We start from the raw sequence: 288,358 nt of genomic DNA, 5'->3' as shown, positions 1-288,358 counted from the left end.
TAACAATTGTCTTTCGACGGCTTCAAACTTTTCAATGGTTTGTTTTTATCTGGTGTTTCTCCTCAATCAATTCAGTCTTTCTGACCCAAAGTCCATCTATCAGTCTATCCACAGTCTGAAGAGGGCTCCAGATTATGCTCCCTTCCTTAGTCACGCCGACAGAGAGCAGCGTAAGGAATGGAATGTATGGCAGGCCTGGGAATATCCCCCACCACCAGACCCTTTCCACTTAGCTTCAATAGCTCACTCCCTAGCCTTAAACACTAGGTACTTTCCCCCCACAACCTAGTCAAACTGGACAGAACTCAAACAGAACGGGGAACGGAGAGATGTGGGTATTTCTTCTAATTTAGGTCAAGGCAAATTCTACTCTTCCTCTACAGTCCTTTGAAAGGAAATACTTCCCCAAAAGAGAGTGGCTCTGCTTGCCCCGTAAAAGGACACATCCCTAACCCGATGGCGAGCTCCAGAGGAAAGTAAGTTTCTCTGGGATCACAACCGGGGATGGTGTGGCTAAGGTCTTGAAGTTCAATTCTCAGTAATTCTATGCTCACACCAAAGACACTGAAACCATAAAGTCCGTTTTGTTCTTAAGACGTTCCAGAAATTCTAATATAACTTCTCAAGTTTAAGGTCAACCCACTAATTTCAAGTTCAGAGGGAATTGACCAAGAAAGGCACCCCCTACCCCCATTCCCATCTGCTCAACTACAGTTATTAAGCTCATCTCTCAGCGAGGATCTCCAGGGACTCCACCTACTGCGTCCTCCCTCGCACACACCAAGCTCCACCATCTTATCCACAGCCGTCGGGGGACAAAGCTTTTAGTCACAGACATCTCCTCACATATTTGGGGTGGTGGCGGCCTTCCTCCCCACAGACCACCAGCGACGGAAAAGACTCTCGTTCTCCTGACTCTTCACTACTTTGCCCCCAGGGGCGGGGCTCCAACTCCAGGTAACCAGACCAGACAACCTGAACACCCAATTAGCAAGGGATCGCCAAGCCAGTTTGGCCAATCGCGGCCGGCGAACCAAGAGGACCAGACGTGACGTCAGCTGTGATTAAGTTGGCGCGTCACCTCGACGTCAGCCTCTCACCTCTCGGACGTCCCGTCCCGGGAGCAAAACTCCAGCGACTTTGGGCCCCGCCCTCGTGAGAGTGGAGGACGGCCAATGAGGGCGGTCCTGAGGGCATCGGGGCCAATGAGGCGAGCCCGGGGCGGGGCGCGGGGCCGGAGGGTGGGGCGGGTGGCAGCGGTGGCAGCTCGAGGTCTGGCTGCGCGCAGTATATGACAGTACGTCAGCAGCGGGATGGCCGTAGCGGTGGCGGCGGCTGCAGAAGCCCGAGCAGCCGCGGCCGCAGTGGAGGCTAGCGCCGGAGCGGCGTCGGCGGCGGCACCCCGGGGAGTTTAAGATGGCGGCGGGGGGGGCGGCCGGCCTGCGGGAGGAGCAGCGCTACGGGCTGTCGTGCGGGCGGCTGGGGCAGGACCACATCACCGTACTGCATGTGAAGCTCACTGAGACGGCGATCCGGGCGCTCGAGACCTACCAGAGCCACAAGGTGAGCGGGCCCGCCGACCGGCCGGGCTGGGGGATGTTGAGGGCGTCCCTCGCTGCCCAGCCCGCGCCTCCCCCTGCCCCGGGCACTGGCGCGGAGCCAGCGGAGCGGTGGCTCGCTGCCCTCAGCGCCCGCGGCGGCCCGGCCGGGCAGGGCCGGGCAGGGTCGCTGACGCCGCGGTCCGGGGCTGGCCGGGCGCTGGGGCGTTGGGAGGCTGGCGGGCGGGCGGCCCCTGGCGGCGGGGCCAAGACTCCCGAGCCCTAGCTCGGCTGAGCCGCCGCTGCGGGACTTTCCGACGGCGCCCCCCGGGTTTCCGGACTCTTCTGCCCCAAGAAGGGAGAGACGGGAAGAGGAGACAAGTTATATGACCGCTCTGCCCACGGCGGGGAGCGGGGCGCGCGCAGCTGACCGGTAACGAGCCGAGGAGGACCCGCGGGCCCAGGCCGTCCGCGTGTTGGGGCTACATATAGTCGCCGTGACCCGCAGAGAGGATGACCCCCGCGTTCTGCGTGTCGGGGTAGCCTACGATGTCCTCGCCAAGATGGGGACACGGGCGCTCGGCGGATGGAGGGCACACCTTATATTCGCAGGGACCTGAGGACACAGGAATTCCGGGGGGGGTGGGGGAAGGCGACACACCTTGTACTGGCAGGGAGTAGGGAGCACAGGCGCTGTGAGTTCCCGGAGACGCACCGCCTTCGGGGTGGACGCACAACGCCGCGTACTCAGGAGAGACCCGAGGACTCGCACACACCCGGCGCTTACCCGGGAGTAAGACCTCGCGTCCTGGGGAGAAAATCGCTAGTGCTCCTTGTACCCGAAATACGCTCTGCGTAATGGGCGGACTCACCGACACATCGACTTGGAGCCGGGTAGGCTACACCGCAGCCAGGCAGAGATTAGCCGACTGTCTCTCACCCAGTGTTCCAAAGAGGCAGGCACACACCTCGGGTACAGGGAGAGTACGCCGCAATTGGAGGACAGACCCAGGAATGCATTTTCACGTTGGGAAAAAAGGTGGCAGAGACAGAGAATAGACACTGGGACCAGGGTGCACGGGTAGGCCATTTATGGACATGCAGTATTGTAGTGTGAATATGGAAGACAGGAGCGGACACATTGCATGAGGGAAGGGACATACCATATGGTAGCTGGGTAACATTTTACTCTGAGAGAAACAGGAAGAGGAAGATAAAACCCACAGGGCATCCTTACAAATAACCCTGTCCATACCAAGGAATCACACTCCCAACTGTTGTGGAAGGACAGGCATTGGCACAGAGGGACACCAGGTCACAGGCTCATAGTTCTCCAGATAAAAGTGAAGAAAAGAATTAACATCTGTTGCACTCCCACTGGTGCCAGGCACTTTAAATGCATAGAGGGAAAACAGAGTCCAAGGGAGGGAGTCATGGGAGTAGTGTTAACTCTAGTTCACTGGGAGCATTGGAACCAGAGCAAACTGGATGTGTTCAGAGAGTCTCCCGGTCCCCCCACTTCCTCCCCCACCCCCAAATAAGTGCACACACCTTAGGAAGCACTCTAGCCCACATGATAGGGTATGTGTAAATAAAATAGGAGAGACTCATAGATGTGAGCATGCTCTTAGTAGGGCATTCACAGAGTTGGGTGGACACATAGTTGTACAGGCCAGAAAAACACGGTGAGAAACACAGACTTCTGTGTGGGGGATGAGGGGAGGAATACATGCGCAGGGAGAAAGAGCCTCATGTATGGCAGGAGGTCAGTGTACACCTAACAATAAGGATGCAAGGGCACCCAAGAAATACAAAACTGCATGTGCCAGTCGCACTAGACAGGTGCACTGGCAGAAGAAACCAGTGCCAGCATCATGTGGGAGGCCCAAATGGGGGAAGCCAGATAGGCAGGCAGAGGGACAGAAGCAGACACTGGAGAGAAACTAAGCCCTGCAAGATGGAAAGATAAGCTTGCCTGCTCCAAGGGGAGGGTGTAGGAAGGAATGACAGTGGGAAGAAGGTAGGTCAGAGAAAGAGAAAAAACACAGAGGCCCGGAGAGGAATAAGCCAGTAGAAGAGGTCACCCCACAGTCAGAAGGAGCCAGGGAGTGCAGAAAGACTGACAGAAGTGGGGGAGAGGTATGTCAGGGAGCTTTAAGTCAGTCAGACACCTTGGGAGAGCAACAGACAAACTGGACAGTTGATTACTGCGGGATTGACAGACTGTACACCTGGCAAGGAAGGAGTGGAGGGAGGAGAACCAGTCAGGGAAGAGGGATGGTGGTGCCTGGGGAGCAGTAAGGTGGCAGAGAGGCCCCCAGTGCCCACTGATCTGCATGATTGCTGGGAGCCCAGGATGGGTGTGCTGTTTGTGTGGACTTCATTTCTGCCTCCTACACCTTAGTGTTTGCATGCTTAAGATTAAGGTTGGATTGCTTTTACCCCAAAAGTTTACATTTATGTACCAATGTTTTCCAGAAGAAAGGAGAAAATACTCTCCACTTTCTCTCCTGACCTTTCCTGATTTTTGTTTACTTTTTTTCCCACTTTGTTAGTGAAGTCAGTAGCTTTATTTGTTCTGTCTGCTTCTATTCCCTATTAATATCATTACTGACTTTTTCCATCTCTGTAAAAGCAAATTAATGGATCTGTACCCAAGCAGAGAAGGGAAAGGGAGAAGATTTTTTCCAGGTTCCTCCACCTTCCTGAGTGTGAGGTCAGGTAGATTGAGTGAGTCATAGAATTCCTTTTCTCCTGTAAAGCTGGTGATAGAAGCCATGGTGTGCAAAGGGAGGGGGAGAAAATATGCTGACTTGGCCTTTGCAACTGGACACTGCCTTGTTCCTGACTTAACCAGCTCCTGCCCTGAGGCCTCACTGGCACCTCAGCCCCAGGAAGTTTTTTTAGGGGCTTGGGAAAGCAGGGTCTGAGGTTATCCCGAGTGGGATGAAAAGTGGAAAGAGACTGAAGAAATAGAAGTGAGGGACCTTTTGGGTGCCTGTGCACTGTTGGTATTGCAGGATTCTCCAGAGTATTGAGTTAAGTCTCTCACAAATGTGTTCTCAGTACCTCTCCTCCTGGCTCAGGCCAGACCAGGGCTCCCTCATGGGCACAGTGATGGTTGGGCATCTGGCTGAGCTTTTATTCTCTAGTGGAGTGATACTTAATTAGTCTTTTACATAAGCCGCCCTTGTCAGAAGCAGGACTCGTGACTAAATTGTAGCTGCTGTTTTGAAATGTGTTGGCTAATTGGGAATAAGATTCTAGTGGTCAAGTCTTTTCTGTCTGGGGGAAAAATTGGTTTTAATTTCACACATAAAACTGCCCCCACCATGCCTGTGATCAAATAGAAAGGAGCTTGATGCTTGATGACAAGCAGCCTCCAAGTTGCTTTGGCCTGCACGAGGTCCTGACTGTTATTCCTCCTTTTCTGATGATTTTGTGAGAGCCAGAAATTTCAACAGGTTAATTTCCCAAATTAAGCATCAGAAAGTTTTTTTTTAATCCAGATTATTTTATCCATTGTAATTACTAAATTAATACACTTGGCCTAAAGCTTCAGGGGGATGAAACTAGGAATTTTAGGAAGCTATGATTTGGGCAGAATAGAGAAGTTCCTTAGATATAACTGAGTAAATAAACTAAATTATTAAAGTTCATGAAAACAGAATCATTGAAAATTTTGAGCTCTTGGTTTCTCAAATCATAATTCCTCACCATTTCAAAAGAAAACAAACCTAATTGACCTTCACTATTCAAATTTTCTCTTTTCAGAGAATGGAACCCCCCCTTTATACATGGGAGGTATGTGGGGGGGTATCATTGTGAGTCCAGGAGTTGGCATTACAGTTGGACTAAATATCTCCTAGAAGTTGTTTTCCACTGTTTGAGTATGGAAATAGTTTCAAATTGATTATATATTTTAAAAAGCATTAACTGGAAAATTATTTTCATGATTTACAGACTAAATTCAGACATCTAATATAGAACTCTAAGATACATTGCCAAACCGTTTTGTTTAGTTTTTATTTTTTTTACTGTAGAGAATTTAAATGAGGGGACAGGTTACTAAATAAACAAAAGCAAAAATTACATCTTCATACTCATCATAAATAAGTGCCTGGGATAATGTTCTACATAAGGGTTACATATTTTAAAAGAGCATATATTACTGAAATTACATATTTCTTCCAAATGTATTTTAAAATTATGTTTAAATCTAAAACCCAAAATGCTAAAGTAAAATATTTTAACTAATATTGCTGGCTTTATTTTGACATTTGGGTAATTCATTTGTAGTAATAGAAATCTTATTGAAATATTGTTTTCAGAGTCTGTCATTGCTGAGCCTGTCAATTTAGTTTTTAAAAATGTTTACTCAAAGTTTCAAAGGTGATGGCTCAGATAATATTGTGTTTACCCAACTGTTGCATAAAAGTCTTTTGAATAGTTGTATTTTCCGGTAGTGCTGCTCCTTGTCTGTCCCTGAAGATCAGAAAGCAGATGCCTTTAAATAGGACACATTCTCTTGTGGACTCCAATTATTGACTTGAAATAAATTTTCCTACCTTGACTTGTGTCTTCTAGGAAAATCATAGTTGTTTTGAAAATGTGTACAAATATACTTACATTTAATTTTGCATGAGGAACTCAGCCTCTGTATACCCAGATAATGTTATTTTCAATCAAAGCATAAGATTTTATTTAAACCTGAGTTACTGTCCTTACGGTAGCTCCCTTTACTATGTTACCTGATCTTTTTTAATCACTAAACCCAAAGATCATATGGTAGGTGATTCCTCACTTTAGCCTTGCTCCCTACCAGGTGAACCTTTCGTTATTTGATACTTTGTAGTTTTAAGAGGAACAGAAAAGACTTATGTACTGCTTTTTCCTTATTCTTCCAGACCGTTTTGTGCAAATGTGTGTGTATGTGTATGTGTGATACTCAGTAATCTGATTTATAAGTAGAGATTAAGCACACCACTTGAGCATCCAGACCTCCTAGCACAGAGCTGCCACTACTGTTCAGCAGGCACTCAGAACATATCTTTAAGTAAACCAGTGAGGCTTTGCATTTACAGATTCCTTTATTGCACTTTGAAAATTAAGACAGGTTTAACTTAAATAAGTTAATATTACTGACTTTTAGATACTCTTTAGTTTGAACTGATCTTAATATGCTTCATAACAAGTAAAGTCAAGTTCATGGGCCATGTTGCAGAGTGTTTGAAAAGTTTATTCAAATATTAGTTGTTTAGCACAAAGGAAGATGAACCTCCCAGTGAAAAGCAGTAGCCAGATTGCCTAAAAAGATAAACAGGGAAGATTGGCACCAGAACTGGGAGGAGAAAGAAAGAACATATGTGAAGGATTGGAGCATATTCAAGAAAAGAATTTAAAAGGAAAGGGACGTAGAATTCTTGGAATGATTTACAGGAAAGCTTACCGAGAACAATCACCAGATCCAGCATTTCTATTTGCTCCATTTATACTTGTAAAAAAATTGAGGAAGCTGTGCTCATAGCGTTTATTAGGTAATTTGTGATAAAGCCAGTAGAGGGAGGAAAATAAGAATTTCAGCCAAACCAAAATCGGTTCATTTTTAACAGTTTGTGTTGATCCTTTTCTCTACCACATAGAGGTTCTCGAGCCTGGCACTGGATTCCAGCTCACTTCTTTGCCAGTTTTGGCCAAATGTATTTTGACTGAGAAGATGTCCCTAAAATGTGATATGAGCATTTCTGCATTTAAGATGAGCTAAGGTTTAGAATAAAGAAATATTGCCCATGTGGGTTTCAGAAAACATCCTTTATATAACCCCACATTTGACTATTCTGCATAACTCAGCTTCATAAGCATTTCCCAACTCTTATGCATAAATCTAGAAAAGCAGGTCTTGAGTAGAAAATGATAAATAATGACTGTTTCCACAGCCAAATTGAAGCTGAAAAAGGTGGCTTAATTCAGGTGAGATTAACCGGGAAGAAATGCTTTTTCTTCTTTCCTTCTTTCTTCCTGCCCTCTCCCTCTCCCACCCTCCCTCTTTCCCTCCCTCCCTTCCTTCCTTCTCTGTTACGGCATTAGGACTCTTGTGAACCATATTAGTCTTCAGGAAGAACTGGTTTAAGGACATTCAATAATAATTTGCCAACAAAAGCAAACCTAGCATTTCTGTGGCTGGCAGTTTAATATAGAGTATAGGAAAAGAGAATCAGTATCTTATTAATTAGGCTATAAACTCCTTAAAGATTCATGAATCACATAAGCACCTTGAATTGAACTCTGGAGTCAGGGCAATTGGCTACTAGTTTCACAGTAACTATCTTTTCAGAAGAAGGGTGTGAGTTTCTTTTCTTATTTGGGATCCTATCTGTTGGTGGTCTAAAAAAAGATCTTTGACTTTCAAAGGATTTTAGCAGATGGAGGTTGCTGTTGGGGGACCACATCTCTGGCATGAGAAAGGAAAGGGCAATATTAGAAAAATTAGAGCAGGCTCATAGATTTGTCAGGGACCCTGTTCTGCTTAATCTGGAGTGCAAGAGGAAAATATAGTTGGATTTAAGAGAGGAAAGGCGGCTTGGAATAGGTTGATTACCTTACTAAGGAGTTTGGATTTTATCCTGTCAACACTGGGGAGACACTGAGTAGAAATTTAAGGTGATTTGAGCTATGCTTTAGGATTATTCTGGTCGCGGTGTGCAGAAGATGAATCTGGAAGGAAGAAAGACAAATTAGGAAGAAGTATGTGGTCCAAGCAGAGGTGATTGTGTTTGAATTAGGATGATGGCAGGTGGCATTAGCAGAGGATAGAATCTACAGAATTTAACAGCAGGTTTTTAAGGTGGAAGTTGAATTAAGATTTCTAGCCAGTGAAACTAGGAAGAGTACCCTTAAAAGAAAAGGGGAAATCAGAAGCAGTTGTGAGAGTGGGTGGAGGTGGGGAAGATAAAGATGGTCAGTACCATTCTGGTGACTATTTAATCTTTTTGTTTGGAGATCAAACACAGACATAGGTTTTGATTAGATGTTTTATATTTGAGAAGTATATTTGGGGAACTGAGGCTAGATTGGAGCACTGCTTTTTTGCATATATGTCATATAAATTCTATTTTATTTGAATGGAAATTTGGTGGATTATTGATGTTTTAGGGGAAGCTGAAATTGTTAGGTGAAAGAAATTTTGGTTTTAGCAGGGCTTTTTAATTTTGTTTGTATTTTTATAGACTTCCTTAATTGAATAACCTTCTTTATAAATTGCACTTAAGGCTATCATAGAGCACAGATAATTTGAAAATCTAATAAGATTTTAACATGAAGATCAGACCTGTGGTTTCTGTCCCTAGTGATAATTGAAAATTTAAGTAACTCTGTATAATATGCCTGGATTTACATTTTGTCATTTTGAAATATTTTGAAATAGCATAATCCCTAAAAGGCCTTGAAAGGATCAATATTCTCACTTCTTCCAGATTACCTCTATTTCTGTTTTGGTGTTTTGGTTCCCATATTTCTCTTTCATTTGACAGTTTCCTTGTGAAAAACAAAACAAAACCAATGAATCATGAGTACATAAAGCTTTTATTATACATACACATTGCAGTGGACTAGTCACATATGCTTGGTTCATGGTCCATGGAGGTAATCTTAGCTAGAAGACTTTGACACTAAACAAGTCAGCCTATTCAAGATAGGCTTAGTGAAGAACTGTTTGACAGACACATACACACATATACATCCAGGGAAGACAAGTCACATATAGCTTGGGCTTACTAGATTCACTGAGACACCTTAGGACTTAAATATGTTTACCTATAAACTTAAGTTTAGCATATTTTATAATATTTCATTGCTTTGTTTTCCTCTTTTGGAAACCAGGAAAGTGGCCCAAGAAGTAAAAGTTGAATATTTTAAGATATTTTTCTTTAGTAAAATATTAAGAGGTAGATGTCAGAATTACAACTACCAAATATTCTTTTATTCATTCAGCAAATATTTTCTAGTTTTTGTCTTATGCCAGGCATGCAACTAGATATTGGAGAAATAAAACTAAATAAATCATGGTTGGTCCCTGCCATCATGAAAGTGTTTCTGGTTGAGTTGAAGCAGGGACACATGAAAAAATAAATGCAATAAAGTCTGTCTGCAAGGGGGACACCAAGCGAGAGGGAGGTCATTTCTGAAGATGTACAAATAGTCAGTGTTTGCTTTTTCACACCCTATTGTCTGCTCAGCCCACTCCAGGCCTTCCTTCCTCACAACAGAACACCTTTTTTTGTTTGTTTGTTTTTTATTCACTGGGAACCAAACCCAGGATCTCCCATGTGAGAGGCAGAAGCTCAACCACTTGAGCCATATCCACTCCCTTCTGTTCCTTCTCTTTATCTCTTCACTCTAAGTGTTCTCATGTAGTCCTATGGATTAAAATGCTGCCTATGTATTAATGACTCCTGAATATTTACCTCCATCTCTGACTTTTCCCCTAACTCCAGGCACTTATTTCCAACGCAATATGTCTTCATGGAAACTTAAAAGGCATCCCAAACCTACCATATCCAAACAAAGCTCTTTATTTCACTACCCAAACCTATGTCTGCCTGTCTATTCCTTGGCTAGACTTTCCCCTAAGCAAGTGAGCCTATTCAAGGGTGATGCTGTCTCCACCAGTTAGTTGCCTAGTTATTGACTGACAATCAGTGGTTTATCTTCTCTTTTCTTTTCTTTCTTTGGCATATTTGATACATCAGCAAGTCTTGTTAATCTTCAGTGCATCCAAATCTAACCACATCCACTACCATCACTCAGTCCCAGCCACCATCATCTCTGCTCAGGAACAGCTAGCTGAGCAGCAAGCTTCCACCCTTCCCTCATAATCCATTCTCCACATAGCAGCCACAGTGATTTTTTAAAAATATATTTAAACATTTTAAAAACATTAAGTATAATCATAAATTTCTCTGTTTCAAGACTTTCAATGGCCCCTTTTTATAAAAGTGTTTTACCTGCTTTATTTGATCAGTTTCCAATATTTTAAAAATAATCTCCATCTTCTAATCCAAATTTGTATATCACCGCTTCTCTCTATACTTCAGCTGTAGAGATCTTACTCCCAGGGAACAAATCTTTATTTGCATTTATAGTTAGATTTGACATTTAAGCTTATTATGCAATTATAAATTTATCCCATATTAAACTCTTTCCTGGAAAAAAAAATTTATGAGATAATATGCTATAAGTATTGTTGATTTAAAGCCTGAATTTAGTAGCTGACTTTATAAAGCTGGTCATTCAATCTCTATTTTGCCTTCCATATCCCTTTAAGAGCTATTTGAAATCCTAAGATTTTTAGGACAACAATAAAGTTTTAAAATTTGGCCTGCATTGTAGGATAGCTACAGTTTACTAGGAACTATCTTTCAAAACAAGGAGTGTGCTAAATAGATTAGATTTTTTCCTCCTCTTCCAATTTTTTTTGGTATTCGCTCTTATATTTCCCTCTTTCATATGGTATAATAGCTAGAAAGAAGTAACTCTTTACTCTGTGCTTTTTAGTTTGGTTCTTCAGATCTGCAGAAAGGAATTTCCTCCATGTAAGGTTGGCTCAATTGACTCATAAAGCAAAATACTAGGTTTTGTGAAGTACTAATAACTCTTTTTGGCATCTAATTTGTACCAAAGAGGGAGATATCATTTATTAAAGAAGTTTTGGATTGCCTCTTAAGTTTCATACTCAAGCTATCATTTTAAGCATAGTACTGAGTTTTGACAAGAGCAGAGTATTTTTTTTTTCTTCAAGATCAACTTCCCTTTTCCCCAAGCCATTTCCTGCTTTAGATCCAATACTCTTTCTTCTTCCTCTCTCCCTGCCTAGATGATTTTTTTTACAATGGTTAGATATAATTATTAGATATTCTTTGGTTTCTCAAGTGATGTTATGAAGAACAAAGAAGAAAATGACTTTTTAAATTTAAAAAATCATACCATAAGTTTTTAAAATGGTATAGTGCCTTTTTTAGGAAAGAAAGATCTATTTTATACAGGTTATATCCCAGGAAAATCCTATCTACTTTTTATTATGTACTTACACAAGAAAAACCAAATTATTTAAATGCTTGATATATTCTTTAAACTATAGTGCAAAACAAAAAAAGTAATTTGCTATCAGTTCTTGGTTCTGAAGCTTTCAAATGCTCAAATTTTATGTAACTGTTGTTGGGAAGGGTCAGGAAGAAGCTGACTATGTAAAGTGATGGGTAAGATTTCTTAAAATGAGACAGGCCAGAGTTTGAGTACCAAGTCACTTAGCTGGGTAACCTTAGGTAATGCATCCCAAACTTACCATATCCAAACATAATTCTTTACTTTACTTCCTTTATTTCTTAGGCTCTGCTTGAGAAACGTGAATAATAGTATCTACCCCACAAGGATATTCTCAGGATTCCTAGGTGACAGTAAAAATTGTTGTAGGTCCTGGCACATTTTAAGCATTCAGTAATTCAATAATTAATTTTAAATTAAATAATTCAAAATTAATCGAAGAATCAAAGTTCCATAATGGGTTCAGAAGGGATGCCTTAGAGAATAAAGTTGAAGGATCTCCATAATGTATTTTTTAGAGAGATTACTCTTTTCTAGACCCAGAATGCTATTTTTCATATTTGTGTGTTCACAGATCCGGTGGTGGTTAATGGGTAAAAGTAGCTATAGATTCAGTTTGCTTACTTGAATAAGTAATATGTAAATGGCCAACTGGTTGTTATAACAACCTTTACAGAATAAATGACTTTTATTCAACCCCAAAGAAGCATGAGCTTTGTTCCTTCTCTCCTACCCTAAAGAAATCATGTTAGAAATTGCATTGAAATACCATATTACTTTTTTAGCCCGATATATTGTGAAGACTGTTCCCTGGAAGTAAGTAGACATAGATTTCTTCAGTCACAGAACAGTTTTTGTTGCAGTAGTGTTGGCTTGTAGTGACAGGTGTCAGGAACATAACCAAACTAATGGCTGTTTTAGTGTTGCCTACACTTCTGTTTTTCACTTAAGAATTCCCTGTCTTTTTCAAAGGAAGGTAAACTCTAAAACAGAGAAACTACTTCGAATTTATAGTATCTTTATCAGGTTGTTAAAACATTTCCCGCTAGGAGTTTCCCTAGTCAGTTCCAGTCTGCTTTGTGTTTCTTGGCTGGATGCAGATATCAGATCACTATCTCATAGTTCAGATACTGTTTAGTTAAACTCTGGAGTTGCTTGATTTTCAAAAGAACTGCTTGGTGCAAATATTTAATTAAAACTAAAAATCAGTTGTTCAAGCCCTGTGGAAACTCATTTCTAATGGGAGTGTACCTAGTAACTTAAACATTTTAAATCATGCCATATCATAATTGGCCACTTATAAAATTGTCCTTTAAAAAAAAAAGATGCAGTGAATTGATGTATTTAAACATGTGTTTAATGTTTGTGCAATTAAACTTAGGCTAAAAAATATTTGGACAAAAAAAAAATAACATGCTTGAGACATTTACTTATAATGGTGTTGACTTTTAGAACTTAATATTCCTGGTAGCTATCCCATTAATGCAGTGGTCAGATGGGTAACAGGTATGAAGTTCTAGCTGTCGCCTCCTTTTTGCATTTTTTAAAACTTTTAAGACCTATAATCTAGTAATATCTTCTTCTCTAAATTTGGTATTAAAATCAGTAAGGCATTTGAGTTTCTCAAGTATTTTTCTAGGGTGTCAGATATCCTAAAGTTTTTTAGTAACAGTGAGCACACCTATTTGATAGTTGAGCGTTTTATTTTATTTTACATGAAAAATAATGCAAAATTCCCTTATTATACATAGTCCTTAATAGCAAAAAACTAAAAGTGTTTTTATTTTTATTTAATCAGAAACTGAACTTTGGAAATGGTAGATTTTATTAAATTCATTTTCATTGGAAACAAAAATGCCAGAAGAACTGAATGGACATTTAAGGTCTTTTAAATGTTTACTAATAAAGAGGTAACTTATTATAGACAAGGGAAGGAAAGAGTACTACCGTTTTGGGATTTCAGAAGGCTGGGCTTGTGGTCCAGCCATGCCAGTCACTAGCTCTGTCTTCCTGAGCAATACCTTCTACCTCTTGGAGTCTTGTTATTTATTCTCCCCCTAAAATGAGGGCTAACGATGCCTTCCCACCACCCAGGGTTGGTTTTGACTTATTTGAGACAATGGATCTAAAAATGCTCTGTTTATTCCCAAACCATATAAATAAAAATTTTCATTTTTGTCAAGAAGTCAAGCAATAGAGGCGATAAAACTATAAACATATCTGGAGGTTAGGTTCTAAAAACATAGGCAAGTGTAGTAGAACAGTTGATACTGACATCTGGAAAAACTGCAGCTAGTGGGAGTTAAGTCAAGTGGACACAGTTCAGGATAAGCAAAACGTGTCAGCAGTGTTTTGTTTGGCTAGAAAAAGGTTTATTTGAAACTTTGTAAAAATTTGGATCTTTTTGGTTGGTCATTCATTCTGTAGGTACTCAGCATTCCTTGTTGCTCTATACTGGGCCTCTTCCCCTATTTACTTGCCCTGGGTCTTTCAAGACACTGAGTCTTTGACTCTTGGTTTAGTCAAAGGAAGGTCTAGCTGAGGAAATTAATCTATTTTTTTTAAAACTTTATTTTGTACATTTAATAATCTAAAACATAAACAAAAACTAAAAAGAAAACAGTTGAAAAACATGCAAGGAAATTAATCTTGAGTTTGACTGTTAAATGAGTGATAAGTATGGACTGGCAGGTTGAAGGAACAAGAAGGGGGCACAAATAGAGGGGTATTTGCAGAGCAAATAAAAAAGGTTAACATGGCTAAGCCACAATTGGAAGTGAAAGATGGAGTGTCTGTTTGCTTTGCTTTTGAAGACAGTGAGAAGGAACCCACTGTGGGCTATGTGACATACTGAAAGTGATGTCTAAGAGAAGTTCTGCTAGCTGTTTGAATCAAGAGCAGGAATTGGAAGGAATGGAAGAAAGGAAGTGAGGACTTTATCTAGGTGTGAGGTGATAAGGGCCTGAAATTGGCCTAGGACTCTCAAAGTAAAGAGCTTAATTTGAGGAAGTCTGGCAAACTGGCCTGAGTTGATTGAGCCCACGGGCATCTTTGCTTCATTTTTCACTGGTGCCTGATATTCAAGCTTTTAGCACATCTTATCGTCATTTTTCCTTGGGAATGTCTGCTAGGACCACCTTCTGTTTGCTCCAGATACAGCCATACTAATTCAGGCCTTTATCAGTACCTCCAGAGCCTTTCTAAAGCTTCTCCTGGAGTTGTTCTCTAATCCTTTTCCCTAGCCCCTGTCCTACCCCAAAATCCAGCTACCTCCATCCATCTTACATGAGACTGCAAGAGCTGCCTTACCAAAACACTTTTTCAGCAACTCATCTTCTTAATTTAAAAAATTAGAGTAAAAAAAAAATTAGAAGAGCCTCCAATTGTTGATTTTTGTCAAGGGCCAGACTTCAAGGGTCTCCAGAATATTGAAGGGTAAGGGAATCATAATGGAGGGGAGTAGAGCAGAGTGCTTTCACAGGGTAATAAACCTTTTTAACAGACATGAAATCATGATGTCTGAAATTTGAATTACTGCCCTGTTCTTTAGCAGATAGAAATTTAAAACGAAGACAGTTAAGCAGATTTGGCTCAACTGGTAGAGTGTCCGCCTACCATGTAGGAGGCCAGGGTTCAAACCCCGGGCCTCCTGACCCATGTGGTGAGCTGGCCCATGTGCAGTGCAGATATGCACAAGGAGTGCCATGCCACACGTGGGTATCCCCCACATAGGGAAACGCCACGTGCAAGGAGTGTGCCTGTCAAGGAGAGCTGCCGTGCACGAAAAAAAGCACAGCCTGCCCAGGAGTGGTGCCACCCACCTGGTGGGGGGGTGGGAAGGAGAGAGAAATAAATAAATAAATCTTTTTAAAAATTAAAATAAAATAAAATTAAGACAAATTGTGAGGACAAGGAAAGGTTGGGTAGGAGTCTCCAGGTCTGTTTCTCCTCCTTATGTTGTATTTCACGTGTGAAAGTATACTGTCTACTCTCACACAGACCTGCCCTCTGTCCACACAGTGCTCATTCCTGTCCTCTTGCTTTTATACTCAGGGTACTCCCTACCCTCTGGACTTTGTCTTTTCTAAATTACTGCTCAAGAGCCACCTTTTCCATAAGCACTTTGACTTTTCTTGTATCTGTTATAATCCATACTTTTCTCTCCTTTTTGAGAATTCCCACTGTACCTCCCCATAGTACTCAGCCTGGTATTTAATCATTCTCAAATTCTCCCCAACTGGAGTATAAACTCTTCGACATTAGGGATTAAACTCCAGGATTCTAGTGTCTCCTATAGCCGTGTGTAGAACACAAGGTAGTAGAAGAAGAGCAGCTTGGCAGAATGGGGGATCGAGTCCTGGGTTCTGGTTCCGCGTAGTTATTAATGAGACACATGGCCTGTAAGAGGAGACAGGGCCAGGTAGGTGGACAACAATTTCCATTATCTCTAATGCCTCTTCTGAATTCTGTGATTCTAGTGAAATGTGATTAATTAATAGAATGAGGTGAGGGCAGAGAGAAGAGACTATAAATTAAATCTAAGGTTGTGAGCCTACAGAACCAATAAGATAGAAGTGCCATTGCCAGAAAAGTAGTGAAGAGATGGCAGTTTGGTTGGGGGAGGTTTGAAATGGGGAGTTAGTTTAGTATTTTCCATGTTTTGCTGTCATTGAGTTCCAATGCAGAATGTCCTATAGGTAGTGGGAAGTAATTGAGGAATGGAGAGTATCTTTGGCATCATCACTAAACAGGTACCATGAGCCTTCCAGAGGGAGTGGATTCAGAAAGAAGAAAGGGAAGGGTACAAACTTTTGAAATGAAAGCATGACTGATGTAATGTGCAGTGAAGAAGACACCATTTGAAAATCGAGAAAACTTTGCATTTATTTGATCAAGAAGAATTGATTGTCTTGATGAAGAGAGAATTTTTAATTCTGTTGGTGAGCTTAACACAGTCTCTGGGTGGCAAGAAGTCAAGGAGGGAAGTGTAACCAGACATGGAGCAGATGCTCTGACTTGAAGGGAAATTCAGGAGTCAGGGCTGATAGAAATACTTTGTCACCTAACTTGCAGGGCTACCCTAAGTCTATTTAATGTTTTCATAAAAGACCATGAATTAGAATGGATCCCTATAAAAATTCGGTTTTAAAAATTCAAGCACTAGCTTTTTATCTCTATTTTAAACTCACTTTTCCCACATTAAGTAATGAATTTGTCACCCAGAAGTAGTTTGATTCTGCTCATAAGTCTAAAGTTAAATGATCTCTTTTTATGGTGGTAGAACAATGGTAACTTTCTCCATTATAATGATTTCTTTAAAAGTTGTTTATCCATTTTATAAATAAAGGAATGGTAAATATTACCATTTTATTTTACAATTAGGCAATCTTATCTTTTAAAGAAGTACTTAACTTTTTCTTTATTTTTTTTTAATGTTTTTAATCCTTATTAGTAAACCTTTAAATCTGCTGAGAAGTTTTGGGAAATAACCGGAAATAGTAGGTTATGAGCTGTGACAGAGGAGAGGGGCATATGGATATATCTGTATTTTTATTTGGACTAGAGGTAAGGGCCATAAACCAATGTTTTTGATTTTGCATTTGTATTTGGATATGAGGGTCTGAAGAACAGATTATAGGGCGATGTGTTTCTAAATATTATCTAAATCTTATTTCCCAATGGATTTTGTTACCAATTTGGAAAACTATTCACACTGGTGATTTGGAATACAGAAAATAATTTACAATTATGGCTTTTCTTCTGAATGCACAACCCTAGTAAAATATTGAAGTTATGAAGAAGACAGAGCTCAAAATAAAACACTGTTCTAGAAATTCTCCTGGTAGATTGTTGTGGAAAAAAATGGTAATCTTTTGATCCTCAACTAAAGACTAGTATCTAGTACAATTTAAGAAAATGGAAAGCCACAGTTTATTTTCAAATATATATATATATGTATTTAGCAAAAAAAAATTTTTTTTAAGATACAAAGATCACACAAAATGTTACATTAAAAAATATAAGAGGTTCCCATACACCCCACTCCTCACTCCACCCCTCCTCCCACATCAACAACCTCTTTCATCAGTGTGGCACATTCATTGCATTTGATGAATTCATTTGGAGCACTGCTACACCGCATGGATTATAGTTTACATCGCAGTTTACACTCTCCTCCAGTCCATTCAGTGGGTTATGGCAGGATATATAAAGTCCTGCATCTGTTCCTGCACTATCATTTAGAACCAACTGCCAAGTCCCGAAAATGCCCCCATATCATACACTCTTCTTCCCTCTCCCAGTCTTCAGCAACTCCTGTGGCCTCTGTCTCTACATCAATGATACAATTTCTTCCGTTTTTAGAGTCACAATATTTCTATAGTAGAATACCAGTAAGTCCACTCTAATCCATATTTTATTCCTCCATCCTGTAGACTCTGGGATGGCAATGTCCACACCACCTCTAAATCAAGACGGGACTTAGATTCGACATGGCTGATGGATGCGATTCTCCCTCTTGTAGTTGTAGAGTCTCTTAGTTCCTTGGTATTCTCAAATACTTAATTTTATAGTTTTAGCATTTGTTAGTTTTACAGAGTTCCTACAATTATTGCTTCCTTTCCCATACCCCTCAAAAAATGTATCAGGAAACTAATCAAGAATATATACTTTTAATGTAAAACTGAATTAGCATACTAGTCATTTTATAAAAACAAATGATACCAGCCATTTTCAAAAACATGGTTTGCTACACTGCCAAGGGATACCTTTGGGTTGTGTGATTTAGAGAAATTTAAACTGTGATATTGCTTATCAAGGCATCTTGATATAATGACCTGGAAAAGTAATTATATAGTGAAAATATATTTTCACAGACTGTAGCACTGACCAGATGCACAGGTTTAAACTTCACCCAGTCAGTCTGTATCACACAAGTTTAACTCTTTGTTTCTTTTTTCTTTTAATAGAATTTAATTCCTTTCCGACCTTCAATTCAGTTCCAAGGGCTCCAAGGGGTGAGTACTCTTGTGGATTTAGCAAGAACATTTAATATTCTTCTTTCATGCTATTATATTTAACTTTTTAAATTTGTTTTTATCTGAATTTCTTAATATAATAATGCTACTCATATTTTGTGAACTTTGTTACTAAATGTAAATGACATCTTTAAGACATTTGCATTATATCTTTTTAAAATTTCTTTAAAAAATTAAGAGATGCTTTTGATATTGAGAGTATTGTGTTTTTTTTTCAAATCATGGATATTTACATTTTGAACCTTTTTGTTGAAGTATAACATATATCAAGGTATTATGAAAATAATATTTTGTTTACAACAATTAAACATCCATAAGGAATTATTCATTTCAGGCAGGTTATGATTATGTGATAATATTAACAAAATTTTGCTGCCTGTATACTTAATTTTTCTTAATTGCACATACTAGGAAATGAATTAGGTAAAGAGAAAATTGAGTTTTTCTAGAATAAACAAAGTTTTCTGTATCTATTTGCATTTAAAAGCATAATAAATGATGTCTCCTAGTAAAATGAACCTATGAATTTTGTGTTTATAATAGATGATAAACTATACAGGAGTAATTTAATAAAATATTAAATTATTACTATTTAATATTTATAACATAACAGTAGACCCAATCATTCTTTTTGATTCCCTCACTTAATATGCATTTTTCGATTTGTCTTATGTGCTGGTTATAATAGGGAGATTAGGAAAATCTGTAAATGGATTTTAGAAATCTGGGGAAAAGGCTACATACTTGTGAATTCTTGTCTAATGTCACAAAATGCAAATATGTCAGTGTAAATGAATCTTTCTGAACTTTATAATGAAAAAATTTTACGAGTGAATAGATTAATTATATATTGTTCAATGCAGACTAAGCATTTCTAAATCTGTTGTGTAATTTTAACTTGAAGGAAATGTTTATATGTGCTTCTACCTAATAGCTTTACAATGAAGTCTTTTTATTTTTTTGCCTCATCTGAGTATTCATGAATGGGATCCTAATTGGAACAGGCATTCTTCTGAATTTTTTTTAATAGCTTTTTAGGCAGTCTTTAGTATGTGATGATTTTATATTTATAGAAGAGCTCGTTTTGGTTGTTATACTTAAGACTTCTTATGTTTTCTTGGAAATTTTAATGGCATCAGTAATATCCAGAAGGATATTACAGCAGCAATCCTGGGTTAATAGGCTCTGGAGGGCTCCATGGATTTGCAGTAAAGGATTATCTGGAAGGAGGGGACAAGGGCTAGGGGAGGAGAGTAAGGTCTGAACTGCTTTTCTCTCCCTGGCAGCTGTAGGACTCCAGCCTCTTTCTGGGGTTACTTCTCTGAGTTCTTTCTCTCTCCCGGTTGAGACATCAGGGCAAGGAAAATATGAGTACAGGACTCATTCCAGGTTAGACTGAAAGACTGAATGATGGGGAACCAATATATTTAGGCTTCCAAACTCTCAGTTCAGATACTTGCAGCTTTTAGCAATCTTAGAAGGAGTATGGTTTTCCCTCTTGTACCTTTTGCCCCCAGACACTAGGCACAATTGCAGACCAGGCAGTTTATATCTGATATCTTGGGCTTCCCTTTCTGAATTCTCCTACTGTCTCCCCCACTGCCCTCTTGCCCCAGCTCCGCATTTCATCTTTGCCTATTCCATTTCTTGTCTCAGTACAGTTCATTGATGAATGTAACCTAGATAAGTGGCTCATGGCTATAAATCTTAGTGTTTGAATTTTAACATAAGCTTGTTAACCCAAATGAATGGCTATTGGATTTGATAGAATAGATCAGGGAGGAGTTGCTACAGATAAGAGCTATAGGATGTTTGGCCCTACCTTTCTTATTTTAGGGACTGTCTCCTCAACCTCCATCCTAGTCCCCTTTTCATTATGCTAACTGGGAACAAAAATACGAACTCAGCATTGTTTCACAGTCTGCAGCTGTGTTCCATCTCCCAACCCCCCTTTGCAGAGCTCTCCCGAGTCTTGGAACTTAGTAAAACAAAGAGTCATTACGGGGAGGGAGTGGGTTGGCACAACCCACAGGGAATACACAGAACCACAAATGTGAGGGTCTTCTGTACAGTGCTCCTCTGTCTTCCTTGAGAGCCATGATAATTTAACATTGGCTGTGCTGATTGCTTTAAAAACTCTTTAAGAATAAAGTATGCTTACAAGTTTTCCTATGTGGAAAATGTTTACAGCTTTAAATTGGAAGGTTTAAATTTATATTTCCCACAAAAGATTTTCCTTAATAAGAACTTTTAGTCATTTTTAGTATAATTGTTTCAGAAACTTTATAAGTTTTCTAGAAACTAGGACTTGGCAAATTGTTTCTTAACAAATCCTTAGCAAATTTAGTCTTTACATCAAATGATTGAAAATGTACATTAACTATCATGATATTGTAATATATAGGGATATTTGAAGTAAAACTGAATCAGTATTAAAAATTTATTTTAAAAGTGAACCCATAGTATTAAAATTATTTCCCATTTCCCCAATGAGAGTCAAGCTAAGCAATGCATAGTTACACTATTCCTTGTTCCTAATTATAGGATATTTTTTTCCTCAGTAATGTCTTTGGAAGGCCAGAATTTGGGTTTTGGCAGATTAGCTTTGAAGTATATTACTTTTTTACCTGTACATGTTCTCTTAGGTTGAAAATTTCTTGTAAATAAATGCAGACTGGAACATTAAACAAATTCTAGCAATATGCTATTAAGAGGGAAAATTCTGAGAACCACTGATGACCTGGATTTTTATCATCACAGTTGAGCAGCAGCTTTTATAGCATAAAAATCTAATTTGTGTTTTCCATATATCACCCTTTCTCTTAGTAGAAGAGGGTGCTCAGGAAATCAGAATGTCATCAAAGGCAATCCCCCAATGCAGAAAAATGAGGATCCATGTATAGGAGCAGTTGATTCTGATTTCTAAACTCATGAATATCAGGATTTGATTAAACTAGCCAAAAATACATTGTTGCTTCTGAAGGGTGGGTCAAACATGAAAAGTGATGGAGTAGGAAGCTCTAGGAATCAGTCCTCCACCAGAACAACTATTAAATAGGCAGTAACTGTCTGAATCAACTATTTTGAAATTCCAGAGTCCAGTAGAACACTACAGCATCCAGGGAAGAGTGGAAGGAAGAGGTTGGTAAATTATGGCACATAACAGTAAATTGTACTATTTAGCACCCATCATTCACTCAGTAGTGGGGCCTGCCCTCTGGCATAACTTGCTGATGACAGAAAAGGACATAAAAATCCACTTCCCCAAGATATGGAATTGGGAGTGTGGTACATGGGCCGATAGCAGATCACGGCTTTTCATTAGCTACTTTGGATCACAAAGTACCGATTTCTAAAGACAGCCATTCTTCCAACCCATGCTGTACAATGATGGCAGAGGAGATTTAAAGACAGTACACTCCCTTAGATCTGTGGGGGACAGTTGAAGTCAACTGCATTTGCCGACCAGGGGCAGATTCAAGAAAGCACAGCTTTGGGGAGCCATGAAAGAAGCTCCTGGCACCTATGCTCACCCCTCCCCCATGCCTCCCCCAGGGCAGTTTGGAGCCAGCCATATTTCCAATATATGGAAATTAAACGACATACGTCTTATGAAGAATTCATAAGGGAAGTTAGGAAATATCTTGAAGGTAAAGGAAAATAAAAATATAACATGCCAAAACTTAGGGGATGCAGTGAAGGCAGTGCTGAGAGGGAAATTTATAGCTGTAAATGCTGACATTAAAAATGAATAAAAAGAAGTGATGTGGCTCAAGCAGTTGGGCTCCAGTCTACCATATGGGAGGTCTCAGGTTCCTTTTCTGGGCCTTCGGGTGAAGGTGATCTGGCCCACGTGGTGAGCTGACACAACAAGATGATGCAACAAAAAAGAGACACAACAAACAAGGGAGCTGAGGTGGCTCAAGTGATTGAGTGCTTCTTTCCCACTTCGGAATGTACCAGGATTGGTTCCCAGTGCCTCCTAAAGAGAAGAAAAGAAGAGAAGATAAGCAGACACAGAACAACACACTGCGAATGGACACAGAGAGCAGACAGTGAGCACAGGCAGTGGGGGGGGGGGGGCGGGGGAGGAGGGAATGATAAATAAATTTTAAAAAGAAAGATTTTATATCAAAAGATCTAACCTGGAAGAACTAGAAAAAAAAGAACAAACCAAACCCAAAGCAAGCAAAAGGAAGGAAACAAAGATTACAGCAGAAATAAATGAAATGGTGGATAAAAAATCATTAAAGAAAATCAGCAAAACCAAAAGTTGGTTCTTTGAAAAGATCAGTAAAATGACAAATTATTAACTAGACTGATAATGAGAAATAGAGAAAAGACACAACTAAAATCAGAAATGAAAAGGAAAGGAGGGGCTTTATTACCAAACCCACTGAAATGAAAAGGACTAGAGGGGATACTGTGAACAACTGTCTACCAACAAATTGGATAACCTAGATGAAATGGATAAATTCCTAGAAACACACACACAACCTATGCTGACTCAAGAAGAAATAAAAGATCTCAACAAACTCATAATGGGTAAAGAGGTTGAATCAGTAAAGAAACATTTCCCAACAAAGAAAAACCCATGACCAAATGGCTCCTCAGGGAAATTTTACCAAACATCCCAAGACCTAACTCCAATCTTGCTCAAAGTCTTCCAAAAAGTTGAAGAGGTTGGAACACTCCCTCATTCTATAAGGCCAACATCACCCTCACACCAAAGCCAGATAAAGATAACACAAGAAAAGAAAACTATAGAACAGTATCTCTTATGAATAGAGATGGAAAAAGTCTTAACAAAATTCTTGCAAATTGATTCCAACAGCAGATTAAAAAGAATTATACTCCATAATCAAGTGGGATTTATTGCAGGGTTGCAAGGGTGTTCAACATAAGAAAATCAATTTATGTAATATGACACAATAACAGAATGAAGGGAAAATAACACATGATCTCAGTTGAAACAAAAGGCATTTGACAAAATCCAGCACCCCTTCTTGATAAAAACACATAGGAAAACGAGGAATAGAAACATAATAAAGGGCATATATGAGAAGCCCTTAAGCTATTCTTATGCTTAATGGTGAAAGACTGAAAATTTTCCCTCTAAGATCAGGAACAGCACAAGGATATCCACTGTCACCACTGTTTTTCAACATTGTGCTATAAGTTCTAGCCAAAGATCTAAATCTAAGAGCCAAAGCTATAAAATTATTAGAAGGAATGTTGGGAATCATCTTTAGGACCTTATGTTAGGCAATGGTTGTCTTTAGACTGTATACCCAAAGCACAAGCAACATAAGAAATAATAGGTAACTGGAACCTCATGAAAGTTAAAAACTTTTGTACCTCAAAGGACTTTATCATGAAAGTAAGATAAAGCACAAGCAACATAAGAAATAATAGGTAACTGGGACCTCATCAAAATTAAAAACTTTTGTACCTCAAAGGACTTTACTGTGAAAGTAGGAAGACAAACCACACAATGGAAGAAATGCTTGGAAACACACATATCTGCTAAGAGTTTAATAGCCAGAATATATGAAGAGATCCTTCAGCTCAATAAGAAAAAGAAACCCAATTATAAAAAAAAAATTTTTAATGGGCCAAAGACTTATATACCCAAAGAAGATATGCAAATGTGCAAAAAGCAAATGATTCAATATCATTAGCCCTCAGGGAAATAAAAATCAAAACTACAATGAAATACCCCTTCATACCCACTAGAATAACCACTATTTGAAAAATAATGAAAATTGTAAGTGTTGAGGAAGATGTAGAGAAATCATCTGTATTTATGTTACTGTAATTTTTTACAAATCCATGGAACTTCACAACACAGTGAATCCTAATGAGCTATAATTAATAGTACATTTATGAAAATGTGCTTTCATCAGTTACTAACAAATGTGCCACACCAATGCAAGATTCCTCATATACTACCTTATTACATGTGTTTTATGCATGATTTTTCTATAAACTAAAAAATTTTTAATAGAAAATGTAGGTCAACCAGTTATCCTTACAGTTCTAGTCCATTCGCGGGATACACATAATTAAAGGTTTACTGTGGTTATGAATTTCTAATGTTCAGCAATATAGAACAGAAAAGGTAGCTGGTAAGACTCATAGTTTACTGTATTGAGGTTCAAGTTACATTTAGAGGAGAGTGTTGGTATAATGCGCCTGGCTTCCAAAAGCTACTTCTTTATCATCAAGTAAGGTTTTTTAAAATCAGGATAAATGTCTCTATTTTAACCAGATTTTGAAAAGGTGGTGGGTAAAAATTGTACAAAGATGTGTGTTTCAGTGATTTTTATAAATGAAACTCTATTGTTATGCTTGTCAGAATCAAACAGCTAATCAAGACAGATTTATAACTGCAATCTAGGCCTTCACACTAGTTCTCTCTGCTGTAGTTCACAACTTAAAAAAGAGAGGACAAGACGTGAATGTGGCTTAAGCAGTTGGGCTCCTGCCTACCATATGGGAGGTCCCTGGTTTGCTTCCTGGTGCCTCCTAAAGAAGACAACTAGCTGGTGCAATGGGCAGGCACAGCAAGCTGACACAACAAGAGACACAAGAAAAATATAATGAGAGACCCAACAAAGCAGGGAGCAGAGGTGGCATGAGCAATTAAGCGCCTCCCTCCCATATTGGAGGTCCCGGGGTTTGGTTCCCAGTGCTTCCTAAGGAAACACGGAAGATGAACAAACACAGGAGAGAAATAAATAAATAAATCTTTTTTAAAAAGTGGGGGGGGTGGCTGGAAGCAAGTTAACTCAATATTTTCATGTAATGATAATTGCTACTAATGAAATTTATCTACTAACATAACTTTTCTTCACAATGAACTATACACAGGCCCTAAATAAATGAGTGTAGGTTCATATATTGTTCTTTTTATTTCTTATTCATTGAACAAATATTTTTCTTTCAGTGATACCAAGTACTTTGCTAATTGCTTAGCGTTCAGTCACACAGGGATGGTTAAGACATGGTTTCTGCCCTCAGGGAATGCGTCCAACAAACACATATTGACCAATACTTCAGCAAAGAATTAATAATGTAGGAGTTATCCAGAATTCTCTCCACCTTGTCTGAAAACTTCTATAGAAATAGAGGATTATCGGGAATAAGGCTGATAGGTGTATTTCTGCTTGGTGTATGAATCAGCATTTTAAACAAAGGTTTTATAGATGCAAAATGTTATAGCCTGCTGATAGGTCTGCAGAATTCTAAAAAGTCTATTAAGAATTATGTGTGCTTGCACACACACACAAGTAGGTCTGTGGTATGTTTATAATTCAGATAAAATCTGAAATTGCAAGGTTTTAGACAGCAAGTAATGACCACATCCTTTGGCATGTGACAGCCCTGCGAGGTGGACTTGCCTACAGTTTCAGGCACTCAGGTTCAGAAAATGATTGCTCCAGGACAGTGAGAAATAACTAACTTTGTCACAATATAGTGGGTTCCAGACACCGGTATTAACTTTGTATGTGTTAAGAGAATGTTCCAAAATTTCTTATAGTGTATTTGCTTACAAAGACCCAGCAATCCCACAGTCTTTAGAAAATTATAATTGGTTTTGCATATAAATATATTTTTTGAAGATTTATTTATTTATTCCCCCCTTGTCATTTGTGCTTGCTGTCTGCTCTCTGTGTCCATTTGCTGTATGCTCATCTTCCATTTATGCATATGTAATTTTTAGAAATAAGTTTTAAGAACAGGACTGAAAATAGAAAATATTTTCTATAAATACCATGTAGTATCTCTTGTGAAATACTGAGTCACATATACTTTTCCAGGATTGAATAAGGAATAGCCAGCCAATTTCCAGAATTGAATAAGAAATCGCCAGCCAAACAAGTTTTAAATGTGACCTTCCCAAAAGACACAGTGACCTTCTGAAGGTTGAATAGGCATTTAACTGGTAACTTTAAAGGCTTAGATGGTGTTATAAAACTCTTATAGAGTCCTTAACCTAAAGAAGACTGGGTTGACTTTTCCTTCCTTTTTAAAATTCCATACTTAGCAAAGCATTCAGAAATACCTTGTTATTTATTTGTTTTGTTTTGGGGGACTGGGAAGAAGATTGGGTCTGAAAAACTAACAGTATTTGAAATTAGTAGGCAGTTTCAACCAATCTGAAAAGGCTTCCCAGGGACTACCCTTCCCTAACCTACTAGGTACCTGGGAAGGAGAATTAACTGTCAGCTTGAAACAAACAGCAAATATAAAAATAAATCCCCAGTACTGTCATTCTTTTTATATTATATGCCTTTGCTCTGGCTTTTTTCCCTTGCCATTTTTGGTCTAGCAAGCCTACTGGTTTGGCCAACAGTTTTGTTTGGCCAGTCTGTTCAGAAGGTTGCTGACTAGTGGCTACCTTTATATACTTGGCTGTAAAGGTAATTAGTACTAGAAGGATGTTAAAATTATATCCTTTGGTAATGGTAGTTCTGTTTTATTTTTCAGAATTACAATGGTTTATTAATATTATAAGTATATAGCATTAATTTTAATATTTGCATTGAATTACAAATTTTTAACCACATGCTAATTTACTAAGGTATTAATAAAATCATAAATTACCTAATTTTTAAAAAATATTTAACTTTGGTGTATGTATGTTTATATGTGTGTGTGTGTGTGTATAAAATATCTCATTCATCCAGGGTTATGAGCTGACATTCTAGAAATTCACAATATCTCAAAAACTACTTGAGATGAATCAAATTTTGAAGCTATTGTAAATTGACCAACTACTCTATTTTATGTTGTTACTCACCACCACCCTCATTTTCACTCTGGATAAGTGCTAGTTGTAGGGTTTCTAAATCAGCAGAGCAGTGTTTACACTGCAGCCACATGCCACTGTAGACATCAGAGACACGAAGGAGACTGGACCCAGCACCGCCCATGAGGAGCACAGAGTAGAGTAGCAGAGGGTGGAAGGGGTGACTTTGACTCTGTCTGGTTTATGGTGTCTAAGGAAACTATCTCAAGGCACTTCCTGGCTATGGCCTCACACAGCCACCAGTTTGGGCTGCAGCAAGACAAGCCCTCCTACTAAAGGGTTGGAAGCAAAATCCCCCTGCTCTGTCTTCAGCAGATGCAATCACATTGGGAAGCAGCAACTGGAACTATGACTGAAATCTGAAGCTGCCACAAATACCATAAATTCTTAGCTGTGAATTACGCTTACTGTCTTCATTCAGCAGACGTTTATGCACATTTGGTGTACCAGGTACTACAGTAGACATTAGTGATAAAAGTAAATATGACCATAAAATACCAGCTTTTATTTCTAATGACATTTTCTGTTTGCCAATAAGATCTGCCACTGATAGCTTTGCTTTTTTGTTTCCCACCAAAATCTGAAACTTGTGGAGTTATTTGAGTCATCTGTGTTGCAGACAATGTCACTTTAATAATGCTCATTTATTTAAGTTTAGAAAATAATCTTTTACCAATCTGTGACATCTCATAGTTCTTATAGATTAAACTATCCTCTAAATTTGAACCACATGCATTACTTAAATATCTGTTGACCTCTAAGTGCAGGCTTTACCACAGACACATGGATGCTCTTATAAAAGCTTTAGTAAAAGAAGATTCAAAATTTAAAGCAAGAAAAATATGTTAGCAGGATATGTCCCAACAATATTTAACACAACTATACATACTATATGTAATTGATTTCAAGGGTTTTAACATTTAGTGTTGTTGGCATCTTAGTATTGTGTCATTTTGTCAGCATTTTATATTGTGTAGTGGTACATAAAATGGCTTAAAGTTTCTAACATCTTAGAGTCAATAAACTATAGGAATACAGTGGAGGTATTTGGACAGTTATTTGCTGGAATAGTATTTTACCTAAATAGAATCTTTTCAAAAGTTTTCTTTGGCAACCCTACCTTGACTTGCTGGCTTATTAGCTCAGTGTGTTAATCTGGAGAATTTACAGGGAAGCTGTATTTTTATAGCCATTCTTGAATTGTGATTAAACTGAAAAGGACAAGAAAATGAAATAAAAACGTTCTCAAATTTTCCTTGGGCTAAAATGTTTGTTTATAAAAGTAACTTGATTTGACATGTTTTGAGGCTATTGAATTTGCTTTATCAGGCTAAGAATTTTCAAATTCCTATAACTAAAAGTTACAAGTATTTTGTACTATATTGAGAATAAAATGCGCAATTGTCTATTCTATTTTTTTAATATTCCAATTATTTTTCATTAATTACATCAGAAATGTATTGAATACTTCACGTTAAGAACCCTGTCCTAAACACATGCATACATTATCATTTAATGCTCAGCAGTGATACTATGAAGCAGATCCTCCCATTTTGCTGATGTGTAATCTACAGCTCTAAAGTTAAATTACTTGAAGTTCACATAATTAGTGAGTGAAAGAGCCTGCACTCAAATCTAGGCATCCAGTTCCAGAACCTGTTCTGTTCTCATCTCTACATTGATCCACCTCTCTATAAAAAATGTTAACATTTTATTCTTTCCTGCAATTACATAAATGTTTGTTAAATACCTCCCCAATGGCAGGGAGAGGCAGTAATGATTGAACTGCCATTCCTAAGATTACCAGGAGATGTCTGATCAAAGAAGAGGGAAAATGCTTGTTTAAATGTCATACTGTATGTACTCTGCCCAAATAGGGTTTTCACTGCCATGTTGTGTAGAGCTATAATTCTGTTTTCACAATGTCAAATGCTTTTCAGGCTTACAGTGCAGTATGAGCAAAGTGATAAATGGGTGTGGCAGATGTTCCTACCTCCTCTTAAGGAGTAGGAATTTCACCTTGGAGATCAGTGCTTCTTATCTGTAGAATTTCCCTGGAAGTCAAGAGTGTGGGTCTGGAAATCTGTATTTTAATAAATTCCCCACCCCCAGATTTTCTTATAAATTCACTATCATAAGAATATGAAAAGAAAGAAGTATGCAAACATTCTTTTCAATTGAGAAGGCTACTAACTTTCATCAGATTCTCAGTGAGACTTCTGACCTTCCAAATGGGAGAAAACCACTGCGGTAGATCAGTGGTTTTCACACATATTTGAAAACAAACCATAGTAAGAAAAAACATTGTACGTTGTGACATTTTACACATATATGTGTACACATTCATACAGCTGAAACGAAAGTTTCACACACCATATTTACCCTTACTTCACCAGTGTACTCTATTTTCTATTCAGTTTTATTTTAAAAGAATCCTGGTCACAATCTACCAAATTAATTTAATGAGTTTCTAATGAATCACAATCTGTGGTTTTAAAAACACTGCAAGAAGTTGTCTATTTAAAAGAATTTCCCCAGTGTATCATGTGGTCAGATTTGCATTTTAACATGCTTCTTCATTAACTACCTTGACTTAATTCCTTATATGTAGAAAGGAGGGCTAGGGAGGAGTCAAAGATGACTCTTTATTTATAACTTGAGCATTTGGTTGGATAATTAAGCTATTATTCAAGATCTGAAATGGATGAAAGAGCAGGTTGGGGGAGGATACATGGGTGTGTTTGGTTTGGGACACTCTGTATATGAGGTGTTCCTGTAACACCATGTACCTTATTAGATCAAGATGGTGCTTTCCAGGAGGCATTGGCAGTAAGGATAGGGAACAAAAGCGTTTCCAAGAAGCAACTCCAAAGGGTATTTTATGGGAATTAATTCTACCTGGAAGCCAGTATGAGAAGAAAAGGTATATTTACAGATGGAATTCTGGTATGGAGCTATATTTACAGAGTTAGTTTTATGAATACTTAAATTATGAGTATTGTTACTGATACTTATAGAGAATTTGAAGCTCCTTTTGGCAGATTTTGTTTACACTATTTAGAACAATGGCAGTCTAATACAGATGAACTGTAATAGTGATAGATTCATTCAGTGGAATAGTATATAACAGTGGAAAACAGAATTATAGCTCTATCCAACATGGCAGTGAAAACCCTATATGAGCTGATTACATACAGTATGACATTTAAACAATTTTTTTTAATTACAGGAAAAATCAAGTAATATATTGTGTAGGTATACACACATGATAAAATTAAAACAGAAAAAGAGGTATCTAACCACAAAAGTTAGAATAGTGGTTATCTGTGGTAAAGAAAAGTAGGCAGAGGAGATAGGAGAGGAACAGATATTATTGCTAAATGTTCTAGTTCTTAAGTTGGGTGATGAGTTCACAGGTGTTCATTATATTGTCAAGTTTCACAATGTCAAGCAGTATTTATATTCTAGAAACAAATATTACATAAATTAATAATTGTTCTCATTATCAATGACATTAACTATAGTTTGTTGTCTTCATACTTTCAATGAGAAAAGGCAGGTCATATTTCAATAGATGCCAAAAAGGCATTTGATAAAAATTCAATATCAAGTTTGGATAAAAACCTTCAGTAAGTAGGCAATAAGAAGAATTCTTTCTTAACTTGATAAGCAATATCTTTGTCTAATTAATAGCCAGTTATCATACTTAGTGATAAGACAATAAAAACATTCTTAGTAAAGTTAAGAATAAAATATACATGTCCATTATCATCCCTGTACCTTAATGGTGTTCTGAGAATGCCCAGTTTTGCTGTGGAAAAAGAAAATGAAATAAGAGCAATGGATAAATGATAGGCAGGGCATATTTGCCAGTATCTGAAGATAATATCAGTGAATCAAGTGAAAAACTATAAAAACCTGCTAATAAGATTATTTTCAGTAAGATGGTTAGTTCAGAAATAACAGTTTTAAAACCACTGGTTTCCCTACAAAAAAATATAGAAAATACTCTATACCAAAATCATATTGTTGGTGATTTGCTAATGATATATATTTGTCTATGTCTGTTTCCTTATTGTGCTATAAACATAAAAGAAAGTTGAACTGTCAGGTTTAAATATAGCAGGAATCTAGGAGGAAGGTTTAATATTAATATGAAAGGTAAAAACAGCTTGACAAGAAAAATAAGGCAAGTCTTGAAGTTATCTGCAGCTAGACATCTTGCTAGTCAACTACTTGATAGAGTTGCTTTGTCATTTATCAGTGGAAAAAGAAAGTTTTCTCCCTGTCTGTGATCTCTCCCCCATATGGAAGATACAGAGTTGCTGGTGTTATCAAAGGTTTGGGAGGAGAGGCCAATTTCCTTGCTGAGTTAACACTTGACATTTTGGAACAGCAATTTGGTGAGTGCCCTGGGATAGAGTTCAGTCTAGAAGGGACAGATTGGGGAGAATCTGAAGTAGTAATACATTGAATTTAGAAAGATGAGTTTCTTAGGTGGCCTCAGGGAACAAAACTCAGTATGCAATAGGAGAACTAAGTTGAGCCCACAGTGGTAGTAGAGCCTTGGTACTTCAGCAGCCATGGGAAAATGGCAGTCATAATTTTTATAATACTTAAAAGCTAGAATGTTCAATAAATTATATTGGGGATTTCTTATTTAAGAGTGATGATATAAGACATAGCCATATTTATCAATGTAGTAATACTCTAATACTAAGATACTCTTTTATGACTAATCTGAATGGTTTGTAGTTTTCTCAATCTTGCTGTGTTGGTAATTTATTTAAGGCAGTCATCACAGATAAGGAAGGAGGGTACTTGAATGTTCCATTTCCACTGAACAGTAAGATAATGCTGATTTATACTTTTAGATCTTTTCCATATTTGGCTATAAAAGAAAAACTTTTACTAGGGATGCTGGTGTTTTGCTATTTTTGTTTTGTTTTTATAGAAGGGAGTAGTCTCTGGTTCCCTAGAAAACATGAAGAATGGGATCATTATGAATCTAGGATTAATTCTAAATAAAGTCTTATATTTCACAATTTCTGATTCTGTAAAAATATAACTTTCTTCAGAAATATTGAAGGTGATTGAGCCATGAAGGGTAAGTATCAGTGATAACTAAAAATCTAATTATTTTTAAGCAGCCTGTATTGTTTCTCTGATTGAAAACAAAGTGAATGTACATTTTAGAATTGTATGAAGCCCATACAAAAATAAAGATAAAAATAAAAGTGGCCCCAACAGTGAAAAACAGTATTTTTGGATTTCTTCTAAGAAGTTTTTTTTTTCCCCCATGCTCACACATATATTTTACAACATTGCAATCTTAGTGTATTTCTTGCTTTTTATATCCTGCCTTTTTTTAAAAATTTGACATATGTGATTAGCATTTTCCTATGTCCTTAGTATTTAGTTATTTTTACAATAGCTGCCCAACATTTCATTTGTAGCTAAACTATCCCTATTTTTCCTATCATTTCTATATAACAAAAACAATACAATGAACATCCTTATGTGTAAATCTTATTTCCATCTCTGATATTTCCTCAGAATAAATTCGTAGATGTGTAATTTACTGGGTCAGAAGGTATGAAAGCTTTGAAAGTTGTTTTTCTTTTTTTTTTTAATTTCCCCCCCTCCCCCGGTTGTCTGTTCTCGGTGTCTATTTGCTGCGTCTTGTTTCTCTGTCCGCTTCTGTTGTCGTCAACGGCACAGGAAGTGTGGGTGGTGCCATTCCTGGGCAGGCTGCACTTTCTTTTCACGCTGGGCGGCTCTCCTCACCGGCGCACTCCTTGCGCGTGGGGCTCCCCTACGCAGGGGACACCTTTGCATGGCACGGCACTCCTTGCGCGCATCAGCACTGCGCATGGGCCAGCTCCACACGGAGCGAGGAAGCCCGGGGTTTGAACCGCAGACCTCCCATGTGGTAGACGGGCGCCCTAACCACTGGGCCAAGTCCGTTTCCCAGCTTTGAAAGTTTTTAATAAGTATTGCCAAATTGCCCACCGCCACCCTCAGAACAATGATGCTGATTTGAAAGTGCCTGTCACATTATTTCAGTGTTCCTAATATTGAATGTTTTTTTTTAAATCTTCCCCCATTGTTGTTTGCGCTCACTGTCTGAATGTTTTTTAACTTCAAAATTACTCATTTGATAATGTTTAAAATTTGTTTGACTGTATGATTTGCTTTATAATGTTTAGCATGGGTAAAATAGTACAATATTGTAAGACATCATAAAGTATCATCAAATATTTTGCTGTCTCCATCTAATATCACTAGGAGTAGTTTTGATTTTTTCATTTTTTAAAATATTATTTGTGTTTTTCCCAATATAGTGGGGGAAAGGTTTTTATTTTAATAACTCATGGATTTGCTTTGAAATAATCTATTTCTCTTAACTGTTTTACACATTTTGCTGTTTTGCCATTTCTCTTTCCCATTCTATATGGTCCTACTAATCTAGTGCTTTTGAGTTTCCACCCTCATCTTCAGATGTCTGTCTTCCTAAAGAATGGTAAAAACTTCTCATGAAGAGGTAACCTATGGTGTGTGGTTCTGCTGTGTAGCAGAATTAGATAACTATCTAAAAGATAATCAGAGAAAAGTTTGTGATATGAATTACCTAAATATAGTAATTGCCCAGCTGCCTATATGCAAATGTTTGCCCTTTCATTGCCAACATCTCTTTCTCTATGTAAAGGCATAGGTGTAATGTCTTTGTAATAGCCTGAGCATTACCATCCTTAAACACCTTTTTAGTCCTGCACTTCTTAATCGTAAATCATAAACCAATTTATTGAAAAGACTTCACAGGCTCTCTTACTTATGTCAGAACTAAGTATCTTAGAAATCAGAGCTGTTTTCTAGTTTAGCTCTTGATGCACTGCTTATATCAATAGATTTTTTTTAAAAGATTTATTTTTTATTTATTTCTCCCCCCATCCTCCACCCCCTGTTGTCTGCTCTCTGTGTCCATTCGCTGTGTGTTCTTCTGTGACCGCTTCTATCCTTACCAGTGGCACCAGGAATCTGTGTCTCTTTTTGTTGTGTCATCTTGTGTCAGCTCTCTGTGTGTGCAGCAACATTCTTGGGTAGGCTGCACTTTCTTTCGCACTGGGCGGCTTTCCTTTACGGGGCTCACTCCTTGCGCGTGGGGCTCCCCTACACGGGGAACACCCTGTGTGGCAGGGCACTCCTTGCGGGCATCAGCACTGCGCATGGGTCAGTTCCACACGGGTCAAGGAGGCCCGGGGTTTGAACTGCGGACCTCCCATGTGGTAGGTGGATGCCCTATCCATTGGGCCAAGTCTGCTTCCCATCAATAGATTTAAACCTGTAAAATCAGAAATGTTTTGCTTCCTCTGTAAGGTTGAAGGAATTTCAGTGAATTTGACTTATGAAAATTGAAATAGAAATAAATTATATGGACTACACACTACCTTAGGAATGTATTTTAAGTGGATGTTTGAAAAGAGATCTAAAAATTAAAATCCTTTAAGTTTTATGCATTCTTAACATTATAGCTATGACACGGAAAAAAAAAAACATAAAAGCCTTTGTATTTATGAATATTGAATGCTTTAAAGTAACAACGTTATAGTTCCCATGAGAACCCTTAATTCTATTTTCTTTGTTTCTTTGTTGTGCTGTAGCTAGTATCTGGAGCTCTCCGGGGGCTCTGAAGGTGGCATACTTTTTTTTTTTATGGATAAGGCACTTGGGAAAGCAGTGTTTGCTGTCCTAGAGTAGCAGCAGGCATCTGTAATTTTTTAGCCTTTTATGAAGGAAGAGCAAAATTGTGGCTGATTCTTTCTTGTACTTTATCTTTCTATATTTCAAGTTTGGGGCAATCAGAAATATCTATGGTCTTTTTGCTTGTTTGTTTTCCCAGATTGCTCCTTCTACTTCCATTTAGCTAGCACTTAAATTTTGACCTTGAAAGTTTCAAGTCCCTTACTTTTGTAAATATTAAGCCTTCAGAATAAGTACAGTCAACTTTTGATTATCTACCAGGGGCTTATTATCAGTCCTTCATTATTTGGAAATTACTTTAAAAATCAAACCCATTATTGATGTTCCTTCTGCTAAGGAAGGCATCTTTGTGCTTTAATTGGGCCAAAATCTGAGTGGGAGCTCCCCAATACTATCTTTTCATCATCATGACAAACATTTTTTTGGTATATTCTCTGTGCTGGGCATTTTGCCAGCGACTTTAGATAGGTTATCTCTTTAAACTTCAACAACAGCCATATGAGGTATGGGTAATGTCATTATCTACATTTTACTGAGGATGAGGAGACTGAGGATTAATGAGGTTAACTTACTTGCCCAAGGTAACATGGATGGTAGATTCTGGTGTCAGGGTTAGAACATTGGCAGTTTGGCTCCAGAGCCTGTGATCTAACACAATAGATGTCATCTGTTTGGGCATCTGTGTATAACAGAGTAGTTCTCACCTTTTGCTTCTCAAACCATTGAGGGAGACTAGACCCAACTTAGAACTGGAAATACAAAGGGATTTGCTATAAAAGAAAACATTTTAGGGGAGTGAATGTTACTCAAGCTACTGAGCTCCCACCTACCACATGGGAGGTCCTGGGTTCGGTTTCTGGTGCCTCCTAGAAGAGATGAGCAAGACAAGAAGCTGGCAAGACGGGCAGGCCTGGTGAGCTGATGCAACAGGATGATGCAACAAAGAGACACAAAGAGGAAAGACAATGAGAGACACAACAAACCAGGGAGCTGAGGTGGCTCGAGTGATTGAGTGCCTCTCTCCCACATGGGAGGTCCCAGGTTCAGTTCCCAGTATCTCCTAAAGAGAAGACAAGCAAACGACAATGGACACAGAGTAGACAGCAAGCACAAGCAACAAGGGGGAGGAGGGAATAAATAAATAAAATAAATCTTAAAAAAAAAAAAAATCTTAAAAAGGAGAAGAGAATAGGACAGCAGGATTCCATTTACCCATCTTTGGTATTCTTCCTTACTTGGCACTAACTCCATTAAAAAGTGGACATAAGAGTGCATATTTTGTATGTACTTTTTTATAATTGTCACTGAATGTGTGACTAACTTTTAATTAATAAAACAATATCCCCCTACTGTTGTTCTTTTGTTGAGGTTTCTCCTTTCTTAGTGTAGAGCCGTGGCTTTGAGTCTTTGGTCCCCAGAGCCCAGTGATTTTGTGATGTTACCACAGTGGCTACCTCAGCAGTCCCAGTCCCTCATCAGCCCTGTCTTTAACCAGAGTAGCTCTAACTCTATCTGTAATAATACACAGTGGGTTTCCCATAAGAGTTATTTTTAAAACAGGTTTCCATAGCCTAAAAAAACAAGTTTGAGAACTATTGATGTTTGAAACAGAGAATTAAGAGTTGAATATACTTCCAAATCTATGTGGAAATATTCTTCAGACTTTTATATGGTTTATATTACTATATTTAGAAGTTTCATGGTAGCATTGATTCGGTTGGGGTGAAACCATGTGTTTCTACAAAAATCTAGGGCCTGGGTCACTTTCAGCAACTTCTGTTAATCTTTGAGGATTCACATCTGTCACGTACCAGTCTCTCCCTTACACTTATACCTCCATTATTGCCATGTATGAATTTTAGTCTCATCAACATTTCACCAGAAGTTCCTCCTGGCACAATGCAAAAAGAACTTCCCTCAAGATTCCAAAAGAGCAAGGAGGAGAGAAGACTGACAAAGAAATGGAAGCTGACATATTTAGAATATTTTTTATTAAAGAATTCAGGGTTAGGACTTTGTTTCTGAGAAGCAAAACATTTTTTCAAACAAAATTCTGCTACCAGGAGAGTCACTAAGTTTAGAATTTAGTCTGTGTTTAATCTCTCCTTAGGTCCTTTAAAAAACAAAGTGGTTTTAAAGAGGGTAGATCACATTTTCAGATGGAATTTGGTGAGCTCAGAAGATTCTGTGAGTATTCTCAATAACGATGAAAAGACTTTTTTAAAGGAAAATGTTTAGTATAAATCTAAGGTTCAAAAACCCAGAAGCCACTTGGCTTAAGTTTTAGAGCTAAACATAGCACAGGAGAGGTCAGAAACTTTCTTATCCTGATGTTTCTACCACATAGCAAGCAGCTGTGTGGGTTTTTTTTTCCCCTCCCTCCTTTCATTTTGTTATTTATTTTTGCCTGCTCTGGGGAACCTTGGTTTTCCACAGACTCGTAAGTGATCTATTTCAGGTGCATTTATAATTTTTAGTATCCCTGGCATAAGACAGCTTCTGAGTGAATTTAATCTAGCTTCTTCACATTAATCCAAAAATATTTATTAAGTAACTATTCTGCTATGTACCAGATATGTATGAAAGTGAGTAAAACCATAGTCCTTGTCTCCAACAACTCAGTCTTTCAGGGGAAGAGTCATATAAGAAATTATTTAGCATATAGTGTAGTAAAGGCAGCAATAGAGGTAAGCCCAAGGGACTGCGAGGACCCAGAGAAGGGGCTTTTAACCCACTAGGGAAGGAAATGGATGAGGTAACACAAAGACCAGAAGAGGGGATACAGCATGGTGTGTTCTGGTGCCCAGTGGCACAGTGTTGCTGCTGGACCATAAAACACAGGTGGAGAGTGAGGCCAATTAGCTGGTCTGTCGGGAAGAAGGAGGCTTATATGTTCTATTAAGGAGCTTAGACTGTACAGGAGAGAAGTGGTAGGGAGCTGTGAAGAAGTGAGTAACATTTGGGACTGACATGATCAGATTGACATTTTATGTGAATAATTTTGGCAGCTGGACGTATTGAGTAACATATTGAGCTAAAGCAGAGTATGATGATGAGGACATATATTTGAGAAATGATTTGGGAGGTAAAACAGTGGGTCTTGTGAATTGTGGATGTTGAGGGATATAGGATGGTATGAAAGAAGAGTCAAAGTAGACTCCCCGGGATGTTGATAACTTCAGCAACTAGAAGAATGGTGATTTATTAACTGAGAGATAGACAATGTGGGAGGATGGGAAGATGTAGGGATAAGATGATAATTTAGTTCATTGCTATATAAACATTGATTCTGTGATGTATATTTAAATTTTGGAAGGGACTGGGTCAATAAAAATAAAATGCAGCTTTATGATAAGAGTTACTGAACTCAGTGGGAGGTTTTAATTTTAGTTGCCAAAGAATGGCGTGCGGCTTAGCCCAGCCATAACTACATTTTAAATGAACTATTCAAATTCTGTTGGTGGCTCTCTCACTTTTCTTCCAAAAATTACTTTGGCATTTGGCTAAATCTTGCATTCATTTTTAAGTACAAGTTTTCTGTTCTTTCGTGCTCCATAGTCAGTTTGCCTTTTCCCTGATACAGTATCTCTAATATCTGCTATTTGCATCTTTCCCCTGCCAATAACTGTCACACACACACACACACCTTTCCTGGAAATACCCAGTTATAACAACTGTACCCAGCCACCTGGGTTCTTCTAAATAATTTTTGGCGAAGAAGCTTCAAAATGAGTCATAACAAAACTCGTGTTGAAGTCCCTTTTTAGCTGGCGAAACCAATTGTTGGTCAGTTGTACTGAACAATAAGAAGTGTGCTTAGCTAGTTAATGGATTCAGTTTCATTAAGGTGCTTATCATATTCAAGATACTATATATGTGTGTGTGCTTGTATGTGTACACACACATAACCTCATTCTTTACCTCCAGACCAAAAATACCTTGGAGTTATCCTTGATTCCCCCTTTTTTTCATTTTTGATGTTCAATATGTTTAGGAATCCTGCTGCCTCTACCTACAAAATACATCCCAAATCTACCCACTTCTCCACATCTCCTGGTCCAAGCCGCCATCCTCTCACTCCTGGATTTCTATACATATGTGCCACAAAGGCAGGGATCTTTGTGAATTTTATTTATTAATATGTGACAGAAACCTAGAACAGTGCCTGCCACAGTAGACACTTCATTAATATTTGTAGAAATTTGTGGAATTAATGAATTAAATGAATAAGTCAATTAATGGCACCTTCTTTACCACACCAACATTTAGAAGGTTAGTTTCATATTAAGAGAAACCATGTTAAGAGAGCTAAAAATAACTCAACAATTTAAAAAAAAATGTTCAATAATATAGAAACTTGAATGTACGTGTTAAAAATTAGTACTTGCTTTCCATAGATGTTATCTTTATTTTACTTCAATTAAAATTAGTTTTGTGATGTTGCCATCAATGATTTTCCCCCCAAAATGGTCATAAATTTAAAGGAATGATTTTTCTTGTGAGACTTTATCCCACAGAAGTAACGAAATTAAGAAAGCTCAGTATAGGGCTGCTCTAGACTTTTATCCAGAACTATTTTTTAAAATTTTTAATCCTGGATCTAGATGTGCTGCAAGAAGAATAGGGAAAGCGATTCTGTTTTACAGTTTTCCTTCCTTAATATACACCTTGCTAAAGGGGAAGAATGTAAGGCAACAAATGGACTTATTTTGTCCTGAATTATTCATGTTAATTGTTACATGGCCTGAATTTTTTGGATAACTGCCAATATTTCTCTTTGTGCTAGGTAAATTTGGCAGTTTGCGCTACTTTCCTCAGTAAAGTATCTATTATGTGGAAATTTCATTTGTTCCAAGCATGAGTTAGATTCTGTCCACCCCCTTCCTTCCCTGTCAGTAGCAATATTTAGCTCTTATTGATTCCTCTAACATAATACCTAGCTTTTTCTACTGCCAGTAAAAGATATTTCCCTCCCTACTTCCCCATCCCCCAGTACTGTCTTATACATCTGGGCTGATCTGAGAGACTTTTTTTTCCTTAACCTTAAACCATTATGTTAGTCTAGTTTAACATAACTGCATAACTGTAGCTCTAGTTTGAAAAAAATAGGACTTGTGGGTTTCAGGTTGAAATTTCCATTTTCTGTTTTGATTCTAGACTTTTATTCTGCCCCTAAACCCTGGAGCCTGACTAGTACATGCAAATACATTTCTCTGACTAAACCAGATTTTCTAGATTGCTAGGAAATCACAGAATCATAAATTCTGGAAAGAACATGAGAACAGATGATTCTAGTGTTTAATATTTGTAGCAATTTTTATCTGTATCCAAGCTAAGATATACTGTCTGTATATAGTCAAATAATACAATAGATATTAAATAATATTAGACAGGCTGGCTCCCTGAGATATTGGAGGGGTAAAGGGGAGTGGGTTCTGAGGTCATAAAAACTGGGGAACTACTATTCAGTACAAAAGGACCAATAGCAAAGAAAGTCATTTTGTTTAAACGGACATTTCCTAGATTTGTTTGAGGATAGAATCCCCTTTTCACAGAAGTATACTTTTCAACATGCTTTGGAAATGCTGGCAGAAAGAAAGCAGACATTTCAGTTCTAGACATGGCTCAGGCAATAATCAGCATTTTCACTCATTCAACAAACATGTATTGAATGACTACTCTGTACTATGCATTATTCAAGATGCTGGCAATGTATTCAAGGAACTAATAGACAAAAGCTCCTGTCCTTGCAAAGCTTATTTTCTAGTGGATGAGAGAGACAGTAAACATGTAAGTATTACAATATAATAAGTGGTCTGGACAAACATGGAACAGGACAAGTTGTATGGGAATGAAGGGATTACAATTTTAAATAGGACTGTAACCTTGCTCAAGTCACTAATGCTCTCTCTGTTCTTCATCTGTAAAGTGAAAAACATTAGATGATCTCAAAGACCGTCCTGGCCTTGTGGTTCTGCCTTACAGACCAGGATTTGTCATATGGAGCCATGATGCTACTGGTCATAAGCATCTCGTTGAGTTTTTATAATAATTTTAGCAGTAAGGGTTAGCTATTAATGCACATAGAATTACTATCAAAGAAAATCTTCTGTATGTTTAAGTTATTTGTAATATCCCCAAAAGAACACGGCATTTTTAATAAATTTTATTTTTAATTATATAGATATATTATACAAACTGTCAGTCTTATTTTTAATCTAGTATATACCTTTAGTCCAATATTGAATAGAAAGTATTTGACTCAGGGATAGAAAACCTCTGCAGTAAAGGTACCAATGGATTTTAAGATGTTGGCATATATGTGTGACAAGTTGCAGCAGTGTGCACATTGTGCTTCTGCCCTAGATCTGTACATAAATAGGAGGTCCATGACTCGATGTTGAAATGACCTTTCAGTCTTGCTTTGCCTCATGCCTCAGCTTGAAGCTTAGAGTAATTAGAAGGTTTGATTTGCACATCTTGGTATATAGTGCTTATGTTAATTATAAATGTCTAGAAGTTTCCTGAAACCTTTTCTTTGTAGCTCTTTGTCTAAGACAGACTGGAGTTTGAGAGGAGGGTTCTGGATTGTGGTCCTAAGCCTTTGATTTTCAGTCTCTCATTTTTGGAATGAAAATTAAAATCTACTTTTCCAGTTGCCCAGAACATGGTGGTATATTTTTAAATGCTTCATCTTGATAAGAAACTGTTTGGAATCATATTCTTTAATACTTTTAAAGTAATATTTCATTCTTAAGTATTTAGCACAACATTTCAAGTATATCCCTATGTCCCTAAAAGATAATCCCACTGACCTGTAGGAAATTAAAATACCATACTCTACTATACTATATTTAAAATACTGTAATTAAAATTGAGAAGTTTCTTTCTTGCAAAGGGAAGTTCTTTTAAGATTGTAAATTAGACTTCAGAATTTATTTTCCCATTGCAGTTAGTCTGGTTTCCAGTAGCTGACCCTAGATCTGTCAATAACAGTCAATATATTTTTACTTTCCTCTCCCTCAATTCCACAATTTCAAAGACATATTTATAAGAAAAATGCTTTGTAACCATTCTGGAAGAAAGGTCTGACTCCCAATTCACTATCTAGACAAAGCTGTAGCGTAGGCTCCTGTATATCAGGGGGAAGAAATGAGTGTCCAAAGTTCCCCGAAATTAGCTTTCTGAAATGGCTTTAGGATTGAAGAGTTCTCTCAGGACCACTTTAACTTGTGGTTTTCAACAGTTCCACAGGTTCTGGTCCACTCTGAGGTCTCACAGTTTAGTTCTGAAGACCTCTTTCCTTTTCTGCCTGTTCTAATTATAATACACAGTCTGCTGTTTCCATGAAATCTTCTACTTCCAAACTGTTATGCAAATTTACTAATTACAAATATAAGAGCTACTTCATTTATATCCATTTCTTTCTTAAGAGTATATTTGGATATTGATAAATAAACTTTCTAATTTGTACCATTACAAATTAGATATTCTAAATCTATGGACTAAAATTAAAGTTATATTAAATCTATAGACTGTAACTTAAATTTTTGAAATGCTTAAAATTTTAAAATTGGGATATCTTGCTCTAAGATCCTTTATAGGATTAACTCTGGGGGTACCTCTGTACTGCCACTGAGCTGAAAACCACTGAGGGAAGGTGATTGATACATGAACTCTGAATGGTCTGGAGGACTCCATGTTCCCTTCATCATCCCAATTCTTAACTCCCACTCCAGCTCCATAGCTGGAAAAAATACTGAGATTTGCATCAAGATTCACCCTTGGGTCCTTAAGTGAATGATTTGCCTAATGCCTGCCCTTTTTTGCACACTACTCACATACACAGACGCCCATGAATTGTTACAAGTGGTTAGAAGAGATTGTTGACAAGACCTGCTGTCACTACTTATGATACTACCTTTCTTCCACAGAACTGAGGAAAAGGTTGTTTGGTATCTGATAGGAGAATTTTATCAGTTTGTGTGGTATATGTAAGAATGAGGAGGAGTGGTAGGGATTAAAAGTACTCTCTATAGTGGTGACAGTAGCACAACATGATGAATGTAATCAACGGTACTGAATTATATATTTGAATGTGGTTAAAGAGGAAATGTTTAGGTTGTATGTATGTATTAAAATAAATTTTAAGAGTAACAAAAACCCCTTGGACTACATAACACAACTATATGAACCCTAATGTAAATTATGGACTATAACTAATAGTATAATTATAATATATTTCATCAATTGTAAGAAAGTTACCACATTCATGCAGAGTGTTACTAATAGAGGGGAAAAAGAAGGGGCTGAGGTATAAGAACTGTATTTTCTACATGATTTTTCTGTGAGCCTACAACTTTTCTCTAATACAAAAATAAATTTTTAAAAAGCACTCTACATATAAAAAGTGCTCTGATTTAAAAAAAAAAAGAAAGTTGAAAACTATTTTAGTGTTTTCTAATTGTTATTGCCCATGAAGTTTTTAGGATTTGCTAGGGGAACAGAATATTTGGAGAATATCACTCTATAAAGATTGACTTATCACCAAACGATAAGTAAATTAGTATCTCTTAAAGACCTCCTTTTTAAATAGATATATCCTGAGTAAGCATTCCAAAATAAGTATTTTCATTACAACTCACATTAAGCCATTTGTTGCTTATTTGTTGGCTTTGTAATCTAAGTTGTAGAAATTAATTTACAGTAGTTACTTAATTTTAACATTCTCTCTATGTCTAAATGTGGTTCGTGTGCATTTATTTTCATGCTTTTCATTGTCTCCTGATTGGAAGTTTTAAAACTGGAAAAAGTATTTCAAATAAGTTAAAATGACTCCTTTCATTTGATAAAAAATTAGTACTTTTATTTCTTTTAAGAAATCCTTTTTGTCCTCCACATCTTCATTGGCTTATTAAGGCTCTCTAACCTCTCTTCTAAGAGACGGACCTACCTATATTTCTAGTCAAAAGTTTCTCAACTTTACCACTATTGACATTTTGGACCAGATAATTCATTTTTGTATAGCCTGTCCTGTGTGTTATAAGGATTTTGGTCATATCTCTGGCCTTCCATTAGATGCCAACAGTACCCTCCCATACCAAATGTTCCCTGGGGGTCAAAATTGCCCGTTATTGAGAATGTTTTTTCTAATCTATGTGTAACACATGCTTCAGGACACTTCAGTGGGTACATAGCATGGGTTGTACATGTTTCTGTTTTTGTTTTTATTTTTTAACTTTTGGTTTCTTTTTAATCTGGTTCTTTCCTATAATGGTCATGATCATATATCCATTTTTATTGTTGATTGTGGCTTTCTTCCTTTACAAGAGACTTTTTTTGGGGGGGTAGAGACTTAATTTTTTTTTTATTTTTTTTTATTTTTTCAGCGGTCCACATTTAAGTTTACACTCTCCCCCAGTCCACCCAGTGGGCCGTGGGAGGACACACAATGTCCAGTAACTGTTCCTGCAGTACCACCCAGGACAACTCCAAGTCCTGAAAATATCCCCACATCACATCTCTTCTTCTCACTCCCCACCCCCTACAGCCATCATGGCCACTTTCTCCACCTCAACGCCACATTTACTTCCATCACTAATCACAACAATTCCAGAATAGAGCATCCGCAAGTCCAGCAAGAGACTTTTTAAAGAACAAAAATATGAAAGCCTTCTGTGCCCACCATCAGGCTAGACCCTAATGCTTTGAAGGGTGTGAATAGCAATTAGTTTATATGAGACATTTTGTCACTGAACTCTTTAATTATACAAGACTAATTGTCTGCATGTGTTTTAAAAACTAAAATGCTACAGTTTCTTCCATTACTAGTCACAATAGTTCTATAGTAGAATACCAGTAAGTTCACTCTAATCCGTATTTTACTCCTCCATCCTGTGGCCTCTGGGTTGGTGATGTCCACTCCACCTCTATATCGAGAGGGGGCTTAGATCTCACATGGTTGATGGATGCGATTCTCCTGCTTGGAGTTGTAGGCACTCTGAGTTCCCAGGTGTGGGGGTTGACTATCTTCACCTCCTTGTTAGCCGACCTGTGCAAGTCCAACAAACTGGAGAATAGGAGCTGCAATTCTGCTGAGGCTCAAGGCCCAGCTGGCACTGGCCAGTCCAGAGATTGAAGTCTCCTGGGTATACACCAAGCAGGGAGAGGGAAGAAGAGATGAGATATGAGGGCATTTTCAAGATTTGAAATTATCCTAAATGATATTGCAGGGACAGATGCTGGACATTATATATCCTGCCATAACCCACTGAATGTACTGGGCAGAGTGTAAACTACGATGTAAGCTATAATCCATGTGGTGCAGCAGTGCTCCAAAATGTATTCACCAAATGCAATGAATGTGCCACAATGATGAAAGAAGTTGTTGATGTGGGAGGAGTGGGGGGTGGGGGGTGAGGTATATAGGAACCTCTTACATTTTTTAATGTAACATTTTTTTGTGATCTATGTGCCTTTAAAAAAAGACAATTTAATTTAAAAAATACACCCCAAAAAAGCTAAAATGAAAAAATTTATAGGGAGATACTCTTTTTACTTTAAAAGATATGAATATTACTAAAGAATAAATAGTTTGGAAGGTAAGAAAAGAAGAATCTACACTTAAATAATAAAAAGTTTTCTTAAGAACTTTCCTTTCATACTCTTGCTTAATAGTGGTTTAGTAAGTTGACAGTGGAGTTTAAGGACTCAAATAATTAAGTTAAAAATTTTCAGTGAGGACTCAACCCCTGGCATGAGGAGAAGCACCCTTTCTTGAACATTCCAAAAGATAGGAATAGAAGGAAGTTTTCTCACTATGGTCAAGTGCATAGATGAAAAACCTACAGCTAGCATTGTACTCAGTGTTGAAAGCTTTTGTCTTGAGATCAGGAACAAGACAAGGGTACCCACTGTACCCCAATTGTTCAGTATAGTGCTAGAGGTTCTAGCTAGAGCAATCAGGCAAGAAAAAGAAAAGGCTTCCAAATCAGAAAAAAAGAAGTAAAACTTACACTATTCACAGATGATATGTCCTATGCCTAGAGTGTCCTGAAAAATCTACAACAAAACTGCTGGAGCTAATAAACAATTTCAGTAGAGTGTCAGGATAAAAGATCAATATGCAAAAATCAGTAGTGTTTCTGTAGATTGTCAGGATAAAAGATCAAAATGTAAAAATCAGTAGTGTTTCTATACACTAGTAATGTGCAATCTGAGGAGGAAGCCAGGGGAAAAATTCCATTTACAATAATGACTAAAAGAATCAAATATTTAGGAATAAACTTAACCAAAGATGTAAAGCACTTGTATTCAGAAAACTACAATGCATTGTTAAAAGAAATCCAAAAAGATCTAAATAATTGAAACAATAGTCCACGCTCATTTATTGGAAGACTAAATAACATTAAGATGTCAGTGCTACCAAAATTGGTATACAGATTCAAGGCAATCCCGATAAAAATTCCACCAGCCTTTTTTAAACAAATGAAAAACAAAATTATCAAATTTATTTGGAAGGGCAAGGGGTCTCTAATAGCCAGAAACATCTTAAAAAGGAAAAACAAAGTTAGAGAACTCTCACTTCTGGACTTTCAATCATATTACCTAGCTACAGTTGTAAAAGCAGCATGTACTGGCATAAAGATAGACACATAGACAAGTGGAACCAAATTGATGTTTCAGAAACAGACCTCACATCTATGGTCAAGTGATTTTTGACAAGCCTATCTAGCCCACCCAGCTCAGGCAGAACATTCTATTCAACAGTGTTACTGGGAGAAATGGATATCCATATCAAAAAGAAAGAAAGAGAACCCCTATCCTACACTTTATACAAAAATTAACTCAAAATGGATCAAATACCTAAATATAAAAGCAAGAACCATAAAGCTCCTAGAAGAAAATATAGGAAAACATCTTCAAGTCCTGATAGTAGGTGGTTGATTCTTAAAGCTTACATGGAAAGCACAAGCCACAAAAGAATACATGGATAAATGGGGCCTCCTCAAACTTAAATACTTTTGTGATTTAAAGAACTCCGTCAAGAAGATAAAAAGGCCAACCTACTCAGTAGGAGAAAATATTTGGAAACCACATATCCAATAAGGTTTGATTTCCATTCTTAAGAGATCATACAGCTCAACAATAAAAGAGCAAGCAATCCAATTTTAAAATGGGCAAAAATTGTATATTTTGTCATAACTTAACAAAATTGTGTAGGACAGAGCGTAAACTATAGTCAGTCCACGGTTAGCAGCAATGCTTCAATATGGGTTCATCAACTGTAACAAATGTACCACACTAATAAAGGATGTTGCTAATGTGGGAAAGTGTGGGAGGGAAAGGGGGGCGGGAAACGAGAATTCCTTATGTATTTTATATAACATTTATGTAATCTAAAGCTTCTTCAAAAATAAAATAATATTTTTTAAATGGACAAAAGATTTAAATAGACTTTTTTCCAAAGAGGAAATACAAATGGCCAAAAAGCATATGAAAAAATATTCCATATCACTATTAGGGAAATGCAAATCAAAATGACACTGCATAAAATGGTTATTATTTTTAAAAAAACAAAACAATAAGTGCTGGAGAGAATGTGGAGAAATGGGAACACTCCTTCATTGTTGGTGGGATTGTAAAATGGTGCAGCCTCTGTGAAAGACAATTTGGCGGTTCCTCAGGAAGCTAAATATAGAACTGCCATATGATCCAGCAATACCTTTAATAGGAATATATCCAGAACTGAAAACTGTGGTGCGAACAGCCACTTGCACACCAATGTTCATGGTGACATTATTCGCCAATTGCCAAAAGATGGAAACAATCCAAGTGTCTGTCAACCAATGAATGGATAAGCAAAACATGGTATATACATAAGATGGAATACAATGCTGCAGTAAGAAGAAATGAAACTGGGACACATGATAACATGGATGAATCTCGAAGCATTATGCTAAGTGAGGTAAGCCAGACTCAAAAGGACAAATATTGCTTGGTCTCACTAATATGAACTAAATACGAAATGCTAATAAACTAATAAATACTAGTAAATAATAAGCTCCTGTAATAAAGTGTGGAAATGTATGGAGTTGATGGTAACACATTATAGAGAGTAAGAGCTGGTTTATAAATGGAAATGTGACTGGAAATGGTAGTCTAGGGATGTAAATGTCAAGAGCTAGAGAATAATCTAGGGACTGAATAAACACAGTGAACCCAGAAGTGAATGAGAATTGTGGTTGATGGTACAGATGCAACAAGAGTACCCTTCTGTGAGCCAGAGCAGATTTACACCACTATTGCGGGGTGGTGGGAATGTGGAGATCGTGAGAAAAATACAATTGGTGTGACCTATGGACAGTGGTTAATAGAAATACTGTAATATTCATGCATATATGCCAAAGATGTACTGTGTTGATAATGAGAGTGGGGGGTGGTTATGAAAAAAGTGTGCCAAATATGTGCTATGGACTATGGTTGGTGGTAATAGTCAAATGATATTATCTCATAATCTGTAACAAATGTTCCTCCACAGTGTGGTATGTTGGTGAAGGCTTGTTGTATGGGAATTTTATACATGTGCATGATTGTTTTGTAAGTTTACAACTTCTGTAATAAAAAATATACAGGGCAAGTTGAGGGGAAAATATACCAAATGTAAGATATGGACTATAGTTAGTAAGATTTTTACTATATTCTTTCATAATTTTTAACAAATGTCTCACAACAATGCAAGGTGTTGGTGGTGGGTTGAAGAATGGGACCCCTATATGATCTTATGCATGTTTGTTTTGTAAGTTCACAACTCTTACCATACACTTATTGTTTATGTATGTTCATATTTGAATGATATACTTTAATAAATTTTTTAAAGTAAAAAAAGTTAAATATTACAAGCTATATAGATGGAAAAACATTTTTTCAGTGAAAAAATACTACACATTTCAGAATTTGTTTCTGTGTAAACTCTAGTTATTTTTGAAGAGTAAAGAAAAACGTATGATTCTATTTTTTAATAATTTAATTTAGAATCTCCCATAAAGACAGTCTTCCATACTCTGGTGGATAAAATATTGTGATTTCCCAAACATGAGCTTGATAGGAAGGTAGACCCTAAAAAGGGACCAGAAACTGACATGGAGGTGAGACCTCAACCAATGTAAAAAATCTCCCCAACCAGGTACTGCAGATCTGGACTGGGGGAGTAGGAGTATGGAGGGAAAATTGGGGAGTGGAGAGGTAGGTGGAAGTTAAGTGAGTCATGACTGGGAAGGGGGTTCCTTTCAGGTGTCCATTTCTTTTCTACCTATCCACCTCTCTCCTAGGCCTTAAGGAGACTTTAGACCATAATGTGCATCCCTTCTCAAGTCAGCAAAACCCTGCTACCCTCAAAAAATCAAAAGCAGACATCAGTGAGTGCTTTTACACCAGCTACACATGAACTTTATATTCCCTGTGTCTGATATAAGCATTCTTGTTCTCCCTGACTTCAATTATTATGTAAAGGAAAAAAAATCAGTTTTATTTCACATATTTGTGCACCGACTAGGGGTTAAGTTTGCGCACCCACTTAGACATCATGGGAGTATTTACAGACAGATAAATTAAGACTTGTTCACAGAAGTCCAGCATTTTAGAGCTAGAAAATATTTCTGGAAATAAGAGTAAACTTAAGATCCAAAAAAGTTATTGTTTATAGGGTAGATATAAACATAGAAACTTGTTACTCTAGGAATTGGTACTAATTTAAAATAGGGAGTCAAGGACAGTTTAAATTCATGGATGATGGAGGCTCTATTGAATGTTATCTAATATTCAGAAATTTTGTGAAACTTGACCTTTCAAACTCTATGATAAGTCTTCTGAATCTCCTTTGAAAGGATGTTTTTCTCTGCTTTTTTCTTTTCCTTGTTCATTCACTCCTTCAACAAACATTTATTGTATGTCTGTTGTGTGCCAGACACTGCGAATTGTCCCTTTTTTACCTTTCTTTACTTTTTGTGGGGGAAAAAGGGAAGGTAGGCGGAATGAATTGGTGTTCTAATTTCTTTTCTGTTCGCTCAAGGGTTCAGAGTCTAGAGTGAGCAAATCAGAGATTTCAGGATGTCCTGCAGACCAGAGCAGAGGTCGTACCTGCTTGTTAGCTCTAAGTTTTAATATTCCAGTAATGGAAAGAACAGATTTGGGGGAGAAGAATGAGGGTTGTACAGCATTTCTCCCCTACCTACTTGCTTACTAGATTAAAAACTGAGACTATAGGTTGGCAAGCCAGAAGGTGGGAAGTCATACTCTGTGTCCTTGTCAACACACCCTTTTTGTGATTATCACTTGTATTAGAGTTCTTCAGAAAAGCAGAACCAATGGTAGGTAGGTAGGTAGGTAGGTAGAGAGAGGGATGGATGGATGGATGTAAATATTAAAAGATGTATTATAAAAATTGGCTCTTATGACTGTGGAAGTTGGCAAATGCAAAGTCCTATAGGGCACACCCCAAGTTGGGAACTCTGGTGTAGGTTTAGATGAATTTCCCATGAGAAGCTGGGGGGCTGAAGTGGAGATAGAAATGTTTTCTGACTGCTGAAATCTTCAGTTCTCCCTCTAAGGCCTTCACCTGATCGGATGAGACTCCTCTCATTGCTGAAGGTACTCTCCTCTGTCAATTGTAGATATAATCATCTGTGCAATCAACTGACTAATGGTTGAAATCTACAAAATACCCTCACAGTAACAATCAGGCTATTGCTTGCTTGATCAAATAACTGAACACCATTATCTAGTGAAGTTGACACAGGAAATTAATCATCACAGTCCACCCACACTACTGTGGTCCCTGAATACCCAAGGGAAGAAAGGCCCTGGGTTATTGGAAAGGTGGAGTGGTTGAAAGGCAGTGAGAAGTTTACAACTCATTTGTTCCCATTTATTGAGTTCCAACCATGTGCCTGGTACAGAGGCTCAGTCATCATGTTACTTCTGTCATGGGGCTCCCCATCGAGAAGGAAATTAGACCTTTACGCATGAACATAGAAGACATCAACTATTCCACAATGTTGCCTGGGGCTCAACCCGGCAGAATCATCATGAGAATGAATGAGTGAATCAAAGGGCCCAGAGAAATGCCCCAGCTGTATTTTGGCTGTGATTGCAATTATGACCTTAATCTTCTGCTGCAGTTGATGCTGCTAGTCATTTTTCTTCAAAAATATTACTCAAAGAACCAAGAGTTGAATTAAATCATTTGTGTGTGTATGTGTGTGTATATTTTGCTTAAGCAAGCAAAAGATTTAAGATATGGACTCTAACTTGGAGACTACTTAAATATTCCCAAGCAGTTCAGCAGGATATGGTGTGGGTCAAAAACAGAATTTGTCTCAGAGGAGGAAGAGCTCTTTAGCAAATTTACTAATAACTTTTTCCATGTGTATTGTAATCATTTGCTTATTTGAAATGAAGAGAGCAAACAGAAATGATCACTGGCTCTTAAGGGTAGAAGAATAAGATTATGGTGAATTATAGACAACCTTGAATTATTTGGTAATTTAAATGACCTAAAGGTATATATCAAGAGGACTTGGGTATAAAATGAAAGTCATTTTAAAAAACAATGGGTCAGGGAGCTTAGGTGGCTCAAGTGACTGGATGCCCAAGTTGGGTTCCTGTGCCTCCTAAAAAAAAAGGGACAGCACACAACAAACAGACAGCAAGCGCAAACAACAAGCAGGAGTGGAGAAATAAAATAATCTTAAAAAATAACTCAAATTTTTATTATTAAAAAAGTAGGTCAGTCATTAGGTCATTCTATGGTAAATTTATAATTTGAAGTATTTCTCCTTTTTCCCCCTTTTAGCGTGTCAAAATTCCCAAATATGATCCCCCCAATGAAGTGCATAACTTTAACTTCTATTTGTCAAATGTGGGTAAAGACAACCCTCAAGGCAGCTTTGACTGCATCCAGCAAACATTCTCCAGGTAAGTAGTTTTCAAGGTATGCTGAAGGGAAAATACTTTTTATTTGAAGTTTAATTTAAAAATAAAAGAGTTATTTCATAAATGTTTGTTGAATTAAATTTGAATATTTCATTTATTTGAAAAATATTAAACATCTTCTGTGTGCTAGAAATTATATTTGTCACTCTGGGGTATGGTCACAAACATTTTAAGATTCCTGTCCGCAAGGGGCTTTCAAGGTACAGAAGATATTTTACCTGTAAAAAATGGGTTGTTTTGTTTTGTTTTGTTTTGTTGTTTTCCTTTTTTTTTTTTTCAATTTAAAGCTTGAGGATTTTTTAAAAGGTTTTATTTACTGCCTCTAAATAAGAGTATCTTACAGCATATCTGAGGGTAAAGAGAAAAATACATATCTTTTGCATGCCCTGTCCTTCCTGGTGCAAGCCTTGTTTTAAGGTAGATTTTTAAAGGAATTTTCATTCCATGACAGAATGGAAACTAGAAATTTACCCCAGTTTAGCATTTCCTTCTTTGCCACTACTAATTTTAAATAGATAGATAGATAGATAGATAGATAGATAGATAGATAGATAGATAGATAGATAGATAGATAAAAAAGGAGGGAGGAAGACAAGAAGACACCCACAGCCCTCTGCACATGGAACTCTTATCTACTTAGGTCCCCTGTAAACAATAAGCTGCTTGTTTCATACTTCTTTGGTGTGGTTGTTTCTGATTAAAGAATGGGCCCCTTGAGTAGGGGGAGTTTGTTCTGCCCATTGGGGATGACAAGGCTGGAGCCCCCAACCTGCAAGGGCAGGCTGCCTGATTTCCTCAGTGTGCATTCTTTGACATTGGTCCAAAGGACCTCAGCCCATCTATCACTGTATCTCTCATCTGTGCAGTACTTGAAATTGTGTAAGTGCTTACTGGGCATGGGAGAAAGAGGAAAGGAAAGCTTTTTCAAGTGGGCATAGGAGGCAGAAAAACAAAATAAGACACTTTACTGAAAGAATTCTAAACTTACCCTCCCGTTTAAGGTGACTAAATAACTTTTTGATCATTTTAACTGCCACTTTGCTTTCTAAAATAATTTTGAAATAAATTGCCCATCCTCCCTTCCATTTATATTTTCAGTATAAATTGCACATTTTATAGATTATATAAACTTTTCTGCACTGTCCACTATGATAGCCACTAGCTACATATGGCTATTTAAATTTGAATTAATTAAATTTAATAATTTTTTTAAGGAGGTACAAGGGATTAAACCCGGGACCTCGTACATGGGAAGCAGGTACTCAACCACTGAGCTACCTACATCCACTCCCCTTAAATTGAAAACTCAGTTCTTCATTCACATTATCCACATTTTTCAGACTCAGTAGCCACTTGGGGCAGTAGCTCTATATTGGACAGCACAGATTTAAATACAGTTCCACCATTGCAGAAAGTTCTATTAGACAATGCTGTTATAGATTATAGAATCTATATAGTTAGTGGCAAGGCTGAACAAGAACCTAGTTCTCCTAACTCCCAGTCCAATATTCTTTACACACCATAGGGTATACTAGTTTCTAATTGTGGTATTATCTCTTGTAATGTTTGTCTTTAAATAGTTGTTTTATAGTGAAAATATTTTATATTACTTGAACTGTGTTCCCTTAGGAATGTTATTAAGAACCTTAATCCCCTTCTCAAAACCAGTCATATCATCATAGGTATATGGCTTCAACCTGACATAAATAACCTGTGTATTTATTTGAAGGATTTAAGGTCACTTGCAAAACTATACATGATACAGCAAGAGAAAAGCAAATTATTGTGAGGAAATGGGGCGAAAAATTTAGTATATCCTTAGTATGATCCAAGATGCTTTATAAAATCTGTGGGTATGGGTATAAATATGTTAACATATAAATATGTTAAATATGTCTGAACCACCCACGGTAAAAGCAAAGCACTCATTTTCATTTCTTAGCCTGGCAGTCAACTTTTCCATCATCTGGCTCTACTTTTTCTATTCAATTTAATTTTAGTTTTCCCTATGGGTCTTGTGTCTGCAATAGTACAAGCTCCTCAAGAGCAGAGACGTTTTTATGCCCTTTTTCTAGTCTGACAGCACTGCCTGAGTGCAAAAAGATGTTCAATAAATAGATGTTGAAAAAAAATACATATAACTAGTTTTCCTTTCTTATCTTTTTTTTTAAACCTCCTTGAACTTCCCTTTTCTCATATGTACAATGGAGGAAATCTCATATAGTCAAAATTACCTTTCAAAACTTCCTTAAAGCTGCCTGTTCACAGACTTACTGAAAATACAGTTTGGTATATACAACCCTACAGACGGTAGAGTAATGCACACTCAAGTATGGGAAACAGTGAACTGGGCTAGAGAAAGGCTGAAGGAAAATTTCCACATATATATCAAGGTCTTTACACATATAAGGTAATTCAGTTGAGAACGATTAAGTGGAGAATTCTGGAGAGTATATTCTTGCCTAGGATTAACTCTATTTTGTTTTCAAATAAAAATCTGTTTTCTCACCTTGCATGGTATAAGCAGTAACTCTATCATGATGGGCAATCAATAGGATCAGCTTATTCTCACTATGTAAATTACTTAGTAAATAGTATGAAGAGATGTTGACATACAAAGCTTCTGCTACCAAATCTTCACTGTGCCGTTCTTGTCCTCACACCTCTCAGTCCATCCCTCTTCCGCTGAAGGTTAACCAACTCCCATCCCTACTCTTCTTAGTAAGCTTCAATCTCCATTCTCCCTTCCCTGCCTCCCTTCTTCCTTTTCCTCATTCACTGTTTTTTCCCAGCATTAAACATACTCAAGCTTGTCTCATTAAAAACAAAAATCAAAAACAATCCATCTCACCTACTCACTTCTTTTTATTATTATTACTAATATTTATTAGTTTCTACTCACCTCTTGGCCTGACACTGGCTTCTGTACTCACCATTCCACTGAAACTGCTCTGCCAAGATGGCCAGTGACCTCCAGGCTCTTAAATCTAGCAGAAACTTTTTGTTCCTCATTATTACATACTTTATATTTTTTTAAACAAATCAATTTTATTGATACATATTAGTAAAGCATACAATTCATCCAAAGTGAACAATCAATCTGTGGTATTTGGTATAATCACATAGTTGTACATTCATTATTTCAGTCATTATTAGAGCATTTTCATTATTTCAATAATAATAAACAAACAAGAAAATTCCTCACCTCTCAATCTCTCTGTGCTTCTCCCACTGTACATAGCAGCTGTTCTGCCTTTGCCAGTATTTGATACAGTTGCCCACTGTCTGCTTCTTGAAGCATTCTATTGCAGTAGCTTCCATGATATATACTACTCTTCTGGTTTCCCTCCTACCCCTTTATGCCTTCACAGTCTCTTTGGTCTTCTTTTCTTTTGCCTATTCCTTAAACATGCTGAGACCTCTTCTCTTCCCCGTCTTTCAAAGTCACCATGTCCAACACTGAATTCATTTTCTCTGTCCCAACCTAAACTGCCTTTCTTCCTGTGTTCCGTGTTCAATAAATAGCAACTCCACTTACCTAGTAACCTGGGCATAATCTTTAATTTCTCCCCCAACCTCTCCTTTTAAATCCAGTCAGTTTATCCTTCTCACTACCTCGGGAATCTTTCTACACTTCAGCATTCTCATTGTCTTACCTTGATTGAGGCCATCACTTCCTGCCTAGAATCCTTCAAGCCTCCTAAGAGACCTCCTGCTTTCATTCTTGCCCCACCCCGCAGTCCACTGACTGATTTCTTCTCCATCCAGATTGATCTTTCTACAGTACAAATGAGAAATTTTCCCACCCCTGTTTTTAGCCCCTGTAATTCTTGGAATAAAAGTTCAAAATCCATAACACGACCACCTAAGCCCTGTGTGATAAGCTTTTCATGCCCTATCCAGCCTCATCTCTTTCCCACTCTCTCTCTTCTTTTTTTTTTTTTTGGCCAAACTGAAATCTCCTTCCCTTCCCCACCTCCCCCTAGCCCAGCCTGCATAGGTTGGTTATTCTCTTAGATTAGTTTTTTGCTTCCTTCCATTTATCCAGTTATTCTGGGTCAACTTGAACACCATTTCCTCTGGAAAGCCTTTACTGTACCTACAGACCCAGGTGAGGTGCCCTTCCTCGGCGGGTCCTTGCCCTCCTGGACTCCTACTGCCTTGGCATTTATCCCACTGTGTTATAATTTCCAGTTTGCCAGTCCTTGTCACTCGCTATCCAGAGGATTCCTTAAGCCCCTTGCATAACTTCTGTGCCTTGCACTGTGCCTGGCATGCAGTCCCTGCCCCAATAAATATGAAATAAATGAACTGATTTTTAAAAACAGAGGTTTTGTAATGACAGTTATTAGCAATTTACAATTTTTTTTTCAATTTTTATTTCTTAAAATAATTTTAAAATGCTGTTTCCAGTTAAGTTTGGAAATAAGGTATCTGAGCAATAGTGGTGTTTTCATTACTTTTATATATTCCATTTGCTTTAAGGTCGTAGTAATTTCTTTTTAAAATACCAGTTATGATTGTTACCAGAATCCCCCAATATTAATGTATTACTTTGAAACAGAGCCATCTTCAAGATCAATGTTAATATTCATGATTGTTTAAATTTTAAAAAAATATTTCTGCAAAAATCTCTTGCCCAGTTATTTTCTTAATATGACTAGGTCATCTTACATAAAGATTTAACAAAAGAGTAAATGTAAATTCTACAAATTTTTAGGAACTTTGAAGTGATAATACTAAAATAAGCACCAATTTTTGTTAGTATTTTAGCTTTAAAATTAATATTTTACTAAAACTAAAAAGAATTGTGATGGGTCTGTTTCTTCTAGTCAACTCTAAAGTATGTATGCTGTGAGTCCACTAAAAGTAAACTTTTAAGTATTACTCATGAATGATAGATATTTCTTAAAAATAGTTGACTGTTAAATGAAAGTAGAACTACCTTGCCTGTTGGGGCTTTGGTATTTTGGTCTTCAAGAGCTCATTTCACCCATTCAGGCCAGGATATGAAAAAAATGTGATGTGAAACCAGGAAAAGGAGTTTAAATATTTTAAATAATCTATTTAAAAATTATTAATATTAGTTATTTTAACATTGTAAACATTGAATTATTTAGGCTGCTGGTTTTAAACTATACAATTCTTGATTGCCTTTACTGTGCAAAATAGGGGTCATCTCTAACAAAGCCACTGTCTTACTTGACAGCTCTGGAGCCTCCCAGCTCAATTGCCTGGGATTTATACAAGATAAAATTACAGTTTGTGCAACAAACGACTCGTATCAGATGACACGAGAAAGAATGACCCAGGCAGAGGAGGAATCCCGCAACCGTAGCACAAAAGTTATCAAACCTGGTGGACCATATGTAGGTTTGTATAGATTTCTTCCTTCCTCTTGCTGATTCTTTGGAATAATTCAAGATCACTGTAGGTACCATAACATTTTTATTAATAAAGATATAGGAATTAGCTTTTAGAACATTTTGGATAAAAGAAAAAAAGCCATTTATTTGCTTTAGGCTACAGATAAATTGCTGAATAGATTTAAAAGTTTACTTCTGTCCTAAATCCTGACTTCTCTGTTAGTTTTTGTTATTATTTGACAATACTGCAATCTCGTATGTTACTAGAAGAGGTGTAACAGTGGTACCATTATATTTTCTTTCTCACTGGATGATGTAATTTCAATAATGGATGGTATGATTCTTGTTTTTGTACTTTTGTAAGGTTATTTTTACAGTAAAATTATTAGGATATATGAGTTGAAAACTTAATTGTTGCAGATTTTACTTATAATTTCAGAGGATTTTGAACAAGTAATTTTTATTTTAAAAATATAAAATGTGCTTATAGCAAAGTATTAGAATGATACTTATTTGATTTCTCAATTTTGATGTCATTTATGGGCCGTCATCCTTATCCACTCATTAATTAAGTGCCCATCCTGCCTCCCATTATCTTGATCATCAACTCACTAAAATATCTGTCATTTTGAAGGGACGTAAGGTCAGACCAGCAGGATGAGTTTCTCCTTTATATGAGCAGTGACCCTAACAATTTTTAGGAGTCATTCATAGTAATTAACAATAATGGAATTATCAAGAGCTGAGGATGAGGTCTGTGAGGACTTGGTCAGTTTAATAACAGAAGTCAGTGTATAGTAAATGATGTAAGGATGTTACTTTGGAAACCCAAAAATAGTCCCTTGAAGAACCAAACCCCTTAACCCATATCATTGCATGGTCTGTGACAGTTGTACTTTATTTTCCCATTGCTGATCCAAATACAGTGTGTTTGGCTTTTAAAAGCTTTTCTAGTGTCTTTAATAAGTATTTCTTTGGAACAAAGCCGTGCTCCTGGGAGTTCATGCTTAGCTTAGATACATTTAGTTTGGTTTAACAACAATCCATAGCTTCCCTAGGTATCTGTACCCATGGGGCCCAGTTCCCTGCCCAGTAAGTTATCAGCAGTGAGAATTTTCACCTTCCCCTTCCTGCTAAGTGAGGTAACAACTTCCAACCTTTCTTTCTTCTCTACCCTTAGAAGTAACTCGACTAACTTTCTATACTAGTAGGCTAAATCTCATTGTTTTTAAAATTTACAAGATCTACTGTACTTAACACTTAAGAACAAAGAATGAATTATAATCTGTTCTTGTTGCTTTGAGAATATTTACATTTTCCAACACAGCATTTTATAAACAGTGAGGAAAATTGGTATGTTTGACAAAAGAGTGGAAAACTAATGCCATCAAAATTATTTTTTTCCCCTTCCATTACAGCTAGCTGAAAACACCTTGATTTATTCCAAAGCTTGAAAATTAATGATGATTACTGCATTTTCCATTGAATGATCTTTGGTTGTCCCCTATGTTCATGTGTTTCTGTTTGTTTTGGAGGGTCATGTACAGTTCAGTTGTAGCTTACTCAACAGTCTTTTCAACACCCAGAAATCCCACAGACCATACAGCCTTTAATGATACAAATAATTTATAAGATACTTTGGAGATGAAGACTCTTAGGCCACAGAAAATTTGAGATCATCTAGTCTAATTCTGAACCAAATTCCATCTACATCATTCTAAGAAGAGCTGGCCACCATTTCTCCACACATAGATTCTCTACTCTGGACCCTGTAAGAAGTGATTTCTTCCAGCCCAAATGATCTATTTAGCCCTTTCCTCCTTACTTTGTCCTCAGCATCCTGGCCACTTACCACCCCAGCACACTGTTCTTCTCCGGTCTTAAATCTTGTCATTAACCTCCTCAGCCTCTTATTCTTTAGGCCAAATATTCCCAGTCCTTTAAACTTTTCTCAGTATGGTCTGTATCCGAACCCTTTAATTATTTTTATTGCTGTCCTCTGGACTGTCTCCAATTCTTCACCTCAGTTCAAAACTGGACATGTTCCTCTTAATAAAAGTCTGACCAGTTCTAAATACAATGGAGCAAGAAGCTTTACTATCCTGATTTGCTTTCCTGTTGTTTTGTTTTTGATTTTTTATTCTTCTTTGTTATACCATATTTTGATCTTTTTCTTTGAACCTAATCCATTGCCAGTTCTTTTGACATTTGTTTCCTTCTAAGCAGTTCAGACTTTTATCTTCTTGCTTTTTCTAGTATCTCAGAACTATCTGATTCATTCATTTCTTTAAAATTCTGGTCAATCACCATTCAATAGAAATATTACCTAGGATTTTTTGAGTACTTAACTATGTATAAGGCACCGTTAAGCACTTTACATGCAGTAACTCATCTAAATCTCACAACTAACCTGTGAGGTAGGTTACAGTTATCATCTCTGTTTTGTACATCATGTTGTTTGTATCAGCAAATAACATAATTTGGATGTGACCTCATTAGCAAATTGTGTTCTTTTCTTAGGACAATAGGAAGTGCCTCTGATTCATAGGTGAATATATTGTATAAAACAAAACTAAAAGCTGACCTATGCCTACTTAGAGGTACCTACAGAACAAGACTTCTTTCAACAAAGTCAGCCTGGGTGGAGGACAAATGGGAACCATGCTGGTCCCATGGTGGGGGAAAAGTGGCATGATGCCAGCCCAGGCCCCTAATTGCTGAACCAGGGCCAACCCCAGCTTAAGGGGATGTAGATTGTACTCCTAGGGGTCAGCTCCTAGGGATCACCCAGCAATATGAGCTCTGCAACCCTCCTGTGAGCTGAAAAACCCAAAAGCTATTTTGCCTGGAGAGGAGCAGGAGAGGTTTTAACCTAGAAAACATCATTATTACTATTATTTCTTCAGTAATATTGCCACTTCTATTTATTACATTTATTTAAAGAAAAAAGTATCACTAATCACCACTGCTTCTAGTTTATCAATGTCTTAAGTCTCCTCACTGACTCTTAGGTAAATTCTGAAGTTTCGTTGTATTACAAATTTTTATTTGTGCAAATATTTATTTAGGTATATAAAAGAGCCCAACCAATCTAATTTCTTGGATTTTCTTTCCTTGTTCCCCAAACTCTGCCCCCTATCCTCCTCATGCTTGAGTGACTTCAGACAAGTCATTTAATATCTGTGGATCTCAATTTTATCAAATATAAAATGAGAGTTTTTTGAACTAGAAAATATCTAAGGTCCTTCATAGTTCTAACTTTTTTTTTTTTTTTTACTTTTGTGTGTATATATTTTGATAGAAAACCTTTTGAAAAATGATCACAAATGACAGATGTTGAAGGTGGATTCCATTGCAATAGATTATGTATTTAACCATGACAGAACCACATCATTGTCACTGCCAATGTTTTTAAAATCTTAGGTCAGTGTTGCCAAGGCTTCTGGTCAGGTTCCACAAAACAGAAAAACAACTGCAGAAGATGGCTGCAGTCACTGCTATCTTTTCTGTTGTAGTATTGTTCTAACACCTCCCTTTCAGATCCATTAAACTGAGGACTAAATACTTTAACCATCTCAAATGCAGAATCTAGAAGTGGACTCCTTGTTATGAAACAACAATTCAGATGTAATCCCAGATTACCCAACCCTGTCGGACTCACTGCTGCTGTTTATATAAAGAGTCCAGGGAATTGATTAGCATTTGGGACTGGGAGGAAAATTAGGTTCTCCCATGGGCTTTATTAAAAGGACTTTTCTGAAGCAAAAATAAAAAATAAAAATAAAATTCTTCTGCCCACTTTGAACTAGACATTTCCTGCTTTACTTTTTTCTTCAGCATCCCAGTTCTGTAAGTACTTCTATTGCTGATGTTTTCCTCATCTATATACTGTCTGTTCTTAAACCCGAGGACTTTTTCCATTCTGAATAGGCACAAAAGGGATGGGAGGGGGCGAGCAAGTGATTTTGGAGTATAAGTCAGTGGTTCAGTATGACCAGGTTGCTCTTTCAGCATTTGAAAGAAATGGATTATCATGTGCCTGGCTGTTTAAAGGAAAAATGAGGTGAAGGTGAAGTGAGTGTGTTGGGGGTAGGGAGATTCATGGGCCTAGCATTAGGCCCCTGGTAAAATTCCAACCCCGTCCTATCCATAACAGACCTAATCTCATGCCAAACATCATACTTATACCCTTCTAAAGGGCAAAGTTAGTTCCCCTTATTTTTTGCCCCATGCCTACTTCGGGAGTGGAGGTAAACCCAACAGATCTTGCAACCCTCCTGAGGCCAAGGATCAGAGTTATAGAGGAGTTAGAGTAGCCTGGAACAGAGTGACAGTACTGTCACTTTCCCTTTTTATTTTTTATTTGCCTGCCCTGTTGACTTGCATTCATCCCACATGAGCAGTCTTGGTGTGTTTGAGCTTAACTTAATGCATTCTCTGCCCATCCCTCTCCCCTAAAAGAGAAAAAGAGATATAAAGCAAAAAAGGCTTAACAGTTAGCTTGATTTGGGGAAGACAGAGTTAAATGTTTCTTTTTTGCAGGACTTGGCAAAGAGCAGGGGAGTGTGGAATTTATACCATTTCCTAAATTTTTGTGATCCTAACCTTATTTTTCTTTCATGAATTCCTAATAAAAGTTCAAGGGATATTACCTTTTTTTACACTGTTGTGATTGAGAAATAGTGGATTAGAAGGTTTGCACTTGTCACATTAGAAATTTCAATTTGTCTTCAGAATTTGGCAGCCTGACACAATAGGAAAATATGGATGGACTGGGTTGATTCCTGCTCCTGTAATTACTTGCTCTCTTGATGTCATTCACTTAGCTATCAAATACTGATTCAAGGTCACATGGTAAGCAAAGCAGCCACATCCCTGCCCTCCTTGAGTGTACAGCCTAAAATGAAGTAACAACAGACATTAGACATTTTTTCCTAAAACCTTTCCTACATGCAAAGAAGTATAAGTAGGAACATTTACTTTTTGATCACAGAACCTTACAGAGGCTAAGTGAGCACTTTACCATTACCATGTATCCCATTGAAAGCCTCAGTTTTCTGATATATAAAGTGGGGACAGTACCTTCCTCCAGGTTGTTGTGAGACTTAATGAGATATTGTATATAAAACTCATAGCAAAAAATAAATAGGTGGATAGACAAATAGGTAAATAACACATAGCACAATGCTACCCATATAGAAGATACATATAATAAATAGTAGTTCCCTTCCTGTCTGACATAAATCTAGCTATCTGTAAATTAAGAAAAATACAGAAACCAGATCTAAATCTATCTTAAAGTCTAATTATACTTTAGTATTTTTTCTTTTCATTTGGCAGTTCCCCTTAATGTTGAGTTCCTTTGTTGTACAGTATTTTGATCTGATATTTGCTGTTCATTGTGTGCAGATGGTAATGAAATTAAAAAGCTGGTAGAGATTTTCGGAAGGCATTCATCCTCCGTCCCTTACTCTCAGTAGAGTTGTGTTAAAACAAATAGCCCTTCTGGTCAGAGGGAAGCAGGCCTCAGAAGCCAACAGGGACAGAATTACTATTTGCCACTCTCCTGCTTAATTGAGCTATTTTAACTCCTGACCACAGCACCGAGAAACTGCTTATACTTAGCCACCGTGTGAAGTTGCTACTCTTGTTCCTAATGTAGGTGCCCTGCATTAGATGTCATTACTCATTGTTTTCCCGTTTTAATCCAGAGGGTATAGAGTTGGGGATTTAGAGTGTAGTAAATGAGCTATTAGATCCCACCTCATGAATCACAGAATGAGAGTCTTAAACAGTTTCATTCTAATTTTTGTTCCTTCAGAAGAAATGGTCACTAGTTGTCATCAGTGACCAGTCATGCCCTGATAGCATTGCATATACATGTAGTATTCAGGTCACTTCAGCCCACTACATTTTTTAGAAGTAACCACTTTCCAAGTTTAGTGTTAAGTCAAAATGTGAATGGAACCGCGACAGCCTCTGTGGGAATGAGGAAAGGCCTCCATTTTACCATTTTCTATTTCTCTAACTCACCTGCGAAGTCTGGGCATGGCAGATGTTTGGCCCCTAAAATGGATTTTTTTGGTGTTGTATGTGGTTTTGTTGTTTATTTTTTTACTCTTAAAATTTGTTATGGCCTGTTAAAGGAATATCATTAGTGGATGCCCTAGTGAATGTTGGTACAGGTATGCCTGACTCCCTCCCTTGTTGCTTCTGAGTCAGTGAGATTATTCAAATAATGGTCCAGCTCATTCAAGGAGTATGTTCTTAGAGAAATGTGACAGGTATTTCTCACATTTCACCATGTCCACTGTATTCATATCTCCTTTTCAGGAATGGCGTTGTAATGTGTAGATTCAAGTTTTGTAAATAGCACAGGTAAACATAAAATTATTTTATTTCCACTTAGCATCAAATAACCTGTGATCTTAAAATTTCCACTCTGTTGCTGCAGTTGGTTTCACTATTATCCATATGGAACTATTTGGTCAAAGTGTGCTTATAATGTATATTTATTCCATCAAATTGCTCTATCAGTGAAAGTCCTAATACATATTTTAGGTCATTTATTCATTTGCCTTCGTAGTATGTGTCACTTGAAAGTAGAACTTTAGTTAAAAGAAGGCTTTCTACTTGCATAGCTCTTTAAAAATAAAAATTGAAATAAAGTAGCCTTTATTCCTTTCACAAATGAATAGGAACTTAAATCAGAGTTCTAGAACCTGAGGTGCTCATTATATTGTAACCCACAAATGTATAACAATGTCATTTCCACTGGACTTTAGGGAAAAGAGTGCAGATTCGGAAAGCACCTCAAGCTGTTTCAGATGCAGTGCCTGAGAGGAAAAGGTCAACTCCCATGAACCCTGCAAATACGATTCGAAAGACACACAGCAGCAGCAGTGTTTCTCAGCGGCCATATAGGGACAGAGTGATTCACTTACTGGCACTGAAGGCCTACAAGAAACCTGAGCTGCTTGCTCGATTGCAGAAAGATGGTGTCAATCAAAAAGACAAGAACTCCCTCGGAGCAATTCTGCAACAGGTGAAGACAACCAGAGAGAGGTCCTTCCTGCTTACCTTTAGGTTTAGAAATTCATTTAAGAAAGCCTTTTGCTTTTGTTGTTATCTTCATTACTGAAATAGAGAAATTTTAAGATCACTTTGATTGATGGCATATGAAATATAACTCCTATATGTTCAGTTAAATAATCTTGTTTTAAATGTTTTTCATGAAAAAATTAGATGAAAGTTTCTAGTCATTATCTTCATTCAGGTTAAACAGAATTTGCCCTGAAATACTATACAAGTAGGCAAGAAGTTTTTGTTGTCTCTTTTTAGTTTTGAATCACCTCAACTAGTTTTTATTATAGGTGCAGTTTTGCAATATATTTAATCAGTCTTTGGTTGATATAGCTAGAATACTTTTACCTACTAAATAGTTTAAAATGTGTCTTGTGCTACATACTTTTTGTTGACCCCATTGCTCTGACTTTTTACTGCCACGGAGTATGCCAAGATCAGTCGATTGTCTCCTTTAAAAGATAGGAATGGGTAAGCAATCAGATGTGATCAAGTTTAAATATAACAGAGGGTCATTAATTTCAGTGGTTTAAAATTCAGTGGTTTTTCAAGCTGTAGCTTCCTGTCTATTTCATGCTGACTTCAGGTAATAAGTTGATTAGCGTTCAGATCCACCATTAATGGGTGTTCCATTTCTTTTCTTTATTTTTTTCTAAACCCATAACATTTCCAAAGTTTTTCCTAAATTTCATCATTTAAGTTTAAAAATGTATTCATCTGTTATTCAAAGAATGCCAATTTTTTTAAGTCTAAATGTTGTGAAAGAATAAAACCTTAATGTCCAGTTATAGGTTAGCCCTCCCCCATGGTATCTCAGGCAATCTCAAGGAGATTATTAAATTGTTTGAGCACTTTTCCTAAACACAATTTATTTATTTATTTTTTTAAGATTTATTTTCATTTATTTAATTCCCCTCCCCTCCCCCGGTTGTCTGTTTTCTGTGTCTTTTTGCTGCGTCTTGTTTCTTTGTCCGCTTCTGTTGTCGTCAGCGGCACAGGAAGTGTGGGCGGCGCCATTCCTCGGCAGGCTGCTCCCTCCTTCACGCTGGGCGGCTCTCCTTATGGGTGCACTCCTTGCGCTTGGGGCTCCCTTACATGGGGGACACCCCTGTGTAGCACGGCACTCCTTGCGCGCATCAGCACTGCGCATGGGCCAGCTCCACACGGGTCAAGGAGGCCTGGGCTTGAACCGCGGACCTCCCATGTGGTAGACCGACGCCCTAACCACTGGGCCAAAGTCGGTTTCCCCCTAAACACAATTTAAATCTACATGTCACATAGCTGTTTTAAGAGCCCAAGGGACAGGATGATAGAATGAATGAGAACAAGTGTGTGTGTCTGTATATTTAGTTGTAAATTTGGGGAAGGGCAAGAGTCATGTTACAAATCATAAAATATTTGGTGACAGATTCTCCAGAAAGATTGTGAATTCCCTCCTCAGATAGAGGATAGAGAGGGCAGAATGATGGCAGAGGCAGTTCACACAGAGAATACCACTGATATATAGCAGTATTATGTGATTACATACATGTGTACAGGCATACATATTTAAAACTGTAGGTATTCCAAACCCCTGAGCAAGTTCCACCCCCCAGACCAAGTAAATCCAATTATTTGAAGGCTGGGCATCAATATTTTATAAAACTCCTCCGGTGATTTTAGTGTGTAATAAGAGTTGAAAACCTAGTTTTCACTAGGTCATAGATAGAAGGGCTAATTACATCTGCCCTTTTTTGAGCATTTACTATGTGCCAAGCATGGTGTTGGGCATTTTACGTACATTACCTTATTTAGTCCTCGGGAGGAAGAGACACATTCAGAACTTTGACTTAAGCAAGTTATCCTTAAGTTCCTTTTCCTGAATGTTCCTAACAAGAAGCTAACAAGGAAAATAAGATGACTTGTGTTCAAAAAAAACTGACCAAAAGAAGGCAGCAAGGTACACAAATCATCCAAAAATTGATTGTGTCCCAGAGAAACCAATTGACAAGCAAGCTACCTAAAATGATCACTCCTCCTTTCCCTGTGCCATATATTTATTTTCTGATATATTTATACATTAGTTTTCAGTATCCTATGAACATTCTTAATTCACCAAATTAACAGGGTTTTAAAATAAAATAAGTTACTGGCTCACAGTAAAACCTGAAAGATTGTACCTACATTAAAACATGCATAAAATTTCCTAGAAAATTTGGCTTAATACCATTATTAATTTCACATATATTTCTAGAATTGTCCTTGTTCTTTAAATGACTATTTTCCAGAATGAATGAATAAATACATACATACATACATACATACATACAACTAGAAAAAGCTGAATACTGTTCTTCTCAAGCTTAACATGTGGATATTTGGCTCGAGCTCAATATTTATTCATTCAGATACTGTCTACTAAGTACCTAGAATGTACCAGACACTGTTTCTAAATGCTGGAATATGAAAGCAAGCCCTACAGGTAATCCCCTTCCTTCATGGAGTTTATTCTACGAAATAATTTCAGGTATTTCATACCTGAAACATACAGATGACTGTTGTGAAGAAAATAAAACAGAGTATTGGATTAGAGTGGAAATTTGGAAGGTGCTTGGTGGGGGTTAGCTACTTTGAGTGGAAGATCAGGGAACCACCTTTGTCAGGTGGTTACATTTTAACTGAAATGATGAGGAAAAGACAAGATGACTCAGAACTTGTGGAGGCCAGGACAAAGGAAAGGTAGAGAGAAAGCCACTGTAGCTGAAGTAAGGTGAATACGGGAGAGGGAGGCAGAAGCCAAATTATTGTTAGAGTAGTTGTAGAGTCACAGAAAATAATGCAAATAGTACAGAGTTCCCATATGCCCTTCATTGTCAACTTTTAAGCAAGGGTATGATGTAATCTGATTTCTGCCTTTAATAAGATCACTCATCACTCAGACTTCTGTGGAAAGGATGGCTCTAGAAGGCAAGAGTAGAAAAGCAAAACAAAAGAATCTATTGCAGAAGTCCAGGTGAGAACTGTTGATAGTTTGACCAGGTGGGAATAATAGAGAAGGTTTATCAGATTAGGGGTATAGTTTGTGACGAGATTTGCTAATGGACTGAGTGTGGGGAGGGGGTGAAGAAACGAATGAAATCTGTGATTATGTCTAGAGTTTTGGCCTGACTGGACATTGAGCCACTGACCGAAATGGAGAAGAAAGAAGAAACAGGTTTATGGGAGAAAATCATTCTGTTAGGAAGATGCCTATTAGAAAAATCCACATGGAAATACATGGTCAGTAGGTAGTTACATATAAGGGCCTGATGTTCAGGGGACAGCTGTGGCTAGAGTTATTAATTTAGGAATTAGCAGCATATAGATTAGCTATTGAGAGCCTTAGAGTTGAATGAATGAGATAATCTTAGGAGGAGATGAGGATAATAAAGACTGGCCCTGAGCACACAACATTGAGGGACATCAGCAAGAAGATTTAAGAAAGAAAGATCCTGAGGGAGGGGGTAGAAAACCAGGAGAATGTGCTATTATAGAAGCCTAGAGATGGAATTGTTATGGGGGTGTTAATGTGAGTTGTGCCAAGGGTAATGGGGACCTCATATTTTTTTAATGTAACATTTAAAAAATTAATTAAAAAATAAAAAGAATTTTAAAAATTACAAATTTGAATATTAATATAAGCATTCCATTTTCTACTTAATAACATTAATGTTACTAATAATACTAGATTAATATTCAAGTGAGCTGTAAGAAAAGTATAAACTATCATCATATATTTGATAGTTTTTTTGAAAGTCGGAAGTCTAGTCATTAAAGACCATTCCAGTAGGAGGTGACAGGCAGGAATACCTTTCTTCAAGCCTTAGAAATTACTTTGGTTTGGAACTTGAACCCATCATTTGTGTAGTTAATGGAATCTAAGCCAAGACAATCTAGGAATTGTAGTTAAGAGGTTACATTTGGGAATAACATTGCTGACTAATTACATTAGTTTGGGGGATCTTTTGGTTTTCAATTAATGGTTTTTAGGGATTTCGAAGTCTTTGAATAGGTGGTTCTTAAGGAGAACTGGCCGGTACAGAGAGCAAGTTTGGCTACCCAAGAAAATGACAAACAAGATTATTAGTTTGGGGGATCTTTTAGTTTCCCTTTATTGGTTTTGGGGGATTTCAGAGTCTTTGATTAGGTGATTCTTAAGGAGAACTGGCTGGTACAGAGAGCAAGTTTGGCTACCCAAGAAAATGACACACAAGATTATCAGAATTGATACTGTTTATGAGGATAATTTCTGTTGAAAATTGTAAAGAAAGTTTATAACCTGGCATTTCAGCAGTGTTTAGTTTCTGTTTAGTACAAGTGATCAAGAATTTTTATTGTGATTTTTTTCCAAGTAATGGAGTTAATGACCGCAAAGAAATAATGATGTTGATAACTGTTTTAGAGTCTTTTGACTAGGAAAAAAAAACAAAACAAAACATTTTCCTCCACTTTTTTTTCTATTTGAGCTTATTATTTGATTATAAATATCGTAAATGCATTGGCCATTCAGAGAAAAAAAAATATTTAGCTACATAAATAAAGCTTCAGTTCCCAAAATATAATTGGATGGCATTTACTGAAATCTGGCATGTACAAAATTAACAGTCCGTTTAGGGCCAATTAGTATAGTTATCTTCAGCATAAATTCAAATGGTTGCTGTTTTAGTTTAGAAAACAGTAAAAAGATCTAATGATCTGTTTTATACCATGTACCAGGTAGCCAATCTGAATCCTAAGGACCTCTCATATACCTTAAAGGATTATGTTTTTAAAGAGCTTCAAAGAGACTGGCCTGGATATAGTGATATAGACAGACGGTCATTGGAATCAGTGCTCTCTAGGTAAGTTGATTTTTTTTTTCCCTTTAAAAATGATGCAAGTTGTTTTAGTCGTAATTTTAGTGTTGAGAAGAGAAAGAGAAGCAAGGGTAAGCCTTCTCTCATGACCACTTTAAAATTCTCTCCATAACCTAGAATATGTGTGTCCTTTACAGAAAACTAAATCCATCTCAGAATACTGCTGGCACCAGCCGTTCAGAATCTCCCCTATGTTCTAGTAGAGACACTGCATCTTCTCCTTCTCAGGTATGCCATAAAAATTATAGACTCTTAGACCTGAAGTGGACCGAACCTTAGGTGCCTTCTAGGTTCATGCCCCCTGATTTATAAGTGAAGAAAATGAGAACCAGTAAAGTTTCATAGCTTGTCCCTAGTCACATAGCTAGTCAGTGGCAGAGTTCAGTGTAGAATCCAGGTCTCTTGGCTTCTAGCCAGAACTCTTTCCACTATGCAGCACTTCTTCTCAAAGTATTTTAATGTGTGCCTTGCTTTTCAATTTTTAAGGTTTATATTTTGTTGTAAGATTATCTAATTTTCCATTTGGTCACTAACTAGAAGATTTCCAGTCTCATAATTGTCACTTTATTTGGAAAATGGAAAATATGTAATTTTATCTGAAACATGTTCCAGAAAAATATTCTTAGGGAAAAATATATTTGCAATGAGCAAATAGACAAAAAATGATGCCACTTTCTTAGATGTTTTCCTAAAGCATGTTTCAATTGGATCCCAATCAGAATACCTCCCCCCATCAGACTCCATTCCTGTTTAGAATTCCTCCAAGAGATTCAAGCCATCCTGAGAAAAGGTCTGGAAATCCTGGGCAGTATTAGAATCCAAGCCTGCTTGGTTCTCAGGCATTCAAGCCAGCCTTGATACTCTCTCAGTCTCCTGGATCTTTTGTACTGACCATGGGACAGACTTCCTCAGTACTGTTGACAGGTGCTCCTCTCTCCCTGCCCACTCCTCCCAAGAACTAGAGAGAAACAGGCAGAAGTGTGGAGAACCATGAGCATGCTGTGGGGAAAAGGCTTATTCACATACCAGCTGTTGTATTCTGAGATTATCGTCCCGGCCTTTGTGACCGTTAGAAAATGTTAGAAACCTACTGTGAGCAACAGGGGAGGAAAAGGAAAAAATCAATTAAATCCTTGAATGTACATTGTCTGTAGGAGTCTTACTTTTACTGCCAAGTATTATAAAGCTACTTACACACTGATCTGCTAAATCAAAAACAGAATTAATTACTGGGTTAACTGTTATTTTCTTTCAAGCTGAAGGATAAGTCACAATATTTCATTGGATTTTTGTTTTAGCCTTTTTAAGTATCTGAATTGCCTTTTTAATTTAAATGCTATTACTGTTATTGCTGTATTATAGGGCTAATATTAGCATGATTTTTTCTAAATTTGTAACTAATTCTACATCATTTTTAATGGATAAGTTATTGAGACTCATCTTCCATTCTGGTAAAGTGATATTTAAGGGGAAAAAATATTAAATAACATTTCAGTTATGTTAGAGATACATGGAGAAATTACTATGAAAGTGCTGGTTGTTCCCATTTTAAGACAAGTGAAATAATAAATGGCAACCCAAATACTCATAACTGGAGCATTTTAGCACATTAGAAGAGAGTCAATAAGTGTAGGTTTATTGCCCTTTACCTACCCTTGTTAGTTCCCCTGGAGTGACATTGTACAAATTACTTCCTCCTCTCAATATATCTAGGTCAGCCATAGCCAGCAGAGATGGGTGGCTGCCTCTATTTAATACTCTCCTGAGTGGTATAAATTGGCACGATCTTTCTAGGAACTTAGGGTGAGGCAGTAGGATCAAACAGCTTTGAGTAAGTACACCAAGAAACTTATTTTCCAGGTTTTGCTTTTTGACATTAGACATGAACATTTATTTTATCTCAAGTTTTTTCAGTTTTTGTTTTCATGTAAACTAGAAGGAAAGTTAACACAAAACCTGGTAATAGATTTAAGTGTGGGCAGAGTTCCTCAGTTGTTCACATGTTAACCAGTCACCCATGTATGTTCGTAATTACTGAATTTTAGTGTAAACTGACTTATATTTTTCTTTTTTTTACTTCCAGAAACGGCTTTTGGATTCAGATTTCATTGATCCTTTAATGAATAAAAAAGCTCGAATATCTCACCTTACGAATAGAGTACCGCCAACATTAAATGGTCATTTGAATCCCACCAGTGAAAAGTCTGCTGCAAGTCTCCCACTGCCCCCTGCAGCTGCTGCAATTCCCACCCCTCCACCGCTGCCGTCAACCCACCTCCCTGTCTCAAATCCTCCTCAGACTGTAAATTCTAACTCCAATTCCCCTAGCACTCCAGAAGGCCGGGGGACTCAAGACCTACCTGTTGACAGTTTTAGTCAAAATGGTAGTATCTATGAGGACCAGCAAGACAAGTATACCTCTAGGACTTCTCTGGAAACCTTAGCCCCTGATTCAGTTCTACTGAAGTGTCCAAAGCCTATAGAAGAAAACCATTCACTATCTCACAAAAAGTCCAAGAAGAAATCTAAAAAACACAAGGAAAAGGACCAAATTAAAAAGCATGACATTGAGACTGTTGAGGATAAGGAGGAGGACCTTAAAAGAGAAGAAGAAATTGCCAAGCTAAATAACTCTGGTCCAAATTCCAGTGAAGGTATTATCTTTATTTTACATTTGTTTTTTAAAAAACTGACTACGTGTGTTAAATGAACTGGTAGAAGAGCATACTGCCATGAGTCTGAGATTATTCTGTTTATAACAAGTAATGCTTTTTTACCAGATGACCTTCCATTTAGTTATTATTCTTTAGTTATTATTCTTAGTATTCTTTTGAACAGATATTTTCTTGAATTTTTCAAGTCATTTTCAGTCTCTTTTTAGCCAACTCTTAAACATGGTTTCCCAATTCATTAATAAAAAGATGACATTTAAAAATGACCCTGTCATCCTCCAGAGACCCCCTTTGAGAAACCATAACTCTTATGGCATTATGCAACCTCAGCATGACCTAATATCATATTCCATTCTTGGACTGATTTAACCAGACTCACAATTAGCAATAAAAATATTCATTTCCTTCTTTCCCAAGGAAGGAGGCTCACCCCTGCTTTAATTGATATTAGCACAGGGGAAATGTCAAATTCTTTATAAAACAGGCAAGGTAAAATTACATTTGTGGATGCATAACATCATCTTTATTCAGAGTGAAAGCAATTTGTCTTTTGCAAGACTGTTGGCTTGTTAGGTCTTAAGGAATTTTTTTAAAATTTTGAGAGTCCTGTTTTAGTTAAGCTAACATCAATTGTTAGTAAAATTAACCATTCCTAGCTTTAGCAAGCTTAAAAAATAAATATCTCAAGATCCAAAGAAACTTTAAATAAATGTTTTACCTCTAAAGGGAAGCTTATTGGTAGAAAGACTGTTTTCCTGAGGTGTACTGATAACTAAATCCTGTTAAAGTCAAAATTAGGTTTTTTTAATTTAAATTTTTTAAAAATTGTCTTCTAAAATGTAATGCCTTGCATGCCAGCACATAAAAGATCCATCATTTAACATTGCTGCCAATTTTAAACCCAGAATAACCAAGGCAAAATTTCCCAGTAAAATATAACTTTAGAAAAATTACTCTAATAAATAGTTTGAAGGAATGTTGCGTCCTGTATTTTGCCCATAACACTGAAAATCTGTAATTCTTAGATTTAACTGCTCATTTTTCCCATCTGAGAGAAGCTTTGATTGTTTTCTTTTAGTCAGAAGAACTTGTAAAGAAGGGATAGTAGAATAGTAAAATTTCCTGGCCTGGGTATATTGCATATCAAAGCATCTGTTCAAATATTTAGCTCAATATAATACAATATAATGGCTCAAAAGTTCAGTGTAAATTTTTTCCCTCAAATACTATTATACTTGAATTTTTTTAAAAAAATTTTTAAGGTATGGGGGGCTGGGGATTGAACCCAGGACCTGGTAAGTGAGAAGCTGGCACTCAAACACTAGATCACATTGGCTCCCCTGAGTTGGTTTCTTCGTTTGTTTTGCTTGTTTTGTTTGTTTAGGAGGCACCGGGAACTGAACCCGGAAATTCCTGTGTGGGAAGCAGGCGCTCAACTACTTGAGCCACATCTGCTCCCTGTACTTGAATTTGTTAGGTCAGGAGAAAGGTATGAGGCAATAGTAACAACCCATATTGAGAGTTCATGAGCCAGGTTTCTGGATATATTCCACTCTCCATACTTCCCAGACCTCAGAGAATGATCCTGATTCAAAGACTGGTGCCAGGAAAGCTGGATTCTTCAGTCAATTGAGATTAGAGCAAACTGAGGATAGGTCTAGACCCATACCCCCTGCATCTGTTTGGAATTTATCTGGACTTTGGGGCCAAGGGGATTATTCCTAGGTGACCCGCACTTGATGCCTTTTCCTTTAACACTCAAACTGTTGTGAAAACATGCTTTTCTCTACAAGCCTGAGTCAAATATATATAGTTGGACAATAAGCACACAGAATCTATATAATTTGTTTTGTGTACTTAGTTCTTTACATGTTAAAATGAGAAATTATTAAATATTTACTTTAGTTTTATAGTGAGCATATGCCTTTGCCAGGAGGAACAGGCAGGGTTAGGGTTTGAGTTGTTAATTTAATTTTACTTTGCATGATAAAAAATCACCTTGATTAAAAAGTCTAACTATACACCTTCTGGAAATGGTGCACCCAAACACTATACTGAGGGATTTTTAAAAAATCAGTTTTATTGATACATATTAATAAAGAATGCAATCCATTGAAAGTGTACAATCAATGCTATTTGGTTTACTATACCAAGGGATTTTACACACTTTCACAGCCTAGTCCTGAATGGCTGGCACATTATTTTTCTCCCGTTTAAAAATCTGTGTTTAGTATTATGCAGAGTAGAGAATAGAAGAGTGTTAATTGGGGTTCAATGATACCTTATTTTAAAGGCCTTAAACCAGTGGGAAAACTTCTTACCCACTTCCACTGTCTGCATACAGAAAGAGTAACAGCAGAATTACAGTGACTGAAGCAATCTGCTACCTGACTTTATTGTCTCATTTCCCTTGTTTGAATCCCATGAAAAGTAGATGTTGATGTAAAATTTGAATCTCCCATTGTCGGGCTGCATCTGCTACCACAATCTTTGAATTGCTGGGCAGATGCCACAACTATGGTTGAAAGAAGAGAAGATTGACCTTGGGTTAAGATGGAATTCCTTCATTGTGCAGACACTGCAATAGCCAGGGCGCTTTAAATGCCTGGCCTCGGTTCTGCTGGCGCTGGTCACAGGGCCTCTATTGTTTGTGTTCAATTGTATTCCTTGCTCACTGTTGCTTTTTGAGATGGAAGAATAGAATTTGAGGAAAAGTGTTCCAGATGTTTCTGATCTATTTTTAAATTATAGGCACTTTATAATGGTTGATGACCACTCTGATTTTTTTTTCTTTGTAGGAGTTAAAGAGAGTTGTGCTGCCTCCACAGAGCCTTCTTCAACAATTGAACTCCCAGATTATTTGATGTAAGTTTAGATGTCTGCCAATGGGAAAGAACTGTTTAATTTTAGAAAGTTTGTAAATTCTTTTCCCAAATTTGCAAATTAGAAAAGTGAGAAGTTCCAGAAATAGAGTGCTATAGAACCACCCCTGCAATTGAAAGGCTGCCATTAAGCCTGCTGGTCCCAAATACAGGCTTGTCTGTCTGAACAGGTTTTGCCTCCCCCTGCTCAGAGCTTGTATTTGTTGGCCTTTAAGTATAGAGAAGCCTGTCCTTTGTTCCCTGGTCAGGCAAGCATTTGATTAGGAAAGAGCTCAGAGTGACTCTTCAAAGCTGACAGTCTATCAATGCAGTCATTCACTTGTCACCTTCCTCCACTCCTACTCCCCAGGACCATTTATTACTGATTTAAGTGCTTGAATATCTGCAGTTAATACAAACTAGAGCTATATTGATATTTATTTAAATAAAATTCTACCCTCAAATTAATTTTCAGAGGAGAGAATGGTAAAATTTGATCATTTCACTTTAGTACTTGTTATAGTGCTTTTCCTTTTATGACAACAAGTTGCTAAATGCTGAGCTGGGGACATTTTTGTAACTGGTTTCACAGAAATTATAACTTAGGCATAATTCTAGCTTTTTTTATAGAAAAAAATCTTCTGTTGGAAAAAAATAATTAAGTTGCAAGAGCCTGGAAAAAATGGAGAATGAAAAGCAAACAGATCTGACTGCACACAGCTCTGAAAAATGAACAAATGTGCAAAATAAATAGAAAATAGCACAGAAAATGGAATCTGGGTTGCTTGAACATTTTTTTTCTGTTCATAGCATCTCACATTGGACAAAGTTAAACTATCTATTTAGCATTCCAAGTCCCATGAAATGCTCATTCCTAGAGTAGAGAATATTTTTATACTTAAAACATGTTACTTTTGCTCAACAGTAGTGTGCAAGCTCTATTTTGGGGGACATGATACAGCATGAAATCATAATACTGGTTACCATACCTTAACTAAAAGGAATCCAAAAAATGGGCTTACGACTCTCATCTGTGGTGGTATATGATTGAGAGTTGTGTGGCGGAGGGAACCTGGAAAAGCAGCCCCACCGCACTGGACCGGGAAGGCCCAGGTGTCTGCAGTCGAGCGTGGAGGGACAGCACCCGGCCTTCCTGCAGAGAGGGCTATTTCTGCAACAGTAAGCCCACTTCCTAAAAGCCTTTTGAAAGCCCCCTCAAATAACCACCATTACTACTGTGCTCTCCTTTTCTTGTGATGAATTTTGAATTCATCATTTGTAATAGTAGGGTTTACTTTTCTATGCAACAAAATCATGTGGAGCAGCTAAAAAATAATTCTAATCTTTCTCCTGTGGATTCAGGCTGTTTGATTTTTTGTTGTTGTTATAATTTTCAGTAGCCTAAGAAGCTTGCAGTGTTTTGCCAACCTAATTAGTTAATTTTATATTGAAAAAAAAATTTTTAAGTTAGGATTTAAGGATGATTGCTGCATCTGCCTAAGTGTATTTCTGTTAGTTTGTCTTGTTTCTAATTCTTTTAAAAACTACTGAAGAACATAAACTCTGACTCGTTGTGCATGTTTGCTTAATATGTATAATTAATTTAAATAAAGCAAAAACTAAGTCTTTATGTATATCAGATTTTCTAAAAATGGCAAGAAAGCATGATTAAAAAAAAAATCTCCAAAAACACTGAATTTAACTTAAGTTGCTTCATAAGAAAATCCAAAAGACAAAACTTAATGATCAGTCTCTGAATAATTCCTACTTAACTGCAATACTCCTAATTTTTATATAACAAGAATACTTTTGTTACTTGGTGTTGTGAATTTTCCAGACTGTTTAAAATTTTATTCCATCACTGTGTTAAGAGCCAACTGTGGAACCATAACAATTTTTGTTAAAAATAGTGAAATGCTTTTAGTTGGAATGCCAGTATAACCAAATAGTCTTCTATAATAGCAGTACAACTGTAGGTCAGCTTGGTTTTCCCTAATGAAACTATTAAATAAAATACTGCTGGTATGGCCTTGCACCAGTGTGATTTTGAGAGTGGGATAAATGTATCAAATTAAATCTGCTTCACAATCGGTTTAGCTGTTTTACTTATATGTGTTTATTCCTAGGAACCTTTTTTCCCCCTCTGTGCTCCCTCTGGTGTGCAGTCAGGACAGCCATCTGTAGAGAGGACTGATTTACAGCTTGGTTGGCTGTGTTCCTTTTACAGCTAAGACAGCAGCAAAGCAACGTTAAATCAGCAGACTATTCCTGTCTCAATTACACTTAGTAAATTAAACCTCCATACTAACTCAGCATGAATAAAAATATTAACAAGACATGAAGTTTGCCCACTGCATCACTTTCCTCACATTTGCAAAGTAGGCTTCTTTAGTACAGCAATTTAGATTAAATTGGCAAGATTACCTAGAACCATTTTGGAGAGGAATGAACCCTGATTTCTACTCTGTGTCTCCCTTATATCAGGGAAGAATATCTATGTAACTCCAGGAGGGCATCACAAAGCTCGCACCACCTGCCTGAAACTGCTTTGAAATCTCAGTTTTTAACCTCAAAAAGTCAAGAAAATTTTGCCCCATGACAGAAGCACAGAGTACAAGGAATCAGGCCATAGGCCTGATATGATCACAGTGATATGATCACAGTGCCAGATAACAAATAAATTATGTTGTTTGTTTTAATATTAAAAAGCTGCTTTGATTTACTTACCATTGAATAAACTGACAATGGGAAAGTGAACTTCACTTACCAGGTTCCTGGAGGTCTTTACAATGCCATTAAAAGTGCACAGAATTGGGAAACGGACTTTGGCCCAGTGGTTAGGGCGTCCGTCTACCACATGGGAGGTCCGCGGTTCAAACCCCGGGCCTCCTTGACCCGTGTGGAGCTGGCCATGCGCAGTGCTGATGCGCGCAAGGAGTGCCGTGCCACGCAAGGGTGTCCCCCGCGTGCGGGAGCCCCACGCGCAAAGGAGTGCGCCCGTGAGGAGAGCCGCCCAGCGTGAAAAGAGCAGCCTGCCCAGGAATGGCGCCGCCCACACTTCCCGTGCCGCTGACGACAACAGAAGCGGACAAAGAAACAAGACGCAGCAAATAGACACCAAGAACAGACAACCTGGGGAGGGGGGGAAATTAAATAATAAATAAATAAATCTTTAAAAAAAAAAAAGTGCACAGAATTCTGTCACTTTGTTACAAAACTAGTCTATTAATACAACACTAGCTTTTCACTACACATAGTATGACATATATTTGGAAAAAAATATGCTTTTTTTTCCTTTAACTCATTTTAAGAGGTAAGAAGGGGACTGGATGTAGCTCAAGTGGTTGAATGCCTGCTTCCCACGTACAAAGTCCCAAGTTCAGTCCCTAGTACCACCTAAAAAAAAAAAGATAGATAATAAGCCTCCTTTTATATGTTATATATTTGCCTAGTCAGAAATGTCAGGAAAGGATAGAGGGAAGTAACCCAAGTCACTACGTCCAAGACTGAGGCTAACAGCAGGTCTCAAAGGCCAAAGGACAGACTCCCTCTCAAAAAGCAGCAGGTAGAGCAGCAGGTCCAGAGAGAGCTTTGACTTCAGTACTTAGTGGCTGTGACTTTCTACTGGTTTCATGTTACCCAATCGAGTCCTTCTGTCTCTGTGACAGATAGACTGGCTTCTGCAGTTAGTGTGGTTGTGAATTATTTCCAACTGAGAAAGGTTTGAGAGGCTAGATGTATTTGTTATTTTCTTTTTTTTTTTTTTTTTTAGCAAATTTAGCAAATTTTTTAATTGTCTTTTTTAAAGATACATAGATCACACAAAATGTTACTGGCAGCTATTGAAAAAACAGAGGACTTCAAGTATTGGAGAGGATATGGAGGAATGGGAACCCTCATCCACTGCTGGTAGAAATGTAGAAGGATCCAGCCATTCTGGAGGACAGTTTGATGGTTCCTCAAAAAACTAGCTATAGATTTGCCATATGACCTAAGAATTCCACTGCTGGGTATATACCCAGAAGAACTGAAAACAGGGACAATAACTGATATATGCACGCCAGTGTTCATAGTGGCATGAACCACTATTGCCAGAAGTTGGAGTCAACCCAAATGCCCATCAACAGATGAATGATGAATGGTTATTTTCTTTTTATGTAGATGTATTTTAATTTCCTTACCAGAACTGTCTTTTTTTTTTTTTACATTTACCATTATCCTTTATTGAAATTTATTAGCTTGTCTTTGTGATAATTTCATCTGGAAGGTCTTTGAAGTAATACTTTTCATGTGTGGCATGGCAGCAAATGAGTGGCAGAGAGGTATTTATTACTAGTGATAAAGGAATGGATATAGTTTGTAAATATTTGGTTTAAATCTCTGGTCCATGCAGTCATGGTTATTCTGAAGGTGCTCTCCATTTATCTTTTGTCTTTTAAATCTTTCTTATTAGAAAATATATTGCTATTGTCTCCTATGAGCAACGCCAGAATTACAAGGATGACTTCAATGCTGAGTATGATGAGTACAGGACCTTACATGCCAGGATGGAGACTGTAGCTAGAAGATTTATCAAACTGGACGCGCAACTAAAGCGCCTTTCTCCGGGCTCAAAAGAGTATCAGGTAAATTTGTTCCTGGATCTACTCACTTTCATATTTCACCTTCGTTCTTTCCCTGCCTCATCTATCCCCAGCTGTCCCAGTGGTACCTTTAGAGCAAATCCTCTCAGACCAGCCTCTCTGCTGCTTTTGGCTTTAATTTATAATTAGGAAACAATATTTGAAAGAGTTCTTAAAAATAAGCAGAGTTTACTTGTATTTCCACTAATGGAAAAACACTAAAGTATGAAAATATTTTGTGCCACTATGGCATATAGTGCATAACATATAATGTATTGAGAAAAATACCAAACACAACAAAAGAAGAAAAAAAGTTACATCTTGGGATTCACCAAACCTAATATTTAATTCTGCTACTAACTCAACTTAGACTGCAGTTCTTCATTCTGGTGTTGTTCCCTAGCAAGCTGACTCATTTCAAGGAAATAAATAAAATGAATTTTTAAAAACCTCAATCTGAGGAGCGGGTGTAATTCAGTGGTTAAGCACCTGCTTCACATATACAACATCCTGGGTTAAATTCCCAGTACCTCCTAAAAAAACTGTGGCATGAAATAGAGAAGAAATAGGCATAGGATAAAAAGGGGGCTTAATACCACAGAGGTTTGGGTTTTGGGTGAAGATAGACTTGACCTTCCACCTGTTGTAGAGTCTGATATTTGATATATACCTACTTTAAGTGGTAATATTACTACAAATGACAAAAAGCAGTAGATGCCTGACCTATCTCCTGATTTTCTCAGGGTTCTTAGCAGAATGATTAGTATTAGTGAATATTTCCCTCCTTAAGTAGGCCTGATAAGTTTGTCATCTTTCACAGCTGTAGTAAATGCCTCTCTCCCAGCCCAATATCATCATTCTGACGGGGACCCACATGAGAGAATGGATGAGTTTTTCCACAATGGAAAAAGTAGTCTGAGAGCATCTATGTCCTAGAGATTCATTATGTCTTATATTAGTATGGCTCAATCTTTTAAACAAGCTGTCTAGAGTTACGGAAGACTTTGCCAAAGGAATTGGTGTTGGGGGTGTCAGAGGTCACTGATTAGGTGGTTTAGGGGGTTTTTTGGGTTTGTTTGTTTTCTGTATATACTTGTGAACATGTACACAAACAGTGAACATGTACATATACAGTGAACATGATATGTTTAAAAAACTAAAATACAATTCCAAGGATCACTTAATGATTAAGAGCAGACTTTGTGGCCAAACTGCCTGGGTTTGATTCCTTCTGAACACTTGTATGGCCTTGTCAAGTTACTTAACTCCTCTTTACCTCAAATTCCCCATCCATAAAATGGGGTGATCACAGAGATTCTGTGTAGAATAAATTTTAATATTTGTAAAGTGCTTAAAACTTGCAGCTGGTACCTAAAAATTAGCTCTTTTCCTCTGGCCATCATATTTCCCTCCCTATAGGCAATCAGTATTACTGGTTTCCAATGTATTCTTTTAGGAATATAATGGGTAAATGTGTGTATATATATGTGTATATACACAAGCAAATTCATATGTATGCATACTTAAGAAGTCTTAAGTTGCAAAATGCACCATTGTCATATGTTGCCGTAAGTTAAAACCATAATACACCATTATTTATCCTAATTTCATTAACATGGGAAGAAGGGTACATCTTAGAAGCATTAAAATTCATAGAAGAAAGTAGTATTATAGTTTCTCCCTTAACACAGACAACTGGTATCAAACTGTACTTTTCTCTTTTCACGAAACATTATAATGCCTCTTAGAGAATTTTATCAGTACATAAAACATTTCCCCATTTTTAAATGTCTGCTTAGTATTTCTTTATATGGATTGATGGACATTTAGGTTTTGTTTCATGTCTTTTGCTTTACAACAGTGCTGCAGCAAGTAGCCTTATTTGCATCACACTTGCATCATTTCACTCAGGGGCAAGTAAATCTGTAGGATAAGTAGAATAACTGAGTCAAGTTTGCATTTGCTATTTTGATGCTGTTGTCAAATTGCCTTTCGTAAAGATGGCATCAATTTTCATTCCCACCACCAGTTTTCCCCATACCCTTGCCAAATGTACTAGCTATTTTTATGCCCCCCTCCCCAAAAATGAACTGTTCTTTTCTGATTTCTTATCTTTAATTCTGTAGAATGTTCATGAAGAGGTTTTACAAGAATATCAGAAGATCAAGCAGGTAGGTATCATCACCGTTGGTTTTCTGTCCTGTAATTAAGAAGTGTTAAAAATTCTGCAATCTAATTCTCCACTGTTTTGGTTTTTTTTCCATCTGCAGTCTAGTCCCAATTACCATGAAGAAAAATATAGATGTGAATATCTTCATAACAAGCTGGCTCACATCAAAAGACTCATAGGTGAATTTGACCAACAGCAAGCAGAGTCATGGCACTAGAATTCTGCTGGGACCAGAAGATGTGAATAAACTTAAGCTTATTTATTTAAAATTCCAAATGAGTTGCTCTAAGATTCTAAAAAGATGAAACTTTACTTGTTGAAAGTTTCAGTATTAGTAAACTTGAGTTCCTTTTTTTTTTTTTTTTTTAATTTACTTTGCTTCCTTGCATTTTTGAAGCTGCTTTTTCTAGTCCTTTTTCTCCCCTTTCAACTTATGTTTGTCAATAAGAAATGATTTTCTTAGAGAGATACTGGAGTTCCAGTATCTATACTTCAAATCATTTTCTTTCCTCAAAAACTTGTATTTGTCACTAGAAATGATTTTTTTTTAGATACTGGGGACCCAGTGTCCACACTTCAAAGTTGTGTGCATAAAAAAAAAAAAAACAGTAACGTGCAAAGTGAAATGCTTTTGGATAAACATAAGCCTATTTTCTGACCTTTCTTAATGCAAACTCTTTGCCTTAAATGGTAGAATATCTAGAAATTTGCACAAAATACAAAAAAAAAATTTAAACATTGTTTTGGAGGGTTAAGAAATAGAAAAGTGTCTATGTACATATATAGATATACATACACATGTATATACAGGCTGACTTGATTGAAAACAGTAAATCTGCCCTGCAAGTTAACCCCCCATTGCAATGGTTGCCTTAAGGTGTTTGCTAGTTGTGTACATAGTGTGGTTAATCATTAGCTACACTGCTTTCCACTTGATGCAAGTAATGGGAAGCAGCACACTGTGGCCTACCAGCGTCTGAAGCGTGTGCTCGAGCTGTGTGTGTGCAGAGGTTGTGTGGATGTGAGCATGCATGGAGGGAAAAAAAGCTGCTACTCTTAGTAGGCCAAACGCTCAGGTTAAACAACTGACGAGTGTTACTGTAGGTTTGTTTTTGTTTTTGTTTTTTTTTCCTATCAAATTGCTACTTCTATTGTGAAAGACAAAAGCAGTTCCATTTCAACAGTTTGTCAGCTTTATACATGTTGGGCAAAACTGATATGTTATGATGAAACAGATCTATAGTTTTGGGGCAAAATTATAAAATTAAATGTGTAGGTAACCTATTTATATACTGCTATAAAGTATTTTTTGAAGAGAGATATGCAAAGAAGCTATTACCTACATAAAATGTATATTTAAAGATTTTTTTTTTCATCCTGGGTACCAGGAATATAAAAAAGAGCAGATATATTTAACCATACCATACTGTGATTCATCAAACAGCACAAACTTTCATTTCATGGAGTGTATCTGTTGACTTTGATTTAAACTATCACTTACTTTATCATATGGGAACATAAGTTATGTGGTCAAAAATGTAAGGATTTTGAACTAAAGTTAATTCAAGTTGTGTTGTCTTATTGTATTGTCTTTTCAAAGTGCTGCCAGTTGAAAAGGGAAGCATTATGTTTACAAATCTGTTTTGAAATGTTTGCCAAATTTTTGGTAGTATCTTTAATAAAGATGTTTGTCTCCCGCATCCAAAAAATTAATTTTAATTAATTAATAACTTTTGTGTATCACTGTAAACCAGAAAATGTTGATATCTGAAAAACCTGAGAGAGTGTGTAGATTAACTTTTCTCTTTGGAACATTAACTGGAAAGATTAGATCATATAGTAAAAGTATACAAAGTATACAAAGACTGAAACAAGACCCTTTGCACTACAACTCTGTAACATTACTTATTGCAGGTGAAATTAAATTTCTATGTAGCATGGACCTCCTAGGGAATTCTGTTATTTTGGAACTAAGATCCCTGGTGCTCTTCCTTTTACCTCAGAATTGGTACAATCATTATTAAATGTTAATTGATTTCAAAGTTTCAGTTGAAAAAGACAGAAAAGGAAATTTAATCAGGGATAAATTTGGTCCTCACATTATTATGGTGGAGTCTCCTGAGGGGTTTGTGTATAGGTGTAATTTCCTGGACATCTTGGCTTTTTAATCAGAGATTGTTTGCTGCTATTTGCTATGAGCAATGTTCTCAAAAGCAGATGCTTGGACCACTTGCATCACCTGAATTAGAATCTCTGGGTACAAGCCCCAGGTGTCTGCATTTCACAGGTGTCCTCTAGGTGTCTTTTGCGAGCTAAAGTGTGAGAACCACTGGCTTAGATGTAGCTCTAAACCTTTCGGTCTCTAAATCTTGAACTGAAGTTCAACTATTGACTTTTTGCTTTTGTAAAAGCCCATCCCTGTCAGCAGGTGCAAATCACATATCCCCTCTGCATGATGTGGGGCACTCCCTCAGTTGTTTCACTGCCAAACTTATTTCAGACCTGTTTACAAACAAGCCTTCCAGTTGGTTCATTGTTATCCCTTGAAGCTCCTACCCACCTACATCAGCACATCTTCTGGTTTACAAGTTGGGTAACAATGGAATCTGGAGATGCTTTGTGGAAATCCAGCATTGCCCACCCATAGACTTGACCACCTACCTGTAAAAGCCTTAATTTAGATGGTTGTTATATACACTAGGCAGATCATTGCAAAATTGTGTCTATCAGTTGCAAATTTTTGAGAGTTGTGAATTTTTGAATCTACAGTTACTCGAGGCTATATCCTTTTTGAAGATGGGCATAAACCTATTGAAATCATTATTCATCTACTGCAAGATTTTTAGATTCTCTCAAATGGTTGCTGCAGGAATGGGTAGCCACTTAGTAGCCTTTATTCTGCAGTATTTAAGGTTTTTTTTTGAGAAACAGTAAAACAGTAGTGTCAAGATTAGAGAATGAGTTGTTGTCTTACCTCACATTTCGTTCAAATAATTTGAAGCACTCTTGAAGAGTTTCACCAATACCCATAATTTACTCCAGATGGAATGAGCAGCTGATTTTAAACAAACTAGAAGATCATTAACTAGATGTGGTTTTGGTTTTTAAATGTGGATTTTGTTTCATATCTTGTTAGTTATGTATTTCCCTTGGAATAATTTATATGGGTTAACATTCAACTCCTTAAGTAATGATAGATGTTCAATACTTGCTCTCTCAAAAGTAATTGTTGTGGTCAGTTTATGTCATTGCCACATGCATTGATTATACAAATTCAGTATTAATTTTCCTTCATCTCTGATTGACCTTGTAACCTTTTATAGGAGTTTTCTTTTCTCTTAAAGTGTTTCTCTTTATTGTGTAAAACAAATGCCTGCTTGCATATTGGAAGCAAGGTTTAGAAATAAATGATCCATCAGTTCATACTCTACTTGATTGCCTTACCCTTCCCATTAGTGCATTCTTTGCTTGCAGAACTTGATGGAAACTCTTTAGTAAGTTCATTGTCTTTCTGGCAGTGTAAGTGTGGAGTCATGTATGCTTGGCATATGCCTGTACTACTTTTAAAGTTCTTACAGTTTATTACTTGCCTAAGTGTTACTAAATCCTTTTCTTATGTGTACCAGATGGGAACATTTTGGGGAAGGATATTAACTGACACTACTAAAGGAAGGCAATAGAAGATGTTATCAATGTTCTTTGTAACCTGAAAACTGAACAAGTCTATGAGGCTCATTTCTAATTATTTTCAAGTGTTAAAGAAAAAAAAAAATCTATGCTGTTTTCTCAGTTGTTCCACCCAAACCATGTTAGGACTCTTGAAGGTAAAATGTCACAGGAGTTTATCAGTTGCTACTGAGTTCAGCAGCCATGGTGACCCCTGTTGTTCTACACCAATTTTAGTTCAATAAAAATGTTAACTTTGCAATGCTGGCACTTGTTTTTTCTTTGTCTCATTTCAAGGCACTTTGTCTTTAAAAACGCACTCACAATGACAAAATGGTCTCTGATGCCATAATGTAAAGGATCCTCCTGGGGACAGAGTATATTACTTGGTGACATTATAAAGTGAAGGTACTTGCTCCAGGACCCTGCCTATTTCCTAAATATAGAGCATGTTCTCCAGAGGCATCTACTAGGGGAGCAGTGATCATAGTACCACCTGTTGAAGGTTTCCTGCATGTCACAGACTTGACATACATTGTCCCATCTCTCCTCACCACGCCCCTGTAATCCCGGTTTTACTGGCGAATCAACTGAGGCTTAGAGAAGTTAAGAAACTTGACCTTCAGCCTGGAAAGCCAGACTCCAGCACCCGTGTTCTCAACCACTCCTCCGTACTGCCCCTCGGGTGTTTATACCAATTTAGGGTAAGAGTAATGTCTACAGAGGGACAATTCTGTGACACCACACAGGCTAGACAGACCCTTTTGATTCCAAGGAGGCTAAAATGGGAGGGGAGCTAATATTTGGCAGATTCTAATCAGTGGGTTAATTTTGTCAAAAATGACAGAATAAATTTGAAGAGAGGCCAGAGTACTTTTATCTTTGAGAAAAGGTTCATAACTAAAAGATGTGTTTTCCCCTATGTTGCCTCTGTTTTCTAATGTGTGGGGGTCTTGACAGTGTCGTATTTGGAAAGGATTGGGGCAGGGCAGGTAGAGGTCGGAGGAAGAGTACAGTCTTGAAATCACATAGCTTCGATTAACGTTAAAGGCTATCTTGGAAACAGACTCCATCTCCAATGGGGTAACCAGTCTGAATTAGAAGGATATTTTCCTAGCTGAATCCTTAACTTCCAGTTTCTAAAAGTTTGCTGAAGAAATGAGAAGGAAGGAGGAAAGCCTCATTTAGGCATAGGCATTAAAAACAGTATGACTAGTGCCTGCAGTGATGAGGCATAGGTATTAAAAACATAGAATGACTAGTGCCAGTAGTGACTCTGTTGACTGGTTAGTTTGGGGAGAAGTTTCAAAGGATGAAGTTCCTGATGTCATTGTACCAGCAGTCCTCCCCAGTCCCTCTGCACACCAGACCTCTGACGTATATGTCTTTTACCTTAACTCATCCTCAGCTGTAAAGTGAAAATATGCCTCCTTACTAATGTATGGAAGAAGTTTAATTCTTGTAAAGCACTTCAGGAGTGCATAAATAAAAGCTGTTGAAATTAGGAATTATCTGCTAAATGCAATAGAAAGAGTTTGATGGTGCATTATTTTCCAGGTAAGAATGAATCTATTTTGACTGATTGCAAAGGGGGACAAAGGCCAAGAAAGGCTTGAGGTTTCAAGGTGGGGTGTTTGGGGTTTGTTTTATTGCTGCTACCCATACACGTACCTGCTTTACGGGTTTTACCTTTCCAAGACTGGGATGGAAACCTGGCAGTGGCAGGAAGTAGCTCTGACATTTCTATGATTGCTTAATTCTCAAATTGGATCAGATGATTCTGCTGTGTGTGATGGTGGACATGTGTCATTTTCAATGCCTGCCTGCCTAGTCAGCTGGGCTGGCCAGTCTGGTTTTGTTACTGTAACAAAGTGCTTGGCACAATGTGGATCCTTGTATATGGACAATAAGAATTCTACATCTAGGTATACCAAATAGATGAGATCTACCTAAAGATGAGCCCATATAATTAGTGACCATGTTTGACTTCTAAATCTGTGCCTTCTAGAGGAATGGCTGACTGCCCTTCTATCCTTCATGAATTCCAAATGGGCTTACGGAATTTCATTGTGATTAGACAGGCAGCATGATCTACCTTACCAGTCTCATTCCATGCCACTCCCATTCTTCCCACCAGTCACACAGACCTTCCTTCAGGTCCTCCAATGCCCTTTGCTCTGCCTATCCATGCCTTCCTTAACTGTTTCCTCTGTACCACCAGCTGTATTACTTCCTCACTTGGCTTACTCCTCATCCTTAAGGTCTCAGCATAAACATCACTTCCTCAAAGAAGTCTTCCCTAACCTCCTTGACTAACTCAAATTGCCTTGGTATATGCTCTTCCATTTTATACTTCTCCTTGGTGGCATTTGTCACAATTATAATTTAATACTAATTGCATTATGAATTAAATAAGTTCCATGAGAGTAGATCTGTCTTGTTCATCAGTGTCCCCAGTTCCTTAAGCATTAGTCTGGCATATAGAAGGTGCTCAGTAATACCTTATTGAAAGAATGAATGAGGCAAAAACTATTCATATGCCATGTACAAAATTCAGAGGATTTGAATTACTGCCAAGCCTGTCATATCAATTCAGGTTTGCATGCCTTGCTGCCTTATCTCCCCAAAGTCATGATTTAGGCACTAGTTACCATCATGCTCATGGCTGATTGACTTTACTGTGTGTGTGTGTTTAGGAGAGGGGGGTCATTTTGCCATGATTAACTAGGCACCTTCAAAGTGACATCTCTTTCAAACATTGGCATTCACACATCAGATCACCTCTGGAATTTAAGCAGCTAAACAGTGTCTATAATAGTTTGGAATATAAAATGAAATGTTTAAAAAAAGGTTATGTTCATTATTTATCATAACTTACAGATAGGCTCCAATTTTTTTTCCTATAGTTTTACTCTCTTCAAAGACATGGTAGAGGGCAGCATTCTAAAGAATATGTGCATAATTTTTCCATCTTCAAAGCATCTCTAGCCTCATTTCTTTTCATTCAACATGTTTTATTCACAGTTTACTTTATGTCTAGCACTTCTGTAACCTTCCTAGCAATGCACACTTTAAGGCTAATTGAAGGACATTGGGATTCCTTTACTGCTTGAACTAGCAGAGTCCATCAACAGCATCCAGACCAAATTGCCTTCATTTCATAGATGATAATAAAATAAAGGTGTTTAAGTGACTGCCCATGACAGAGCAGGATGACTTACCAGGAGTTTGCACACTTTTACTAGGTAGGGGCTGAGAAATGCCCAGCAGTCACTTCTGGAAAATGATATTAATATGGGAATTGGTAAAAGTGCCTAACAAGACATGCCATACTACAGGCAGTGGCGCAGAGCAGCTAAGAACACAGTGGAGCCAGACAGCCTGGCTGGAATCATGGCTCTGCTACTCACAAGCTAAAGACCGTGGGTAACTTTCTAAACCCTCCACCCCTTGGTTCCCCATCCATGAAGGGAACCATACTTAGCTTGTAGGGTTATTGTGAAAACACATATGTATAGTAGAGCCTGGCACAAGTTTTCTATGTATACTTTTGTTGTTTGTTTTTTATTATTTATTTGGACATGAAGAATCTTGTAGCAATATAACTGGTAAACAAGCAGCCAACCAGAATCACACACCCAGTTGGGTTAGTTTAGATTTTTATGTAACAGCAATTGAGCTCCCATGTAAGTAGACCCAACCCAGAACCTTAAAGTTCCTGCTCCAGGTAACACTATAAAATAAGTTTTCTCTCTGAATCTTTTCAAGCACTCTATTAGCTTCTCTTAGCATTATGACTGTCAGTAACTTAGACATAGTACTAATGCATTTGTTCAAAACTTGAGCTAAACTTTTTTTTTTTTAAAGATTTATTTATTCCCCGCTCCTCATTGTGCTCATTGTCTGCTCGTCTTCTCTTTATGAGGGACTGGGAACCGAACCTTGGACCGCTCAGGTGAGAGAGAGGTGCTCAATTGCTGGAGCCACCTCCACTCCCTGCCTTGTTGTCTCTCCCAGTGTGTTTCCTCTTTGTGCCTCTTGTTGCGTCATCTTCTTGCTGCATCAGCTCACCACACCAGCCCATTGCACCAGCTCACTGTATTGTTCATCCTCTCTAGGAAGCATCAGGAACTGAACCTGGGACTTCCCGTGTGGTAGACAGGAGCTCAATTGTTTGAGCCACATTCATTTCCTGAGCTAAGCTTTTAATTCTGTCTTCCGGTTGTCTTCCTGGGGGCAAGTTTTAAAAAGAGTCTTTTTGTCTGTAAGCATAAATGCTCCTGCCACCTAGTTAGTACAGGAGTTTGACACAGTTCATTACAGGTAAGATGTTTGGAGAAAAAGGCTGCTATGAAAATGACTCCTTACATCTGTAAGCTTTCCTTCTCCTCCCAAGGATGGAGTTCATTTAAGTCAGCCTTGTCAAAGAAGTTCCAAGAAGGTCTCCAGGGGTCTCATGGCCACCTGAGCTACAGAACTCTGCAGCTGAGAACAGCTGTAAGGGGACACTGGGGACTGCTGGCAAAGCCACCTTCCTATCTACTCTCATGCTCCCTCCCTCTCTACCCCTGCTGACAAGTCTTTACTGCTACTGGCAGCCAATTATCACCACCCCACCTGCTCCTCCCTTCTCTTTAACTTACTTTTCTTGCCTGAATGAATTATTTGCCTGGCTTTTCTTTTAACATGCATATATGATCATTTTCCCCTGTCCTTGGTTAAAGATGACTTGGCTCATAAGTGGTGAGAAGGCCAGTATAGAACCACAGCCTTGCAAGCAAGAAAAATTTGGGAAGTAGAATTGAGAATACTTTGTCATATAGAGGGGAGAAAATGGAACATGGAGCCCTACACCTTGGATCTGAGCCCTGAGTTCTGGGACTTAGCAACCTGTGACCCAGGGCAACTCGTTCAACCCCTTGGATCTTTCTTCCATCAGCTCCAATAATGAGGTTATGTGAGTATTAAATAAAGGTTGTTGAGTGAACCGGAGGGAGTAGGTGAAGCAAAATCATAAAGCTTTGCTATTTGTTCTCACATTTGCCCCTGCAAACTCACTTTGGGGGCTCACCTTTGCTCTCAGGGATGAAATCTATGGCAGGTCCCATAGATCCTCCAAGACAGCTACTCTTAGACGGCAGGTGCTGTGATCACTTTTACTATAGGTGTCATTTCAGTACCAGCATACTTTGTTTTATTGTGCTTCACTATATGGTGCTTTGCTGATAATTGCATTTTTTACAAATTGAAGGTTGTGGCAACCCTGCATCAAGCTCCAACAACATGTGCTCACTTCACGTCTTTATGTCACATTTTGGTAATTCTCGGAATATTTCAAACTTTTTCATTATTATATCCCTTATGGTGATCTGTAATGAGTGATCTTTGATGTTGCTATTTTAATTGTTTTGGGGCACCACAAATGGCACCTATATAAGATGGTGAACCTAATGGATAAATGTTGTGTGTGTTCTGACTGCTTCTTCAACCAGTTGTTCTCTTTCTCCCTCTCCTTGGGCATCCCTATTCACTGAGACACAATAATATTGAAATTAGGCCAATTAATAATCCTAAAGTAGCCTCTTAAGTGTTCAAGTGAAAGGAAGGGTTTCAAGTCTCTCACTTGAAATCAAAAGCTAGAAACGATTAAACTTAGTGACAAAGGCATGTCAAAAGCCACGACAGGCCTAAAGGTAGGCCTCTTGCACCAAACAGCCAAGCTGTGAATGCAAAGGAAAAGTTCTTGAAGAAATTAAAAATGCTACTCTAGTGAACACATGGATGATAAGAAAACCTTACTGCTGGTATTTACTGGTCTGTATAGAAGATCCAACCAGCCACAACATCCCTGTAAGCCAAAACCTAATCCAGAGCAAGGCCCTAACTCTGTTCAATTTTGTGAAGGCTGAGAGAAGTGAGGAAACTGCAGAAGAAAAGTTTGAAACTAGCAGAGCTTGATCCCTGAGGTTTAAGGAAAGAAGCACTCTTCATAATATGAAAGTGCAAGGTGAAGCAGCAATGCTGATGGAGAAGCTGCAGCAAGTTATCCAGAAAATCTAGCTAAGATAATTGATGAAGGTGGCTACACTTAACAGATTTTCAGTGTGGATGAAACAGCCTTGTGTTGGAAGAAGATGCCATCTAGGACTTACGTTAATGTAAGAGGAGAAGTCAATGCTTGGCTCCACATCTTCAAAGGACAGGCTGACTCTCCTGTTAGGGGCTAATGCAGGTGGTGACTTTAAATTGAAGCCAGTGCTCATTTACCATTCTGAAAAGCCTAGGGCCCTTAAGAATTTATGCTAAATCTACTTTGCCCATGCTCTATAAATGGAACAAAGCCCGAATGATAGCACATCTATTTACAACATGGTTCACTGAATATTTTAAGCCCACTTTTGAGACCAACTGCGCAGATGATGGTTAATATTATTTGGTAATATTTTTAAATTGGTATAAATACACTGTTTTTTAAAGTCACAATGCTGTGGCACACTTACTAGGCTACAGTATAGTGTAAACATAACTTTTATGCACACCAAAAAATTCTTGTGACTTGCTTTATTCCAATACTTGCTTTATTACAGTGGTCTAGAACCAAACCCTCAATATCTCTGAGGTATGCCTGTAATTAATAATTGCATCCTTGCATAATAGTCAAACCTCTAAAATGCAAATTAAAATTAAAACTAGCTGGAGCCTCCTTTTGGCTGGTATCCAAGTGCTTCTTGCCATTCCCCCCTTCTCCCACCACTAGGCTGCCACTTGTTTCCTCAGGGTTGAAGGCGAAGAGAGTAGGGAGAAGAGATAAGGAGCAGGAAAGTCTTATTTGAAATCTGGGTTTTCTCAGAGCCTGTCCTAGGCATGTTGGCCAGAGACAACCTGAGCTCCTTCAGCCTTTCAGGCCTCCTTTGGCTGAACCTTGCAGCACCCCTCAGAGTCTGCCTCCAGTAACCCACCCCAGGCTTCTTCAGGCAGGAAGCTAGTAGCTTAGGGTCCATTTTAGAACAACCAGATCCAAAATGCCAACTAGAGGTGCTACATCTGGTCTCTCACCTACTCTCCCACCCCAGTCATAAACAAAAACATGTACTTTGGTCTTCTAAGTGTGAAAGTGTGGTTACTTCCCCAATGCTTCCTTAGCTGTGCTGTAAGCTTTTCTCTTTTCAGCTGTGAATCAGATACCAGCCCTCTGTCCCCCAAACTTGAAGGGACACAAATGAGGTTTTCTAAGTGGTCTCCATCATGTCTTTGTTATTAGCCTTGTGGTAAGGGCTAATCATACCAACTCTCCATAGAAATCCTTTGGTTTCAGGCATCAGCGACTTTAATTTCAACTTTTTATACCAACGGGAGAAGCAAGGGGTTAAGGGGAGAAACTTTCCTTTTTTTCTTTTTAACTACCTCTTCTGTGAGTCCTGAGACCTGAATATGTGCTTCAGCACCTGACTTTACATCATGGGAGTAGATGGCATCTATTTTCTTGTGACTTCAACCAAAGCTGTCAGGAACGGTCCTGTATTAAACCCTGTGACATGTTTGTGAGTCCATCATTCATTGCATTCATCCATTCATTCAACAAATATTTGTGCACACCTAGGCATTATATTCAGTAGTGGGAATATACCATTGAACAAGACAAACATTAATACACAAATTGTTATTTGACTCCAATTGTAAATGCAGATTAAAAGGGTAGCTGTGAGAATAACTAGTATGGGACTGTAGCCCAGTGAGGGAATGGGGTAAGATCTCCCTGGCGAGGTGGCATGTAAATTAATCCTTGAAGGATGAGTAGATGTGTTTTGAGAGGAAAGGGTACTGGAAAGAGATATGTTGGAAAAGTCCTGAGGTACGAAGGCATTTAGCATTCATTGAATGTATATATATCCAACTAGCTTGTCATTAATAAAAGCCATTTAGGATCATACTTTTTTGTTGTTCAACTTGTTCCCCTGGATCGCTGCTTTGCCCTTACTAAGCATTTCTTGTTCCCTCCTGAGATCCAGGCTCTTCAGATTATTGCCTTATCAGAGGCATTTTGGTACTTGAGGTTCTTATCTGGTGGCCTTCTGATGTTGCTAATAAGTTCTGAGGAAGGTTTCCAAAACAGCAAGTGGTTCTCAAAGCAGTCCATGAGCTTTCACATGGGAAAGTTTGCCATGAGGAGGAAGCAGTGACAACTCTCCTAGGAATTTTAGAGTCCTCTGTCTTCACGAGGTAGAGACTGGTGCATAATGAGTGCACAGAGAGTAAGGATGGGCAGGTACCCCCTGCTGATGGAGGTTTCTTGGGTTAGAGCAGGAAGTTGAGGTCAAGTGAGATAGCCCTATCACCCAGAGGCAGTTTTTCTGAGAAAAAAAAAAAGCTCCTGTCCTATTAAAATTGCCAACCAGCTCTCTCTGTTGTCAGCAGTCAGGCAAACAATCTGCATGGTACTTCTCTAACAAAGTTCTGGGTGGGCAATCAAGAAACCAAAACAAGAGGGGTAGGAGAAAGAAGCTGAGAAGGAGCCCTTCTAGGAATGAAAATGAGCAAAAGTAGGGAAACGAAAGGAGTATTTTCCTGCCAGACTACTTTACACTGCACAACACTTTCTGTCATTTTAAACATTTTCACGGTGTTCTGAACAGTCGTCCTGTCCCCGTCCCCTTCATCCCCCCCACCCCACCCCCACCTTAAACCCTTTTTTGCATGAGCTAGAACAACTCACCAAGAAGAAATAAGTCCAGATGGGTCACCAGGAGTCAGCTCTATGACAAGTCATGTGTGTTCCACTTCCTGCCAGCTTGCTTCAAGAGCTGATCCTCTCCGACTAAGTGCTGAACCCCAAGATTCACCTGGTGACTGAGGGGACCCCAGCAACGTCTTTTCACAATCCACTCACATTCTGCCTCCTTGAAAGAGTGTGGAAGTAAACCTCCAATTACAGGAGGTAAAATTTCCACTCCCTTATCTGTGCTCTGGGCCAGGTTTTTCTCCTCATTGCCCGGGCAACCAGGTAAACACTCCAATCTGCTATGAAAATTCCTCCCTTTCTGTTAGGGCCACCTTGAGTTCAGGCTATCCCGCAGACCATTTTTGGTCCTGCCAGGCTCCCATTCCTCTGCTCCTCCTGTATTCTGCCCAGAGACAATGTGTGTCCATCAGGAACAGACTAAATATCTACCTTTCCATGCAAAGAATGCTCATTGCTGCTTCCATTCCTGATATCTGCAGCATGTGGATAGCCTTTCTTCCAAGAACAAAAAGAAATCTGCACAGTGTTGCACCTATGTCCCATTCATCACTCTGAACTGTCAGAAGCTAGGATTCCATCCAAAAGCCACAGTAAACAACTGACACTGGTATTCAACAAAGATAGCCTCTGGGCTGAATTAACAGGCCTCTCCTCAAAGCAGTGGTATCCAAAGTGTGTCCACCCACCACCAGTAACAGTATCACCAGGACATTTGTTAGAAACACAAATTCTCATGCCCCACCTCAGCCCTACTTCACCTGAAACTCAGAGGTCTGAGTTTTAACAAGCCCTCCTGCTGATTCTCATGCAGATGCTAAGGTTTGGGTTCCAACCCTCCCTGTTCATTAGAATCATCTGGGGAGCTTCTGAACATTCCAATACCCAGGCCCCCACCCAGACCAAATGAGCCAGAATCTCTTGGGGAAGGGCCTAGGTAAAAGCAGTTTGTAAATGTTCACTCGGTGATTCAAACAAGTGGCAAAGCAGGCTCATGGTTCTAGGTAAGACTGGCATTTCCCAAAGCATAACTCCCTGGAACGTAAATGCTGGGTAATTTTGGTCAGCATTACCCCAAAAGAGTTTGGTGGCCTAATAAATTTGGAAAAATGTAGCTTTAACAAAGTTAACATTATCTTTTTATGAAGTACTTCTTAGGCCTTTAATATGCTAATATGTTCTCCCAGAGAGAGTAAAGTATACTGTGTATCCATTCCATCAGTCTCTTGTAGAATCGATATACCAAATAACACACATTCTAGAAGTACTGCTTTAGATTTTATGCTAAAAGTTATTCCTGCAGCACGTTGTCATCAGAATGCCATCCAACTCTACTACTAGCCATCTCTGTACCCTCTGGAGAACTATGGTCTCCACAAAAATGACCTACGGGGAACACTCTGTTAATCACCATCCTTTATAAATCCATGTAATAAAGTTTCCTTAGAGTATATTTCTCCTGGCTAACGTGTGTTTCCTCAAATTAGATGAGGAGAACTTTGTAGGCCATGACATTGCCTTGTGTGCTTGTCAACCCAGGAAACTCAAATCTAAAGTTTTGTGCTAATTCGTAATTGATTGCTTCAGTTTGGGTTTCTTGGTGTGTTTTTAGCTCCTCACAACTGTAGTCCGTGTTCTCATTTCATCACGGCTTTAACAGTTTTATGACTCGGTGGTATTTATGGCCATCTACTCTCACTCATTTAGGTGATTAAAGATATGTAGCTTTGGTATAAACAAATCAGTTTCAACAGATTGTATTTCTAATTCACTGACCATGACTATTACGGTGATCCAATAAATAAAATAAATAAATAAAATACAAAAGTTTGTCCTTTGTCTATTTATTTATCTTCTGTCAAAATTAAAAGTCACTTATGCTTTTTGCAAAAATTCCAAATAGTTTAGAAGTAAATAAAGTAAAAAGGAGATGTCCCCTAGATGACGCAACAAAAAGAGACAGATTCCCAGTGCTGCTGAGAATGCAAATGGACACAGAAGAACACACAACACACAACGAATGGACACAAGAGAGCAGACAATGGGAGGAGGGAGGGGATGGGGAAAGAAATAAAAATAAAAAATAAACCTTCAACAACAAAAAAGTAGATGCTCCCTGTTATCACTCACTAAGCCCACACTACAGAGGGAACCACTAGGAAATTGATGTGCATCCTTCTTAAAGTTTATTCAAACATATATATACACATATGCATATAAAATATATCCATGCTCACTCTTTTCTTTTGTTCAAAGGTTTAAGCTATAGATCTGCCACTTAAATTTTTTTATTAACAATATTTCTTGAATATCACTTCATGTAGGTATCTATTGATTTATATCATTCTTTTTAATAACTGCAAGATAATCCATTATTTATTTCATAATTTAATCACTCCTGAGATTCAGATTATTCTTAATAGTGAAAAACTGGAATTATTACCATTATTAATTGAATGGTTTTGATGTGGGCTATGGGTGGGAGGCTGTTTGTCTCTTCGTAGATAACCTAAGCAGTCTGCGTCCTAACCTGTGGGTGTGGGACAGTGAGCAGCTGCAGTCCTGCCCTTGGTAACCATGGCAACGACTCCAGTCCCAGAGAAACAGTTTAGCAATGCAAACTCTATAAACTTTAAATATTCAAGAAAAATGAAAACCAAATGTGCTAAAAGCTTATCTAGAATGTATAAAGTCCATGTTAAAAGCTTACCTAGGATGTGAAAGACATATGCTAATTCAAGCCTATTGAGTGCTGAAACAAAAAAAAACCATTTGGCCCTTCCTCTCTGTATAAAAAGAACTCGAAAATCTTGTTCAGGGCTCGGGTTTGAAACAGAAAGCTCCCGAGTCTGGCTGGACATCAGTAAATCATTTTTTCCTTCTCAAAATCATTCCTGAGTCCTGGCCTTTCTATACACAAATAATTGAACCTCTCTCATCTTCTACAACATTTTTGGGGGCTTGTCCGGCATTGCAAATGAAGGCCAGAGACAGTAGCATTTTTACTGCCCCTTCCAGATCCCCAAGAAAGCCAGGAGGACGTGGGTGAACCCCAATCATTAGGGTGCCCCTGGATTAAATTTAATCCAGAAAAGATGTAGGCTCCACTGGAATCTTCCCAACAAAAATCAAGGGCAATGAAAGGTCTGAAGGAAAATTTCAGGAACAAAAAAGAACTCCCAATGTGGAGGAAGGTAAGACTCCCCAGGGAGCACAGTCAGGAGAACCGTAGCTTTAATTGCTAGGGTGGGAGACCAATCACCTCCCAAGAGAGCCCTAGTACCTCCAGAAATTTGCGGGGAAGCCATTCTCTTCAGGTCTGGAAAAGAGAAAAAAAGGAAAAAGCCTGGTGTTTGGGGTTTGTCTAACAGCATGGTAGAATCTAACACTGGTCTTATCTCTGCTGAAAGAGTGGAGGCTTGATTATGATGGAAAAGGATGTTTATAGGTGTGAGTCCTATCATCCTGGAAATTGGTCAGGATTTTTAAAAACTTAGTTACAGAAAAATGAATTGGCTTTTCTAGTGAAGGTGGTTTGGGTGTAAAGTCGAACAGTGAAAAAGGTCTAGCTAGAATCTTTTGTTGTAGTGCTGAATTGAGAATGAATTCACTTCATATCAGAAATTAATGTTAAGTGTTCTCTTTTTCTAAGGTTTATGATGGCTGCAGGCAACTGTGCTGGAAAAAATATCTATACATAAAACTTGTGGGTCAGATTAGTGACCTTTGTGCTTCTGTCTGTATCAGCTCAATGCTGGTTTGGAGTTGTATGGTTATGTAAAGTGGTGGAATTTGGTTAAGCTGGAACCCTCCCTTGCCATTGGCAAGGGTGTAAATTGATTATGGGGCAAAATTGAGGAGTCTGGATGTTTGCACATGATCTGCTGTCTCATCTCTGGTCTGCCCCTTTGCCAGAGCTTGGGGGCCATCCGTTTCCGCACCACACACCTGGGTTTGTTAGGGCTGGCCCCAGTCAGAGTGGCTGGGTCCCCAGGAGGAGCACCGAATTTGAGTAGGTTCTTTCCACCCATTTTGGCAGAAAGCTGGAAAGGGGGAAGCGACTTACTCCTTTCCCGTGAGTCCACACCTTCTATTCATAAGCTGCATTCCTATTTGGTCGCTGTGCACCAGACTGCCTGGAAGGGGGGAGGGGATGAAAAGCAAGATCAAAATAAATGCAGTAAAGTTCCCTCCCTAGGGTGTCAGAGGCCAAAATAAATTCGCATTCTGCCCAGGTTCTTCTGCTTTTCCAAATCTCTCTCTCTCTGTGAGACTACATAGAAATGTTTTGAAATGTTTTTAAAACTGTAAACTTGTCTGAAGAAAGGAGGCTATTGCTTGAAACAATAGACCTCTAATCACTTGATAGCTTTTTTAATGGTCTGACTAGGAACTTTGGGGTTGTAAAACCACAGAGAGAAAAAAATCTGTTTAGCTTTTGTCAGCTGAGCTAAGAATTCATGGTAAAAAGTAATTTGAAAATGAATCTTTAAAAGCCAATACTCTCTTGCTGGTGAATTAAATGCATAACTCACAGATGAGAATTTGTTCTGTTCCTAGGAAAAGGCAAAACTTCACAGGATTGTTACTAATAAAATTATTGCAGCTTAATTAATAAAAGTATTCAATTCGCCTTAAGTTTAAAACTTAATGAAAACTGTAACTGAGTTAAGATCATTTATAAATGCATTTATTTTTTTAATTATTTAGAGAATACTTACTTTACTAGTTTCTGTAATCAAACCCATGTAGAGAAGACCTTACATATTTAAAAGAGTGCGTTACCCCTGTACAAACGGGAAAAAATTAAATTTAACATTTCTAGACCAATATGGCTGTTAATTTCTGTAGAATGCCAACTCAACATGGTACAACTGGGATACTTTTTCCAAAGTTGAAAGCACAGCTAAAGTTTCCAAAAATTCAAATTATATATATATGTGTGTGTGTGTGTGTGTATATATATATATATATATATAAAGACCAATAGCAGTATGTTATGCATCAAGAGCAGCAACAGGTTTTCCAAGTTTTGCAGTCATCTGAACAAAATTACAGACATCCAGCACACTCCGTTAAATACAAAGAAAAGAAAAAAAAAAAAAAGTAAGAAACAAAAATCCCAGAAAACAGCAAGTTCTGCTACTGTTGTGGTACCTGGCACCATTTTTTATTAACTTCTCAACCATCATCTGGAAAGAAAACATTCTAGAATAACGTCATTGAAAACAGGTCTGATATAGCATGGTCACTACTACATATCATAAAGCAGGTACAAGATATTTTACATTCACAGAGGTATGATGCTGTATTGTCCTACATCTATAATACTAGAGGATACAATTTAAAAAGGCATTATTTGAGACTTGATTCTACTTTTCCAGCAGAGAGCCCAAAGGATGGTGTGACACAACTCTGGTAAAGAAATGCACCTTCTTAGATGGGATTTTCTATAATTAATGGCACAGTTCTAAGGACATTGCTCTTCATGAACATCAGTTAAAAACTGTAAAAAACAAAAACAAAATGCATTTATATTATAAAACAGTGGAAAGATAATAACTAAAATTATAACTGAGTGAGTTTGGCTTGAACCTATTGTTGTAAGTGTAAATTCGAGGCTAACCTTACTTTCGTTTATGGTTACTTCAAGCCTAGCCTCACCCCTTGCCTTTGCTTATGATTATTTCATAACTGCTCCTGCCCCAATAGTCCAGGGAAAAGCAGATGTGAAACATCCCTGTCTCCTGCCTATTCATATTAGTAACCCTGCTTTCTATCACAAAATTCGAAGTAAAATATAAGGTTCTGAAACAAACAAACAAAAAAATTGTGTTAATGCACTGGGAACATTTTAGTTACAAGCCATTAGTTAAAAAACAAAATTCTTGTGCAAAACTGCATGGTCATAGTGCAAATTTTAAAAAAAGTTTCAGGAGTCCTTAAAATGTTTTGCAGTGACACTTATTTTGTAAAAATGAAAGTTTTAAGTAACTAAGTTATGTTTCTGTGTCAAACTATTCATGTCTGCCTATTTGCTCAAATTGTTGGAGTTAAATATGCAGTTATATAAGTAATATATATTTCTGGAACCCAATTAAGCTAAACAGTATATAAAATGATGCAAATTATAGGTAACATCAATGAATTGTGTTTCTGTGTCTAACTCTAGTTGTGTCTGCCTATTTGCCCAGTATATATCTTTATACATCAGGATGATAATATCAAATTAACAAATAAAAATTCTTAAAAGAGCTCTATTCAAATTGTTAAAAATTAAATACGCAATTATATATGTGAATAAATATTTCTGGAGCCCAAATTAAACTAAGCAGGATGGAAAGGTCATATAAAAATCTGATTATAAGAACTATTGAGAAAGGGCTTTCTCTTCGCAAGAGCTTTGAGAGTGGGACTAGGTGTGGCAGATTAAACCTATCTACTAGGCTGGGAAATTAAAAATCAGATTGCCCTGTAATTTCCCAGTTTAAACCTTTTAACAGCCTTAAAATAAGGGTGGTTAGTGGTTCTGTTGCCGAATTTCAGTAAGTAAAGTCCATAAAAGCTATGGAAAAATCTTTCCTGGATTACAATTAAACAAATTATGTGATTGTAAGGTGTTCCAGAACCTAGTAGTCAGTATGCTTTTAAAATCATTCACAGGGAAGCGGACTTGGCCCAGTGGTTAGGGCATCCGTCTACCACATGGGAGGTCTGCGGTTCAAACCCCGGGCCTCCTTGACCCGTGTGGAGCTGGCCCGTACGCAGTGCTGATGCGCGCAAGGAGTGCCGTGCCACGCAGGGTGTCCCCCATGTAGGGGAGCCCCACACGCAAGGAGTGAGCCCCATAAGGAGAGCCACCCAGCGTGAAAGAAAGTGCAGCCTGCCTAGGAATGGTGCTGCACACATGGAGCGCTGACACAAGATGATGCAACAAAAAGAAACACAGATTCCGGTGCCGCTGACAACAACAGAAGTGGACACAGAAGAACACGCAGCAAATAGACACAGAGAACAGACAACTGGGGCGGGGGGAAGAAGGGTAGAGAAATTAAAATTAAAAAGAAAAAAAAAAGTCATTAACTAAAAACCTGGATTAGTATTAGTAGCAAAAAATAACTTTGTGATAATAAAACCTGCCTAAAGGCCACAACAAGGTACATATTTAAGTAAATGATAACGAAAAATTATCTTGATTCTATTGAAAATCTTCCATTTTCATTTTAACAATGAAAAATAGTTTTTTCCCTCTATTACTAAAATAAAATACCTAATCTCCATGGTGAAACTGTATAAATAAACAAAGTCATTTGATATATAATGTGTTGCATTAAAATGTTTAAAATATATAAAAACAAAAAATAAACTTTAAAATTGTCAAACTTTCTTGTGCATTCAAACCAGGCCTTGAATATATTACAAGTTGCCTTTCCATGTGAGTTATTGGCTAGGCTGGTCACTGACCCCTCAAATAGAAATACTTGCTATAGCAGCCTCTGGTTCTGTTCCTGAAGTTGACGAAAACTACATTGTAGTTTCAAGCTCGTGCAGCAGTCAATGATGACTCAGTACAGCCAAGCATAGAATAGATATCACCTCCAGATGGGCACTGTTCCACAATGTCAGAAAGCACTGTGCACCAGGCTAGTAAAATACTGAAAACTCTCAGTATGCTAAGTGGAGCCGTGATTACCAGGATACTGTAGTAAAACTTAAACACAATTAGCATTATGGCCTGCTCTCGTGGAGAAATAACATGTAAAGTATTACAAACCTGAAACTTAAAACTATTAATAGCAAGTCAGAATCTTTATGCATTAAGTAATACATTAATTAATATTAAGTACTGTACTTTTATCCTGTACTAAATATATGCCTAATAATTATAACGTTATCTTTTCTATTCTGGATCAGGTACAAAAGTATACTAAACATGTTAAATTTCTGGTAACTTCATTTTCTAAATAATTAATAAACATGTCTATAAATTAAGGTGGCAATCTTAGCCAAGCTCAGCCAACTTACTTTTCTACTGTACTCTACTGTGTAGCAAAAATAAGGCTTGCTTGCTAATAATGGGTCATCTATTAAACAGTCAAAATTATCAGAAATTGTACAATTAAAACCAAAATCTAATAAAAACAACTTTATTCTGTAGTTCTGATTCTCCCACAGGTAAAACTAAAAAAATTTCCAAGTTAGTGCACTAATCCTGAATGAAACCCACTGCCCAAAATGTGCCAGTTAACCAGGAGCATCTAACAGAGCACATGAGTGCCAATCATTAAACAGCCTGAAATGCATCTTCAAAACAAAGCTAAGTATCTGTTACAATTTCTTTCTGAAAATAAATAACTTAAAAACAAACAAACAAACAAAAATATATATATACACTGTTCCCACCAGCTTTTAAAAAGAGGTGCCATCTTTATAGGCACCTAACCTTGTCTACCTCTGAAATCCAATGTCCTCTTTTAAAAACAAGTCTTCCAAAATTTTAATTAAGTTTATTTCAAAATGAACATCTTATTAACCATGTGAAAACTTCATCCAGCTTGTTACAAAATGCCAGATCCATCTTCCTCCAGTTAAAATAAAATAAAATAAAAGTTTTACACCTTGTTAGGCAATAACTACAGCCCACGGCCAGCAAAAAGCAGTTACAGAAAAGAAATCATTTCCCTTCAGCACCCCTTTAAGATCAAAAATGTAAACTCTTTAAAAGTAAAATAAAATTAATAGATGGATCTGAAGCCTGACTGGAAATCCATGTGAGCGCCAGTGGCCGCAAGAGAACTGCACGGGGTCCCCGCCCCCAGTATTCTACTGTCCAGAATGAAAACTTCTAAAAACAGGAACTTTGTCTGTAACTCCTCACTGAAAATTGTTAAGTTAAATAATCAATCAAAACAACAAACAGCCACCCACCTCATAGGTCCAACAATAATTATTGTTGCTTAACAAATTAAGCTTCGGCATAAAGGGAGAAAATGATGTGGGCTATGGGTGGGAGGCTGTTTGTCTCTTCGTAGATAACCTAAGCGGTCTGCGTCCTAACCTGTGGGTGTGGGACAGTGAGCAGCTGCAGTCCTGCCCTTGGTGACCATGGCAACGACTCCAGTCCCAGGAAACAGTTTAGCAATGCAAACTCTATAAACTTTAAATATTCAAGGAAAATGAAAACCAAATGTGCTAAAAGCTTATCTAGAATGTATGAAGTCCATGCTAAAAGCTTACCTAGGATGTGGAAGATATATGCTAATTCAAGCCTATTGAGCACTGAAAAAAAAAAAACAACAACAACCATTTGGCCCTTCCTCTCTGTATAAAAAGGACTTGAAAATCTTGTTCAGGGCTCGGGTTTGAAACAGAAAGCTCCCGAGTCTGGCTGGACGTCAATAAATCATTTTTTCCTTCTCAAAATCATTCCTGAGTCCTGGCCTTTCTAGATGCAAATAATTCAACCTCTCTTGTCTTCTATAAAAGTTTAACTTTTTAATTATCCCTGTTCATGATTTCCACTTCACCTTGCCTGACTCATCAAATCCTCCTGAAGTATAAGAAAACCATAAAATACAAAGACTACAAGCTGTTCAGAAATTATTTACAAAAGCAAAATTTTGAAATATTGTATTAATTTCTAAACATGAGCAAGTAAATTTTGTTTCTTGAGTTCAACTTTTGATGGCCCCTATTGGGTCCATGCTATAAATGAGGAGAGAAGAAAACAAGCTAATTTTCACATTTCTCTACACACAATTTTGACATATTGTACATTTATATTATGTTGTACATTTATATGTTTAGGATTTGCAATAGTTAAATTCTGTTCTTTAACCATAATTTTGTGTGCATTTATTTGACTGCTATATTTAAATGAATTCAAGGCTCTTCTCCAGTCCTTTGACACTGGGCATTCCTTTCCTAAGACTTTATTTTGATTTATCTCTTAGTTAACTAGATTTTGTTGTCTACTTTTTTCTCTAATTGAATATCTCTGTTGAGAAATCTTAGGCTAGCCTATTCTTTGTCTCCTCTTATAGGAAGCTTGTTTTTTCTATCTAGATGTCTGTTGAGATTATGTGTCTTCATATTGATCATTCTATTATCAGTTGGATTTTTTCCCTGAACTCTCTTTTAACTTGCAAGTTCAGATCATCCTTTATTGCAGTGGAGTTTTTGTCTACTTTTGACATTTGTTTTTTCTCTACTTCAGGGACACCTATTATCCCATTTGCTGGCTTGTTGTTGAATGTCTTTTAAAACTATCTTCTCTCTACTTAATTTCAGTTTTGGTTCATTTTTTCTTCCTTTAAATTTTACTTCATTCTTTCTAGACTGACCTATGTATCACCAAACACGTTTTCAAAAATATCTGTTCTAATGTGATTTTCATTTCTATAATAGTTTTATTACCTTTAATTTCTTTTATCAATTCTTTTAGCTTACTTTATCTTCTTTGCCTTTTCTTCTTATATCTCATTTTAAAATTCTCTTTTTAAAGACTATTTTTTTAAGTTTCTTTCAGAATGTAGAAAAATATACATTTGAAATTCTTTGGTTTGCTGCAATAAGTCTTCTTAAGAGTATTCTTCATCTACCTTTTGATTGTTGCATTTCTTTCCTCTTTTATTTTTATTTGCTCTTGTATTATTGACAGGCCCAAGTCCACATGAAAACATTGACTCTCTCTGTTCCAAAGAGAGGTCATTCTCTCCCAGATTACTATTTGTTTATGAATTATGGAGAAGAGCCCGGGCAAGGGGTTGAGCCAGGACAAGATGTCAGTAAGGATCACAATGGAGAATCCCAACTCAATAATCTTTTGTTTCATTATTTAATGTGTATTTATTTATAGTGGCTTGTTTGAATCTGATCAAGCACTGCAAAAGTGATGGCCATTTCCCCTTTTATATTCTCTCTGCCTTGTCTCCTGAATAAGAAATATATTTTCAAGGAGTATAATCATCTTGCCCAATAACTTCTTTCCACCTTTCTGGCCATCCTCTCTACTCTGCATCGTGCAACAAGCCCCCAGAGGGATGTTCAGCATTTCTCCCATGTCCCATCTGCACACTCAATCATTGTTCTAAGTAAAAGAACCTCACTTGGGTCCCTTATATCACTTAGTTTCAGAGACACCTGCATCCTAATTGGAATTTAGAGTGTGTTTCAGCTTTCTATAGTCTCTCTTGATTGGTTGAAATGCATCCTATTTGGCAGTTAATGTGATTTGAGATTTTTAACTATCTCCCAGTTTCATTGCGGATGGACTTTTCGTATCAAAGTTTCGTCCTTTTAAAATCATTTTGGTGAGGTGATTGCATTGCCTGTGGACTTACAGAGTCAGTTTCTGACTCCAGCACAGCTCTACCATGATCAGCCCTGGCCCTGACGTGATCCCCTCAGACACTTCGTAGCCCTCTGACTGACAGGTGATGATTGGGTCTCCAATAAATCCTATCTTTGGTTCTCCCTGCAAAAAAAAAAAAAATCATTTTGGTAGGTTTTTATTGAAGGAGGTAAAGGAAAAATAACTACACCATCATCTTTTAACTAGAACATTGTTTTTAAACTCTAGTTTATGAGCTCCCTGGATTGTGAGAATTTTGCTTCATTTAGTTCCACTCAAGCGGACTTGGCCTAATGGATAGAGTGTCTGCCTACCACATGGGCGGTCCGCAGAACAAACCCCGGGCTGTGTGGCGCTGGCCCACGCGCAGTGCTGATGCACGCAAGGAGTGCCCTGCCACGCAGGGGTGTCCTCTGTGTAGGGGACCCCCACATGCAAGAAGTGTGCCCCATAAGGAGAGCCACCCAGCATGAAAGAAAGTGCAGCCTGCCCAGGAATGGCGCCGCACACGTGGAGAGCTGACACAACAAAATGACGCAACAAAAAGAAACACAGATTCCCATGCTGCGGACAAAGACGACGACGCAGCAAATAGACACAGAGAACAGACAATTGGGGGGGGGGGTGGGAAGAAGTAAATAAATAAATCTTTTTTTAAAAAATAAATAAATCTATTTGTTTATCATGAATTGTTCCTTAATTGCTAGATCCACTGTATTAACTATTTAACATACAGGAAAAAAAGAATGTCCTTCCCCCTCATTATATTTTTTATATAATTGTAAAACTCAACTATATCATTGCTCTATTAAGATTATGGCTAAAAATCAACGGAAACTATGTGAAAGTGCTCTGCAACCTGCCACATAGTAAACAGGTATAAGAAACCAGTGTTACCACAATGTACACCTTATCTTATTTCTCCTCGTTTAAAAAGAAATCACAGCCCCACTTCAAATGAGAGACACCTTTTGCAAATTCGGCAGGATTTACCTTGATGTGTATTTAGACAATTTATCTATTGGTTAAAGGCAGTTCTCTGAGAATATTTAGAGTTTACCTGAAGGCTGGCTTGGGACCTTGCCAGTGTTTCCCTTAGAGGTGCAACATTATACACATAAAAAGAAAATAGGTCAAAATCTCCTGTAGTTGTGCTACATGGTTCCTCAGCTAAAGGTCATTCTTAATCCTCCTACAGTTCCCAGAACACTGTGTGCTGCTGTTCTCTAAATGTTCCAGGAAAGAAAAGACTTCCTATGAAGAAAAGAAGGGAATGAATTCTTTATGGGAGTGAGGGACCCCAAATGTTATACAATGTCATTTTTTTTTAAAGATTTATTTTATATACTTAGACTCTCCCCACCCTTGTTGTTTGCACTTGCTGTCTGCCCTGTGTCTGCTTGTTTTCTTTTTTTTAGGAGGTATTGGGAACTGAACCTGGGAACTCCCATGTGGAAGGGAGGTGCCCTATTGCTTGTTGTGTCTTTCATTGTGTCTACTCATTCTGTCTCCTCGTTGCATCTCCTCATTGCTTCATCTCATTGAATCATCTTGTTGCATCAGTTTACTGTCTTGCTCATCTTCTTTAGGAGGTACCAGGAACTGAACCTGGGACCTCCCATGCGGTAGCAGAAGCCCAACTGCTTGAGCCACATTCACTTCCCTACAATGTCATTTACTGTTTGTTTTCATTTGGTTTGGTTTTTTGTTGTCTGTGTCTATTTGCTGTGTGATTTTCTGTATCTATTTCTCTTTTTGTCTTTTCTTCCTGTTTTTCTCCTCTAGGATTCACTGGAATTCAATCCTGGGGATCTCTGATGTGGAGAGAAATTCCTGTCACTTGCATCACCTCAGTTTCTGGTTTCTGTTGAGCCTTGCCTTGACTCTCCCCTTCATCTCTACATTTGTTGCATCATCATCTTGCTGCATGAATCACTTGTGTGGGCACTGGCTTGCCATGTGGACACATTTTTTTTTTACCAGGAGGATCAAACCCGGGTCCTCCCATACGGTAGACAGAAGCCCAGTCACTTGAGTGACATCCACTTCCCCTACAGTATCAGTTACGTGTCCCAGAGTTGAATTGTAAACTACATCCCTGGATAGATCTATGACTGGCACTTTTTTTTTCTTTTATCACTGTAAGATCTTTCTATTTATTTTTAGTTTTATTTTTTTGAAGATACATAGATCACAAAAAATATTACATTAAAAAATATAAGAGGTTCCCATATACCCCTCAACCCACACGCCCACTCCTTCCATGTCAACAACCTCTTTCATCATTGTGGTACATTCATTGCATTTGGTGAATACATTTTGGAGCACTGCTATGCTGTATTGATTATAGTTTGCATTGTAGTTTACACTCTCCCCTAGTGCATTCAGTGGGTTATGGCAGGATATATAATGTCTATCATCTGTCCCTGCAATATCATTTAGGACAACTCCAAGTCCCGAAAATGCCCCCACATCACACCTCTTCTTCCCTCTCCCCGCCTTCAGCAACTACCATGCCACTTTCTCCACATCAATGCTATAATTTCTGACTGGCACTTTTAATCATCAAACTTCTATGAGAGGAAATGGAAACTGAGAGTTCCACAGGCCAGTGGCAAGAGCAGGTGCTATTGTGTGTGCCTGAGTCTCATCCTGAGTATTTGCCACCTGCATTAGTACACATTATATACAATTTCAGAGAAGTGTTATTTTCAAAAGTAAAAGGAAATTTGTTGTTCTCTGCTATGATCTCATTTCCACATTTTCTAAACCTACAGCACAACTTGAATTCCTTTTTTTTTATTCATAACAGTTCCCTTATCCAGGTTTTACTCAAACCTTGTCAAAGCATGTGCAGTTCCCATAGCCATTTGTCTGGAAATACTGTGTATGTGACTCAGGAACAATCGAGTTAATAAATAGGATCACTCCCTTTGGTTTACCATCCTTTTAATCTATTTTCTAAAAGTGATTCTTCTTTCCTAGGTAGTATCTAATAACATTCACACACACAATATATATATATGTGTATATACACACACATCTGTATATATACATATGAACATAATTTGTTAATATATCTTAAAAAGTTGTACACATTAACAAAATATATAGCAGTGTCACTTTTTAAAAAATGATGCCAAAATTAAAAACTCTATCATTGAAAAAATTAAAGCACAGTTTCTAAGACATATTAAATTATTTCATTGTCTTAAAAATATGTTCTATACGGATATTGTCTAATTGTGGACATCACTATATCCTTTGCCTCCTTTTAGCCCCTAAAATAAAACCAGTTCCCCTAAAGCAAAAAAAAAAAGGGTAGGTTTCATTTTTATTTCTACATATGTGGTATCTCAGTTCATGCTGGGGAAGTGGTTGCAAATGAATCCACAGAAATTGGTAAAACTGCCCCGCTTGAACCATGCTCTGTGGCGGCCCGGGCTGTGGGGGATAGTTGTGTGAAACTGCAGGCCCCGAGCTGTTGCAATGCCTGGGCTCCAAGGTTTCTTGCCTCTCCTTGCTCCCACTCCCACTCTCACGCCACATCTCGATGAGGGCCCTGGTTTACCTTCATCTGGCTGTTAACACCACTTCCATACTAGTGGTCTCAGCTTCCTTCAAGGGGCCTGGAAGCCCTAAAATGGAGTCAAGACAACTCTGTAAACATTCATTTGAAAAGTGGTCTAAAACCTTGACTATCTGTGGTAGGGATATCTGGCCAGTTCAGCAAAACAAAAAATCCAGTAGTACATTGACTCTAATTCCCAAAAGAATTTCACTTTCATTTCTTGCCATTAACTTTATACTATGGAAACCTGCCAGTTGGGATGATCTGTGAAGAAGTTATTAGTCCATGTGAGTGTCCTTTGGGCCAGTAGTCAAGAAGTCACTCTGGCAGGGGTGCTTAAGTGCCAAAGGCACCCGATGGGTTCTTATCTAGAATTCCAGGATCTGTAAATTTGACGATGGGAAAAAAAATACACTTGTTTTCGTTAACCTGAAACTGAATTTTGGCATTTCATTCAATTATTAAGGTAGGTTAGCACACCACAATAGCTATCTGTGACTTTGTCACCAACAATTGTTACCAATCTTTTGAAATATCATTTATTCACCAATATTTTGAAGGTATGATGCTTATTTAACCCACCAATAGATCTTATTTAATGTATTAATAAAGCATCTATGTTACTATATCACAAGTTATTTTAAATTTATTTTATTTACCTCTCTCCCCTTCCCCCTTATTTGTGCGGTCTGTTTTCTGTGTCTGTTGTCTGCTCGTCGTCTTCTTAGGAGGCACCGAGGACAAAACCCAGGACCTCCCGTGTGGGAGGGAGGCACCTAATCACTTGAGCCACCTTCGCTCCCTATATCACACATTTTTAAAATGTATTTGATAACTATCCTTCAATATCATTGGTTTTGCTAGTATCCTGTGTGTTTTTATACTTTTATAAATATCTGAGAAGGGATATAAATATCTGGTAGCGTTTACCAGACTTCCAAAGGGGACCATGGCTGAAAATCAAAGGCTTAGACTCCCTTCATTAGGGTTTCACAGATGAAATTGCTGGTTTATAAACATAACAATCACAATAGAAACATGACAAACAATAATGATTGATGCTTAAGGACTTTGAGACCTGGGCTTCTAATAAGTGTTCAACCCTTCTGGGCTTCAATGAGAGGGCAGACAGAAAGAGAGCCAATTGTCAGCAAACTTTCTGAACTGCAAGGTAAGCCATTGCATAACCATATTCTTGATTCACTGGTTGGCCTTCTTTATTCAGCTTGCTGAGATTACAATATTCTTGTCTTCAAGGATGATTATAGGTTATTAGGCCTACAGGTTCAAAATTGCCCTCTGTAGCTGTTTGTAAATTCTTCTGACTCTTTATTGCCTATTGAGTTCCTTGGTTATTTACCCTAGAAGTTCTAGCTTTGGTACTTACTACTTTGTCATAGCATTTCATTTAGAACTTTACAATGAGGAAAGGTTCATTTTCTCCAACAGAAGTTGACTTCATAGCATCAGGTCCTACTGGACTTGACTCTTTCCTGAGTTTGAGCTGATTCATATTCTCAGTGGCTGACTCAGTCATGATTCAACAATGGCAACATCATTTTAAAATTCTATAACATCATTATAAAATTCAAAGCAAACCATGGACAGAAATAGAAGGCAAAAACATGTAAAATGAATGCTAGGAATAAAAAGAAAACATGCCAAATGAATGACTACCAGGGTTCCTTTGCCTTGGTATGAAATAGAAACTCAGGTAATAATAGCACATAATTTACGTTCTAGTAATGATTTCATGGTTATTATTTAGTTCCATGTTCAAAACAACTCTCCGACAAGCAGATGCAAAAGCCAACTCTCAGGAAGTACCCACAGGAGGTCACTGACTTCAGTGTAGGCCTGACTCAGGCCAAGACTTAGGTCTTCTGCTCTCTGGGCTTGGTCTTCTCATCACAACCCGACTTCTGAAGAGCACAGAGTCCACGAGGTTGCTACTCTAGTAAGAGCAAGTAAACAAAACAAACAAGAACTGTGTGATGATTGAAAACTAAAGGAGACTCAGGAGCAACATAAGCACAATTCCCAGGTTTTCAGAGAAGAGTCCCTAAGGTTCATAACACTCACAGAAGATAGACTGACAGGGAAGCATCAGTGGTTATTCTATGCTCGCTTGCTCTCTCTCACACACGCAGATGGTAAGCACAGAAGACAGAATTCAGCAAAGGAAACTGGAAGTCAAAAACAACTGAGAATCTACTGAACATTGTATTTCAATGTTCTGGTAGCACATTGTGAATGTAGTTAACAGTACTGAATTATATATCTGGATATGGTTAAAACGGGAAATTTGAATATTATTTAACATATGTTTACTATTATTTAACACACCTTTGATCTGTGCAAAAATAAAGAACTTCAGCTTTTGGTTGTTTTGTATTGGAATTGAGACAAGGCTTTTGTTTGGATTCAATTTTTTTTTTTAGGAGGCACTGGGGATTGAACCTAGGACCTTGTACATGGGAAGCAGGTGCTCAGCCAAATGAGCTACACCCACTCCCTGATTTATTTCTTAGTCATCCTTTTCTTCAAAAAAGCAAGGGAGAAAAAAAAAAGAGGATGGAGGACGCTGTCTGGTCTCTAAGCATTGTGTATACAGGGGGTGGCTACACATTTCTGGGTCCCTATTTGGGTCTCAGGGGCCAGAGTTCTGTGTGTTCCACTAAAGGCCATTTGAAATTCCTTTCCCTTCCTGGTCTGACAAAGCCCTTGACGGCTGACCTTTGAGGGACAGAGGCATTGGTTTACTTTGGCCCCTGATCTTCCATAAAGGACGGTGTCGTGTTCTGTCTGGGATCTGCTGCTTTCTTCCTTCATTATATTTAGCACTTTGGTTATTTTCCTAATGAGCTGTCTGTTTACCTCCAGCCTTCCAGCTAGAATATGAGTGTGTTCAAATCATAAACTAAGTACCCAATGCTCAGGGCCTACGAGGAGCTGTTCTATACGTTTTAAAATCCACTCACTTTAGAGCCCTGGCATAGGCTTTCCCTTTATTTTTTCTGGCCCTTGGCAAGACAGATGTGCTACCCCTCCATCAAGAGCTGTCCCTAGCCTTCCATCCATACCCTCAATTGACTGTCTCCAGAGCTGCTCTTCCCCATTGCACCCGCCATGGTAGATGAGCTAACAAGCAGACTGAGCTACACTTAAGGCTTCAGCAAATCACAAAGAGAAAGGAAAATTTTAAAACATTTTAATCAACCATGTAGTTATCAGGGAGAATTTTTTACGTTTCTGTTGTTGCTTTGCATAGTCTTTATTTTGGATTATATGTGTATTTGGTAGAGTGGGGAAAATGCATTTTAGTATTTTCAGTTTGTGGGGATTCTAAAGGTCATTATCAGGTCCTGCTTTCTAGAGCCCTATACTCTGGTTGTTTACTATCCTTCCCCACCCCACCCTAATCCCTCCCCCAGGATTTTCCCACCCAAAGTCAAGGTGACTTAGAGAGTTAAAGCCTTCTAGAAACCTGAGAATGTTGGACCTCATTTGCCTTAACATGCAACATTTAGTTCCTATGGTTTCACCCTTACACAGCTTCAATTGCCTAAGCAAATTGTAGAAACATAGTGCCTTCAGGAAATTGTAGAAACATGGTGCTTCAGAGTTTTCAAAGCCAAATGATAAAAGTTTGTTCCTTATTTTGTTGGAATTCTCACTTTCACAGAGTTGATGGAACACATATATTGCTACATATACATATACATGCACATATACACATACTTATATACGCATGCATATATATATATGCATGGTTTATCTCTTCACACATGTAAAAATTTGCATGACCCGCAACCTCTAATGTCTTCTAAAAAACTCATGTGCAAATTTTAATTAGTTCCCATATGATCTACTATATAAAACAGGCATTCAAATTTTTATTTTAAGACTTAGACTATGATGCCACAGAGATGGTCTAATGCAAACAAAAAAATGTACCTATTCAGGAAAAGCTATGTAGCCAAGTTCTCCATAATGATGAGAAGCAATTCACAGACCAAGATGGACAAGCCTGCCAGCAATGCATCCACAGGATTCAGCTCGGTGCGGCATATGGCGCTCTGGCAAATGTTGGACCAGATCTGCTCAAGGCGATACCAGGCACATGAAAAGCCCAGAAGAAATTTGGGGTTTATTTAGTAGCGGTTAGATATTGCCAAATACTGTATGAACACTTGATTTTTTAAAAACTTTGATACATAAAAAATAAGGATTTGCACAAAAAAAGAAATTGAGTGGTGAGTGTACATCATTTAAAGGAAACACAACTACACTTAAAAAAAAAATTACATCCCCAGAGAATTTTAAAACACAGCATATAGTATAATATATAGAAGTATGTTTATAAATAAAATAGAGTAAGTTTTTTGTGTTGTTTGTTTGTTTTGTTTTTTAAGTACCAGGTACCAGAGATTGGACCCGGGACCTCGTATGTGGGAAGCTGGCGCTCAACCCCTGAGCCACAGCAGCTCCTCTGAGTTGTTTTACTGTTGGTTTGTTTTGCTTGTTCACCCTTGTTTTTTTCAGGAGGCACCAGGAACTGAACCGAGGACCTCCTGTGTGAGAAGCAGAAGCTCAACCACTTGAGCCACATCCACTCCCAAGTGTAAGTTTTTTAACTTGATTTATATACAGCTTTTAGGAATAATTTAGAAAAACATAAAACTGTATAGAGAAGATCTAAGGATTTGATTTATAGTGAGAATTTTAAGATTCTCTTTTCAGAGCTCAAACAACCAATACATCCCTTCACCTCCAACACCCCACCTATTCTTTCCTTGGTAGCTTCACACTTGAGTAAGAACCAAGGGAGAGAAGGTGCAAGATGTACTTGACAGTATGTACCTTCTCCCTCTACTCCTTCCCTGACAGGAAGAGATCATGGGATCTGGGATCTTTGTAAACATGAAGTTCTTGCTCAATGCCCTAGGGAAGGTAAACTCCAAGCCCTGGCAGAGGAGAAAACTCCTACCAGTTTCTAAAACTAAACGTCAGTCCTAGTTTGAACCATGGACCCCAACCGTGCCAGAATAAACCTGGGTAGCTACACTGTGGTCTGGTCAAATCAAAACATGCGAGCAATTTGAGCACATTTCCCCTGCAAGTTTTGGATAGAAAATGAGAGTGGAATAAAGGCTGTGAGAGCCCCAACTTCTTACCCTCCTGATCCCCTGTCAACTTCGGACCTCCAGGATAAACTGCTCTGCTCTGTAGGTTGGGATTCACTTGTTGAGTCTGTTTCGCCTCATACATGAATGAAGAGCGTATGGTGCAGTAAACCTCCCTGACCACTGCTTCCCAAAGTGATTTGTCTCCCACGCCCCTCATGGAAAGCCCAAAAAGAAGAAAATAAGTCTTCTGGACTTTCAATCTGCCTTCTGTCCTAGGCAGATGTCGCTGAGTGCCACGTTTCAGGGGCTCCTATCACAAAGCAAACAGGGCCCGAGCGGCCAGAAGGGGAGACCTGCTCTTTAAAAGCTTTTAAATGCCGGTATATTTTTAAAACCACTTACTGAAGAAGTGAGTTATTTTCTACCCCTCCTTCCCCAGAAGCACAGCCATTAAGGTTACCTGGAAACCTGACCAGGAAGCATGTGGCAAATAGCAACCACGAAATAGAAACATCCGCATTTGTCATCTAATAAGGAGATGGTATCAGCAAGGTCATATTTAGGTAGAGGTGGAATATGAAATTTAATTCGTTTGCACGTCCTGGCTATTTTAGGGGGGCATTCACCATGTAATTTTGGGTGGGGGCTTTGTTCTTGGCTTGGCTAGGAGGGTATCTGGTTGATGTAACTTGGGAATATGTGAGATCTGAGGCTGGATACTGTTCACACTGAAGTCTGCCCACGAGAAGGAGCAAGCACAAGAGAGAATAAAAAGTATTAGAAGGGGAAACGGACTTTGGCCCAGTGGTTAGGGCGTCCGTCTACCACATGGGAGGTCCGCGGTTCAAGCCCAGGCCTCCTTGACCCGTGTGGAGCTGGCCATGCGCAGTGCTGATGTGCGCAAGGAGTGCCGTGCCATGCAGGGGTGTCCCCCACGTAGGGGAGCCCCACGCGCAAGGAGTCCTCCCCGGAAGGAAAGCCACCCAGTGCGAAGGAGGGAGCAGCCTGCCCAGGAATGGCGCCGTCCACACTTCCCGTGCTGCTGATGACAACAGAAAGCGGACAAAGAAACAAGACACAGCAAATAGACACAGAGAACAGACAACCGGGGGAGGGGAGGGGAATTAAATAAATAAAAATAAATTTTAAAAAAACAAAGTATTAGAAGGCATTGCCTCTACCACCAAAGAGCTTTCAATCGGTTGGAGAAAGGATAGACCCAGAGAATGGCCTGAAAATAAGGCAAAAATTTTTTTCAGAAGCAAAATACATACCATGAAGAGATGTCTATAGGGGGACAAGGAGACTTTCATAGTGAAGGTGATTTTGAATAAGGTCTTCAGACAGTGCGAACAGTAAAGAAGATAGGACAAAAGATGAGACGGGGTGGCTGGCACGGGGTGTTAGCCAGTCACATGCTGAGGACACGGAACAAAGTAACTGGAGAGCATGATGTTAGAATGGCAAATGTCTCATGCCGTTTACTCTGATGTTTTCATTTCCATTATTGTGGGGGTGGGAAGTGAGATGATTCCTGCCTCTTTATAACCTTAGACTTTTAAGAAAAGCCTTCTCTTCATGAAGCCATTTTGCTGTTTCCAAAGAGCCTATTCCTAATGTATATTTCATTTTCAACCAACACCCTTTCTCATGTCAGATGAGGTGATAACATTTGTAATTGCAGAGAAGCATCAAAGTTGTGACTCAGCTGTTTCACCATGCAGTGTTTCCTCGCAGACCTGCGGCTTTGAGAAATCCAGTTTGGATGAATAAAACAGCATGGAGCAGGGGCCACTGGAAAAAAAAAAAAGGTATGTGAATGTTTGCTGCACCCATTTCCCTTTCGGTTTCCTCCAGAATGTTTTCTTTTCCCAATTCAGCATTTTTTTTTAAAAGGGTAAATAATGAGATCTTATAATTCTGGAAGTGAAGTTCTCTGTAAACCTTAATCTGAAAATCAGCAGAAGCCCAAAAGACCAGCTATGGGACAATTCCTGGACTTTCCACAATGACTTATTTCCACTCAACAGTCATCAGTTCTATTAGAAGAATCAGGACATCTGCATGAGTCAATGAAACATGGCCACAACTACTTGAGCAACCATGGTGAATTAGACACTAAAAATATAGACAGGAAATCTCCACTATGCAAACAATTCTCAGAAAGGGAAGAGGGGCGTGTGATAAAAACCTGGCTGGCATTCCAGGGACTGGCTTTTCATCACTGCCACACGTCTCTTAAATTACGTAAACTGGTGTTGTCAAACTGAGGATCCTGAGCAATACTGTAGCCAGTCTCTTTTTTTTTTAAAGATTTGTTTTTATTTATCTCTCCCCCCCTCCCCCATTGTCTGCTCTCTATCCATTTGCTGTGTGTTCTTCTGTGTCCACTCACATTCTTGTCAGGCAGCACCAGCAAGTGTCATCTTGCTGTGTCAGCTCTCCGTGCATGTGTGTGTGTGTGTGTGTGGCATGACTCCTGGGTGGGCTGTGCTTTTTTTGCGTGGGACATCTCTCCTTACGGGGCACATTCCCTGTGTGTGAGGCGCCCACGCTGGGGACAACGCTGCGTGGCACGGCACTTCCCGCACAGTGGCAGCACTGCTCGTGGGCCAGCTCACCACACGGGCCAGGAGGCTGGGTACTGAACCCTGGACCTCCTATGTGGTAGACAGACGCTCTATTAGTTGAGCCACATCTGCTTCCCTTGTAGCCAGTCTCTTGACCCCGCCACGCCCGAGTGTCTTGTGAAAGTTGGATTTATCAGTCAATGTCACCAGATGTGGAACACTCACCTGGGAGCTGGGAAACTTGCTGGCAGACGTTCGGGAATTGTAGGAGGCACCTCGCCTCAGTTCCTATGAAAATAGAATGAGAGACTTACTAGACTTGTCCCTGTCCTTCTTCAGTCACCTTGCCAAGGATAAGAGGCAGGAGTATAAAGGGCACGAATTGGAAGTAGATGAACTGAGCTGTAGCCCTGGTATGCCACATGACCTCAGGAAATTGACTTAAGCCTCCTGTGAGCCTCAGTTTCCCCATCCCTAACAGGGTATGAATCCACCTCACCTATCCCATACACGTTAGATATTAAAAAATGACAAGCCTAGGTATGTTTCTCCCTGCCTGAGTGTGTGCACTGATGAAAGCTGTTTTTCTTTCCTGGCTTTACTGTTCTCTACTTCAGTATGTGTCTGGGTCAGTCATCATCTGTTACTTAGCAAAGTTCATTTTGCAGCTTGTTTCCCCTTTCTCACATAACACATATACACCCAGAGCACAGGCTCTCTTAAAGAATCAGAATTCATTCATTGTCTTCCACTCCAACATGTTTCTCTGAGAGGGGAAGGAAGGGATAGAATTTACATCACAAGCCAAGAATTACTCATCACCTTGCCTCCATCCATGAGAATGCATTACACAGATGAGCATCATTCTTCCGGTGCACCGTCAGGGGTGAGGGGAGATGGGTTGGACAAAATGTGAAATGTGTTAAGGTGTGTGCTTGCTTGCTGCTCACCTGAAATTTACATGCCTTAAACTGCTTGCTTACTGCTCACCTGAAATTTACATAAGTTGTCCTCAGGGCAGCCGGAGGGCCTAAACCAGGGAGATCTGAAAGAGAGAGCTCAGTAGAGACCACAAGAAGGTTCACTACTTACTCAGGCCCCAAGGATTCTTCTTCTCAGTAAAAATCTAAAAGGACCAAAAAATACACAAATAAACACAAAAATGTGAAACTGACACATTTCTGTAGGAGACATTCTGCTGTACAATGAGATTTGAGACTTCACAAGATGGGAAAGAGGACTGAAAATCAGAAGAAAGAATTTCTGGCTGACCAATTAATTAGTCAGAACCAGGACTAGGAATGCAAGGAACTTCCTGAAGATGTATTTCCCTCTAAATACGGGTAGAGGAGGGTCAGTGCTCTGGAGGCAGGCAGAGCTAGTCTTGGCATGTGGACCACCTTGGAATGGCCCAGGCAAGCCACCTGAGGTGACTTCAGGCTGCTGTTCCTGCCCTGCTCCTGGAGATGAAAGAGTTTCTCATGCCCCTCCTCTTCCCACATTAATTCTCTCCAGGTGCTTTGCCCGATATAAATCCAGGGTTTTACCCAGGCTTGCTCGTGTTCATTTGTTCAAACCTTCTCCAGCGCTTCTAGCTCTTTAGTTCCTCTCCAATTTCTAACCCCATCTTGTCTTTTTCCCCCAATTTCAAAATTCTGCCATAATCCCCAGAAAGAACAATTCCAGTCATCTCCATTTTTTCTGGCTGAAAAAAAAAGTCTCTGAGCCAGCTCCTCAGTTGACTCCTTCCTCACGGTCACCATAACCTGCGTTCTTGCGGCCACACCTGGTCCAGTCAGCATGTCTCCCACCAACAATCCCCTCTGGGGCTTCCTGCCAGAAAAAGGTTTTGCAAGTTTCACTTGAATTTTTACACAGTATACTTCTGAACATGTAAATAATTTATAAAGCCAACCTATTTTGGGAGCCAAGTGACAAAAATCTCAAACTGTAGATTTTTCCAGTTACTGTTGCCCCTAAAAAAAGAAGTGTTTAGAAAATGCTTGAATCCTTTCAGTTAGCATAATAACAATTGGTGACCTAACCGGTCAAGTAATGGCCCAAGATGAGGGGGACGTGTCAAGCTGACTCTGGTTTACAGAAAGTGAATGTGAGTCATGGTAATGTCCAGAAACTTCTGCCTATAAATGCTTGGGAATCAACAGTGGGTAAATGTGAGCTCTGGTCAGCCAGGCAGAAGCACTTTGTTTTCCATTGCGCGGTGACGCCAGATCCCCGTTGCTTCTGATAAAGGGCCTCGTCAGGCCTGTGTGTCATCGTTTGCGTTTGCCACGGCTGCAGCTGGGGTGTGCACGCAGACACACTTCCTGACTCCACGGTAATTCTCTGGCCGCCTTGGGGCGGGGCAACAGACAGGCCAGCTCCGCTCGGGATGCAGCGCCACCTTCTGGAAACTGTGTGATAGAGCAGCAGGCTGGAGTCCACCGTGGAGACCTAGAAGGCATTCTCGTGCCGTTTGCTTTGAGGCAACAGCCAGATCTGGCTTGAAGGGGAGCAAAAGCACTAGCAGAAATAAGGACCCTTTATCCTAACCAATTCCCAAGGCCACACGAGGCCCTTTCCTCACTAGAGAATGTGGCGTGGGGTGTGCTTGCACGCGTAAGTGTGGTACGTGTGTCTGTGTGCGCGCAGTACGTGTGTAGCTGGGAGGGGGAGTGTACGTGTGTGTGGTGTATGGGTGGTGTGTGCATGTGTGTGCCTGGGTGTGACCTCTCATCATCATCCATGTTGGATTGAATTCTACATGTTGTAAGGAATTCTACAGTTGACGGAGATTTTTACATAAACTATCCCCATTTAATCTCCCACTATGCTGTACAAGTAGGTAAAACAGTCTCAACCAAATGAACTGCCAGCACCCTCAGCTCTACTTGTAAAATTACTCACAACCTAACCACACTGGAGGATTACAGCTAACTAACTAGTGAGCCTTTCCCCTGTTTCAAAAGACTTCGCCCACGTTGGCACGAAGGCTGTCACAATACCTCAGCCAGGAAGGGCTGGTCATCGGCACAGAGGAAATCAAGTGCTGACTCTGAGGAGAAGTAACATCCAGCCAGATCTAGAGGAAGTTCAAAATCATACCTTCACCACTTCTGAGAGGCTGGAGTGGGCATTCAGGAAACTGAGACAGCTGGCATGTTTCTATTTTTGCCAGAACTAACTTGGCTCCTTAGAGACGTGCCCCTATGGGTCAACTATGAGACGACATGCCCATGGAAGGGGTCATCGGCCTGGGTCCTTGGACATTTGTTGAAGTGGGGAAGACAAGCAAAGGTGTTCAACGAGCCTTCTAGGGAAGGCCGCTGCCGCTTTGGGAATGTGGAAGTGCTTGCCGACAGTTCTAGGAACACCAGTGACCCAATAGATTGATTGTTCTGTAATTTCCTGGCTCCTGAGTGACAAGAACTATCATATCTTATGCATGCCAGGAACTAGGCTAAGTGCTTTACCTTTGTTTTTTCACATAATCCTCCCAATTGTTCTGTAAGAGATTATCATCCCTGCTTTATAGATGAAGAAACTGAGGCTAAGAGAGGTTAAGTCACCTGCCTAAGTTTACACAGCTCAGAAGGAGTAAAGCACCAAAGAACATGTTCCTCACGTTTGTTCTACTGTTTCCCAGCAGTGAGTGTCTGAACTATCGTCTTTTTTGAGTTTTCATTTCAGGGCCAAAATGACTCAGTCTTATGACTACACCAGTCATTTGCACTGACCTCCTAAGTGGAAAAGCAGGGCTTGAGGAAAGAACTTGCTTTCATTCTGTTTCGGGCCAGGACAGGCTAGGAAAAGGTTGGAATAGATAGTTCTAGGTCAGAGGTCAGAGGTCAGCGACTGGACTCTGAGGATAAACTCAGAGAGGGTGTCGAATGTAATTAACATTCCTGAACTGTGTACTTGAAAGTGGTCAAAATGGGAAATTTTCTGTTGCATATGTGTTACCACAATTAAAATTAGAAACAAGCAAACAAACAAGGCCTCCGTGGAGGTGCTCGGTGCCCTGCCGGGCCCCACAGGCTGGGGTTCGCAAACCGATCTGGGAAAGTGATTGCCCGTTATGGGTGCCTTGGTCTGTTTTGAGGCGCTGGCATGGATGAGGGAGGCACTGTCCTGGATCCGGATTCCGGCTCTCCCCACACCAGCTGGGGCGCCGTGGGGCAGACGTGCAGCGCGGCAGATGCAGCAGCTGGCAGCAGCAGCTCCAGGGAGGCCCAGACTTTCCAAAGGCCTCTCGTCTATAAAGTGGCAGTAATGATGCTCCTGCGCAGAATGATACGGAGCAACGTGGGTTGACATGTGGAGGTGCTCTTTCACTCCAGTGCTCCGCAGACGTGGAGTTTTATGGTTATCAGTTCTGTAACAACAGCAAAAGATGCTTATTCCAGTGCGTTCTGATATGCTCTCACAAGAGAAGTGGCAAAGGGATATTATCCTTGCAGTCGTTTGCCCTCTCATTAAACTTCCTGAAGAAAAAAAACTAGAGTTAGAGGTTTCCGCGAGGCGATCTGACCCTGCTGGGTAATGCGAGCGCCCTGTTTTGTCACAGCATCCCTACCCAGCCCGGGTTGAGTTCCCTGCCATCCAACGCAGTGCTCTACCGAGTCCTAAGGGCAAAAGGAGAAAGTAGTGCCAGGCCGTCTAGCGGCTCTGAGGGGTGCAGGATGGATGAGAGGAAGAGCACAGGGTGGACGCTGCAGCCCCGTCCCTCTTCCGGGAGCAGGGCAGCTCCAGCCGGGCCACACGCTCCCTCCCCCCTCCCCAGACCCCTGGGCACCCAGGCGGAAGCTGGCACTTGCTTGCAGGGCAGGCCTGGAGTCTGTAGACAAAAGCCTTTTGTCTGGGAGGTGCTGGGGAACGCTGCACAGAGCTGTTTCTTCCTAGATTAATTTTCTTTTTCCTGAATGTTATCTAGGTCCTGGAAAGCCATTTCCACAAAGTGATTTTAAAATACCCTGTATGAGAAGTAAAAAATTTGGCAGCAACACCAACGTCAGACATTCAGGGAATGGTTTTTATGAGGTTTATAAACATGTAGGGAAGAGTGCAATAACATAAAAGAAGGCTTGTGTTAGGATTTTGCATGAAAAACAAAACAAGAGCTGCGTTTAGAAGTGTATTGTGGTATTGGTTGATAATATAAAAAATAATTGGTGAAAGTTTTGTAAGATACTGTAATGGTAGACATATGACATGCTTTTATGAAAACTTATAGAACTATACAAAACAAAGAATATACTTTAATGTAAAGAATGGGATTGATACAGTAATGTATCAATTTTGGTTCATTAATTGTAACAAATGTACCACACTAATGCAAAATGTTGGGGGAAATTGTGTACAAGGGAGGGGGTATATGGGAAATATTGGACTATCTGCCCAATTTTTCTATAAATCTCAAACTGTTGTAAAAAAGAAAGTTTTTTTTATTAAAAAAGAAAACCTACAATAAATAAATAAATAAATGGAATAAAAGAAGGAAATAAACCAAACTGTTAACAGTACTGTTCCAGGATTGTGAAATTTTGGCTAGTTTCCTTTTCATTTTTCCCTTTTCTCATTTTTTCCTTTTCTAATTTTCTGCTTTAGAATTCATCTAGTTTTATTTCTGTATGATATTCTCAATCAGGAAAAACAAATGAAAAAATTTAAATCTTGTCTGGGGAACTATTCTTTGAGGCTCAAAGTGGTCTTTTGTCTCATTCTCCACACATAGTAGGAACTTAATAATTTTTCTAACAAAACAGAAACGCTTTAAATATGTCATCCACTCTGCCTTGTAGCTTGAAAACAGATTAGAGTAATAACTGGAAGGACCATATCAGAGCATGTAGGGATTAACTGGTCAGATCATTGTAAGTGGAAAATTTCTCCTTAAGTAGCGGGAGGCCTGTGCAGGCACCTTGAGAAGCATCCATTGCATAGCATCAAAGGGGAGCGAGTGAGAGGTGCTGGTATTTGTCATGTATTTGAACAAGAAGCTTGGATGAGGGTCTACAATGCCACAGCAGACTTGGTTTGAGAACTCGGGAAGATCATGCTGTGAAGTCTTAGCTGAGTGCCTGATTCTTGGTAAATCAGTCAATAATGCTAACTGATATTTGAGAGCATTAGGTGGATTCTTTAGATCCTAGTTTTAGAGCTAATCCTTCATATTGGCATTTTGGCAATTTATAACACATCTTCACATTATCTCATTTATTACTCTTTTGTTTGTTTTTCTTGTAACCCATATGACTGTGAGTAACTTGAAGAGAGGGTCATGTCATGTCATGTCTTGTTTATTTATTTATTAAATATATTTATTTATTTTTAAAAGATACTTAGGTTACATAAAATGTTACATAAAAATATATAAGGGATTCCCAGATGCCCCACTCTCCACACCTCCCACTTTTCTCCACATGAACAACTTCTTTCATTAGTGTGGTACATTCATTGCAATTGATGAGCACATTTTGGAGCATTGCCCCTCAGCATGGATTATAGTTTACATTGTAGTTTACCCTCTTTCCCACTCAATTTTGTAGGTTATGGCAGAATATATAATGACCTGTATCTGTCATTGCAATGTCATTCAGGTCAATTCCAAGTCCCGAAAATGCCCCCATATTACTCCTTTTTCCCTCTCCCTGACTTCAGCTCCTCCAGTGGCCACAGTCTCCACATCAATGAAGTAATTTCTTCCATTACTAGAATCACAATAAGTTACAGTAGAATACCAGTAAGTCCACTCTAGTCCATATTTTATTCTCCAATTCTGAGGATTCTGGAATGGTGATAACCACTCCACCTCTAAATGAGAAGGGTCTTTGATCCCATATGGCTGATGGATGGGACTCCCTTGCTTGCAGTTGTAGATTCTCTTGGTTCCCTGGTGTGGTGGTTGTCCACCCTCACTTCCTTGTTAGTTGTCCTGGGTGAGTCCAATGAACTGGAGAGTAGGTGTTGCAACTCCACTGAGGCTCAGGGTCCAGCTGGCACTGGACAGCGCAGAGAGTCAAGTCTCTTGGACATACATCTACCAACTTCAGCACCAACTATAGGTTCAATAAAAGGAACAGAAGAAGTATGTGTAGAGAAGTCACATCTGAGTCCAGCTCTTTTACACTCGGGAGCACAAACTCCAAAGTATGCCTTCTGGCATGGCACCAAACTCCAGAGCTATCTGCCATAACCATAGGACCTGAGTGTCTCCAGAGCCCTCAGGAACCCCACTATTTGTGGTATTATCTATTTTGGCTATTTTTGAGATCCTGCTGAGATATGCATAGTGTTACCTCTCTGATTACATCCTGACTCACTTTGAAGTCTCTTAGTCATATAAACTCATTTGTATTTACCTTTTCACCCTTTTATTCAAGGTCTTTTTCCAGTTGCATCACCAGCTGGTGCTTGGTAGTAATCCCTTGGTGCCAGGGAGTCTCATCCCCGGGAGTCATGTCCCATGCTGGGGGGAAGGTAATGCATTTATATGCTGAGTTTGGCTTAGAGAGAGGCCACATTTGAGCAACATAGAGGCTCTGAGGAGGTAACTCTTAGGCACCCTCCAACACTAGTCTAAGTCATTGCCCCTGTACTTGGGGGATTGTTGCTGTTCCATTAGAGAATGTGACAGAGCTCCCTAGAATGGGAATTCAATATTCTTTCTGTTGTTGTGTGACTCTCTATCCACTGTGGCAATACCCTGTGAACATTTGAACACATTTATATACCTTATACGTATGCCCAGGTGAACTTCCTCCCATGTATCCCCCATCACTGACATCCCACAACAATGCTCCTCCCCTGCCAAAGTTGCACTAGCATCTCTTGGATCTCTTATTTTTCCTTAAAAAAAAAAGGTTATTTTTAAAATTTAACTTTGTTTACTCACTAAAACCCGCTTCAAAACCTGCAGAGGGAAGGTTGCAGAGTAATTGATTGATGAGCACTGGCAGTCTGAGAAGTTCCACAGGGGCCTAAGAAAGAAAGCTGTTCTTCCTTAGTTTTTGTTTGACTGCTTGCTTGTGTGATTGTTTGTTTGTTTTGTTTTCTTGTTTTTCTTCCCTCTTTCTCCTCATGCCCTTTTTTCCCCCCTAAAATTAGGTGCTGCTGGCTTTTCTTTTTTACTGTGTTTCATCTTCCTTGATTTCCCCTTTTCTGTGAATTTTATCTACTTTCTGCTCTCTGTTGTTGTTCTTACATTCCACCTCTCCTTGCTTAGTCCTCAATTTTTCTGGTTTTTATTTCTATCTAATTTAGTTTTGCATGCCCAGCTCCTAACCCTATGCCTAACACATAGCTGGTTTTATGGTGGATTAAAGATGGCTGCAAATTCTCTGACACCTCATATCAAGAGGTAGCGTCTACTTCTCCATTTATTCTGGGCTGATCTGTGACTGAATATTGTGAAAGCAACAATATGTCAGTTCCTGGCCTAGCCCTAAAGAGGATTTAGTCCTTAGAGTCCTAAACTTTCATGTTACAAGGCCAGCTACCCTGCTGCAGAGTCTATGTGGAGAGGTGCTAAGGCCACATGGAAAAGAGAGGGGCCCAGCTGAGTCCAGCCTTCCAGCCATCCCCACCAAGGAATCAGACATATAAGCAAAGCTATCTGGAACCCTCCAGATCAGACCAGCCACCACCTGACTGTCCCAAAGACCCCAGTTAATTCCACATGGAGCAGAAGAATCACCCAGCTAAACCCTGCCTGAATTCCTGACCCACAAAATTAGTCATTAGATGTAACAAGATAGTTGTTTTGGCCACTGATTTTAGTTTGTTACACAGCAATAGATAACTAGAACAGTACTCAATAAATGTTCATTGATGGATGGATGGATGGACAACTGAGAAGGACCACTGTCCTTCTAGAGGAATGATGCCCAGAGAGTGGAGACAAAGTTACCGTAGTAGACATTTGTTTCCCCATGCCCCCACATCTGAACGTCCTTTTCCTTTTGAAGAATTCTCTACCTTTTGAAACAAAGTCCCTTCACATTGTACAAGCTGAAAATGCCAAATGCTCATTCTCCCAGTGTTCTTGAAGTGAGGCATAGGCATATGATCCTCTAATCAGACACTCCTACCCCAGATTGAATAAAAAAACTGGTGAGGTAAGGACTTCACAGACTCCGTCCCAGGGAGACAGGGGACAACAATGGCAGTAGCAGCAGGAGCACCATGGACCTTCCAGGGCCACAGAAGCCACAGCTCTAGCAGTCCTGTCCAAGCCCAAGCTCAGGGGTACAAGCCATGGTCCCGGAGCCCAGCCCCAACAGCAGTATCTTCACTGCATATGGTTCGGGGCCATTGGTCCTCCCTCCAAGCCTGGCCCTCTCTCCCTCCCAAGAGTGTGGCAAGCTACTCACTGTTTTTTTTTTTAAATTCCTTTCCACTTGCAGTTGGAAACCCTGGTTTTCACACACTCAGGTTTCTTATTCCAGATCCCAGGTTCCACTTGAATAGTTTTCCTAAGGAGTCCTTAAAGCCTTGGGGTTCTGTGGGGGGAAATCAGGAGGATAAAAGATAAAAAAGAGGCATTCTCTGGACCTCACCCCCTATACTCTTCAACCAGAAAGCCTCACTTGTATATTTTCAGTACTGTGATTCTCTATAAATTTTTCTTTGAAAAAAATAGTTCTGTTTCTGAAAAGCAAGTTTGAAAATGACCACACTATACCATCCACATTTAAAAATATAAACACAAGTAATGGATTGTTCAGTGAAGAGAAAAAAAACATTAATCCAGAGAAATGACCACTTAAATATCACCATGGTCCTTGAAATAGATGTTCTTTGTTCCAGGGCAGATCTGTCTAGGGCAGGGATTTTTCCATGGACCCCTTTGCCAGTCAGATGAAAACCAAAAACCCCTTACTAAGTCCACATTGTAGGTGTATTACTTAATAAATATATCACACCCACATCAGACATCCCCACAAGAATGTTTTTTTTTAATTTAAATTCAATCTCGTTGTCCCCTTGTTAAGAACCCCTGCTCCAGGGATTCCTCCTAGTTAAGGCTAATTAAGACTCATTTTGACAGAAGCAGTAAACAGGACATGAGGTAGAGGTAAACAAAGACTGCCTGTCAAAGTACATGTAGATCTGGTTATGTAGAAGATGTAGAAGTCCCTGGCCCCTTCTAATTGAAAGGTTCCATGTTATTAGATCATCTCAATGGGTAGCAGCAATAATGTCAGGAAAAGGTTATTGTGGGATGATGGAATCTGGACCAGTGACCGGGGCTCAACCCAAGGCCAGGACCTGCTTGGGGAAGTCTTGTTGCAACATGTGTCTGAGGATAGAAACATCTCCTGACCCAGTCATTCTGAACTATGGGATGCCTAGGGCCGGGTGGTATGTAATGGATGTGCAAGTGCCTGCCTGTGCAAATAGAACTGCAAATAAAAGAGCTGTAAGGCCAGTGGGAAGCAGATTTGGCCCAATGGATAGGGCGTCCACCTACCACATGGGAGGGCCAACGTTCAAACCCAGGACCTCCTGACCCATGTGATAAGCTGGCCCACATGCAGTACTGATGCACACAAGGAGTGCCATGCAGCAGTGTCCCCCCACATAGGGGGGCCCCACGCGCAAGGAGTGCACCCCATAAGGAGAGTCGCCCAGTGTGAAAAAAGCACAACCTGCCCAGGAGTGGCGACGCACACACGGAGAGCTGACACAACAAGATGACGCAACAAAAAGAGACACAGATTCCAGGTGCAGCTGACAAGAATACAGACAGACACAGAAGAACACACAGCAAATGGACACAGAGAGCAGACAACTGGGGGGGGGGGGGGCAGAGTGGGGAAGGGGACAGGAAAAAAAAAAAAGAAAGAGCTATAAAGGCTGGTGCCCTGGCCTGTGGTGGTATGGGATGAGGCTGGCTGAGAGTAAAAGGCTAGAGAGTGAAAGGCAGCAATCTCTGGTGGACCATCAATGGGCCAAGCCTAGGGACCAATAGGCTCTCTGTGCCTCAATCAGCACAGCGGTGAGCAGGGACCACGTCCCACTTGTGGCCCAACTAGCATGGCAGCAAGAACCTCAATGCAGCATAGGTGGGGCTCACTGGAAACCCATCAGAGCAAGTGAGCCTTTGGGATTCCTTGGATTCATCACAGAAGGGAGGAATTCCAGGGGAGGAAAGAAAGACATTCTCTTGACAGTGATATAAGGGCTCAAGCCATTTTATTTGAATATTAAAAAGAAATGTGGCTTTATTTTATGTGCTAAGCTAGCAGAACAGGAAATACATTGCATATAGTTTTTGGATTGGAAGAAGTCTTAGAGTGACATAGTAGGCGGATATTCGACACATTTAAAGCTGTGGTTCTCAACCAGGGGTAATTTTGCTCAGATGCATGTGCATATGCACACTTGCATACACACACCCTAGGAGGACCTTTGACAATGTCTGAAGATATATATACACACACACACACATATACACACATATATATATTTAGGAGGCATCAGGGATTGAACCCAGGGCCTCATACATGGGAAGCAGGTGCTCAACCACTTGAGCTACATCGGCTCCCCAGAAGATATTTTTGATGTAACAACTGCACAAGTGCTACTGACATGTGGTGGTTAGAAGCCAGAATTATTGCTAAATACTACAACACACAGGTGGACCCTCCACAACAAAGAATTATCTGCCCAAAGTGTCATAAGTACTGAGCTTGACAAACCCTGACTTAGAGCAAGAGAGATCACTTTTATCTGTTCTGTTTAAGGGTACCAAGGAAAAAGGTCATCAGTAAATGAAAAGAAATTGTGTCAGGGAGATATATTTTCTGGAACTGAAATGTATAAGGATTTACAAAACCATGTTAGGGGAATTATTGATGAGAGAAAGACACTGCCATGACTATGTGTCATCAAGAAAAAAATTAGTGAAACAAAGTGAGATGAAGAAGAAATTGAACTATGCACCCAAGTAGGAGCACACATAGCACACCTTAACAGGGTGATAAGGGGAGAGAAGCTATGGTTTTACATATTATAAACCTGTTTGTTTGCGAGTATTTCCTCCATACCATGTAGACAGAATTTTCTTCTGAAGGCTTGGCCAAAAGAAAAACTAATTGCCCCTATCACAGTCCATGAATTAACTTCTAGACCATACTAAATGTTTCCATGGTATTTATTGGCCCTTCTTTCCTCTATCTCTTGCTTCATCTGCATTTGTTTTTTGTTTTATACTTGAGTACTTCCTCCCAAAGTGTTTTCAATGTAGGTATTTGTGGTAGACCTCCTTTGAGGGAACATCATCCCATTTGAATGTGGTTTTATTCTATTTGTTAATTGCATCCAATACTGTTGCTGGGGAGTCTGCTATCATCTGATTCTTCTTCCTTTACAGATGATTTATTCTTTCTCTCTAGGAGTGTTTAGACTTTTTGTTTATGAAACTCTTGACTTCTCATGTGTCAAGGTATGTTTTGTTTGTTTTGTTCTCTTTCAGTTACCGATGTGGCTTGAACTTTGTACCCCAGAAAAACATGCTCTTAATCTTAACCCATTTCTGTGGGTATGAACCCATTGTAAAGAGGATCTTTTGAAGTTGTTATTTTTAATTAAGATGTGGTCAACTGAAGCAGTTTGGGATTTAATCTGAATTACTGAAGTCCTTTATAAGCAGAGTGAAAAGCAGACATAGAGTGAGGAAGCCATGAGAAGCAAGAAGCTAGCAGTCAAAGGAACCTGGAAGAGAAAGGAGAAGATGCCACCAGGCTCACTGCCACGGAACAGAAAATCCAAAAACCAAGGATCACCAGCAGCCAGCCCCAGAATGCCACGTTCTTCAGGGGCCTTGCTGACCCCTTGATTTTGTACCCCTCCTCAAAACCACGAGCCAATAAATTCCTGTTGTCTAAGTCAACCCCTTGTATGTTATTTGGTTTAGCAGCCAGGAAAGGAAAATAGACACTCTAAAGGCCCATTCAGTCTGAGTTCTTCCAAAGTTTTTTAGTTCTGGGAAATTTATCACCATTATTTCTTCAAATAGTCCTCTTAGTTTTTACTTTTCTCTTTTTCTGGGATTCATGTCATCTGGATGCTGAAACTAATACCTCTAGCCTCTGTATATCTTAGCTTTTCCTTAATACTTTTATCATTTTATCCTTTCTTCTTCCCTTCTGGGAAAGTTTCCTTAAGCTTATCTTCCAATTTTCTAATTCACTCTTTTTTTTTTTTTTAAGATTTATTTTATTTCTTTTTCCCCACCCCCTCATTGTTTGCACTTGCTTTGTCTGTTCATCTTCCTTGTTTCTTTAGAAGGCATCAAGAAATGAACCCAGGACCTCTGATATGGGAGGGAGGTGCCTAATCACTTGAGCCACCTCCATTCCCTGCTTTGTTGTGTCTATCATTATGTTTTTCTTCTTGTATCTCTTTTTGTGTCATCTGGTTGCATCAGCTTGCTGTGACTGCCTTTCATGCCAGCTTGCTGTCTTCTTTAGGAAACACCGGGAACCAAACCAGGGACCTGCTATGTGATAGGTGGGAGCCCTATCGCTAGAGCCACATCTGCTTCCCACTAAATCTTTGGTCTGTCTGTTCTAATACTTCTGTTTCAGGTGGCACATATATGAGTCTTTCTTTTAATGCATTTTTTCCTCCTGAAGTTGAGTTTTCCTGTCCTGTGAACTCGTGTTGAAAGGGGTAACCCTCTGGTACTCTGTCTGCACTGCGAAAACAATTTAAGGGTGGGGAGGATGATGTGCCCTGGGCATCTAGAACCACTTTTCCTATTCCCATTTGCTACCATTCCCATCCACAGCTCCTCTAGTCAGGGTCACCTTTAGCTTATGAGAGAAATGGCAGTGGATGTTTTGATGTTGCTAGTTTCTAGAATCCATGTTTCCTTCTTGCTTCTGCAGTTTCTTCACTGTTCGTTAGGGGGAATGAGCCAGCAGTCAGTTGGCAGGAAATGGAGATTCCAAATAAATAATTAATTACTTTCAACTGAAAGGACAATTAAAGAAGGAATAACACATGTGTGAACCAGAGCCCTGCCCCACCTTTCGTGGCTTTGCCTGTCATACAGTCCTGGTGGTCCAACATCTGACTCCAGAAGCTGTTCTGACTCTGAGTTATGGACTCTGGAGTCCCAGACCTCAGCAGCCCTGTCCATTTCTCAGTCTTTAACTTTTCTGCAGTACCTGGAAGCTGACCCGAATTTGCCCAAGACTCTCCTTCATTAGTCAGTTCAAACGCGTGCTACTGAGTAAGTAGGAAGGAAGGATGGATGTGAGTAATGGGCTGGACTCCACCACAGAAAGCCTGGGATTGTCTGCTGCCACTGCAGCAGTGATTAGCCAGACGGGCAGGGACAAGACAGCGGGTCTGGGTAAACAGTACAGCTCTGTATCACTTGCTCTGTATCACTTACGGTGAAATGTCCTCAACACCTGTTTGCTCTGAGAAACAGAGGATTTCCTTGGTAAAAAAAAGAGAGAGAGAGAGAGAGAGAGAGAGAGAAAAGGCCCATCCTTGTACGCTGTGCTAGGATTTTATGGTACAAGCCAAAGCTTGTGCAGGTGAGCATGTGTGTAGGTGAATGCAGATGTACATAACTTAGCTTTCAAAGCAGACCTTGCAGATGCCCATATATTAACTAACTAACTTTTGATCCTGTTTCCTCAAAGAGCTCCAAGTTACAGTTTTCAGAAGTCCATAAATTAGAAACAGAATGAGTAGTTGTTCAAACTTCAGTGTCTGACCCTGAACATAGTCCTGAATATGTCACCCCCATCCCACTAGAGTGGCTCAAATTCATCCGTCATTTCCCTAGACACCACATGGGGGGTTCCTGAGCACTGCCTCATTCCTTAAACATTTGGATTAGAAATATTCTATTACCTGAAGTTCATATCTTATCACTCACAAATACCTTTAGAGGGATGTAATTAAAATATTTCAGTTACATGTTTTCTTAATATACACAAGATACCAATGAGTGAATAAGATAATAATAGCTGTCACATTTCAGTATTCACCATGTCCTAGCACTGTTCTAAGTTCTTTACATATACTAACTTATTTTACCTGTCAACAAGTAAAATTTTAAAAAATACCAGAGCTAATAAATCAAAAGTGAATAGAGGGATGGATATATGGCCAGATAGATAGATCAATAGATAGACTGATAGAGGATAAATGACTAGAAGACAGATAAATAGAAGATAGATGATTGGTAGATAGATAAAAATGAAAAGCTAAGTCTATTGACTTGCCAGGCAATGGAACATAGTCCAGTGAAGAAATTCACTATTTCAGTGAGGGGGGAAGTCGGAGTTTTTAAAGTGTTAGACAGAAGGAGTTCATGTGTTTGTTGCTAATTAAGAGTGAAATCCAGCGCTCTGGAGAGAACAGCATGAGTCCACAGGTCTAAACACAGTCGGTTAAAACGCACCCCACTGGTCAGTGTTCTGTAAGAGTCTTCGGTAAGGACCGTAAGAGTCCAGCGTTCCAGGGCCACTACAAGTTCATGGCCCTTTATCAGCTTCAGCTGTTCAGATCCAGCTGTGAAAAACACAAGCATCAACTGTGATATATCCTCAGCCAGAGCTCATAAGAATATTTTCCTTTACATTCCTCACAACATCCTTTTAAGGGGGTGTGATTTCAGCCCTATTTTACAGAGAAGGAAACTCAGGCACAGAGATGTTAAGGAATTTGCTCAAGGAAAAGCTGGGATTCAAACCTGGGGACTGGGCCCACTCTCTTACCCAAACCCCACCACTACCACCACCACCACCACTGAGCAGAGATTGGAAATCATTTATCGATGTATGTAATTTATTTAAAATAATTCAAGTACTTGAAATGTATTTATAAAATTTATTTTTCAACTTCAACAAAATTAAATGAACCAATATTAATTCAGTGAGTACTATAATAGTACTAATACAGACTGCTGGGTTTAACTTGAGATCTAATTTTAACCTCCGCAAACTGTTTTTGTAAATGTTGGCTATATCATGAAGAAAATAAAAGCCTTTTTCTTCCACATGACTAATATGATATGATACAAAGTCAATTCCAAGTGATGAGTCCCTGATTGTCTCTATCAACGACAGAACCACTGGAAAACAGTCCCTCTTAAGGTGATTACTTTAAAGGACAATAATTTTTTAGATGTATTCATTTTAGGATGTTTGTTGAAAAACGGAGCATAAGTTGTACTTCATAGAAACACTGAATTCGAACATATAGAGAACTTCATGGCTTTACTTGTTGCCAATTCTAAGAGCTATAAACCTAAATATAGTCTGGAGAAGTAAGCTTTCATTAGAATGAAGGGGTCCATAGATATGAAAATTTTAAGCACAAGACTAAAGTACTTTGAGACTCTTTATAATGCAAAGATTTTTAAGATTCAATATTTCAAAAGATCTTCAGCAAATGTGGATTATTTTCTAGCAATGAGTTTCCACTGAACCAGACACATTCTTTCTCCTAATTTCTCTCATGAATGATGATGATCATTTATAAGCTTTTAATAACAATCCAGTCACCAAGAACTCTTTCCTTAGACTCATTAGCACTGAGCTCTAAGCAACTGAATTGGCTTGGAGAGTACCTTTGGCTCCCACTTATTCAAAATGCAAACTACCAGAGAGATCAAAGAACCAAATTTTGTTTTCTGCACTCACTTTTCTAGAAGGAAAAGTGGTTATTGTCTACTACCATATTATTAATAATTTCTATTCATTGAAAAGTACTATTAAGGATTTTATGTAATTTCCATTTTTTTCTTAATTTGAATGGGTAACACTTGGCAAAATCCAAAGGGGAGAAAAGGAACAGAAACAAGAATATATGCAGTAATTTTATCTCTCCCATCCCTTTTCCTAATCCCCTGGTTCCTCTCCCCAGAGGCAACCACAGTTTATGAGATATCCTTCTAGGGATTCTAGGGATATCCTATGGATAAACAAGCATGTATTGATACATTGTAAATAAGACATATATATATATATGCACACATACACATTCATATATGTGTACATACATGCATATATGCATATATTCACATATGTGCATAGATATGTATATATGTGTATGCACACACATAAATATATGTTAATGTATTCTGTGCATGTATATAATCTTCTGAGGTGTTTTTTACAGAAATGGTAGACTCATATAGTGCTGTATACCTGACTTCTTTCTTTTAATATCTCTTAGCCAGTTCCTTTTTTAAAATATTTTATTTATTTCTCTCCCCTTCCCGCCTGTTGCCTGCTCTCTGTGTCCATTCGCTGTGTATTCTTTTGTGTCCACTTGCATTCTTGTCATGTGGCACTGGGAAACTATGTCACTTTTTTGGTTGTGTCATCTTGCTGCAGCAGCTCTCCATGTATGTGGTGCCACTCCTGGGTGGGCTGTGCTTTTTTCACGTATGGCGGCTCCCCTTGCAGGGCACATCCCTTGCATGTGGGGCACCCCTATGCAGGAGACACCCCTGTATGGCACAGCACTCCTTGCACACGGCAGCACTGCACATGGGCCAGCTCATCACATGGGTCAGGAGGCTCTGGGTATCGAACCCTGGTCTCTCCATACTGTAGGCAGACACTCTATCAGTTGAGCCACAGACATTTTCCACCTCTTTCTTTTTAATGACTACATGATATATCATTTCTTTTTTTTTTAATTATTTTTAAAGATTTATTTATTTCTCCATACCCTCTCTGTGTCTGCTCTCTGTCCAGTTGCTGTATGTTCTTCTGTGTCTGCTTGTTTTCTCTTCTATTTTTTTAAGTTTTTTACACTTTCTTTATTAAAGTTAATAGATTACACAGAAAGTTACATTAAAAAAACGTAAGAGGTTCCCATATAAACCACTCCACACACCCCCACCCCATCATTTTTGTAAATTGTATTTTTTTGAAGATAGATATACATCACAAAAAAATGTTACATTAAAAAATATAAGAGGTTCCCATATACCACCCCCCACACTCCTCCCACACCAACTACCCCTCAATCATTGTGGCACACTCATCACACTCAGTGAATACATTTTGGGGCACTGCTGCACCATGTGGATAATAGTTTAACTTGTAGTTTACTCTCTCCCCTAGTACATTCAGTGGGTTATGACAGGATATATAATGTCCAGCATCTGACCCTGTAATATCATTAAGGACAACTCAAAGTCCCAAAAATGCCCCCACATCACATCTTTTCTTCCCTCTCCCTGCCCTCAGCAACTACGGTGGCCACTTTCTACACCTCAATGCTACAATTTCTTCTATTACTCATCACATTAGTTTCATAGTAGAATATCAGTAAGTCCATTCTAGTCCATATTTTATTCCTCCATCCTGTGGACCTTGGGATGGCAATGTCCCCTCCACCTCTATATCAAGATGGGGCTTAGATTCCACATGGATGATGGATGCAATTCCTCTGCTTGCAGTTGTTGGCACTCTTGATTTCCTGGTGTGGTGGTTGGCCATCTTCACCTCCCTGTGATATATCATTTCTTGATATATCAAATATTTTAAATAGAAACTTAAATGGAATAGAAAGTTCCTTATAGATTTTTTCCCCAATCTTCCACATTTTAGCACCATAGAATAATCACTAGTGTTCATTATGATGACACTGATATGTCTTTGGGATCACTAAGTGAAGAGTAAAAGCTATGTTCAGGGGAGCAGGTGTAGCTCAGTGGTTGACTGCCTACTTCCCATGTACAAGAGCCTGGGATCAGATCTCAGTACCTCCTAAAAAAATTATTTTCAGTATAGTTTTTCTTTAAATCCTACCTTAGGGAAGTGGATATGGCTCAAGAGATTGGGCTCCCGTCTACCATATAGGAGGTCCAGGGTTAGTTTCCTGGGGCCTCCTGGTGGAGGCAAGCTGGCCCAAGTGGAGAGCTGGCTTGTGTGGAATGCTGGCGCACATGGAGTGCTAGCTCAGTAAAATTATGCAACAAAAAGAGACACAGAGAAGAGACAATAAGAGACACAGCAGACCAGGGAGCTGAGGTGGTGTGAGAGACTGAGCACCTCCCTCCCACTCTGGAAGGTCTCAGGATTAGTTCCCAGTGCTGCTTAAAGAGAAGACAAGCAGACACAGAAGAACACACAGAGAGCAGATAGCAAGCTCAAAAACAATAGGCGGGGGGCATTAATTAAAAAAAAAACTTTATGGAATTTGGGGAAAGGGGTGATCTGGAATACCTGAATGCTGTTTATCTTAATGCGCCCTCAGAGTCGTCCATCACACACACTGCTCTTTGCTGCCACTAGGTGCTGCTCCAACCATATCTGTCTATATCTGAGCCCTAGGATCGGGTTCACAACATGCTGTCCTAGGTTAACCCCCACTGGACAAGGTCCCTCTTGGGTAAAATTGCACCATGTATGGTTACACAGAACCCACAGTGAGGACGACAGTGGTAAAGCACTCTATTCAGGGAAGCAGAATATCCACAGTGGTAAGGAAGTGACTAAGGCAGGTGGGGTACTAGCAACAGGCCCAGGATTTTCCTCCTGGTAATGCTTTTAATAGTGACTGAGTCACCCACCCCAGGGGCTGGGCCCAGGGGTGCTGGAAGGTGTGGCGATACCCAGCTCATGCAGACATCTTCCATGACCTTCCAACCACTGCACCTGACCAGTGTGTGCACTAGGGAAAGAAGGTCTAGCAGATGGACCAAGTGTAGGGGTGCTTAGTAGTGACACTGAGCATCCACCCCCCTCTCCTTTGCTCTGGGCTAACAGCTTGGTGTTGACCAGCACAGGCGGCGTGCCCCAGAAGGCTATGAACCAGATCTTCTTCCCTCCCTACTCCCCTCTACCAGTGCATCTGTGCAAAAAGCTTTTCTCCCCGTTTCCCTGAGTTCTTTCAGTCACATTCTGTTCCCCAAGTAAGTTTTGAATCACTTCCCAAAAGAAATACATGAAAGATACCAACTCTTAAATCTCCATACCGAGGTCAATTGGTTGACAGAAGGCTGGGTGTGTGATATACTTCCCAAGTACTACAGTGGAACAGCAAAAGAAAATATAGTGGGACAGGATATTAGAAAATTTTCATGGGAGAGGTGGCCCTTAGAATTAGAAAACTGTAGCATTTAGAGTTGGAAAGGGCCTTGGAGAACATCTGGTCAGGGGTCTCACAGGGTTCCCCAGAGCATTAAGCATTCATAAAAGTGCCTCATGAGCCATCCTGGAGGCCAAGCAAGAACAATTCCCAGCCCATCCCACCTCTATTTCAACCCAAACAGCTCCAGGTTTATCTGTTTACTTTATTGGGGTTCTGTGTAAGCTTTGTTTAAACAAAGAATCCTGCTGTGTGTGTGTGTGTTCAAGTTGGATCTAGTCCAAATTCTTCATCTTACACGTGAGAGCATTGAAGGTTGGTGGGGACATTCTTAAGGTTACACACAGCTTGAACTGGTTCTTAAAACATAGGGAATATTTTGTGTAGGTGAGGGGGAAGGAAGAAGAGGAAGTCTGTATGGGAATAAGAAAGAATCACAACTCCATCTACCACACAGGCTAGCAAAGCATGTTGGTCAAACAATGTGAACCTGAAAAATGGTCTATATTGGCACTTCAGGTTCTGTTGAGAAATATATTTTCTCTTACCAGAGGCAAAGATATGGAGTCACTAATGCAATACATGTTTAATACATACTAAACCCCAAATCCTTACCCATTGAAAATTTGAAAAGTAATAAAATACTCTTTCCCATTATACAGATGAAATTTGTTTCTTTCTCATCTTTTGATGTACTGTTGATGCTATTTGCTACTTTTTCTCAAAATATGTACAATTAAAGAGAAAAAAAACAACACAATACTGGGACAAAGTCCCAGGTTCTAATCTAGGCGTGGTGGTAGATACACCAACAGACTTCTGGCAAATTTTATATAATTCATCTCATTGTAAAACATTTACTTTTTCCACCAATTTGTTTTTTTTCCTTATTTTTACAAAATGTAGAATTAATTTCAGACTAGCTTCAGGAGCTGAGTCAAACATATGAGTTGGGAAAACCAAAGATCAGCATGATGAAGCCAACTCCTTAACACATGTGGGGAATCTATCATCCAGGTCACAAGGAGAAGGACCCTCTTCCTTTTCCACTATGCTGGCAACAAGAAAACAAGGTATTGTCTGTTTCTTTTTGTATTGAGGTGAAAAAAACTACCTATAAATGACTTAATGGGGGGGGGGGAATGATTTACAAGTCCAGGCAAAGGGAAAATCCAGGAAAAGACCAGGCTCAACTGGACACAAGTGCACAGATGGTATTATTAGGACTCCAGTTCTCCATCTCTTGTCTCTGCTTTCTTCTTTGCTCATCTACAATCAAGTTCCCCCTCAGGGAGAGCAAGACCCCGGCAGCTACAGGTTGACAAGTTTCAAGCCCCCCAGGAAGAGAGCACCTCTTTCTCAGTCACCCCACGTATTGGGAGCTGCATCTCATTGACTTAGATTGGCTCACGTGCCAATCCTTGAACATATTGCTTCAGTTCTGATTCATCCACATGAGTCACATGCCCACCCCTGAACTGAGTCTTAAGAGATGGAACCCAAACCCAGGACTGAAAGCAAACATGGTTTCTGCTGCAGGAAGATGGGAAGTTGAGCAGGCAAAAGCCACAGCTGTCTATCCATTCACCTGTCCAGCTCTGCTGCTTTCTGTGCTAATCAGATAACGCACACCTGATACCTGTGGAGGCCAGAGAGGAGCTAAATAATAGAAACTATTAGCTAAGCCGGCCCGCCCATTCAATTGTGTGTTCATGAAACAAATTTGTATTAAGCCACAAACTTAGACTAGCACATGCAGAGTGCTATTGAGTAAACTGTCTTCTGAGAACCCATGTGTTAGATTAGAAAGTGGCAGAGGCTTCCTACTGGCCAAGTCCCCAGGGCCACATTTGGAGCTGTGGCCAGGCCTAGGACATGTCTTTCCAGCTACCTCTGACAGTCTTGGAAACAAGAATGATTTCTTTATTCACCAGGATTGTAGATACCCTGGTGACTGGGGAAAGTCGAAGACTTCAAAAGTCTTAACAGTTTTCTTATGGTGGTTATGCCTGCTCTTCCTGAACCCACGTGGCATTTCAGTCTTCTCTGTTCCTGAAGTGGAATACGCAGACCCTCCTCCCCTCCCTCGCATATCAGCAGCACCAGCTACCACTTACTGGACATTTACTCTGGGCCAGGCCCAGTGGAAAGCACTGCAGTACATTATCTCATATACTCCTCACCTCTCCTCTGAGCCAAGTTCTAGTGCCATCGTCAAAGAGGGAACTGGGGGCCGAGCGAACTCACATGGTTAGCCAGTGGCAGCCCACGGACTGAATCCAGGTCTGCCTGCCCCTGAGCCGTGCTCTTGACCACTGCACGCCAGCCTCTGCAGCCCTCTACTGAAGGCAGCCTTTTCCAGCACAGCAGTCTTATCACACATGACAAGAGCAAACAAGGATGTATTGGAAGACTAACATAAGCCCACAAAGACTCAGGAAGGACATTTATACCTCCGATGACCACAAGATGGGGTTTCAGTCTCAATTTCTGACACTCTACCCCCATCCCCAACCAACTCACACAAGATAGATCATAATAGGGGTTCTCCCCATGCCTTGCCTCAGCTGGTACCAAAGCACAGTCCCCTCTATTTTTTGGAGTTGGGAGTTTCTCAACCCTATTTTGACCATGTGCCTCCCCCTCTTTTTAACAAATCATTTTCACTGATACATATTATTATAATAAAGCATATAATCCATGGTATTTGGTATAATCACATAGTTGTGCATTCATCATTTCAATCATTATTAGAGCATTTTCATTATTTCAGTAATAATAATAATAAACAAAAAACAGAAAAACAAGAAAATTCTTGATCTCTCAATCTCTGTCTGTTTCCCCTGCTGTACATAGCCTCTATTTCTGGCTATTCTTGCACAATTATTTATTTATTAAGCAGTTTTACTGAGATATATTAACATACCATATGATCTATCTTAAGTTTGTAATCAATGACTTTTTGTATAATGATAAGGTTGGGCATTCATCACCACAAAAAATTTGAGAACCATTTTATTACTCCAAAAAGAAAAACTCCACACCCCCAGCATGCCTTCCCCAGCTCTACATAACCACTAATCAAATTTTATCTTTATAAATTGATTTATATTTACATTTTATATAAATGGAATCATACAATATGTTACACAATATATTTAGTTCCGTAGTAGTGCAATCATACAGTATTTGCCCTTTTGTGTCAGGCTTAGTTTACTCAACATAATGCCTTCCAGGTTCATCCATGTTGTCATGTGCTTTATGACTTCATTTCTTCTTATAGCTGCACAATATTCCATTATGTGAATACACCACAGTTTGTTTATTCATTCATCAGGTGATGGACACCTGGATTGTTCCCAACTTTTGGCAATCATGAATAAGGCCGCTTTGAACATAGGTATGCTGATGTCCATTCATGTCACTGCTCTCAGTTCTTCTGGGTATATACCTAGTAGTGGTTTGCAGGGTCCCACGGTAAATCTATATTTAACTTCTTTAGGAACTGCCAAACAGTCCTCCATAGTGGCTGTACCATTCTACATTCCCACCAACAATGAAATAAGTGTTCCTATCTCTCCGAAAGCTCTCCAATATTTGTAGTTCTCTGTCTTTTCAATAGTGCCATATGCCCTTTTGATAAGTACAAAATTCTTACTACCACCCCCCCAAATTCTGGTATGATCCGTGTCAGTTTCTTCCCTCCCATTCTGTCCTTTGCATCTCCCTACCAGCCATTAGATTTTGCTTTCTGTAGTTTAAATTACAAAAGAAATATTTTGTTTTCATTTTCCATATATAAAATTATCATGCAATATTATCAACAGATGAATGGATTTTAAAATGTGATATATCCATACATTGGAATATTATTCAGCTGTAAAAAGAAGTGAAGTGCTGGCACATGCCACAACATGGGTGAACTTCAAAGACATCATGTTGAATGAAATAAACCAGACATGAAAGGACAAATAAAGTAGGATTTCTCTTATATGAAATACTTGGAAAAGCAAATTCATAGAAACAGGAAGCAGAATAGTGGTTACCAAGGGTGGAGGGAGAGGAGAATGGGGATTAACTGCTAAACAAGTGTTAATTTAGGTTTAGGGTGTTGAAAATATCTAGAAATAGTGGTGCAAGTTACACAATGTGTTGGTCTTTTTTTAAAGAGTTATTTATTTATGATCCCCCCTTCCCCTCCTCCCACCCTGCTGTTTTTGCTGTCTGTGTTGTCTTCTCTTTTCATTTTCTCTCCTCTAGGATTCACTGGGGTTCAACCCTGGAGACCTCTAATAGGGAGAGAGTTTCCCTGTCAATTGTGCCACCACAGTTTCTGGTTTCTGCTGTGCTTCACCTTGACTCTCCCCTTGTCTCTCTTTTGATGAGTCATCATCTTGCTGCATAACTTAATTGCACAGGGCACTGGCCCACCATGCAGGCACTCATGCAGGCACTGGCTTGCCATGTGGGCATGCTTTCTCTTCTCCTTTTTCACCAGGAAGTCCCAGGGATCAAACCTAGGTCTTCCCATATGGTAGGTGGAAGCTCTATCACTTGAGCCACATCCGCTCCCTGTCAGTGTGCTCAATGTCAAAGAATTATCTACTTAAAATGACGTTTATGCTATGTATCTTTTATCACAATTTAAACATAAATTATTTTTTAAAATATCAAATATGATTTTCAAAATATGCCCAGGCAGGTTTAAAACATTCAACCATTCATACAACATGGGCCCCAAAAAATAGGACCACTGCAAATCCTCACAACATACTGGTGGCTGCAAACAGATCATCAGCCCTGCTGACACCCTGTCCAGCAGTCCTGTACTATGCCTGAGGACTCTTCTCCCACCACCAGCGCTGAGAACAACTGAAGTACGTCCTAGTGTTTCTGCTCACGTTGACACAGAACCCTACAAGGTGAAGAAGAAACATGAGTGGAGATGGTGTAAGCTGTTCTCCTTTCTTTTACATGAACCTTCCTCACAGCCAGCTCCATCATGGTGAGCTGATGCTTCTGTCAGTACAAGGTTAATTATCGATGATGAATGAACAGCAGCCAAGGGCATTACCATGTGTCAGCATGAGGCCCTGCAGTCCATTATGTTGCTATCAGTTGGCATCACCCTACTGCTCATCTCAAAACTCAACTATTAGGAAACTCAGCTGGTATCTATTTAGCTGCCACCCACTTACTACTCCCAAGGGAATTTCCATTTGCTGTTTAAGCCACGAGGGGTTGAGGCACTTTGTTTCCCAATCCTTGAACACTGACCCAGTCGTGGGAGTAGTCAACACCCAAACGTGAGCATTTCCTCTCCTGCCTGAGTAGGAGGAAGATGACATCCCGGGTTACTGAAAGTACCTGTACTTCCCCTATGAGCCACTGCTTATAGTACAGATCTGTAAAATTGATGAGTAAGGTGAGGAACAGTGATCATCCCAACAAAACAGAAGCTGGACCCAAAAGAGATGAGGCTGGAGTCAAGAGGAAGTTAAAAATAAATTACAACCATGATGCAGTTTCTGAAATGATTTATTATTAAGCATGTATGAAACACTCCGCTGACTCCCAGAAACAACTGGAAGGTCTTTATAGAGAACTGTGATTCTCCACTGGAAGATTCAGAGATAAAACAGGGAAACACAGGGTTCTATTTTTGTTCACAAAATAAATAAGATATAGGCAATTCAATCAGATTTTATTGAGTGCTTATTTATACATGTTGCAAGGAATATAAAAGGTGAGTCTCTCTCCTCAAGGAGATTACAATTACAGGAGGTAAACCAAGGTATTTCTGAGAGCCTGTGGAGGGAGGAAACTGAAATATCAGCCCTTCAGCTTTCTGGAGGGTCACCTCCAATCTCCCATCCTTGACTGGGGAAGCACCCAATTCCCCCAATATTTACAACACTTCCCTGAGGTCTATCTCTTGTGCTTCCCTGACTTCAAGCTCCTGAGACTTCTCCTACTCTCTCCACACTACCTTAGAACCCACTTTTCTCTGAGTTCTCCAAAATAATACATTCACTGTAGCATTATTGCTAGACTGGAAACAACCAAAACCTCCAACAATAGGAAACCAGTTAAATGTATCAACGGTACATTCATAAAAGGAATACTAGGTGTCATTTTAAATAATGAGTTAGAGCTACTTATAGTCAAAATAAATTGTTAAATGACAAAAGGCTTTTTCATACTGTTTCTGAAAAAAAAATGCATAAAGAACATCTCCAATAAGAGGCACAGGAAACTGGTAACACTGGTTGTATTTTGAGAGGAATTTGAGGCTCCAGATCAGAAATAAGAGAAAGTCCATCTTTTCACATGATTTTTAAAAACAGTGAACCAGAGTTACATAAACACATTTCTAAAGAGGAGGGCTCGGGGGAGGAGACCACTCACCTAAAAGAATTAGGGAGTGAGTTTAAACTTTGCTGAGGACGGCCTGGAGCAAGAAGCAAGAAGCAAGAAGCAAGAAGCAAGAAGCAAGAAGACAGCCTAAGCCTCCAGCCCCAGCTGCCTCCAGCCCCTCTTACAACACCGCCCGCTGGGGGCCTCCCCATCCCTCAGCTCTGGGCTCTCGGGTGTTTTCATGCGTGCTCACTTCTCCACACACCAGACTTCACTTCTGCCCCGCTTAAAGCCCTTGGATGGAAACTCCGTCTCCACTAAAGCAACACACCTGTGCTCCTGGTGCGCGTCACGCCCCCGCCTAGAGCAGGGGTCCTAACCTTCTCTGTTCCACGGACCCCTTGGCCGGTCAGGTGAAGACACGGGCCCTTTGCTAAGTCCACCTGTACCGCGTATCATTTAGTAAATACATCACACCCACACCAACACGTCCCCACAAGAATAATGTTGTTTTGAGTTTCAGTTCAAGCTCACGGACCCCTTGTTTAGAAGCCCTGACCTAGAGCATGAGAACGGCCACCTTTCTTAATTTCTCTCAAGACAATCAGCACCGGCTCAGTCGGCAGCCACCCCGCCCCTCCCTCCCTTGAGTTCATCACTGAACCCCAGAGCCCCTGTGGTCCGGAAACCCTGGGCAGAGGCCTCTGGGGCCTCCTGGTAGCCAGGAGATGTTCCCGCCCAGCATGGGGCTCGGCCTGAAGGTGCTTCTGGTGGACTCCACCACCGCGGGGGGTGGCCCTGGGACTTGCACTTGGCCGCCAGGGGCTCACCCCTGGGCCTTGGTTCACCCTTCCGTGTGCTGTGTGGGTGAGAGGCTCACAAGTCCTCGCCCCTCCAGACCGACCACCTCCCTCTGCCCCGGAGCCAGGTAGCTCCCTTCTTCCCTCCCAAGCCCAGTTCCTATCCCTTCCTTTCTCAGGCAGTTCCTTACAGGTCCAAACCAACGTTCCCCTTCAAAAAGGCAGAAGAGCTTCCCGCTCGTCCATCCTCCACCCAGGACGTGGGAAACCAGAACTCAGAAAAAGGCCTGTCTGTCCTTCTCGTAAGCGGGGAGGGGAGGTTATCTGCACAAGGGAGACTGCACACAGGAATTACCCAGCGCCCGCTCTGTTACACCCTCCTTCACTACGTGGCTGTGCTCCATACAGGAGAATTTACTTCCCGTAAGTAAGTAAAGGGGAATGCTCACAAAGGGGGACAAGGGCAGTTATTAGCTTCCTGGATTTATCGTCTCAGGAGAGTAACTCACAGGTAAAACAGCAGACACAGGGTAGTTAGCTGCCCGAGGCTTGACAGATGAACTCTGAAGACAAAGCAGACATTAGGTGGGTCTTCCTCTGAAAAGGAAGGTTTTGGGGGTGAGTATTAAATCCAAGGGGACTCTACACCCAGAAGTTCTGATTTAAGTGGTCCAGGATGGGGCCCAGGCAGGTATTTATTTTTTAATGAGATAAAATTCACATAACATAAAATTCATTTTAACTATTTTAAAGTACATAATTTCTTTTTTAGTATATTCACAATGTTGTACAACCATCACCACTATCTAAGTTCAGGACATTTTCATCACCCCCCAAAAAAAACATTTCTGTTAATCAGTCCCTCCCCATTCCAGGTGGTCTCCTGCTGCAGGACCCCGGCACCACCAGCCACAGCCTGCCCCACCTACCTGCTCTATCTAGAACTGGTTCGATTTTTTTGGTAATTCAAAACAGAAGCTCTAAAATTCGGTCTTCTACTGAAAATGGTAGAGAAATTTTCTTCAGCAACCTTTAAAAAGCTCAGTTGTTTTCCTTTCTGTTCCTTTTCTCGCTGCCAATTTTCTGCTGAAAGGCTCAGTACCTTTTGAGCTGTACTTTCAAGCTCAGTCTTCTCAGAGCTCTCAGATAGTCCACGAGTCTGCAGAAGTGAGGTGGTGGGGCCTGGACTGACTACCAAATTTCCAGTCCCTTTTCTATGACCCTACCCGCTTTTTGATTAGCCCTGGCACGGCCATGATCAATTGAGGTGTGTCACCTTGTGGCTGTATTACCGCCTTTCTGGTTCTCTAATTTCCCATGAGTGTATCAAGAGTTGATAACACAGTTTTTATGTTGGGTCTTTATTGTTTCCTTTAAAAATAACACACGGGGAAGCGCATGTGGCTCAAGTGATTGAGCTTCCACCTACCACATGGGAGGTCCCTGGTTAGGTTCCCTGGTGCCTCCTAAAGAAGACAGTGAGCTGGCACAACGGGCAGGTGTGGCAAGCTGATGCAACAGAAATACAAGAAGGAAAACATAATGAGAGACACAACAAAGCAGGGAACAGAGGCAGCTCAAGTGATTAGGCCCCTCCCCCGGTTCCGTCCCTGGTGACTCCTAAAGAAACAAGGAAGATGAACAGAAATAGCTAGTGCAAACAATGAGGGGGTGGGGAGAAATAAATAAATAAAATGAATCTTTAAAAAAAAATAACACACACAAGTAACAACAGCCTTATTGTGCAAGTTTCAAATAATGTAAAAGTAAACAGAGCAAAGCTAAAAACCTGCCACCATCCCCACTCTCCTCCTCTGAGGTCACCAATGCCCACAGTTTGCCCTGCAGCCTTCCAGTCACCTTTCCAGGTATTTCCAACACATGCACTACATGTATCTATACATCCAAACATACACATTGCTTTTATTTCTCTTTCTCTTTTTTTTAGATATCGATATGATTTTACAACTTTTTAAACAATGTTTTTTCTCTTGGGGATTTTTTTATGCTAGGCTAAATAGATCAATCTTCCTATAGAATCTTATATATAAGCGATCTTCCTGTATATTCTAGAAAAGTCGTTACATACTTATCTCCTTTGGTTTCATTCAAACTGCATCATTTGGATGTGGCCAAATTTGTTATCCAGAACCCTGCCGAAGAACATTTTTTGTGATAAGTGAGCTTATCTATCTGTCAGAGAGTCCTTTAATTGAGCCTGGTATTCTGCAGAGAAATCAAGAGACATGAGAGTCAGTATGTGGGGAAGGATCCTGGATGGGAAGGAATGGACAGGAGGTTCCCTGGGTGAGGAAGGGTTCAGAGGCTGTTATTTCCTCTCCATTCGTTTTCTAAACCATCTGGTGATGTTGTTCAATAGCTGCTATTAGCTGAGATCTTTATTTTCCAGTTGCAGCTTCTGTTAGTTTTGCCTCAAGCTCTTTTGACAAGCAATTCCAAATGACAGCTCCAGCTCCACAGTTGTCCTGCAATTGTTTCTGGAAAAGACAGGCCCTCGGTTCTAATTAAAAATGCTCTGTGATTCATTTGATTCACTTCCTTTAAGCATCTCGGCTCATATTAAAGGTTTTTTTTCCCCACAACCAATTGTGCATGAATGTAGCTGTTACTACCTTATATTGATCTAACCTAATGATCTTATAATGATCTAAAAATAAAACGACCTAAAATTATTAATTTAATGTTTTGCTACATTGGCAATGTATTGGCCTGGGTGATTCACTTTCCTCTAGAAGTACTGCCTCCTTGGTCAAATAAAACTCATCTAGACGAATTTCGCAAGAAAGACTTGAAACCGCTTTGTTTGAGGGGCTTTTTGTTTTTGTTTTTCTGGTGTGTTTTTTTTTTTTAACTTTTTTGTTTGTTTCAGCATTTCTGGCACTACTGTTCAAATTTTGTCATGCAGCCAAGCATCCACCAAGAGCTCATGAGCCTGAATTTCCTGTCACTGAGCATAACTCCCTTTAAAAAAAAAAAAAGGCAAAACTCCCTCCCACTGAACCGCTTTTCCATCTTCATTGTGACTTTAACCCCTCCTTATCCTGCTCGTTCCTCCTCCTCTCCCGACTCCACTTGCCTCCTCCCTATCAGGGAACTTACGATTGGCCGTTCTGGCCGTGACTGAGCCTGGACTCTCTTCTCGCCTTGGACTTCCACTGTAGGCACTTGGCTTGCCGTCGTCAGCCAGCCCCACGCCCACGCACCCAGCACTTACGCGGCAACACATGGTTTGGGAAAGTTAAAAAAAGAAAAAAAAGGCTTCCGGGACCACAGCAAATCCCTCCTTTCTAACTTCAGCTGGTTCCCAAGCCTTCATTCTTACCATAATGATTCCTTACCTAGTTCTCAAACAGCAACTTATTTCAGCTTCCCTGTCCTTCTCCAGGGTCAGTCCTCACCAGTCTTCTCAAGTTAAGCAGAGGCTTCCTTCTAATCCACTGAGATTCTCTTCCCTGACAGGAACTTCTGCAACTCTCCTCCTTCAATATTTGCATCCCTGCTTTTGCCAAGGTTAACCCCACTGTCCTGTATGGACCAGCACTTTCTGTGGCCTTTCTCCATTAAGCATCTTTTCTCTCACTCGTATTTTGGCCTTCTTAACTAGTTGCTCCTAAATGCAAAAAAAGAAAAGGAAAAATGCTTATTAAAGTTTCCATCTTACTAAAGATACTTTCTCAATTCTGCTATTCCCTTCAGCTATTGCCCTATCTCCTCCTCTTCTGCCAAAGTTCTTTTAAAAAAAAAATAGTTCCTACTGTTTTTCCTCAACTTCCTTATCTCCCAATCATTAATTTGAATATAAATAAAACATAGGGAGCAGAGGTGGCTCAAGTGATTGGGCGCCTCCCTCCCACATTTGAGGTCCCCAGTTGGGTTCCCAGTGCCTCCTAAAAAAAAGAAGACAAAGAGCAGAGAGCAAGAACAAACAATAAGGGGTGGAGGGTTAAAATAAATTAAAATCTTAAAAAATAAAAAATAAAACATGCACATGGTAAATAGTCAATGGAAAAGGTATAAAATGGAAAATAAAAATTCACTACCCCATCTAACTGCTGGTCACTTTCCCCAAAGATGACCACTAATAATGGTCCTGAGTCTCTTTTCAGAAAAACAATTTATGTATGTATGTACATAAACTTTGAATTTTTACACAAAGGGAATCAAACATTTAACTGCAAATCTATTCATGCTTGAAATTTACTTATATGGCTCCTCACTACATATGGGTAAATGCCTCACTCTTTAGCAAGGCAAAGGACCCCAGGATCTGCCTGCTTGCCAGCTCTCTCCCCTCACCCCACCTCAAACTCCTGATGCTCTATCCCCACCCAACAACACGCAACACTGATCACTGGTTCTTTTCACTCCCTCTCCCTACCTTGTAGACTCATGAGCATCTTCTCACCTCTCAAGATTCAGCCTAGCTCACCTTTGTTTCCCTAGCCACTCCCCAGGTGGAAATGACCACTCTCTTTTGGTACCCTAATGCCCATATATACTTCCATTATGCCACCTAGAATACTTCGTAACTCTTGTGCCCATTTTCATGTCTGCAAAATGTATTGGTTAATCTGCTAGGTTTTTGGTAATACAGAGATGAAAGATCTTTTCCTGCCCTCCAGGAACTCACTGTAGATGACAGAAAAACTAAAAAAAAGAACAACGAAGCCCTGGACAACAAAATAATGGTGATGGCCCAGCACCATCCCAAAACCTCCAAAAGGAGTATTTTCGATGGCAAGCAAAACAACTCCATCCCTCTGCCCCACAGTACCTATGTCTTCCTCGGCCTGGAGCAGGTAGACATCCTCCTAAACCACTCAAGACTGAGGAATGAACAAAAATAAGGGCAGGGAGGGAGAGTGTAACCGCTGACTAAAGGGTATTCTCATTGTAGTTATCTTGCGTTAACTGAGTAATTTGATATAAAAATTTAAAAAATTTTAAAAAGAAAAAGGAAATATGATGGGTCAGGGCACAGCATATTATGTGAGTTCCCTGGACACCGGATCCAGGGAGAAGAGGCGGTGCTGAGGGTGCTTCCTCAGGGAGCTAATCCTCCCCCTGGATGTCCCACACACAGCCAGGAGGAGGGGCACCCAAGGCGGAGGGAGCAGCAGGAACAGAGGAATGAAGAAAGGAGCTGCAGAGGCGTCTGATGGGCTCAGACTCCACAGCGCTGGAGTAAGGGAGCCGTGGAGGAAAGGCAGGGAAGGATATGGCTAAAGAGGCCAGAAGGGACAAACCAAGCAGGGTCACGTCCCCGCTAAGGAATCTGGATTTTATTCTGGAGAACCATGGAAGGTTTTAAGAAAAGGATTTGCATTTAGAAGACCACGCGGCAGCAGTGTGGAGCCGGGCAGAGGAGCCAGGGTGGAGGCTCAGATGGAACCAGGGGAGAAGTGGTGAGGCTGGACCAAGGCGGAGCAGTGGCGTGTTCAGTCTGGGGAGGTGGTTAGAGGCAAAATCGCTAGGATTTGGCCACACTGTGTAAACAGAAGCAGGGTCATGGGAGGATGTGGTCAGTCCAGGTTTCTGCGCTGGCCGAGGGGCTGATGATGGCACACGCAGAAGGCTGAGAAGCTGTGGAAGGGACAGAGGGCAGGTTCAGCTTGGGCCATGCGTAGGCTGAGAGGCCAACAGCCCCCAGGTCATCTCAGCAGGCAATTAGAGATCCATTCCTGAGGCTTAGGAGGGAGGGCCAGACAAGAAGAGTAAGTGTGGTATTCATGGGGGGCGGCGGTGGCAGGGAGTGTTGGCTGGAACCACGAGAGGAGATACAGTTTTCCAAGGAGAATCCATGCACAGACTAGAAGAGGATCGAGCCCCAGGTACACCACACATGTAGGAGGCAACATTTCTGAGAAAGAGGCTGGGATAGAACCCTCAGATACAAAGATCATGTTGCAAATGCTGTTGGGGAGAAGAGAGCTTCAAGAGGAGGACAGTGGTCTACTGAGTCACATCCTACAAAGTGGACAAGTAAGGAAAAAGCCTAAAAAACATTTCACCAGGCCGCTTCAGCCTATGATGAGGTACAAATGAGATCACGTTAACAGTTACAGCCCGTAGCATAAATATGTCACTGGCTTATTGCCAACAGATGCATAGCAGGACCTCCACTGCCTGAAAAACACCCTTACTTCCCTCTAAGTATATCTCAGAGTGCCTGGGCTGTCTCACACAAGCCCAAGAAAGGTCTTTAGGGAAGTGGATTTGGCTCAACTGACAGGGCGTCCGCTGACCACATGGGAGGTCCAGGGTTCAAACCCAGGGCTTCCTGGCCCATGTGGTAAGCCGGCCCACGCACAGTGCTGATGCGGGCAAGGAATGCCATGCCACGCAGTGATGTCTCCCGCGTATGGGAGCCCCACGCGCAAGGAATGCGCCCTGCAAGGAGAGCTGCCCCATGCAAAAAAAGCACAGCCCACCCAGGGGTGGCAACACACACACAGAGAGCTGATGCAGCAAGATGATGCGACAAAAAGAGACACAGATTCCCAGTGCCGCTGACAAGAATGAAAGCGAATGCAGAAGAACACACAGCAAATGGACACAGAGAGCAGACAACAGGGTGGGGGAAGGGGTGGAAGGGGAGAGAAATAAATAAAAAATAAATCTTTAAGAAAAAAAAGGGTCTTTATGTGCTCTTCCACATATACACCCCCTCTTTCCACTCCCACTTGAGAACAGGACTTCCCCGCAGCCCCCACTTCGATACTTCCCCCCACAAATGTGTAGAGTTCCATGCTGCGGTCCAAACTATAAGGCTTCATGGTGACAAAGCAGCAGAGTTTTCTATTATCTTAGTTCTTCCCTGAGCTGAAGCCACATCATTTTCTGAGAAACAGAGAGAACACCCCTATTTGTCATCCGTTCATGTTCCATATCTTTCCTAGCCCCTCATGAAAATAACCTCTTCCCCTTGTGTCCTGTGACATCTGTCCTAAGACTGCAAGCACCGGCCCTTGGAGCTAAGCAGTGGGGCCAGCAATAAGGTTCCCTGCACCCCAGTCTCTGCCCCAGGACCCCAAACCCCAGCCTGCCTCTGTCCCCAGGTAACCCTATGCAAACCAAACTTTTGGGGGATCCTGCTTACCAGTTTACCCAAAACTCCACAGCGAAATTTCTGTGTTAGGCTCAGTCAGGTTACCTGGCTACAAGGTGGTTTTGCAACTTAGAAGTCACCCGATGACATTGGCCAAAGGAGTTTCAGCTGAATGGTGGAAAAGGAGGTCAGATAGCAATGAGATGAGAAGAGAGTGGGAGGTGAGAAGAGAAGAGATAGCAAACATAATAGCAAGTTTCATGAGGCTTGGCTGTTAAGGAAAGGGCGATAGCAGGATAGTAAGGTCAAAGAAGATGGAAGATGGTGGTGGGTGGTGGTGGTGGTGATTATTTTTAACATGGGGGAGACTCAGTCAGGAACTAAGGAAAAACTGCCAGAAGAGAAGGAAAGGCCAGCACCAGACACTAAGGAGAGAAAGGCTCTGGGGAAACAGCCAGGGACAAGGCTGAGCTGATGAGCCATTGGCTGCTTGAACCCGAGGGTTTTGGTTTTTGATAAGTAATGGAAGCATTTTATTTTATTTTTTCATTAAGCTTCTTAGCTTCTTAGTAACACGATGGAATGAGAAAACAAGAACAAAAAAAAACATGAGTTTTTGCAAATCTGACAGATTTCAAGGCAATCTGGGGGCTAGGGGACCTAGGGAGGGGATAGCCACAGGAGTCTGGGCTAAAGGAAGAAAAAGAGGAGAGGAGACACAGTCTTGGTGGCTGGTTACTCAGGAGGGAAGCGAAGCTATGGGTCAGGTAGCCTCAAACTCTGACCAGGACAAGCTGCCTCCAACCTTCCAGGCCAGCACATTCGTTTGGTTGGCAGAGTTCTCATTCGGTTCCCTCTCTGTGACTCAGAAGTTGGATTTTTCATTTTGCTCCTTTAATTTTAGTAACAATAGTGTCACAGTAAAAAGCTGCTTCCAAGAGTCCATTTTCTCCCATTGTCTTAATCTCCAAGTGTTTGGTATTCCACCGACATGACAGTGCTGGTGTCAAGGGCTGATGCTGGCTCCATGTCTCCGAAGATACTTCAGTGTCCACAAAAAACTTCCTGGGGAAAAGGATGAATCCTTTTAAAGGAGGAGGGTGTGAGGACCAGACCTAAGACTAGAAAACTTTTCTCTGTCATCAGAGGGAATGGGCACCATGGGGAAGAGCGTCAGGTTTTCTAGACCTGCCAATTCCTTCCCTCGTGTCTATTAAAACTTGAGGTGAATGTGGTAGCTGAGTTATTATACGACTTCCACTCACAAACAGTGAAAATGGAGGCTCACAAACAGAGGGTCAAACGGAGAAAGACCCTCATTGAAACTGTAGTTTGAAATCAAGTTTATGTTGGAAACTGCTGCTCAAGGATCACAGACTCCAGTGCTTATGGGCGAAAGGAGTGGCTCAAGGGCACGGTCCAGTCAAGTGGGGCACGTGGCAAACGGGAGCCAGCTACCTGCCCCGCCCAAAGGGGCCACAGCTGCTCAGGACTGCCAGACCTGCCTTTTCAGGAAGAAGTCGCCAGTTCTTCCTCCTGGTGGAGCAAATCTTCTATTACTATTTCTAGTTCTCAGCCCCCATCTGTAGGGGGAAGTTTAAATAAATTAAATCAGGTCTAGATTCTTCCATGAAATCTCTGGATTTTTAAAGGTTGGAAACTAATTCCAAATAAAACAATAATAGCAGCAGCAACATCATTAGCAACATCACTAACACCTATGGGCCAAGAAAACCATGCTGGGAGCAGCCCAGCACCACGCAAGGTGCACGGTCACAATTTCAATCTCATTTCCTCTGAAGAGATTGCAAAGCTTTGTTTCTTGTTTGTGACTGTTTTTAAAACTGCATTTCAGAGAAAGAAAACAAGAGGTTTTGCCCAAAAAGGTCACTGCTCCCTCAGCCCCCTCTCTGAGCACTTTATGCTTCCCCAGAGGGCAATTTGACTCTGATCTTTGCCAAAGGGCAAGCACTCAGGAAAGGTCTGAAGACAGCAGAGACACCCTGGCAGAGCTCCTGTGATTAAACAGCAAGCGCTCCGTCTTAGGCGTGCCTTACCTAGGAATCACGCCAGACTGGAATGACTTTGGGGCTGTCCCTTTAAAACTAGAGCATGCTACCAAGCAAACTCCACCTCCAAGGAGGTTCCTTTAAAGGGGAGCCAGCTGTCTGGGCCACTGTTTTGTACCCCGAGCTATACCTGCAGTGACGGTTCCTCCCAGGGAGACGCCTGCCGGTCTCTATGGCTGAAGAATTTGTGAATAGCAAAATCCACCCGGGGAAGGTGGTTGTGTTCATCAAACCCACCTGCCCCTATTGCAGAAAGAGCCAAGAGATCCTCTACCAGATGCCCATCAAGCAAGGACTTCTGGAATTTGTCGATATCACAGCCACCAGTGACACAAACGCGATTCAAGCGTATTTGCAACAGCTCACAGGGGCAAGAACGGTGAGCTTGGGGTTTAGCAGGGGGAAAGGGGCCAGGTTCCGTTTTCTTGTCAGACTGTGGCCGGTGTGCCTGTGCCTTTCTTTCTCTTGGGCTTCTTCAGCGGAGGGAGCGCTGTGCGCGGTGGGGGAGGGAGCGTGAGCGCAGACACGCTCACTTGAACGGGTGGCCAGGCTGTGGCGACAGCCCCGCTCAGCCAGAGGAGGGAGCGCAGCTGCTGTGTGCTCTGGGTCAGTGGCCCAGCGCCTCGAGAGCGGTTTCGGGAGTTAACCTGGAGACCTCGTTTTAAGCCCTGCGGTGCAATGACTTTTCAACTTGCAGGGCTGGGGGTGATCTGTGCTTTTCTGTTTCTCAACACGGGAATCTTGTCCGTTGCTCCTTCTGATTTCGCTTGTCTGAGTGATTTGCTGTCCTTCAGTCTTTCCTCCAGGCTTCCTTTAACCATAACCTAATATGCTCATCCTTCCTTAACTTACCTGGTTCCTCCCACTGGAGAAATCACGAGACCCGTTATCCTCCCCTTGTTCTAAATTATGGCATGTTTCCAGGTCTGTCATGGTAGGAAGGGGTACTCTGGAGTTCAGAGTCCAGAGTACTTGAAGTCCCCTCAACTTCAAATGGACCGTAGGACCCCAAGAAGTACTCTCCTCTGTGGCAAAGACTTCCTCTTCCTTGGATCCCACAGCTTCTCACAGGATACCAGCCGGCCAGACACTGTATCAGTTCTGGTGAGGGATGGGGTGATAGGTATCCACCAGCTCACCCAAGTTGCCTTTCACGGTGAACCTTCTAGAACGCAGTGTTTGCAGAAGTGTGCACCCTATTTCAGTCGCAGTTTGACTTAGACTTTTCTCTGGGTTCTGAGTACAAAGCATTGGTGGTGGTTTCTCTTCTCCTCCCCAGTCATAAATCCACACTGTAGGGCAGAGTAAGGCTAAAACCTATTCGCTTTAGTTGCTATCAGCGCCCAGCTGTGAGCTGAGGAGTCCCCTCTCTGGCAGAAGACACCATGGAGACAGGATCCTGCTGCTTAGCTGAGCCACCTGAGCCACCCAGGTCCTGAGAGAAAGGACCACACAATCACTTCTTGGCCCCCACTGTGGCTGGCACCACAGATCCCTCTAAGCAAGGAATGCCCAAACTTCGCTCACATTAGAATCACCTACAGAGCTTTTTAAAAAGTTCTGATGCTAAAGTTTCGCCCGATACCAGTGTAATCGGAATGCCTGGGGGTGGGAGCTAGCAGTCAGTATGGGCAAAGGTCCCCAGGTGGTTCCGATGTGTAAAACGATAGGCAACCTGTGCGCTGAGTCTGGCAGTATTCTGTTCTCTACCAGGAAAGACAAAGCTTTTCATTCATTCAACAATTATTCCTGTCTCCTGTGTGCCAGGCACAGGGATCACAAGCCACGAATGCAACAGACAAAACTGCCTGCCTTCATGGAACTTACATTCTGGTGGAGGAGACAAGAAAATACAATAAATAAGACAGTACACTGGAGGGCAGTAAATGATTTTTGTGCAGTGGAGAAAAGTAGAAAGGGAGGTAGGAAGCAGCATGTAATTTTAAATAGAGCCATGGGGCCTCACTGGGAAGTTGACATCTGAATAATCGCTAAAGAAGGTGGGAAGGCAAGACAGGCAGAAATGTAGAGGCAGCGGGAACAAGCGTGCCCGGAGATTCAGGGAAGGGCAAGGAGGCCAGGGTGCCTTGACCGTGGAGAGTTAGTGGGAAAGAGGAGATGAAGTCTGAGAGGTAAAGGGTGACAGACTGGGAAGGGCTTTCAAGCTGTTGTAAGGACTGTGCACTCAGGGTGAGAAGGGACCCCCTGGAGAGTTCTGAGTAGAAGATTGACCTGCTCTGACTTCTGTTTTGAAAAGGTCAGTCTGGCGGTTTTGGGGTGAAGGGAGTGTGGGAGGATGAGGGCAGACTCGGGAGACTTCAGGAGACTGTAGCAGTGATCCAGGGGGGAAATGATGGTGTCTGCACCAGCGAGGCAGCCAAGGAGGCATCTGGTGAGCAGCCCTGAGTAGCTTCACCTGAGAGAGTGCGGAAGACACTGCCTGCTGGGACCTGGGGACACCTACTCCAGGAGAGTCAGGGCCCCAGTATTACCCAACTTGTTTTCATGGTACTAGTTCTCTTTCCTCTCCTTGACGGGAACCAGCTCTCAAGTTCCTCCAAGGTCGGGGGAGGGCGGTCGGGGTGCATTTCCTCCCCTTTCCTCAGCAGAATCAAGGGTGTCTCTGTTTCCTGTTTCAGCACCCGCGCCCCCACCCCACCCCCGCGCGGTCTGTGCCGTCGTGGGTGCAGCCTGTCTTCAGCTCCCTTGAGGGGTGGACTCTCGGGCGGTTTTCCTGCTGCCCAGCCTGGAGGGTGGATGTGAGGGCAAAGGTGACTTTGCTCTCCCGGGTGAAGTGCTCTTGGCTGGATCGCCCTCAGCAGGGGGCGGCTGCAGGGCGGTGGGTTTTCAAAGCCTCCCTTACCTTGAGAGGAATAAATGGCTCATTTTAAACCAGGGATTTGCACAGTGTGTTTCCCGGACCAGCTAGAGCAGCATCACTTGGGAGCTTGTGAGGAATGCACACTCTTGGGCACTGACCGAAATTCGGGAGGGTGGGGCACCGAAATCTGTGTTTTAACAAGCTGTGAGTCTGATGCTCAAATCTGAGAACCACTGGGGACTCTGCTCCTCGGGTCGCCCTTTGGTCACACTCAAACCCCTCTGCCCAGGCTCAGAGATGGAGATACCAGAAGCCGTGTGAGGAGTGACAATTGCTGTATTCTTTTTGAAAGTAAAGAAGTTCATGAATTAATAAATTGCACTCTTGTTTAAAGCTCATATAATTTTTATTTAATGAGGTAATGGCTTCAACAGAAGGAGCTGTGTAAGTATAATTACATTGGAGTTACATTAGGACTCTCCTGCTTACTGTTTACAATTGACCAGAGCCAAGTCTTTCTGGGGATATAGAAGTTGAAAGGGCCCAAGAATTTGGAAAGAAAGCTTTATTTTCTCTAAAATAATGGCCAGGAGCAAGGGAAATGTCAGGTTTCTCACCTCAACTTTCTGGTGCTCTTCTGTTATTAAAAACAATGTTGCGTTGATGACGCTTTGCTTCCCGTATGCCAAGCGTCCTCCACAACCCTGTGGTACAGGTGGCACTGGCAGTATTTTCTGTGACTGAATGTGACATTTCCAGTTCTTCTCATTGGGTCCTAAGTAGCACAGCTTGCTCCAGAACTGCGTCCACTACGTTCTTTCCCTCTCTCTGGGCACAGGAAGTAACCATGAAAATTTGGTGCAGGATTTCTTTTAAATGTTTGACCTTTACTTTTTTTTAAGATTTATTTTTTTATTTTATTTATCCCCCACCCCCACCCCCCGTGGCTTGCTTGCTGTCTGCTCTCTGTGTCCATTTGCTGTGCGTTCTTCTGTGTCTGCTCATCTCCCTTTGCTGCATCATCTTGCTGTGCCAGCTCTCTGTGGGTGTGGGCCGGCTTGCCTTCACAAGGAGGCTTTGGGACACGAACCCTAGGGCCTCCCATACGGTAAACGGGAGCCCAATCACTTGAGCCACAGCTGCTTCCCTGATCTTTGCTTTTTATTGATTTTTATTATAGTAACATATCATACAATTTTCCCTTTTAGCTTTTAATTTAGTTGCATTAATAACTTTTATAATGCCATGCCACCACCTCCACCTTTCATTACAAAAACTTTCATTACCCAAAACAGAAGCTTTGTACCCATTAAGCAATTCCCTATTCTCCTCTCTTCCTGGACCTGGTAATCTCTAATCTATTTTCTGCCACTATGAATTTGCTTATTCTTGATAGTTCATATTAGTAGAACCATACAATATTTGTTTTTCCGTGTCTGGCTTATTCATTTAACATGCTTTCAAGGCTTGCTTTTTATTTTTAAAAACCACTTTCCACCCAGACTCTATTTTTAATAAAACTACTACAAGAACGTATCTGCAATAATTCAGCCTTTTCTCTTCTATCTGGCTTTTTTTTTTTTTTAATCGCTTGAATTATTAAGCCTTCTGAAGAAAATCAAAAGCTTTGAAAATATTTTGACTGTTTCCTCCTTAATCTCCCCCACCCCTTCTGGTACATTCCTAGTGTTGGGGATGAGGATCTGCTTGTTTCTCAGTCAGGTGACCTATATCATCACCTGCCAGTCAGCCTGTGTGTCATGCCCTTGCCGGGAACTTGCTTGGGCCACAGTGAGGGGAGTTCCTTTTCCCTCGAGATTCTAAAAGCCTTCTGGAATTATGGAATGTGGCTGGAGGAGCAGGCAGGGAGGGAGCATGTGTGTGACTGGGGATGCACTCATTCCGCAGGTGTAATGACGGTGTCATTCTGGTCTGCCTTGGGTAACCCAGCCATGCCAGCTATGAAGCCAAAGCAGATGAATGTCACTGATCCCAGAGCTGTGGCATTTAAGCATCTTATGATGGGCCTGGGATGAAACAATGAGACCAGACATCATTGTCTCCTCCCCACATTGAGGAGAGAGCTCAATCTGTGTCTGAACAACTGGGAGAGATGAGTGTAATAAACTAGACCTAAAAATCAGGGACAGAGACCTAAAGTAATTAATTTTCCAATTGTATTTAGAAAGAAACTCCTGGTTGCTTGTGGCTCAGCTTAAGGACTCAGGAGTGGTCACAGCTGCAGAGAAACCAGAATTCCATGGGTGGTCTCCCTGTAGCCAGCCAAAATTCTTTCCCTGAAACGTTTCTATAGATTGAACTTTTAAATCATTTTGACAAGTTGGGCAATCTCATGCACAGTGCTTCCTCCTCTCATCCTCAATTTGAAAAGTATCCTGGCTTAAAACCATTCTTTAATAAATAATTTTACTCTTATAACAGTAAGAAAGTTTTATCCTTGGGAAGCGAGTTTGGCTCAACTGATAAGAGCATCCGCCTACCATATGGGAGGTCCAGGGTTCAAACCCAGGGCCTCCTGACGCATGTTTTGAGCTGGCCCATGTGCAGCGCTGATGCGTGCATGTAGTGCTGTGCCATGCAGGGGGTTCCCCGTGTAGGAAAGCCCCACGTGCAAGGAGCGCGCCCTGTAAGGAGAGCCGCCCCTTGCGAAAAAAGTGCAGCCTACCCAGGAGTGGCGCCGCACTCATGGAGAGCTGATGCAGCAAGATGATGCAACAAAAAAGAGACACAGAGTCCCGGTGCTGCTGACAAGAATGCAAGCAGACAAAGGAGAACACACAGTGAATGGACACAGAGAGCATTCAATGGGGGGGTGGAGGGAAGGGGAGAGAAATAAATAAATAAATCTTTTTTGAAAAAAGGAAGTTCTATCCTAAAGAAACCTACATGTAGAGCTTATAATGTGATTTGAAAAGATTTGGGTCATGGGACATATTTAGAGGAAGGATCATTCTTTGTAATCTAATAACTAAATTCCTTAAGTGCCCTGGTTTGTTTGCTTTTTTAGGTACCTCGTGTCTTTATTGGAAAAGATTGTATAGGTGGGTGCAGTGAACTAGTAAATATGCAAAAGAGTGGGGAACTGGAGATCCGGCTACGGCAAATTGAAGCTCTAAAATAATTACAGGTGAGTGAAACGTCAGGCCAGGGACCTGGGAAGACACAGGATTCCACTGTCAATGTTTTATTCCAGAAAAGTATTCTGGCTAGGGAAATAATGACTTGGGGTGATTTGAGGAACTGTGACATCAATCATTTATGAATTTCAACCTTTTACAAAGGGATTGATTGTGCCAATGGGAGATTGTGCCAAAGGTTGCACTCAACCTTTATTTGACAAGTATTTATTGAGCATGTACTATGTGTCAGGCATTGTACTAGGCTCAGGAAACACAGTGATGAATAAAAAGATAACATCAAACTTACATTCTAGAGAGGTAGACAGATCAAAAACAAGCAAATAATTCCTAAAACAAATAAATAAAATAATGATAGAACATGGCAGGGCAGGGAGCGAATATAGCTAAGGTGATGAGGGAGGGCTTTTTCCAAGAGATGGGGGTTGAGCTGAGATGTGGTTGAGGAGAGAACCAGGTAGAGGTGAAACAAGGGCTTTCTAGGTGGGGGAAATAGAAAGTACAAAAGTCCTGAGGTGGCAACAAGTATGAGATGTCAACAGGAAGAAAGCAAGAGCAGCTTGAACAAAGAGCAGTGAGGAAGAGTGATAAGAAAGGTTGGCAGGGGTCAGAGCACACAAGCCATTAGTCCTTATGGAAAACTGTAGGGAGCTGGACCTTTTAGAAAAGAAACAAGTTAGGATTAGGGTATGACAAGCTGCCTTCTTCCCTCCCTCCCTGTCAGCTCTCCAGAGCTGTTAGTGCTAGCTAGCTTCTACAGAGGCAGATAGCACTGACATCACACGGTGTTCCTTTAGCCAAGTGGTAAATTTACAGTAATAAGTGCCTGTTACCCACTAATTAATAATAACTTGGCAACGAATATACATAATTTGTGATGGTTATTCAGAATAGTACAGGAGTGAGGGGGAGGGGAAATCTGAAAAAAATACAATAAAATTTCCTGAAATAAGATAAAGTCAATATTATAACCTTCCTATAATTCTACATCAGCACATCATTGGACACTACTTGGGTTCACTTTTTGTATCACACCATGCAGTGTAGCACTCAAAACCTAATTTGTTGTTAAACAAAAATTTTCCTAACATTAGACCACTTTTAGCAGTTTAGGTTTTGATTAAGAGTGGAGGAAAACAAATTACTTTCTAAGAAGATAGGAAATACCATTTCCCAACTACCTCTGTGTTCGGGTGGGCATTAGAGTCCCCCATATTCATAAGATCTCTTTATTTGCATTGTCCTTTTCATTTAGAACAAGAGTTCTTAAATTTTTTTGTTCCACGAACCCCTTAGCTAGTAGGTGAAAAACACAGACCCCTTACTAAGTCCACACTATACTGTGTATTATTTAATAAATATATCACACCCACACTAACACATCCCCACAGAATGTTTTTTTGAATTTCAATTTAAGCTCACAGACCCCTTGTTTAGAACCCCTGCTTTAGAACTATCTCAAGGCTACCTATAGCAGGTTGTGTTTAAGAAGCAAAAGTAAATGTTCTGGTAATGAAGGGGAAATGAGGGGAATTTAGCTTTCCAAGAAGATCAATTCTTTGTTTCTTTCCTACCAGAATAGACCCAAATGATGTCCCCCTTGGGAACTGGATGGCATCACCAACAATGATGGCACTTTGTGGTGGATGATCTGGGGTTCTTGCCCAACTACAGCACTGGTTTACTTAAATTCTGAAATAAAAAATAAGAGGTGGAGTAGAATCTGGGATGTGGGTAGAAAGCATTTCTTCTTTTGGATCAGTATTAAAAAGTAGACCAACTTGCCCCACATCATGGGGCCTAAAAGACTGATGGACGATCTGGGTTTCTTCTGGATTGGGCTTTTGGGTTCCAAAGGACCAGGACAAGTTTTGGTTTAGCATTCATTCATTGACCCAAAACAACCATTTTTCTTACTGTTCTCCATGTGCCAGCATTCCTCTACCTCTAAGTCTAAACCAGTGTTTTAAACCACAACCATGCTTATTCCAAGCCTTCCTGGGTGAACCTATATTTGGTCTTCAGTACTACCTATTAGCCAAACTTATTTTGCCGAGCTTGACTTCCTTGTATTATGAAATCAATTGCTTACTAAATGTGCTTTTTCAAGCTACATGCATCTCTGTCGTCTTCATCCCACCTTATCCCATATGGAGCCAGTGTTTTCCACCTTGACAACTTAGAGTTCTCATGGGAAATGTTCAACAATTCCATGAAACATCTGAGGACCCAAGTTGAAATGCAAAATTTTTAAAATTATCATAGAAATCTTGCAGTTCCTTCACCCAAGAATGTCTATGGAAGGAGCTAAATTTGAGAAACACTGCTCTAAATAATTCTACTTTTTTTTCTTTTTCCACTTTTTGAAAATTTAAGTAGCCCTTGCCATGAGGTTTAATTTTATATTCTAGAATTGCAAGACTGTTCCTTTCCTTTTGAGGTCTCTACTGTGAATGATTAATTTCCTATAAAGAAGAACCCAGAGATGATGATTTTTCTTTTCCATGTCCGAAGACCTTAAGAAATGGGACTAGTATGAAATACACTGACTTAAAGCTTTATTCCTGTCTGCCCCCTGCCATTATAAAGGCATGTGTTGCTGTTGCTCATTGAGCACAAATGGTTGAAATAACTTTTTAATATTGATCTAACATAGGTTTAAGTGAAGTATGTCACCACTAGCCTCCTGAGCAATGTTCCCTGTTTCCATTTCTTCCATGTCTTAGGTTCCCAGGGCTGCCATAACAAAGTACCACAAACTGGATGGCTTAAAACAACAGAAATTTGTCTCATAGTTCTGGAGGCCAGGAGCCTGGGATGAAGGTGTCAGAAGGACCATACTCCCTCTGAAGTCTGTAGGGAAAAATCTGTTCCATATCCCTTTCCTGGCCTGTGGCGTAACTGAATCTCTGCCTTGTCACATGGCCATCATCTCTATCTCCATGTGGCATTCTCCCTTCCTCTGTGTCCAAATTTCCTCTTTTAATGACACTAGTCAGATTGAGGGCCCATCCTACTCAAATATGACCTCATTTTAACCAGCTCCATTTGCAATGACCCTATTTCCAAATAAGGTCAGAAGTGCAATGTGTCTTTTTTGGGGGAGGCAACGAATCCATAACACCACACTTGTACTTTTGGCTTCCTTTCCTTATAAGTCCTAGCTGCTCCCTTCAACCAGGATTGCTGTGGATAATTGTACAGGTTACACACTGAACAATGCTATGAATGTCCCTGATCTGTTCTGGTCCTCTTGCCTGTACTTTCACACTTCTGTGTCTTTGCTCATTGTGTTTCCTCTTCTTGAGATGCCCTTTCTCCATTGTTGTGTTGCCAAACTCCTCCTCATTTTTCAAGGCCTGACTTAAAAACAACCTTCCCTGTAATTCCCCTTACCTCTCACTAAATTTGGTTAGAAAAAGTAATTTTTCCTTTTTCATGATCCTGAATTGCTCTCTATAGATCCTTTACAACTCTCGTCAGGCTATGCTAATAGTAATCATTTGTATTTTTGTTTCTAACATAGAAATTTAATTTTATCAAAATAGCAAAGTATGAGGCTTAAAAAACGAAACAGTACTAAAAGTATTTTCTGCTCTAACCCTTGCCCAAATCCAGTCCTGGTCACACATTTGCTAGTTTCATGGAGTATTTAAGCCTATTTTAAAATATTGTGAGGGGAAACAGATGTGGCTCAACCAATTGGGCTCCTGTATACCATATAGAAGGTCCAGGGTTCGATGCCCAGGGCCTCCTGGTGAGGGCAAGCTGGCCCATGTGGAGAGCTGGCCCATGCAGGAATGTGGTCCCATGCAGGAGTGCCGTCCTGTGTGGGAATGGCACCCGCCATGGGAAAGCCGCCCCACGCAGGAGTGCGGGCCAATGCAGAGAGCTGGTGCAGCAAGATGATGCAACAAGAGACACAGAGAAGAGAAAATAAGAAGACATGGCAGAACAGGGAGCTGAGGTGGCACAAGAGAGTAATTGCCTCTCTCCCACCCACTCCGGAAGGTCCCAGTGTTGGTTTCTTCAGCTGCCGAATGAGAATACAAGCACAGAAGAACACACAGTGAGTGGACACAGAGAAGACAATGGGGGTAACAGGGGGAGAAAAAGAAAAAATCTTTATAAAAAAAATTGTGGGAAGCAGATGTGGCTCAGGTGACTAGGCTCCTGGTTCAGAGGAGGTCACTGGTTCAGATCCCAGTGCCTCCTAAAGAAGACAGCTTGCATGATGAGCAGGCACATCAAGGTGACACAACAAGAGACACGAGAAGAAAAAACATAACGAGACACAACAAAGCAAGAAGCAAAGGTTCTGGTGCCTCCTAAAGAAGACAGCTGATGCAATGGGCAGGCGCAGTGAGCTGGCACAAGATGACTCAACAAGAGATCCAGGGAGGAAAAACAATGAGAAACACAACAAAGCAGGGAGCAGAGGTGGTTCAAGTGATTACGTACTTCCCTCCCACATCAGGGGTCCAGGTCCAGCTCCCAGTGCCTTCCAAAGAAAAAGACAGACACAGCATGTGAAAAATAACAAGGGGTGGGGTGAAATAAAATCTTAAAAGAAAAAATTGTAATATATGAGACATATAGGAGACTATATAGAATACATAAATTCTATTTAAATTAACACTCATGAATCTACTTCCTAGGATATACATGTTTCTAAAGTACTAATAATATATCTTAGAGATCCATATGCCCCTGTCTAAGGGTATCTCCTTCCTACCACTGCATAGGTAACGACTAGCCCATTTTTTTTTTTTTATCATTTTGATGCATCTCTTTACAGTTTTACTCCTTATAATATCCCCAGACAATACATTGTGGTTTTGGAAAGCAGTAGCAAGTACCCATCTAGCTGTGGATGGAAAAGGCAATATTATTGCAATTACAGGCAGAATTCCAGGAGAAGATAAGCTGAACACAGACTATGAGTCATAGTCTGACTCCAGCATACTGAGTTTACTAGAGCCCCTTCTGGGGAAGTCAGCTATGCTACTGACTGATTTCTTGGAAACACAGGTCTGAGAGGCTACTGCGTAAATCTGGTACTGGGCATCCTCCAGATTTATGGGAAATGGGAGTGGGTAGCTCTGCATTTTTGCTTCTAAACTCAGCATAACCCACGTCCAGTTCTCAGGAATAAGTCAAAGCACACCATTTCTGTGGGAGTCAGATGAGTCTCCTCAACTGGCTGGAGGTGTGGCATGGAGATCAGCACAAGGCAAGCTAAGTACAGATAAGCATCTGCTTCAGCTTATCTGCGCATTCTGTCCTCAAGTTTTTTTGTTTTTCAGCGTGCACACTGGCAGAGCCCTCTGCACGGAGAGTTACACTTTCTAGTCTGGACTGATCGCCCACTCGTCTGGTACACAGTTCTCTTCCTGGGGATTCCCTTTGCTCTCTCCCATGTCAGATCTATTTCGCACATAGATTAGTTAGGATACAGGCTAAGCTGCTGTAACAAAGACAGCAGAAGCTTATTTCTCTCATTAACAGTCCAGAGGCTGGCAGGTGGCATGGCTCCACGAGATCACGATCAACCCAGTTGTATGTGCCAGTCTGTTCACATTCCATTGGTCAAAACTTAGTCTCATGGTCCCCGTTAGCCACAGGGAAGACTAGGCAACGTTGTCCCTGACTGGGAAGCCTCTGCTCAAATAAACTCAGGGAGGTCTACACCAAAAAACAAAAAGAAACAGGGAGGTGGTGGGGGGAGAATGGACATTGAAGAAAAATTAGCAGATGGTGTCTCTTTTTTTAGTCTTCTCTCTCATTTTGCAGCACCTATTTTCCATGGCTTTCAAGAGAGAGAATGGGAGGTTAAATTTTTTGAGAACTTCCTTGTCTGAAAATTTTATTCTACTCTCATACTTGATTGAGAATACATCTGGATATAGATTTTAGTTTGAAATCATTTTCCTTCAGAAGTTTGAAGGCATTGCTCATTGTCTCTCTTTTTTTTTAAAGATTTATTTATTTATTTATTTCTCTCCCCTTCCCCCTCCCAACCCGGTTATCTGTTCTTTGGTCTATTTGCTGCGTCGTCTTCTTTGTCCGTGTCTGTTGTTGTCAGCAGCACAGGAATCTGTGTTTCTTTTTGTTGTGTCATCTTGTTGTGTCAGCTCTCCATGTGTGCGGCGCCATTCCTGGGCAGGCTGCACTTTCTTTCACACTGGGCGTCTCTCCTTACAGGGTGCACACTCCTTGCGCGTGGGGCTCCCCTACGCGGGGGACACCCCTGCGTGGCACGGCACTCCTTGTGCACATCAGCACTGCGCATGGGCCAGCTCCACACAGGTCAAGGAGGCCCGGGGTTTGAACGGCGGACCTCCCATGTGGTAGACGGACGCCCTAACCACTGGGCCAAGTCCATTTCCCCATTCTGATTCTTGATTCTCTGTATGTGACCTGGTTTGCTATTTGGAGCATTTTGTTTCTTTTGTGTTTTTTTTTTTCATTCTAGAAGTAGCAAAATCTTCTGATCCCTATGCTCTGAAATATCACAATGATATCCCTCATTGTAGATCATCTTTGGAAGATCCATTCAATCTGACAATACCTGTCCTTCAGGTCTTCGAAATTTTATTGGATTACTCTATAGATAAGTTCCTCCCTCCCTTATCTCTGTGTTCTCTTTTGGGAAATCCTTGTCCTTTTATGTATATATGGGCCTATTTTCTATCTCTTTTTTTCGCTGAGGGATTTATTCATCTTTATCCTCCTACCCTTCTATCGAGCTTTAAATTTATATCTTTTGTTAATACTTAAAAAAAATTTTTTTAAAGATACTTAGATTACATAAATGTTACATAAAAAATGTAGAGGATTCCCATATGCCCTACTTCCTACCCCTCCCACACTTTCCCACACTAATGATATCCTTCATTATTGTGGTACATTTGTTAAAACTGGTGAATACATATTTGCGCATTGCCGCTAAGAGTGGATTATAGTTTACATTATAGTTTAAAATCTCTCTTACGCAGTTTTGTAAGTTATAACAAGATATATAATGACCTGTATCTGTCATTGCAACATCATTCAGGACAATTCCAATGTCTCAAAAATGCCCCATATTACAACGATTTCCCCCCTCTCCCTCCCCTCAGAATCTCTGGTGGTCACTGCCTCCACATCAATGATTTGGGCTTTTCCATTGCTAGAATCACAATAAGTCTATAGTAGAATAACAGTAAGTCTCCTCTAGTCCGTCGTTCATTCCCCAATCCTGAGGATTCTGGGATGGTGATGCCCACTCCACCTCTAATTGAGAAGGGGCTTAGATCCCATGGGGCAGATGGATGGGACTATCTTGCTTGCAGTTGTAGACTCTCTCAGTTCCTTGGGATGGTCATTGTCCATCATCATTTCCTTGTTGGTTATCCTAGGTGAGTCCAATGAACTGGAGAGTAGGTGTTGCAACTCTGTTGAGATTCAGGGCCCGACTGGCACATGGGAAGTCCAAAGATTTAAGTCTCTTGGACATAAACCTATCAACTCTAGCACTAACTATAGGTTCCAATAGAAGGGGCAGCAAGAGCCATGTGTAAGGGAACCACAACTGAGTCCAACTCTGTCACACTGGGGAGCATAAATTCCAAAGTAGGGCCCACTGACAGGGTGCCAAACTCCTGAGCTGTCTGCCCTGTCTGTAGTGTCTGGATGTCTCCAGAACCCTCTGGAGTCCCACTATTTGAGGCAATATTTACTGTGGCAGTCAATGAGATCCTGCTGAGACGTGCCTAAGTGTAATCTCTGGAATGACCTCCTGACTCACTTTGAAGTCTCTTAGCCATATAAACTCATTTGTCTTCACCCTCTCCCCCTTTTGGCTGAGGTCTTTTTCCATTGCATTGCTAGCTGGTGCTTGGTAGTAATCCCTCCATGCCAGGGAGGCTCATCCCCAGGAGTCATGTCCATGCTGGGGGAGGGTAGTGCATTTATATGCTGAGGCTGGCTTAGAGAGAGGCCACATGTGAGCAACAAGGAGCTCTCAGGAGGTATATATCATGTTTTTAATTTCCAATAGCTAGCTCTTCATTATTATCTAAGTGTTCTTTTTTACAGCATTCTGTTTTTATTTTATAAAGGCAGTACCTTCACTTACCTCTGAAATTATTGTAATTTTTTAACGCTTTCTGAATTGTTTCTAACTATGATATTATTTTCAAGAGTTCTTTCTTATTCTCAGTAGTTTCCTTTTTTCTTGTTCTTTATGGATGAAATCACTTCTTTTCTCTCTGGGATATTAATTACAGTTGGGCTTTTAAAATATTGTCTTCTGATTCCTACATTATCTCTAAGTTCCTATTTTCTTTTTTGGTTTTACATTTAAAACAAAATGTAATCTTAAATGGCTGGCTGCCCATATTTAAGAATGAGACACTAAAAAGTTGACTGGGAGGGTTCTTAATGTTGGAGTTTTGATGTTGGAGTTTGATGCTGAATCTGGAGCCCTGGGAAGTAAGGAACCCTGAACCCAGAGAGAAGCAAGACCCTGCAAGGGAGGAACCCAGGAAGCCTAAACCCTCACAGACATCGGCAGCCATCTTGCTTCAACACGTGAAAATAGACTTTGGTGAGGGAAGTAACTTATGCTTTACGGTCTGGTATCTGTAAACTCCTACCCCAAATAAATACCCTTTGTAAAAACCAAAAAAAATAATAATAAAATAAAAAGCTGATTGGAAGATTTATGTGCATGGATTGAGCTTGTCAACTTCTCCACAGAGCCTTTGTTCAAACGTCACCTTTCCAGCAAGGTCTCCCAGATTACCCTATTTAAAATTTCAACACCACCCCCCTCCACCTTATCTTCCCTAGCCCTCCTCCTTGGGTTATTTTTCTCCATGGCATTTATCACCTAATAAACTGTATACTTTATGTCTTTATTTATTGCCTGTCTTCACCACTAACTCCTTGAGGCCAGGGATTTGTGTCTGTTTTATTCACTGCTAAATCAGCAGCATCAAGAAGACTGCCTGGTACATAGTAGGCACTTGGTAATTATCAGTTGAGGGTTTGCATGAATGCATGAATAAATGATTGGGTATGGATCTGGCCATTTTACTGGAAAATCCCTCAATGGTCAGTTCCTGGATATCTTTCCTTCTGAAATGTTCAGCTTCTCCAGTTTCACAGCCGGGGGTTGGGACTTGCTGCCAGGGTTCTGGCTGCCAAGCAGGGGAAAGGGGCTTGGCAGCTCCCTGGCCATTGTGCAGATTCTCATGTAATCTCCTATTTTCTCTCTGGCTCCTTGCTGAGTAATTCTGTGTGATATGCAAGGATAGAGAGGACTGTCATCCAAAGAGCACTGAGAGGTTGGCACAAGGGGTTGGCAGGGGAAAGCAACAAGAATAACCAAGCAAAAATTAATAGTCAAAGCTCTACTCCTGTTTACTTATCAAAACAAGTGATTCAGTCCCCTGCATACGTCTCATCCTTCTTTGCACTTCCATCTTGCCTCCCCAAGTGGGTACCTGACAGCCATTCCTCCTGACTCAAGGCCATCTGATGATAGTTCTTTGTGGGAAACAGTAGCCAGTGGTGTCCGTGTGGCCCAGACCACACTATTTATATCCACAATGAGGACTCTTAGGCCACTATTTTAAAATATGACTGTAAGGGAAAGCCATGCTCCCTAATTCACTACATCATAATTATTGTTAGCAGATCCTGGGAAATATTTTAAAGAATCAGGTTTCTGAGATATTTTGCATAAAATTCCTCTATATATTTATAGTAGTCTTTTCTTATTAAATATACTGAACTTTTGAAGGGGCAGGATTTAATCTTGCCTATTAGTGGAAAATTCTGGCCTGGTTCCTTTAAGCACAAGCAATATTTAAACTTAGGTCTATAGTTTTGCACAGGTTTATATTTCCTGTCCCAAGGTGACTTTTCTGGTGAGCTGTGCAGAGCTGAAAGGATAGGGAAAAGAAGGGGGATTAGGAGAACTTGTGTTACCCCACAGGCCCTTGAGTTTGATGCCCAGAAACCTTTCCTGTGGCTCTCTGGGTGCCTGTAGCTGAGTTTTCTCAAGAAAGAACAGAACTGCTTTCTTACTTTTCTCTTGCATGCCTTGTAAAAGAAATTCGGAGTACTTCATATATACAATTACAGATTTTTTAAAAGATGGGGATTTTGCACTGCTTTTCCTTTATTATCTTTCCAAATCATCCCTGAGAATGGATGGATGAACTTTTAACACCTCTGGTAACTTGGTATAGGCAGGAGGGAGGTTGGTGATGCAGAAAATCTCCTCTGGTTTCTATAAAGGGGTGTCAAAAAGTGGCCAAAGGAATGGAGGGCCAATAACTCCTTGAGAAGGCACAATTAGAGAACTCAGCTGGAAGCTGCTCCCTCCCATCTAGAACCGGCCTCCCACCTGTGGCAAGAGTGGGTGTGTGAAACTGATCCTGGGTCTGAATTACAAGGTTCTTAGCCTCCAGGCAGGAATCCCTATCACATTGCTCCAGACCTGTTGCAGCAAACACACTCGGAGCAGGCACTGAACTGAGAGGGCTGCCAAAGCACACCATCTGTTGGCAGACCAGGGAAGTGCACATGAGAAAATTAGAAGTAAGTAAGAGAGGCTTTTCCCAGCCTCCCTCCTCAAGGCCCTAGGAAACAGGTCTGCAACCCATTACAGGGTCCAGAGCCCACTTTTGAGCAACTAACAGGGACAATCCTAATGATCCAGATTTAAGCAAAAATCAAACAGCAGCAGTAACACAAAGTCTCCTACCACTAAATCCCTATGAAAGAGAAAGAATTTGCGCATCTAAGTAAACTACCATCCTAAACAGATGCCTAGATATCAGCAAAATATTATAACCCATACTAATAAAATGGAAGACATGGCCTAAGAAAAGGGATATATCAAAGCCCCAAAAGAGACACATGATTTGAGACAACTAATTATCTAGATGGAAACAAATTTTCAAAATCAAATTAATGAGTTGAAAGACAATATGGCTAAAGAGTAAAAGACATCAAGAAGACATTGAGTTATTATTTGTTTAGTAGAATGAAAAAATATAATAAATGCTGTACCTGTTCATTTTGTTATTGAAAAGTCAAATAGTGATTTAAGTTTATTAAGCAGTAATATTTGAAAAATAATAAATATGTTGCACAGCAGAAAAAAAAAGACGACATTGAGTGAGCACAAAGAAGAATTTGAAATCCTAATAGAAAAGTAACAGAGCTCATGGGAATAAAAGATACAATAGGTGAGACCAAAAACACACTAGAGGCACACAATAGCAGACTCAAAATGGCAGAATAAAGAATAAGTGATACCAAAGTAAGGAAGCTGAAATTGAAGAGAGAAATAGTGAAACTAAGCAGGGGCTCAGGGAGTTGAATGACAGCACAAACTGAACAACATACATGTCAGGGGAGTTCTAAAAGAAGAGAAAGGAAAAGGGGCAGAAAGAGTATTTGAGGAAATAATATCTGAAAATTTCCCAACTCTCATGAAAGAAATGAACTTACATGTCCAAGAAGCACAGCATACTTCATCAGAATAAATCCAAAAGACCTTCTCCAAGATACATATTACTCAGAATGTCAAAGATAAAGAGAAAATCTGAGAGTAGCAAGGGAGAAGCAAACCATAACATATAAGGGATGCCCAGTAAGACTTAGTGTGGATTTCTCACCAGAAACCATGGAGGCGAGAAGAGGGTGGTAGGATACAATTAGGATACTAAAAGAGAAAAACTGCCAGCCAAGAATTCTTTATCCAGCAAATTTGTCCTTCAAATATGAAGGTGAGTACAAACAAACAGAAACTAAGAGAGTTCATAAAAAAGAACCCACCTTTGCAGGAAATATTATAGGAAGCTTTGAAGCCTGAAAGAAAAAGACAGGAGAGAGAGACTTGGAGGAGAGTAACAAAGAAAGAATAGCAGAAAGTATAACCAAAAGAGTAAAAAGACAAAAATACGATATGACATATGGAAAACCAAAGAATAAGATGGTGGAAGTAAATAATGCATTTACAGTAATATCATTGAATGTGAATGTATTAAACTCCCCAATGAAAAGATAAAGGCTGATAGAATGGATTAAAAAATATAAGCCATCCATCTGCTGCCTACAAGAGGCTTACCTTAGATCTAAGAATACAAACTGGCTGAAAGTGAAAGACTGAAAAAAGATATTCCATGCAAACAGTAACCAAAAATGAGCAGGAGTAGCTATACTAACATTGGACAAAACAGACTTTAAATGCAAAAAAGTTATGAGATTCAGAAGGCCATTATATATTAATAAGAGGAAGATATAACAGTCATATACATCTATGCACCTAACCAGGGTACCCCAAAATACATGAGGCAAACTCTGACAAAACTAAAGGGAGAAATAGACATATCTACAATAATAGCTGGAGACTTCAACACACCACTCACATCATTAGATAGAACAACCAGACAAAAGATCAACAAGGAAATGGAACTTGAACAATATGATAAACGAGTTAGACCTAACAGACATATACAGTTTTGCATCCAAACTCAATGAGTTTTACATTATTCTCACGTGCCTGTGAGTCTTTTTTAAATGAATTAAAAAAAAAATACTTTTAACATATATTTTTTAATTTTTAAAATTTATTTCTCTCCCTTTCCCCACCATTGTCTGCTCTCTGTGTCCATTTGCTGTGTGTTCTTCCGCATCTGCTTGCATTATCTGGTGGCAATGGGAAACTGCATCTTTTTTTTTGTTGCGTTACCTTGCTGCGTCAGCTCTCCATGTGTGCCGCACCACTCCTGGGTGGGCTGCATTTTTTTATGGGGAGCGGTTCTCCTTGGGGTTTGCACTCCTTGTGCATGGGGCACCCCTATTTGGGGGCATCCCTGGGTGGCACAGCACTCCTTGTGCATGGCAGCACTGCATGTGTGCCAGCTTACCACACAGGTCAGGAAGCCCTGGGGATCGAACCCTGGACCCTCCATATGGTAGACAGACACTCTATCAGTTGAGCCACGTCCACTTCCTTCGCAAGTGCCCATGGATCTTTCTCCAGGATAGACCACACTTTAGGGCATAATGTAAGTCTCAAATATAAGAAGGTTGAAATTCTACAAACTACCTTTTCAGATCATAATAGAATGAAATTGGAAATCAATAATAGACAGGAAAGAGGTAAATTCACAAATGTGTGGAGGCTAAACAACACATCCCAAAATAACCAGTGGTTCAAAGAAGAAATTGCAAATGAAATTAGTAAGTATATTGAAAACAAAAACAACTTATCAAAGTTTATGGGATACAGCAAAGACAATCTTGAGAGGGAAATTTATAGTCCTAAGTGCCTATTTTTTTAAAAAAAAGAGCTAAACTCAAAAATTTAACTGAATAACCAGAAAACTAAAAAATAACAGCAAACCAATCCCAAAGCAAGCAGAAGGAAAGAAATAATAAAGATTAGAACAGAAATAAATGAAATTGAGAAAAAAAATAGAGAAAATCAACAAAAGATCAATAAAATTGGCAAACCCCTCACTAGACTAACAAAAAAAGAGAGAAGATGCAAATAAATACAATCAGAAATGAAAGGGGGGAAGTTATGACCGACTCCACAGAAATAAAAAGAATCATAATAGGATATTATGAGAAACTGTATGCCAATAGACTAGACAACCTAGATGAAATTGACAAATTCTTAGAAATGCACAACCTACACTGAAGCTTCAAGAAATACAAGAACTTAACAAACCAATCACATTTGAAGAAACTGAATGTCATAAAAAATCTCCCAACTAAGAAAAGTCCAGGACCAAATGGCTTCACAGGTGAAGTCTACCAAGCATTTGGAGAAGAATTAACACCAATCCTGTTTACACTCATCCAAAAAATTGAAGAGGAGAGAAAATTATGCAACATGTATTATGAAGCCAGCATCATCCTAATACCAAAGCTAGCTAAAGACATTACAAGAAAGGAAAATCACAGGTCAATCTCTCTATTGAACATAGATACAAAAATTCTCAAAATAATACTTGCAAATCAAATTCAACAGCATATCAAAGACTTATACATCATGACCAAGTGGAATTTATTCCTGGTATGCAAGGCTGGTTCAACATAAGAAAATTAATCAATGTAATACACTACGCATTAACAAATTGAAGGAAAAAAACACATGATCATCTCAACTGATGCAGAAAAGGCATTCAACAAAATCCAATATCTTTTCTTGATAAAAACACTTCAAAAGATTGGAATAGAAGGAAAATTCCTCAATATTATAAAAGGCATATATGAAAAACCCATAGCCAATATCATATTTAATGAGGAAAGGTTGAAAGCTTTACCTCTAAGATTGGAAACAAGACAAGGATGTCCACTGTCACCAGTTATTCAACATTGTAATAGAAGTTTTAATTAGAGCAATTAGACAAGAAAAAAATAATACAGGCATCCAAATAGGAAAAGAGGAAGTTAAACTCTCACTATTTGAGGATGACATGATCCTATATTTAGAAAATTCTGAAATGTCTAAGACAAAGCTACTTGAGCTAATAAATGAGTTCAGCAAAGTGGCAGGATACAAGATCAACACACAAAAATCAGTAATGTATTTGTACACTAGTATTGAGCAATCTGAGGAAGAAGTCAGGGGAAAAAAATTCCATTTACACTAGCAGTAAAAAGACTCAAGTACCTAGGAATCTATTTAACCAAAGAAGAACAGAACCTATATGCAGAAAACTACAAAACAATGCTAAAAGAAATCAATGAATACCTAAACAAATGGAAAGACATTCAATGTTAATGGATCAGAAGATGAAATACTGTGAAGATGTCAATCCTACCCAAACTGAATTATAGATTAAATGTAATACCAATCAAAATTCCAACAGCCTACTTCACAAAAATAGAAAAGGCAATTACAAAATTCATTTGAAGGGAAAGTGCACCTGAATAGTCAGCATTCTAAAAAAGAAAAGTGACATGGGAGGAATTTCACTGCCTCACCTTGAAAGATATTACAAATCTACAGTGGTCAAAACAGCATGGTAATGGCGCAAAGATAAACATTATCAATCAGTGGAATAGAACTGAGAGTCCAGAAATAAACCCTCACCTCTATGGTCAACTGGTTATGACAAATCTATCAAGTCCATGTTAACAGGACAGAACAGTCTCTTCAATAAATGGTGCTGGGAGAACTGGACATCTATTAACAAAAGAATGAAAGAGGACCCCTATCTCACTCCCTATACAAGAATCAACTCAAAATGGTTCAAAGACCTAAATATAAAGCCAGGACCATAGAAATACTAGAAGAAAATAAAGGGAAACATTTTAAAGACCTTATGGTAGATGGTGGTTTCTTTGACCTTACCCCCAAAACACATGCAAGAAAAGAAAAAATAGATAAATAGGACTTTCTCAAAATTAAACACTTTTGCACCTCACAGGACTTTGTCAAAAGTATGAAAAAGCAGTCAACTCAATGAGAGAAAACATTTGGAAATCACATGTTCAATAAGCGTTTAATATCCATGAGATATAAAGAGATGTTACAACTCAACAATAAAAAGACAATGAAAAAAAAAATGGGCAAAATACTTCAATAGACATTTGTCCAAAGAAGAAATACAAATGGCCAAAAAGAAAAAAGAAAAAATGTTCAATATTACTAGTGATTAGGGAAATGAAAATCAAAACTACAATGAGTTATCCATTTACACTATCAGAATGGCCACTATTAAAAAGAGAGAACTACAAGTGTTGGGAGAGGATGTGGAGATATAGGAACACTTAATCTCTGCTGGTGGGAATGCAGAACAATACAGCCACTGTGGAGGGCTGTTTGGCAGTTCCTAAAGAAGTTGAATATAGATTTGCATGTGGCCCTGCAGTACCACTACTGGGTATATACCCAGAAGAACTGAGAGCAGTGACATGAATAGACATCTGCATACCTGTGTTCATAGCGGCATTATTCACAATTGTCAAAAGTTGTAAACAACCCAGGTGTCCATCAACTGATGAATGGTTAAACAAACTGTGGTGTATTCACGATGGAATATTATGCAGCTGTAAGAAGAAATGAAGTCATAAAGCACATGACAACATGGATGAACCTGGGGGGACATTATGTTGAGTGAAGCAAGCCAGACACAAAAGGATTGCATTACTAGGAAATAAATATGTTGTGTAACGTATTGTATGATTACATTTAAATAAAATGTAAATATAAATCTGAAAACTGATCTTCTCCCTCTCCTGGGTGCTGGACTACAGGTCTTAAAGGAGATAAGCCCCAGGCCATCCACCTCAATAGCTTCTTGCTCTGCTTTCATTGCCTCAAGCTGCTCTTTCCTGGAGGGCAAATTCTGAGAGAACAGGCATATGGGGAGAAGTTTCCCAACTCAGTCTTTCCCAGCCAGAATAAGGTCAAGGACCCAGAATGGGAGTGCCAGCCAACTCCAAACTGCGCTACAGTTTGGAGGGAGAAGGGGGGGATCAGGAAGGGCACCAGGAGCTTCTTCCATGACTCCTGAAATATGCTCTTTCTTGCGCCAGCCCCTGCCCAGCCAATGCAGCCCTTCAAGGGTCCCCCGCAGCTCTGAGAGGGCATACCATTTAAAGACTTCTGCCAACGTTGTTCGGGTGATTTGGAGCTGGGCACCCAGTGATCTGAAGGGGCTAATCAAAAGCGGTTACCATGCTGTGCAGCGTTGGTGGTATAGTGGTGGGCATAGCTGCCTTCCAAAAGCAGTTAGCAGCAGTTGGCCCACATCCTTCCCCCTCCCTCCACCCCCACAGATCTGGTTGACAGGGATTCTTTTGTACTTCTCTGGTGTCAGCAAACCACACCAGGGACCAGACCCCACGTTGCCTGCCCTGAGAGTGGCGGCACGGGTGACGATAACCATCGTGTGGAGAGAGCAGTTTACTGGTATTTACTGTCATTTACCAGCCTCTTCCTCCCACTCTGAAAACTGAAAGTTTCCCCTTGAAAGGCATTTGGTGGCAATACTTTTGGAGTGGTCAGTCTGTGCAAGGCACTGTTTTTTATTTGTAACCAGCTGGTGATAAGACAGAGATTACCTCATTTACTCCTCCCAATGGCACAATGAGGTTGGTTCATTAATTAGCCCCATTTTATAAATGAGCAAATAATGTCCCGAGAGAGGCCAGTTCACCTGTCCAAGGTCACACAGTAAGAGGTGGAGCTGGGATCTGAACCATCCCAGGCAGCCTGGCTTCATCACCCGTGTGGTCAACCGTTCTACCAGACTACTTTCTTATGCAATCTTGTATTTTCTAAATAAAACAGTGTATGCAAAATGTCTGGCACTTAGTAAAAGCACAGTAAATAAGTGGTAATGTTGAAATGATAAGTAATACCTCAATTTCCTGAGGCCTCACCACCCTATGGAGTTCACATAGACAGTAATAACAGAAATTTCACTGAATTTCACCCCTGCCAGGACGACACAGCCCCCAAAGCCCTGGGGTGTCTCTGCACACTTGGTCTTGCCCTTGAAGCCCGTCAAGGGTAGTGCTTTGCCTGCCTCTGTGATCCACTTCCCCAATACCCCTCCCTGGGGCTACACCCTCTGGCCAAGCTCCCTGGGTCCTGAGCAGAAATGGGGCATGTGGACCCCAACGGTCCAACTCTTCATGTGGAGACCAGTGCCTCTGCTGGGTTCTCCATTAACTGTGCCTCGCTACATGCAACAGACATTTCTCAAGCAACAATCATGTTTCAAAATGAGGCTATTTTTTAACGTAAAGTTTTGAGTGATCTATCTTTTTAAAAAAGGCAATATTAAAAAATAAATTTAAAAAATTATGCTAAAGAGATACAAAAATGAAATAAAGTACAAGCAACAAGTACATCCAGACTGACACCCTATAGCAGTTTAGGAACCTCTGATGCCCACTATTATTAAAGTCTTTCACAAGGTCAGCCTTTCTTATAATACTCATTAAAAGACGTGAGGATTACGGAAGAGAAAGTTTTGTCAATGGGGGTAGTAGACATGTGCAGCTTAGGAGAGTGCCCAGGCTATATCTAATAGTACCTATTATTTATTTAAAGGATCATCTAAAAATTTGAATTCTTGCCAAGAAACTGTCTTAACTTTTGCTTTCCATCTAGCTAAGGAAAGCATTTAAAAATTGCCTGGCCTCGCAGCATTGCAATCTGTGTTTACTGGGGAAGTTTGCTGGGAGGCCTCTCAGGGAGTTTAATATATATATATTAATAGTTACTCTAGACGAAAATGTTCTAGTTGCTTTGAGGCAATTCAGTTCCTTAAAAGAAGTCAATGTAAATTTAGAAAACCAAGCCTCTTCCCGTTTCAGCCAAGGAGACAAAACCCCATGAACAATGATGTGTTCAATTACCCAGGCAACAATGGGGAGAATTAGACAAGGGATTTCTAGGGAAAAAAAAAAATTTCTATGTATATTTTAATTTTTTGAAAATTTAAACTGAGAAAAACTGAGTTATTTTTCTACAGCCTTCAATTTAACTAAAAGTAAAGGCAAAAACAAGATACTCGCCATTGGTAGGCAGAAGGGAAAAGCACTCCGAAATTCCAAGTAAGCCTCATAAGTGAAGCGGTTACTTTGTAACTCCGTGGGACCCATAATAAAACTTCCCAGGAGTCATAAAACTGGTTTAACCAAATGTCCTACAAGGACCTTTGGCTTAAAAAGACTACTTGTCATTGTTCTCCATACTGTTTCCAGTTCTTACAGGGTGGCTGAATATTTTAAAAAGCAAAAGAAGCTAAAAAGGTAGACAATTTTCCACTGAAAATGTATAGTTTGAGATAGTGGCCTATCTGTCTTTGTAAACAAAAAGAATCTCAAATTTCTTGTCAAAACTCCTTTAAAAGTGTGTTTGGGCTCTTTTGAAGTCCTTTCAGAATTTAATTCTAAATTAATTCCTGAGAATGCACAGCCCTGCGTCATCGACAGGGCACAGGGGTCAAGGGCCCAGCACTCAGCGCAAGCCCAGGGAAACCCCAACCAGACGAGGAGACGGGAAGGTTTACAAGACTGGGCAGGGAGCCTGCAGGAAGCTTCCTGTGTGACCCAGAATTTGACCCCAACCCCCAATTCCTCGGCCACCCTCCCCCCAACATTCTGGATGGCTCTGAGTGGCTGCTCCACCTGCCTGGGCTCAGGGCAAAGTCTGGCCTTTCGGCCATGCAGTTCTGCAGCAGGGCGACAGGGCTCTGAACAGGGCTAGGAGAGGGACGGTCTTGGGTCCAGGGGCCAGGGGCCAGCTCACACCTGAGGACGGGAAGCCTCAATGAGCTGGCAGGGTGGTGGGTGAGAGAAGGAAAGCCCAGGAGGAGCTGGGCGGTGTGTGATTTCCAGACAGGAGAGAACTGGAATTGTTCTCAGAGTGTGACCTGGGGACCAGCGGCCCCAGTAGCACCTGAGCTCTGGGCCTGGGGCCCAGCATTCTGCAGTTCAATTCTTCAGGTAATTCTGATCACTGTGACAGTTTGAGGACAACTGATGTAATGAACTGCTGTGTTCAGTGATGATGCAAACAAAGGACATAATTCATGCCACCTGTGATGGTTTGAAGCTGTTATGGACCCCAGAAAAGTATGTTCTTAAAGTTAATCCATTCCTGTGGGTGTGGACCCATTGTAAATAGGATCTTTTGCGGAGTGGGATCTTAAGATTCGACCTGCCTCATTCAGGGTGGGTCTTAATCCTCTTGCAGGAATCCTTTACAAGCAGGATGAATATGGAGAGACAAAAGTGAGAGAAAGTCACAGAAGCAAGAAGTTGAATGCAAAGAAACCTGGAATATCACCTAGTGATGCCTTGATTTGGACATTTTCTCACCCTTAATACTGTAAGCTTGTAAACTAATAAATTCCCATTGTTAAAATTTTAACAACCCATTTTATGGTATCTGCTTGAGCAGCTTTAGCAGACTAGAGTAACACCTTTGTGTAAAAAGCGGGTACATTAGTTTCCTATTACTGCTGTAACAAGTAATCACAAACTTAGTGGCTTAAAACAACACAAATTTGGAAGCAGATGTGGCTGTTGAGTGCCCACCTCCCACACGAGAGGTCCCAGGTTTGGTTCATGGTGCCTCCTGAAACACTGAAAACAAACGAAAAACCCAACTCAGGGAAGCTGATGTTGCTCTGGGGTTGAGTGCCGGCTTCCCACATATGAAGTCCCAGGTTCAATCCCCAGCCCGTGGTCCATAAAAAAACAAACAAAAAACCCCACAAATTTATTAGTTATCTTAACAGTTTTGGATGTCAGAAGACCAAAATCAGCCTGACTGGGCTAAAGACCAGCTGTTGGCAGGCCTGGTTCCTTCTGAAGGCTCTGTGGGGAGAATCTGTTTCCTTACCTCTTTCAGCTTCTAGAAACTGTCACTCCTTGGCTTATGACCTCTTCCTCTATTTTCTAAGCACAGCATCTTCAAATCTCTCTGTCATCACATTGCCGCCTCCCCTAACTCTAACGTCCCTGCCTCCCTCTTAAAAGGACCCTTGTCGGGAAACGGACTTTGGCCCAGTGGTTAGGGCGTCCGTCTACCACATGGGAGGTCCGTGGTTCAAACCCCGGGCCTCCTTGACCCGTGTGGAGCTGGCCCATGCGCAGTGCTGATGCGCTCAAGGAGTGCCGCGCCACGCAAGGGTGACCCCTGCGTGGGGGAGCCCCCACGCGCAAGGAGTGCGCCTGTGAGGAAAGCCGCCCAGCGTGAAAAGAAAGTGCAGCCTGCCCAGGAATGGCGCCGCCCACACTTCCCGTGCAGCTGACGACAACAGAAGCGGACAAAGAAACAAGATGCAGCAAACAGACACCAAGAACAGACAACCAGGGGAAAGGGGGGAAATTAAATAAATAAATAAATCTTAAAAAATAAATAAATAAAATAAAGTTAAAAAAAAAAGGACCCTTGTGATTACACTGGGCCCACGTGGATAATCTCCCCATCTCAAGATCCTTAACTTAATCTCACCTGCAAAGTCCCTTCTGCCATGAAAAAGGTAACAAATTCACAGGTTCTGATGATTAGATGTGGACATCTTTTTTTTTGGGGGGGGGGATATTATTCTATTTTAGGGGAAAGATGAAACTATGCCTTATTTGCAGAAACACTACAATGATGTGCAAGAAAGTAATAAGAGTGATTACCTATAGGGGATCTGGGAAAGGGAGTAGAGGAAAATAGGGAGAGAATAAGGATTCTCTTCTCAAAGTACACTTTTTATGTTATTTTGAGCTTTGAACCAGGCAATTATATTATTATAAAATTTTAACACTAAAAATTAAAATAAAAAATGAGATACTTTTCATAATTTTTGGCTGTTGAACTGCTCTTGTTCTGCTTGAACATGACATATCAGAGGCTAAACCATTGAGGCCTCTGGAGTCACAGGGGTTACAAGTATTAAGAGCAAAAGGGTTTCAGTGGTGATGCAGGGAAGCAGAGGAAGAAGAAACAGGATAAAAGGACTTGACTGTAGGTTAAACAAGATAGGTGCTAAATCACAGATGAGGGATTAGGAACAACCTGTAAAGGCAAATTAATGTTTCAGTTTTCATACATTTGTTTTTGAATCAAGGATGCCAGCAGATCTAGTCCAAGTTCCCAACAAAGGAGGAGGGGCTGAGATCCCATCTCTTCCTAATTTTTTAAAAGTAATACACTGTGGTCACTAACTTGCATGCGATTTTCTTAAATAGGACTATTTCTCTGAATATACTAAGAGAATGTTAGACCCACTGATGCTAATGCTGATTATTAGCTTGTTGGTTGAATATTAAGCCATGACAGTAGAGCAAGACAACCATGATTCTGAGCACATAGCCTGCCACTCCCAGGGAAATCATTAACATGCAATTAAAGGATCCTTTGCATACAGCCAAATTCTATGTACACTGGAGCAGTTTCCCCTTCACTGTGTCCAACAGGAACTCTTCCATCCCTGCTTCCATCTTACTGCCTGTAGCAGTTTAGTATTATTTATGAATTCCAAAAAATAGATATTGAATTATGCTTGTAAACTGGTTCCTCTGGGTGTATTAGATTGTATTAAATTCAGAGGTTTCACTTTTACTTGATTAAATAATGATTAAGGCTTTGATTGGGTCACATCAGTAGGACACTGATGAGAAAACAATAGGGCAGAGGAGTTAGTTGGAGATTTTTGCTGCTGGAACCCCAGGAAGTAAACACACAGGAGAAGAACACAGAAGAATAGAGATGGCTCCATAGACACTGCAGAGGCCCCAGGAAGAGAGTGAGCCTGATAGTCCGCAGCTGACCTTGTGAAGAGACTAGAGCAGCTGAGCCTGGAAAGAGTCGAGCCCCAGGGGAGAGAGACAAAGCTTGAGGAACTGGGACCATGGAGCCTTAGGAGGAAGAGGGAGACTGAAATCTCTCAGAGACCGGCAACCTTCTTGCTCCAACATGTGGAAACAGATTTTGGTGAGGGAAATAACTTACACTTTATAGCCTGGTAACTGTAAGCTTCTACCCCAAATCAACACCCTTTATAAAAGCCAAAAGATTTCTGGTATTTTGCATCAGCACCCCTTTGGCTGACTAATACATTGCCCCATCTCCAACATCCACTTCCTGGCAGAGGTGTCTCCAAGGAATATTTTGCACCCCTCTGTACCCCTGCACTGTTTCATCACATTTCCATTCTATGTTCATCAACTTCCCAGAAAACTGGCCACCCTGGCTACCCTAGGCCCCACATACTAGCTCACTCTGACTTTTCCAGCCACAGGGCAAACAAAACTTCAAATGTGAGCCTGCTCTTCATTTGCATTTGCAAACTTTCAAATGTTGTCACAGTTGAGGCAATCTGGGCTCTTCAGTACCATTTACTATAAACACAGTTTAATGCCAGGTCCTGTGCTTGGTGAACAGCTGGGGAGGAGAGTCAAAAAGATAAAGATAAGGTAAGGTACCTGCCCTCAAGTTACAGCCAATCAGAAACCACCAATACACAAATACACAGAACTGCAATAAATGCCAAAAGAAAGGTATGTTCAAAGAGCTCAGGGAAGATATACGTACGAGCAGTTCTTCTTTGGAGAGTCATAGAAAGCGAATCAAAGAAGTCATTTAAGTTGGGATTTAGGGAAGCGGACGTGACTCAACTGATAGAGTGTCTGCCTACCACATGGGAGGGTCCAGGGTGGTGAGCTGGCCCATGTGCAGAGCTCCTGCACGCAAGGAGTGCTACGCTACACAGGGGTGCCTCCACATCAGGGTGCCCCACACGCAAGGAGTGTGCCCTGCAAGAAGAGCTGCCCTGCGTGAAAAAAAAGCGCAACCCGTCCAGGAGTGGCGCTGCACACCCAGAGAGCTGACGCAGCAAGATGATGTACAAAAAAAAAAGACGCAGTTTCCCGGTGCCACCGAGGGTGCAAGTGGACACAGAAGAACACACAGTGAGTGGACAGAGGGCAGACAACGGGACGGGGCGGGGGGAGAGAAATAAAAATAAATAAATATTTTTTTTTTTAAGTTGGGATTTATAGGCTGTCTGGGATTTTGCAAAGTAGACAGGGATGGCAACTCAGCCCAAGCTGTAGGAAGAATATGAGGCATGTGAGTAGAGAGACAATCTGGACGTACAGTCCAATGTCTCAAGATGAGGTTGGAAAGGAGAACGGGAATGCACAGACTGAAGCGATGGGGCCATGAGGAGGACTGGGGAGTTCCTTCTATGGGAGACTGGGGTCTTCTAGACCCAGATCAGATCTGTGTTAGGAACTGAATTCTAATGGAAGTGTGGGGTCCTTTATGAGTTCAGTCGACTTTACTGGCATTTTGGGAACCTTGTGGGGAGAGGTTCCCCATGCTGCACAATCCCTCCCCAGAGGAAAGGGGCCTTTCCTGTCTGGGCCCCTGAGCCCTGGGAAGTTCCAAATTCTGAATCCCCAGTTACACAGAGCAGATTCTCCACTTCTTAGAAGTCTTGGCCCCAGCCAATGCTCAAGCTTCCATGATAATCAACTGTTAAAGCAGTTTTCTAAATAAAGGCAGTATAGGAGTAATTCTCTGTACCAGCTATTAAAGGCAATATAATCCTCTTTATCTCATCACGCATTTATGAGTCATCCATACAACCAGCAACTTTTAAAATATTTGACACATAATGGAAATTACCTGTGGAACGTAATTATTAGGTCTGAGGAAAAAAACACAAGGGAATATCTCCCAAATTCATTTCAGCATTTCAGTAGTCAAGGTAAAATAACCACAGTACACTACATTAAATTTATTTTTAAAAAAGGTTTATTTGTTACAAAATGTTAAATACTAAAGCTAAAAACATATAAATTTAAGTCAGGCTGTATTAAAATACACACATACCCTCCTTTTCTTTGCAAAATTATTGAAGGTTAAATTAAAGAGAGGCTTTAAATAAAATAAAGTACTCTGTGAAGACACTTTTATCTAACTATATCAGTGTAGTGTAGTTTTTAAATTACTCTTGAAAAGTTTAGCTGTGTTCAAGCCAAATTTATCTAATTCTTCAGTCTTCTGCTACTGCCTACAATAAAGCCACCATGCGGGCTTGGACCAATGTGAATTTCAATCATGATACTGAACGTTCTTACAAGTCTAGTTCCTATAATATGAACACAGAGTAGTCAGAAGTATACAGAAAGTTAAATAGGGCCCAGAAAATAAAGACCTTAGTTCTACCATATAGTATCTTCTTTAGATAAAATGATTGGTAAATATTCTGAAGCAGAGATGAGCACAAAGTACACACCCATATAGAAACAATCTTTCAATTAAGAAAAACCTCACTCATTTCTCCAAGATAGTTTACAAGCATTTAAAAATTTCTTTTTATTTTAAATTGACTTAATTTAAAGGTATTTTATTTTAAACTGAGTTAATTTAAAGTCTATATCCAAACTTGGCTTAAACACTGATTTTATTACCAACTAGCTCTGGACAACTATCACATCTGGGTGGGTATCTGAGTCACTGATACAAGGTGGTAAAGAACTTGCATAATAAAAACCACACGCTCAACACCAATGGAGCACCAGCATCCAAACCCAACTCCCACTCAGGTCAAACAACAACAACAAAAATCAATGGTCTCTTTAAATGTGAAATAAGACGTTCAAGAAAATACTTAATTTTGCTTTGGAACTTATATTTTTCAATTTCCTAGGCTAAAAGTTACTAATTTAGAGTTTTTAATGCTGTAATTCACTTATGAATAAGAATATGCTGTGAAGAACAAAAGTCTATCACTGTGTTTTACAAGTTCTTAAATGTGAATGAATTTCTAGAAATTTACTACAGTATCTATTCTTTACAGTGCTAATCCTTGTCAAATTGGATTTGTCGATAGTTCATTTAACACAAGTGATTAAAATTTTAAAAAATACATTCCAATAATATTCATTAACACAGTCCAATTAAAATCAGTTTTCTTGAAAGAGGTCTATTTTTACTATTTTACTCCACCAGTCTTGATATATGTTCAAAGGCTAACTGTATGTGAATCTAGTACTTAGTATAAAATGGTTCAATCAAACCTTTGAACAGCTGGAAAAAAAACTATGGATGTTCTAAATCTTCTGGAAATTAAAAGAAAAATTGAAAAATGTCAACAATGAATTACAGACGAAAATGATGCTAACAATAAATAGTAACCTGGTTTCCCACCTCTAGGCCTATAAGCTTCTGATGCAATTATTACTGTGGACATATGCTGCAGACAAACTGCAGTCCTGTCCTTTGTCCTAGGACCATTTTTTTCTACACGTACTAAGTCTTTGACTTACATTCTTTCTTTTAACTTACTGAGTTATCCTGAAGACAAGATTCATGCTACTCCTCATCGAACAAATTTTGGGTCCTCAGAAAGAATTCAAACAATTCCGACACCCTAATCTTAAATACATTAGAACAAAAACATCTTAAGCCTTCCATAGCAAATTCTCTAAAGAGCATCTTTTCCTGTGAGCATCTTTTTAAATGCGTATGAAGGCCATGCTTGTAACTCATTCTTACCAACATCCTGGTCTTACAGAATCATCAGGAAACTATTTGCTTATAGTGCCAGTGCTTGTCAGTGTTTCAAAGCTAAGACAACACACAATGCATTCCTCACCTCCCAGCCGAGGGGGCAATGGAGGCCCTGGATGGAACAGACCTCCCCACGGGGAAGCCCCACCATGTCACTTTGCTCCAGGTGTCCCCTGCCCTTGATATCAGTGCCTTTGTCCTGCTGTCAGAGAGAATGATGATTGGGCAAGAAAATAATTTGGGGGCACTGTGCAAAGTGAAAACGCAGGGCCCCTTGTTCAAACATTATTAAGAATGTCAAGATGGCAACAGCAGAGCACTGAACCCAATGCAGGGCTCCTGAGCGCACCCCAGAAGCCAGTCCTGTCTAGGCCTCCTGCCAAATCAGAATCCTACGGAGGAGACAAGGAGGCTGGGTTGGGGTGTCCAGGTGAAAAACAGGTTTTTTTTTCATTTTCTTTTTTCATGATGATTCAAACACTGTTATTGATTGTTCCAGGCAAACTTCTATTCCTAAAATCTCATGTTACATCAGTCTTCCCCTAGATTTCTCAGGATAGAAATAGTTACACTGGGTCTTTAAATGTCCCTTATTTTAATAGAACAACGATGATCTGATGAAACTTCTGTTAATCCTATGTGATTATTTTTAACATCAGTATTTCTGACTGGGGAAACAATATAATTGAAGCAACATAGCATCTTAAAGGGGAAAAGAAGTTATTCAATAGCTTTAGACACTAGGGTAAAGTGTTAATTGCAGTCTATGGTATATTTTGTTCCCTTTTAAGACTAAAACAGTGTTTTCTTTCAAAGGGAATTAATAAATGCATTAATCTGTATAGTCATTTTTTTAAAAATACCCATAATTGGTTTCTGTCACAAGAATTTTACTGGAACCCAGAGGTATCCCATTTTTAACAATTTTTTTAAAAAGTATATATAGGGAAGCTGGTGTAGCTCAGGAGTTGAGCACCTGCCTCCCATGTATAAGGGCCTGGGTTCAAGCCCTGGTACCTCCTAAAAAAGAGACAAAAAAAGTATAGCTATATAAAAGCTCCAGGTTACATTATTAAGCAACGACATTTCCGGGAGTGAATATACTTCCTGTATTCCGCAAGCTGTTTCAAGTACATATTCGATGGCCATCTGTGCTTCTCAACAAAACTGCGTTCTTCCACTAAAATGTTTAGAAAAAGAATATTAACTGAATATATTTTATTTTATTTAATATAAATATCAAAGTAACATACACTCATAATTTTAAAAAATCAAATAGCGCTAAAAGGCTCAAAACCAAACCAAGAAAACCCTGCCAACCCTCTCCAGTTCTCCCTGCTTCTCTCCCACTAACCCCTCACACTCAACCGAGGCAACTACCATCAGCTCTGAGCTTCTTGTTTTGGATTTTGCCTTCAAATTTCTAGATATCTCTCAATGGGTAAAATTTAGATATTAACTACTGATTTCCTAATCAACAGATAAGAACCCAGCTTTGTTACCCTTCCCTTAAATCAGGGGTCCTTAATCTTTATTGTTCCATAGACTCCTTTGCCAGTCAGATGAAAACCACAGACCCCTTCTCAGAATTAACAGCAGATAGTTTTATGACACTCAACACTGGCATGTCTTTAAATTAAATTTTAGGATTATTCAAAATTACATTTTACAACTTTCCCATAATTTCTATACCTGATAACCTAACATGGTTCAACATCTGTTCAAATCGTCATTTTTAGCAAACATTTAGAAATTCAAGTTTTCCTTACAACCTTTTTGCAGGCAGTTATCCACTATACTCAGAACATGCTACGTCAAAATAAAAATCATACTAAGTCCACACTATACTGTGTATTATTTAATAAACATATCACACCCGCACCAACACATCTCTACAAGAATAATGTTTTTTTAAAATTTTCAATTCAAGCTCATGGACCCCCTGACATCCTTCCATGGACCCGGGTCCATGGACCCCTGGTTAAGAACTCCTGCCTTAAATCTTCAAAATCATTATAATATAATTTTGGTTAAATCAATAATCAGGGCACATGTCAATATGTGAATCACAATTCTATACATCTTGTCTACTGCTTCATCAACAGTACTCGTTATTTTCCTTTTCTTTATTAATAAAACTTTTTCCCCCTAGAGATGAAAACTGACTCATCTTTTATCACAAAAATAACCAAACATTGTATTTCTTCTAATGGAAATACATGATAACACATAGGAAAAGTCTTTTCAAAGAAACTGAACTTGAATCTGATCAAGCCTCTGGATACTTTACAAATTTATAGAAAATAGAGAATAGAGATGCATGTTTACTCTATCAAGGGATGCAATAAATAAACTCTACAGGACAAACAATCCAGTTCTTCAAAAAATAAAAAAGTGGAACAAAAACCTACAGTTCATAAGATTCTTAGAAGATATATCAAGCAATTGCAATGTGTGGTCCTTATTTGGAGTACAATTCAAACAAAACGTTTGAAAAATTATGACATTTATGAGACAGCTAGAAATGTAAATATGTAAAATGTAAATATGTACTAGATATACGATGACTTAAGAATTTAATGTTAGTTTACATTAGTGTAATAATGATATGGACATAATGTAAAAAAATGTCCTTATGTTTTAGAGATATGTACCAAAATATTTATGGATAAAATAAGGTATTTGGGATTTGCTTCAAAATAACATAAGAGAAAGAAGTTGAGTTAGTTGAAATTAGCTTATGAGTTTATCATGAGCTGATGACTGGGTGATGGAACAGGCATTCACTATACTATTTATTTTAGTAGAGGTTTGAAATTCTCCATTAATAATTCTCCAGTTAATAAGAAAACATTTTTCAAAAATTCAGAATTCTAAATAATCAGAGTTGGAGTCAAAAGTTGTAGCTGAAGTTAATAAAAGCCAGAATGTTACCTAAGTTAGCCCTTCTAAGGACATAGAAGGTCTTATTTTGGCTTTAACGTAATGTGGATTTAAACTGCATGTGCAATCTATTATTTCATGGTCAGGGAAGGGGAAGGGTTGTTGCTATTTTAGGTCAGAAGGCCAGGGAAGGCTGTGAGCAAGGGACAACTGAGCAGAGATCTGAATGAGGCAAGGGAGGGAGCCTGGCAAAGGTCTGGGGGAAGAACATTCCAGGCAGAGCTGGAAATACTCTTGGCACGGAGGCCAGTGTGATGGGAACACAAGGGGGTAGGAAGTGAGAGAAGCAGGGTGGAGATGAGAATGCGGTAGAGTGGAGAGAGGCTTGGGAGAGGGTTAAATAATGGCCTGGAGGCAGAGGCAGCTGATCTCTATCAAAGAGCAAAAACCAATAAAGGCTGATGAAAAGATGAAGGTGATATGCAGAAGAATATAATTTTAAAAATCAGAACAAGAAAAGCATGAGATCACAAATGCGCTGTATGTGTGTATGCGTGCGTGTAAGCTTGTTTTCCATTTTAACATAAGGATTTCAAATGGTAATAGTCAATATTTGAATAAGGCATTTTGGGGCTATAAATCAGTAATGGCTGAAAAGGAGGCAAGACTGAAAATGAACATATGCAAAGAATAAATAGGATGCTATTCATTTCATGTACCTTTGCATACTTTTATCTTCTAAGAAACGTCTTTAATAAATAGAACCTTCTCAGCAATGCAAATGAAAAATCTTTGGAATGCATGGTGGTTGCTTTAAATTAATACTGGGTAAGAACTATGGTATAAGGTCAGTTAATGCATAGCAAAAGCACTCCGTGCACAGACAAGAAAGAGGGGGAGGTTTCCAAGTGAAAAATACTGCATCCACTTCCTCAAACAGATCTCTCCCAGATCTGCTTTCTAAAATGAGCTCCCAGAGAAGAGACCCTGAAGTGCTTTCCTAATAGCTAAAAAGTAGGCTCTCTGGGCCTGGGGTCACAAACTCAAATGCCCACAGGGTTCAGGTTGATAAAGCACCTACAGGAAGTGGGCCAGGTGGAAGACAGCAGGGAGGGGAGGGGGCTGGGATGTGCTGGAGAGTGTGAGCCTCCCTTGTGGGAAGGTGGGACCAGAGTGGCCAGATCACCCCAATTTCTCAAGAGAAGCCAGAAATTTATATTTTTTAAATGTGACATGTCACAATTTTAAAATGTTGGCATTAAATTTGAAAAATAGTGTGTGGGCCAAATGAAACCTCTAAGCAAGTTGCATCAATCTGTGGACCACAGTTTGTGATCTTTGATTTAGACTTTCAAATTCACCCTCATTCAGCAGGGGTTTTCCTTTTCTGCTCAAGGAGGCAGCAGGTTCCCGGGCATGAGGAGGTACTGCTGATTCTGAGCACTCACGTCTTTAAGTTCCTATCACAGAAATACACGATAATCACTAACAGCCTCAGCTCTTTCCCCTGCCTTCTAAAAGTACATCCTGGAACCCTACTTTTCACTATGATAGGTGGTTATAACATATTTTATAGACAATTGCATAAGTAACACAATATAAAGAAAGTTAACAACTCAAAAGATTTACAGAGCATCTTTCTCCCAAGATTGGGATAGCACTTGTGATGGTAAGGCTCATGTGTCAACTTGGTCAGGTAATGGGGCCCAGTTGTTTGGTCAAGCAAGCACTGGCTTAATTGTTACTGTTGAGGATATTTCAAGGACTTTAATCTTTAGCAAGCTGTTTGCATCTATGGCAGATTACATCTACCATCAACTGAAGAGACTGCCTGCAGCAACGAGAGAGGTCTCATCTAATCTGTTGAAGGCCTGAAAAGAAGGGATTTCAGCAGTCAGAAGAGAGAATTTCCATCTCTACTTCAGCCAGCCAGCTCTTCCAGGAGAATTCATCAAAAACCTTCATGGGAGTTCCCGGCTTGAAGCACGCCCTGCGGAATTTGGACTCATGCATCCCCACAGTCCTGTGAGACAATCTTACAAAATCTCACAGTATGTGCAGATCTCCTGTTAGTTCTTCTTCCCTAGAGAATCCTAATACAGTGCTCCACATGTATTGTACATCTACTTATGATAGTAAATAGAAGATAATCTTATTCTTCTTTTATAAATGAAGATGACATAAGGTGGCATAATTAAGGTCGATCTATAACCAAAATGCAGTTCATTTCATTTTTATTTGGGTAACAGTATCAGAATGTCCCTAGTACACTGACAGCAGGCAGAAGCATACCTTATCTTTGAGAATGGATTTTGTTTGTTCTTGCCCACGGGAGATGGTTAATAAATATCTGGTTTTTTGATTTAATATGATTATGTTAATCTACTGCATTATAGTTGAGTTCTATGTAAGGCTACAAATCTACAACAGTCCCTGCTCCCAAGAAGCACACGAAGTTTGCTGATGGCTTGATATACCTGTCAAGAATTAACAACATGTTCCTTGGTTTCCTTAACAGTACTATGGGTAGCTGAACAAAACTAAGAGACATTTGCATTTTTTAGCAGCAGAATCCTTTCTACAAATAAAATATTTTTTATACTTCTAAGATATCAAACAGATAAAAGTGGTACCACTTTGGCTAAAGGAGGGAAGGAGTCCAGGAATCGAAATTGCAGCCTTCTCATCCTTCTCTATTCCCTCCATCCTCTCCCCTCATTCTTACTCCACCCCAGAAGACCTTAAAGCACCTCCAAGGAGAATCCTCTTTCCAGAGTTTGGAAACTACTTAACTAGGCCATCTTCAATTTCCCTGAACTCTCAGGTCTAATATATTTTGAGTCTATTCTAGGTAATAACATGAGTATACTCCTGTATCTACACTGATCTTCTACTCTGACAACTATTCTCTTTTCATTTTCTTTTCTCTTATGCAGCATTTAGAAGCTGACACTTTGATTAGCTTTGCTCTTTACAATTTATCTGAAAAATCACATTTGCTCGGTAAGTTCTGCAACACTCTTTGAATACGGAAAAAAAAATTGTTTTCCTAAAGTAATATAATTGACTTCTATATAAATATGCTCAACTATAAGCATTATAGAACTATATAAGTAATGAACAGTTAAAATTTTTTTTTACAAAAAATCCTTTAAAAATCTGTACTGTTTACATTTTGCTTCTGCCTTAGATGGTTAAAACCCAAATGTTGTTTATTACCACCAAATGCCACCTGAGGACATTTCTCCACCTTATCTCTTGAGTTAAAAAAAACAACAATGATGCACTTAAAAATGGATGGGAGCTATCAAATAATCAGTAGAAAACTTCTTGTCTAACACAGGTCAGGCGGCTTATGTAAGACAGGTCGCTATAAATGAAAGGTTCCTCAATTTACCACACTGTTTATTTAAAAGGAATATATTACATTGACTATTCTTATGTTTTACAAAAGCTACTATTTCTGTTAATTACATCTCAAATTTAAGTACAAAGATCAAAACAAAGTTTTCTTTTTAAAATAGAAATTGGCATTCTACCTGAAAGATCCTGAAATTCAGGCTTTTGACAGAAGATGAGGTAGTTAGTGGCAATGAAATGAAGTAGCCAGGTTGAAAGGCAATCAGAGTGGTGAAACTGCAAGAAAAATGGAAAGTGAAACAATATTGTACACAAACGACCACCAATATGGAGAGACTGAGGGAATGCTGTGGGAAAAATCATGGAGAGCCCCTATTCACATTTAATGCATCAGTAGATGATGCAGCCTTCAGACTATTCTGACAGCAGAAAGGGACAGGGCAGATTATTGACAAAAAAATAATAAAGAAGCATCATTCAATAATAAAACCAGAAGACCGCCCACCCTCAAAAGGGACTGAGAACATAAGAAAATCAGCAGTGCCTAACAAGTTACTGCTGCTGGAGGAGCCAAATGTCTTCAATCAGAGGCATGGCTGCATCTGTGCTTTATGCAGACTATTTGAGGTTCTTGAGGTTTTAGTTTAAGCTTTTAATCTAAATTTATGGACTTCACTAACTGCACTTGCATCTGTGTGGCAGAGATAAGATTATGGTTCACAAAGGTCTACCTTTGGCATTATTATCTAAACAAGTTCCCCTGAGGAGGAAACCAAAAAACATTTTGAGGAGGAAATAACATAAGGGTGTGAGTTTCAGTGTGCAAATATTCCTAGGAGAAAGTTATGTTTGAACAGTTGCTATTAACTATTACACTGAGCAGGAATTTCCAGCACAGTTCTCTTCAGTCTGAGTTCCAGCAGCCGCTAATGGGAGAGAAACTCAGAGCAACTCGGCTGTGCTATCATCACCATGTGCCAATTCAGTAATACTCACTGATCCACCCAACCACCTAATTCAGATTACAGTAGCTTCCCGGCAGGCGCCTTTGGTACATGAGTATATGAGTATAGTTCTTCTATGGACACTCAAAAATATTAAATAATCAATACGTCATGCTAAATTAAGGAGAGATTTGTGAACTCAAGTCTTAAAAAAGAAACTCAAAGTTTTGCTCTTTTAAAAAATTATGTGGGACTGTTTTAACACATAAATTCAGACTTCTCTTATTTTTATTACATATGAAATGGGAAGTTTTGAATTTGAAAGGACATATAGTTCATCTAATTCCATATCGCATTTTAACATCCTCTTCCCCCCCTTTATCCTTCAGCAGATTAATGTGCGTAATCTCAAGAGAATAAAACTAGAGTTTACAGCTATTTTAACAGAAGCCACCACCCTCTTACATGATTAACCCAGAGCAGATGACCAACCAATAGAAGGCCAGGATATTGCCTAAGGGCTGTGACTTGCATGAGAAGGGAGATCACAGAAATAAACATCTGGCTACAAAAACATGGTTAAAATGCAGGATTTTATTTTTGACCAAGATTTAAGAAATCATAGTTGTGGGTTCTTGGCAAGAGATGGGATACATCTCACTATAAAAACTAGATTTTGGAAGAATATGTTCTGAGCTGAGAAAACAAATTTAAACTGAGATAAGCAACAACAGAATTTTAAAAAGAAGTATTAAAAACCCCTATCAACCAAATGATATAAAGTTTAGCATCTATATGAGGAAAAATAATGGTGGAGAAAGTACCCTGAAATTCACAGGAAAAGGCCATAAACAAAACTTATAATGGCCTCAGGTAGACAAATTAATATATTTGTGCATAGATTATAAGAAAAGGAATTTAAAAATTTAATACAATAAGACTGCATAGGAAGCACCAGAGTTTGGGCAGTTGGGGTTTAAAGGGCAGTAGAAGTGTAGAAAACTACTTCTCAATCTGAAGAAACTGATCTGACTGAGGGAAAGATACTTCTCTTGTATGTTAAGAGTCCACCTTGATGAAAATAAATGAATCTGATGGTAGAATCATGGTAGTGACTACAAGACATTAAAGGGAAAGTGGAAGCAGAAGTAGAATACTAAAACTGCTCAGCTGTGAAGGAGACATGAACGACACTGACCTGATACACAATACAAAACTGGTAGAGCTGATCAGAGTGATTAGAAACTAGACAATTTTGCCTCCTAGAAGTCAGAGAAACCATGAAAAGCTAACTAAATTATGACCAACAGGGATGAACTAACTGGGGAAGTGGAACCGCAAAACAAGAACCTCAAAGAGAACTTAGGAAGAAAATTACTGTTATCTGGGGTTAATAATTGCCAAAATAGTGACCACTAGGACATGAAAGGAAAATGACAAATTTAGACTTAATCTTAGCCATCAGAAAAATCTCCAGAAACAAATGGTATAATTCAAAGGGAGTCAGTAGTAGACTTTTAAAATTCAGGGGGAAAAGTAAAGATAATCACATAGAATTTACAGAGTCTGGGAAAACAAGTCAGAAAGAATTTTTGCCAATACTATCATAAATGATTCTGATGAGGAACCAAGTGATGGGGAGAGAGGGGACACATAAAGAAATCAGCGAGCCACACAGAAAGTTCTCATACGCATAAATGATTTAAAAGAATACTTACAAAATAAGGATAAAGAAGCTTGTGTTCATTTTTTTAAAGCATGCAAACTTGTTAGAATAGTATAAAAATGATACATCAGAAATGCTCTGAAGTTGTGAAAATGCTGGAAAGAATTAAAAATAATTTTTATACTAAATTTGGAGGGGAGCTATTTATTTACCTCAAGTTCAATGTAAATATATTACAAAGAGAGAATAGGGTTACTTAATTTTTAAATTTGTTTTAGTTCTAATATTAAATAAACATGATCTTAAGACTTGAGTATGAAAGAAACAAAGTCCAAAATAGTTCAGGAGATAGTAAGAGAAGGGCCTAGATTCTTTAAATGGGTTCCTTTCTATGCTCAGAAATATATATGACAATGAATGGACTCATCTCAGCCGAGAGGAAAATTTTTATCTTATGTAGTACTCTGCCCTTCGCCCCATCCAGTGGCTCCATTTTAGCAACTTGGATGAAGGCAAAGTTGTCATGCTTTTCTAATCCTGGGATGTCAAAGTTGATAGGTACAGCAAATATGCTGGATGACATAATATTCAAAAAGGTCTTGGCATTCCATAATGATGGCTCAAATATATTCCTGTGGAAAAGAGCAGGAGGGTCCCACTTACTGCCCAGCGGACTCAGTGTGGCCTCAGTGGTGCGCAGTGGTTGCTGGGCAAGCCCTAACACTGCCCCAAGGCAGAGAATGGGATGGCAGAACAACGCAGGTAGAATGACCCATCTGGATAAACTTTCTACTCCCAGGAATAAAAGAAAGTGGGAATGGGGAGATGGTAGATTTTTCACTGGGACCACATATGGGAGTTTGGGAAGAAGATGTCAAGAAAAAAGACGTAGCTTACTTACAGACATAGCCCAGTCCTCTGTCAGATTTATGCTGTGGGATCTTTTTAACAGCAGTTACTCAAAATAGTTTAATTGCGTAAACACTGTCTGTTCCCTAGAATGAGTGCAATACTATTCTTAAAAATAAAAATGACCTGGATACTTAGAAGAGACCCAGAAGAAGCATGGTGTACTGCAGTTATTCTCAACTTTTATATCCTATATGACTATGTTCCTGACACGGCGAGACATATCGAAAACAGCATTTTGAAAGACTTAATGAAGTACATCTATATTATCTCTTACACACAACTGGAAGGAGAAGGAGAATGAATGAGTGAACAAATGTGGTTAGCCTAATCATCTCTAGTGGGATGTATGGACCACTCCTGCTGTTTTCCTACTAGGATCCCTAAAATGTGATCATTTTGGGGGAAATTCTATGTACAATATATTTTCTATAATGTCTATGTGCCACAGTATAGCACCACACTCAAAAGACTCTGCTATGGGCCACCATTTAACTGACAAAACTTGGTATCCACAAATTCCATCTCCTTAGAAAGGGATTGCACAAAACCCTAATGCTTCAAAATTATCTAGCCACAGAAACTGTTATGAAGTCACTTTAACATCATTTAGTCAAACTTCCAAACTGAGACCAGTAATAACATATCTCTTAATAAACAGAGACTTTAAAAGAATAGTATAATTATTTTTACAAGATTAAAAAAAACAAAACAAAAAGCACCACCAATTACCTTGGCTTTTTTGAGCAGGTCAACTATATCGAGGTTCATGGATGCCAGCTCCCTGCTTGGCATGCTCTGTAGCTGTGTAATAATGAAAAGCTCACAGATGTGCTGTAGTCTAGATACTTGGTACATCTCTGCACAGATTAGGAGACACATAGCTTGGAAAATGCCAGCTGATGAGAAAAGGGAAATAAGATAAAATGGACAATAAAACTATTTCTTTTATGACCTAAAAAATGCAAACAAAAGCAAGCAAACAAAAAATAGGTTGACTGTTAATTATCAAATGTAGAATAGAATGCCTAGAAAGCACCTTGAAGGAGTCAGCATTCTAAACTATTACTCCATTTCCAGAAATAATTTAGCCTTCACATTGAGAAGTGAAGCTATTCTTTTTTTAATTCTCGAGAGAAGATTCTTCTATAATTGCCCTTAATAATCAGTTCCAGGGGAAGCAGACTTGACCCAGTGGATAGGGCGTCCACCTACCACATGGGAGGTCCCCGGTTCAAACCCCGGGCCTCCTTGACCCGTGTGCAGCTGGCCTACGTGCATTGCTGATGCGCGCAAGGAGTGCTGTGCCATGCAGGGATGTCCCGGCATAGGGGAGCCCCACGTGCAAGGAGTGCACCCCGTAAGGAGAGCCGCCCAGCGCAAAAGAAAGTGCAGCCTGCCCAGGAATGGCGCCACACACCCGGAGAGCTGACACAACAAGATGACGCAATAAAAAGAAACACAGATTCCCGTGCCGCTGACAACAGCAGAAGCGGACAAAAAGAAGAATATGCAGCAAACGGACACAAAGAACAGACAACAGGGATGGGGGAAGAGGGAGGGGAGAGAAATAAAATTTGAAAATAATTAAATCTTTAAAAAAATAAAATAAAACAAAAAATAAATCTTTAAAAAAATAAAATTAAATTTAAAAATAATAATAATAATCAGTTCCAGGGCTGTAGGGTAAACCTTTCTGCTAGCTTATATCCTTCCAGCTTTTCTTCTTCTGGCTTTAGTCCCCAGTTTGTTTATTTGTAAACACGTCCCTATAATTCTGGTTTTTCATATAATTCTCTTTCATATCCCTCTTAAGTTCCTTAAATTCTCTTTTAGCTGTAGAACCAAGAACCCTGTGCATGATAAATATCTAGCACAATGACTAGATTATCTTTCTGTGATTTTCCCAATGCATATATTTCAGTATCTGGTTTAGCTTCTGACTATTCATTTTGACTCATTTGTCCCCACCCTTTTACTAATGTTTAAGGTGTTTTGTCCTGTAATTATTGTACTTTTCTGAACACTTTGTAATTAGCAAGGTAAAGCCTAAAACTAGCTCCTTCAATTACTCTAATGAGAGGATGATTGAAAAACGAGATTTTCCTAGCAATTCAAATCTGGTCAAATTTTAAATTTAATATACAAATTTTCCAGGATTGAAATAATAAAATAAACAATACCACTTATTTCCAATAAGAATCAATGTTTGTTTGTTTTTTTAATTTAAAAATGAGAAGCCAGTCTTATCACTGACAGTAACAACTAAACCTAGTTCCAAAATACTCTATAGTTAGCTGCAATACCAGAAACGCTACCACTAAAAAATGAATTTTCTATTTTGGAACTCCTAAAACCTTTCACAAGAGGGCTCGTGACTTGTTTAAAACTTAGGAGATTTTAATAACAAGCACAGGAAGTCTTCCAATCTAAAAATAAACCAGTGAGCTTAAAGAGAGAGATGGCCTCCCTTTCTGTAATGGAGCTGCTTGGCCAGGCTCTGTCTAAAAGGTCTCAGTCTCCTGGACTGAGCCATGTGGGGCTTATTCTAGTTGTGTTTATGGTGAGAGCCATCTGGTGGCCAAAAGACGAAGACTGTGAAAGGAGGCCTCCTCCACACCTGCATCCTAATGCTCCAGGCCTGTTAAAAGATTTTCCCATTTCTCCAAGGTGCCTCCAACTAGAGGAAACTTGCTCCAACCTGTAGTTACCATGGAGGCTGATTCCTGGCCAAAGAGAGTCCTAGGTCAGCAAATAAATCCTAAAGTCCATGGGACATGCTAAACATCTTAGGAAAAGATTTTAGGAGAAGCCGAACTGAAGAGGGCCATAAAGAGTCCGACATCCTTGGAGCCATAGAGAAGACTGGGAGTCTCAGAATATTCAGTCCTTGAAAGTGCTTCAATCATAAGTCAGTTCTTTAAAAGAAGCTGCCCAACCCTCCTTCTGTCAGGGAAAAGACAGTGTTCCAAGAAGCTCTGTGCCCCAGCCTGTGGAATTAGGCCAGCCTCTGGGCCCTACAAGACGCCATTTCTGGGTGCCCACAGCAGTCACCATGCTGCTGATGCCAGCCAGCACATGTGAAATCATGCCAGAGGCTGAGAGCCCACAGCACCCAAACAATGCTCTTCTAGTGAAATGACCAAAAATTCACTGTTATCCCAATACCTCCTCCAACTGCTTAGCACAGTTCATGAAGTTGACTGTGATAAACCTTAAATATTAATAAAAACAGATTTCACAGGAGCAACTTATCAAAATTGGTGAAAAGGAAAGAAAATTGTGAAAGGTAAACTAATATTTCCACTCTGCTCACCTGGGCAACAAGAGTCTGTGTATAGGTATTCTAAAAATGAGAGGAAAGTCTCTTTGGACACACCATACACTGGAATCAGGACGCTCTTGGCCTCCATGTAATTACCATTGAACATGGCTGCCATCACTTCACAGCGGGCCACCAGGATGGCCCTGTGGGCTGGCACTGTTGCACCTACAAGGTTCAAAACAAACGGAGAGGTCAGCTCAGTAAGATAACCTTGCAGAATTATTTTAGCAATTTCCCTTCTAAGTGGAGTGGTGTTGCACTACGCACAGATAAGCTGATGCGCAGAAACCAAATTTTGGAGTGACAGCAGCATTAATCCAGAAACTTCAGTTTTTAATGGAAAAATAAAGAGTTCAAAAGTGAACTTTGAAACCAACAATTTGCAAATAAGGCAACTATTTATTTCTTAGTTTATATTTTCTAAAAATTGAAATACTGAAATGAAATATTTTATGTTTTTATAATGAAACATTTTTCTTTTCCAATTGGCTTAAAATAACACCACCTCCCCTGCCCTTGTGTCTCCCAAGAAAACACCACTATTACCCTTCTTGGCCAAACTCTAAGCCTAGTCCTGGACAGATTTCCCCTTACCAGAAACAGACAACTGTCAGAAGTGAACCATCCTAGGCCTACACAGTCCATGGATCACAGGAGGAATCGGACGGAAACCTCTTGTGGAGTCAAGGGGTGCATTTCAGACCTAATGGGAAATTTGGAAGGGGGTGACGCTGACACCTCTGGTGACTCCCCAGCATATGACTGCCTCTTCTCCTTCCTAACTGAGCCATGCCTACTTGTGAGAGAACACAGCCACTTTGAATTTTAAAGGCTCCTCGGCCCATCCTCCTCACTGAAGCTCATTTAACTAAACTCTCTGGCTGCAGCTTGCTAAGCCATCCAGGCCCTGCTGCAAAGCAGCACCAGACCAGAGCACACGTGACAACGTGGTGAAGCAGCCCTCACCACTCCTACCACCTTAAGAGACCTTGAACCCATCCACACTGCCAGCCTTCAGTCCAGTCTAGGTCAGCTCAACAGGTAACAAAGATCGGTACTGAGAGACAAAGATGAGGAAGACTGCGCTACCCCTGCTTTGTCACGATTTTAGTTTGACAGAAGATACCACAGCCAGTGGGAAGGACAAAACTGCCACCCTCCCAGAAAGCACCTCTGCAAACCAAACCACGCTGCTTCACCCGAGTCTTCATGATGTGTCCTAAAATCTCATCCTTATCAGGGGCATATGGTCGTCTCTAAAATATTTACAACTATTAGGTTCTCCATCCCCTTCAAATCCAGACAAAACATCTCCTCAGGAAAGAAGAAAACATTTGCATCTAAGCCCAGTGGTTTTATACAAAGCCAGTAATTCCTGAGGGTCTGCAAGCAACCCCTGACATTGCCACTTCTGGGCCCACTGCTTGGCACTGTGAGTAGCCAGTGGTCACCCTCCCCCCACCACAGGAGCAGTGGGGACAGGAGAGGTGAGCACTCCCATGGGACCATCCCAGTCTTCCCTCTCCGCCCCCTGCCCCGCCCTCCCCCCCCCCCTCCCCCCCGGGCTTTAGGCTGCCAGGGGATACCTCAATGTTACAGGGTCCATCTAAGAGGAGGACCAACTTCCACAATAAAAGAACTCTAAGTATCCCAGAACTTCTCTGTATTATTTGTATATAACAAATGATGAACAATTCAAGCAGGTAATGCAACTGGACATTTAATTTTAAGGTTTTAAAATCTTGAAATTAAGTAGTGCACCATTAAAAATAAAGAAAGGAAGGGAAAATAAGAGACTTAGTTTAAATAAACTAAACCTATCATTTCGGTTAAGCAGGGGAATTAAAGATTGGCAAAAAATACCAAGTGGATAGTAGATGGAGCTGGAATTTAATAAGTAGCCTTGACATTTTAACAGACATTTTCTGTTGCTATTATGGTTACAAAGCAGTTACAAAACCAGCAACAAAACACTCAGTAAAGTAAGTCCTTCAAGTGTTTTCAAGTTCAAGCTTAGAATTTAGTTTTTAAAACCATTATACTGCCAATTAAGACAAGATCAACTTCTGTTTTTCACCTTTTAAAAATATTATTTCAGTGTTATAAATTGTTCTGTGAAACTGTAAAACCCTAGAATACTTTTTAAGAATGTAAAAATGAAAAAGCTGAATGAACATAATGCAGCATTTATATCCCACACAGCAATATGATACAGCTAAAGAATTACTTAGAGGAAAAAAATCAGTGTTTGAGTTAAAAGATAACATGATTTTTGAAAATGTCAAGGCCCAAAGTACTTTGTATTATTTATTTTGTTACAATTTTAAGAAACTTTTTATATAGAAAAGAGCTTTCAGAGTGAAACCAAATTTAAAAGCCCAAGTTTTCTAGTCACATTGCACAGATTATCAAAGATCGTTGTTTTTACTATATACTAAAGTAAAATATTGCATTTGTCACACTTTCTTTATACTACATTCCAGGTTTCAAAATGACATTTTTAGAGTTGTTTTCCATTTGAATCTGAAAACAGGATACCTGTCTAGCTTAAGAGATATTTGGTTTGTACTATGCAAGTAAACAAGGAAGGAATGTAATTTTGTAAAAGTGTTTTTCATGAGACACAGATTCAATTGTTAAAAGAAACTCAGATTTTACTCTATTTTTTTTTTTAGAAATTCATATTTTTTCCTTTTTTCTTTATCAGGTCTAAATGTTTACAAAGATTAATTTAGAACTGCCAGAGTTGTATTTTTTTTAAGAGAAAAAGATACAAACCCAAGATGATTAAAAAAATAATAAATCAAGTTGGAGGTGATGGTAAATATATATATTTGATGAATAACTATTACAGGGATGATAAATAGGTTCAGATCCCACATGAGCTCCATCCAGTTGAGAGAGATGGCCGGAGACATTTCAAAGGCAGGATCTGAGTTTCCTAGGCAGTATCTGAGTTTCCTAGGAAAAAGTACAGTGTTGGCTGTCATTGCAGGGGGAGAAAAGGAGAGTTTACAAGCCAGGCCTCTGCTAGCTCCTGATATTCAAGATCTGACTCCTGTGGTAACTCCACAAGGGAGAAATTAGTATACCCATATTACAGGCGAGGAAACAAAGGACCAGAAACCTAAAGTAACAGAGCCAAATCAATATAGTAAATATGTATCAAAGCAAGAATTTTAGCTAGGTCTTTCCAGCCCAAAGTCCTTGTCACTGCCACCCAATCAGGTTGGTGTATTGACGTTTCAGTTTTTCAGTTTCAGTCTAAATTGTTCCCTGGATTCTATTCTTATTTTGTTTTCATCAAACCTTTCATGAGGTGAAGTAATACTCATGCTTAAAACTGGAGTGAAGAAATCAAGAGGGCTTTTAATGTTGGAGTTTGATGCTGAAGACTTAAGCTGGAGCCTCAGGAAGTAAACTCCCAGAGGAAAGAGAAGCCAGCCCCAGGAAGAAAGGAACATTGAACCCAGAGAAAATCAAGTCCCAGGAATGTAGGGACCCAGGAAGCCTGAACCTCACAGATGTCAGCAGCCATCTTGCTCCAAATAGACTTTGGTGAAGGAAGTAAGTTATGCTTTACGGCCTGGTATCTGAAAGCTCCTACCCCAAATAAATACCCTTTATTTAAACCAACCAATTTCTGGTATTTTGCATCAGTACCCCCTTGGCTGACTAATACAGAATTTGGTACTGTGGGGTAGTGCTTTTACAATTACCAAAATGCTGAAATGGTTTTATAAATGGGTATGGGGTATTTTTAAAAATCATTGTGAAGGTAAACGGACTTGGCCCAGTGGATAGGGCATCCGTCTACCACATGGGAGGTCCACGGTTCAAATCCCGGCCCACCTTGATCCGTGTGGAGCTGACCCACGTGCAGTGCTGATGCGCGCAAGGAGTGCCGTGCCACGCAGGGGTGTCCCCTCTGTAGGGGAGCCCCACGCTCAAGGATTGTGCCCCATAAGGAGAGCCACCCAGCGCGAAAGAAAGTGCAGCCTGCCCAAGAATGGTGCCGCACACACGGAGAGTTGATGAAGCAAGATGATGCAACAACAAAGAAACAGATTCCCGTGCTGCTGACAACAACAGACGTGGACAAAGACGACGCAGCAAACAGACACAGAAAACAAACAACCAGGGGGGAAGGGGAGAGATAAATAAATAAATCTTTTTTAAAAAGTGTATATAATTAAATTTTTAAAAATAATTGTGAAATGCTTGGAAGAAAAAACCTACAGTGCTTTAAAGAGATTGTGGTAGCAATATGGATGCTAAAAATACTTTTTATGATGCCTTAGAAGTAAATGATAAAGTTATTCTGGAAACTGGAAAAAAGGAAATCCGTGTTTTAAAGTTGCAGAACACTTAGCAAGATTAACTCCTGGTGTTTTATGGAAGGCAGAATTTGAAAATTGTGAGCCTGGTCACAACTTTAGTTGAAATTTCTGAAGTAAACTCAGAGAATATGGCTTGGCTTCTGCTTGCAGCTTATAGCAAAATGCTAGACGAGAGAGATATGCTGAGAATAGAACCGTCAGGCACAAAGAAAACAGAAACTGATTCTGGAAATTCCAGACCTCTGGAGATCAAGCTCCCAGATAAAAGTGCCCCATTGGAGGACTTAATTAAACTTGTCAGAAAGACTTGTGGAAAGTCTTACTGTCTGATGGCTTGAACCCTTGCTTTCTTCATGCTAAATGAACAGACTTTTTGAGAGAGCTGTATGAACAAAACCACTGTCAGCCTAAAATAAAGGGATGTGGAAAGGAGAGATTGAAGGAGAAAGATCTTTAAGAGGAAAACCATGGAAACTGAGATCTAGAATTAGGACATCACCTTGGGCCAAAAGAGGAACCTTAGCCATGTGTACAGAGAGGGTGAGTTTGCCCCAGCAGTTGAAGAGGGTGGATGTTCCCACCCAATGTTATGAAAGAGTTTTGCTACCCCAGGGTACAGAGAGGGTGGAGCACATTCCCTAAGGATTAGGGTGGTTAAGGTTGTTACACCACAGGTCTGAGATGGGTGGACCTGTTCCCCAAAGGTTAGGGAGGGTCAGGTGGTCAACTCATTGCTCTGAGAGGGTTAAGCCTGTTTGCCAAAGGTTAGAGGAAATGTTGTCTTCACGTCACTGTGCTAGGGGGGTTAAGACTCTAACCCAAAGATTGGGTAAGGTGTGGCAATTACCCCAACACTCCTGGAGGAGGAGGTCTCAAGCTTGGTCAACACCCAAATGCTTAATGAGGGTGGAACCAAGAAAATGGCCATTAAGCAAGACTGTGGAAAGGGTGGGTACCCATATGGCACCAAGAAGAAGAGACCATCTTCTTAAGAATGACTCTCAGACTTTGAAATTGAAAGGGGGATGCCCTGCAGGTTTACTGAACTATAGAGGACCCATGACTCATGTTTCCCTCCCAAATTCTCCTTACTGTAATGAAAATGTTTATCCTATGTCTGTCCATTTGTATTGGAAGCAGATAAATTGTTCTGTAAGTTTCATAGGTCTATAGCAGACAGGGCTTTGCCCCAAGACAAATTGTATTTCTTTAAATTGATTATGACGTAATTTAGTACTTGCATTGTATTTTGCATCAGCACCCCCTTGGCTAACTAAAAAAAAAAAAAAAAGAAATCAAAAAGTTATTTACATGTAACTTCAATTATTATATGAAGAGAAAACATGTCTAAATGGATCATTTGTTATTTTTCTCATTATTTCACATATTATATTAAGCACATTAATGTTATATCCAAATGTGAATTATTTCACAAATATGAATCTTTTGAAATATGCATTTGCATTATAACTATTTTAGGTAAAGTGTTTAGTGAAAAGAAGCAAGCGTATCTGAAGGTTTCACTATATCTTGAACAAACAATTTGTAATTAAGATTTGAGGCAGGTTATCATCCAACCATTACTCTTTAGGTCTTTTTTTTTTTTTTAAGATTTATTTATTTATGTCTTTTTCCCCTAATCCCCATTGTCTGCTCTCTGTATCCATTTGCTATGTGTTCTTTCTGTGTATGTTTGTATTCTCATTAGGCGGTTCTGGGAACCAATCTTGGGACCTTCCAGAATAAAAGAGGCAATCATTCTCTTGGGCCACCTTAGCTCCCTGTTCTGCTACGTCTTCTTATTGTCCCCTCCTCTGTGTCTCTTGTTGCGTCATCTTGCTGTGCCAGCTCTCTGCGTCAGCTGGCACTCTGCGTGGGCCAGCTCGACACAATGGCCAGCTTGCCCTCACCAGGAGGCCCTGGACATCGAACCCTGGACCTCCTATATGGTAGATGGGAGCCCAACTGCTTGAGCCACATCCGTTTCCAACAGGTCTGTCTTAAGTTCAAATAAATACATTTAAAATATAAGAATATGCAATACTAAGTTATAGATGTATTCACAATTCAAACAGCTATTTCCATTTACACCAAGTTAGTATAACTGAAATGTAGCTGCCTATTAGTAATTTAACTACAACTAAAAACCACAGGCCCAAATGTTGTCATACTGAGAGGCATAATTATGGCCTAAAAAGGAAACTTCCATCCTCAATTCCTGGTATAAATTTTCTGAGAAGAAGAATATAAAAGAGGATAAATGAGAGAATGCACTTTGACTTTCAATTAAACAGAGCTATGACTAAATCATTCTGAAAATCAAAATTTTCTAGTAGGACTAACTAGATGTTTTAAGCTCACTTTCCATCATCAGCCTTGGAGTTAGAAATGCTTAGAACCAAATCTCAGTTTGACCATTCCTAGGTGGCCAGTGCTATGATATGAAACCAGTTACTTTACCTCTACTCATCTCAGTCTCAAGTAGTTGAAGTAACAATACCAACATACAGGGCTGTTCGGAGACTTGTACTTTACAAATAGAATCTCTAGTACAGTTGCTGCCACAGACTCTGTGCTCCAATTGTTTTTTTTTTAAAGATTTATTTATTTTTTATTTATTTCTCCCCTGCCCCCCCACAAGTTGTCTGCTCTCTGTGTCCATTCGCTGTGTGTTCTTCTGTGACTGCTTCTATCCTTATCAGCAGCACCGGGAATCTGTGTTTCTTTTTGCTGCATCATCTTGTGTCAGCTCTCCATGTGTGCGGCGTCATTCTTGGGCAGGTTGCTCTTTCTTTCGTGTTGGGCGGCTCTCCTTACGGGGCGCACTCTTTGCGTGTGGGGTTCCCCTACGCAGGGGACACCCCTGTGTGGCAGGGCACTCCTTGCACGCATCAGCACTACGCATGGGCCAACTGCACACGGGTCAAGGAGGCCCAGGGTTTGAACTGCGGACCTCCCATGTGGTAGGCGGATGCTCGATCCATTGGGCCAAGTCTGCTTCTCCAATTATTATTAATAAGAATGTCTCAGTACTAAAAGGTTCAATGGATCAGAACAGATTTGGCTTTTGATTTGTATAACCTGGGTTTCATGAGTTTAAAATAGAATATTAAAAATATAGTCATATCAAATTTGCAAGAAAAACTGAGATATTAGCATACTTAATGTTGATAAAGATAAGGTAAAACAGGGAAGCGGACTTGGCCCAGTGGATAGGGCATCCATCTACCACATGGGAGGTCCGTGGTTCAAACTCTGGGCCTCCTTGACCCATGTGCAGCTGGCCCATGCGCAGTGCTGATGCGCGCAAGGAGTGCCCTGCCATGCAGGGGTGTCCCAGCATAGGGGAGCCCCATGCGCAAGGAGTGTGCCCTGTAAGAAGAGCCACCCAGCACGAAAGAAAGTTCAGCCTGCCCAGGAATGGTGCTGCACACACGGAGAGCTTACACACAAGATGACGCAATGAAAAGAAACACAGATTCCTGTGCCACTGACAACAATAGAAGTGGACACAGAGAGCAGACAACAGGAGGGTTGGGGGGGGGGGGAGAAGAGAAGAGAAATAAATAAAAAATAAATCTTTAAAAAAAAAAGATATGGTAAAACAAACACTGTCATACATTGCCAATGGAAATGTAAATTGGTACAATCTTTTGGGACGTATACTATTTAAACAGCATAAATAAAGTCTTACAGATATTCATATCCTTTGACTAAGAATCCATCCCAAGGAAGCAATCCTAATTTAAGAGTAAATTTAGTTCTGCAATGCACTATTATCTCTAATAGTGAAAAAGTAGGAAATACTTAAATTTATACCTATAGTGAAAAAAACAGTATACCATATAATGACATTAAAAATGTTAACAAAAAGTAATGATTATGACACAAGTCTAAAAATAAAGGTATAAATTGGATAAATATTATTTATTACATAGTCTTTTATTAAGCAGAGGAAAAATGACTGGAGGGAATTATGGCAAAAATGTCAACAGTGATAGTCATTGGGAAGTTAACTATTTTAAGGCATCTTTATATAATATTTGACTATCCTACAATAAGCAGTTACAACAACTTTCTAATCACCCCCATCTTCATCTCATTCTCCAGGGATAACTCCTGTTCACAATGTGGTATGTATTCTTCCAGACCTTTTCCTTCCTTTTTTTGTACATTTATAAATGTAACAGACATCTTCTACACACAGGATCATTCTGTACACACTGTTCTGTAACAGTCACATATGACTTTCATAATCAGAAAAAAAAGTTTCTTTATGAATATATATTCAACTAATGGCTAGTTAAGGGGCGCTCTCAATTGGATTAGTGATTCTCTAAGTTCTCTGCTTCTTCCCTCATTTAGAATGCTTCTGGGTTTTTTTCCACCTCTCCCTATACATTTTAGAAGAATTCCAGAAGTACATCAGGAAACTGATCCTGGCAAATTGAACCTGCTGTGAGTGGCCACATTGACGTTAAGTTCAAATATGCTCCATTCCATTCAGCAGGACTATGGACACATTTTTTAACTCCCAAAAGGCAGTTAAACTTCTCTGAACTTCCTTCAACTCAAAATTTCTCTCTAGTTCTTACTGCTAGGCCACACGGACCAGAGAATGGAAGAAGGATGGCCCTTAGTGAATTGTACATGTCTTAGCATTAAATATGGGTCACCCATCTCACTTCACAAATGAGAATATATAAAGGCTATAAAAGTTAAGTGAGTTGCCCAGGGACACAAACTGGTTAGAATGCAAAACCGAAGAATGAAAGAGACAACACCCTTCTGTTTTGCAGCTTCTTTCCCCTTCCTCTCGCTCTGCAGAAGCTATGCTTATCAAGTCTTACAGCTGCTTCCACACCATTCTTGCTGCTCTCCACTCCCTGGAAGAGCTTTGTTTTTGAGCTGGGGAGGCTAGAGGAAGCACCACAGCAGCTGTTATACATCACCAGCATAGGCATATAACTAGCTCTCCTTGACCCCAGCCTACTTCATAAGTTGGGGAGCTTGAGCCAATGCCTGCAAAAGGCTCACTAGGAGGAAAGATAGAGAGAAAACAAGAGATGGTGAGCAAAAAGGATTCTCCAGTCACTGCTTATCTCTTTTCTCTCTCTCTTTTTCTTTTAAAGATTTATTTTTTTAATTTCTCTCCCCTTGTCCCCCATTGTCTGCTCTTTGTGTCCATTCGCTGTGTGTTCTTCTGTGTCTACTTGCATTCTTGTTATGCAGGACTGGGAACCTGTATCTCTTTTTTGTTGCGTCATCTTGCTGTGTCAGCTCTCTGTGTGTGCAGTGCCACCCCTAGGCGGGCTGTGCTTTTTTCATGCACGGCAGCTCTCCTTATGGGGCACACTCCTTGCACACGGGGCTCCCCTATGTGGGGGACGCCCATGTGTGGCATGGCACTCCTTGTGCACGGCGGCACTGTGCGTGGCCAGCTCATCACATGGGTCAGAAGGCCCTGGGTATCGAACTCTGGACCCTTCATATGGTAGGCGGATGCTCTATCAGTTGAGCCACAACTGCGTCCCATCTCTTTTCTCTTAATAAGACAAATTTTCGTGTGTTACACATTCCCTTTGAAAATCTTCTCAGTAGGTAACAATAATATAATATTTGGCATTAATACCTCCTATGCAAATTACAAGCAAATATGATTGCTACATTATAGCACAACAGAGAAAAAGTAGTGATGGGAGATAATCCCCAGATGTATTAATCTTGATAGGTTCAATTTACATTTATATTGAACTTACTTGAAAAATGTTACTCTCAGACTTTGCTACATCATTAACATCCTTGGCAGAGAAATGGACCCTCTCTTCTTTTATGGATTCATTACAATGCAAAATCTTCTTGGAGAACGTTTATGCCTCAAGTTCAGGATCACTAATCTCATTAACGATAATCATTTATTAAGATTCAATTAGAGGTAAGTCACTGTTCTAGGGACTGTATGGAACACAGAGATGTAATGACAAAGATCCTTTGTTGGTGTTAATTGTCAATTTCCACCTGAGACAAGTAACTAAGGCTTCCCTTTCACAGTTAAACTTCTAAAACATACACAGACCTCAGTGCCACCCAGGAAGTCATTTGAAGAGCAACATCCAGCCATCTCCTGTGGCATCAGTCACCTCTGCAGAATACAGAAATGATTATTCCAGTCTTCTAAACCGGAATTTTTTTTCAGATTCATTTTGGAATGATGGAACCACTCTTTATAATTTGCTAATCATATTTCTTCTTGACAATGGATAAGTTCTTTTCTGATGAAGATGAATTTTTATAATGATGTGCACAAAATAATCTCCCCATTTCTTTTGTATGAATAGAGTATACCAAGAATTTTTACCAAACACCTTCATCAATGGAGATTTTTCTAAAAGCTAATAAGGGAATTCTGTAATTAGCAGGCGCTTTATCCCTGTCAAGGCTTGTTCTATATATAATGAATAATTTACAAGAGCTGGCTTTAGAGAAAACCTGGATTTTTAATCTGTGAGTAAAACTGCAGTTGTGAGAATATTGGGGTTTAGAATCAGTTTTGGGTTCTCCTAAAATGAGGAAAGGGTTAAATAAAGCCTGGTGACTCATTTAGTTTTTAAAAATCATGTTCTTATATTTCAAGGTCACTCCTCTTGTCCCATTCCCAGTGTCCCAGGCACACAGTGCTCACAGTGCTGACAGTAGCTTGGCAGAGGGCACTGTGAAAAGTTTCCAATTCACTCTTTGTCTTGGCAAGTGACCAAAGTTAAAAGTAAAACATCTTTCTGGGAAAGACTTTTAAAAGTAAATGACTATGTTAGCTGCCATACATTTCTACCCCCAAATTTCAGAATTATATTTCCCTGTCAGTAATAGCCCACCTGGAATTCTACTTAATTAGTTTGGAAATAACTCCTTCTATTCTTGCATAATTGAAGGAGAAGCCATTTTTATCTGACAATTTATTTTTAAGAGTATGCTTTTAATCTCCCAACATGACAGAATTATCTAAGAGAATAATCAATAACAGACATTAAAGCAGTTCATTTTTATTAAAATTTCGTAGCCTTACTTTCCCACAGAGATAAGAAGCAACTCTCAGCTGCTGGGGTGAGAGCAATTTTCAGAGTGCTATGAGGGAAAAAAGTAGGAACATCTATGGGTGCTTCATGTAGACAAGGCTTGGAGTCACCCAGCATAATCCTAGCACTTGTAGACTTTCCTTTTGCATAAATAAAAAGGAAGAGAGCTGATAAAGTAGGATAAAAGTAATGTAATTTTAAGGGGGCTGTTTCCATATAAATTGAAACCTTAAATAAATACACAAACAAAAATATACAATAGCATATTACAGATGGTGCCATCCCTTGCTGGTCCCTAAAAGTTAATGAAGCACAAAGTGGGGGGTGAGGGATACTAAGGATGTTGTAAATTTCTTTTCTTATTTCAGTAAAATACTTCATTTCCCTGGAATATTTTGTTAAAATTCAGTCAGTGTTAATCTACATGCTGCAGTAGAGAATAACCATTCCTTCCCCTAAAATATTCAAAGCTGAAACAGAAGAAATAAAAATGAATAATAGGATTTGTAAAAGTTGAACCATACCTTGAATTTCGAAGACAACATCAGCAAGCATAGGCTTATTAAGGAAAAACTTGAGGGAAGTGTTATAAAACCATAGAGGTTTTCTGGCTTGATAGGTTTTGCAATTTCTTAGGCAATTAATCTATAAGAAAAAAGAAAAAGACAAGGGGAAATGTTGTATAATATCCTTACACATGAAATGATTAGCGAATCTGGAAAACTACGCTAAATTTCTGAAAAAATAATCATCACCTACTCTAAGGATTCTCTGATCACAGCTTTCATGGGAACCTGCCCTCAAGAACTGTATCTGCTACCTGTCAATAAACTATAATAATAATATTAATGCTTTGCAGCATTCACAGCGTTAAACGAATTGCCTAAGTAAAAACTCAACTCTACAGCTAATATATTGTATGGTTCTGAATCCCCATGGGTTTTTGTTATCTAGGAAACAAACAACAGTAGTTCAATCTCATATGAATGCATAGTAAAGTATGTTTTCACATGTAATCTTCTATTTTGGTCTGCAATTAACAAACCATATATATACAAAAATTTAATTTGTAATTTAAGAAAAAAAAAATATATATATATAACTTGTTATTTTTCCTCCATCACACTCTATGATACTTGTGCTTACTAGCTCAACATTTTCTCCTACACAGGAATGAATACTGAAAAATACCTGAAAGTGATGAATTGGTTCATCTGTTTTGGTCTACACTTTGGTCTACAATCTTACAATCGCAAATATGTTTCTCACCCACCACAGAGACCTGACTCTATAAAAGGGTGCCAGGATCTCTGACTGAAGCTTCAGAGAACCTGTTCTCATCCACTTGTCCTCACTGGCAGCCTCCAGTAACAGTGCCTCTGCTTGACCTGGTGGTCTCCATCCTCTCTTCTGCTCCCCACTCAGGACCTGGTACTTTGTCGATTCTTTCTGTGGCTCCAGTTCAAAATGGTGTCTCTCCAGTTATCCCTGTGTTCCACCACCAGAAACCAGTGGCCAGCCCCCCTTCCCTCACCTTCCACCCCAAACTCCTGCTGAATCTCAGAACCTCAGTTCAGGTCAGAAGGACGATCCTCTGCTTGGTTGGCCAGAGAACTCAGAAAGCATTACCCCTGAGAAATGATCTAACATGCAAATGTAGCAATAGTAAGAATGAAAGACACCTACTCCCCTCTGTGAATTAATTTACTAAGGACACAGAGAGAAATTTTAAGTCTTTGGCAAGGGATTTTTTTTTTTAAATGGTATTAACCCTCCTTACAGGGAAGAAGAAAATATATCCTAGAATGGTATCCCATGAGCAAGACAGAGAAGCAAAGCAGGACCATACAGGTCCTGGTCCTATAAACTATATTCTCAGATACTATACACAATATATCATCATATACATTGGAGGAACTAGGGGATAAGGTTCAGGTGATTGTCACCCATAAAACAGAACAACAGTCAAATAGTATCACAGAATTTGTGAGCTAGCAGGAGCTTTAGAAATTGTCCAGTTTATCCCTCATTTTGTGGGAAGTCCTGAGAAGTTAATAGACCTCTCAAAACCACAGAGAAAATCCATGGCAGACTGACAATTTAAATATACTCATGATTACCAATTCACAGTTACATCCCTATGTCACACTCAATTAGTCAGAGCCCCTACAGCAGGAAAACACAGGAAGAGGCACAGAAGAACTCTTCTTTCCTCCTGTGCAAAGGAGGGAATTTAGTTCAATATCATGGAGTCACATAAACCCTTGCCTCCCCCTCTGTCGACAAGAATTCATTTTATTCTTAGTACTCAAAGGTATGGGTGTTCAGAATCAGACCCAAGGAAAGGCTCAGGTTCAGAACAAAAGGCAATACTCCTTCTGCCCTTACCATTCATATAAAGATTATGAACTTGTATTCCTGAATATTATATAAATATATTATACACACACACGCACATAAAGATTATTAACCTGTATTAATAGATTGCTTTGTCACTGATTTGGAAAAAAATGGGAGAGCAAAAGTCTGGTGAGAGGAGAGACATACACTTTCATTGGTCCATTAAAAAAGTTAATCTAGAGCACTTTCGAAAAATGGAAATGCAGGTATATGGACACACTTCTACAAAAGGATTATAGAGTTGATTTAGATTGCAGAAGAGCTACACCCTGCCATGTAAAACTGGACAGCTTTTGTATACCTGGCTCAAAGTGTCATTGCCCCTTACTTCAATGTTTGTTTTTTTTTAAAGCTCATTTTCCCAATTAAAGAACAGTTAAAAATCTTTAAAAGCTAGTAGAGTTTTACATTTTTAATTGTAGAACTAATAAAAATGTAGAACTGATTAAAAAGTCATTTGTAAAAAATAAAGGATTTTCTTACAATTAGATAAATCTATATTTTGCTAGGCATTGTCCACAACTTACCTTCTTATCTACTGTAGCCAATTTGTTTATCACAGAATCTGAAATAAGAATACACTGGCTAAATTGTGTAACATAGCTGCCTTGGAATTTAACAAATTGTGCGATGTAGTTGTCTTAAAATTTAAAGCCCTTACAGACACTGTACAATCTAAGTTACTAGAGTTTTAATACAAAGAGTTTATGACCATTTACAAAGTCTATATTTTTTATAACCTTTGAACCTAACTTATAACTTTCAATCTAGTCCTGATGAGAGAAAAATCCTTACCTGTCTACCTGGCTAAATAGATCATTTCTCACAATTCTTGAAAATAGCGCACACAGAAACTGCCTTGTTCCTGAAAACTATTCGGACTGAAACTCTGAGGAGAAAGCATCTCCTCCAAAAAAGCTTAACTGTACACATTAAATAGTCCTTTATTCTTTGTATTGATTACCCATTCCCACACTGCAATGTAATGTTTCAGAGTATGGGATTCACAAATGAACACTTTAAAGACATGGCTCATACATCTTTTAATTTTTGCATAAATTAAAATCTAAGGCAGTAAAAAATAGCATGTTTATTTAAAATATATAGATGGCAAAAATATACTTAAGGAGAACATTCGTATTTATATGTTTTTGACTCTTCATATGACTCTACAATATATTCATCATAGTGTATCAGTTATAATTCAGAGAAAGTCAAGGTAAACCAAATTTACCTTTCCTGGTGTTTTTAAAATGCACTTAACTTTCTCAATAACATTTGAGACATCCCCAGAGTCTTTCAACTTCTTCCTGATATCTTCTTCCAGTTCATCCCACTGAAAAGCACCTGTAAATAAATTAATATATGTTGGATTTTTTCTGTTAAGGAGTTAAGAAAAGGAAATCTTTTATTAGATATCGGTATTCCCTTTTTAAAATATTTTCTTTTAAAGATGTATTTATTTATTTTCCCTCCAGTCCACTCTCTGTGTCCATTCGCTGTGTGTTCTTCTGTGTCTGCTTGTCTTCTCTTTTGGTGGCACCAGGAATCAATCTTGGGATCTTCTGGAGTGGGAGAGAGGAGCTTAATCTCCTGTGCACCTCAGCTCCCTGGTCTGCAGTGTCTCCTATTGTCTCTCCCCTGTGTCTCTTTTTGTTGCATCATCTTGCATCAGCTCTCCACTCAGGCCAGCTCGTCACACAGGCCAGCACTCCTGCACAGGCCAGCACTCTACTCAGGCCAGCTCGCTCCACAGGCCAGCTTGCCTCACCAGAAAGCCCCGGGAATCAAACCCTGGACCTCCCGTATGGTAGACAGGAGTCCCTAGTTTGAGCCACATCTGCCTCCCTAAATTTTTCTTTACCAAAGAAATTAAGCTTGTAATTAAGATAACACATTTAATCAACTCTCACATTTTTCAAAAATCAGTTTGCCTTTCCCTCAATTATTTCTCAAAACCTGAAGTCTTCCCCCCTGAACAGCCATTACCTCTCTGTTGAAAGTGGTAAGCTACTGAGAACAGCAATAGCCAGAGCAGAAGTTCACATCCTAAGTAGCCCAACACCCAAATTATTTACTTGCCCTGGATAATTAGGCAGATACAGTCTTTTCCAAGGTTGATTAAATCAGATTAATCATGGCAGACAATGAATATCATCAGGAAGAGGCATATGCAGTAGGAATAGAACACATTAAAAAGATTTTATGCATTGTCAGGGTCAGAGTGGGATATTCAATAGCCAAATTTACAGAACCAACATGAGGAAAGTAGCTAATAATTTCCTGACAAACCTCATCATGCTGTTATTGCAAAATCAGGACACCTGGACCCTCCCTCCTGGTCTATTTAACCAACCCACTTTAAAGTCATCTCTTCTTAGGCTCTCTTCACCTGCTTCTCCCACTTTGTTAGCTCCTTTTCCTATCTTATGAAACTTCCATTTTATGGTCCACAAAATTCACCTTTTCCCCAAGCACACCCATCACCTAGTCAAGAGCAAGGCCTTCACTCCATAAAATCTCCCTCATATACTCAAAGCCTGTTAAGTATCTGAAAGTACAGTTCTGATCACAATACTCCCAGAGGTTACCTCCCTTCCATCCCATGGTTTAGAGAATCCTAATTCATAGAAATACAATTCAAAACAGTGTAGCATGGGAGGGTAGAGCTGGAAGACCAGGTTTATGCCATTAATAACTGGCGTGACTTTAAGCAAATCAAGGCACTTCTCTGGGTAATTCAAGATCCTTTTCTATCTGCTTCCAGTCATGTTTCCCTTCACGTATCCAGCACTTTGGTAGAAGCTTTCATAGATAGTGGGGCATGGGGAGGGCACATAATAAACATTTACTGAACTAATGAGGTTGTAGTCAGCCCGTACCAAGCAGACTTGAAAGTGAATCGGAAGGGTCAGCCTGATAATCGAGTGGCTCTCAGGCCTCATTCCCACTAATCACTGTGGTTCTTGGCACTCATGTGTGTCCTTTAACTTCTCACCTGGCCTCTGTGTTACCAGACCCAGCTATTCAGTGTGTGCTGAGAGGGTGAGGAGCTCTATTTTAGCACTCGCTGTTACTGTGGTATAAATGCTCCCACCACTTACCAAATTCAAGCTACTGGCGTGGCATCACATAACAGGGAATCAGGAAGAGAGGAGGACAACTGGCTCTCACAAGCCAGAGCCAGCTGGCTCCAACACACCGCTGCTGCTTCTTACCTTCAATAGCTCTTTTTCTGACTCCACTGTTGACTCCCCTGCCTCCTCAGACGTCCAAGGTGTGCAGTCTAGAAGAGCTCTATGACTTTGTTTTCCTCTTCCCATACTAATGATTTTTAACTGTGGGGTCACATACTCTTTTCAGAATCTGATAAATTCTTCAGATCTTCTCTCCAGAAAATTTCACATGTGTACACAGACATTAAAGTCTATATAAAATGTCAGGAGTACATACCACTTAAGGGCCAATGAAAGCCAGATTAAGAAAATTTACTCTATATCAGTGAGTCTCAATTCTAGTTGTGCCTTATGTTTGCATGAAGATGTTGTATAAAATACTTTGGAGGAAGTCTTACCCCAGACCAATTAAATTAGAATTTCTGGATTGTGGCCCACTTTCTAAAAGCTTCCCAGGCAATACAAATTGAGTACTGACAACTACTGCTTTTCCTTTAGAAATAGGGTCAGTGGTAAGCAGCAGTGGGTGTGAAGTATTTTTGACTGTCCATATTTATGCATGCTAAAAGGGAACACAGATATTGCCTCTTGAAAGTAAAATTATATTAAACTAAAGAATACCTACACAATATCCCCATTTAGAAAATTACCTGAAAGCAAATAACCTTAAACACATGGGGTTACTGGCAGCTAAATCCTCAAGAGCTATTGATTTGTTTGAGAAAAGACACAGAAAAATCTAAAAATTGAAAATGAAAGTAAGACCGTGTCTCACTGGGTACTCTAATGATTGGGCTGTTTTCATATTCAGAAATACTTATCAATTCCCCTTTAATGCTTTTAGGGCATAAAAAAACAATGATCCTTGGACTGGGATTTTCTGTAGTTAACTTCTCAGAGTATAAGTTACTTAGATTCATGCAGCGTGCTGTACTCCATGTGTACTAGGCTGTGCCTTTATTTAGTGCAGAAAAGCGTTCACCACAGAATGATTCAATGAACTGGAGAATACCACACAAACAAGATGAAAGCTCGTTTTCACATTTTCATCTACTCTGGTGGCATTTGAGTGTTGTGTATTTCTAAAGGCCATCTGTGGCAGGAAGAGCTCAAAGCTAAATTCTTGAAGCTCTTACAAATATTTAAATTCCTTGCCATGTATGACCACGTGACTCAGGAACTGGCAAGCACAAAGGCTGCATCAAGTACTGTAAGAATGTTACGACTGTACGCCATGTAAGGATTAGTTCATGAAGACCAAAGAACCACTAGCACCACTTTTCAGATTATGCCTTCTCCTCTAGGGTTGTTGCATGTTATTCAAGAGATACATACAAAAAGATAGACCTTTACTGTGTCTATTTACGCAGAAATTAAAATAGGAAAATAAACTGAAGCCTTATATGTAAGTGGAAAGTGTTAACCAGACTAGCAAACAGGCCCTTCCTAAATATAGGACCAAATATCCAGGGTTGCACATATATAACTTCAAATTCCTAAAGATAAAAATGTTTGTTATGAAAAATGATTAAGACATTCATTGTAATTTGACTATTTATTTAAAAAAAAAAAAAAAGGCTAGAGATAGGTTTACTCTGGTTCCTCAACCCATGTTTGCTCAGGGCAAATATTCCTGAGCCTGCTCCGTCCTGGAGTACTATCTCTGCATTACCTGCCTAACTTGCGGAAACAACCAACCAGCTCCTGTCTTCAACAGTTTCCTAACATAGCACATGGTAGGCCAGCCCTTCTGTGTTCTTTTGTGTTCTGTTCAAACTTTTTAAAAATTTTCAACAAATAGACAGGTCTGGCCTGTCTTTACAAGCAGTCTCTGAGAAAAATGTAGCTTTGAAATTTGATTTGATAAAAACTTTTATAAAATGAGGAACCTAGTCACAGAAAAGCAAAGACTAGAGGGTTAAAAAAAAAATGAGTGTTTAGACATTTTCTACTTTAGTGGGAATCTGGTTGATTATTCTCTTTTCAACATTTCTGATTTTTCTTTTCAAAATTGTCTTTACTGTGTAAATACAGCTTTATTATTTTTAAAGAAAGCAAACATGACATAGCTTTTGCTGAGTCGGGAATTATCTGTAAATAATTAAAGAATAATTAACAGGTACTTGCAGAACCAGTTATTTTCCATTCTCCTCGGCCAGCATCAGGGTCTCCCTGCAGCCTCCGGTCAGTCGTTCCCTCCCCCCATCCATGACACCACCTTCTGCCTTGGCCATGACATACACAGAGGGATCACGGAGATCGCAGCAGACATGCCTGAGCTCAGTGTCAGATCAAAGGCCTGTGCTCTGAACTCGCTGAGAGCCTGGAGCTCAGCAAGCTCTCCACGCCACCATGGCCCTCTTCCCTTCCACGCCCATTCCCAGGCTCGGGTGCACTTAGTGTCCGCCCAGTCACTCAGCATTCACTTTCCCCTACTTCAGGCAGGGGCTACAACTAGCACTGTGAGAGCCCAGCTCTGAAGAGCTCAACTCCAGCCAGTCTTGCAGCTGACTCCTTTTTGACTGGGTGCCCTAAAATTGAACTGGGTTCCTCTCCTAGGCCTCTGGGCTGAATTCCAGGCCTTAATTCGCCAGCTGGTATATCCAGTTCTGCCAAAAGCAGGTGTTCCTGCTGCTTCTGGTGGACCACAGAGATTACTGGAAATGCAGAATCTCAGACCTCACCCTGACTTACTGAATTAGCATCTGCATATTAACAAAGCCCCTGGTGATGTGTATGCATTTTAAATTTTGAGAAACACTGATCTGGGTAATGAAAGACAAGCTCCAACTCCAATCACCTGGTGCCGGAATGGTGCCTTCCTGAGGGTGATCCCTGGATGCAGCGGTGGGGCCTCGTAAGGACCTCTGTCTTGTCTGCTCTATTCCATCCCCCTACATTCACAGAAATGAGCTTTCTAACAGTCAATCTGATATTGCCTAAAATTTAGAATAGCTTCTACCAATGGCAGGAACAGCTCCCACCAGCCTTGCCAGCCTCTCTCTTGCCAGCTATTAGCTCCCACTCTGTGCTCCAGCCATGGGAAACTATCTGTGGTTCCCAGAAAAGAGCCGTTACCAAAGATTACACTTTTATAAACTCAGATTTACCCAGTATATTAATTTCTTCAAATATTAGATTAAATATATAAAAAACTTACAATAGGTCATTGGCTTTGGGAAAGAGGATTGGGGGTTTGTAGTATGAGGACAACTTTTTCTTTTCTTTCTCCCCCCTTTTTTTCCATCTGCATGTATTACTTTTGCAATAAAAAAAAATGGTTCTCTAGAGAAAAAGTTAAGCAGAGTCAGTAAATGGAGAAATATATAGCTATTTAACTGCTACCATACTGAAGAGGATATAACTGACTTCAAAATATTCATATGCCTTTGAAAGTATTCAATGTATAATGTAGGAAACTTGTTAAATAATGGATATAATTTCAACACTAAAATAATTTTAAAAAGCCAAACACTTCCTTTATAAGTCCTTAAACATACCATAAAAATAGTTTTTCTTTTCTTCTAACATTTAAACATTTTGGTTTTTCAAAATGTGAGATTCATAGTTTAATGTCCTAGTAAAACAACATAAAAATCTACAGTATCAAAGAAGTCCATACTAGTCTGGCTTATTCATAGGACAATTCACTGCTAATTGGTCTATTCATTATTTTGAATGAGACTTAGAGAAAACCTACAAAGTTGAAGGCAGTGTTTGGTGTGCCCTATAAGTGGTTCCTTGTACCTTTTACAAGACAATATTCATCAAACAATAGATTTAAAACCTAACACCACTTTCTACTCCAATGTTTTCTTTAAATCCACCTAAATCTTCCAGATGCAACTGCAATTTTCAAAACTATAAGTTTTAAGTTATAAAATTATATAACCACAACCCAAAGGCAAAAAGTCAAATCTTATTTTTAACAATCATTTCAACTGAAGGCTATACCAAAACTTTTTTATTTATATTATTACATATTTGCATTGTTTTCTTTATTTGCAAATATTTACAAACATCTAATCTGTTCTCAGTTTTAAACTTTAAAGTCTAAGAACAGATTATAAACATTTTTCTCAGACACATTCCAGAGAAGGAATGACCTTAGTCTAATAGTTTATAAGTGGAAAAAGAAAATTTAAAAAGAGAGAAGTCCTCAGAAAAAGTACATTTAGATCCATACTTTAAAAATCATATGTTCCGATCTTTTCCATTCTTATTTGGGACAGTTAGATGTGAGATCTTCTTTTCATTTGCTAAAATAACTCATTAACTTCCTACTCTTTAATATACAGTTGCTACTGAGCTCTTAAAAGATGAGGAGTAGTGTAAGCATGAATAAGAAGAAAAACAATTGATAAGCTGAGTCTTAAAAAGACACAGGGGTGTACCCTGCCCCAATGAAGATGGTTAAATGAGATGCTTCAGGGCTCTGTCCCCCACAGAAATTTTAAACAAGAAACAGGAACTGGTAGAACCATCTTTCTCAAAGCTCTGAAATACAGTTAAATGTTTGTAGTAACAGGGCAAGTGCAAAATCTAGAAAAAAACAACAATGGTAAGATCTTGTGGTGCCCTTGGTGGACCCATCCCGTCAACAGACTGGTGCAAGGCCAGCTCATGTTCCCAGTGTGGGTCCCTGGTCCCAGTTCAGGAGGGAACAGTAGGTACAGGAGTGTCTGTGCCGGTCTGTCTGGGGGCAGCTTGAAGGACTGAACTATAACACATGTCCCAGGCTTGCCAACCCAGAGCTTGCCCTGAACCTAAAGCAGCTCACAGAGCTGTCCTATGGAACTCTGTAGGAGACCAGTCAAATCATAACAGCCTGGGGCAAAAGACTGCTGACTGTGGGACAAACAGGTTAGCACCCAGGACCATAAGGAATCAATGTTTCCTAGGGGAGTGGGGACAATAGTATCTATGTAAAAGGGGAATTCCTACAGTCATGCACACATGCCCAGGACAAGACACATTCCTTTTGCCTCAGGCTGTTCTCTGAACTCATTATTAGGACAGGTAAACTCTAAAGGACAATGATTACACAGGCCAATATGCAAAGACTGGGAAAGGTATTTTCTTTCTTTTTTTTTCCAGTTTTTTTTTTTTTTTGGTTAGCTCCTGCCATTCAAGGAAATCTCTGCCATAACATAGCTGGATACAAGCTTATAGAACAGATACTTTGGTGTCAAAATTCCAGAGATAACACATTAAAATATCAAAATGCCCAGATTGCAACAGAAGATTGCAAAACATACAATGAAACAGCAAACAATGGCCCTTACAAAGGAGCAGAATAAAGAATTAGAAGCTATCAATGAGTAGGACCGGACCTGGGACACACTAAAGACTTTTAAAAAATGTTCCAAAATATGCTCAAAAGAGCAAAGGAAAACATGGACAAAGAACTAAAAGAAACCAGAAAAACTATTGACGAACACAATGAGAACATCAATAAAAAGATAGAAATCATGAAGGGAAACAAACAGAACTGAAGACTCCAGTGTGGCAGTTTGATACTATTTATGAATTCCAAAAACAGATATTAGATTATATTTGTAAACTGGTCTGCTCCTCTGGGCATATTAGATTGTATTAGATTCAGAGGTTTCACTTTTACCTGATTAAATTAAGATTGGGGCTTTGATTCAGCAGAAGAAAGTCTGGCTTTATCACTAGTTATTTTAAATATAAACAGTTAAATCCATATATCTATGGCAAAATGATTTTTGACTCAATGGGGAAAGTACAGTCTATTTAATAAATGGTGCTGGTAAAACTAGATATCCATATGCATATGATATGAAAGTAGACTTCTACATTACACCATATACAAAAAGATCAGGAAACCATATATCTGATAAGGGTTTAATATCCAGACTCTAAAAAGAACTCCTACAATACAACAAAAAGACAAACAACCCAATTAAAAACCGGCAAAGGACTTGAATAGACATTTCTCCAAAGAAGATATACAAATGGCCAATAAGCACATGAAAAATTGTTCAATATAATTAGCCATTAGGGAAATGCAAATCAAAACCACAATGAGATTTCACCTCACATCTACACTCAGAATAGTTATTTTTAAAACTAAAAATAACAAGTGCTGGCGAGATGTGGAGAAATAGGAATCCTCATACATTTTTGGTGGAAATGTAAAATGAAGCAGTCACTATGGAAAATAGTTTGGCAGTTCCTTAAAAAGTCAAACATAGAACTACTGTATGAGCCAGTAATCCTACATCTAGGTAATCAGCCCAAAGAATTAAAAGCAGAGATTCACACAAACATTTATACACCAATATTCATAGCAACATTATTCACAATTGCCAGAAGGTGGAAGCAACCCAAGTGCCCATAAACAGATGAATGGATAAACAAGATGTGGTATATACATACAATGGAATACTATTCAGTCATAAAAAGAAATAAAGTTCTGATACATGTTATAACATGAATGAACCTTAAAGACATCTTGTTGAGCAAAATAAGTCAAACACAAAGGGACAGATATTGCATGATTAAACTTATATTAAACAGTTAGAATATGCAAATCCATAGAGAGAGAGTACAAGCTGCCAGATGTATGGGGGCAGGGGTGGGGAGTTAATATATAATGGGGATAAGGTTTCTGTTTGGGGTGATGGGAAAGTTCTGATAATATATGATGGTGAAGGTAGCACAGTATTGTGAATGTGATTAATCTCATTGAATGGTATGCTTGGGGTGGTTGCTATGGGAATGTTTATGTTGTATATGTGTTTGCACAATTTTAGAAAAAGAAGTGCAAATAATAAAACAATGAAATTAAATGGAATACATGACACTGACTGGATCTAATAATGGATGAGAAAAGACCCAAAAGGACATTATTGGGACATATGGAAAAACTGGAATACAGACTGTGTGATGGACTGAACTGTGTACTCTAATTTGGACACGTTTTTCAGTCTTGGCCTGCACTCTGGTGGGTGTGGGCTCACTGTAAACAGGATCTCTTGGAGAGATTACTTCAATTAAGGTGTGACCCAACTGAATTAGGATGAATTTTATTCTGGATTATGAGAGTCCTTTATATAGAGAGAATAAAATTCAGACACAGAGAGAAAAAGCCACAGGAAGAAGCAAAGTCAACAGAACCTGAATAAGAAAGGAGAAAGGAGAGGACATCACCATGTACATTACCATGTGATAGAAAAGCCAAGCACCAAGTTTCACTAGCAGCCAGCCCGGGAAAGCAACAGTCTTTGGGGAAGCATTGTCTTGTTGATGCCACAATTTTGGACTTCTCCTAGCCACAAAATTCTGAGCCAATAAATTTCTGTTGTTTAAGCCAACCCATTGTATAGTATTTGTTTCAGCAGCCAGGAAACTAAGCCAGACTGGAAGCTTTATATCAATCTTAAATTCCTTGAAGCTGATAAATGCACTTAAGGTAGTTACATAGGTTAATACACTTATTCTTAGGAAATGTCCATGTAACTATTAATCGATCAAGAAGCATGATGTATACAGCCTAATCTCAAGTGTTTGGAAAACAGATAAAAAGACATAGTTTATCTACATGGATAGACAGAATGATACAGCAAATGTGGCAAAATGTTAAAGGTTTATGGGGTATGTTGGAATTCTGTTTGGGTTTTGTATTAATTTTGCAACTGTCCTGAAAGTTTGAAATTATTTCAAACTAAAAAGCTAAGAAAAGAAAATATAAGGGCAGAGTAAGAGTGGAACAAAGTAAAGAGAGTCATTACCAGAGTTAAACAGATCTCAGCCTGAACTAACTTTAGATACTGATTTCCAGTTTCTAATCTGAACACAGCAACTCTGCTAATTTCTCTTCTAGGTTCCCTCCAAAATCTAAGAGTCCGACAAAAGACTGACTACCTAGGTGTTAAGATGTAGAAATCTGGTTTCACATATGCTTGGAAAAATGCATTTCTTTAATTTAAACTGGACAATAAATAGATCCTTGTGTTTGCATATTTTGGGTAATTAAAAAAAATTTTTAAAGATATTTAGATTACATAAATGTTACATAAAAAATATAGCAGATTCCCATAGCTCTGCTCCCCACATGCCCAAATTTACCCCCATTAACAACACCCTTTACCCTTTATTAGTCTGGTACATTCATTGCAATTGATGAACACATTTTGGAGCATTGCCACTAAGCATGGATTATTGTTTACATTGTAGTTTACACTCTCTCCCACACAATTATGTAGGTTATGGCAAGATATATAATGGCCTGTATCTGTCATTGCAATGTCATTCAGGATAATTCACAAGTCTCAAAAATGCCCCCATATTATACCTGTTTACCCTCTCCCTGACCTTAGAACCTCCGGTGGCCGCTGCCTCCACATCAATGATATAAATTCTTCCATTGCTAGAATCACAATAATCTATGCAGAATACTAGTAAATCTACTCTAGTCAATAGTTCATTCCTGAGTCCTGAGGATTATGGATGGTGATGCCTACTCCACCTCTAATTGAGAGGGGGCTTCAGTGTTGGGTAATTTTTAAAAAGTGAAAATATTGACACACCTGCTCAATTAGAGAAGGGATTATTGTTTTTTTCAGGTAGATAAACTTGTTAAAGACAGAAAGCTTGGACCAATTTCTATATAAGAAGCAAATAATATTTCATGTATAATCTTCACCTCAGGTGGTAAGAAGAAACTACATTTTAAAAATAACCAATATTCTTGAGGACCACAGGCATACTTCATTTCAAAAGCTTAAGAGAATATAAGTAACCAGAGTCATCTGACAAGATACCTGAATAAATGAAGCGCAGAATGTCTGATAAACAAGAGCAGAAGAGTAAATCTTTAACGATGACTCGTAATGGCGGGTTGCCTGGAGACTCCTGGCCAGCACCTGGAAATGCAGTATCTCTGTTTATAATGAAGAGATCCTGGGTTGTCCGGACAATACTGGAATCCTGAATGTCAGCGGGACTCTTCACATTGAAAAGCAGCATGAAAACATGGCTTACAGCGCAGAGAATAACCTTGTGGGCCTCTACAACTTCCCTTAAATCTGGGTTGTAAAACACCACGTCCACACACTGGCAGCCAAACAGCAAGTTATTCAAATCAGAGTTATAATGTGATGCTTCAGCCTTTAAGACAGGCATTTTCTCTGTTTCAAAAATAAAAATAAAAATAAAAATAATAAGCTATTCTTTAGGTCTTTTGATCTAATAGTACCAAATTTTCTTAAAACCCAACAAACAATTTTTTAAATATTAAGTTGAACCATGTGAAATTACCAATACAGTATTTGAATATTTTTGACCTACAAAATGGCAATTTTGTATAATTTAACCTAATTATAAACATGTCTAAACTAATTATTCAGAGATTATAGAATTTCATAACACAGGCACACATCTGAGTACTGTGTTTACATTTTATAGTGTAAATCAAAAACCTACAAATAACCTAAAGGGCAACAAAATGACAGTTCTCATTGTTTGTAACTCCCCAAAATGAAATAGTCCTTCAAATACTGAGTTTCAGTACTCATCATTCTTTACTTTCACCTGATAAATTTAAATTTTGAGTGAGTTCCAAAGAACACGACCTTATATCTGAAGTCATCTCCTAGTGCTGGACGTCGAGGTGGAGGTCTAAGCTATTAAAATTCTTCTACTTCTCAAAGTCAGGGCTCAGTGTTTTGGACTCATTTTTTTAATCCACGTTAACTATTTCATTTTTATCCTAAATTACTATTTTTCCTCTCTTAGTAAAACCCAATGCTTCCTTCGAACCAGCTCTTTCCCCTCAGTGCACATCAGTGAGAGTGTTGGCTAGGGCCCCTGATGTCCAAAAGAGGATGTCCCTTCCATTTATTAATGCTAGTTTGATCACTAAAAATATAGATTTGCCCTCAATCAATTCAGAATTTCCACATTCTAGGTCCTCATCACAGATCCTGATTTTAAAATGTCTTCTGTCTAATTTTTCCAAAGCCAAGTTAAGAAGGGTTGCTTGAAAGATACACAATCATCTACATCAGTGGAATTCAAACTTCTTCAGCAATTAAAATCCTTTCCTCTAAAGCCAAACCCCAGTCTATAAAACAGATAAAACCCAGGTGCTCTGGGGACTGGGCTCTCCCTGCACTGTATCCCATTCCATTCTCCATTCCATTGCCTGAGGGACCTTCGCAGAACCATAAAGGCTAAGAACAGTCTGAAAGCCACTTTCTCCAGACCTGGAATTAATTGTTAGAATAAGTCAGCAATAAAACAAATGTGTATTCAGACAGTATCATCCTGGACCCCTGGGCTATGTTTAGTATTATACCCATAGCTCTCTTTATGGAATGATAAAAGAAACAGCTTAGTGGAAGCTGCCACTGCATTTGCTGAAGGGACACTTTAGAAGCCTACATCCACTACATCCCTAGTACCCCCATGTGAAGACCTAAATGAGAAATTTCCTTTAAAGCTAAATGGCATGGAACACTTCACCTTCTCTGAGCAACTGGTACATTTTCTCTTCTTGATTAATAAGAACTAACTGTCTAAATTATTTACTTGGCTATTCCCCACCAATCTTCTCATCTAGAAAAATTTATGGCTCCAGAATTTATGACATAATAGGCCACAGCTCCCGTTTCACTTCACACACCAATAAATCTCAGTCAAGTGTGTATCATTTATGGTCTACATATCTGCATTGTATTCTTCTTAGAACCTGGACTTGGCCTCCCATTCTAATTTAGATTTTTTCTGATTTATATTTTCCTGATTTTTAATTTATATTCATCTATTAATAAACATTTATCAAGTATCTACTTGTTAAAACAATATCCATAACAAACTGATCTGGTTAGAGTACTATTTCTATCCCAAATTATGCAAAACATTCTGAGATAATACATATATTATTTATGATAACAGTTAATATAACTTTACTTATTTAACTTTATTTTCTTCTAATCTTCTATTAGGTAAATTTTCAAACATTCAAAAAGTTGAAAGAATGATATATACACATATATCCTCCACTTATATTCTGCAATTATTAACATTTGTCATTTTTGCCTTAACTCTAGATAGACAGACACACATACACACTGCTGAATCATTTAAAAGGAAGATGAAAAATAAAGAGTAAGTTGCGGTCTTACTTTTACATGTAAGGAAACTCTGGCTCTAAATACTTCCACATTCATCTCCTAAGAATGATATTCTCCCATTCCACCACAATACCATTATCATACAAAAGAAAATTAATAATAATTCCATAATATCATCTAATTTCCATTTCATATTCAATTTTTAACCAACTTTCCCAAGAATATCTTTTATAGATATTTTTATTGAACCAGTATCTAATCAAGTTTTATGCATTGCAGTTGATGATTATGTCTCATTAGACTTTAATCTAGAACACACTCCTTACCCTCTAAAAGCACACAATATTTTTAATAACCTGTAGGCTCAAGTTTTTAAGACTATTTCTCCAAGTGTGTTCTAAGCACCACCTGCTTCAGAACCACCTGAGAAATTTATTTAAAAAGCAGATTCCTGGCCCCATTCCAGATTTAGTGAATCAAAATGTCAGGTAGTTCCTAAGTACACTCAAATTAGAAAACAATTTGCGCTTAAGACTTGTGAGAAATTATCTATAACAAATAGCAACTGACTGTCCAGATAATGGCTAATAAACGCACCTGGTTGTTCAAGCTGAGGTGGTCTAATTCCATGAAATGAGCTACTCATCTTCCTTTTCTTCATTTTTTCACTGGTTTTCTGATTTAAGGCTTGAATCATAAAATACTCCAACTAAAACATGAAACAAATTTTAATGAAATCTCCAACAAAATTATGTATCTGACAATAAACCACATTTATTAAGCACTTTTAATATCATTACATTTATATAGATGCATTAACAAACACTTCTTAAAAGTCAATTTATATATTTAATCAAGTGGAACAAGTAAAACAGGTTTGTTTTTAATTTTTAAAAATTGTATCTAGTGGAACAAATTGTGCCTTGCTAAACAAATCCATTCAAGTTGGAGCTGTTTATTCTTGTGAATTATCAAGAAAGCCAAGCACTGCAACTGCAGGGCTGTGGATCTCAACTGGCAACCACAGCAGTTAATACTGGAGAGAAGCAAGGCAAGAATAGATCTGACTCTACAGCTGTTCATATCATCTAGGGAACTTCAAATGCACTCTGGTTGTTTTGTTTTTTTCCCTCGAACAAATTACTTCCAATTTTACAAATTAAAAATCTATCCACGCCACTTACACAGCCTGTATCATACATGCTGAGACCTGGGTCAAAAGTGCACATGGAGGTCCCTGCACAACAGGCACTTGACTATTTAGACATGGTAAATCAAGAGAGCAAATTTCTATAAATATATTCTAAAATACACAAATCCTATTCTAGCCTCCTGCTTTGACAAATGCATCATCATGAAAGCCTGAAAAGCTAGGTTTAGACTTAAATGTTCAGACTCCTTGGAGTTTAAAGCAGACAGGGAGAGCTGACTCCTAGACCCCAAGATCCCTGCTTCTTTTCCCACTCTTGCTCCATCACACTCCTCACGGGGCTAAGTGGACACTAAGCCCCCACACCCAAGCTCCACGCACTTTCCCCTTCTCCATCCCCCATGGATCACCCCCTGCTACCTCCAGCCTGGGGATGCACACACCGGCGGTACAGTCCACCTTCAGGAGGACAGACCCAGGAATCAAGCCAGTACAGGCCCTGGAAACAGACTCAGGGTCATCTGGTCATTCTGAGGTCTTGGGTTCTGGAGCATGGCCACAGTCTCCTGTCCGCTAGAGCTTTCTTGTGGATGGAAATGTTCTACAATATCGAGCTGTCCAATGTAGTAGTCACTAGTCACATGTAGCTATTAAGCACCAGGAAACTGGCTACTGCATCTAAAGAACTGTATTTTTTATTTTAATTAATGTAACTATAAATAGCTACCCATTGGCTAGTGGCTACCATACTGGGCAGCACAGGTCCAGAGTGGGGTACCAGCTCCAGGTAGACATATCCCCTTGGTCCCATGCACTTGTGTTCTCTGGGGAAGGGTGCAACTGGAAGAGGGCCAGGTGGGACCCTCTAAAGCTTGGGGCCAAGGCAGGAACCCCTCCTGCCCAGGTCTGAAGGTAATACTGCACAGCTTTTCATCCCTGACTCTTTAATACAAGATTCTAAATCCTCTTTTTTTTTCCCCAATTAAAAAAATTTTTTTAAAAAAAGAAACTTTAAATTACATAAGTATTACACACAAAATATAGGGGATTCCCATCCCTCCCCCCACACACTTTCCCACATTAACAACGTCTTTCACTAGTGGAGGACCATTTGTTACCACTGATGAACACATATTGAAGCATTGCTATTAACTGTGGACTATTGTTTACATTATAGTTTACACTCCGCCCCACAGTTGTGTAGGTTATGACAAAATGTATAATGGTCTGTATCCACTCTAACATTCTCATCTTCATCTGTGATTCTTGTAATTGCCATTATTTCTTACATCCAAGAGCTTAGTCATACTTTGCTATTCAAGAGCCTAAAAAGAGATCATTTTGACAGTATGTCCATATTTGCAGCAAGGCTTGAGTGAAGGGGAAAAAACTGCTATTCCTTTCTATCAACAATGACCGCATCTTCAAGCCTTATCATGCTTTCAACCTAAATGTTACACTAGGCTTTAGGAAAAGAAACAAGGAGGGTGCAGGGCTGGGGGTAGGGAAAAAGAGAAGAGAAAGCAGGAGTTAGAAGGTGGAAAGAATGATTCTGAGTATTAAGATCAAAATTAAGATTTTTTTCTAAAAGTCAATACAATATAATCTGCTTGGCAGGAAATTTATAGTTTTGTTCCTCTCGACCAAATGCTTATAACTGCATATATATAAAGCAAATATTTCTGTCATCGGTAATACCAGAACTATGAGTACATCTTCCCTAATGCTGTTATTATTAATTGTTCTTTACATTTTCAGGTAAAAAACAGCCGTTTGTATTTGACGGGAATCAGTGCCATTTATATTTGGACCTTATTTACCCAGATTAGTAACTCCAGAACAAAGAAAATTTCTATAGCTTTGTTGGAATCACATTTCAAGATATTCAGCCATGAATCTACATAATGAATATTCTGAAACATTAGAAAGAGTACTAGATGAAGAGCTGGGCACTTTCTGTGTGGTGTGCTGGCAAAGCTGTGGTAGCTAACCCTTGTGAATATAATTGATACCACTGATTTGTAGACTTGAAAGTGGTTAAAAATGGAAAACTTTATGTTGTATATGTTACTACAATAAATTTTTTTAATTAGAAAAAACTGGGGTCTCATATGTAGAGAATTCCAAAAAGCTCCTCCTTAGTATAGTGTTTAGTTTAAACCTCCTATCTATGCTTATCAGATTTGACAGGAGTCACTGCTTGGAGGGTTGGAAAAATAGTTCCAAAATTACTACATATTAAATAATACAACTCCACAGTACTCTCCAAGGACCCTGCAGTCCTAATATTTTAGGGTGTGTGCTGTACACTAAGACAAAATGCCTGCAGGACCCAACAAATGCAACTACGACTGAAAGAGAAAACTCTATTCTCCACAAATCTGACAGCACACTACTTATATAAATAGTTTCTCTGGACAGTCTTGAGCCACCACAAGATCAAGAGGATATGAAATTTTGCCAAAACATACAAAGAGGAAGAAAAATTTCACTTTTCAAGGAGTGGATGGAAATGAAGGAGAACTTTCAGGATCTACTGTTCAGATTGCCAGGCTGTATAAAGATTATTATTTTAAAAGACATTACAAGTTTGTGTAAGTAAACATGCTTTTGATATATAGAACAAAGACTAATTTAGTATTACCAAAGAGAAAATCTCAAAATATCATAAACTTAAAAAATATCTCATTTGAAGAGAAAAATAAAATTATAATTTTACTCTGACAAAACCTTTTCTACTTACTCTCATTTTATTTCTTAAGATTAGAAACTAAAATTCTAATTAATGGGCTGGACAGTAGCTCTTTAGCCAACCTGACAAAGGGCCTTAATTAATGTAACAGAATTTCTACTTACCACTCCTCCAAAATATTTTCCTATATAGAAGTCATCAAGGCTGTGAAGTTCAAGATAGGTAGCCCCTAGTTCTTTAGCAAGTTGGATTCCTTCAGTTGTACTAACACAGCTCCCTCTGTCTGAGGTACATAGCGGGCATGTACAAGGTAATTCTTCTGAAAGAAAAAGAAAGGGATTTAAAAACAAAGAGTTTTGAAATTAAACAGAAAAAAATATACTTAGACAAAATATGTTGTTGTTTGTTGAACATTAAACAGCAAACTAAGAGGTCCTACTAGAACCACAATTCAAAGACATTCAGTAAACCCAGTATCCACTACTCTGAATTAAAAGTGTCAATAATAACTAAAGGTCCCTAAATCAATAAGCTTTAATTGTAAGAAGAATAAATAGCATTTTAGAAATGTAAAGAATTTAAATATAGGTGAATACCTATATTTACCTATACCAAGCCTATACCAAGGCTAGTATAGTGACCAAACCAACCAGATAGTAATGATAGGTCTGCTCCCTTTTATACAACCTTGACATCCTGAGTATCAATATTTCTAGGCCAATAAAAAAGAATACAGGGAGCAGATGTAGCTCAAGTGGCTGAGAGCCTGTCTCCCATGTATGAGGTCCCAGATTTGATCCCTAGTACCTGCTAAAAAGCAAACAAACAAAAATGCCAACTTTCATTGGAGAGCAGATGTGGCTCAGTGGTTAAGCACCTGCTTCTCATATACAAGGTCCTGGGTTCAATCCCCAGTATCACTTTAAAAAAAAAAAAGGAATACAAATTTACCAACTTAATTACCCATAAAACATGGAAAATAGTGGGTTGGTGCCTTTTTTTGGTAATAAGCTTTAAATATTTATTACAGTTTGAAATAAAATATTTACTTTCATTTTAATCAAACCCTCAATTTGACCCAAATCTTGAAGCAGTAACAATGAAAGTGCCTCTCTCTGTAAGTTTCACGTAAAGTATAATCTGATTAATCCAGGCACTTCAATCACTAGATTCTAAAGCATTCAACTGCAGAGACCAATTCAATCACTATCTTTTCCCTCGATATTAAAAAATAAAAATCAGAAGGAATAAAAAGTACTCAAAATTTGAACTGTGTCAAGATTCATGACTGTATCATGTATAGACCTGTGCCTGTGGCTGGGATGGTAGTAAACTGACTGATCTATAAGAATACTCTCTAAAAGGCTAAAGATATACGTTCAACTCCAGATGTGTCAGTTAGCTTTGTTTTGTTTTGTGACCACAACACCAGATTTTCAAAACGTAGCCAAGTCAAAGAGGGCAGAGCCTTTTTGAGAATGCATGTTGATGTAGCTGGCTTCTCTAGCACACAGACTCTGAGATGGAGATTTGTGTGCAGGAGGTTTACTGGAACAACTCTTCTCGGGACGTGGGAAGCAGAACCAGGCAGAGGAAAAAATTGAACTGTAATCTAGCTGAAACACAGACCTCAGGTCGATCCTACAGGGGACTCCAAAGGCTTGGGTGGCCTTTTATAGCTGTACCATTTATGGACTGTAGACTGGCCTTTGTAGCCCGAAATCAACCAGTAAATTGGATGAGGGCTCCCCTGCGGAGGGAGCATAACGCTGGGCAAGGCGGCTTCCTTCAGCAGAGGGCAATGCCTGTAATGGGACTCAGCTGTGGGCTGTCAGCAGCCAACCAGCCCAGCCCGAGGGAGTAAGCGCCAGTGGCTTGGAAGGGGTAGCTGGACAGCCCTCCAGAGCATACACCACATGTTTCCTACCAATGAACTGCATACAGATGGAGCACATATGTGTATAGATGGGGTATATACTAAGGATATTTAGTGCACACGTATACTACATATGTAAAAATGTCTGTGTATGCTCACACACACGCTCACACAACTTATGTAATGTATTCACATCCTTATTTTAGAGAGGAGGAATCTGAGGATCAGAGAGGTTAAGTGCCTTGCCCAAGTAACACTGAATTAGAGAAAGAGGCAATAATAAAACTGTGTCTTGCTATGCCTGATATATAAAAGTGACATCAATAGAGAAGATAAAAATTTAGTCTGAGTAAAAAATTATTGATGCCAAAGATACAGTAACACTTAAAAATTAAGTTTGAGTTCTCTAAGTTATGTCATACAGTATGCATTTTTGCTTTTCCTTTTTCATTTTAGGTTTGGAGGAAATAAAGTTTTCATACAGAATTTAGTCTATCTTGAAAAATAACATGTTGGTACTTTGCATTCTCTACAAAGCCTTCATCAACGGTGCCTTTGATTTCCTGAAGACAGAGGCCTACTTATGTCTACAAAGCTCTCCTTATGCTGATGGAATGGGGTGGGTAGGCAGATCATCTTATTAAACTTTACTTCTGGACCAAAATAAATCAATGTCAGTAGTGTTTCAAGTGAAAAATTAAGTGAACATAATTAAAATAATTTTTAATAAATAATCCTTTCTTTTTATTTTGAAATAATTTCAGACACAGAAAAGTTATTTTAAAAAGTAGAGTTTCCCTATACCTTTCCATGCACATATTGATAAACTTTTTTTGTTATTTCCATATAGCCAGACCCATGCTCACAGTTCTCCCTATTATCAACACTCTGCATTAGTGTGGTATCTTTGTTACAATTGATGAAACATAATCATTTTGATTTGAGGGAAAACCACAACTAATTTCAGGTTTAAGTCAGCTGAGTAGGGTTTTCCATTCAGTGCAACTGGTTAAGCATCTTTCTGATTCACTACCCTAGAAAGTCTCTCTTTACACCTAATTTGTATCACTGAAGATATTTCTTCTTTGTTCACACTCATCTAGAAAGGAAAAACGCCTGGTCATTAGACACCTTATTATCCGGTAATTAGCTGCCTGTTAGTTACCTTTTATCTGGATTTTAAAATATTATTTCTTAAAACCTTTTTCTTCTTAACATTCCTATTAATATATTCTTCCACATCAATAAGCTCTAATCTAAGGACCTAAGTAAAAGTCTGCCTTGTGTTGGGTTAGAGCAGGAGCATCAGCAAAACATTTAGGATTAAATAAACCTGACTGAGCATTTTATCAGGATCAGAGGACCCAAAATAACTTTAAAGTGTGGCGCCTTCTTTAGAAGCCCACACCAAAGCCTCTATCTCACCATCATATCAACTTTGTGAATGAGAGTGCCACACTTCTAGCTAATACTGCAGTCTTTTTTTTCCTGATATGTTCTGTTAAGGTGTTACCACAAAATGTCCGTTTTTAAAAGTGAACAAAATTTAACTCTTGCATACAAATGAATGGTATCTCTTTCAAACTAGCTGCTTTAAGAACCTGTAGAATGATTTTTACAATGTTGCCAAGGCTTAAAATAGTTTTAGAAATCCTTTTCAAGGATTCTCTTGCTAGCAATCTACTAGGATCTACTAGGGTTACAAGAAGAACTAAAAGACAGGATGCCAGCTTTAAGGAGCTTAAAGCTATGAATAAACCCCAGGCATGTTCTGAAAAAAATTCCTCATTTAAAAATAGATTCAACATTTAGTAAAAACCAAAAATTTATTCAGAGTCAAGTCTGATGAAGAAGGCACCCATCCAGTCAAACTTGTCAAAAACAATGTGTAACAAAGGAAAGAGATGGGACTGATCTCCTATGTTTGCTAAAACATTTCTAACAAGAGTTATGAGAAAGGAGTTACAAGGAGAGCACCCAGCAGTTTCATGTATTGCAAGGTTAGGGTATGGGGGAGAGGGGGTATATATAAATATCCTTTTGTTGAATAGCCAGATTTAGCTTTGTAATTACTTTGTAATCACATCTTACATGGTAAATTAATTTCCTATTGTTAGGAAATTGATTTTTTTCACTTAATTAGATCATTCATAAAACCATTCACTCAGTAAACAAATGTTTGTTGAGCACCTACAACAACTCAAGCACTAGGGAAATAAAGGTAAAAAGATAAAAGAAATTCATACTCAGCTGGGCAAGAAAGATATGGCAGCAAACATTTATAACATAATATACTAAGTTTTAAAGAAAGGAGTACAAAGTCACCATAGGAACAGAGGGATTGTCTGGGAGAATTATGGAAGAGCTCACAGAAAAAGTAATGATTTAAGAGTAAGGATGAATTTGCAATGCAGCTATGATTGCAGGTGCGTAGAGGGCACTCCATTCAGAGAGTACGGCATATGCAGGATGGAAGTTAGAAAGAAGGCAACATATTTCTCATTTTCAAGATGGCAGACTAAGCCACACTGTGATCTCCCCTCCATGCCAAATCCTGGAAGTGATGGAAGGAAGGGAAAACGGAAGGGAGGGGAGGGGAGGGGAGGGGAAGGAAGGGAGGAAATGTGAATATACAGCATTCAAGAATTAGAAGGGAAATTCTCATCAACCCAGAAACCAGGAGAACCTGAGAGACTGCAGGCAGATAGTACAGGAGTACAGAAGAAAGGTGAAGCTCCGAGTCCAGCTGGAAGCCACAGGGGAGGCCCACTACGAATACTGCAGCAACATTAGGAGTGCTCATTGCCCAAGGATGGGGACAGCAAGAAGTAGGAAGAGTAGCCAGGGTGCTGACAAGGTGAGCTGTGAACGCCAGGGGAAGCAGCTAGGCCATTGATCTTGCGTATTTTTAACCCCACCCATCAAAGAGCAGTTAGGCAGAGAAGAGGGAATCAATTCAATGTGAAATTTAAACTACATAACTAAAGCAAATTAAAAATAGCCCAACAGTTGAGAAACACTCACACCATGAAATAAAATCTCATCAAATGTAAAGGTATAGAACTAACTCTGCTCCAACCACCCAAAAAAAAAAGACTAAATAGACCAATCCAAACAGGATTCTGAAATTAGCATAACTATCTTGAAAGCTTTTTTCCCAAGTATCTGTATCCTTGAAACAGGAATAAGAAGCTATGAAAAAGAACCAATCAGTGAAGCAGATGTGGCTCAAGCAATTGAGCTCCTGCCTACTGCATGGGAGGTCTGTGGTATGGTTCCCAAGGCCTCCTAAAGAACACAGCGAGCTGCACAATGGGCAGGCAAGGCAACCTGACACAACAAGAGACACAAGAAGAAAAACATGAGAGACACAGCAAAGCAGGGAGTGGAGTTTCCTGGTGTTTCCTAGAGAAGATGGGCAAGATAGTGAACTAATGCAATGGGCAGGCATGGCAAGCTGATATAACAAGATGATGCAAAAAGAGACACAGGAGGAAGAACATAATGAGAGAGACAACAAAGCACGGAATGGAGGTGGCTTAAGTGATTAGGTGCCTCCCTCTCACACTGGAGGTTCCAGGTTCAGTTCCTGGTGCCTCCTAAAGAAACAAAAAAAAAGAAGATGAACAAACACAGCAAGTGTAAACAATGGTGGGGGGAGGGATAAATAAAATAAATCCTAAAAAAATATATATAGTTAAAAAAATAAAGAATCAATCAGAGATTTTGTCTATGAAAATCTGTTGAAACAAATTTAATGAAGCAGAATAGCAGAATGGGCCCAACAGGAGAACAAACATGTTTAAAGGTCAAGGAATTCTCTTATAATGCAACACAAAGAAATAAAGGGATTTGGGAAATGAAGAAGAGATCCAGAAGTTTCAACACCAGTGTAGCAGTTTGATATGGCTATGAATTCCAAAAATAGATATTGGATTACGTTTGTAATATGATCTGTAGCTGATCATGATTGAGTTATGATTAGGGCATTAAAAGGCATGGCAGGGAAGCGGACTTGACCCAATGGATAGGGCATCTGCCTACCACATGGGAGGTCCGCAGTTCAAACCACGGGCCTCCTTGACCCGTGTGGAGCTGGCCCAGGTGCAGTGCTGATGCGTGCAAGGAGTGCCCTGCCATGCAGGAGTGTCCCCCGCGTAGGGGAGCCCCATGCCCAAGGAGTGTGCCCCGTAAGGAAAGCTGCCCAGCACGAAAGAAAGTGCAGCCTGCCCAAGGATGGCGCTGCACACACAGACAGCTGACACAACAAGATGATGCAACAAAAAGAAACAGATTCCTGGTGCTGCTGATAAGGATAGAAGCGGTAACAGAAGGGGGAGGGGGTGGAAGGGGTGAGAAATAAAAAATAAATCTTTTTTAAAAAAATAAATAAATAAAAGGCATGGCAAAGAACAGAGTTGAGGGCTTTTAATTTTTAATGTTGGAGTTTTGATGTTGGAGTTTGATGCTGAAAACTTAAGCTGGAGCCCCGGCAAGTAAGCTCACAGAGGAAAGAGAAGCCAGCCCCAGGAAGAAAATAAGCTTGAACCCAGAGAAAAGCAAGCCCCAGAAATGTAGGAACCCAGGAAGCCTGAACCCTCACAGACGTTGGCAGCCATCTTGCTCCAAATGGACTTTGGTGAGGGAAGTAACTTACACTTTATGGCCTAGTATCTGTAAGCTCCTACCCCAAATAAATACTCTTTATAAAAATCAACCAATTTCTGATATTTTGCTTTAGCACCCCTTTGGCTGACTATTACAATCAGTCTAATAAGAGTTCCAGGAGCAGAGATCAGAAAAAACAGAGGGAAGGAGATATCTGAAGACGTATTAGTGAAGACTTTTCCGGACCTAAAGAAAGATATAAAATTCATCAAGTATTTCAATGTTACTACACATAAGATACAGAGGATTGTACGTCATAAATTTTAAGTAGGCAGGGGGAAGATCATGAAGGATCTTATATTTCAGGTAAGGATTTTGCAAATGAAAAGTATTGGTGTAAGATACAATTACTGGATTGGAACAGGGTATTAGTGGGAACCCGTGATTTTTAAAGAAAATATAATCCTTGGCAATATCCAATGAAAAGGCCTAGAAACAATGCCGCCTAAGGTATGAACCCAGGTCTTGGTTTCTAAAGAACATTACCCATGAAAAAGAATCAGAACACTCTGAAGAAACGGCTGATCCTTTTACTGGGACAGACAAAACCTAAGGTAAGCCTAGAACACCCTGTGCTAAAATAATTAGGAAGAGCCAAAAACTGATTGGAGTTAAATTTAAGATGTTCCCCCTAGCCAAATTTGGGGCAATCTAAGCATTTTCTTGAGTGATAACTATATTTGTGAGTAATAAGAAAATGGCCTCGTTCTTAGATGATATATGTTGACGTAATTCGAGGCGAAGAAATCCCATCATGCCTACAACGTACTCACAAATGATTAGAAAACAAAAAGTATGTGTGTGTGTGTAAATTTGGGACTTCCTTGTACTATTCTTGCAAATTTTCTTAGGTTTAAAATTTTGCAAAAAACAAAAGAAACGGAAGTTCCTGAAGAATTTAAAGCATTGAGTGTCATTATCTGACTTGCATTCTAGAATGATTATTCTGAGAGGACTTATTTCAGAAAGCAGCAAAGTAGAAACAGGAGACTAAACACCAATTTATCATAAGATTGTTGAAGCTTAAGCTTGAAGAACTATTTCTTGTGGATCCTTTCCAAAGACCCGAGAGGAACTTAAAAAATACATTCAGTTACCAGGTCATATGCTTTAGTAAAGTTTGCAAAACTTTAACTACATTTGGTTAAGATCACTGTCTCTTTCCACAGCAACTCCCTTACCCTGCATTAGGTAGCTCTAGAGTAATCATGGGCATTTTGGGGATCCTGCTAAGGGAACTTTAAATTTAGGCTAGTGAGATATATTTCTGAGATGTGAAGTCACTTCCTCTACAGTTAGGTGACAGCTAGTATAGGAATGGCCTGCAGGAATACTTCTGCCACCCACTGGGCTGAAATATGAACACAAACTATCGTGCCCAGAAATAGAGGATGTGAGGAGTGAAGAAACATGCTAGAAGACAAACTCATTCTATTCTCTATATAGAAAATTTCGAAGAATGGTTAACAAATGAAGGTGATTGCAGCAGTTAGGTATTATTTATGAATTCACAAAATAGATATTGGATTATGTAAACTGGTCTGTGGGAGGTTTCACGTTTACTTGATTAAATTATGATTAGGGCTTTGATTGGGCCAAGTCTGTAGGGCAGAGAAAACAACAAGACTCAGGAGTTAGTTGGAGTTTTGAGCTGGAGCCTGGGAAGTAAGCACACAGAGGAGCAGAGCAGTTGAGCCTGGAGAGAACCAAGCCCTGGGAAGAGAGGAACCTAGGAAGCCTGAACCCTGGCAGATGTCAGCAGCCATCTTGCTCCAATATGTGACAAAAGACTTTGGTGAGGGAAGAAACTTATACTTTATGGCCTGGTAACTGTAAGCTTCTACCCCAAATAAATACCCTTTATAAAAACCAACTAATTTCTGGTATTTTACATCAGCACCCCCTTTGGCTGACTAATACAGTGATCAGAGTATCCAGTCAAAAAATTTATAAGAAGAAAAATTAAAAATGTGTTAGGTTGTTAAATACATTTTTAAAATGATTGTGGTATTTGACAGTTTTTTAGATTTATCTGTTATACTTTTTTTTCTAGTTTTGTATATATGTGCATGTATGGGGCATTGACCACAACCTCCCAAATCTCTGAGGAATGTGCTTCACCTTCTCTGTACCCTGGGGTGGCAAAACTCTCCCCAAACAACAGGCAGAAACATACACCCTCTTCAATTGCTGGGGCACACCCACCCTCTCTGTACACATGGGTGGGGTTCTTCTCTTGGCCCAAGGTGATGTCTTAATTCCAGATCTCAGCTTCCATGTTTTTCCTCTTGAAGTCATTTCCCCTTCAACCTCTCCTTTCCAAGTCCCTTTTATTCTAGCCTGACAGTGGTTTTGTTTTGTTCATAAAGCTCTCTCAAAAACCTTGTTGGTTAGCATGCAAGAAGCAGGGGTCCAAGCTATCAGACATAAGACTTTCTACAAGACTTTCTGAGATAACTGCATCTTCAATCACGATCTATAAGTCCCAAGTTTAGTTAAGTCCTCCAATGGGCCACTTTCTTCTGGGAGCTTGATTTCCAGAGGCTTGGAATTTCCAGAATTAGTTTCTGTTTCCTTTGTGCCTGACAGTTCAGTCCTCAGTATATCTCTCTCGTCTAGCATTTTGCTATAAGCTGCAAGCAGAAGCCAAGCCACATTCCCAAGGTTTACTTTGGAAATGTCTTCAGCTAAATGCCCAGGCTCTCCAAATTCTGCCTTCCATAAAACACCAGGAGTTAATCTTGCTAAGTTCTCTGCAAGTGTAAAACACGGATCACCTTTCCTGCAGTTTCTAAGAATAGATTCATCATTTACTTCTAAGGCATCATAAAAAGTCTCTTTAGCATCCGTATTGCTACCAACAGTCTCTTCAAAGCACTGTAGGTCTTTTCTTCCAAGCATTTAACAATTCCCCCAAAAAACACCCCTTACCCATTTATAAAACCGTTTCAGCACCTTGGTAACTAATTGCAAAAGCACTTCCCCACTCCTCAGTACCAAATTCTGTATTAGTCAGCCAAAGGGCTACTGATACAAAACACCAGAAATTGGTTGGTTTTTATAAAGGGTATTTATTTGAGTAGGAGCTTAGAGATACCAGGCCATAAAGCATAAGTTACTGCCCTCACCAAAGTCTATTTTCACGTGTTGGAGCAAGATGGCTGCCGACGTCTGTGAGGGTTCAGGCTTCCTGGGTTCCTCTCTTCTAGGGTCTTGCTTTTCTCTGGGTTCAGGTTCCTCTCTCCAGGGCTTGCTTCTTCCTGGGCTCAGGGTTCCTCTCTTCCTGGGGCTTGCTTCTCTTTCCTCTGCGTGCTAACTTCCCAGAGCTCCAGCTTAAGGCTTCAGTATCAAACTCCAACATCAAAACTCCAAATCAAAAACCCTCAACTCTGTCCTTTGCCATGCCTTTTATTGTCAGTTCCCCTGGGGTGGGGACTCAATGCCCTAATGACAGTGGCCCAGTCAAAGCCTTAATCATAACTTAATCATGCCCAGGTATAGACCAGATTACAAACATAATCCAATATCTATTTTTGGAATTCATAACCATATCAAACTGCTACAGTGTATTTGTAATTCTGTGTGGGTTTTCCCCTACAAATGATCTCTCAATGAGTTTCAGTCCCTACAAAATCAGGAATTGTCCTTTTAGGAAACAAAATTAAGGCCACCATGACAAAAAATTAAATGGCTAGGACCAGAAGTCCAGGGAAGATGAAGACCAAGTAATGACTTTGAGATTTATTTAACACCTCAAATCAGAAAAGCTTCTTAGACAACTGGATGTGCGGAATGGGAGGGAAAGTGGAGTCTACAACAATTCTGGCTTGGGTGAATATGTAGGTCTGGCATCATTCACCAAAACGAGGAATTTGGTATAAAGCGGAAGATGTCTGTGAGAATATAGGTCAGAAGGAGTAGAGCCAGAGAAGTAGACTGGGCAATCATCAGCGTACATACAGGGGAACAGCACAAGAGATTAGAGACTCCTGGTCAGAGAAAAGAGCAAGAAGAAGTAAAGCCAAAGGATGAAAACCTGGACAACAACTAGATGAAGTGGTAGTGGGGGTGGGAGGACAAGTAAAGAAGACAGCGAGACAATTAGGAAATTCAGAAAAGAAAGCGTAACTTTGTTAAGTGGAGAGAGAGTGAGTTATGTCTGAATAATTTGAGAGAGAGAATTGATGTTAAAGTGTATTGAATTTGATTATATGGATATCATTGTGATCTGAGTAGAACAAATTCAGTGTAATTGTGAAAGTAGAAGTCAGGCTATAATGGATTCAGGAAGTGTGGATGACTCTTAAGAATCATGGTCAGAAAAAAAAGGAAGTAACGGGGATGTGGGGTCAAGGGAGGGTCAAGTCTGATTTATTTGTTTCTACTAATGCTAAACATATGCCTATCCTGTAAGCCAATAATCCCAATCTTAGGTAACAACCCAAACATCTATCAAAAGGAGAATGAATAAATTGTGGCATATTCATACAATGTAACATTACCAACAATTAAGAGAACAAACTATGGTAATATACAAAATGGATGAATTTAAAAGCAATATGCTAAGTGAAATTAACCAGACACAGGATATTACTTACTACATAACCCCATTTGGATGAAGTTCTAGAATAGGTAAAGCTTACGTATGGTATTAGAAGTCAGAATAGCAGTTACCTCTGGGGAGAAGAGTTATTAACTGGGAAGAGGCTTATGAGAGCCTTCTCGGGTACTAGAAAAGTTTTGTACCTTGATTTAGATGACAGTTGCAGAAACATACACGTATATAAAAATGCATTAAGATGAACTCTAATATTAGTGAACTTTATGTACTTTGTCATACTTCAATAAAAAGAAAAATAAATAAAAATAAAAATTCAAAGACAGCTCTACTGAGGAAAATAATCACTAAGAAGATCTGTTAAATACCACCAAATCAAAGGGAAACCTGAGTTGACCCTGAGATATTTCACAATAATATGCATAGCAGCACATCTATGAAACTACCTGAACCAAATGAATCCGTCACCTGTACAGTAAACAATCCTCTCAGGCAGAGTTGTCAGTATATACAACTCACTGACAGTGCTTAACCTTAAAGTCCTTCTCCCAAGCCTGCATCCTTATGTGTACAATCTATCCTTCCCACTTGGATAGACCTTCAGATTGTCAATAATACTTTTTCAGGCTCAGCACAAGTCTAAAACTTCCATCACTAATGCAGGAAAGAAGTTTGGAAGACAGATTTGTACTCATCAAAATCACAGCATAAGTTTACCCTAATCTCTTTCGATGTCACATTATCATTTCAAAGGAAGAAGCTGGCATCCGAACACACAGTGATTTTTGTTTTGTTTTGTCTTGTTTGTTTCTAAATCCTATGAATCATTAATAAAGTTAGTTCTATTTAAAAGTAATATGGTACCTCACTCTCATTATAAAACAGAAAATTATTTACTTACCATTTTGTCTGGTACCAACAGCAGCAATGATTACTGGAACTGAATTCAATGCTCTTTTTATCACTGGAATATAATTATCCTTTACTTCGTGGAATGAGCACTTGTCATTTACATTGTATTTGATCACAATGATGTCAGCGCCCCCAATCAGATTCCGAGAGGTATACCAATCACTGTCAAAAATGTCCTAAACCAAAATGCAAAGAGCAATATTTAGCCTACTTGTCTTAAAATAAACCATTAAATAAACTGGAACATATCAGTTTAAAATTTTTGCTACATTTTAATTTTTGGAATTCATCAGAACCTTTATTTTTAAATAAGTAACTACATAAAATTTAAAATGTTTAAAATCTATTTGCTATTTATTCCTTTATCCTGGAAAAGCATGCAATGGTAAAAGAGATCTAGAGAATTCTTGAGAATCTAGTGAAATAAGCAAACTCATTCAATATTTGTACTCAAAAATAAGCATTTGTTTTAAAATTATACTATGTTTTATCATGTAATAATTTTAAAATATAATACTAGGCTATTAGATGCAATAGCATCAGTATGAGCACAAAAGCTCCTAAGGATTTTATGTGGCCCAGTTAGACACTAGAGGAATTTTCAGTGTTTTGGTACTGTAAATCCACTGTGAATTCTGTGGAGTTCCATACATTTTATTCATATTTTCAAAGTCATATACACTTTTCAACTTTAACCATCTTTTGGAAAGTAATGTATCTGTGTAGTGCATGTGTGTATGTGTCAGAGGAAAGGGAAGGGTTGTACCACCATAAAAAGATATTGTGTATTTGTTACTAAGGTATTAACCTGGTAAGGAATGTATTTGCAATTTATGTATCTTGCTCATATAAACCTTCATACATTTGAAAAAAGTTTGGACTACATTTAGTAGTATTTATCTTTGAAATGGGAACAATATAATTTATGGACTCTATTCCTTAAAATTTAGTGCTGTGATATTTTATATGTACATTTAAGAAGAATTTTTCTGAGTTTTCATATGAAAAGTGCTATAAGGAAAGTATCTTTATGTATTTTAATACAACTGCCAAATATGCACAAATAGCTTCCTTCCCATAGTCTTTGTTAACTTTTTAATCCTTATCTGTCACTTCATGTGGCCTTTAGTATGCATTTCCAGGATGTAATAAAGTTAGACAGGGAGATAGACAACCAGATGTGGTTAACAGGTCTAAAAACTGCTGGCCAAAGAATGTTTGTGCTTTGAAATGTGAGTTCAAAAAAGGGTTACAGTGTTAACAGTGTTTGACTCAATCAAGTTCTGTGTGACAAAACGTTTATCAGATGTTGGAAAATTCTGGAGGAGCGTTAACACAGCAGTGGCCTTTTGCAATGAGAGTTTCTTTTCATAAGTGCCTCCCCCGCACAGAGCAAAACCCTCCCCAACCAGTCCATCCCCCACAAGCACACTTAGATAATGAAGAATACAGAATTTTTAGATGTGAATACTATACTCAAAGTAGGATGAAGAGAGCATCTTTGAAGGAAGGTTAAAAGAACCAAAAAATAGTAAACTATATAATCAAAATACCAAAGACAAGGTTTAAACTGGGTGGGAGGTCTTAAGAGGCGGTAGAAGTATATTGGGACACAGCAAAAGAAAAGATGAAAACCTCCTGGCTGTACCCTACACTAATTTCCAAATCCCATTTAGTTCCAGTTTTATCTATTATATTATTCAAATTCAAAGTATACAAATATAACAAAGTATATAACAAAGAAAGAGAACAAAGTCAGATGAATGGGATAAAAACTAAATATGAGAAGCGGATGTTGCTCAAGCAATTGGGTTCCCATCTACTTTATGGTAGGTTCAGGGTTTGATTCCCAGGGCCTCCTGGTGAGAACAAGCTGGCCACATAGAGTGCTGACCTACATGGCTTGCCGACCCAAGTGGCGTGCTGGCCTGCATAGAGTGCTGGCCCACACAGAGAGCTGGTGCAGCAAGATGACACAACAAAAAGAGACACAGAGGAGAGATAACAAGAGATGCAGCAGACCAGGGAGCTGAGGTGATGCAAGAGATTGAGCACTTCTCTCCCGCTCCAGCAGGGCCCAGGATCGGTTCCCAGTGCCGCCTAAAGAGAAGACAAGCAGGCAAGCAGAAGTGGCTGAACTGATAGAGCGTCCGTCTACCAAATGGAGGGTCCAGGGTTCAATTCCCAGGGCCTGCTAACCCATTTGGTAAGCTGGCTCATGTGCAGGGTTGCCATGCATAAGGAGTGCCCTGCCACGCGTAGGGGTGCTCCACGTGCAAGGAGTGCGCTCCGTAAGGAGAGCTGCCCCATGTGGAAAAAACAAAAACAAAACGCCGCACACACTGAGAGCTGACGCAGCACAATGATGTAACCAAAAAAAAAAAAAAGAGACAGTTTCCCAGTGCGGATGGATAACGCAAGCAGACACAGAAGAACACACAGCGAATGGACACAGAGAGCAGAAAACCGAGGGTATGGGAAGAGAAAGAAACTAAATAAATCTTTTTAAAAAAAGAGAGAAGACAAGCAGACACAGAAGAACACATAGCAAATGGACTCAGAGAGCAGAGAGTGAACCCAAAAAACAATGACGTGTGAGGGGTAATAAATCTTAAAAAAAAAAAAATTGCCACTGCTTAAAAAAAAAAACACTAAACAGAAGTAGGACCAATGTTAAACAATGGCCATTTAACCGAGTCAAAAGTAACTGCTCTTTGCATTCCAGGTAATTCAAAATTCCAGAGTTCCTGGAGAGGTATATGGGGGGAAAGGGAGACATTTAAGCAAAAAATCCCATAAGAAAATGTATTTGGGCGTCATTATCACTGATATTGTGGACATAAAGACTACAGATAATTTTATTATCCATATCAGAGCTTCAGACACTGCACAAGAAAATTGTGATTGCATTACCTCACTGCTTTGCACGGAATATTTTGGTAAACAGGAAAAGATAAGAATGGAAAATGAGGGAAACGGACTTTGGCCCAGTGGTTAGGGCGTCCGTCTACCATATGGGAGGTCCACGGTTCAAACCCGGGGCCTCCTTGACCCGTGTGGAGCTGGCCATGCGTAGTGCGCGCAAGGAGTGCCGTGCCACGCAAGGGTGTCCCCGGCGTGGGGGAGCCCCACGCGCAAGGAGTGCGCCCCGTGAGGAAAGCCGCCCAGCGTGAAAGAAAAGTGCAGCCTGCCCAGGAATGGCGCCGCCCACACTTCCAGTGCAGCTGATGACAACAGAAGCGGACAAAGAACTCAGCAAATAGACACCAAGAACAGACAACCAGGGGAGGGGGCGGAATTAAATCTTTAAAAAAAAAAAAAAAAAAAGAATGAAAAATGAAATAATGTAATGACACAGAAAAAGGGGGTTGGGAGGGAGAAAGACAAGCTAAATAATGAGCTACAAAATAAATAAAACACATTTATTTTAAAAGTGCCAAGAGTATATATAGCAAGAATCCAGAGTAAAAGAACAGAAAATCTTCAGAAGAAAACAAAAGAAGCACAACTATCTCATTCCAACTCCAAGGCAACAAGAATACATATTCTCAAACTATGTCAAAGGGAAAGTGCTCTAGTGGTTTCTAAATTATGAAGGAAACCAAATTCTCCCATCCCTTATAAATCAGCTCCAGGATTTCCTCTAGGGGGTTATGCAACACAAGACTTGGAGCCACATGTGGAGAAGTAGACCCATCTCGTTAAAAAAAAATCTGAATTTCTACAGTGAAATGGTAGAAGGGGCTGGAAAAACAGCACCTTCTTACGTACCAACATCACTGGCTCAATGTATTTGTGTAAGTCATGAATGAGGTACTGGGAACCTTTTGCTTAGTATAAGTGATATATGGCTATAATAAAGCTTGTTATTTGTTATTATAGTAGCTACCACTCCTTAATCACCTACTACAAGCCTGCCTCTATGCTAAGAAATTTACATATACCATGTCATTTAATCCTCAACACAGGTCTAAGAAGCAGGGATTATTACGCTTATTTTATAGATAGGAAAAATAGAAGATAAGTGAGTTACCAAGGATACACAGACATTAAGTGGCAGCATAGGGATCTGAAATCAGGTCCTGTTGATATCAAAACCTCTGCTCTATCTGCTGTGCTGTATCTAATATTCTGACTCAGTATATAATTAAATATCAGCAGATGAATCCAAGCAACTTTAATATCTCTGATGGACTTTACTTACCACCAAGAGAAGAAAAGCACATTATAAAGAGAAACGCTGCGAATGTATACTACTATGTCTGAAGACCATTAAAACCTAGAATATTGTACTTGCATACAAACTCAGCACCTTACCCAGGGCCAGATTCTAGCCATACAAAAAGCAGTTAGCATAATAAACCATAACAAGCAGTATATGGTAAAAAATGCAGATTACAGAGGCCCATATTACTCCACTGGGAAGATTTCATTTACTACACACACAGCACATGGGATCACAAGCATTGCTTTTTGTTGAATTATCAGCATAAACAGGAAAGGGTTAATATAAGCACAAAGAAAAAACTGGAAAGGCAACCCTAATATCTTAATTCAGCTTTATTTTCCCTACATTTATTTATTCTACCCACTTTACATTTTTAATACCGTGTCTTGAACCAGTAAATTTTGAAGTTTTAAGATCCTTTACAAAGAAAGGCAGAAGTAAAAGAAGTGTTCATTTGTAACATGGGCTCTAGCAGATAAATTCTCTTCAATGCCTCTTATGATCAGCATCATCACTGTTATGTTAGGGACTAATAGCACCCTTGTTGAAAAGCCTGCTTTTCATTTATTTTAGCCTCTTAAAATAACTTTTCTTTAACCAGATATTATTATGGACAAGTGAACTTTTCTTTCTGCAATACAGAAATGTGCAGAAGACATTTTTCCATGTAGACTCTACACATTTCTTTAGAAAGGTGTATTAATTCCCTATAGACCCTGATTTAGTTTTAAAAAACTGGTGTTTGAATACAAAATCTCAGATAATAATTTGTTTTCTTTAACTTTGTTGCTATTAAATGCAACCTTTAATTGCAATATAACTCAAATATCAATAAAGAATCAGAAACTTTCAAATAATAGTAAATAACATTCCAAATACAATGTTATTGAGTACTGAAAACATTTATGTGTCAGGGAGTAGACTCCTTTCTCAAATACTCAAGAATTAATCTAGAATTAAGTATAATTTCATTCAATTATCCCGAATCTTAAAAGATTTAAAAAATTTTCCAAGGAAAATTACTAATATTCTATTAGTAATAATATTTCTGACTTGTGAGTCAATAAAAACAAATGGCCAAGATGGAAGAATATTTACATTAAAAATAAAAACACGAATTAAAAATATTCAGAGGTGGATAGTGCTATACATTAGTTGTTTGAAATAAACTCTCAGCCCTTGTTTCTCTCCCCCTTTCCACAGTCCTATTTCTGAACTGCCCTATTGAAAGTAATTTTGCCTGTGTTCAGTTTTCAGAGAGCTTTATTTTTAGAACGCTAATATTACTTTATCACCCACTGGGTAGGCATGAAAAAACATTGCACTCTGCTGGTGAAACTCAGCGACCCTGTCCCTTCGGGTTGGTATGTTCAAATGTCTACAAAGAGACAACCCATAGTCACCTCGTGAAGTGTACGAGTAAACGTCCCATATTCCCACCAGGCTTTTTGCCTTCCAAGAGTCTTCTGGGACTGCGCTGTCCGGCCCAAGCAAACAAAGGGGCAAAATTTCCCCGCCCCCCCCCCCCCCAAAAAAATGCTTAAAAACTCTAGCTACGGGACCTGAACAGACCAGATTCTTGAAAAGGGGAAAAAGAGGGCAGAGGGGAAAAAATGAAGGGAAAAAAAAAACTCCTTCTGCCTCGGAACAGAGCAGCTGCTGCCGCTTACCCAGACGGGACAGTCGTGGACCACCAGCTTGACATTTCCAAACGCGCTGGCCTGATACTCGGTGAATACCGGACGCGCAACCGTGCTGGTCGCATTCAGCAACAAACTGCTTTCGTCCCCCGAGACCAGGGGGCTCCTCCCCAGGTAAGTGCGGATGAGCCCGGACGGCCGATTGTCCCGGTGAAAGGCGTCCCCCTCGTTCCCCAGCGCGACGATGTGAATGGACCTACACGGACAGAGTGGGGCGCGGGGTAGAGAAGGACCACGGTCAGTTCCAGTTTAACGCGAACAGGAAGTCGGCGCAGCGGCGGGACCGGGCACGAGCCCCTCGCCGCTCCTGCCGGGGCGCACGGCGCGCGCTCAGCGCACAGACAATGGGAGGTCGGCGGCGCGTACTTACATGATCTCAGGTCCAGCCGCAGGCGGCAGCTCGGAAAAGCGGCTCCTCACGGCCTCCCGCGGCCAGTCGGCGGCGCGTTTACCCGCAATCCGCTCATCCCCGGCCGCGTCCCCCTCGCGCGGCTCCTCCGCGGCGCGGCCGACGCAGAGCGGGGCCGCGGGGGCCACTAGCCCGCGAGCGAGCCCGGGCCCGGGGCGTGCGGGTCGGGCCGTGTGCGCGCGGCCGGCCGGTCAGGAAGTGCCCGGGACCATCCCGGGCGGCCGCACGGCTCCCCGCCTCCCCGGCCGCCGCCCTCCGGGTCGCTCTGCAGCCGCGCGTGGATTCGGCTGCCCGCAGCCCCCTCTCGGCCGCGCCTCCCCGGCGGGGCAGCTGTCGCCTTCTGCTCCGCCTCCTGCTCGCCGGCAGGGAGGGAGTGCGGAGAAGAGCCCGCGCCTCCGCCCCCTCCGCGGGCCGGCCGGGAGGGCGCCGCACGTGCTGGCCTCGGGGACCGGGAACCGCGGGGGACGCGCTCCCGGCCGCGGCCGCGCAGCCCGGGTGCCGGCCGGATACAAAGGAGCTGCCGGCGCGGGGCTGGGGGCGGGGAGGAGGAGGGCCGCGGAAAATAAATTAATAAATAAGACGCCCCAGCCCCGGAGCTCGCGTACACCAATCCGCCTGCATCTAGTTTGTTCAACTCTCAAGACTGAAACCAGAGCCAGGGAAAGGGGGGGTGGGGCGCCGAGGCCCCCGCTCGCTGAGGACTAGGGATTCGAGCCGGGTTGCTGCTCCAGGAACCCGGAGTTTTTTTCCCCTCTTGGCCTTGGCCGGAGGAAAGTGTTTTATACCCCTGTGCTGCTTTGTCATTTGTCAACGTGCAATACAGCTGTTTTCTAGAATCATATTTGTGGGGGAAAAATAAAGGCAACATTCATGCTGGTGCAGAAAGGGTTCTTTGTTCAGACACCAATTAGTTTGCTAACGTCACTTTATTTACTCTTTCAAGCTACCTGTGGAATATTCCTCCAAAATTTTAGTACCTGCTGGGAGTTTTACTGTGATAGTTTTTAAAAGAAGTTGTGTGCGAGGTATTTAGAGTGTTTATGCACTAAATGCTCATTTACTTGGAAATTTTTCAGTAAACATTATGGCTACATATTTAATGGTATTCCTCAGACTAACTGAAAAAAAAACGATTATGCTAATGCAAGGATACTTTAAATTCTTTTAATGATAATGCACTGAAATAAAGGTAATAAATGTCCCCAAAGGGCCTCAAATTACCTCACCGCAAAGGAACCCTGGAATCCTGTAATACCAAGTGCCATGGGTCTCTTGGGACTTGGGCTTCTCCATAAACTTTAAAATTCTTACGAGTGTTCTGTTTTGAAATAGTTCTTATTTGTCCATGTATTTATTTACTTGGTCCTACTTTTAAATCGTGCTTTCTTTTTTCAAAAAGAGCTATTTTTGAGAGAATGAAACACTAGGTTCTGAGTAAGGCAGTGCAAGGCCTTCCATAAGAGGCCAACTGAAATATCTACAACTTGTTACACGCGCTATTGCCAATTGACAGCAGTTTCATATTTCTCATGCTCAGGGTGTAATAGACATTCTCTATGTGGTCAATGATTTTTTTTTTTAATCTAGTTTTCCTTTGCAGTCAGTATAATTTATATTTTAGTCTGTACAACCTGAAACATCCTGAAAAAAATCAAGGGTACAGGATTGACTTTTCTCATGGGTACGAAAATATATTTCCTCCTGAGTCCCTTCCAGTAAACCACAAGTCAAAAACAAACACACTATAGAGTTGTGGCAACTGGGAAGTAGCAGAAATGGAGAAGGTGTCTGTTCCTTCCCCTGTTCTTATATGAGCTATGCTGTGCTGAGGCATGATGGATACTGAGACACTCAATGCCCAGGCCTTGCCCTTGAGAAGTTCAGGCTATAAACGGTCACTTGATTGTGACTACTAGCGTACCTGATCCTTTTGAAAACATGCTGCTTTCTCAAATAATTATAATACAGGCTTATGCATTTAGTAATAGGAATGGGTACACGTGCCTTCTGTGTCATCAGAGAAAAGTTCATAGAGGATGTAACCATTAACTTAGGTTGCCTAGTAAGGAATTTGGCTTCCAAAAAAAAGTCTGGCCTTTGTTTCAGCCCTGGAGTGGTAATTTCTACATCCTTGGAATTACCAGTGAAAGGAGTAATCTTTGTTACTCATGAATGGCTTGGGACTACACTTGATAGTGCCTGTGCTAAAGAGGTGGTAGAGTGGGAACACCCATGCTGTAGTCTTAAGGAGGGGCTTAGGCACAGCAGAAAACCCAAGCATGTGTTAGGGGGGAGGCTTTTAGCCACATTGTGCCTGCCAGCCCTACCCCCTGACCTTTGAGAGGGGACGGGAGTTCAACCACTTGGGCATTAATTCCATCCAGTCATGCCTACGTGATGAAACCTCATACAAAATCTGGACACTAAGCTGAAGTGAGCTTCCTTGATCAAGAAGATACATCAGGAAGGTGTTGTGATTCCATGTGGAAAGGATGGCAAAACTTGAGTTTGAGATCTCCCCAGGCCTACACCGCTCTTCTTTTGATTTCTTAATTTGTATCCTTTTGGCCATAGAAAACTATAATTTTAAGTATAGCACTTTCAGTGAGTTCTGCGAGTCTTTCCAGCACATTATCAGCCCTGAAGAGGTGGTGGGAACCCCCAAATTTGTAGTCAGTTGGTCAGAAATGCAGCTGGCCTAGACTTCCAAACTGGTACCTACAGGGCAGTCTTGTAGAGGTTTGCGCTTGACTATAGCGTCTGGCCTAATTCCAGGTAGTTGGAGTTAGAATTTCATTGTAGTTGGTCACGGAAGTGACTGAAGTTATAGAAGTTTTGAGGTTTGTATATAATTCTTTTTTTTTTTTTTTAAAGATTTATTTTTATTTATTTAATTCCCCTCCCCTCCCCCGGTTGTCTGTTTTCTGTGTCTTTTTGCTGCGTCTTGTTTCTTTGTCCGCTTCTGTTGTCGTCAGCGGCATGGGAAGTGTGGGCGGCGCCATTCCTCGGCAGGCTGCTCCCTCCTTCGTGCTGGGCGGCTCTCCCTATGGGTGCACTCCTTGCGCGTGGGACACCCCTGTGTGGCACGGCACTCCTTGCGCGCATCAGCACTGCGCATGGGCCAGCTCCACATGGGTCAAGGAGGCCCGGGGCTTGAACCGCGGACCTCCCATGTGGTAGACCGACGTCCTAACCACTGGGCCAAAGTCGGTTTCCCTGTATATAATTCTTAAAAGATAAGAAAGAGCTTGCTAGGTTCGGAGGAAGAGGAAGTTGGAAGTGACAAGAGTACTAGGCAGAGGGAACCAAATTGCGTGCAAAGGTGTGGAGACACAGAACATCATGACTTGTTCAGGAACCAGCAAGAGGTAAAGGAAGTGTTGCATGTAGATTTCTGTGTTAAGGCAGGTCGAAAAGAGAGTATAGAGAATTAATTCCCAAGAGATTTCAAAAATCAGACCTGGTGATACTCAAGTTATGGACCGGGAATCTCTGACGTAGATCAGCCTCTTAGTGAGCTAGATGCTCACTAAACACATTTTCTCTTCAAGTACCCACACCTAAACTGCATTGCCCAATTTCTTTGTATGTAGGTTGTCACCAGTGCAGTATGATCCCTGCTGAGGCAGTTAAGAGCACATACGCCTCTCTACTCTCTTATTCTTCCATCTGCCAAGTGAATGAAGCCTAGGCAGCCTTGAAGAGTAAGTTTGAAGATGTTGGAACTGCAGCATGGAAGAAGTCTGGGTTTCTAAATGACTGGTTATAGCAGAACCTCCTTGCAGAATGCCTTGTGGTACTATGATTTAAGTGAGAAGTAAATTGTTATTGAGTTAAGCCAGGCATTGGGGAATCAATTATTACAGTGGCTAGTGTTAACTTAAATTGGCTAATACAATATTACAGATGGTCCATTTTTTTTTGATATCTTAAAAATTCTTTCCAGAATTATTTTATGACTACTTTTTATTGTTATTTCTGTTTCATTATAGATCATTAGTTTATAAATTTGCAGTTTCCCTCATTAGCAGCATTTTTAAAATATCTTTCCTTTATCAGAGTGTAACAAATTGAATTATCATATGTCCTCCAACCTCAAGGTCTTTGGAGAACACACAGGAAGGGCCTCCAGCCCAAAGAATATTTTTCCAATTTAAGTGATGAAATACTACCATTTCATATTCATGCTGTGAGAAGTTCCTATTTCCAGATAAAATGTAGCTACATGTGAGTGAGGAAACTGAGCGAGTTATTACTGGTCCCCAGATCATGAATATTAAGGTGTCAGCCTTTGGAAGATATGCTAGTTCCCTAATGGCTAGAGGGGAAACAAGTGTTGATAAGGGCAGGCCTGGAGAGCTATAGCTGGCACAGGATTTGTCCAACTGTGTCTCAAGGAAACTAGGTTTCCACAGAAGAACCTTCAGCTGCCTGAGGTGGTGGAGAAGGAAGCTTAGTGAGCAGGGAGTTCTTGAGCCCCTCCTCCCCTTACCCCAAACCAAAGTCAGAGTAGTCTTATTGCCCTCTCTCTTTCTCTCTTTTATTAATATTAGAGTTTCATATTCATTTTTCATTAAAAGAGAAGGAATTTCTAAACTAATATTTGATGTGAGGGTCAGCCCTGACCACCACACTTGACCCATAAGTGGCCCAGGTGTGTTCTAGTAGGAGGACTGGAGCATTGCAGCATAGAGCAGGAGTAAGGGGAGGACTCTCTCCCTTATTCACTGGCAACATGCAGTTTCTGGAATTATAGATTTAAAGTCAGCTGATACAGCCTGGGCCGATGGAGATAGCATTAATAACACAAGAACAGGCAACACAACTGGCAGAGCTGACATTTCCAACATCCTCTGGCAGCCACCTCACAAGGTAAAAAATGAGATGATTCATCAGCTCTAACAAGAAGTTGGCCAAAACAATTGAAGTTATAGAGAACTCTGCTTTAAGTATGAATTTAGATCCACTTTTGCGAACAATGAATCTGACCTGAAGTACACACTGTGGCTTCAGCTATTAGATAATGGTATACTGAAAGGATCACAATACAGAAGCCATTTAAAAAGTAAACATCCAAAAAGGAAGGCAAAACAACAATGTTTTCAGCATGCTTAAGCAATATACTATTTAAACTAATATTTTAGAGAAGTTGCCAAATGTAAATTTTAAAAAGCCTCTGTTGAGCTTTCTTAAAAATGAAAGTCAAAACACAACATACTATTGAGGAAATCATTTTTCTTCTTGCCAAGATAAAAATGTCTGAAATAACAAATGGAACACAAGGGGAAAAAATAACTGCATTCCTTTGTCAGCAAATACCTTCAGAATATGCATAAAAACATTGCTAAAGACTCCAAGAAGCAAATATTGGAACAAGTTACACAATGTGGGACGTTTACTATAAGGTTAAGTGAAAGCACAGATGTTTTGAATATGCCCTACTTTATGGTATTTGCTAGATTGTGTTTCAATAATGAAAAACATTTTAAAATGACTTTTGGGTGTGTGAGGCAGTAAAGGAAACCTATAGTAAAGAAGGTATACTTTCTCTGCTACATTGTTAATTAATAATTGGATTTTAAAAAATAAAGTTTTACGCAAAACTTGTGTAACTGTAACCACTAATGAATTTGACTAAATTTAAAAAAAAATATGATTCCAAACGAAAGTTACAAAGAGTGCAACTGCATAAAATTTATTCCCAACATCTCTCATAGGCAGTTATTCCAACGAAGAAGCTGTAGCCATAACACACAGCACCGGGACATTATCAATGTAATTAGTTTTGTGAAAATGAAACTTTTCATAGCAGTTTTCACATTTTTCATTATGAAATACAATGCACATACAGAAAAGTGCATAAATATTTGCACATAATTTAATAAGTGATTACAAAATATTCTTTTACAGACACACATACACCATACTCCTCCTCAATTATAACCCTCTTCTCAGAGATAATCACTAGCCTCACTTATATGATAATTATTTCCTGATTTTTGTTATAGTTTTACTATCATCTGTTCATTCCTAAATATTTTGGTTTTGCTTCTTTTTGAACTTTATATAAGTGGCATCATACGGTATGGAGTCTTTTATGCCTTGGTTCTTTTGCTTGTCATTTGTAAGATTCATCCATGTTGATGTAGCTCTGGTTTGTTTCTTTAATTTCTTTTTGTTTCTGGATCGTATCCAATGGACAATTTATCCATTCCATTGTAGATGGATGGTTGGACTATTTCCAGCTTTTGCCTATTAAAAACAAAGATGCTAGTAGCACTCTTATTTTTAAAATATAGTGTCTGTGTGTGTCTGTTGGGCCACTGGGTATATGTATGTCCAACTTTGAAAGATAATACCCAACTGATGTCTAAGGTGACTTTACCTGTTACATTCCCAATGGCAGGGCATGAGAGTTCTCCTCATAATCCTTTAAGTACTTAAACATACTTAACATGTGCCAGGCATTATATTAAGTGCCTTATAAATATTGACTTATTTAATTCTCATATGAAACCTATTGAGTAAGTACTATTACTATCCTAATTTACAGGAGAGAAATTTGAAGCACAGAGAGGTTAAATAACTTTGTTTCATTAGACAAATAGTGAGTAGAAGAATAGGGATTCCAACTTAGGTGATTGGCTCCAGCGACGATTCCCTCACCTCGGATGCTTGGTTAATGTTTGGAAATATTTCTTTCATTATGTGACTTTAGTTTTGTAATTGAAAAAGTACATGTATCCTAGAAAAATTCTTATATTATACAGAATTTCTAACATGTTTAAACATTTTCCAAATACAATTTCAGTGGATTTTAAAACCATCTGCTAAAAATATAGAAATGTACATATTCTGATTACTTTGCAAGAACAATGAATAACATTAGGCAAGATGGAAATATATTAATCAGGTTTCAAGCAAATCCTTTGCATAATGGGCAATGGGACTGAAAAATAAGTATCATGATTTAGTAAGCCAGCTAATTGAAGGAATTCTTCCATTTAAATCTACATATCTTTGTGGGCGCTTTTCGGAGAGCCTTTAAATAAGCTGAACATCAAACCAGATATCAGCATTGCTATGTTACAAAGTGTTAGCCAACATTTAAAATATAATGAGGCAAATTCTTGTTATCCCTAAAAAGCTTTATTAACAATAAAATTTAAGAGAAAAATTGTATTTTCTATTATCATTATTAATATATTTTAAATTTACTTTAAATTCTATTTACTTATTTCTGTCATCTTTTGAAGATTTTCTATTTTAGTATGTCTTAATGTATTCATTATATATATATATATTAAAAGATTTATTTATTTATTTATTTATTTATTTCTCTCCCCTTCCCCCCTCCCCCAGTTGTCTGCTCTCTGTGTCCATTCGCTGTGTTCTTCTGTGACCGTGTCTATCCTTATCAGCAGCACCGGGAATCTGTGTTTCTTTTTGTTGCGTTATCTTGTTGTGTCAGCTCTCTGTGTGTGCGGTGCCAATTCTTGGGCAGGCTGCACTTTTCTTTAGTACTGGGTAGCTCTCCTTACAGGGCTCACTCCTTGCGCGTGGGGCTCCCCTACGCGGGGGACACCCTGCGTGGCACGGCGCTCCTTGCGCGCATCAGCACTGCCCGTGGGCCAGCTCCACAAGGGTCAGGGAGACCTGGGGTTTGAACCACAGACCTCCCATGTGGTAGACGGATGCCCTATCCATTGGGCCAAGTCCACTTCCCCATAATATATTAACACAGTAATGTATACATCCAACTCATAAAAATTGAGGGTGTGCTCAAAATGTTTTCTGATGGGGTGCCCAACCAAAAGTTTTGGAGGGAGCAGATTTGGCTCAAGCAATTGAGCACCTCCCACAAGGGAGGTCCTAGGTGCCGTTCCTGATACCTCTTGTGAAAATAAAAGCAAATAACAAGGAAAACAAATGAAAAAACCAACTCAGGGAACCTGAGGTGGCTCAGTCGTCGAGCACTTGTTTCCCACATACAAGGTCCAGAGTTCAATCCTGCACACCCCCACACACCTGGAGAAAAAAAAAAAAGTTCAGAGATGACGGGCCTAGAAGGCTGGGCACTAGAGGGAAGCTTGAGAAGGACACCACAGGGGATACCTGCTGTCAGAAGGCAGAACAGGCAATGGGACTGACTGCTGGGGTGAGGGAGGCTGTGAGAATGGTAGTAAGGAGGAGATAGGGGAAGGCAACAAAGATAAACTGCAAACCTACTTGCCTAGAAATCAACCCCGTAAAAAATGTATTTGCTTTACCTAATCTCATGAGAGATAAGGTTGGCAAGTTTGCACAAAAACATAAAATTCAAGATTAGCATTCTTTTTACATGAGCTTGCCTTTTCCTCTCGTAGAGTAACCTAAGCAACGTCACGTACCAGGGTCAGCAACACTTCAGTCAGTCCCATGGGTAGTTTATTCAATTCATTACCTTGGTGATACTTCCTACAGAGTAGTGGATAGGTTTCTTCTAAATTGTGTATTTCTCCCAAATTACAAGGCTGCTATATCATCAATTCTGTTTGGAGAAGCCCAAGAAAGTCTCCAAAAATATTATTTACATGCAAAATCCAACTACACCAAGCTCTTTCAGCAAAAGTCTAAAACGTTTGTTTCTTTGTTTGAATGTCTTCTGTTATCCACTACCTCTATCACTGTGCACAGTGGTGTTTTTTCAAGCAACTGTTCTGTTTCCCAGTTAAAATATTACTTGAAAATACCAGAACATACATTCTTTTGAACTAGGACTGTCTGCTTCTATCAGCATTTTTCAAAGGATTGAACTTCCAAGTAAAGTGGTCATTTGGCCTTTAATATGCCTACTCTGTTATTTAGTCCTTGAAAAGCTGTAAGCCTATTTTGAATTATAAAATATTATCCTTAGGATTTTATATATTTAAAAATACAAGCATCATTATTAAACACTGATGATTGTCATTTATTTATGCGTAACATTTTTGTGAAGTTTTGCATTTCTAGCCATACAAACATAGAATATTAGGTTTAGATGATGTAATACTTTGATGATACACCTTTTCCAATTATATATTACATATATTACAATATATTACATATATTATATATTACAAAAGTGGATTTCCCCCCCAATATCGTGATAATCTGGCTCTTGTTTTAACTGTTCCAACAGTTACACCATTTGCAATGATAGTTCCCTTAAGTGTTCACTATCTCTCATTTTTCTTGCTGTATTCAGGTCCTTGCATCTCTGTTCTGGCCATTCACTGGCCACCATCCCAGTAGGGCCATTTCACAAGCGTGCTTTGAAATGTTCTCCTTTTTCATTCAAAGGCTGTCACAAGCCACTTCACCTGACCTCTTCTTTCTGTCCTCACACAAAACTTCTGCTCCTTATTTTTCCCAACTTCCCATTTACTTTTCACTTGAGTCTATAACTCTGCAGTTAAAAATTCTATTTGATAGTGAACAGCAATTTAAATTTTCTGAGAGATCTGTTTAAACTAAGGAAAACCCAGCTGATGCCATTAAATATTAATCTGGGGGGAGCAGATGTGGCTCAAGAGGTTGAGCACCTGCTTCCCACATGGGAGGTCCCGGGTTCAGTTCCCAGTGTCTCCTAAAAACAAAAACGAACAATAAGCAAACAAACAAGGGAACCAGTTCAGGATTGCTGATGTGGCTTAGTGATGGAATGCTAACTTCCTACTTATGAGGTCCCGGGTTCTATGTCCTGTCCTGGTACTCCTAAAAAAAAAAAAAATTTAAGTTGACAGTTTGCATTCTTGGTGAATAGTCTATTTGATATCCTAACGGATCACCTCATTAAAATTTTCTGCTTATCTTTAGGATATTTTGTTTTCCCATTTCATTTACCCCTGCTCATCTTCTCCAGAGATCCCCTGGGGCACATTTTTTACTGACTCCGATCTTCAAGTTCCTCTTTAGAGGAAATAATAAAAATATGTTTTTACTAGCACATCTGTAGATTACAGAAGAATCGTGTAGAAAGTACAGAGTTCCCATATGCCCCCCCTCAAACACACAGTTTTCCACATGGTTTTAATATTTTGTCTTAGTGTAGTACTTTCATTACAATTGGTGAAATGACATTATTATAATTATGTTATTAACTTTAGCCCACTGTTTACATTGGGGTTCACTCTTTATGTTGTACAGTTCTATGGGGGTTTTGGGGTGTTTTTTTTTTTGGTGTGTGTTAACTTATAAACAACCTAAAATTTCCCTTTTGTATCCCTTTTCAAATATACAATTCAAGCATGTTAATTAATACTTACAGAGTATGCCTCCATCACCATTATCCATTGTCGAAACTTTTCCACAAACAGAAACTCTGCACCAATTAGACATAAACTCCTCCTCCCCTCCCCCCCCCAGCCCCTGGTAACCTGCATTCTATTTCTGATTTTATAAATTTGCATATTCAGAGGCACATAATTTCCAGAATTTTTTATTGGGACTTCATTATTATCTTCAATTGCTCTCAAATTAAAATATCTGGACTTGTGTAATTATTATACTCTTTAGTGCTATATTAGCAGGTACTTTCCCCTATGGTAGGACAGATCCAAACCCCTTTTCCAACCAATAAATTCCACAACTCCTACAGGGCCAGTACTGTTTCTGGTTTTGAAGGGTCTTGTTCAATGTTCTTCCTCAAGGTATTCTACTATTCCAAGCTCCTTCCAATTTTAGGACCATGGTGGGACAAGGGCACTCTCAATAGACATTAAAAGATCTTCCTCAGTGAAGTGTTTAATAAAGCAGCAAAGCAAAGGCGCCTCTGCACTAAACCCAATGGCAAGCAGAGCTTCTCAAACTTTTCCACTGAAGTATTCCCCAAAAGAGAGGTACCTGGGCAAACCCCGGACATTCCTCTCCCTAAACTTATACCCACGTTGCAGTACAATTATTCACTGCAAACCCAGGATTTCTTTGAAATTTTCTCAAGTTTTTCCTTTAAGCCATAGTACATTCTTGTTGATGTAATATAAAAGTAAAGATTAAATTCCTTACCACCAGGTAAAATTAAAGGATGTAACATGGTTAAATTGTGACTTTCCTTTCACATACCTTGGTATACTACTATGGAAGTTGTCAAATCATAAGTAGAACTTATCAGACTCTGAGGGGCCAGAAAACTCTTTCCTTCTAGTGAAATCTGGTGAGGAATGACATTTTGCTGAACTGATCAGTAAGAAGCTATCTTTTTGTAGATGAAGAGAAACCAAAGAATAATCAATAAGTTTTATTAGCATGGTGGAAAAAAATCTTGCTTTTAATGGTCATTTTACCGTAACTCTTCAGAATTATGGAAAAAATCTATGGTTCTATCTATGGACAGAAAGAATGAGACACTCAGAAATGTACAACCAAATTGCCCCTGGTGTAACACAAGAAACAATGAAGTATAATACAATAAAAACAAAACAAACTGATAAAAAAGCAGAGTTTATTTTGCTCTGTTTTGTTTTTTTTTACAAGCATTATAGTACTCACTAGCTGTAACCTTAAAATGGAACGCTCTGTTACTAGATAGCTATCCATGAACAGCTGCAAATTGTACACTATTAGTAATTCTTCATGCTAAATTCTAGAATTAGGGGGCATTTTCAGCCAATGTATTTTATTAACTCACTATGATTTTTATTAATTCCTTAGTATTCTTGCATTTACTATGATTATAATAATTTTATGCAAAAGACTCCATCATGTTCCCCCGAAATTTACTGCAGGGGATAAAATCAGTCTAAATACAGTGACAGTACTAAACAGCTAAATTAGAAATGTCACAGTGAGAGGCCAGTTGGGTTGCTCATGCTGGCTTCATAGGATGGCACTGCCTCAGTCAAGTCACAATTTCCATAGCTCATTAGTCAGTTTTCAAAGTCCAGAAACTTTATTTTTGCCAGGGTGCCCAGAATTGATCACATTCAGAGGACTAGGTTTATGCTAATCTGATGCACAAGAGGTCAATGTGTTAATTAGAACACCAATTTGCTCATTTAAAATGAGAAGGTGGAAGTGGAGGTGGCTCAAGCCATTGGGTGCCTCCCTCCCACATGGGAAGTCCCCAGTTGGGTTCCCAGTGCCTCCTAAAAAAAAAAAAAGAAGAAGAAGAAAGTGAGCACACAACACACAGACACAGAGAACAGACAGTGAGAGCAAACCAACAGGGGGAGGAGGGCTGAGAGAAGTAAATAAATAAAATAAATCTTTTTAAAAAATGAGAAGGTAACTATCAAAAGGACTAGAAACCTATGCTATATGGCCCATACTTTCTCTCTCCTCCAGGAAAGTCTACTTGAGAAAGTATTATTCTTTTTAGTTCAACAAATAGTTTTAAGTACCTGGGGTATAGGTCATTTTGATTCCAAGGAGGTTGTGCATATATAAACACTTTAATCAGAATTATGCCAAGAGTAAATTGACAAAGAGATGTTATTTTCCAGAGCAAACTGCATTAAGTCAATGTATTCCTTGTTCTACTGTCTAAATAGTTTTCTCTTCTGATTGACAGTTTCAACCATTGAGAGATGACGATCTGTGTGATGACATTAACCAGGAAGATCATCCAATAACCACATTCACAAAGCCATATGCTGCATGCTGTTCTTGATCTGGGGCCTCAAAGGAATGTGATAACTCTCTGAACAGGTACTCAAATATTTGCATGTATATGAATATGTGTATTTTCCTACTAGTTGGTCAAATCAGGGTGTGACCTAAAAACTTTGAGTCTTCCAGAGCCAACCTGGGTATCTAAGCCACTAAAACTGCCCATGATGCAAACTCAGGGCATTTCTAGGGCTAATTCTTGAAAACTTGATGGCTAGTTTAATCCACATATGAATACCATATCACTGGAAGGATACTCGAGGGACAGATAATATGTAAGAACTGGATGCCTTAGGAACAGGGTTGGGTGGGAGAATTCTAACCATATTCCCTTTTATATCTTTTAATTATGAACCATGTGAATACACTGGTTTTTAAATTTTCTTTAATAATCAATATTTACTATTTATTGTATATATATATTGAATTTTTTTCAAAATTCTATACTAGGAAAAAAAGCACTTTTAACTCATCATTATCCCTGCTAGCTAAATCCTTCTTCCTCCTGAGTTTCCCAGCCCAGCTATTGGTTCAATCATCCTGTTCCAGAAATCTGGGCATCTTCATTTTCTCTTCAGACTTCCCTCTCCCCCAGTTACCAAGTCCTGTCAATTCTATCTTCTAAGTATCTCTCAAACATCCCTCATCTCCTCTCTGTTTCCCATTGTGACCGCTATAATTCAGGCTATTACCAGGCCTGTAGAGTCTGAATTTCTCAGCTATCCAGTAGCTCCCCCAAACCAGAGTGATGATTTTAAAATTCAGATCTGACTTAGACCTATCACCCTCTGGCATTAAAAACACTTCAAGGACTCTCCATTGTACTTAAAATGGAGTCTAAACTTCTTAACAGAGCTCAGCGCTTTCAAACCCCATGATATGGTAGCTGTTTAACCTCTCTGCTTTGTTTCTTGATATCCCTCCCCATACCATCTCAACCCCTGCCCCATGCTCTAGGCATACCAAACTTGTTTCTGTTTCTCCATCAAACCGTGATGCCATGTGCCTATGGATCTTCAGACCTGCTGTTCCCACTGCCTAATCAATATCTCTATCTTCTTCCCAGAGAATATAAGGATCTTGGAACACTTGAATTTCAATCCCCCCCTTCCAAAGTTACATGTCCTTGTTGTCCAGTACATTAGTTTTATCTTTTTTAAAAAACTGCTAAATTAATTATTTTCGTTATTGCTTTATAAGTCAAAATAGATTTATCCATGTATTAGGTGATCCTCATTTCTTAGCATTCCTTCTAACATCCACTCTTCCTTCTAGATTTCTTTGTTCCTAAAATTCCTCCTTTAGTAGTTCTTTCACAGTTAGGATCTATTAGTGATAAATTTTTCTGGCTATTGTCTGAAAAAAAATCTTTATTTTACCTTTACTCTGGAATGATAATTTGTTGGTTTGATTCTGGTGTTAAATATTTTTATTAAAAATGCTTTTGTGGGAAACGGACTTGGCCCAGTGGTTAGGGTGTCCATCTACCACATGGGAGGTTTGTGGTTCAAACCCTGGGCCTCTTTGACCAGTGTGGAGCAGGCCCATGTGCAGTGCTGATGCACGCAAGGAGTGCCATGCCATGCAGGGGTGTCCCCGCGTAGGGGAACCCCATGCGCAAGGAGTGCGCCCTGTAAGGAGAGCCACCCAGTGCAAAAGAAAATGCAGCCTGCCCGAGAATGGTGTGCACACATGGAGAGCTGACAAAACAAGATGACGCAACAAAAAGAAACACAGATTCCCGTGCCGCTGACAACAACAGAAGCGGACAAAAAAGAACATGCAGCAAATAGACACAGAGAACAGACAACTGCGGGGGGGGGGGGGGGGGAGGGGGAGTGAAGGGGAGAGAAATAAATAAAATAAGTAAATCTTTTTAAAAAATGCTTTTATATCAAAACATCTTTGGGTCAAAAACATTAAGGTCAAAATGGCAAGATCAAACCCTCCTTTGCCCTACCATATTATAGAAATGTCTTCATGAGACTTGTTCTTGCTAGCAGGGAACATATTGTCTCTTTAGCTATAAAGCAGAAATGTTAAATGCAAAATGATAAAATATACTTTACATACACAATTTATAATGAACAAACAAGATAAATACCATTGAAAATTTGGATGATACCTTCACAGTTCTAGTTAGATGAGTCAGAGAAAGGAAGAAATTGCCCTCTTTCTCAGTTACTGAAAGAAATATTAAAAATTAAGAATTTATTTATATGATGAAAGGAATGAGCAGGGAGAGAGCAACTTAATTTATTTTTCTCATATAAAACAGAGGATCTACCTGAGATCTGCCTGAGAATTACCTGTAGCAGTTCCTCTAGTGTGAGTCCTCTCTAGATACAGAGAGACATCATAGTCTAATGGAACCCAATGGGCCATCAAGTTACTAATCAATCTAAAAGAAAGTCTTCGGGCATAGGTTTTTGGAGGGTGAGGGATCTGTAGATATGCTTCCCAAATCTTAACACCCAAATATTAGAAGAAACATTTTGTCCTTTCCTCCTCCTTCCTTCCCTGCTTTCCATTCTACTTTCCTTCTAGAAATCGAGAGAAAAGTGAGCAGATCAATGAATCCTTCTGGAATATCAGTAAAGGAAATATGGGAAGATTTCTGAGGAAGAGAAATTCTAGACTATTTATGTTTGAATAGAGACCAAGGACAAACAGTAGAAATATAGTAACATTGAGGCTGGTTTTGACTAACTCCTTAATTGTTTAAGATTTGAGTTACTCTTTGTCTGTTTCTCAACAGTTATCATATGTAAAAACCATCAATTACCTTACTCAGGTAAGAAGAAATTTGGTTACTATTAGATTACAGAGAAATTCAATCTAGTCTATAGTCATCCAAATAAATGTATAGTGCTAGTGTTAAATAAGGCCCTCCATAAATACACAATTCACTTTCTTTTTATAGTTCTATTAGGAGAATGCACTTCATGCATATTTTTACCAGCTAATCTTTATTGAGTTTTTAAAGAAAAATTCTAATTGTTTAGCTCTACACATAGTTAGAAAACTGAAAAGTTAAGAATCAGAGAACTTTACATTGTGATCAAGCCACTAATATATTTTTAAATAATTGTTGCCATACTATAACATGGAATTATTGAATTCCATGAATAAAATAATTATATACATTTATATGGAATGTATTAGTGAGTACTAGTTATCTTTCTCTAATGACCCATATATATTAACATGTAACATCCAATACATGTGAGTCTAAAAAAATAACTTTAAAAAATTAAGTGAATTTTTTTAAAAATTCACTTTTTAACTGAGTTTAAACTGTTCCATATAATCTATTTTGATTCCACAAAACTATTTGTCATCTCCTTAGATGAACAGCTGCTTCAGCCATGCATTGCATCACATGTCCCAAGATAATCTAGTATCCAGAGTAAATTGGTGGAACAGGAGATTTACCCACGAAAACAAAACTGCAAAAGGGGTCAGAGACCTATCTTTGCACTAAAATACTTATGTTTCATATGCAAGTGTGAAAATATCATATTATAGGTCTTGCAAATGAGAAACAAACCAGAGAAATTTAGAGAATGATGAAAGTTATTTCCAAGATTAAAACCAACAGATCTCTAACATACTCACTTAACAGCAAAGTAATTTTTAATGAGACTGTGCCTGCGTTTCTGTGCTATGGTCTTTTGTGTGTTTGTGCAGTGTGTGTCTTTGTGTGTCTTTGTATGAGACTGCATGCCCATGTATTTGTGTTTCTATGTCCGTGTCAGTGTTTGTGTTACTGTTGCATCTTGGGGGGTAGGATGTGTGAGATAGGATTACAGTGTATAAAAGGAAGGAAGGAATACATCTTCATTTGGTATCCATTTTCCATTGGATAAGAAAAGAAAAACCCTGGGCAATGGGTGAAATAATTGAAAAATTTTAGGTCTTTACGTTTTTGACTTTCTTATTTTAAACTTTATTTTATTATAAAAGGAATACCTGTTCATTTTATAAGCTTCAAATATTGATAACACTTGATATATATTCTTCCAGACATTTTAATGTTTATGTGCATACATATTTTTACAAGATGGGATTATATTAAATAAATCATTTTTAGCAATACAGCATGAAGACAATAAATACTTATTCTATTCTTAACATAGATGCTGGTTATATGATAAGCATTCAGAAAAAAGACCTGTTAAGTAAATGAAAGAATCTTTTGTAATTACCTATGTATGTCCTTTGCCATTTTTTCCCTTTGTCATTTAATATATTTATTAATGAATTCCATAGGTAGTGAGGATTATAGTCCTTTGTTATATATGTTATGAATGTTGTTTTCCCCAAATTATAGTTATTTTAACTTTCTTTTATCAGTAGAATAGGCAAGAAGATAATATTCAAACATACAGTCTGATTATCTTTTTTTTTAATATTTATTTATTATTATTATTTTTTAATTACATTAAAAAAAATATATGAGGTCCCATTCGACCCCACCGCCCCCGCCCCCCACTCCCCCCACAGCAACACTCTCTCCCATCATCGTGATACATCCATTGCACCTGGTAAGTTCATCTCTGAGCATCACTGCACCCCATAGTCAATGGTCCACATCATAGCCCAGACTCTCTCACGTTCCATCCAGTGGGCCCTGGGGGGATCTACAGTGTCCCGTAATTGTCCGTGAAGCACTATCCAGGACAACTCCACGTCCCGAAAACACCTCCACATCTCATCTCTTCCTCCCGTTCCCCACACCCAGCAGCCACCATGGCTACCGTTCCCACACCCATTTCACATTTCCTCTGTGGACATTGGATTGGTTGTGTCCATTCCACACCTATGTCAAGTGAGGGCTTAGATTCCACATGGGTACTGGATGCACTCTTCCCGCTTCTAGTTGTAGACACTCTAGGCTCCATGTTGTGGTGGTTGACCTTCTTCAACTCCATGTTAGCTGAGTGGAGTAAGTCCAATAAGTCAAAGTGTAGGAGCTGAAGTCTGTTGAGGCTCTGGGCCTGGGTGTCATATTATCAGTCCAGAGATTCAAATCCCCTACATATATCTTAAACTCAGCACCAACTACAATTCCAATAAAGTAGCATGCAAGTCTTGTGAAAAGAGATCCCCTCAGAGTCCATTTCCATCACGCAGAAACACCAGCTCCAAAGAAGGGCCATCTGTCATGGCAGTGAACCCCTTCTGCCATGACCATAGAACCCGTGGGTCTCTTTATCCCTCAAAAGAACCAATACCTGGGGTTGTATCTACCTTATCTGTCTCTTAGACTCTGTTCAGTTGTACATAGGGGTATTCCTTCTGACAACCTCCAGACTCTTTTTTAGAGACTCACAACCTTATAATCTCATTTCTCCTTTCCATTTCCCCCTTACATTAGGTCAAACCGCTTCCCGAAGTCATGTTATTATATGTAGACAGGTATATTCTGCTGTTCCGCATTGAATCTTTAATTCAAGGTCATTTTCTAGTTGCTTCTTCAGCTGGTATGTGGTAGTGATCCCTCGGTGCCAGGGAGGCTCATCCCCGGGTGTCGTGTCCCACGCTGGGGGGAATGCATCACATCTACACGCTGAGTTTGGCTGTGAGAGTGGCCACATTTGAGTAACATGAAGGCTGTCAGGAGGAAACCCCCAGGCACAATGCTACTCTAGGCCTTGTTCTTATTGCAGGTGCATAGGCTCAAAAGTGTAGCCATTAGTATCAAGAGCCCACTGTTGGGCCCTCCTTCCTTCCTGGTTCTTGCCGTTGCACCTGGAGGATTGCCGCTGCTCTCCCAGGGCCCACAACAGTGACTCCCCGGCCAGGAGCCCAGTACCCCCCCAGCTGTTGTTTTTAATTGTTTCCACTATGAGTATATATAGACATTACCATATACCCTGGGCATATGCCCTGTATAACTCCCTGTCAACCATATATATCCTGTCAATAACATCCCATATCAGTATTCCTCCGCTGCCATTGTTGAACCACTCTGTGATCCAAAACTTCCCGTAAAGTGAATCCCAACATAATGTCAGCTTCAGAAGAGTCTTAGATCACCAAAATTTATATATACAATATACAGTATTTCCCCAGATCCACCATAAAACCTTTTCCCTTCCACAGCAATAATCTTTTAACTTATTCATATCATATTTCCTGAAACTGATGTACAGATTCCGAAACTATAGTTTTCAAACAAGGTAACATTTGTGCTTACTATGTGGTCCATGCTTTAGGTTGTACAGTTTTCTAAATTTTTTAGTTATCCTATGTTTTGTCTTATGGTTTTCATTATTAGTCTGTCGTCCCCTATATGTTTTTGGTGTAATATTAGCTGTTTTATATTCATCCTCGTGTACTCTCACATAACTCCTCTTTTGCCCCCTTATTTACCTTTGTTCTATCCATTGCACGTCCATTTTCCCCTCCCCTTAGGGCCCACAACGCCTGCCAATCTAATGCCCTGGGAGCCGTCCTTTCTCACGAGAGATACAGTTCTCTCTATTCGACGGCATTAGTCTTCCCCAGGATATGGGTCCACCCCACCCAATGGTAGAACCCACCTTGGCAAAATGAGCCTTCAGCTATTCCCTCCGGAGTCCGTCCCGCATCAGACCATACCCCCTGAGCGTCCTAACCAGGTGACCCTCCTATTTATACTTTGATACGTTTTACTCAACATTTAGTTCTCAACGAACTTCTGGCACTCTCCCATGTTTGTATGTTGCCCCTCCCTCCCACCTATTTCTTGGACCATATTACCCCTCTTCCCATCCCCAGCCCCCCTCAAGCCCAGAAAACCCCACCCGAAGGTAACCCCTTGCCCCCATTTTGTCCCTTCTTTGTGCTCATACTTACCCCCAGCTCATCACAGATTCCACCCCTACAGACATTAACTCACATCCTTCCTCCACCCCCCGATTTCCAGTAAGCCACTTTTCCAGACTCTAGCTCTCTGAGGCAGTTAACTTATTTCATATCATTGAGGTCATATAGTATTTGTCCTTCAATGCCTGGGTTGCTTCACTTAACATAAGATTCTCAAGGTTCATCCATGTTATCACGTGCGATTGTAGTGTATTGGTTCTTACAGCTGAGTAGTATTCCATTGTGTGTATATACCACATTTTATTGATCCACTCATCTGTTGATGGACTTTTGGATTGATTCCAACTTTTGGCAATGGTGAACAATGCTCCTATGAACATTGGTGTACATATATCGGTTTGTGTCCTTATTTTCAGATCTGATGGGTATATACCCAGCAGTGGTATTGCTGGGTCATATGGCAAATCTATGGATAATTTTTTGAGAAACTGCCAAACTGTCCTCCAGAATGGTTGGATCCTTCTGCATTCCCACCAGCAATGGATGAGTGTTCCCCTTTCTTCACATCCTCTCCAGCATTTGTATTCTACTGTTTTTTTCATGGCTGCTAATCTTATGGGAGTAAGATGGTATCTCATTGTAGTTTTGATTTGCATTTCCCTGATAGCTAGGGATTTGGAGCATTTTTTCATGTGCTTTTTAGCCATTTGTATTTCTTCTTTGGAGAAGTGTCTGTTTAAATCTTTTTCCCATTTTTTAAATGGGTTGTTTATCTTTTTGTTTTCGAGATATATGAGTTCTTTATATATGCAAGTTATAAGTCTCTTATCAGATATATGGTTGCCAAATATTTTCTCCCATTGTGTGGGTTCCCTTTTTACTTTCTTGACAAACTCCTTTGAGGTGCAGAAGGCTTTAATTTTGAGGTAGTCCCATTTATCTATTTGTTCTTTTGCTGCTCGTGCTTTTGGTGTGATATTCATGAAGCCATTTCCTATTACAAGGTCCTGTAGATGTTTCCCTACACTGCTTTCTAAGGTCTTTATGGTCTTGACTCTTATATTTAGGTCTTTGATCCATCTAGAGTTGATCTTTGTATAAGGTGTGAGATGGTAATCCTCTTTCATTCTTCTACATATGGCTATCCAGTTCTCCAGGCACCATTTGTTGAATAGGCCATTCTCTCCCAGTTGAGAGGGTTTGGTGGCTTTATCGAATATTATATGGCTATATACATGAGGTTCTATATCTGAACTTTCAATTCGATTCCATTGGTCTGTGTGTCTCTCCTTATGCCAGTACCATGCTGTTTTCACTACTGTAGCTTTGTAGTATGTTTTGAAGTCAGGAAGTGTGATTCCTCCTATTTCGTTTTTCTTTTTCAATATGTCTTTGGCTATTCGGGGCCTCTTTTTATTCCAAATAAATTTCATAGTTAGTTTTTCTAGTTCCTTAAAGAAGGCTGTGTTGATTTTTATTGGGATTGCATTGAACGTGTAGATCAGTTTTGGTAGGATAGACATCTTAATAATATTCAGTCTTCCTATCCATGAACAGGGAATATTCTTCCATTTATTTAGGTCTTCTTTGATTTCCTTGAACAATCTTGTATAGTTCTCGATGTATAAGTTTTTTACCTCTTTAGTTAAATTTATTCCTAAGTATTTGATTTTTTTATTTACTATTGTGAATGGTATTTGTTTCTTGATTTCCTCCTGATCTTGCTCATTATTGGTGTATAAAAATGCTACTGATTTTTGCGCATTGATCTTATAACCTGCGACTTTGCTAAACTCATTTATGAGTTCTAGGAGCTTTGTTGAAGATCTCTCAGGGTTTTCTATATATAGGATCATGTCATCTGCAAATAATGAAATTTTGACTTCTTCCCTTCCAATTTGAATGCCTTTTATATCTGGTTCTTGTCTCAGTGCTCGAGCCAGTACTTCCAAGACAATGTTAAATAGGAGCAGAGACAATGGGCATCCTTGTCTTGTTCCTGATTTTAGAGGGAAGGATTTCAGGACTTCGCCATTGTAAACAATGTTGGCTTTAGGTTTTTCATATATACTCTTTATCATATTCAAAAAGTTTCCTTGTATTCCGATCTTTTGGAGTGTTTTTATCAGGAAGGGGTGCTGTATTTTGTCAAATGCCTTTTCTGCATCTATAGATATAATCATGTGGTTTTTTTCTCTCAATCTGTTTATATGGTGTATTACATTGATTGATTTTCTTATGTTGAACCATCCTTGCATACCTGGGATAAATCCCACTTGGTCATGGTGTATAATTCGTTTAATGTGTTGTTGAATACGATTAGCAAGTATTTTGTTAAGTATTTTTGCGTCTAGGTTCATTAGAGAAATTGGTCTGTAATTTTCCTTTCTTGTGGTGTCTTTGTTTGGCTTTGGTACTAGGGTAATGTTGGCATCATAGAAGGAATTAGGCAGTGTTCCTTCTGTTTCGATTTTTTGGAATAGTTTCAACAGGATTGGTGTTAGTTCTTTCCGGAATGTTTTGTAGAATTCACCTGTGAAGCCGTCTGGCCCTGGGCTCTTCTTAGTTGGGAGATTTTTAATGACTGATTCTATCTCTTTGCTTGTGATTGGTTTGTTAAGATCATCAATTTCTTCTTTCGTCAGTATGGGCTGCTTATGTATTTCTAGGAATCTGTCCATTTCCTCTAAATTGTCATTTTTGTTGGAATATAGTTTTTCAAAGTATCCTCTTATGATAGTCTTTATTTCTGTGGGGTCAGTGGTGATATCACCTTTCTCATTTCTTATTTTGTGTATTTGCATCTTTTCTCTTTTTTTCTTTGTTAGTCTCGCTAAAGGTTTGTCAATTTTGTTGATCTTCTCAAAAAACCAGCTCTTGGTCTTGTTTATTTTTTCAAGTGCTTTCTTATTTTCTATTTCATTTAGTTCTGCTCTTATCTTTGTTATTTCCTTCCTTCTTCTTCCTGTTGGGTTACTTTGTTGTTGTTTTTCTAATTCCTTCAAATGTGCGGTTAATTCTTCAATTTCTGCTCTTTCTTCTTTTTTGATATATGAATTTATGGCTATAAATTTCCCTCTCAGTACCGCTTTTGCTGCATCCCATAAATTTTGGTATGTTGTGTTACCATTATCATTTGTTTCAAGGTAGTCATTGATTTCTTTTGAGATTTCCTCTTTGACCCACTGTTTTTCTAAGAGTGTGCTGTTTAATTTCCAAATTGTCGTGTGAAGTCTGGGTCTCTGTCCCTTGCAAATTTCCAGCTTGACTCCACTGTGGTCAGAGATATTGTTTTGTATGATTTCGATCTTTCTGAATTCATTAAGCCTTTCTTTGTGGCCTAGCATATGGTCAATCTTGGAGAATGTTCCATGTGCGCTTGAGAAAAATGTATATCCTGCTGTGTTTGGGTGTAATGATCTATATATGTCTATTAGATCCAGCTCTTCTAATATACTGTTCAAATGTTTTGTTTCTTTAGTGATTCTCTTTTGAGATGTTCTGTCCAGAGTTGATAGTGGTGTATTAAAATCCCCCACTATAATTGTAGATGCATCTATTCTTTCACTTAGTTTTTCCAGCGTTTGCCTCACATATTTAGAGGCGCCCTTGTTAGGAGCATAAATATTTATGATTGTTTGATCTTCTTGACAAATTGTCCCTTTCACTAAAATATAGTATCCTTCTTTGTCTCTCACAATTGTTTCGCATTTAAAGTCTATTTTGTCTGATATTAATATAGCTACTCCTGCCTTTTTTTGGTTGTTGTTTGCTTGTATGATTGTTTTCCAGCCATTCACTTTCAACCTCCATGAGTCTCTGGGTCTAAGATGTGTCTCTTGTAGGCAGCATATAGATGGGTCGTATTTCCTTATCCAGTGTCCCAGTCTGAATCTTTTGATAGGTGAGTTTAATCCGTTGACATTCAGTGTTATTACGTTTAGAGAGTTATTTATGGTAGCCATATTTTGGTTGGATTTGTGTTTGTTATATTTTGTTTGTATTATTTTATTTTCCCCTTCTATTTTTGTCTTTCTTGTTGCTTTTACACTCTCCTCCATCTCTGACTGTCCTGTTTTTTCCTTTCTTCCTGCAGAATTCCCTTAAGAATTTCTTGAAGGGGAGGTTTCCTGTTGATATACTCTTTCAGTTTCTGTTTATCTGTGAATATTTTGAACTCTCCATCATTTTTGAATGCTAGTTTAGCTGGATAGAGTATTCTTGGTTGGAGATTTTTTTCCTTTAGTACCTTGACTATATCATACCACTGCCTTCTTGCCTCCATCGTTTCAGATGAGAAATCAGCACTTAATCTTATGGAGTTTCCCTTGTATGTGATGGTTTTCTTTTCTCTTGCTGCTTTTAGAATTTTTTCTTTGTCTTGAGCATTGGATAATTTGACAAGTATATGTCTTGGGGTGGGCCTGTTGGGGTTTATGACCAGTGGAGTGCGCTGTGCTTCTTGGATATGTACATCTGTCTCTTTCAGTAGATTTGGGAAGTTTTCATTCATTATTTCCTGCAACACTCCTTCTGACCCCTTTCCCTTCTCTTCTCCTTCTGGAATGCCTATAATACGTATGTTTGAGCGTTTTGCGTTATCATTCAGGTCCCTAAGTCCTATCTGGATTTTTTCTACCTTTTTATTGACCACTTCTACTATCTGTTTGATTTCCAATGCACTGTCTTCCACATCACTAATTCTCTGCTCTGCCTCTTCTAGTCTGCTGATATTTGCTGCAAGTGTATTTTTGATTTCTTGAATTGTGGTGTTCATTTCCATCATATCTGTTATTTTTTTGCGCATGTCTGCAATTTCCCCTCCAAGTGTTGTCTTCACACTGTTTACCTCTTTCATTACTTCATCAAATTTGTCGGTGATAAATGTTCTGAGATCTTTCATTGCTTGTGCGAAGTCCTGCCCCCCTTCCTGATTTTCAGTTTGTTGATTGGATTCAGCCATGTTTTCCTGATTACTGGTTTGGTTTGTAGATTTTTGTTGCTGTCTTGTCAACATTTTTTCTTGACAGGTTTAATCAGTTCCTTAGCTTCTTTGTCTAGTCTTGGAGAGTAATTAGCTGTTGTTTTTGCGTAAGTGTTATATCTTCTCTTTGTCACTTTGTTCTTCTTATTCCAATTTCTTATTGCTAGTTAAGCTCACTTTAAAGGAAAGTATTAGTGCTGGGGAAAGTCAATTGTGTAAGGAAGGAAAAAGTGTGAAGTAGTATTGGTGATATATGTTTACAAAGCAACAATATGAGTTCTGGGAGGATGGGGGTTAGATCATGTAAATTGTGTAGAGTTATAGTAGTAGGAAAGTACCTATAATGAGGTAGACGACTGAATATGGGAGGAATGTGGTACGTACTAAGAGGCTATTGTTTTCGTGAGAGAGGGAAAGAGAAAAGAAAGGTAATAGTTTCAGGGACGAATACCAGATGGAAAACTAAACAAAGGTATTAGAAATTAAGAGTTAGACACTTTGTGGATCAAAGAAAGGGAGATGGAATATAGGAGAGATAGCAGATGGTGGAGGATATCAAGTTGTAGGGGAAAGGGGATAGTGTAGATAGGCTAAATCTATTCACAGAGAAATGAGGCAGTGGAGGGTGAGGAAACCCAGCAAATGTGAGGTATTTCCTGTAGGACCTATTGTATTGTTAAGGTAAAATAGTATAAGAAGAATATTGGGGACAAGAAAGAGAGGATTGGAAAAAAAAAAAAAGAACAACAAGAACAACAACAACAACAAAAAAAATAAAAATAAAAAAAAAATAAAAAACAAAGAACAGAAACCCCGCCGCCAGGCTCGGCTGGGCTCGGCTGAGCTCGGCTTTCCCGCCCGCCGCCCGGCGCGGCGTGGCCGGGCTCGGCCCCCCCGCCCGCTGTGTCTCAGCCGGGCTCGGCCGGACTCGGCTTCCCCGCCCACCGCCCGCCGCCGCGGCGCAGCGCGGCTCGGCTCTCCCGCCCGCCGCCCGCCGCGGCAAGGCTAGGCTCGGCTGGGCTTGTCTCCTTCGCCCGCTGCGGCACAGCGCGGCTCGGCTCTCCTGCCCGCCACCCGCCGCGGTGCTAGCTGCCTCGGCTCCACCTACCCAAGGAGGGAGTCCTCCACACGTAGCTGGGATCTCCGTGTATATTTCACAGATGGATCCTCTCTGTTACCTTCCCTCCAAATCGATGTCCAGACACCTCCGGACCAGGAAAAATCCCGAAACAGCCGGTCCCAAAGAGTCTCCGACGCCTCCCAGCCGATTCCCCCCAGGAGCTAGTAACCAGGAAGTTCACTCAGCTGCCATCTTGCCTCCCCCTCCTGAAAAGTCCCAAATTATATCTTATAGACCAGTCCTTTCCGTTACCTTCCACCAAATCGATGTCCAGACACTTCCTGCCCTGAAAAAATCCTGAAAAAGCCTGGTCCCGGAGAACCTCCAGCGGTGCCCAGCTGCCTCTTCCCAGGAGAGACGGCAAGGCAAGCTCACTCAGCCACCATCTTGCCGGAAGTCCCTCCAGTCTGATTATCTTGAACAAAAAATGTCATCAGATGTAATATAAGTGATGCTTTATAGCCACTTTCAAGAAAATAATTAAGAAAATGCAATATATAGGAGCAAAATGCTGAATGCTCCTCTGTAGAGGTTCTGTTGGGTCTACTTAAATAAAGATTTGTAGCTAGAGGCATATAATATGCCTAAGAGCAGTAAATGTTTGGGGTAGACAGTCATGGTTCTTATCCTATATTTGCCCCTTGGCATCTGTGCAATGACTTAATACCTCTGAGTATCTGTAAATTTGAAATAATCGGGCTTCCTTCACAGAGCTAGTGCCCAGCAGAGCTCAGGAAATGGTCTCTATATAACATTCCATTCCATAATGGGTTATTTCCAAAATTGATACTTATTCTGAAATATGAGCACAAACTAGTTCCATGGCCCCAGGTAGGCCTGAGCTCCTCTGCCAGAAATGTAAAGATAACATGATGTGTATGTGTGTATGTTTTATAATATATTTATAATATATGTTCTGTATATATATGTCTATCTTGTGTGTGTGTTGCTATTTTGTTTATGATTTTTAAACACCTGAGTTTTGTGTTATATGTTTTTTTTTAATTATTTATTATTTTTTTTTAAATTACATTATGAAAAATATGAGGTCCCATTCAACCCCACCGCCCCCGCCCCCCACTCCCCCCACAGCAACACTCTCTCCCATCATCATGACACCTCTCAGAGATATTTTTTTCTCCGCCAATTCTATTGACTAAAAGTAAATACTATGTCTTCTTAAATTTTCTCTTGAGAGAGTCTTTGTAGCATGTAATGGGACTACTGGCATGGAACAAGCTACTGAACAATCCTTTAAAGATTTGAATATGATCATTACTTTTTGTTCAGAAAAAGTAGCTTAACATTATGAGGTGGTTTAGTCCACTGGTCGTTTTTTTTCTAGAACATTATTGAATAACTGTGTTGTCATCAATGTGTAAGAAACACGAAGTCAGTCAAGCATTCTAATATGACTACTGTACAAAGTTTACACCTCAGGGTCACTTTCAGAAAGTGGTGTTCACCTAGCCTGCAAATAATTAGACATTGAGTTTACTTATGCAGATCTTCTACTAATGCTTTTTTCAAAGCACAAAAGCTTTTACTATTTTAATAAAATTCATTACAGACCTTTCTTTGGTCCAGTTCGTGAATATTAATTTTCTTGGGCAATTGATCTAATTCTATTTTCTTCCTAAATAGAGGAATCTTCCATCCTTGTGTAAACGAGGTCCGAGTATTACAAAAATTTTTTTAAGTAGAAGTGAAGCTCAACATGAGTATATGGTATGTTGTCAGGAAATAAATGGTTCATAATATTTTAGTTAGAATGTTATTTAAAATAGTGGGGTTTGGCAGTTTGGAATTATTTTATGAATCCTGAGAAGAGAAAGATTATGTTTTAAACTAATCTATTCCTGTGGGTGTGATACCCTTTGATTGCAATAAATTCAGTTGAGGATCTTCTGATTACATTACTTGATAAATTGCTTTAGGGCTTTTGATTGGACTATGTCAGTGAGGCATGAGCCAGCTTGGGTTTCCACCCTCTGGCTATGTCTGATATAAACAGAGACAGAGAGAGAGACAGACACAGTTAAAGGAAGTTGCTGTACTTGATCCTGCAATGATGAGAGAAAGGACTCCAGTTTTGCCCACAACTGGGCTGCAAGGAGAGAAACCCCACTAGAGGCTCAAAGAGCTGAGGCCCAGGGAAAGATGAGCCATATGCCTCATAGGTTAAAGCTAATTTTGGGAAGAAAGTGGAGCCACCAAGACTAAGAGAGAAGGCCGGGTAAGACACAAGCCCTATGCCCAGTTTGCTCACAGCTGCAGAAAGGCAGAGACCTCGGCAGAGAGTGGCAGTCATCTTGCTTCACCATGTGGCAGCCAACTTTGGTGAGAAACCATCCCTTATGATGCCGTGAGTTGGACTTTTCACAGCCTTGGAACAATAAGGTTTTATCTCATTTAAATCCCCATTATAAAAACCCACCTATCTCTGGTACTTTGCATTGGCAGCCCCTTGGCAAACTAAAACATGGGGTAACAAATATTTTCATTTCAATAATAGAATTTATTTTCAATAGAACAATTATTAATGTTTTTTTCTCCTATTTCCTAAGGTACACAAATCCTTTAGAGAAATCAGCCCTCTGTGGAAATAAATTAAAATCTTTCAAGTTACTGGGGTATTATTTACTACCAGAAGACAGTAACTAACTGTGCCCTGCTGGCCACTGGCCCCTGGCCCAATATATAAGTGACTAACTCTCAACCAAAAGAATAAATGTAGTTTCAAGTTTCTACTTTATTTATATCATGGGACCAAGTGACCTAGAAATTAGAATTACACAATTATAGAATTGCAGAGCTATAAAGGGCTTTAGAAATCATAACTCTAATTTTACTGATGAAGAAATTGGGGGCCAATGAGCGATGGGAAAAGGTCTCAGAAGGATCTAACTCAATATATTCTATAATGTAACATATATGTAAAGTTCCTTAAATATTCTAAAAAGTCTTTATGGCCATCACTATATTTGGCTGTTTGAATATTAGGGGGTATCAGTAAACTATAAGAATAATTTTTTCAAAATTACTGTGGTATGGATTCTTCATACTATATAAGTAATCGGAGTGAGGAAAAACAAAATATTTTAACAATTAAGGATGAATGATACCTGAATCTACATATGTGACAATATGGCATAGAACTTACATACACACAAATAAGTGCTTGTAAAACTGAATAAGGTAAGTGGTTTGTACCAATATCAGTTTACTGCTTTTGACATTGTACTAAAGTTAAGCAAGATGTTAACTTTGGGAGAAACAGTGTGAAGGATACATGGGATCTCTCAGCATTATGTTTTACTTTCCTATCCCTATAATTATTTCAAAATAAGCAATTAAAAATATAAATTAATTGCCATTAGGAAACATATTGTTTCTTAATAAAATACTTATAAACTACATAGGTGGTTAAAATTTAATATAAAAATAATCAGGTGCGGGTGGGGAAAGGGGCAAAAAAAAATAAAAAATAACAAACATAATCACAATGTGCTATCCTGGTTTACTTCTGACTTCTTTGATCATTCCTTGTGTCTCCTTGACTGAATATTTCCAGAAGTTTTCTCTTCTTGACACAGACTCTCCATTACAATTGATTAATATTCATGATTTTACCTGTCTCTGTGTTGAAGCTCCCCACATCATTTTGTCTGACTCAGTTGTCCCATTTGAACTCCAATTCTTGTCTAGACTGTTAGCTCCATGAAGGGAAGAGCTACGTCTATGTTATTGGCCATAGTGTCACTACAGACTAGCATTTTATATGGCACTGATTAGGCTCTCAATAAATATTAGACAAATAAATGAATAAATAAATGACTTTTCCAAATATCTATAGGATATTTTCATTTGGAAGTCCCATCATCACCTAAATTAAAAATGTAGCAAAACAAAACAATAGTGTTCTTCCCACTAATCTCACCTACCAACCCATTCACTCTGCCAATTTCTTTATTTCTCCCATTTACTCAAGCTTTTAAGGGTGAGTTGCCTTTGACTCTTTCTCTCTTTTATTTGTCATATTAAGCAGTTACTTTTCCTGATCATCTTTGTATTTGTTCCTTCCATTTCTTCCTATGGTTACAACCTTAACCTCAACCTTTATCACTTGATAGTTCTAATTTTTCTTCCTGTTGCTAGTCTTGATTTGGTTTCGATCTACCTCGCATTCCAATGCTTGGTAAATTTTTCTAAAATAGTATTTTTGTTTTGTCACTATGCCACCTAGGATCATGGTCATCATAATCATTGCTACAATTTATTGAACGCTCTCTATGTATCAGATACTGTGCTACTGTACATATATTATCTCATTTATTCTTTACGACAACTCTGTTAAGTAGGCACAGAGTTGTTTATTTCTATTTTATAGAAGAGGAAACAGGGTCTAAGAGATTAGCAAGATGTCACAGCTTTTAAGTGGCAGGACCAGGATGTGAACTTAAGTTAGCCTGGCTGTAGTTACTCTGATACACTATTTTCCTAAATACAAATAAAGTTTGTCCATTTATTGAAACACATGCCCAGAAAAACATTCATTTGGGAACAGTCAACCTGTCTTTTGAGAGATTCTCAAAAAGATAGGAGAGAGAATATATATAGCCAGTCTGACACAAACAGGTTCTCAATAAATAGTAGTTTTTAACCACTTTGTTAAAGGAGCTGAACTCACACAGGCTCAAATAGAAAGCAACTATGAAATCACCATGAAATCTCAGGTAGGTTTTATAGTTTTGTGATTGCTCTCAGGTAATAAATGAATAGTCTCTTTTTAGTCATTAGAATCCAGTTCAGTGTAATAATACACACTTCAATCTCTTCTTCCATTGAAAACCTCTTCCCATTCCCAGCCTGAAAATCAACAGCTGTGGTCAGTTGTTTTTCTCCTTCTCAGTTCACCTCCTCCCTCATAAATTTCTGCTTTTGGCCTGTTGAAAATCTGCAAGAAGGAAGGAGGAGAGGTCTCACTTATCTGTATGGTTGTTACCTGGCATTGGGGCTCTGTAGAGTGGCAAATAGTCAAAGGTGATTCTTTGTCTCTTGGAACCCTGATGGGAACTCCTACTGCTTTTCTGGCTTGTTAACAACCTCCCTGGGCTTCTAGCAATCCACCGCTTTATTGAGCTCACATTCCCCCTCCAGATGGGGTATATTTTAGAAGGATCTCAGGCTGGTTCCCTTCAGAAGTGCTCTTATCAAACCACAGGAATACACACCTTTGTCCTGCTATGTGTGAAATACAGTTGTCTTCTAATTTAGCCTTCTTTCTCTATTCTTGAACATAACAGGCTCATTTCATTCCAGCCCCACTGGTTTTGTTTATTTTCTTATCCCACCTTTCCTCCTCTCTGCCAATCTAGGCGTAATTCCCAGCCAAACTCAATACGCAATTTTTTCCATGAAGCTTTCCCTGATTTCCCCCCTCCCACAATGGTGTTCCCTGCCTAAAGTCCCATAGCAGTCTAGTCTGTATCAAACACTCTAGCCTTTGATTTTATAGTGCTTTGTATTGCTCTAGTCTAAAATATGACAATTTTATGTCTTACCATACTGAAAAGATTTAAAACTTTAATGTGGAATCAATTTTAGCTCCTTCTTTTGTGCTTTAGATACAGTGAGCATGACATAATACATAGTAGAAATAAATCAACAGATCTCACTGAGATTAAAGGCCTAGCTCTTCTACTCCACCCTCGATGCTCAGCTCACTAGGTTAATAAATTAGGACACAGTGAGAAGAAAGCAATCATAATGATGAAGGTATGTGAAACCATGTTCCATGAAGAGTGGCTGAAGGAACTGAACTTAGCTGGAGAAGAAAACTTGAAAGAACAAGATAGTAATAGATGTAGCTAAATTGGACAGAACACTTTTTATATGCCAGGTGCTGTGGTAATACTTTTATAGATGTTCTAATTCAATCCTCACAAAAACTCTGTAAGTAGATAGTTTTTCTTCTCACTTTATTTAGGGGTAAACTGGAGGCACAGAGAGGTTAAGTAAGAGTAAATAGTAGATGCAAGTGGAAGGTTCAATCCAAGGCAAATGCTTACCTAAGTGGTTTAACAGCCAGCATGTGAATAAGGCACTAGATTTATTCTGTATCACCCTCACAGTATGTGTGATTCCAATCACATACACTGAAATGCTGCCTCTCAGAATATCCCCAGATCTGCTATTATATTTCAACTCATGAAATGAATAAAATATGTCATTTAGAGAGATTGTGTAGTTAATGGAACTTTGATTCCAAAGATGGAAAGCATTAATTTTAGCCATTTATACATCTTTGGTAGGGGTATATAAATTTATTTGCATAATTAAATTTCCAAAATTTAAATTGGAGACCTGGACAGATTTATACAGAGAAACCTTATGATTCTGAGACTTTTCCAGTAGATCTAGAATATTTTTTATCTTTTAAAATATTTTCTTAAGAATGCTGTCGGGGCTAAAATTATTTCCTTTCAATGGGATTTTGCACCAGGACATTTATAACAGGTACCTAAACTTACTGTAAAAGAAAAATAAATAATTCTGACCCACTTTTTTGTCAGATTTTTTAGAATTTTGTTCTTTCAAATAGGAGAGACAACTTTTGAAATACCCTCAATAGCACAGCATAACAGTTTAAAACTTGTGTATTGTTAGAGCATTATGCTGCAAGTTATAATATCAGTCAAGATTAAATAGATGTGTTCTCTGTTTACTTTTGCTAAAAAGGATTTTGCTCAATTTCAGTACTTCTCAAAGTATGGTCTGCAGATGCCTGGGAGTCACTGAGGTGCTTTCAGCAGGTCTGAGAGGTCAAAATTATGCTTATAACAATAATATCATGTTATCTGCCTATTTCACTGTGCTGATATTTGCACTGATGGTACAAAAGCAACAGTGGATAAAGCTCTTTTTTTTTTTTAAGATTTATTTGCTTTCTTTCTTTCTTCTTCCCCCCTGTTGTCTGCTCTCTGTGTGTCCATTTGCATTGTGTTCTTCTGTGTCCACTTGCATTATCTGGCAGAACTAGGAAACTGCGTCTCTTTTTTGTTGTGTCATCTTGCTACATCAGCTCCCCATGTGTGCAGCACCACTCCTGGGTAGGCTGTGGTTTTTTCACACGGGGCGACTCTCCTTGCGGGGCGCACTCCTTGCATGTGGGGCACCCCTACACAGGAGCATCCTTGCATGGCACAGCACTCCTTGCACCGCGGCAGCACTGCGCATGGGCCAGCTTACCACATGGGTCAGGAGGCCCTGGGTATCAAACTCTGGACCCTCCATATGGTAGACGGATGCTCTATCAGTTGAGCCATGTCTGCTTCCCTTGAGAAAGCTCTTGACACCATGGCACAAATCAAGGCAGTGTTACCAAACTCTACAAGTAGTCATTTCATTCTTCACAACCAAGAACTCATGGTAAAAAGATAAATAAACAAAAATAAAAAGTCAGCTTTACTTAAGAATGTCCTGGATGACCAGTAAAAATTATTTTTATTAAACCTCAACCCTTGAGTACACATCCTTTTAACATTCTGTGTGATTAAATGGGAAGTACACATAAAGCACTTTTGCTACACATTGAAAAGCATGATGCCTCAAGGAAAATCACTTGTGTAATCATTTGAACTGTGAGCTGAATCAGCTGCTTTTTTCATAGAATGTCATTTTCACTTGAAAGAACTGACAGACAAACTATGGTTATACAAACCTGGGTATTTGACAGATATTTTCTCAACAATGAGCCAAGTTAGCTTATCATTTCAAGGAAAACAACTAACAGTATTTCTTGCCAGTGATAAATTTGAGCTTTAAAGCAAAAATTAGGATTTGGGCAGAATTTTGCATCGACACCATGAGCTTGAAGTATAGTGGTTTTGTAGATATGTCTACAAATTATTTGAAACAGCACATCTCAGAAAGTGAAGCTTAGTTTCCTGCCCTGAGTGTGGGCTTGACTGTTTCTAGGGCAAAAATTACGGCTGAATAGATGAGTGGCCACACGGAGATCAGGTAGTAAAATGACTGTGGCTTCTATCTTGTGTGCATTCTCTTGTTTTCTCTCTCTTTTGAATCTTTCACTGTGGGATAAGCAAGCTGCCATTTCATGAGTCAGCCCTAGGGAGAAGGAAACCATCTGCCAGGTCTTGGGGACACTCAGACAGCCTATGGAGAAGCCCATCTGGCAAGGAGTTGAAGCTTGCCAACAGCCATGTGAGTGAACCTGGAAGCGGATCTTCTGGGCTCCGCCAAAAGCCACCTGAGTGAGCTTGGAAGTGGATCTACCTTCACTTGAGCCTTAAGATTACGGCAACCTGGGCAACAATTTCACTGCAAACTTCATGAGTCAGAACAACCCAGTTAAGTCACCCCTAGATTCCTGACCCAAAGAAACTGTAGATACATATTTATTGTTTTAGTTTCCCACTAAAACAACAGCTTCCCAAAACTTAAAAACACTTTTATGAAATCAGTGGTGATATTAACAAAGGTGGGCATTTTGTTCTTTCTCTCTTTGGTTGTATAATGAAACATGTCCAGAGAGAATCTGTGCAACTCAGAGAACCAATGTTATCCAAATGATCAATGCATGATGTTATAAAATCATGCAATAATTAAAAGATTCATTCAAAGAGCAATAGAGACAACTGAATTTTAATGCATCAAAGCATAAAATGTTCATTGATATGGTTTCAGATTCTACATTGCCACTAACCTTTAATAAATTATCACTTGAGTTTTGGTGTAGGATCAAAGACTCTCCGCACTTATCTAGAAAAGCTATTAAAATACTTCTCCCCTTTCCAACTACATATATATGTGAGGCTGGATTTATTAATGTATAATACTGAAGCAGGCTAGTAAGATAGGGCATTAATAGAGGTATCTGGAACTCGCAGAGAGTCATGTGGACATCAGTAACCCCCAAGATGGCTGCTAAAAGACCCCACCCCCAGGATTCTGCTCTCCAGAACAAAGACTTCTTTTGGGAACAAACAAAAGTCCCAGATATTCCCCAAGGACTTTATCATTGGGTCCTTTCTGGGGGATTGATGGGGGGGTAATCAATCAAAATAGCAAACAGCTGAAACCCCTCCCCTGCCATTAGCAAAGGGGTAGAATAATTAATAGTTTATAAAGCAGACTTTGAGGTCTAAGCATGCTCACACCCTGCTTTCTTGCCTCTGGACCCGTTCCTGTCCTCTGCATGCTGCTCTTGCCATTTTTCCTCTGCCACGTGGCCACACAAGTAAACCCTGGGGATTTATAACCTAATGAGGAATTGTAGCCTGTAAATCAGCCCGCTATATCACTTTTCAACCCCTTCCTCTTCAACACTTCCCGTGCCGCTGACGACAACAGAAGCGGACAAAGAAACAAGACGCAGCAAATAGACACAGAGAACAGACAAGGGGGGGGGGGGGATTAAATAAATAAATCTTTAAAAAAAATAAAAAGATAAAAATTTGGGAAGCTCTATTCTAGTAATACAAATATTGCCTTTTCACATGGTAAAGATGAAAGGCATTGTTCAGAAGTTGATAATAAAGGCCTTAGTTTTTATTATTATTCATAATTACAAAACTTTGTCCCTCAAACATAGTATTTAAAATACTATATTAAGATACAAAAATGTATATTGAAATATAGTAGCCTTTGTCACATGTGGGTGTGAGATCAAGACTTAAAAATACTGTATCTACTGTATATTTGCCACATATCTGAGAATACTTAATTTCAAATTTTTTAATAATATTGACTCAATATATTGAAAGCTTAGATCATCAGCACTCAGTAATTGGTAATCTGATTTTATAATTTTACTCAGCAAATATTTAGAAGACTCTGGTATATTATCAGAGATTTATGACATTTCTACTGGGAAATAATAACTTAAGCCATCGTTCACATATGATTATCATGAAACAGTTTAAAAATAGAGAACATAAAGCATAAGACTTTGGAGGATGGGAGAAAAAGTGGCAAGATGTAGCAAGAGAAGATAGAGGAATTGTTAGGGAAATAAAATACAAAATTGTCTTATGAAAGGAAAGGAAGGCCATCTTAAAGAGTATGGGTGAGCTACATCATCAGATATTTTAACAGTTGATGAGGGTGAAGATTGAGAAATGGCTTAGACTTGGTGATTGAAAAACCATTGGAAATCTTAAAGAGAATCCCCACAGGATGTTTTGGATTGGAGAAGAGTCACAACTGTGGCAGGGGAGGATCACTGGTGGGGGGTGTCCTTGATGGGGAAATTTGTGGGGAGGCGTCTACCTGGGGCATATGAATATGTTCAAGTGGTCATAAGATGTTGTCTAAGTGTGTGGAGACCCCTACAATAACTGAAAGAATATTGAATTCTCATCCTGAGAAATCCTGCTACATTCTCTAAAAGAACAGCAAGAATCCCCTGTGCAGTGCCTAGCAAAGGAGGACAGACTATGATACCAGGCCCTTGATGTTGATGGTTTTACTTATGAACCTTGTTCTTGTGAAATTGAAGCTTAACCTATATTATATACTGCCTAAGAGTTACATCCTGAAAGCCTCCTTGTTGATCAAGTGTAATCTCACCCTAAGCCAAAGGTACCATATAAATGTATTACCTCCCCACTTCCCCTTCACTCCTCCCCCAGCATGGGACATGACCCCCCAGGGATAAGCCTCCCTGGCACCAAGGGATTATTACCAAGTGCCAACTGGAGTGCATTTGGAAAAAGACCTTGACCAAATGGGGGGAAATATTAAATACAGATGAATTTTTATGGCCAAGGGATGTCAAAATGAGCTGGGAGGTCATTGCAGAGGTTATGCTTATGCACATCTCAGCAGGATCTCATTGATTGCTACAGTAAACAGACCTCAAACAGCAGGGCTTCTGAGCACTCTAGAGACATCTGGACATTGTAGGCAGCACAGACAATCTCAGGAATTTAACACCCTATCAGTGGGCCTTACTTTAGAATATATGCTCCCCAATGTACAGAGTTAGACTCATTTATAATGTCTACACATGACTCTTCTGCCCATTTTATTTGAATCTATAATTAGCAATATCCTCATTAAATATATGTCCCAGAGACTTAAATCTTCATTGTTAATTTGCTGTTTCAACTCTGTATCTCAGCAGAATCCAGTTTACTGGGCTCCCCCTGGCCAACTAAGAAAAGGATGATAAAGGACAACACCCAACTCAAGAACAGTATCTACAACTGATCCTCCTGTCTCTCCCAGCCTCCCCTGCAGGGGTAGCGCTCGCGGATTCGTTGTGTGACGTGCCTACGTCACGCGTCCCGGCACGTCCTGCGGGGCCTGTAGGTCCCACCGAGGCCTCTGGCCCTCATGGCTTCGGAGCCTCCTACCTTCACTGTTTAAAAGTGGAAGTGGCTGACCCTTGGGATGCTGCGTTTGGGAGGCTGCGGCACAGGTGATGGGGGCAGCCCCGAAGCTCAGGGGGTTCCCCAAGGGCAACGCGCCAGTACTGCGAGCGGCAGTGTTGACTGAGTGCTGCCTGCCTCCGCCTGCCTCCTGAACCAGCTCTAGGAGCACTGCAGCCTCGTCCAGACCTTCAGCATACCTCGCTCATGTGAAATGAGCCCTCCCCGGTGACCACATGGCCAGGCCGGCCTCCAGGGAGGAAGGTGGGTAAGGCGGGAGGAGAGCGGTCTCGTTCATTGAAAGGACAAGGGAACGTTTCTAAACTGGGAAAGGATGAAAGTTGGATCGAGACTGTGGGTGATGGCAAAATTACACTATTAAGCTGAAAGTAAACTCTGTAGCATAAGGGTACTTAATTTTTAAAATTTAGTTATTATATCCCAGTGATGAAGCGATAAAGATTTAAAGCAACATACACGCCCATCTTTTTATTTTTTTTTAAAGATTTATTTAATTATTTATTTATTTATTTAATTCGTTTATTTGCTTGTTTGTTGATTGTCAATTTTCCCACTCATAAGCTTTATGAGTTCGGGGAGTAGGCTTTTTTTATCTGTCATTATCCCCAGGTTCTGGTACAGTGCCTAATATATTTGTTGTTGGAATAAAATCTTTTCTCTTTGGCAACTTAAATTGGTGCCCTTTCTCTTGTTTGTATCCCAAGTGATTGGCATAGAGTGGACATTCAGATTTTGTTTGTAAAGGTGAAAACCATCCCTAATAGAATTTCTGATAATCTGTACCTTTTTCTGAAGCTTCTCTGACCATCTTCAACAGAGTATTTCTCCTGTTGTTGTCGTCATTCTCTCCTTTTTCCCCATCATGAAAGCCAGTCACTCCAACTAAGAGAGACATATGTGTAGTGAAAATTACTCAAGATTTTGGAAAGAGAATCTGGACAAGAGTCCTTGCTCTACCAGTTGACAGTTTTGGGAAACTTTCAAAATTCCCCAGAGCCCGGTTTTCCATTTGTAGTAGAGATAGTAATACTTATTTATAGTTTCATGTGATTAACTGTTTCTGTCTTTAAATGGAAATCTGACTTTCCTTTAAGGAAAAAAGAAAAGGCTCTGTTATCTCCATCCTCTAACTGCCCAGATAACATTTGTTACATGTATTTAGTATTGAGTTTTACTGACTTGTTCATGTAAAAATTGCCTGAAAACCACAAATTAGGCAGACAATTTAAATCATTGGTAAGGAAGATTTGTATTTAATTATTTTTGAATAAAAGACATTGGTATTAATATAAATGTAGTCTTCATGATTTAGGACAGTGGGTAACTTGTTACACTTTTAACATGTAAGAAGAATTATTTTAGTACAAATTAACAGAGAAATACCCAAGAGGATTGATTCATTGGTACTGGCTGAAAATAAATGTAGTCTTATGGCCAGTTTGGATAAATTCATACATGGTGAGTTATGGCTTGTCAGGGCTCAGCTCTAAAGAGTTGTCAACATACTGTCAAAGTTTTGGGTTAAAGGAAAGAAGGGGCTGCATCCTTAAACATTTTCATTTTTAGTACTGCTGGATGAACTCTTTTCTTTCTAATGATTTTGTAGGATTACAAGGAATAACCATTTTTTCTTTTATACCATGTTTCAACATTATTGATTGGACCAGAAAGATTTGCTTAAAAATCTAGGTAATTCTTACACACTCTATGACCATAAGTGAATCATATACACAAAATCTGTATTTCTGGTCATACTCTGCAGAGGGTTCAGCCTAATAAGATAAATTCAATAATTTTAACTAATGGCCATAAAATACAGGGACTAAATATTTGATATGCTTTAATTTGCTTTTGAAATGCATCAATTATAGATTGCCTGTTCTCAACTTGGAGGATATTATCATTGCTGTCCAATAAGGGGTTTTGTGCAGTTTAGTACCTTCTGATAATATCCTCCAATGCATGTATAAGTACAGGACATATAATACAAAAATTGGCTATATATTAAGTGGAAGAGTTGATTATTCCTAGCTTTAAAGATATCACAACCAAATTTTTCCACAATAGAGTTCTAGCTAACATTTAAAACAAAGACAGGGAAATTTACTGTATCTAAAATATACCCCTATTTTTGAAAAGGAAAAAATAAGGTAAAGTAATTCCAAATAATTCTGATGTTAAATCATTCCACGTTCCACTGAAGGATGCAAACCTTCTCAATTCATATTCACATAAGTTTAATACTAGTCTGTTGAGTACAAGAAAGAGGTCCATGAACCACTCTCACTTATGAATATAGTTGCAATAATTGTAAATGAAATCTTAGCAAATGAAACCCAGCATGATATCAAAAGAGTAATACACTGTAATCAATATGATTTATTTTTCCAGAAATGCAAAGATGGTTCTATTTTCAGGAAATCTAATAGATAATTTATTATATCAACAAATTGCAAAAAAACACACAATCATATCCATAGATTAAGAAATGGGAATTGATAAAATTCAACAAATATTCACAGGAAAAAACAAAACCAGAATGGGAATAGAAGGAAACTAAATATGATAAAAAATGTTTAGAATAATGTTTGCTATTGGTTTTTGGTAAACAATAAAATAGTGAAGCTGTTTTAATTGGGAACAGGAATGAGACAGGAATTCCTACCGAAATTCATTTTTATGCACCATAGTTTTAG

General features: G+C 39.4%; 3 protein-coding genes and 3 long non-coding RNA genes across 13 annotated transcripts in view; 3 read left to right on the top strand and 3 right to left on the bottom strand.

The window, feature by feature from the left end:
- LOC101429139 (uncharacterized) overlaps positions 1-936 on the bottom strand; it is a 24,580-nt gene extending 23,644 nt beyond the window's left edge. For 2 of the 3 annotated variants that reach the window (XR_011646285.1, XR_188669.4), the window contains exon 1: positions 847-936. This is a non-coding gene — a long non-coding RNA (uncharacterized lncRNA). Of the gene's footprint in view, positions 1-781 lie in introns of all 3 variants that reach the window. The other variant, XR_011646286.1, reaches the window with a different exon arrangement.
- A 215-nt stretch (positions 937-1,151) lies between these two features.
- On the top strand, positions 1,152-85,817 carry ELL2 (elongation factor for RNA polymerase II 2). The gene is made up of 12 exons (XM_058276432.2): positions 1,152-1,563; positions 18,605-18,652; positions 52,102-52,223; positions 57,451-57,614; positions 64,393-64,652; positions 69,425-69,549; positions 69,702-69,792; positions 71,648-72,218; positions 75,035-75,101; positions 79,551-79,722; positions 81,846-81,890; positions 81,990-85,817. The coding sequence occupies exons 1-12, from the start codon at positions 1,417-1,419 to the stop codon at positions 82,104-82,106; spliced, it is 1,929 nt and encodes a 642-aa protein (XP_058132415.1). The 5' UTR covers positions 1,152-1,416; the 3' UTR covers positions 82,107-85,817.
- A 29,981-nt stretch (positions 85,818-115,798) lies between these two features.
- Positions 115,799-120,290, bottom strand: LOC131280122 (uncharacterized). Its single transcript, XR_009187726.1, has 5 exons — positions 120,021-120,290; positions 117,906-118,041; positions 117,738-117,781; positions 117,141-117,203; positions 115,799-116,139 (listed from the first exon to the last, which is right to left on the bottom strand). It is a non-coding gene; the product is annotated as an uncharacterized lncRNA (long non-coding RNA).
- A 32,938-nt stretch (positions 120,291-153,228) lies between these two features.
- Positions 153,229-194,371, top strand: GLRX (glutaredoxin). 5 transcript variants are annotated; one of them, XM_071209112.1, is made up of 3 exons: positions 153,229-153,668; positions 159,139-159,258; positions 161,995-167,974. In XM_071209112.1, exons 1-2 carry the CDS (start codon positions 153,462-153,464, stop codon positions 159,250-159,252), a joined length of 321 nt encoding a protein of 106 aa, XP_071065213.1. In that variant the 5' UTR covers positions 153,229-153,461; the 3' UTR covers positions 159,253-159,258; positions 161,995-167,974. The 5 variants fall into 5 exon arrangements, with proteins under 5 accessions (XP_071065213.1, XP_004470710.1, XP_004470711.1 ...); XM_004470653.5 differs by having other exon boundaries at positions 153,352-153,668; positions 160,846-167,974; XM_004470654.5 differs by lacking the exon at positions 161,995-167,974 and adding an exon at positions 190,015-194,371 and having other exon boundaries at positions 153,363-153,668.
- On the bottom strand, positions 183,552-248,905 carry RHOBTB3 (Rho related BTB domain containing 3). 2 transcript variants are annotated; one of them, XM_023592348.3, is made up of 12 exons: positions 248,663-248,905; positions 248,263-248,488; positions 242,354-242,540; positions 230,515-230,669; positions 227,106-227,217; positions 224,196-224,561; positions 213,465-213,577; positions 210,355-210,475; positions 198,409-198,582; positions 195,825-195,991; positions 191,753-191,849; positions 183,552-186,510 (listed from the first exon to the last, which is right to left on the bottom strand). In XM_023592348.3, coding segments are annotated over exons 1-12 (1,836 nt in total). In that variant the 5' UTR covers positions 248,665-248,905; the 3' UTR covers positions 183,552-186,394. The 2 variants fall into 2 exon arrangements, with proteins under 2 accessions (XP_023448116.1, XP_004470712.1); XM_004470655.5 differs by lacking the exon at positions 191,753-191,849.
- On the top strand, positions 248,317-288,001 carry LOC105747304 (uncharacterized). The gene is made up of 3 exons (XR_001119386.3): positions 248,317-248,406; positions 261,231-261,367; positions 285,392-288,001. It is a non-coding gene; the product is annotated as an uncharacterized lncRNA (long non-coding RNA).
- The last annotated feature ends 357 nt before the right edge of the window (positions 288,002-288,358 follow it).

Source organism: Dasypus novemcinctus, chromosome 2 (assembly GCF_030445035.2).
Source record: "Dasypus novemcinctus isolate mDasNov1 chromosome 2, mDasNov1.1.hap2, whole genome shotgun sequence".
In the NCBI taxonomy this organism is placed as follows: Eukaryota; Metazoa; Chordata; class Mammalia; order Cingulata; family Dasypodidae; genus Dasypus; species Dasypus novemcinctus.
Note: the sequence above shows the minus strand (reverse complement) of the source record. Positions and strands in the feature narration are given on the sequence as shown.

Coding starts and splice junctions, on each gene's coding strand:
- ELL2 (XM_058276432.2), top strand. CDS start 1,417: ATGGCGGCGGGGGGGGCGGCCGGCCTGCGGGAGGAGCAGCGCTACGGG. Junction 1,564..18,604: donor AGACCTACCAGAGCCACAAG/GTGAGCGGGCCC, acceptor TTCTTTTAATAG/AATTTAATTCCTTTCCGACC. Junction 75,102..79,550: donor GAACTCCCAGATTATTTGAT/GTAAGTTTAGAT, acceptor CTTTCTTATTAG/AAAATATATTGCTATTGTCT.
- GLRX (XM_004470654.5), top strand. CDS start 153,462: ATGGCTGAAGAATTTGTGAATAGCAAAATCCACCCGGGGAAGGTGGTT. Junction 153,669..159,138: donor AGCTCACAGGGGCAAGAACG/GTGAGCTTGGGG, acceptor TTGCTTTTTTAG/GTACCTCGTGTCTTTATTGG.
- RHOBTB3 (XM_023592348.3), bottom strand. Junction 210,476..213,464: donor TTTTAAAAACACCAGGAAAG/GTAAATTTGGTT, acceptor TTTTTCTTATAG/ATTAATTGCCTAAGAAATTG. Junction 186,511..191,752: donor TGAATTTCAGGATCTTTCAG/GTAGAATGCCAA, acceptor TAAACATTTTAG/TGGAAGAACGCAGTTTTGTT.